Source organism: Dermacentor andersoni, chromosome 1 (genome assembly GCF_023375885.2).
Source record: "Dermacentor andersoni chromosome 1, qqDerAnde1_hic_scaffold, whole genome shotgun sequence".
Classification (NCBI taxonomy): domain Eukaryota; kingdom Metazoa; phylum Arthropoda; class Arachnida; order Ixodida; family Ixodidae; genus Dermacentor; species Dermacentor andersoni.
Window position 1 is genome coordinate 188959949 of NC_092814.1, and position 250049 is coordinate 189209997.

The following is a 250049-nucleotide window of genomic DNA, read 5'->3' on the forward strand; positions in this document are numbered from 1 at the left end:
CCTTCCACATAGTTCTACACCATTCGCGTCAGGCGATGAAATCAGATAACGCAAGGTTCGGCGACAACAGACCGCGGATAGAAGCATCGATAACTTTCCAGAAACTTCGGATACATGCAGGCGCGTCCCGCGCTGTGTGATAGCATTTGTTAGGCGGCGAAGCGTGGTCGCCCGATAAAGATAAGTACACGTGTCATGAATACACTAGGTATGTACCGATCTTCAATGAACCTCTCGCCAATTTCGGTCACTCAGTATGTGCCACTGGGTGTCCGGCAAGCGAGGGAACAATCCTCAGCGTTCGCAGGCCCCGGCGCGCCTCGCTTGTCATATCGAAGGCCACGCGAGGACTTTCGCAGCGCCATCAGATGGCGCAGTGTGTCTAGACAGAAGCGCGAGAGAGGAGCCCGATTGCCGCATGACGTGAAGGGGGTTCAATTCGTGTTTTTCATGTTCCTGTTATACCTTCTGCCGCACGCCGCTGGAAACGTTTTGGAAGGGTGCCGGGGCTTTCGCCGGTTGATTTGTGTACCTGCGCCCATGGCGAGTGTGCGTCGGTTGTGCGTTTGGTGAATCACGAGTATTTATTAATGGCTTCTCCGGGGTAGCATTGCGTTCCTGGAAGCCGACTACTGGGTGAGCAGGCCTGAGCGCGTCAGTGCGGCCGATAAACGCACGCCGAGTTCCGTCTGCCGACGCGGCGGCCTGGGAGTTTGTTGTCGCTGATGTCTGCTCTTGCACTTCGCTTTTTGTATTCTTTTTACGCATTCATAAGACATGTTGCATATTGAAGAAGTATTCGAGCACAGCCTTCCGCGTCGGATTTGCGAAAACAGTGCACCAATCGCATTAAACCGGCATAAAACATTTCATCCAGGCGGGATCATGAACACAAAGTGCAACCAATATTTGCTCGTACACTAAGATACCAAAGTCATCTCTAGTGCGATCCATAAACGAATGGAACGCGTTACCAGGAACCATTGTCGCTTGCAGTGATGCAGCTAGTTTTCGAAGGGAACTTCTGGAGCATCTCCATGAATAACGGCTATGTTTGTTTGTATGTGTCTCCAGAATTATGTAATGTTTCTTTTTTGTTTGCTCGTGCACATTTAAATGTATCACTCAGCCTTTGTATTATACTACAGTGCTTACCAATTCCGAGATTCATTTCAGTGTTCCTGTTTTTATGTGCATTCAAAATTGTGTAATATTTCTGTCGTTGCGCCTGATTTAAATATGAATAACATACTGAAAGTGTCGTTATACCATAGTGTTTTCCTTTCACCCAACTCTTATCTTTTCCTTCTTGTTTGTTCAGGTGTTTTTATGTTCGAGACAATGATGTTGTCAATAAGGCGCCATCTCATTTCTCTAGAACAAACTGCTCCGCGAAATGGGTCAATATACGAGCGAAGGCGCTGCGGCTATCGCGTTGTCGGTTCGACGGCCGCTCCCTTGGAGTTCGGTCGAAAGATCACGGTCGGCACGCTGATTTTGTCGGTGCCGTTCACAAGAAAACCCGTCGGTTGCGTTGTTGTCGGCCTATAATGATAAAATGGTCTCAGTGACACACATGGACACACTGTGATGAGTATAGTCGGGCAATCGTTGGCGTCAGCGTCTTGTCGGACTCGTATTGACTCAGTGTTACCGCGCCTTAAACGCGTACGTGAAGTCAGGCACGCGCTGCCACACCACCAGCAAGAAAGGGCCGACGTTGCAAAAAGACTTCGTCAGCAACGTGATATTTTCCAGCGAAACTGATTATGCGGACCCTGTGGCGTTGTTATCGAACTTCGCTAAAAAAGGGGCCACGTGACCTAGAGGGATAGGAAAGGAAGAGGTCAACGGAGGGAAATGTGTTGGAGTGACCTCTTTCCCCATGTGAGAGTGTTATCTTCTACGCGAATCTTACGCGGTTGTCACCCGGTGCATTTTCGGCGATCGAGCCAGATCGGCATCGAATTTATCAACGATTGATTCCACTCTGCCGCGAAAGAGACAAATGTTGTGCTGGCGGTTTGCGACCAATGAACAGTGCCCAGCGATTGAAACGCGATACTAGGAGCGCGTGACTACCGGCAATTCTTGCTGGCGCAAGAAGTGCCGGCAGCCGCGTCATTCGTCAAACCAATCCAACCATTCGTCAAAACGATTGCAGCACCCGCATCTCCAGTAGTGGGGCTTGCACCCAATATACGGTGGTTTGGATTAGTGGTTCCGCACATTCCATCCCAGCTACAACTATGGGAAGACCACGAGTAGTGCGTACTCCTGAGGAAGAAGCTGCTTACCGCGAACGTCAGCGAGAGTTGGCTCGTGAACGGGCTCGTCGTCGTAGGGCCAGCCTCACATGCAAAAAAAAAGAAAGAAACACTGGGAGAATCGCAAAAGAAAAGCACTCCTAAAGCTCCTACAGCATGCTCACCATGCGAAGCACGCAAGAACGAAAATGAGGTGGAAGAATGGTAAAACAAAAGGTTCACAATATAGACTGCTGGCAAAGTTTGACTTGCATGGTGTAAGACCCGGTGTAACTAAAACAGCTTCGCTGTTCGAGCTTCTTCACGGACTGGAAGGAGCGGTGATTTTGAAGTGTCGCCCAAGTGTAACGCAGGGATTTATCGATAAATTTGCTAGCCATGAATGCGAGGCGGCAACTACGTGGTTCACGGTGCAGTTACGCTACGCACGTTTTCGGCAGTGCACCGTCGTAGAGCTATATACCAGTGGAGTTCCAACGCGGTACACGCCACGAGTGTTTGCTGCAGTGCGCATCCATAGCGCACCCCTGCGCCCCTTTTTTTTTTTTTCCGGGGACTCTTTCCCGCGCGCGCGTCCCTTCCAAAACGTTTTGCGACTAATCCGCTAGGGTAGGGTGCATGCGCCGTCGCGCCGTGAAAAAGGCGGATTGAATTGGTGAAACTGGTTCCCAGACAGCTGTAAAAAATAAAAAGGTCGCCGCCCAAGCACTCGTGCGGCCCCGGTGTTTATCACAGATGTTGTGAAGTTCATATACGGATTTTCATCGCGTCAAAAGTGGTCGTAGTTTGCGTCCATTTCTTTTTTTTTTTCTAAATTTGCACATATATTCGTTTTCGCGTGTTTCCGTTTGTGTTCCCGTGGATCGCGAGCGTGTATTCGCAACTGCTGTATTGCAAGTATTACAAGTGCGGCAGTAAGAGGGACGTCACTTGCTTCCCCGCGCGAAGTGTACAAACCATGTCTGACTGATCGCAGACGCGTTTGCTGTAGCTTAAAGGAGGCATCGTATAAGCGCTGTCCAAGCATATAGAAAGGCCGCTTTCAAGGTCGCCTGTTTTACGCGCGACTCAGAACCACATTATTCTGGCGGCCCGTCTCGCCACTCTTAGAATTTGCCCGTGAGCGAAAGTTTCGGTATAAATTTCGGTATATGTATATGCCAGTGCACCCTTCTCACACCCAATGACTCGGCCTTCGGCGGCGCGAAAGACGGGGCATAGCAGTTCCGACTCGTTCTGAAAGGACTTCACCGATGCCAGAGGCAGGCAGACGCGACAGTGAGCTGATGGGTGTATCTCCTTGCATACGCGACTCGTGGATTCCCGGTAAGCGCTGAAACTTCTTTTTTTTTTTTTCATGCACTTTTTAAGTTCTGTTCAAATTCGCCGAAAATATACAGTGATGTAATAGCTAGCGTAATATTATCCGCAGCAGGACTTCCACAGGGTCGTTCAGCATTATTTGAAGTAAACGTTGTCAGATGCGCGCGAGCAATCTTCTTTCGAGAAGAAAGCATTAATTAGTGAAGCACCTAGGCCGGGTTGTCATTTTTGTAGGTGTATAGATAGCGTCCCCTGGTGGTTGAGAAACGAAGAGATACCAGTCTTTCTTCCCCTTTCGTTTTCTGGCTTTCCATTTTTGTAACTGGCGTAGTTGGCATTCTTTCCGCCTTGCTTTCCTCTGTTGGAATCGCACCGCTGGCACGAGTTGTTGCAAACTCAGCGCTGACACCCGTTGTTGCAATCGGGTCGCAAGCCCCAAGGGTAGCGTTGGCCTGGCGGCCTGGGGCACTGGAAGCATCCGAAGGTCTCGGCAAAGCATGAGTCGACTGGTAACAGAACAACTGGTTTATTCTAACATCGCAAAAGAGCGGACGGTCAGGTCGACCGAAGTGAGAGACGGGAGAGCACGTAACTCGACAGAAGTAAAGCCCCTTAAACTTCGTAAAGTAGTGCCACGCTTTGAAGAATGCCGCCTCCTCCTCCAGCGCTCTGGCCGAAGCCGACGCCGCGTCGCTATTGGCCTAATGGCATCACGTGGCCCCTTGCGCCGGCTTCGTTTGTTTACAGTCGCGCTTCAGTGCCATCTTTGCTCGAGAAGCGGCGCTTGTTGGCGGCATTCCTTCCGTTCCTATTCTGTGTTGTTTTGATCTTGTGAAGGCCTCGAAGGATGTTTTGTGGCAAGTGCGTCGTCGCTTCACGTCATTTTCTGTTACCATGACCTGCTGCGCGTTTGGATGCCAGTATAGTTTTAGCAAGGGCAAGAATATGTTCGCGATACCGTCCGGTAAGCGCAACGGCTTAAGAAGAAAGACATGGCTTCACCGAATCGGGAGGGAGAACTTCCGACCAACTTCCTCCGCGCGATTATGTTATGTAAGTTGTGGCTCTCTCAGAGTATTGTACGTGCCAGGCTTGCGTATTGTGCAGCGGGCAATAACATAGTAGTATGTTGCACAGTTCACTGTGCATGTTGTTATTTGTACGCACGCTTTAACATGATTTTTATGCAACGTCTGCTTCGCTTATATGCGCTCTACGTGGTCGCGTTAGTCATATTTGGTGCGCTTAATCGTTTTGAACGCCAACCGGCTTGAGTTCGCGGGCACGCGAGGTTGCGTGCGATAACGTGATTACGAAATTTTTAAGATTCAGCGCAGTCCTTTTGATAAAATTTCAGTCTCGATCATGAAAGCGCCTCAGGAGAGCAGCTCTCTGCCTTTTGTGGTTACTTACTAGCCTTCTTTAGATAGACTAGCTTTGTTTGCCACATTTGTTCATGTTCCTAGTTGGCGGTCGCCTGGTGGATTTGCGATACAGAGGCACCGATGAAAAGCGTGCGTGCTCTCCCGAAACCGTGTTACGCGGTGCGTTCGTCGTCGAGCGACCGCATCATAGGTAATTGAGACGTATGTGCTAATTCGCGTGAGCTTTAAAGTGTGCGAAGCTTAAGATGCGGCGGTCGAGCACTCGCAAAGAAAACGTGCGGTCGCCCGCCCGTTCCCTGGCTGGTTTAGTCGTCGTTCGTGCTTAGTCGTTTGCTCGTTCGTTCGCGCGCTCGTTTAGTCGTTTGCTTGCTCGTTTAGCACGCGCGCTCATATAGTCGTTCGCTTGCTCGTCTATGCCACTATTAGTTTCTACAGTCACTAGGTCTAATTGAGACGCGCTTGCTGTAGGACCCTTAGGCTGATGCGTTTATTTACGCAATGAGACAATAAATGGTGCACACGGACTTGTGCCTGGCAAATCTGTAATGCATCTATGTGAAAATAAACTGTTAACTTGCAACTCGAATGCCGTTTCATATCATTTTAACCTTTGGATAAAACATTATTCCACTTGCCGCAATTTCGGCCGCGTCATGGCGGGGGGGTTATTTGCGCGATCATGACTTCACTAATAAAGTCATGTCTCGCAAATGTTACTTCGAAGGGAGTGCAACCGTCCTCAGTGCATGCACCTAAGTGCAACTCGGTTCGCGACAAGTACGTCACTTAATAAACGGACGAACCAACGCACGATGAAGTGTTATTCGTGATAAGTCATTAACCTGAAAAAATTACTGAAGGCCACAGTGGTCTTGCTTGAGATTTAGTCAAGCATTGTTATCGCGCTCCCGCTTCGCGCACGAATGCTAAAAACTCATTTTATTTTCTTGTGTACGTACGCACAGTCCCGACTCGATGATCGGCCGCGGTATTTCTGTCGGCGTTGTGACACGAGAAACATAATAGCACCAGCGCCCACCTCTGAGGCTTTGCGCGCGCTTAGATTGGCAGGCACGCACGTTGGCGGCACTGTAGCTTGTAATACACTTTCGAACCTCCAGAGCAGTGATCTCCGTCAGCCTTTGTACGTCATAGCTGATACGCGCCGCGAATTCACATGGTAAGGGCGGCGCGGATTCTTTAGGCTGAGGGCTTGCTGGAAGCCAAGAGGTTGTCATTCGATGGTAAACGTGTTATTTACAACCATTCGCAACAAGATCTTGCGACACGCCCTTGACAAATGTTGCGTACCTAATTGTAGGGCACGCGATACATTCGCAGTCGTCAACGCACAGCGTTAACACTCCTTCAGATACTTTTTTAAGAAATAGTTATCAAAAAATGACAACAAAAGCCGCCGTTACCGAATTTGTATAAGCATCCGACTAGAAATTATATGCTGTCCACGAAATTACGCGGAGCTGGAAAGCCAACGTAAACGCCTAAAGAGCACTGCCTTGCTATGCGTGCATTCACTCTGCGAAAGGTCGTCTGCTGCGCTCGAGCATCGTAGGCGGCGCCATGGTCGAGGAGGGAGCGTGAAAGAGAGGAGAAACGAGGAGGAGTGAAGGCGGAGGAGGAGAGTGGCACTACTTTACGAAGTTTCAGGGGCTTTAGACAGAAGAAATCGGAGCCTCTCTCTCGGCGTCCGGGGGCAGCTGCTCTTATAGTCTCGGAGTTGAGGGCGAGAAGGAACGCCTCGTCACTGGCGCACGTGACGGCGCCACGGACACGCTGAGAGACAGGTTGAGACGAGTGTAGTGACGCATCGCCAGGCCGGCGCCGTGGTCAGACCTCCTCGCTTCACTCTTGGGGAGCTCCTCTCCCCGGCTGCCGCGCTTTGACAAGCGTGGGCACACACACACACACGCACACACGAAGACACGTGGCACTGAAACACGCCTGGACGCGCTTGGCGGGGAGGCGTATCGGCGGCGCTGAACGGGCCAAAATGTCCGCCGCTTTGAACGAAGCCCCGGCGTCCGTTGCATCCGCGCCGGCTATACCGCGCGTCGTAGGCGAAACGTAACAGACCGCCCCGCCGGGGGAAGGAGATCCCGATGGTCAGGGGACTGCATCCGCTGTCCGGAGGGATGTCGCTCGATGATGCACATAACCGAAGTCGGGCGTCCGTCGGCGTTTCTTGAGCGCAGCGCACGGAGAAGGCCTCGTTCTCTCGTTCAGGTTCACACAGGACACTGCAATGTGACTTCGGGAGAGTTGACATTTTTGTTCTCGTTCCCGGCAAGCGTTAGAACTACGCCGAAAGTCAACCGCTCAGTCAGCAAGCACGGCACAACCCTCCCTAAGCCTTGCCAGGCTCTTTCCCCTTTTATACTACTGCCTAGTTCCTTACAGTAGTTTAGCAGCACTCAGAACGCGTCCATAAATCGGAAAATTGCACTAGAAAGCACATCATCACTTTGAAACACTACACAAAAGCAATATGTTAAAAATCCTGCCTCAGGAAGAAAAACATCAGTAACAAACAATTTTGAGGCTGATTCCCACGTTAGGGGCTTCGACTTAAGCCATCGGCGTTACCGTTGAGACTCCCCTTTTTGTAACGCACCTCAAAGGAATATTGTTGCAAAGCGAGGCTCCAGCGCAGGAGGCGGCCATTTTTGGGAGAGATGGTCTGCAGCCATTGGAGAGGGCAGTGATCCGTCTCAATGATAAACCTCGAGCCGGCTAGGTAGCATGACAATTTCTGAACGGCCCACACGATACACGCACACTCCTTCTCGGTGGCGCTGTACGCCTGCTCACGACTGGTCAGCTTACGACTAGCATACAGGACGGGGTGTTCTACTTCTCCATTTTCCCGTTGGCACAGTACAACGCCCATGCCTCGCTCACTAGCATCACACTGAACAACGAACCCTTTTGTGTAGTCGGGCGATCGTAGCACAGGCTGGCTTGTTAGGGCGCTCTTTAGGGCGCTAAAAGCTCTTTCCTTCGTCTCATCCCAGACGACTGTTTGCGGCTCTGTCTTTCTTAGAGCATCCGTCAAGGGAGCCGCGATATCAGAGTACCTGGGGATGTACCTCTGATAGTAGCCGGCGACACCTAAGAACGACCGAATATCGGTCTTCGTGCGCGGTTGCGGGAAGTCTCGCACAGCGGCCACCTTTATTTCAGAGGGGCGGCGACGACCCCGACCAATCACGTGACCGAGGTAGACAACCTCGGCCTGTGCTAACTGGCACTTGGGAGCCTTGACTGTCAAGCCCGCATCGCGCAGGCGGGTTAGCACTGCCCGCAAGTGGGCCATATGCTCAGGCCAGGATGCGGAGAATATCGCTACGTCGTCTAGATACGGTAAAGCGAATTCTTGCTGTCCCCGCAACACTTTATCCATGAGGCTTGAAAAGCAGTATGGCGCGTTCTTCAAACCAAAACTCAACACTTTAGGACGGAATGTTCCCATTGGTGAAATGAACGCCGCATACCTACTAGCCTCTTCTGTAAGTGGAACCTGCCAATAACCCCTGACAAGATCTAGGGTGGAAATAAACTGAGCGCTACTCACTCTCTCAAGGCGCTCCTCGATGTTAGGGATCGGATAAATTTGATCCTTAGTGATGGAATTAAGCCTGCGGTAGTCGACGCAAGGACGAGGTTCCTTGCCCGGTACCTCAACTAATATCAAAGGGGAGGTATAATCACTCTCACCCGCCTCAATAACACCGAGCTGTAGCATTTTCTTTACCTCAGCCTCCATAATATCGCTCTGGCGGGGTGACACCCGGTACGCCTTGGATCGTACTGGCTCTGGGGAGGTAAGTTCTATGTCATGAGTAAGGACAGAAGTCCTACCAGGCCTCTCAGAGAACAGACCTTGAAACTCTTGTAAGAGCTGGTGTAGTTCGGTTTTCTGCTCAGGCGACAGCGATGCTTTACTGATTAAGTCACTAATGACTTGATCGGTGTCTTTCCTGTTCGTCACTGAGCCTAGTCCCGGAAGCTCGACCGGTAGCTCTTCGGGAGCGTTTACCATCATACATACTACTGCTTGCCGTTGCTTATAGGGTTTGAGCAGATTACAGTGGTAAACTTGCTGTGCTTTCCGTTTTCCTGGCAGACTGACCACGTAGTTAACGTCCGACAGTTTTTGAACAATCCGTGCTGGGCCCTCCCACTGCACGTCGAGTTTGTTTTTTAGCGATGTGCGCAATATCATGACCTCATCGCCCACCTCAAAACGACGGGCCCTGGCTGTCCGATCATAATAAACCTTGGCCCTCTGCTGGGCCTTTGCCATTGCTTTACCTGACAACTCCTGTGCCCTTCTTAAGCGTTCGAGGAGCTTAAGCACGTACTCCACCACGACTGGGTCGTCGCCCCTGCCTTCCCACGATTCTCGAAGCATGCGAAGCGGAGACCGCAGCGAGCGACCGTACACCAGCTCAGCTGGCGAAAACCCCGTAGCCGCATGCGGCGCGGTCCGTAATGCAAACATCACCCCAGGCAGACACAGCTCCCAGTCAGTTTGATGTTCAAAACACAATGCTCTCAACACGCTCTTCATGACGGAGTGGAGCTTCTCAACGGAATTCGACTGGGGGTGGTGCACTGAGCTGTGTAACAGCTTTACCCCGCACCTTTCGAGAAAGGCTGTCGTCAAAGCGCTAGTAAACACTGTGCCCTGATCTGATTGGATTTCCGCAGGAAAACCAACTCGCGCAAATATGGACAGTAGTGCATTGACTATCTCAACTGAGCTGAGTTCTTTAAGCGGCACTGCTTCAGGGAACTTTGTCGCTGGGCAGATCACAGTGAAAATGTGTCTGTACCCCGTGGTTGTTACCGGCAGAGGTCCCACTGTATCAATAACGAGCCGTCTAAAAGGCTCCGTAATGATAGGCACCAACTTCAACGGCGCCCTCGATTTGTCCCCTGGTTTGCCCACCCGCTGACAGGTGTCACATGTCTTCACAAAGTGGTCTGCGTCCCGAAAACACCCTGGCCAATAGTACTCTTGCAAGAGACGGTCCTTAGTTTTCTTAACTCCTAGGTGTCCGGACCACGAACCCCCATGCGACAAGCGCAACAGATCCTGACGGTAGCACTGAGGCACGATCAGCTGATCGAACTCCACTCCTCTGCGGTCTAGATACTTTCGGTACAGGACCCCACCTCTTTCCACAAAGCGAGCATTTTTCTTGGCGACACCTTCCTTGACAATGCAGCGTATGTTTTCTAGGCTGCCATCCTTCTTTTGCTCGGCTATCAAAGCCGACCGGCTGACTTTTAGCAGCCTATTAAGTCCATCTGACGTAGGCGCGATGAGCAAATCTGCAGATAGCTCTTCTAACTTTCCCGCATCGGGATTTTCCTCTCCAGTATCTGGTGCCTTTAACGCTACAGGCTCAATTTTATTCAGTTCGGGCGTGCTCTGAATACCAGCTTGCTGCGCTTCTGACTCTTTCTCATTGTTCGACAACGTCGGCCCCGCAACTACTGCCTTTGCAGCGAGCTCCCGAACCTTCGATCTGGTTAAGGCCTGAACGCTAGCCTCACCAAACAAAAGCCCCTTCTCGCGCAGGAGGTGATCGGACCTGTTCAAAAATAGGTACGGGTACTGGGGGGGCAGCATAGATGACACTGCCGCCTCCGTCTCAAGCGCTCCGAAAGGTCCTTCAATCAGCACTTTTGCTACGGGCAGACACACGCTGTGAGCTTCCACGGCTTGCTTGATCCATGCGCACTCGCCCGTGAACATATCGGGTTCTACGTAAGAGGGGTGAACTACATCCATTGTAGCTGCGGAATCGCGAAGCACTCGGCACTCTTTCCCGTTCACGAGGAGGTCTCGCATGTAAGGCTCGAGAAGCTTCATGTTCTCGTCAGTGCTGCATAAAGACAAAAACACGACTTTTGTTTTTGTTTCTGGACACTGCGCCGAAAAGTGACCCGGCTTCTGGCACGTATAACAAACGCGCGCTTGCCTCGTCTCGAACCTCTTTCTGCGTTCGGCTTCGGTTGCCGCTGTCTCCTTACGTTCGGTCGGACTGCTTTCACTCGCATCCGCACTACGTGTGTCCCCCTTTGCTCTCATGGGCGTGAACTTCGGCCTCTCAAACTTGGAGCCAAATTCACCCTTTTGACCGTCCTTAGCTCCGCGAGCCCGACGCGTCACAAACTCCTCGGCTAGCTCGGCGGCTCTAGCCACCGTACTAACGTCTGGCCTATCCAAGACCCAGTACCGCACGTTCTCAGGTAACCGACTATAAAACTGTTCTAGCCCGAAACACTGCAGAACTTTCTCGTGATCACCAAACGCTTTCTCTTCTTTGAGCCACTCCTGCATGTTTGACATAAGCCTGTAGGCAAACTCTGTATATGACTCACTTTTGCCTTTCTCATTTTCCCGAAACTTCCGACGGAACGCCTCCGCGGACAGCCTGTACTTTTTTAGCAGACTCGATTTCACTTGGTCGAAATCCTCTGCCTCCTCTCTCTTCAAGCGAGCGACTACGTCGGCCGCCTCGCCGGGTAACAAAGTGAGCAAGCGCTGTGGCCACGTTTCCCGAGAGAACCCCTGCTTCTCGCACGTTCGCTCAAAGTTAACCAGGAACAAACCAATGTCCTCTCCAAGCTTAAACGGCCGCATCAGGTCAGTCATTTTGAACGATACTCGTTCTCCTGCACCGTGTGCCTGACTTCCATTACGAGCGCGTTCCATCTCTACCTCGAGACGCTTCATTTCCAAAGCGTGTTGACGGTCGCGCTCTTCTTTTTCTTTTTGTTCTTTTCGTTCGCGCTCCTGTTTCTGTTCTTTAAGTTCGCGCTCCTGTTTCTCTTTTTGCTCTTGAAGTTCGCGCTCATGTCTTTCTTTTTGCTCTTTAAGTTCGCGCTCCTGTCTTTTTGCCCGCTCCTCAATGGTCTCAAGGCATTCCGACAGCTCGTCATCCTCAGCTTCTAACTCAAGAATAGCCCTTAGCAGTTCCGGTTTTCTGAGTTTGTCTGAGACATCCAGACCCAACTCTCTTGCAAGCTCCAGCAATTTCGGTTTGCGCAACGACTTCAAATCCATGGCTGCTCTGAATGCTGCTTTCTCTACTGCCTACTATTGTCTTGCCGCAATGTAACCCGGCAGCAACGACAACCACAATTACCAGCTCTGTTTCTGACACTAACAAAAGCCTGGCAAAACTCAGAAGAAGAAAGTCCCGCACTCACCAAACCTCGCAGCCAAGAATTCAGCGCAGTCGTTCCGCTGCAGGCAACCAGTCATCACACAGGGCTCGTTGCACTGCTCCCGGATGGTCGTTGTGCTGCTCAGCATACAGTCAACCGCATATCTTCGCTGCTGGCCTCCGTTGTCGCGATCTCACCGCTGGCAACCAGCTGTTGGAATCGCACCGCTGGCACGAGTTGTTGCAAACTCAGCGCTGACACCCGTTGTTGCAATCGGGTCGCAAGCCCCAAGGGTAGCGTTGGCCTGGCGGCCTGGGGCACTGGAAGCATCCGAAGGTCTCGGCAAAGCATGAGTCGACTGGTAACAGAACAACTGGTTTATTCTAACATCGCAAAAGAGCGGGCGGTCAGGTCGACCGAAGTGAGAGACGGGAGAGCACGTAACTCGACAGAAGAAATCGGAGCCTCTCTCTCGGCGTCCGGGGGCAGCTGCTCTTATAGTCTCGGAGTTGAGGGCGAGAAGGAACGCCTCGTCACTGGCGCACGTGACGGCGCCACGGACACGCTGAGAGACAGGTTGAGACGAGTGTAGTGACGCATCGCCAGGCCGGCGCCGTGGTCAGACCTCCTCGCTTCACTCTTGGGGAGCTCCTCTCCCCGGCTGCCGCGCTTTGACAAGCGTGGGCACACACACACACACGCACACACGAAGACACGTGGCACTGAAACACGCCTGGACGCGCTTGGCGGGGAGGCGTATCGGCGGCGCGGAACGGGCCAAAATGTCCGCCGCTTTGAACGAAGCCCCGGCGTCCGTTGCATCCGCGCCGGCTATACCGCGCGTCGTAGGCGAAACGTAACACCTCCTATCCGTTACCAAATGCAGTGCAACAAAGCAAAAGTTCTTCTAGTTAACCTCCTTGTCTTTCCCACCAAATTTCTCTCTCTCTCTCTTACATAGGCACTGCGATCTGGATAAGCAGCAGAACGTGGCCTCACTCAATAGAGCGAAATAAAGCCAAAGGAATGGCAGGTAACTTAACGAAAGGATATCTCCGGCTGGCTACCCATACCTGAAAAGGGGGAAATAGTTGCGATATCGCGATCTGCAAAACCCGTCTATCGCGGGTAATTCAAGCGTGTTTTTAGACCTGTAGGATCATCTGGGCTGGAATTATCCGACATAAGGAGGCCTCATACCCTGCAGTGTTATCTGACTGAGCACATTGGATGCTCGGTTGCCATAGTCAGAAGTTCGAATTCTCGTTCTTTTTTTCTCTCTCTCTTTCTTTAAATCTGAAAAAGGCAAGCTTGAATTCACCTCCTCCAGCACACTACATCTCCAGGCTTGGAGTGGCGCCGGAAACCAGCAAAAATGCCGAGAGCCAGTGGGGCTACACAAATCCAAGTACAAACAAATTAGGAAGACCCACTAAGCTTCAACAAAAGACACTCCCTCACCAGAACAGGAATTGGCCTCCTTGGTGCAGTATTCGGCCACCCCCTCCCTCATGATTCCTACAATTAACCCATGGCCCTCAGTTCCCAGCATCTGCAGAGCACCTGACCGAGGCGGCGGTCAGACCTGTAACGCCGCAAAGGGTGCTAAGAATCTCTGGACCCGGACTCGTATTTCCAATTGCAAGTAGGTACAACCGGGCGTGGCACTTGCGGAGACGACGGACGTTTGCGCGCATGCGCGAGTAAGAGCGGGTGCGAGAGAGGAAATGTGGGGACTTTTGCTCCTTAAATATACGACTCTGCTTAGGCACTACGGAGGAGTTTCTGAGCGCGTGTTGTATGCGCTTGTCCCTATTAGCGGCGAGAATTTAGAGTGGCGCCCTCTCGCGAGTGACGTCACGGCCAGGACGCCGCTCGCTCCGGCTCGCTCGGCTGCCGTGCGCGCTCGTTCCCTTCGTGCCTACTTGGGGTATTGGCGGCTCGAGCCGTACTTACAGAGAAATGTTTCGGATTATTTCTGCTCCCATGCCTGAGCTGCAGTTTCTTCTTCAAAACAGCGTGAATTGAGAAAATTTGCGACTTGGATATCGCAAGCTATGTAGCGCTGAAAGGTCTACTGTTCCTGCGATGCATATATGCGCCGTGTCTGTCCATAAGTGCTGCTTAAAAAGAATGCAAGCTCAACACGAGAAGTTATGTATGATGCTCCTCTAAACACTTAACATTCTCTTAATACTTAGCTGTGAGAGACATCACATTTTACATGGATTTTACCTTGATATTTGGTGTCAACATTATCAAATCGTGTTAGAAGGACGCTTTCATCATGGTTCTTATTACTCTGGTGAGATTTAGTCAAATGTGGCAACTGTATTAAAGCCTGAAAGGAAGAGTTAGGCGCGCATTTTTTGTGAAAAGGTTTGGTACTACTTTCACCGTTCTCTGAAACAGGCACCCAGAAACGCATTGGCTAGTAACACGACGGCGCATCATGTATTGTATATATATACTTAAAGAATACCATAACAGTAATCACACAAAAGAAAATTTCGTGGTTAAGATCGAGAACCAATGAAATGTGTCATAGTGGCCCTCGCTAGCTTTTATCGACGACATGGCACACCTCTCCCCCAACGGATACAACCGACTGTCGTTATGGCGAGGTACGCATTGTTCGCGAAACCGAGCCGTTCACTACAACTTCCAATTGAAACCAGGAAGTAGCTCTTTACAGCGCCACTTACAATGCCTATAGCACACTCGAGACACTACAGCGCAGCTTAGGCTCCCTTGAAATGGAAAATCCAAACACATTCTGCCTCACCATCTCTCTATCCTGCGTTGTTTAATTAAACAAGCTGAAAACTATTCGCTTCGTCAGCACGTACAAGAAAACCTCGCATACTCGCCTCATAAAGAAGACACCACAAGCCTCACACGAATTCACTTGACTTTTGACCTCCACTGGGGAACAATGATATCTTCAATAGGTGCCACACTACTAATGAATGAGGCTTCGGCTTCTTGCCGGCTGCAGCGAAATGGTACAAAATGCATATTTCACTCAAATATTAGGCCCGAGCAACCTGTGTCAGTTCTCCAAAGAGGTTCATCATGTATGTTTCTCAAGCAAGAAACACCAGTAAATTGCTCAAGTGAGCTGAATGTGTAGCATGGAAAGGGAATAAATATTGGTACTTTCCTTTCCGTGTGTTGCAAAGAGCTGTAAGCCTCAATCAGCTTTGCTTCAAGTTACCCACACTTAAGTTTAACCGGTGCAGAACGGCCTTTTGAGAAGCAGCTAAAAACGCAAGTGGTGCTGGCAGAATCTAAACTGCAGTGTTAGTTAAGTCCTCGTGTTACTGCCGAGCGTTTCTGAGAAGAAATAGAAAAAATTCGATATTATACCATGAACTACTCGTCGTCAGCAAACATGTTTTAGTGGGTTAAAATCAAGATAGATGTTGTACAAGTCACATATAGCCAGCGTTTGATTGTGGCAAGCATGTTGCACCATGGTGGGTATGGAATCCTAAATGGATTCTTCTGTGCTCTGCTTTTGCGTATACGTTTTTATTATTCACATGAGCTACCGCTGCAAAGTGTAGTTCCGCGCATGAAAAACCCGTAATGGGCTGGTCTGAGCTCCCTCGAGTGGCACTATAGAAAATTATGTGGTTTTACGTGCGAAAACCACTATCTGATTATGAGACATGCCGTAGTGGAGCACTCCGGAAATTTTTACCCCCTGGGGTTCTTTAGCGTGCACCTAAATCTAAGTACACGGGTGTTTTCGTATTTCGCCTCCATCGAAATGCGGCCGCCGTGGCCGTGGTTTGATCCCACGACCTCGTGCTCAGGAGCCCAACACCATAGCCACTGAGCAGCCACGGCGGGTGAGTGGCACTATAGCGTTGCCTTTGAGAAATATATTGTCGTCTAGGAAATACGCTCCTTGATTACATTTTCGCGAACGAAGATTTCGTAAAAGATATATTTGAGAGGCCCGTCATAAGTATACAAGCATAGAGAACGTCTGTTTGCGTCTCCTGACAAACATATCGAAGTCATCAAAATGCATTAGCAACCATCCTGTCGTTTCTAGGCCGACGCGTCTCGTTAGATCTACGGAGGCTGGACACTCAACGCCTGACGCTCCACGTTCGGCTCCAGGAGCTCAGTATTAGCCGCTTGGATGGCAGACTGCGATCGGAGGAAAATGTCTCAGAAACTTGTCCTAAGTACTAATAGATGCTCAAGGCCACAAAGACCAACTGTGGTTCTCGAAAACGACTGCAGACTGTATACGAACGCTTGCGACTGTAATAGCGGTCATTGCTCTTGGAGTTTGTTCACTCTGGCAATCCCATCACTATTCTTGTTATTTTTTTTTTTTTTTGCTTATCTTTCCCTCGTTTTTCCTCTAGTCGGTATCAGTGTGCAAAGCAGGAATTCAAATGAATCGTTTCGAAGTGGACATACTTTTAAGTATGCTAAGGATATTTTTTGTTGTATTTCCCTTTTCTGCCGTACGGTGAAACCTGAATAACAAGCAATAAAATCTTCTTTTCTATTGAGGCATCCTGCTATTATCCAAGTTCCTATATTTTGCAATCTGTTAGATGAAAATTAGGTTGTGATTTATAAAATATTGTGTTAGAAGAGTAAACGCAAGCGGAGCAAAAGTATATGGTCCATTTACCCGTATTCACTCAATGAAAATGTAGCATGTCTTTACTGTCACGTAGAAGCGATAGTCAGGAACAAAGACAATTCCAAAATTTGTGAGTAGTGAATCTAACTCCATATTTCGCGCACTTGTCCTCTGAAAAAGAAGTAACGCTCAAAGCACAACGCACTGTTTCGCTTTTACTGCGAAGCCCTATATGGCTACAGTTCCGTACATTTTTGTTCTCCATGAACAAAAACTATCATCATCAATGACTCATAACCCTGTAAGCATTCATGCTCCCGTAAGCAAGCAACAAATGCAATGCCTCATAGCCCCGTAAAGCAGAGGCTACAAGCACTCAGCAAAGTGAAGCGAACAGTGCTTAAATTCTTTCTAATCACGCATATAACGTACAAAACCGCATGTCGAAAAATGTCATCATCAATGGCTCATACCCCCGTGAGCAATGGCTCATACCACCGTAAGCAAGCAAAAAATGCAATGACTATAGTCCCGTAAGGTTCATGGCTACTCACTTTGCGTGAATTAACTACGATGACACTACCTCTGTTGTCGTTGTCGGTGACTTCAGTGTGTATGTGTTGGTACCGAAGAAGGAACGGTTTACGCGTTCCGTGTTGCAGACATAACCCTTGCGATGCCACACCGATCCGGCCCAACCGACCATCCATTGGCGTACGTGCATCGATTTGACATTATCAAAGAATGTGACTGCAGTTACGAGTGAAATAATGACGACTCATCAAGACAATAAATGAGTTCGTACCTTTTTTCGAAATTATGTGTCGCCTCCGTATCGTGTGCTAAACAGCTTCGTTGGTCAGCCACCTTCACACAGTGGAATGGCTCATGATTTTTTTTTTACTTTCCTTCTTTCTTTGTTCTCTCTTTTGTTCTTTTTCCTTCTTTCTTTCCTTCGTTCTTTTTTTTCTCTTGTTCCTTCATTCATATTCAGCCATTGCATCTTTGCTTGCTTACGGGGGAGGGGGATATGAGCAATTCCTGATTGTAATTTTTCTCGGGAATGAGCCATTGCTGCTGGTATTTTTGTACCATTCACCTACTTTTTTTTGTATCACTCTTCTACTTTGTATCACTGGACTAGACGCTGCTTTTTTTTCGGGTATGAGCCATTTCTACGAGCCACTTCAGGCCTTCGCCTTAATAAACCAATATTTCGTTTGCCAATGTAGCCGTGCGGTTGGGGCGGCTTCTACCACGGGAACTCGGTCGGAACTCATGTTTCACTTGACTGCATACGTATATCAGCATTAATTCTAAAAAAAAATCGCGGTGTTTTTTTCTTTATGTGCTAACAATAGACACTTAAAATATATTCTGCGAAACACTCATCCAAATACTCCAGTACTTTTTGTTCTAACACACACATGCGCGCTACTCCATTTGATACAATGTACTAAAAAAATTTTCCATTGCTTTCCGCCAGGCAGCTGTTTTTATTGTTAATGACGCCAGGAAACCGAGCCTGATGCCACCAACGCTCATATATGTAATCGGGAGCGCGCACAATGTTATCGCACACCACGTGTGATATACCGTATAGTGCTTTCTTGTATAACGTATAACGCTTTGTTCTATACCGTATAGCGCTTTCTTGTATAACGTAGGAGAGTCCACCGTAAAGGCAGAAGTGTACTATTGGGCACATGTGCTTAAGTTGATGAACCTGAATTGCGCCAAGGAAACCCGTCCAAGCATTCGCACCTGCTTTATCAGAAGCGTACTGCACCATGAATATCCAAGCAGTTATTTTTTAACTGTGCCAAACTTTAATAGAGCAATGTAAATCTTGCTGACATTATTGTTATCATTCGAGTGTTAAAATTGGTAACATCTAGATATAGATAAGTTGAGCAGTTGTTTGCGTAATAAATGAAGCTACGATAAATAAATTTTCACTAATTGATCTTAAGCGGCTAACGGAAATGAGTAGTTTGGAGCCAGTCTTCGAGATTACCTAGCCTCGCGAATAAATATTAAACATGCTTCTGTTTTGCACAAATGTTTTGCAGGTAAACTCTTTGAAAGCATAACTGACGCTGAAAAAAGAACGTCTTTAAGGGCGACCTGACCGAGCCCAGCCAAAAGTGATATTGTCATCAATGGCGTCGCTGTGTGAGCATGTTCCTTGCGGCTATAGCTAGTCCGTTTTCGATATGCATTTACGTTGTTTTTTTCGAAAGTAAGCAGTTTAATGTTTCAATGTCAATACAGCAGCGAACGTGTGCCACCGAAAGTTCGCTTGGTCGCAGAAGGGATGCACGGCGCAATGATGGTGGAGATTTAGCGCGTCATCGCCGTGACGAGAATGGGCTGCCGCCGAGGCAAGGAGATAACGAACGCAAACCACTAGCAGCTCTTCGCGGGACCGCGCCGATGGTGATGGGGCCGTCGAGACAAATGCTATACAGGGCGGCAATACTGACTGCACAGGCGCTTTCACAGCGAAGCTGTGTACCTCTGCTCCGAAATGCATTTGTCGTGTCAGTGAGCAAAAATGTGGGCCGATCCCGGAGGCTGGGTAGTATCGGGCCGTCATGCGGCGGAGATGAAGCAGGCTTCAAGTGCTCCGCCCCTAATAATAATAATAATAATAATAATAATAATAATAATAATAATAATAATAATAATAATAATAATAATAATAAGAAGAAGAAGAAGAAGAAGAAGAAGAAGAAGAAGAAGAAGAAGGAATAAGATAAATAAATAAAGGTGCATTGCTTCAAGTCAATGGGTATGCTGGAATTGTTTGTGAACAGCACATGGATTCACGAGCAGAAGGCATTGCCATATATGCAGAGGAGGAAATGTATGTACGACCATACAACCTTGACTCGTCAAAGGACAGGGGCACCGACTGTGGGGTTGTCTGCGCCGTATAAACGAAACACGGAATTATGATATCCACTGTCTATATAATTCATGCACACCCAAGTGTGATATCGAGAAGTTCATGACCATGGTTAGCAGCGATGGCACTACCCTTGTGATCACCATTGGAGACTTCAATGTGGGCATTTAAAAACCAGAAAAGAAATGCTTCACTGAGTTTGTGCAAAAAGAATTTTTTTGAAGTGATATACCAATCCAAGTAACTCAATTAAGTAACAACGGTCGTGTACAGATTCAACTTTGGCCAAGATTTTATCTAGTGTTGTAACCGTACCAACCCGTATATATCATACTAATCACAAAGCTATCGTCACTACCCTTACCAAATGATGAAAATAAATACATGTTCCCTTATCTAATCATGTGTGATGTGCTACAGCTTAGCTGGCCATCCATCTTCACAGAGTGGAATGGCTCCTAATATTGTTTCTTTTTGCGTCGGTTTCGCTTTCAGAAAGTGATAATGCTATCAAGGCACTGCCATTCCTTCTTGTTTCTGTGGATATAAATAAGATTCAAGTAAACTCTATATTCGCGCCGTGCTTGCTTAGGTGTTGGACTGCTAAGCATGAGGTCGCGGGACCAAATCCGGTCCACGGCGGTCGGATTTCGATGGGGGCGGAATTCGAAAAAAACCCGTGTACTTAGATTTAGGTGCAAGTCAAAGAGCCCCAGGTGGTCGAAATTATGCCGGAGTCCCCCACTACGGCGTGCCTCATAATCAGATTGTGATTTTGACGCGTAAAAACACCATAATTTTAAAGTCTATTACCCATTTGCATCCAAGAGTAGGTGCAAGTAAGGAAATGCTCGCTTCTCACACACACCTATACACACAAATAGATATTCACCTCTATCTATCTATCTATCTATCTATCTATCTATCTATCTATCTATCTATCTATCTATCTATCTATCTATCTATCTATCTATCTATCTATCTATCTATCTATCTATCTATCTATCTATCTATCTATCTATCTATCTATCTATCTATCTATCTATCTATCTATCTATCTATCTATCTATCTATCTCTCTCTCTCTCTCTCTCTCAAGCTCACAGACAACTGGCATTTTCGCCTCCACGCACATTTACACGCGCCCAGGAATGTACACACACAGAAAAATGTGCGCACGCACGCACGCACACGGAAATGCACGCATACACAAAGGCGCGTATGCTCGCAGATGCGTACACACACTCGTGCGCACGCAGATTCAAATACGGAGACACAAGCACGCGCGAACACACAAACTCAAGTACACGCGCATGCACACTCCAGACGTGCACACGTATGCACACTCCCTCTCCCTATACCTGCTGCCTCTCAAGACGCTACTGCTTGCAGAGTAAATCACACTTGTTCTGCAATTACAGTTCCAACGACAGCTCTAATAAATCGCCTTGCGGTTTAAATTTGGTGCTTCTTGAAGTCAATAGGCAATTTTTTTTATCTACACTGGCTATACGTGTGTCGTTAGTGTAGGAAGTCGCCATTCTATTACTTGGCGTAGAAAAGTGTACCTCCGCCTATACCTACAAGAAGTCATTTTTACAGCTGTAGTGTAGGCATGAAAACTACACTTTATACACTGCAATTTATAGGAATGCAGGCAGCGGACGTCAAAAAATATTAGTGACATAGCGATAATAGTAAATATTCGCTGCAAAGACGATAGCGAAGTGCTTGCGTGACTATGTGTCACAGAGGGAGGTGAGCTAGTCTTCCAATTGAAGGTAAAATTATCTTACTCATCGATGGTGGAGGCTGTTTTAGACTCCGCGCAGCCTTCGTGCGCATTCACCATGTATTTGGCTGCAGTTTGTCTAGATTTGTTGACGAAAAAAAAATCGCACGCTGGAGTTTACTTTCAGGGTAGCGTGACGTGGTTAATGGTACGGTCGTCCGCGTCGTCGTGAGTCCCCGATACCAGCGTGTGTGGAGGCGATCCCTGCTCCTGCAAGGGGCGATGGCAAGCGGCTACGAGTAAGGCTCAGTGCGACGCTCCCTTGGGTGTTGTCGCCGCTAGTACTGAAATATACAGCCGGTAAGTTGCGAAGTCAGGTGCTTTTCGTCTGCTAATGCAGAAGACGACGCGCAATCTGCTGTAATTGGCTGCAGCCCAGTGAGCCAAGTGCAGCACACGACGTCATAACCTTTGCCCAGCACTACACTCGTCCACACTAGTCTGCGCTTAGTGAAGGTAAAAAAAATAGCCCTAATTTTCCCTCTGCCGGGAGGCTGCAAAATAAGTTGCTCCTGAAGTGAAATGTGACTTCACCGCCAATCCCTGACCAAAACACTGCTTTAACGCACCACCAATGTTCCGACTAAGTGCCATAAGCGCATATGCTGTTAGAAGTGGTTGCAACATCGACAGTCATCTTCGTCGCAGTCCCGCGACCCAGGCACGTGTTCCGGGACCGACAATCTTGATGTCGGTGAGCGGCTCCAAGTGTACAAGGGCTTCAGCACCCACAACAGGTGGTGCCAAACTGTTATGCTGGCTACCATAATTTTCTTCCCGAAAGGAATGGCATGCCTCTGGTTTCGAAACCACAAGGAAGAACTGACGAGCTGGGAGCAATGTAAGCAAAAGCTCCACGAGTTCGGGAAACCTGTTGGCCGTCAGCGAGGTGCGCAAATAGAACTTGGGTCCCGCGTAGAGGCGTCGACCGAATCATGTGACATACATCCAGGAAGTTCCCGCCCTTTGCCGCAAGATTGACGAGAGCATGTCAGAAGAAGACAAAGTGAACCACGTACTGAAGGGCGTAGCAGACGACGCTTTTACTCTTTTCGTGCATAAGATTTTTTTCACCATAGCCGACGTCATTAATGAAAGTCGACGCTTCGAAGCAGCAAAAATTCGTCGTATCGCACACCAGTTGATGTGTCTCCGAAATACGGCTGCTACGTCTTCGTGCGAAGACTCACTCTGCGTATCAGCCGTCATCGCCTGAGAGCCTCGTCCGTATCGTTCGCCAAAAGATCGGAGCCGCGGCACCGGTTGGCTTCCAGACCTCTCTGAACTATTCTTGACCGACGATTTCCCTTGTGCAGTCTGTTGTGGGCGGCGAGTTGGCGAACCTTGGAATTCAGTCTGTCTATTACGTCAGCCGAGCGGACACCTACATTTTCCTACGATCTCGTCTTCGCGAGACCAGTACCCCTGCCGGCCTTTTCGCAACCCAGCGGAATGGCGAACATCTGATGACCGGCCGATATGTATCAAGTGCCGGCACGTTGGCCACATTTTCCGCCACTGCCGAAATACCTGGACGTCACGCTAATATCAGTCTGCGCTTCAACGTTACCGCCACTCGCCAGGTACTTGTCTATCACCGCAAGATTCCACAGAGCCATACAACTCTACGCAGGCGTCCTCATCTACACAGCAGAGTCGTTCACCCTCAACAGGACGACACCTGTCTTGCTCACCCACTATTTGCCGTTCTCCGTCCCCATGTACCTGCACTCTACCGGAACCTGACGGGTGCAGCTTCAAGACGTGGCGCTGCTAGATCGACCGGGATTGCAATTGCTCTACTGACCTTACCGACGGCAAATAATTTACTTGATGTGACGTAGATGGTGCCTCTGTCGCTGCTCTGCTTGATACAGGCGCGCACATCTATGTGATGAGCGACTAGCTTCGTAGACAGCTCAGTTAAGTCCTGACACCTGCGGCGTCCTGTCTTGTGCGAGTCGCTAGCGGAGGAACACTGGTGTCTGTGGCCGCCTAACATCTGTTTTGCTTACTGTTCTTTAAAAGTGTCCCCATGACGTTATTCTAGGCCTTGATTTCCTATCCGCTCACTGCACCCTTATCTACTGCTCCACTGGACTTGTTCCACTTGATTTACTTTGTCCTGACCCTCCTGAGGAAGTTCCCAGCAGGCTCTCCTTCGCTGAGCACATTCGACTCGCCCCACAAGCCATGACCAGCGTCCAGCTTTATACAGCTCCACCTGTGCCTGATGGCGATTGAGTTGTGTCTCCTCTCGCGGAAGTCCCCCTGGCTCATCGCGTTGCTCTTCCGCAAACCGTCGTCAGTGTCACCAACAACTCTACCAGCCTTCATCTCGTCAACTTCGGAATCAGTGACCACGTCCTATGACAAGGCATAGCCTTAGGTACGCTGTTTTCCTCCCAAGTTTGCCTGTTTTCAGCCTCCACTGCTTATATTACGTCGTCTCCCATTGAATCTTCTTCTTTGCCGGCTGTCCTTCCTAAGCTCACAAACGTAATTGCTCCCGAACTTCCGCCTCACCACGCCAACTAATTATGCCAGCTGCTCTCCGCGTTCAGCGACATTTTTGACCTGGGTCGCCCTTTAGGGCAGACCTCTCTCACGACACACCATACTGACATGGACACACCATACACCCTACTCACGGCGACCATACCGTCTGTCCTTGTACGAACGACAAGTCATTCAAACGGAGGTAGAGAAGACGAGGAATCGTTGAACCATCATCCAGTCCTTGGGCGTCCCCTGTCGTTCTAGTTAAAATGGACGCCAGCTGGTGCTTCTGCGTGGATTACCGGCACCTCAACAACGTCACAAAAAAAGTCGTTTATCCTCTACCACGCGTTGATGACGCCCTCGACTGCCTCCACGGTGCGAAGTACTTTTCTTCCATCGACCTTGGTACCGGTTACTGGCAAACTGCCGTCGACGACATGGACCGCGAGCAAACCGCCTTTACAACACCCGATCGCTTATACCAGTTCAAATTTATGCCCTTCGGCTGATGTAATGCTCCATCTATTTTTGAACGCATGGTGGACACACTCCTTCATGACCTCAAGTGGCCCATCTGTATTTCTTACTTAGATGACGCCGTGGTTTTTGCTCCTACATTTGTCATGCAACACGAGTGCGTCTCGCTCGTTCCTTCTGCTTTTTCAAATGCTGGCCTTCAACTTAATTCCTCAAAATGTCACTTTGGACGCCGCCAAATTACTATCCTCGGTCATCTTGTTGATTCATCTGGTGTGCGCCCAGACCCGGGCAAAGCTCGTGCCATACAAAAGTTTCCCGTGCCAACATATGCTAAAGATGTCCGGAGCTTCGTGGGCCTGTGCTCGTACTTCCGCCGCTTCATGCACAATTTTGCAGAGGTCACCCGTCCATTGCTCTTCGGAAGGAGACGTTTCATTTTCTTGGGGACCTGAACAAGCAACTGCCTTCTCGAAGCTTATCTCTCTCCTAACATTCCCATTCCTTTTTGTGCACTTCGACCAGACTGCTCCAACAGAAGTCCGCACTGATGTCAGTGGTCATGGAATCGGTGCCATTTTTTGCCAACGTCAACGACGCCACGACCGCGTCATTGCCTACGCCAGTCGTCTGCTTTCTCCAGCTGAGCGGAATTATTTCATTACTGAACGTGAGTGCCTTGCACTTCTCTAGGCAGTGGCGAAATCTCGCCCTTGCCTCCATGGTCGGGTGTTGGGCTGCTGAGCACGAGGTCGCGGGATCGAATCCCGGCCACGGCGGCCGCATTTCGATGGGGGCGGAATGCGAAAACACCCGTGTGCTTAGATTTAGATGCACGTTAAAGAACCCCAGGTGGTCGAAATTTCCGGAGTCCTCCACTACGGCGTGTCTCATAATCAGAAAGCGGTTTTGACACGTAAAACCCCATAATTTAATTTTTTTTTACGTGGTCGGCACTTTAGATTCAGCACAGACCACCATGCGCTCTCCTGGCTTTCGTCCCCCAAAGACCCTACCGATCGCCTAGGTCACTGGGTAGTACGCCTTGTTAGGAATTGCCTGCTGAGGTGCCAACATGCAAAGTTTTGCCAGCCAGGTGCAACAGCGGCGTCGACCTTTCCTGGAAAGCCACCGTCATCCTCTAGCCAAACGGCGCCGCTAAGCCTACTGTGTGCGGAGGACAATACGCCGCGTCCGCGACTCTCCGTCGCGGGATTGCCGAGATGAGTTCGACGAACCAGGCTTTGTGACTGAAAAAGCCACCGCCGACCTGGTCTGCCGTATTCGGAGGAGATCCCGAGGGAAGGTAATTGGCGGCACCTCCCCACACGCCTTTCAAGACGTAAGCCCCAAGTTCTGCGAAGCCCGTCTGGCCTCGGTGGGGACAGTGAAAGCTGTGCGTACGTGTGTGTGTAAGCCATCCCGCTCAAAGGCGGCTCGGCTTCGATTACTGGTCGAACGGTTCTCTTACCTAGGGATCTAGGGAGCACGGAGTGTTTATAAGCAGCTGTTTGTCGGCTGCTAGGGTGTGCTCGTCAGTGTGCTCTGTGATCGTGCTCGTGAGCTGTGTGCTCGTGCTCGAGAAGCAGTGTGTTTGGAGCTTCGTGCTCGCATGCAGTATGCTTCGTCTTGCGTGCTCCATTTGGGAGTCACGCTCGACTGTCGAGTGTATCCCCTGTTTGAGTGTAAATTATGTAAATAAACCCTGTACGCCTAGTTCCTCCCTACGACCTCCAACCCTTACAACTGGTGGCAGCGGCGAGATGGCCCGACAACTCTTACAGCCTACAGGAATACTCGTACACAGTTGCTTGTACGAGTTTGCACCAAGATGCCAACTGTTTGTACCACCACCCAGACGATGCTCCTGCCACCTGTGCTTCTGTATTTTAGCTAGCTGCTTCGCTGACCTCGCTAACGAACAGCGCCGAGATCCAAGCATACGTGGTATTATGGACAAGCTCACATCTAGGTCATGTGATCCTTCTCTTGGCGTGTTCCTATTCCAGGACGGCACTCTATATCGGCGCAGCATGTACCATAGTGGATATAAGATGGTGCTGGTCATTCCCCGGCATCTTCGCACCACTGTTCTGTCCAAGCTGCTCGATCGACCAACTTTTGCTCACCTCGGGGAATCAGTGCGTACGACCGTGCCCGGCGACGATTCTTTCGACCTGGTCTGCACCGATCTGTCCGCCGCTACGTCGCTTCTTGTGAGTTATGTCAACGACAGAAGAAGCCATCTATGCTCACTGCTGGTTTAGTCCTAACTCTTGGCGTTCCTACCGAACCCTTCTATCGCGTTGGTGTAGACCTCTTGGCACATTTCCAGACATCTGACTGATGCAACAAGTGGATTGCCGTCGCAACTGATTATACAAGTTGGGTCGCGTTCACCACAGCCTTTTCAACAGACGTAGACTAATTCCTGTTGCACATCATTGTTCACCACGGCGCTCCTCGTCAACTTCTTACCGACAGGGGTCGCTCCTTCCTCTTTTACAGTTGCGGACGACTCCCTCCGTTCTTATTCTACCAAGCACAAACTTACTAATGCATGCCATCCGCAGACGAACGATCTTACGGAGCGACTTAATCGAACAATAACAGACATGCTCTTCATGTATGTTTCTGACGACCACTGTGACTGGAATACTGCTCTACCGTTTGTCATATTCGCGTACAATTCATCACGCCACGACACTGCACGTTACTCGCCATTTTATTTGTTGTGCGGACGAGTTCCAGTATTGCTTTTTAATACAGTACTGCCTACCGCTCAAGAGTCCCGTGTCTCAGTATACAAGCGATGTCATTGCTCGAGCCCAAGAAACGCCAAGTTGCTCACCGTCGCCTCTGTGCTTCTCAGAATAAGCGGAAAAGCATTTGTTACAGTAGTCACCGGGACGCCGATTATATTCCCGGGGATCTTGTCCCTCTGTGATCTCCCGCCTGCTGCTTCGGCCACTCGGAAAAACGAATGTCCCGCTACTCTGTCCCTTACCAGGTCCTCTGTCAGGTAACCGACGTAACCTACGAGATGTCTCCGGTCGCATCTACTACTCGCTCCATCCAGACTTCCCATCACGTCGTTCCGGTCAGCCGCCTAAAACGCTATCAGTCCTGTTCTGCCTAAAAAGCAGCGGGACGGCGCTTCCACGCCAAATGGAAATATGTTGCGCAGCTCTGCACAACGCTGAGGAAGATGAGCACGAGCTTAGGTCTGAAGAAGTGAACACTTCAATCACTAGCCTGCTGTAGGCTTGGCTTTGTCAATTACTGTAAATTACTGTACATTCTGTAAATTGAAAAAAATAAGAAAATTAAGTTATGGGGTTTTACGCGCCAAAACTATGATCTGATTATGAGGCAGTCGGGGAATCCAGAAAAGTGCGACCACCCGAGTTTCTTTAACGTACAACTAAATCTAAGTACACGTGTGTCTTCGCATTTCGCCCCCATCGAAGTGCGGCCGCCATAATGTAAATACACTACCCGTCTTGCTTCTGCTCTCAGCAAAAATATTATTCTAAACCGAACTTAACGGGAAGCTTTAGCTCCTACATGGGAAATGAGCAATCCTTTCTTCTGACAACCACTGCATCGCAATTCATGAGTTATGTTGAACTTCAAAGAAACAGTTAAAATGAGATTTCAGAAAGCGAATTTTTATTTAGTTTCCACTTTTTAGAATTCTAAATGAAATGCGAAATTTTAAGAAACAATACTCGAAGTATACGACTCTGCACTACAGCAACTAAAAACGATATCGGAATTGTGTAAGCTGCACTTAATATTTCATTTAATGCGTACAAAAATTATATATATGCCACCCTGAAGTACACCACTAACTCCTGAAGATGGCATTCGCAAAATCTTTACAAGCATTGTAACAACTTCCCATAAGTTATAAATTCGTACATCCAATTTGTCCGATTGAGATGCTCCAAGGGATGCAGTTTATCGGGATGCGATATCAGTTTTTGATGCGAACTAACCGATTTGTAAACTTCGTACTTCTATTATTTTTTCAGATTTACCGATTTCCTATAATTCTTGTCAAGAATGCCATGGCCTAAATCAAAATTATGATTACAGCGATCACTGTGATCTAACGTTCTCTCTTGAATGCAACAATTCTCATTCAGATCGGTTGAGCGATTTTCTCATTAAAGCATTTATGCGTTTTACATGAATTTCAGCAGCCGGCATCGAAGAAGGACCCGAGCTAAAGCTTCCTCTTATTGCATCACACTGGTTCTATAGGAAACCCACGAAACACAACGCTGACTATACGGAAGCCTGCGGCCGCAGTGGTGCAAAAGTAATAAGAAAAAACAACGAAGAAAGGAAGCCCAACGGAAGCTTTGCGGGAGCCGTTATCTCGGCCAGACACCTCATCCAGAATGCCGACGAGCTGTTTGGCAAGTTGTCTAGCAAATCCGTCGATTCATTGCAAGTCAAGCAAGTAGCTGGTTGTCTTCAAGATAAGGCTGGTACATAAGCGCGCTCGTTTCCAAGTGCCGAGGTGAAGCAACAGTCTCAGGGTGTGCTTCTTTTTATTATGTTTTCTTTAGTTGTGCGTCATGGCATACGTCACGGCGCGAATTTCAAATCTTTAAGGTCGATACATCACGTGGTGGCGAAAAAAAGAAACTAAACGTATGTCCACAATTCCTGGGTATGTGCCCACGCCGGTCAACGCACGCATCGCACGCTTCCAGATAACAGTAGATAACGAAGCATGAAACTTCATAGGCTAAGCTTCATGGGCTAAGCTGGATTGCAGCGCGCCCGCGCGCGCCGATCCAGGAGGCCGTGCAAGGGAAGCGGAGTTGCTTTACCGCCCTCCTCATGGATGGCGCCAATTACCTCTGCTACCGAAGCGGCGGAGGTTCCGAGGCCGGGCTCAAGGTCATTGCGACGCGATGAATGACCTTGCGAGACATGGCGTAGTAGAGCTTTCACTCTAAAAATATGGGTACCATAAAAATTGGTTGTCAATCTCTAAGCAGAATGGTATCTTGCGAGGGCGAATCAGGAAGTCTTTGCTTCTGTTTTTTATTAGCCACAGTAAGGTACATACAGGCAAATACAAATAAACGTACTATTCTACGTACCTTACACTATTTGTCCACATAGTCCCTACACCGGTTCAGACCATTTGTCCCATCGCAGCATTAAATTTGAGATGCCCCTGTGGTAGAATGCCACGCACGCAGCCTCCCCGAACGCTCATTGTCATGCAAGTCTTCACGGCCTTTTGCGAACTCACAACACCACCACTTCACACTTCTCGAAGTGAGGCACCTTTCCCCATACGTCGGCTGCATTTCCCTGTGGATTTCGACGGGCATTCGTCCCTTGCTCCGTAGAAAACTAATCACACTTCGTTGCTCGTGCGCCGTGGACGTCTGAAGCAAAACCGCAATCTTCAACAACTGACAGCAACGCCGTGCCGTGGAGATACCGCCACAGAACGCCGGGTTGATCCAAGAAAGGTTCACCGCTGGGTGTGGATATGTCGACTTCGCATTTACAGCCGTAATTTGGCAAAAAAGAAAAAAAAAATGGGGGCAAATACTATCTGATCCGCCCTCGTACTAGTTACTTCGATGATATGTGCTGTGCATTGTATGAAATTTATTTCCTGGTCTTTTAGTTCAAAGATTTCTAAATGAATCGCATGGAGCATATAACGAAATTAGGCCAGTTCGGGTGTATTACCTGAAGAGCTGGACAGTACTTGTACAATAAAGCAGTCTAGCTACTTAAGATATTCGCGAATTAGCTTTCAAATTGCACATAAGCGCAAATTGAAGCCGTGCAGCAGTGATGTATAATTAGCAGGAATGCTAAAAATCAGCACCACTTTCGTGATATCCATCCTACAAATCTGCTAAAAAAATGCATTGGCAGTTTATGCTAGAGGAGCGCTTTGTGGGAATTAGAACACGAATGTGTTTCATGGCACGTTTTACATGGACACTAAAGAGAAACAGTCAATCAATATAATATAATAATAATATTTGGGGTTTTACGTGCCAAAACCACTTTCTGATTATGAGGCACGCCGTAGTGGAGGACTCCGGAAATTTTGACCACCTGGGGTTCTTTAACGTGCACCTAAATCTAAGCACACGGGTGTTTTCGCATTTTGCCCCCATCGAAATGCGGCCGCCGTGGCCGGGATTCGATCCCGCGACCTCGTGCTCAGCAGCCCAACACCATAGCCACTGAGCAACCACGGCGGGTAAACAGTCAATCAGTTTAGACTAATAAAGTATTGCTCCGAAATCCTATTCTCGTAAAATTCGCTGTAAGAAGTTGATTACTACAAAAAAAAAAGAAAGGTCAGTTTCATTCATTTTTTGACTGCGCTCAAGCTTCAGCACCAGTACGTCACTAATGTGACGGCACGGGTTTCAAGGTACCTTCTCTTATTCGGGCCGTTTCGATTTAGTAAAAGTTTTTGAAGCTTGCTAAGTACCATCTTTGGGTCTCCTAAATTACAATGTAGTCTATATCTACCGCCAAAAGATTCAATTAAGCCCGAGGAGACACCGTCAAAATCCACAACGTAACGGCGCGCTAGTGCGGGGACTTCAAAGCGGCTTCCCCACCTGCTTTTCATGTTTGCGCTCTTTTCTGGCTTACAAAGCATCTTCTCACGGCGAGAGTGGCTTCTTTGGTATTGTAAAAGGCTAATTTACTAATACAGCGCACATCTTGCGTTTAGTGTCCCTTTAAGAAAAAATCTCGGGTTTTTCGTGCCAAAACCACGATATGAGGCACGCCGTAGTGGGGGAATCCGGATTAATTTCGACCCCCGGGGGGTTCTTTAACGTGCACTCAATGCACGGTACATGGGCGTTTTCTTGCATTTCGCACCCATCGAAATGTTGCCGCCGCGGCTGGGATTTGGTCCCGCACCCTCGGGCTTAGCAGCGCAACGCTTTAGCCGCTACGCCATCTCGGCGGGTGCCCACTGCAACGATGGATGTCTCGAAAGTGGGCTAGTCTTCGCATTTCTGCTAAGCAGAGATGACTTCACTACTGCTATACTACTGCTCAGATTAAATTTTGTAATTGCTACATGTGCCATTAAGTGAATAATTAGTTAATATTGTTAATTAGTTACCTAGACATTACGATTTCTCATGCATGCAATTTACGCTTCATTCAGAAATCCACCTGAAAAGGCTGAACAGTGCAATCTGTCAAATCACGTTCGAGCTCAAACTCACGTGAAACATCATTACTTGCACACACGCACGTGCATAATGCCAAAGAAGCAGATGTTGTATGGTTAGAAATAGTGACAAAATAGAACAAAACGAAAAGGATATGCACAAAATGGGTCTGGACTCTAAGAACCAAAGCAACAGGTGACAGTGCTTTATTTATAATACATGATGCTGTTATCACTTATTCACAGATGATGGATTGAAGTTTTACATTTTTTTTTCGCTACCTTTCTTCAGAATCACTTGAGTCACCCTCCATCTCTGGGGCCTGGAAAAAACAAAAACAAAACAAGAAATGTAGCGAACTGAATTTTACACTAGGCTTGACAATTTAATAAATCCAAAGTGCAATGTGAAATGTATGCTGTTAAGATAATCATTGCAGGCTGGAAAATTTCATGCTGCGATTTACGAGTAACTGCATATACAATAGCCTGAAAAATAGAATACAATAAAATTTTGGCATTTCTGGAAAGAAAAAATAACGGACTTATGCAAATATGCAGACTAACTGATAACATAAGTGATAACATACCAACAAAGGCGTCACGCTTCCCGTTTGCTGCAACACCCGCTGCGCATGTGGTCACTCTTCTGCTACTGCTCAGTGTGCTCCACTCTGATCAATAAGCAAATATATCAGATTTTTAAAGCAATTTTCTATGCTCACATCACCTCACACAGGGCTTCAACTATACCTGTGCATTGAAAATATTTATTATCCTGCTTACAGCGACAATTTAAGAATTATTTTCACGTTTTACTAGTGCTTTATTCGCTCTGCAGCAATTTGCTAATTTGTAGTATTTGACTTCAGTACCTCTTCCTGCATATAGGTAAATATTCTGTAAACCTATGTTAACGTTACAATAAAATAAATTTTGATTCGTGTCTTTCCTATTGCTCTCCGCACTTGAAAATTTCACCATGATGCCTTGGCACATCCCTCGTATCCTCGCAACGTTTTCTCCCGAAAAACCATTAGTCCTCCCATAATAACAGCCGATATCTCGGACTGTGATTCATTCGATTTTTCGGACGTATCCCCGCGCGGGGATACGTCCGATATCGGACATATCACGGCCGCGAACTAAGCTGCCGTCATTAAGATTGTGGCTCATATACCGTCCCTTTCGTCGGCAAGGCGATTTGTCGGCCTTCAGAATGCCGTTCGGCAGGTACGAAAAGATTATCGGAGACTTTGCATCAAACCACAAATTTCGCCACCAGATCCAGAATAAGCGTGCTGGTTGGACCTAACTGCATATGCCTGCTCACATGCTGCAAAGCAAAACACTTCGCTATTGGCGGCGAGGAGTTACGGAGTCGCCATCTATCGGAAGCGCCTCGTTGGCGTAGTATGAAGGATCACGCGGCGCGCTCCTCATAGGTTTTGCTGTCAGCGCTCACTGAAAACACCACGCGCGAACTCTCCCAGACATTTCTGTAAGTACTTTCGAAACGAGAGAAGTTTTTTATTGTCTAAATAATAACCTTGGGCAAACTTAAAGCACAGAATCGTTTACAGACGCTATCTCTTTACCAAATACGTACAGTGAACGCCACTGCGCGCGGTCGCCGCAATGCAGTCTCCCGAACCGGCTTTTGCGTGAAAGGTAGGTAAACGCTGAGAGCAAACTATGTGAAATATGTTCTTATAGTGTTTGTATAACTAAATGGAGCGTAATAGAATGAAGCCTCAATGCAGCGATCGCACAGATTCGCAGCGACCGACTGTGCGTCTGCATGCTTGTCCGCGCACTCTTTCTCTTTCGCCGTGTACGCGCTTTCGCATCGTGCCATGAACTTTAGGTCGCAGAATATGAGCATTTGACAGTATGCAAGCAACCAATGTTGCGTGGGCGCTATCAGACCTGTTCAAAAATAATTTCATTGTATAGACTTCGACGCCTACGATGTCATGTGCCGTCGCGACGATTCAATCTTTTTTTTTTCTTCTAAATTCTTGGACGTTTCAGTATTATTTCTCGAGTTGCGTCGCACTGTGTGTTTATCGGTGTTCTCAGCGTGCGATTTCCCGCTGCTTCTTTTTTGTAATCCAATGCATTAATTCATAACACAAACATGACCATATGCCATGCTTTTTTTTTAATGTGCTTCTTACCGCTCCTTTTCCACTCCAGTGAACTTGCCAATATCTATAGCATCGAAAAGTTCATAGACCAAACCGTCATGACATTAGCCGGGCAGCGGACTGGGGCGAGGGTCTCAGTGCGCGTTTACCGAACATCGCAGACCCGGCGCCGTAGCAGAAATATTCCTCGTGTCTGTGCTTGCTGCATAACCGAGTTGTAGCCGATGACTGTTTGCCGGTTTGATGTTTCGCGAGCCAAGCTTCACGTAGCTTCTTGTCCTGCGGCTCAGTGTGAATAAGGCTGACACCGGGCTCCGTTGCGTACGTCCGGCACTGCGGCACCGAGCAGTAGCCTACCATGTTGCGCGCCTTCAAAGGCAGCCACTACGTACTGTAGTGCTTTCAAGCGTTGTAAAGGAGACACTCGAAGCGGGAAAATCTCGCCACTAAATGAGGACCGCAACGTACGAGGGAATTTAAACTCTCGTTTTCAGCTCGCTTCGGCGCTCCCGAAGCAGCCGACGCGGCCGCTATGTCCACGTGATCCCTAATAGGACGTCACGCCGACGGTGGCGCCAGCTTTTCCAGTGGTGGAGCTCGAGGCCAATAGCCATAGGCTTGTTTCACATACTCCGGCTTCGCCGACGCCGTGACCGCCATTCTCACCTCAACGAGTGCGCGCTGCTACATCAACACGTTCGTCTTACCCTGCTATCATTGGACAGGCTCAGCGCCGCTTTGAAAATATTAATCAGGCGAAATTCGCAGCAGGTAAAAACGGGCTGTAGACAGTATGGTCGTGAAAAGAATAAAGAAAAAAAAAGATGGGAGAGAAAAAGAAGTAACAGTTTCGCCCGAAAGGTGAAGCATTCAATGCGATAGCAACTTATATTAGAGAGCTACACGAAGTAAGGTTAGTCGTTTTATCAGCTGCCTAAAATGCTGCAAACATTCATTTACTAACTGAAATAACAAGCATGTTGTCACACGCGCGCATACACGAACACATCACACTCGCTGTCAGAACGCTGGCGTGATGGACAGGCAGCAGAAGCGAGCGAATTCCCCTAGCCTCTAGCTTCAACGCAAAGTAGGCGCGCGAGAACCCGGCGCAGATTGCCTCCGAGATAGGACGCGCGCGGCGGCGCTCAGTCACCGCAGCTGGAGTAGAAGAGGAGATGCGCACTTACCTGCCCCCTCCGCCCCTTTTCCGCGCGCTCCCTCCCCGTCTTCCCTCGCAAGCGCGAGAAGACAGCGCCGCATCAAGCCACCATCCTTCTCGGCCCACCCTTGCAAGCTTTCGCTTGCATTTACACATATAGCGCGCGGCCACGGTGTTATCGCACTTGGATTTATACGAAACATCACGGCGACGACGATGGCGAAAATTCGCCATGAATGTCCCTATAATGTCCTATCGCAATAAAATTCATCGCCGGGCGACGGCGTGGCGGGCGGCAGACATTCACGAGAAGCTGGCTATCAATATGTCGATACCAACACCTATCCGGCGAACCGCCGTAAGATCACGCACACGACCCGCCGGCAACAATCAGGAACGCCTACCATATCTAAGGGCGAAAGGTCGCGTGTAAGCAGAGCAGCAAATTGAATTCGCGCCGCATAGCCTGAAGTGACAGCTACCGCTGTGCGCGTGCATATCTGAATTTCCACCAAAGAAGGTATTGTTTCAATGAAAGGGCAATGCAGACCAAAATTAAGTATGCAAATTTTCCCTACAGCGCTGGTGTAAAAAGCAACGAAATTAATTTTATCGTTGAGGTGTATCGTATACTTAGATGAGTACAGTCGGTATCAGACTTGTCTGGAGCAGTCAAGCAGCCGGCTGCACGAGCGCTGGCTCTCAGTAGCTGCTGGGTTCGATACTGTTACGGGAATGTTGGGAGTATAGGAGATTGTATTTGCAATATATGTATACAAGATGAGTCAGAGTAGTTAAGATGGCTGACCACCAACAACACGCAGCTTCTCTTCTTCCTCTCTTCTTTCATTCTTCCGTAACAATATGTTAGATTCGAGCGCCAGAAGCCTGCATGTGGCATGCATACTCGCGGCCAAACTGCGATATTGGCCGGTCAATTTTGTCATAAGAGACAGTCAAAGTTAGCTTAGTTATTTTTTTTTTTGCTTGCTATCGCTTGTGCAACAGTCACCGTCCGTGCTAAGTGCGGATTTGCACAGGAATGGCTGCGTTAGCTGATAACTGCACGTGATTCAACACAAAAAATGGCAATAATTCATCTGCACCGCGGTAAATGGTCACGTCAATGCCAATTAGCACAGGAAGTGATAGACGCAAGCAACGACTGACTCTTTTTCGCGATGGCTGCACGGCTGACCAGGGAAGAGCGGCGAGCGATCGCTATAATGGGACGCACAATGTCCCATAGAGCTATTTGTAAGGTGACAGATCGCTCAATGGGAACTGTGAGCCGAGCCTTAAAGGCGTACCATGAAGAAGGTCGCATCGAAGACGCTCCACGTGGTCATCCTGAAAGGGACACGTCACACGTGGAAGACCTGCTGATTGTAGCCGCATCAGTAGCAGATCCCTTTCTAACTGCTAAGGAAATCAGGGATGAGCTCGGCTTGACAAGTGTCAGCTTGCCAACAATAAGACGGAGGCTCCACGAAGCTGGCATTCAAAGCAGGGTTGTGTCCCAAAAGACGTTGCTGGAAAAATCGCACAGAAGGGCTCGCCTTGAGTTTGCCTCCACATGCGAGTCGTGGAGTCCCAACAACTGGCATGCGGTTGTCTTCACTGATGAAGCGTCATTTTGCACCCGGTGGAGCGTTCAGCGAAGAGTCTGGCGGCCGGAAAGGTGTCGGTAAGTTGGGAAAAATTGCATTAGGTGCTGCTATCGCGATGAAGTCGGTTTTCTTGCGTTATGTCTACAATGTCCTGATATGAAATTTCGGCTTTGTATTTGCTTACAAAATTACGTCCGGCTTATTCACATGGCATAAGCCGGAATCTGTATAAGAAATAGTGGAACTTTTTTCTTAGAATATAGCAAGATAATCACCTCGCGTTACACTGCAAAAGCTTTGAAGGCGTTCACCTCGGACTACAGGCAACACGCAGGCTACACGGAAAGCCCGTGAAGTGCAGTCGATAGTGCCACATTGAATTCGCTTCATTAGTGTGAGCATAACAGCCTCATTTACTCCGCTCGCTGCCGAGTTCAATTATTTTTGGCACTCACCTTTAAGTTTTGTTATACAGGATTTTAACATTTGTGGTGTAGGTTCGGAGAACGATACATGTGGAATATTCATTCCAATGGCCGCACATCTGTCCAGTTATGGGGTGCTTCAGCTATGCAGGCCTCGGACCAATTCACCATGTAACAGGCCGAATGACATCCGATGACTACAGTACATGTACATGTTGCAATATACCCTGATGCCTTACGTGCTCGAAGGATCATTTCCCGAGGGCCTTTTGTGGCTTCAGCAAGGTGAGGTGTCGGTGCACTCAGCCAGGTTCGTCAAAGAATTGCTGGACAACTTTTGCATCTCAACGTTTGAGTGGCCGGCACGAAGCCCAGACCTGAACATAATAGAGAATGTTTGGGGCCTGATGAAGCAAAATTTCAGCAGATGGGTGGGTTTAATGACAGCCACAGCTGATCAACTCTGGGCAGCTATTCAAGAAGAGTGGGATCGCTACAGTCTTCTGCCCGTCAATTCGCTCTACGATTCCCTCCCTCGAAGGATTGCGTCTGTGATGGAACTAAGAGATTGTTTATTGAGTTCCTGCATTTCAGTGGTGCACTTATATATTCTTTCTTTAGTTTCGCTTGGTCAGATTGAGTGAATGTGTTACTTTATTTTTATTTATTTATTTTCATGAGAGGCTTAATAAATCATGTGTGTCATACCCACTTGAAACATGGCCTCATATATGTCTGCCGAGCTATTTACTTTCATTTGTTGAAATAACCGCCGAATAAATTTTTAAGACAGCAAATTGAATCTCGTTTGGAATAATGCTGCGTTAAAACACATGTTAACCGAAGGGCAAACCTCGGCTTTCGCATTCAGTGGCTCCGAAAAACCCATATTCTTTCAAAAATCATGTAACTTACTCCAATAAGATCTTTGAAATCATTGAATTAATTTTGGAAAGTGCAGAAGAATATCAAATTATGCCTAATGCTTAGCTTCTCGCTGCACCATAGTACACCCCTTTGTTTTGCAAAATGCCATATTTAAGAGCATCGGAAGAGGATACATTTGATGTTTAGAATAAATAACCTATTTGAAATGGTTACAAAGCTTAGTACCCCAAAATTATGTTCCCTAGTACTGTAATTTGGAGCTCCGTATGATGCACAATCCTTCGCTTTATAAGTGTCCCCAGAAGCTACAATTTCTAAAAAGAAAAAAGAAAACATTTGTTATTTTTAACCTCTGCTTCCTACAGTTATGGATTTTCGCTTCATTTTAATTCACAAAACTCTGTCAAATTCGGTGTGGTAAAGCTCAGATAAACAATTTCAGCCTTTTCATGAGTGTTCCCTAAGGTAAAGCTTCCTCTTACTGTTTCTGGAGCTTCATCATTTATTCTACATGCTGCTTGAAGTGTTTCATCAAGTTGCTATGCTCTTTTGGTACGGTCCAAAGCAAAAATTTATAACTTAAAACACTGCCAATCTTTCGGCTTCAATCAGATAAGAATGTATAAGGGGAACCGCGTTTCATTTTCGCTCTCTTATCAGCAGCGGCGGCCACTGAACGCGCTGGAGCAGGCCAGGAAAAAGCCCAGATTCCATTCACCATCACTTGTGACAAAATTTACAGGCTGATATAATGTCGACCGGGTGGCATCTTTACAATTGCTAGTAGGTACAGTGGGACGGGGCGTTTTTCGCGGCGCTCGACGTTTATGCGCAGGTGCGAGTATGAGCGGGTGTGAGAGAGAAAATCTGGGGGCCTTTGCTCCTTGAATATGGGACTCTGGCTAGGCACTACGGAGGAAGTTTCTCAGCGCATGTTGCATGCGTTTGTCCCCTAGACATGCCGGCGTTGCGGAGTGCGGTCGAGTTTGTTCAAACTCGTCTTTGCTGAGGATCCGTTTTACAGTCATTCTTAAGCTTCCGTTGCATGCCGCCGCAATTTTCGACCAGCCACCGCAAGCTAAGTCCGGGAAAGTGGACCAATCGCAGATGCCGGCACTACCCTCTTCATCGGTTATCGATTTTCAGTGCACTGGCTCGGCCCCATCGAATCCCTCTCCACTTGAGCGTGCTCCTCGCCTGTTGTCAGCCAATTAGATAAGACAAGCCGCTGAGTGTAGGCAATGTTATTCGTTTATCAAGCAAACAAAAGTGACCTTCTATGAACTAGGAGAGCATTTGATTGGTCTGTTCAGACAACCCTGCGGGTCACTGCCAGATGCTTACGTCAGCGGTTACACAAATTTTAAGTCAGGAGATTGGAATAAAACATATTGGAATAGTTTTACGTTACAGGGCCCCATATCGCCATCGGCATTTCAAAATGGCCACCTCGTACGTGCTTCAACCCTAGCTGCCGTAGCTTTCTCCATGTGCTGTAGTACGTGTGCATAGGCAATGCTTCCTTTGGCCTAGGTTAGTGCGCCGTCCGTTTTTCTGTTTTCTGCGTTTGCTCTATCAGCATAGAAGTGGCAATTGCAAAGACATGCTGAGTTCATCACGATGCCACAATTAAAAGGAAGACGATCATGTGTGCGGACAGGGACGGAAATCGGGCCGCATCACAGCCGTTCGGAGTTCCTGAAACTTGCGTGTGGGACTGGCGTAAACAGGAGAGGCGTTCTACACTGGCAGCTGCTATGTACGGTGTGGCTGCGCGGCCCCTATCTTGACAGCAATCTGTGGCGGAGACAAGATTCTACGCATCTAGACGCACCGCGCTGTGTTCTTGTCGCTTAGTTCGCGCCAAAGCGAGAGGCTCCTGCTACTGCTACCGCACTTCCTCACTCCAGCGTTTAAAGAGTTTCCGCGGTCAATGAGTGAGACGTGTTCATGTTTCTGTGCGTGTGACACCATGCTTGTTAATTTAGTTAGTAAGCGAATATTTAAAAGTTTATACGGCCGATAAAACTATCCTTACGTTTCGCATAGCCGTCTAATTTGCTATCGTGATCGATGCTTCGCCTTTCTTGCGAAACTGTGGCTTTTGTCTTTTATTTATCACAACTTTAGTGCATTGGGAATAAGTCTGTTTTTTACAGATGAGAGAAAGTTGTATTTCTGTAAGAAAGAATGAGGTGCGCGGTACTGCAAAGGGCTTTTCTTTCTTTAGGTCATGGTAAACGGGCGCGCGTTACAATCGAGGGCGTTTCCCCACCCCCCCTTTTTTTGGTCACGAAAAACTGGTGCGCGTTACAATAGAGTAAATACGGTAAGCAGTCTATGCTGTATTTAATATACTAACCAAAAAAAGTTGTAAGTACTTGTCAATGTTCTATTCTGAGCATGATGGAGCATCATACAGCCATAGATGGTTCGCACACTGCATCAGTGCCCCGTTCGTCATATATGCACAGTTGCAATGGCAAAAATCTAATTTCTCCCCATTACTGATCTGAATAAAAATTGCACGCAATTTGTACCGTAATAGCTCTTAACAATGTAAAATCTGTGAACAAAGGGCTTCACTTATCTGGCATTTCCAGTGTTATAAAATTTCAGCAGTTGTGGTGAGTGTCCACCACCTGTCATTATGACCACATTGCCAGGAGTCTGTTGGTCCTTACCTCTTTCACAATACTCAGGTTCTGAATGTCAGGTGCACTGTCTCCAGTCGCAGGTGCCTCAGGCTGGCCAATAGAAGGCTGTTCGCTGTCTGTGTCCATCGCCACACTGGGCTGGCTTTCAGGGGTAGGCTGTTCGGCCCTTGTAGTTTCTTTGGGGCTTTCCTTGATGGTGGTGGGTGGTTTTTCATACACTGCCTTTTGTGCCTTTAGCTGGGCTGTGAGAGCATCTAATCTCTGCTGGTAGAAGTCATAGACAAACTGGGCCATCTGCGTCATGCCTGTGATCACATATGGCTCTCCCTGAGGGGGTACATTGTTGGGGCGCCCTGTAGGGTAGACCTGCAAAATACAAAAGACAATGTGCAGTTTACACCACTGCCTTTTCGTAAAAGCACTTACTAAATAGCAAACATGCTTATTTAAATAATCTGTACGAAAACCTACAAGATAGGTAATATGCTTGCTACTAGCGTGTGTGTATATATATGTGTATATATATATATTGTGGGAATTTATAAGCTATTCTTTGTCATCTGTACACGATCATCATCATATGGGGTTTATATGGGGTTCTTCTTCATCATCGCTTGTGGGGCTGGCGCTCGAGTGTGCTCCGTGCTGTGGGCGTGGTCGGTTCGCCTAATCTTGTGACGCGGAATAAAAGCCGTGATTACTGCTGCGTCACAAGTGGTGGAGTGTGCTCTTCGGTCCCCCGTCCTCTGACTCCCCGCTCAACCTCCTGGAGCTTCGATCGGGTCGCCGATTGTGCCAGCTGTCCGCCAACATGTCGCAGGACGAGCAAACAGGCACTTCTACTTCCACCATCTCGGCCTCGACTACCCCAGCCTCTCCGTATTGGGTTGTCAGTGGGCACCAGCGTGATCCCCATCTGTTTGCTGGACTTCGCGGTGAAGACGTCGAGGATTGGCTGGACGACTATGACCGAGTGAGTTCGGCTAACCGTTGGGACGATGCGTCCAAGCTACGTCACGTCGCCTTTTATCTGACAGGCGTAGCGAAGACTTGGTTTTTCAACCATGAGGTTGATTTCACGAACTGGGGCGCTTTCAAACAGCAGCTCCGCCAAATCTTCGTTACACCGGCTGTTCGTTCTGCCCTCGCAAAAAAGACGCTCGACACTCGCAAGCAACAACCCGGTGAATCTTATACGTCGTACATCGAGGATGTGCTTGCTCTTTGTCGACGCGTGAACACGGCCATGACCGAATCAGACAGGGTTCGCCACATCCTCAAAGGCATCGGAGCTATTGCTTTCAATGCTTTAGCCATCCAGAACCCCGCTACCGTCGCTGATATCGTCGCTACTTGCCAGCGCCTTGACGAACTCGAATCAGTACGGTTGCAGCCGGACACCACTGCAAACACTAGCGCCGACGACCCTACGTTACGAGCAATGATACGCGCAATAATTCGAGAAGAGCTTCAGTATCTTGGCTTAGCAGCAGGACCTATGCCTTCTCATGCCTCCGATACCAATCTGCGAGATGTCATCAAGGAGGAATTGGCATCCATGGCTGGTGCAGCGTACACGGACCCTCTAACACCTAGGGCCCCATCGACGTACGCACAAGTAGCCGCAGCTACTCCAGTCATCGTCCCACCGATGCCTCCAAAACCAACACCGGCTCACATCGCTTCCATGACTACCAGCGCACCTACCCAAACCAGCTATCCGCAGTGGCGTCCTCCTCGTCCCATCTGCTACTACTGCGGCTATCGTGGCCACATAGCGCGTTTTTGCCGCAAGCGCCAGCAAGACGAGCGTCGCGGATATGACGTATACGAACGGGATGACTTTTCGCCCGGAGCTACTTTCCAACGTCTAGGGAGCTTCCATGACCAACGCCGTCCTTATGGTCCACCGCGCGGACGCTCTCCATCGCCTACTGTAGCATCCGAGACAGCTTACCGTCCTGCGAGACGCCGCTCGCCGTCACCCCTTCGCCGCTCTACGTCCCCACTGAGACCTGCTTCTCAATTCGCCGAGCGTCGTCCGGAAAACTGAATTATGCAGCTTTTGGAGGAAAAGCTGCATCGAACGACAGGACAGAAATTCCTCCATCGCGTCCGTACAATGTGATATTGGTTGTAGTAGAAGGTGTACAAGTAGAAGCTTTAATAGACACTGGTGCTAGTGTTTCCGTCATTCACCGTGATTTGTGTTCGCGACTTAGGAAAGTTACGACCCCCTATGATGGACCTACGCTACTCGCTGCTCAAGGGGCCTCCATTCGACCTATCGCTATGTGCACAGCTCGTATTTCCATCGATGGACTTCTACATCACGTACAATTTGCAGTGCTAAGTTCGTGTGCCCAGCAGCTCATATTGGGATGGGATTTTCTTTCTACGGCCTCCGCCTCCATCTGCTGTGGACAACGCGTTCTCCACATGACCGACACGACCTATTCACTTCATGCAGAAGACACACCCCTTCACTTCATTGCTGCAGAAGATACCGCGTTACCTCCTCGCCATCAAAGCATCGTTACTATCACGTCTGATGTGATTGACTGCGGCGACGTGCTCGTCTTACCATCTGCACGCTGTCTTGCAAGAGGGATAGCCTTTGCATCAGGGCTCGTTAGGTTTGATCATGGCGCTGCACTTCTCTACGCTACAAACCCGACATCCGAAAAGATTCTCATCCCTAAAGGCACTACATTGGCTTGCGCCACTGCATCAGAGTCTATATCTGTTATTTCCTTTAAACCAGCTTCCTCTGAAGGTCCTTGTACCGGACGGGCCGCATCTCCTTCAGCTCTTGCAGCTGCCATCAGTTCTGACCTGACAGCTTCGCAGTCACAACAATTGCTTGCTTTGCTCCGAAAACATGAAGCTTCCTTTGACGCGCATTCATCTTCGTTGGGAAAGACTTCGATTACGACGCATCGGATAGAGACAGATGGTACATCCATCGTGCGCCATAGACCATATCGCGTATCGCTAGCCGAGAGGAAAGTCATTGACGAGAACGTCACCGACATGCTCCAACGAAACATAATACGCCCCTCTGCTAGCCCTTGGTCTTCCCCCGTTGTTTTGGTTCGCAAAAAAGACGGCTCTGTTCGATTTTGTGTCGACTACCGAGCACTTAACAAGATCACACGCAAGGATGTATACCCTATGCCGCGAATAGACGATGCCTTGGATTCCCTGCAGGGTGCCGAATACTTCTCCAGCATCGATCTGCGTTCCGGCTACTGGCAGATACCTATGCATGAGGACGATAAGGAGAAAACAGCGTTTTCAACACCCGATGGGCTCTATGAGTTTAATGTCATGCCATTCGGCCTTTGCAATGCGCCCGCAACATTCGAGCGCATGATTGACACCGTTCTTCGTGGCCTAAAGTGGAAGACTTGCCTGTGCTATCTCGACGATATTGTTATTTTCTCGTCAACCTTCTCTCAGCACCTGCAACGTCTGGATGAAGTTCTCACGTGCCTTGCCAACGCTGGACTTCAGCTAAACACTAAGAAATGCCATTTTGCGAGCAAGACAATCAAAGTTCTAGGTCACATTGTGAGCAAAGATGGCATTCGTCCTGATCCTGACAAGGTTTCCGCAGTTCAGCACTTCCCTCGTCCCGAAAAGACCAAAGATTTGCGTAGTTTCTTAGGCCTCGCTTCCTATTTTCGGCGATTCATACGGGGCTTCGCCTCAATAGCGTCACCTCTGCACAAATTACTGGGTTCTAATGTTCCCTTTGTGTGGTCTCCCGAATGTGAATCTGCGTTCACCCATCTGAAGCGCGCTCTCACATCTGAACCAGTACTACGGCATTTTTATGAAGCTGCTCCTACCCTCCTGCATACGGATGCTAGTGGTCACGGAATTGGTGGCATTCTCCTACAGCGAGACGACACTTTAGGTGAGAGGGTCGTCGCATACGCAAGTCGCGTTCTGACAAACGCCGAAAAGAATTACACCATCACGGAGCAGGAATGTCTAGCTATCATTTGGTCTGTGCAGAAGTTTCGACCTTATCTTCACGGCCACCACTTTACGATCGTTACAGACCATCATGCATTATGCTGGCTTTCGACGCTGAAGAACTTGTCTGGACGACTTGGTCGGTGGATTCTTCGTTTGCAAGAATACGACTTTACCATTACCTACAAGTGCGGAAAAAAACACCAAGATGCAGACGCACTTTCTGGCTGTCCGCTTCCTACGACACCATGCAATGGAGCTCCAACTACCATCCGTGACAAGCTTTCGCTCGATCCCTCCTCAGATGCTTTCTTGTTGGCCACTGTCGACGAGATACCTCCACACGACAACAAATCCTTCCAATTTCATCAACTTGCCGACTCTTACTGTCGGCGCATCATCGACCACCTTCAAGGAGCTTCGCGCCCGCCTAACGCCCGCCTTCGTCGGCAGCTGACGCAGTTTAAGATTGACAACCGCGTCCTATACCGTCATGTCTATCACCCTGACGGTCAACGCTGGGTTCCTGTTCTGCCACGCTCTCTACGTGCTTATGTCCTGCGGGCTTCTCACGACGACATGACTGCTGGTCACCTTGGTTTCCAGAAAACCTATGACCGCATCAAAGGGCGCTTCTACTGGCCTGGATTGTCCGCCAGTGTAGCGAGGTATGTCGCTTCCTGCGCTCTATGTCAGCGTCGAAAGCTCCCTACATCAGCTCCAAGCGGACAACTGCAACCGGTTCCTTGTCCGTCGCAACCATTTGAGGTCGTTGGAGTTGACCTATATGGCCCACTTCCTGTGACTCTCACCGGTAAACGATGGATTGTGACAGCCGTTGATCACTTGACACGCTACGCCGAAACAACTTGTGCGAGTTCTGCCTCAGCCTCTGAAGTTGCTGCATTCATACTTCAATCCTTAATACTGCGTCACGGTGCTCCTCGCGTCCTCCTGAGCGACCGTGGAAAAGCATTCCTCTCGCAACTACTAGACGAAGTACTCAGAGCCTCCGGAACCACCCACAAGACTACCTCCAGTTACCATCCGCAAAGCAACGGCCTCACAGAGCGATTTCATCGCACGCTGTCAGACATGTTAGCCATGTACATTGACCCGGATCACAGAAACTGGGACGCAATTTTACCATTCGTGACCTTTGCATATAATACCGCCGTTCAACGCACGACCGGTTACTCGCCATTCTACCTTGTCTATGGTCGTTCGCCCTCTTCCTGTCTTGACGTCTCTTTCTTCGCGCCAACTGTCCATCAATGTCCTTCCTCCTGCGAAGAATATGTGTCCCGCATTCTGCGTTGTCGCCAGCTCGCCCGCATCAACACCGAAGCACGGCAACAGGACCGCAAGCAGCATTACGACGCCTCTCATCGCGTCGTGTGCTTCCGCCCTGGCGAGGAAGTGCTACTTCGGACACCAGTTCGTACTCCTGGCTTGTGTGACAAGTTTCAGCTTCGGTTCATCGGCCCCTACAAAGTCTTGGAGCAGACTTCTCCAGTGAACTATCGCGTGGAACCAGTTATTGTTCCAAATGACCGCCGCTGCCGTGCCGCTGAGATTGTCCACGTTTCCCGTATGAAGCCTTTCACGAGACGTTCACCGCCCCTTTGAATTGCGGCCAGGATGGCCGCTCTCGCGCGAGGGGACATTAGTGTGGGAATTTATAAGCTATTCTTTGTCATCTGTACACGATCATCATCATATGGGGTTTATATGGGGTTCTTCTTCATCATCGCTTGTGGGGCTGGCGCTCGAGTGTGCTCCGTGCTGTGGGCGTGGTCGGTTCGCCTAATCTTGTGACGCGGAATAAAAGCCGTGATTACTGCTGCGTCACAATATATATATATATATATATATATATATATATATATATATATATATATATATATATATATATATACGAGGGACGTTCCAAAAGTAAGTTTTATCATTCATTTTTACACAGAAACATTATAGCCCCTAAAAAATACACTATGGCATCACCAACTATACACCTTGCACTATTTTTCCATATAGTTGCCACTGACATAGAGACATTTGTTGTGACGAGTAATCAGTTTGAAGAAATCACACTAGCAAAACTTGGTGCCCTGTGACGCAAGGCCCGAGACATGACCTCTTCACCATACATGACCTGTAGGCATTCATGGATGACAGACTAGTCCCACGTGCCCATTCATACCAAATAACAGCACGCACTTCCATTGGTGACCACACTGTCAGCATACGTCTGTCTGCCATCGTGATCTGTACTTGAATAACCTTGGGCACGCCGGTCTACCTGTTACCCTCTCTTCTTCGGCGCTCTGCGCATGCATCATTCCTCCTCTGCTGACACTCCTTCCGTTGTTGAACCAGCAACAGGTGTGGACTCTTAGGGTGATTGTTTGTTTTACCTGGTGTACCATCTTCTCTTTAAAAAAAAAATGGCAAAAGTTACTTTCGGAATGTCCTTCGTATATAGGGTTCAGCATCTTCAGTGCTCTTTCATTTTATTATTTTGGTGACTGTATTACATGGAAATCTAGTGGTTGCTCGTCAGACACATTAATGTTCTATAGTTACAAGACAATACAATGTATAATGGCTCTTGAATTGCTTCCTTTTATCATTGCACTGGTGGAACAGCCATTTTACCTCTTAGTGCAGGCCCTGGCAGAGGTGAAAATCTAATATGGCGCAACTATTCGTATGTACTACTGTATGTACAGCATACATCTACATACCAAGTACATAGGTCGGCAAACTCACTCATGAGTCTACTCACTCAGACTCTTAGATTGACCCGTCAGTCTGATTGAGCCCGGTTGAGTATAACCTCAGTTCGAGTGAGCCCAGCTGAGTAGAATTTTGGTGAGTTGAGCCTGAGTGAGCCGGCTAAGTAGAATTTTGGTGAGTCTGAGTGCGAGTGAGCCGTCAGCAAAAAATACATTTTGTGAGTGAGCCTGAGTGAGTTCTGTTTATTTTACCGACCTATGCGCAATAGGGAAGTGCCCTGTGCATGTCTTCAACCTTCTACAAACATGTTAATGAACCTTACTCGAGGCCCCTCTACGAGCTATGGCGTCGGCAAGGCATTCATGCGCAATGAAACACGAGAGGAGGTGAGACTCGGATTTAACCATGGCCCGGTGACAGAGTCAACAACGACAGAGCAATGCGTGAACCTGTGACAGTGGGTATGTACAAAAGAGAGATCCGAGAGCGAGAGTTTACTTTTTTTTTTTCTTTATAGGCAAGATTATTTTGTAAGTGTCGAACCTCGTAGCCGACATCTCTTCGCAGTCACAGCAGCGCTGCCGAGCAACTTCTTCGCATTCCAAATGCCACACACCATAGTCAACAGTAGACCCATGTTGGGTGCCAGCGCCGACTTTTCGTGTCACGTTCGATAGCACGAACAATGTCTAATTTTTCTTCTATGCTGAGCACCAGGCGACTTTTTTATCCGAGTTTCGGCATGATGCGAGTTCTCACTTGCACGATGCCACAACACTCTCTGGCACAGCGCCGAAATGATGTTGATGTTAATGTGGCTTCACACGCAAACGCACAGGGCGCTTGGAGGCTGTTGTGCTGATCTCTGAAGCTCGTTGTTCTGCCGGGCCACCCGATGGAGACGACGCACTGCCGTGTTTGCGCGACGAAAAGTGGAAACACTACGTGTTAACCAATACATACGCAATAAGCTGGTACGGTTTATGCGGATACAAAACACATTATGTTCAATGGCCGCTGAATCGGGGATTTGACTTTACTACTTTTAAAATCAAACTACTTTTTAAGCAGGTATGGTTTAATGAGGTTTTACTGTATTATTGAATGGTCACTATCCTTTTAAACCATCAAAATGACTCAGTAAATTTCAATCTTTTTCATTTCACTTATGCAATGTTAACTAACAGACTAGATGACTTCAAAACTAGACGTAAGGAGAAAAAGATAACCTTGATAGTATAACTAGATAATCCACAAAACAAGCACACAAGGATGCTCGTTGAGCAGAAAGACTGGTGCTCTCGAGGAGCGAAACAATAAAACCAACGAACGCAGCAGCACATAATTCTTTTAACCGTAACATTGCCACTGCAAATGTATGCAGTCAACTTAAAAACGAAATTAAATTAAGGGGTTTTACATGCCAAAACCAAGATATGATTATGAGGCATGCTGTCAACTTCTCAGTGCACACATGGTAACCGCCTCCGTAAACGGCACATAATATCTGCTTTTGCTAGGTGTCACACTTCAATGCAGGATTGACGTATCCAAATGGAGTACAGCGCTTGTGTAGTTGCACAAATCATTCCAGCGGCACATTGTGCGTCCATTTTAGCTTTTGCCTGCCCTTAACCGGTGCAAGACTTCGTCTTATGTAGAAAGATGGTCTTAAGCTGCATAAAAAGAAAGATGATCAATGAGGAGTTTGGCACAAACCTCTCTTGTTCTTCACTGAGGACTATCGATGTCCTCAACTGCTTCTATTAAACAAGCAGGCTGAGCGAAATATCAGACGCTGCGTTTATGTTTTGTTAGTGGCTTGAAAAGCATGGTGCTGTAATTTATATATAATACAATGTCAAATCGCACTGCTTTCAGCACCTCTGATCACTTCGCTCGCAACCAGTGCAGTAGTAAACACATGAAGCAAATGAAGAATTGGCTATGATACGATCAAGGTAACGAGACGTGCAGTCTATGAGCATTCTGTGCAGACCTAAACCCCTGTCAAACGGGCAAGTTAAGTGCACTTACGGAGAGTGCGCTCGGTTTTAAGTGCATTTTCCCAAATCTAAACTGTACTCGCTGTGTACTCGCAGAAGAGTGCGCTCCGGTCGGAGTGAGTTCACGGAACGCACTTTGCTGGCCGAGTACGTATCCTCGCCACCAGCGGTTTCAACGGTACAAAATGTAATGCATAGAGAAAGGACACAGAAGATAATTCTAGCTGTTCAACAGCTTTTAACAAAATAATCAGCGCATAACTCGCTGATATTGTTCTAGCAGGATCAAGTGCCGCCTCATCGCACGCCATCATCTTGTTTTGGATTGGCTAAGCATTAGTCTTGGCCGGCCTTGACTTGCAAGACTCTTATGATAAAAATACTTCCTTTTTTTTTGAGTAAATATAGATTACGATTGTTTTTTAAAATTTAGAATACAACTAAAGCAATAGCTTCTGAGAATTTTTTTTTTATTTAATCTACATCTTCAAAAGAACATGGTTTTAGTCTGCTGCCATTTTTTTGGTGCGAGTGCACTCGGTTTTCCCGTTTAGCACTGCGTAGCCTAAAGTGTCACTCAAGGTCCCGAAGTGCACTCCCAGTAAGTGCACTTAACTTGCCCGCTTGACAGGGGTAATAGGGATCCTCGTATGCAAGCTCTATCTTTAATACCGTATATAATCATGTAATGAACGCACTTCTTTCCCAATAAACCGAAGTAAAGTTGGGGTGTGCGTTCATTATGCAGGGTAAATTTCATGGAGACATATTCAAAAAACGAAAAATTGAAAAGTAAGACGGTAATGATTTGGAACATGCATGAGATAACTTATCTTTGCAGTAAAAATACATGTATGCCATTTGCAAACAGTAACTTCACTCCACATCGCTACCACCAGACCTGCCATTAAGGTTGCTGGCCGCTTCATCCACATCGTGGTGCCACCACAGAATAAAGAACCAACACATCAGCTGCGCGAAGTAGGCGCGGCCTAGGCCAATCGTGCGCGGCGAAACTGAATGTGCGCTTCGAACAGCGATCTCCCATTGCACCCCAGCTCGTACTCGCAGCCGCTTCCAACTGGCTGCCATTATCACAAGCACCATGTTGAAGCGCACACCTGTTTTCACACGCATGCTGTGCGCGTATGTTTCCTCAACCATCCTGCTCATCGGCATGTCAAAGTTTATCGGTGTCTGACCAGTGTTTCTGTTTTGTGAGCAGATAAACTCTATGTCCTGCATCTCGAATCTGCGAGGAGACTTGGCGCCGGCACTGGCGGCAAGGATGTGTTCAGCATTAAAGGGAAGCTGAAACACTTTTCGAAAAAAATGAGTTCTCTGCGGCATTCTACAGTTTTGAGTCCCCTGAACACGAATATCTGGTTCAAAAAGGGCGGAAACAAACGCAAGCGGCTGTTTTTCCAAGAAAACGCGCACCAGCGCCTCAGGGCATCGCGCGAACGCCGCTGTTGCCCGTGATTGGTCGGGGCCGCTGTGACGTCGTTGGCGGTAGTCGCCGGTCGGCGCCGCCGCATGTCTCCGTTTCAGAGCGTAGCACCATTCCTTTCTCTCTGGTAGCACGCGGTTCTGCTGTTCTGGCTTCATAGCTGAGTTGCAAGATGGAACGTTCTCGCTGTCTCCGACAGCTTGTATTGTCCCCGTACATGTTTGAACACACAGCCGATACGGAAAACGATGGCGGCAACAGAGTCAACGACGATATTGAGTGTGCCAACAGCGAGAGCGATGTGTGCACCTTCTCGCGCGCTGGAAATCTTAGCTGGTACGCATGTTTTTTTTTTTCATGTAGCTGCACGTTGCAATTACGGGAGAAAAAATGCGCTAAAGTGTCACTGGGAACATGCTGCTGGAATAATGCCGAAGCACTAACTTTTCATTAGATTTACACGGGTGCAATTCCGCGATGTCAAGCACCTTGCCGCTGCTTGTCTGAAGTCCCGTGGTTTTTTCAGCGTTGATACACGATCGCGAACATAAGTGCCGAGTTTCAAAGCGCGCACATGCAGTGCTGTGAGGTACAGTCATGGAAGTTGCTTATCATACACATCCAGAGATGACCAGAGGTATTATATGTGCAATATTCATACTATGGTTCGACGACTTTGCGAGTGTGGCTCGATCAAGAATCGGTATGCGTGCTCCATGCTAGTGTTGACATAAAGATATTGGGCAGTTTTAGCACCGCCGTGTGGTAAACACGATAACTGAACCGTACGTCGAATGTCACTAGGCAAGCCTACACTCCATTTGATACCTCAGGTGCATCGCTGTGGAAGCTACGCTTGAAGTCCGGTCACGAAAATTTATTACGGCGCGCGTTTCCGTCTATGCTTCGCAGCGTGCCAGCGGCGTTTGCTCGCGCGAGCATGCACGTGAAGCTGCCGCGACGGGCTGCAATTAAAAAATACCGAAAAGAAATTTTTTTTAAAAGAACGTGTTAGCAGCCGTATAAGTACACGGATGGTTTCTATGGGTAAATTCTTCTTTTTTTTTTTTTCATTCCGAACTGAGCTTATATATGGAAAGCTTTCTGAAAAATCGGGTCAAGAAACACCGAACTTTTTCTAAGTGCGAACGCAGCCACTGCAAGAAGTATCTCAAGCCTCCACAGCGTTGTACCTGATGTATGAAACGGAGTATAGCAACGCTAGCAACAACGCGTTTTCGCATTTGTCGTAAGGCTATCCGGCTACGCTAAAACTGTGTTACCAGACGTTAATGGCTGCAAATGTTCGTATTTCTCCAGTGCATCAATGTGGGCCTAATCACGCTTTCATTAAACTAGGTGCACCTGCATGTGCTGCGTATTGATGGAAGATGAAGAGAACTGCTTGTGCTGCCAGGAGGTGCAAGAGATTAGGAAAAAACAGAAGCGCACGCAGTGCGTAACAAGTTCAAGACAATTCAGGACTGTGTGCCTCAGCAGGGCAGTACTGGAAGTGGCACTTGCCCAGAAAGGAGTCGAACCGGCTGGACAAGGCAAGAAGTTTACACACAGGTGTGAAAATGATATGGCCAATGGAAAAAGAGTGATGCAAAAGCAATTTTTTTTTACAGGCAGTTGAGGTATGCAGCATACCGCCAGTTTGTCTGGCTAGTATGGAAAAAGTTGGGAAAGAAGAACCGTCGAATTCTGCCAAGCTGTGTACTTGAAGTTGTTCGGGCTCAGTCGCGCCGATTTAATTGGAATACCGATTGCCCGCATCGTTGTCAAGCTCCGATGATAGTCACTGTCGCGGAAATGGTCCGAGCACCGCACAGTTGATTTCGTCGGCACGAACTTATCTCTCCTCACCGCACGTACCCACTGCGCTGCAAGCTTCTTTTCCTTCGGGAATTTGTGAAACACCACATCATCTCGCCCGCCTGTGTTCGCGCAGCCGAATGCTGCACAGAACGAGGGCATGTTAGGCGCCCTTGGCTGTAGGCACTCACGCAGCACAGAAGGAAAGAACAGTTTACGAAAATCGTAAAGCAAACGTGAGCGGCGGCGGCGGCGGCAGACGGAAAGAGGCATGTCAGCACGCCGGTCCGCGGCTCGGTTGGCTCAGTCTCCGCCCATGACGTCACTCTCGCCGGTTCTCTCCTCTGCCAACGTCCTCACCCGGCGCTCCGGGAAGCGATGGGGGCGTGTCCGCGCGGGTGATTTAGAAAGCGATTTCCGCCCGTTAAATTAACAAAACGAAAAAAAAAATTTCAGTACCGTAAATTATTAGGTCTGTTCTTCCCAATCCCAGCAATTCATAGAAATTGAAAACCGTTTCAGCTTCCCTTTAAGTGCGCTTACTTTAAATACATGTGCAAGAGTCAAAGATTGTAGTCTCTACGAAAAACTACAGCACGACTGTTCAATCGTGGGACTGCATAGTAGCAAAGCTTGAGGTGCGTTCATCACGCAAGGAAAAAAAATTCAGATTTTTCGCGACTAAATACGGTATATACTAGTACTAATTTCCCCCTATCTGCAGTATCTTTGTAAACTGCATATTATAGTGATATATGTCTGTCTTATCTTAGTTAGGATGGTTTGGCTCCTTTGTGATGTGCCATAAAAAAAAAAGGAACATCGCTACATTCGCGGCGATGGCAGCAGCGTAGCAGCATATAACATTGTTCACATGAGTGCATTTAAAAAAAAAAGACCAAGCACAGGACCACGCGGCTGTCATTTGTGTTGTTGTTCGTTCAGCTCTACGTTGCATCTACAACCTCCCCTTCCCCTGCATGTGAATGTGCCAGTTCTATATAAGTCCTCATCGCAACACCAATGCAAGTAAATACACTCAGTCTAGAGTTTTATGGTGCCATGCATGACAAGCCTCTGAACCCTCCTCCCTGTCTCTCTCCACTTTTTGCTTTCCTACTCTTTGTGCCTCGGCAGCATGCTGGAGGCAGGTTTAAAAGGGAAGGGGGGAACAGAGTGCAAAACGTCCTCGCCCATGCGAGTAGTGTAAGCTGTGTAAGCTTTCCTTTTAACCCTTGTGGCTAAGGCCAGACAGGGCTAGATGCTAAGGCCCTGTGGTAGTGTGAGAAACAAGTGAGATCAACGTCCATCAAATCTCTCAAGCTTCGTCGGTTCAGTTACCGTTCTTGCTCAACATTCGCTTGGCCCTTCCCATCTTTCACCTGGACTGAGCGTCGGTGGTCTTGCTTCCGTGTGAAAACTGTGATGGCTTTCATTCAGTGCGATTGACGAATGACATCATGATGCTGCTCGCTTGCTGGTCATGCTGCACATCTACGCTTGTGGCAATGACTATAATGAGTAGTACTCATGTTGCTTCTGTGAAGCGACTGGACTTTCCAAATGCTCAGTGTCCAATGTAACCTTTGAGAATGAAAGGTGAGCTGCACTTTCAGCAATGCTCTCGTGAATCATAGTTTGATTGAACATTATTGATGTAGCTTTCTCGCGGACACTTTGGTGCCTAGGAGGGCAAAGATAGAACCAGGAGGAAGCATGAGGCCAAGCAGCTAGCCTTGGCAAGCCAGCCTCCTCTGACGCCGCTTCTCCTTGTCCCCAGGCATATCTGCACACTGACTATTGAGCAGTAGGCCCTCAATGGTTTCTGCAACTTTTCAGGACATTTCTTCGTAGATGGTAGCTCTTAGTGGCGCCGTCACCACGCGCTCTCCTGTCTACTGTTTCCAGTACTCGCTGCACACTCAGTGAATAGAAATTACCACTTGTGCATCACATAGGGAGGGCTTATTTCCCCTAAGCCTTTAATTTATATTTTGTGACTCGGCTTCAAGATGGTCATGTGACACTCCCTCCTACAAATTTTAGAGTGCAGCCCTTGGGTGCTCATTCCTGTGGCAAACGTCAGCGTAATTGAACAAATGAGCACAGCTAAGTATGAAAGAGCAAGTGCGGAGTGCAGTGGGCTATGAAAGACATGAAGAGGAAAACGGAGGAGGAGGTTATTGCGAGAGCGTGAGAAGCGTAGTGCGGCAGCGATGGCTACAAGATGGCGTCAGAGTAGTGCGTGTCATCTGGGAGGTCTGTCTACGGGAGCTGCTGTGAATCGCGCCCACGTATCACCCATGTGCTGCCTCTTGCGATCTCCTGATTAGCGAGACAGTCACTCAACACTTCGCTCCGTTTGCAACGTGTCGCATGAGAGAGATTGTCTGTGCCAGCTAACATATCCCGAAACGAAAACATATAGAGCTGCACCCAAATTTCACATTAGGGAGTCTAGTAATCGTCGGTGAATTTTTTTCTTTTTCCATGTTAGGTGCTCATGCTCAGTGCAACTGACATTAAATATGGATGTCAGAGCAGTGTCACTGCTGGAACTGCGGATCTGCGCTTACGGTACTTTGTATCAGAGACACAACTACAGTCGAACCCACTTATAACAATATTCAAGTACCACGAAAATTCCACTGTTATAACCAATAATTGTTATAACCAGGTTGCATCAAAAAATCAAAATAGGGGGATGGCAGAGCTGATGTGAGAAAATGGTGGGGAGGCCAGTGCCCCTCCCCACCACCTTCCTCTGCCAGGCTGCTGATTGTGTTCACTCGTTTAACTGTTTCCTGGGCGCCCCAATTGCGTGCAGCAAGCCATGGCTGTTGGCGTTAAAGAATGGTATTGCTATAACAACTGCAAATTTAAGAGGGGTAACGGGTGGCAAGTGATATGCGAGCACCGCTGAGGCATCACTTTGGTGGTGCCAAAAGGGGCCTTTTAAATATTGCGAGAAGGCTGCCGCAGCAGCCTGTCAGCTTCAGAAATCCAGAAGAAACACTGAGGAGAGATTGCCACAAGCATCTCGCCATGTACTTCTCACTGGCTTGCATGAGAAAAGCCTATGTCCACCAGCCATGCATGCTTTACGCGAAGCTTGCCGACATCCTTGTCCAAGGCATCCAAGCACTCCACATAGTGCAGCGGAAGGTTCCTTGCGAAAACGAAGCCCCACAAGGACTGAATCATGCCAGGCCTCCTGTGAGGACAACGCTGAGGCAGCCTACCCTACCGCGTCATCGCTGCCGTCGTCACCGTTGCTATCCGATGCACGCACATTCGCGATGATCGTCTCGTCGGTTAGAAGCACTTAGTTTCCAAATCTACAGTCGTGCGCTTTCTTTTCACCGACAACATCGTGCACTGCTGATGATCAGCGGGCGGATCAGTCATCTTCAGTTTCGGCGGCGAGTCAAGCAAAGTTGAGAAACCGCATGGCCAGGAACGACTTCGACACAACCAACAAAAACGAACTGCACTAAACGAGGAGCCAGCGAGCAATCTGCCTAATCTGCTTGCGGCGCAGTTGGCGCGGTCCAATTGTGTTTCGGAGGGTGGGGCGGCGTAGAGCTATGGGCACAGCTCGTTTGTGTTCAGAGGGGTGGAAGCACGACGGGAGAGAGCCGCGCTGAGATGGCTGGAAAATGAGTGCACGGCAGCTGTTGAAGCAGCGGCCCATCATGCAGCGGCTCGAATTTCTCTTTTTCTTTTCAAGGATTTTGCATTTCACTACCTTCCGGCTTGGACACCCAGCAGCCAGACTTCATCGTTATAACCGATAATGTTATAACCGGCATTGTAGTAAGCGGGTTATTTCACCATGGAAAACATACAAAAGTCGACAGTGCGGCAGCTTCTCATTGTTATAACCGATATATTGTTAAAACCGGTAACATTATATGTACTGTACTGTTATAAGACTACTGCTGATTCCGCAGAACGACTGGGACTAGAAGTGAGAAGGAGGCAGGCGCCCCAGCCCATCTCCTTCTCGCTTGTACAGCTCCAGCCAATCAGTGGTGACTAGGTGGACACTTACACAATACCCCTTCCGATGTATGCATGATGCAACTTGGCTAGCATGTGCAAAGCTGGCCCAGCCAGCTGAAGAAGTGGCAGCAACAGTAGAACAGTAGTGGTATGCTCAAACTCTTACTTTATTGTTTAGAAAAGCACTGTTCTTGGTAAAAGTGATGCTTTGGTAATTTTAGAGCTTTAATATGCAATTTTAGTTTGACATAATCTTTGCCTTGAGCATCCATTAAGAAAGCGCAGTTAAGACTACAGTAAAGATGACGCTCTCTAATCGATATTTACCAGTAGGTGGATTAAGCTATACCAGGTACACTGAATACGCTTGCAATGAACACAACGCTGTAGTTGAACATGTGATAGATCCATGCATGTCTGCATGAAGCACAATCGCATGTTCAACATATTTTGCAAAAGTTGCATCTTGTGAATAAAATGAATGGGCAGAAGGAATTTCTGCTCAACATACCTCCCAAGGTGCCAACCAGAGCTGTGTAGGTCTCTGAAGCAGGAGGTTGAATGTAGGTCCCAGCTCAAAGCAGTCTTGGAACAGTGATATGCGTGCAAACACATACAAGCCCAAGCGAGCCCGTGACATGGCCACTACAAGCCGGCGTACATCTCGCAAGTGCCCCACAGCTCGTGTCCGCACCAGTGACAAGAGCACATAGTCATTCTGCTGGCCTTGGTACTTGTCCACAGTAGTTACCTGATCAAGAAGTAGAAACAGGAGGTCAAATTTTAAATAACCCAACTCCTCATGCCTGACAAAATTTAGTAATGGTTTTGATGTGATCAAGAGTGTTTTTGACTCATTTAGGCCATGCTTTCAGTTAATGTTTCAGTCAGCACAATTGTGCTTCAAAGCATGCCGAATACGACGATGGGAGTCTGTGTGTGGATTAGCACACACAGAATGTGTGCTGGTCTGGAGCTGCCCAAACCGATCTCTGCTGAAGTTCTAGAATAGCTAAAGTTGTGCCATCTCACCCCCTTCTGCAACCCTGTCTAGAATGTCTATAAGGAAGCTCCAGATGTGAGCCTCATACCCTCGTCCATTATGATTGCACACTGCCTCATTTATTATTCTTTTCTCTATTCTGCACTTCAGCATATTTGACTAAGGATAAGCCTGTCCCTCTGTTTTCACTTCTCTTGAAACATGTAATGCCCCTAAAATCCCCTATATTCTTGTTGAATGCTTAATATGTGCTGCTTTTAGTGATATGGTCGTGGTGTGCCTTATGACAACTGCATTGGGGTGATCTGCCCACCAACCAATGAGTACACAGGACATGTAGACATTTTACATGGTACTCAATATCACATGAGAAAGGATGTGGCGGAGGTCAACAATTAATGGCACTACTTTACTTATACATGGGACTAATTTCTGCCAGCCACATCCATGGCGGATTCCATCATGCAAAAAAAAAAAAAAAAATCAGAGGACACCTAAGCACTTATGAATTGACAATGCAAAAGCATTAATGTCCAATTCAACACCACTGAGCAGTGCTTCGAGAAATGAACTCCTTGCGGGCATGCGAGCACCCTGATACGGTTGGCGCGTGTTAACGTGACAGCATTAAGGGCCCCATACTGCAGGAAATCCAGCATCGGATGTCGTTTCGGCAAAAAGAATTTCGAACCATGCATACCCAACCACGCAGGCCCTCCACGGGGCGCAAGGAAGTTACTGAACTAACTGAATTTCTCAAGGTAAAATACGAAGAAAAATCATAAAGTACGACTTACACACAACTTACAGACATGATAGCGTCAGATTGTAATTTGAATATACGAGAAAACATAATTCTGTTATGCAGAAACTAAATTGTTTCTACAATTCACAGAGTGGCCATGGCCTACCAGATTTGCACGCGCAAATCTCAAAGGCCATAAAGCGGCAGGCCTGGTTACTTGCAACACCTCCAGATGGCGCTCGCCTTTGCCACATCACCTCGGGTAAAAGAATATAAATACCTTGGTATATGGATAAACGAAGGCGATAGATATATGGAAACACAGGAAAAAACAGTAACAGCAAAGGGGAAGAGAAATGTGGCAATAATGAAACACAAGAGTGCTATGGGGATACAATAGGTACGAGGTGCTCTGGTGTATGTGGAAAGGTGTAATGGTTCCCGGACTTACATGTGGAAATGCGGTTGTTTGCTTGAAATCAGGGCTACAACCAGGATTTGATGGCAACCAAAGGTCAGTAGGACACCTGGCATTAGGCGCTCACGGGAAGACTACAAATGAAGCTGTGCAGGGTGATATGAGGCTGGACAAGCTTTGAAGTAAGAGAAGCTTATAGAAAAATTGATTATGGAGAGCGACTGAGGAACATGGAAGAACGCAAATGGGCTGGGAGAGTTTTCAGGTATTTGTACAGGAAAAACATTGACTCACAGTGAGGGAAAAGAACTAGGAAGCCTACCAGCAAGTATGCGACCAGTTTGGTGAGCAACATGGCAACAAAGAATGTCAAGCGGAAAGTAGGAGAGCGTGAGATATTCTCATGGGTGACGGCAATGGAAAAGAAACCTGCTATGAGTAACTACTTAAAGGGCCCCTCACCAGGCCACATAACAAATTTTGGTTATACGCTGGAAGTTGTTAAGTGTCTTCTAGGGAGTGTTCTGCCACAAAAAGTTTTCAAATCGGCTCATTAATAGCCGAGATAGAAATATTTCAGTGCCGCGAACCCATGATTTCAGCAGGCAGGCTCCACTGCCAAGCAAGACGCTCTCTCCACTCGCCCCATCTAGCCTATGCAAGCGAAATTCTTTCCCTGCGTTCTCCCATACTGGACCTCGAGGATCGCATGACGCATACGTCACGGGCCCCGCCTTCATTTTTCTTTCCTCGCTTTTTTTTCAGCGCTACGCACTATCACCGATGGCATCGCGCGTGAGCTGTTGTCTCGTTCGCGCAGCGCACTATTTTGCACGCTGTGCACAAGGAAACATGACTAGCGGTATAATTCACTGCTACACGAATATTGAGGCAGAATAAGCGGATCGCAGAGCATGATCACGCGCTGGAACACGGTAGAAAATGGCATAGTTTTGGTACCTGCGCACGTGACTGCACGACCGTGGTAACAAGCAGATGAAGCGGAAGTACATCTCTCTTGCTTCGGTGCGAAGTAAAACAAAAAACATGCAGACATTCCGTTTGTGTGTTTTATTATTTCTCTAAACTTCAATTTGTCAATTCAAGCAACAGATCGCACAGATAACAGATGTTGTCTTGAATAATTATCGAAATCGCGTGTCACCACGAGCGACGTCACACTGCGGGACACCAGTACGTAGGCGCAGGCACACGAGTATGTCATCCTCCGGCTTGGGGCGCAGCGGTCGCGAGAAGATAAAACAGCATTCGGTTTGAAATTTCAGATCTTTCCGCAGTGCATATATACATGTAGTGCGCGCCGATGGACGCGCCACTGGTGGTGGCCTTGCGCAGAACACACAGGAGAGGAGCCAGCCGCGCGCCGTAGTTTGTTGTGTCGTTGACAGTGCTTCTCTGTCTTATTCACGGTTTTAGAGCAAAACGGGTAATGCCCTTTGCATGTGTGGGGTGGCCAAAGCTTCAAGGAATGTCAGAGAAGAATTGTTGCCGTGTGGGGGGCTCAAATGCCGGCGAAACCTTGCCGGCGATACGGTTCTGATCATTCCCCTCAAAGCCTCATCAGCGGGAGCAACGGTAGCAATGGATCGTCGCTTCGGCGGGAAATTTCTTGTTCTCATCCTTTCCTTTGTCGCGTCGGTGTTTTTTTCCACTCGATCATAGTTAGACACATAAGCGACGAAGTTCGTCTGCAGTGTAGCATGCGGTTTAAAGGCATTTCGCTAAACTTCGGAATGCTGTTTGCCGTTTATGCTGTTTTCCGCTTCTTTACCGCGTTGCGCTAGTTAGGCAGGAGGACTGCACGAGCGCATTGTGTTGTACGTTAAAGCTACTGAAGTTTGCAGGAACTGAAATTGTTGGTTTTATGTGTGGCCCGGTAAATCCTCGCACCAGCTGTCACGCACTTCATGTTTTCACATCTATTTTATGCGTGGCTTCGCACTTGTTTAACTGTTGCTAGTTGCTTCTTGTTGATTCTTTTGAGCTGCGAGGTTTTCACCCTGCCTCGTTTGTAAAGGGTATAAATCACGCTGTGTCTTATCGGAATGATACCAAGCAAGTGCTTCTTTAACAGCTTTATTCTTTTCACTCGAGGGCATCTTAGATATTGTGGTTTTTTGGGAACTGTGTTTAGAAAATAGGTAGTTCAGGGGGGGCGAGAATTGCTAATAGTTGCTGCATATGGTATTTTTGTTCCATTTTTCGCTGAAAAGTTCGCGTCACGTTTGGGAAGTCATCACACCTCCGATGCTGTCTCAGCAGACTTAACACGCCGAGTGAATTGTTTATTTCACAACGTAGTCCCTTCTTGCATGTGAATTTTATACTCAACTGAATTTTTTCTAATGCTTACACTGCAGAGGACTAAACCCAGCCTTGCCGCCAGCGCTCATCTACTTTGGCTGGCGCTGCCCTGCCTTTAAATATATCATGTGGCACCTCTCTCTAGTAACATAAAAAAAGTACTGAAAAGTTAGTCAGACTTTAGCTTTGTACGTTTCTAACCAGCTCCCTTGGGGAATTTAAAATTGCAAAAACTGCAGCGGGAACGGCAGTTCATCGGCGTATGCAGCAGAATTGCATCGGCGGTACAGCGCTAACACGCGCTTTTATTTACCCGTGCGTTTGGTGACTTCGTTGACTAGTGTATGCGTTTCCATCAATAAATTCGCAATTACTCTTCTTGAGACGACTTTGACTGCACTTATTCGGTGATGTCACATGTATTCATCGGCAGAAACATCACAACGGCATATGCAGACATTGCACCGTGTGGATTTGTTTGATATAAGTCTGCACTAACGACGGGTGCTTATTATTGAGGTATAGAAGCAGCATTATGGCAAGGGTATAATCTAAAAAGAACGATGGAGACATCGCATTACTCAACAAAATTTATTGGCTAGTTAACATGAGCTCCACTTCACGTAAATGCGATTCATGACGTTTGTCTGCGGGACGCACCTGGCACGTAACACCGGTAACATCGTGTTCATACCCGCTCCCACAGAGGTCAGCTTCTTCCCTACAGCTGTCACTGCAGAAGAAGCAGTCTGGCACCCGAACAAAGGAGAAATCGCAGCCGCGAACTTCAGCCATCCTTGCTGCAAAGGGTTGTTGTCTGCTGGAAGCGCCCGCTAGGTGGCTTTCAGTGGCGCCTCTATAGGTGGTGCACGAGGCATATAGCGATGTAATACTTTGCAGACACCACCGTTATCGCGCAATGTATTCTCTGTGCTAGCCAGCTCAATATGGCCAGACCTGGTGAGGGGCCCTTTAAGAGGAAAAAACGAAATCGGGAAAGACATAATTAATGATAACTCAAAGGGAAGCTCATTACTTTTCGAAGCGAGATCAGGTTGCCTTAGAACAAATACTTATAAAGCGAGATATCAGAAGGAAAAATAAGCATGCGCTTGCTGCAGTAAAGCTAGGGAAACGATGGAGCATGTTTTATTAGAATGTGAAGATATGTGCCCAGTGGTCAATTTAAGCATCTCTGGCCTCCGTGAAGCCCTTGGATTCAGCAAGAGCAGGGGGAAAGTACTAAACATGTCCACAGTAGAGATTAGTAAGCGGCGAGTGGAAGATTGGTGGAAGTAGGGAAACGACAAACAACAGAGGCGCGCAAAAACAAAGTTCACAATAGAGGTTCAGAAAGTTTGGTTATAGAAATTAATCGTGTTTTTTTTCCCTTTCTCTTTTTAACATAGGTAGGACTTTAGGCAATATAATAACAAGAGCTTGGTGGTGCAACCCACCACCCCGTTCCAAAGGGGACACTCATAGCATCCACCCACCCATCGCGGCCCACACAAGAGGACGTGTTTCTACCAGAAAGCTCGCCTTCATGCATAGTGTTCGCTGTAAACATTATGTCAACACTATGGTTACATAAGCTGCAGTTGCTGGGAAGTGTGAGAAGCAGTCGGGGATCTTTGAATGCTATCGCGTTCCACTCTCAAAGGCGAAGCTTAAGTGTCCTCCAAATTTTTTATTTGGCCTTACCAAGGCGCAGTTAGAACATAGGTGAGAGCTTGTGCAAACAAGGAAAGCATGGATAACACAGGCTTCCAAGAGCGAGAGCGAAGATGATTTGGAATTGCAGTGATGCCCTTTCCCCTCACGCAACACTTGGCACTCTACTGCAGTAGCAGCTATTTCTTTTTGCCCACTCTGGTCCGTCGCGGCGCGCTCGTGCTGTGGAGTCTCAGCCAGTAGAAATTTAGGTGCTGCTATAGACACAGAATGCCAGCTTTTTTGCTCAATGAGCCATTTGACACTTTCGCATCAAAACATGAGGCAGCTTCCACATCTGCTTGGTCATTGCCCCACAGTGCACAGTAGAGCTTAGTTAGAACTGCTTCATGGAGCAAAAATGCTTGCTGTAAAGGAAGTATTGTAAAAGAAGTCTGTCAGAATAGTAGTGTAATTTCCCTCAAAATAATACTGAAGAGTGTCAAAGAGGTTAAAGATCAATGTTCAACTCGAAAATAGAACACAGAGCTTCTATATATATATTAGAAACATGTTAATAAGAGTTTTAGAAACAGTGGACACAAGTGGTTTACATTTGCAAAAGGAAGCTGAACATAGCTATAAAATAAAATGGCAAGCACAGAACTCAACCTCCTTTGTGCATATGACTGATACCAATTACTAACATTGGATTTAATATTATTTAAAAAAGGGAAAGAAAGAAAAAAACACCGCACTGACCTCTAAAGTAGAACATAACGAATGACTGCTGATGTTGGCCAGCCTATCCAATGCTTGCTACACATAGCCTATAGCACCAAGATTATGTGGTGGTATAGTATAATTTTGGTGTTCAAAATTTCATTTGCTCCATTCCACACTTCTCTTATGACTTTTTGAAATGAAGGCAGCCTTCAACAGCCAAAAGCAGACGACTACACAGTCCTTATGCATGTCACAATGGCTGGCACACAAGTCACCTTTAATTAGAAATAACCCTGAAGGTTACATGTATAGTGTTTCCCTGTACATTGAACATACTGTTCTAGCAACAGTTGCACAAGCAAACATGTGGGCGCTTCCTTTGCATATCTTCATTAATGTGACAGGTAGTTGTGATGCTGCTGTACTGCAATGCCATAAAGTTCCAACCAAAGTGGCATAGCAACGAGGTCACTGTAAGTGGTTGACATTCCATACGTTTCTGGCAAGATTCGATGGATGCCAGAACACTGTTTGTACTACACAGGAGGTTTCCCCTCCCGTTTATAAAGGGTAATTATAAGTGAGCTCAACCGTAAAGTTGACAGTTAAGGTTGTTCTGTTTATATGCTCTGCTATTAAGCCTTCACTTTAAGGACCCCGTGTAGCAATGTGGCTTTGATAATAGTAATTATGATTAAATAATTTTCGTCACAATAAATGAGTATATCATTATTGAAGGGGCTTTAAATACCAATGCCACAGTTAGACTATAAGGGACACTGCAGTTGGAGGCTCTAGATTTATTTTCACCAGTTGTAGTTAAGGTGACTAAAGAAGAACAGTAAGCTACACTACACTGTCAAGTTATAGTCCTGGAATATTAAAAATGTTACTCCAGCTGCAAGTGGAGGTTTGGTAAGATAAATGGCACTGTTGCTTTGAAGTTCTCGCACCAGCTTCCTGTGACATCATGAATTTTGAAAGTGTCTGCTTATGAATAGCGAAGTGTTCATTAAAACACAAGAGATGCATACCACCTTAAAGGGACTGATAAATCAAGCTATCATTTCGAAAACATTTTAAGCACACAAAGACTGTAAAAATAGGTGCAGATACTTCAAGATTACTGACATCACACTGACATATGACAGCTCCGATTTGTGCACAAAATTAAAATAAGGGGAGCTTGGGATTCACTGTCTTTGCTGGTAACCATTTCTTTTTCTGCCAAATATATGCCAAGAGAGCTTTGAAAGTAACTCTCGACTAAATTGATTGAGTGTTACATTTTGGTGTCCATTTGCAGTGCACTTGAACCTAACCGTACAAGCCTTTTCACATTCCACATCCATTGGAATGTGGTCATCGCAGCCAGGAATTGAAACCACGACCTTGTGCTTGCCAGCAGGACAGCAATGTCACTTAGCCACAGCAGCAAGTAGCAGTGCAACTATGACAAAAGCTGTCAAATGATGCAAGATATATCTGGGTCAAGTTGTCAACTACAAAAAGAAATGTTGGAAGATGATGTTCTCATCAAAAAAATGTTTCAGTTAAATCCTAGGTTACATTACCTTCACTCACTCAAATTACTGCAATGTAGCCAGCCTTTACAAATATTTGGCTTGCAAACCTTACCTTCAGGGGACAGCCAATGAGTGGATTGTCTTGGCAACGCTGGCGCACAACATCGCGTATGAGATGTTTCTGTCCATTGTACGTGGTCAAGATGGAGATCCGTTCAGCAGGGTAGCCCAACAGCCGCATGTACATGAACACAGCCACGACATATTCTGCCTCTGCCAAGTTCTGATAAAAGTAAGGGTTTGGTTCTGATTCTCCTATTCCATTGAAGTCTCCCACATCGACAAGTTGATAGTCGAAGCAGAAACCTGCATTGCCAGTTCGGTACTCTGGCCATTCTGTAACATGTGGCAAGTTCCCCAGGTTCTGGTAACGCCAATTGTACAGGTCGCACAAGCTTGGCCTTGATCGACCTTGACCATCAAGCTGGACCACGGGCACACCCAAGCGTACAAACCTTGTAAACAGTGACTGTTCCATGTTGCTGTACTTTTGGAAGGCCATATTCTTTACCACAGGAGGCAGTTGATGATGGTCTCCAATCATGATCCACCGCTTGAGGCGATTGTATCCATCCTGTGGTGTCTGTAGAAGCAGGGGGATGAAGGTCTCAATCTCCAAAATTTGAGCAGACTCTTCCATAAGGATGTTATCATACTTAAAGCCCAGGTCAACCAGCTCTCTACGCTTCAGTGCTGCGTGGGTGCATGTCATGGCAATCACTTTGGCCTCCTTGACAAGGAGGTACCGTGACCTGTCCAGGCCACTGCGAAGTAGCTCAAATGCTCGAAATTCTTCTAACTGATCAAAAATGTCTTTGATGTAGCGGAAACAGCTCTCTGCCTTCTCCATGTCATCTCCAGGTGACTGCCCATGAAACAAAGGTTGTGGTGCATTGCTGAAGAACTTGGTAAATGGAAAATGTTCTTGAATGTCCCGAGTTGATGGCTCTGTTGTGCTCGATTTCACTTTGCTAAGAAATTCCTCCCACCGAGACAAAACCTATTGGGAAATAGACAATAAAGTCAATAAATTGCTGTCAATGAGGCTGGTTCAGATATTAGGAACACAAAGTTCTCAGAAATTAAGTATCATTATCACAGTTCAGAAAAGTGGTTGCATTGATACTTTGGCTCAAAAACTGGTCACAAGCTCTTTTTAACACTTCTCATTATAGGCAAAATAGATTTAAAGAGACTGCTGAAGGGCCTTTCTATTAAGGCTATACCTGCAACACACAAGCAATTTAAAGCCCGATGAAGTAAACTGTTTTTATTACTCTGAAACAGTATGGCAGTCTCCTTTAAATGTTTTCCATAAGGGATGCAATAAAGATGATGCCACTACTTGTTAAATAAGCAGAAACTGACAAAACATTGAAAAGAATGTTCAGCTGGTCAATGCAATATGAAATAAAAAACATTTTGCAGAAATCATCAACGATGATTGGCAAAGTAAGCAAATAGACAAGCTTCTACGAAGCTATTTGCTCTATTGAAGGAATGATGTGATTGGAGGCATATATTTGTTGCATTATGAACACTTAGGTACCCTTTATTGCATAATTCCGTAGCGAACAGAGTCGGTAACCAGTAGATTTGAAGCGGTGTCGAAGCCCTCTACTGCAGCCATCACAGAGGGAGAGGGCAGCGGATGAGGAGGGCTGTATTCCACCACCACCTCTAAACCTTCAGATGCTCTAAAGTTCTCTTGCAACAGCACAAGCCATTAACATCTTCGTATTGACAATGAAAGCCTGACCACCAACCACTGACCACAAAAACGGGCAGAAGAGCCAAAGAAAGCTATTCACTTTAAAAAAGGAAAATATATTCTAAAGACTTCTCACAACAATAGACAGTTTTAGCTGCACATCACTCATGGTACATTGCTTCCATTTCTTGCACTCAAGAACCACATAAAACTGCACCGAGTTCAGTGTTTTTGGTACGCCTATCTCCCAGTGATAGGATCAACGTGCAGTCAGTTTGGCTGCAAAATGACAAAAAATCCAGGTGGACGAAACATCCTGCTTCCCTGAATTGACTGAGCAGAGCAAGGGCAGTATTCTGCGATCCGCTGCCGGCATGAGCATTATGTGAACTTGCATTTATGTTTCCTCTGAGCAGCTGTGCGCAAATTGTAAGCATACCAGGTCCGAGTGGAGCAGACAGGAAATGTCCAGCTAAAGTTGTTTATTATAACACGCACATTTGTGAAATATTCAATGTCACTTTCTATTCATAATAATATTAAAATTAACTTAAGAAAGAATGAGCAGTGGTTTGTGCACAACCTTGCAGTGGGTATTCTTATGTTTGATGCATAGCCGGAGGGCGGATACCGGTATAATTGAAATGACATGAACAGCATTCCACTGGGCCAGCTTGAGCACTGAAATGTTGACAAGTTCAGTACTCCTGCTGCAGGGTGCATCTCTGTTCTACACAAGCGACTTGCCTACAACATCCTTATGAAGTTCATCTTCCAAGGCCTATATGTCATTCAGGTGCGAGTTAATTGGCAGAGTGTTTCCCAGAACTTCTGCAAAAAGTTACACCACGCAGAGTGGTAAAAGGGGTTCATGCCTGTACAGCAAGCTTACCGCATCTAAGAGTCTGGTAATTGCCAAAGCCAAGTGTCGTACACTGTGCCAAGCCAGTCAACCAGTCAAGGAGTGGTAGGGCATTTTGAGAAGTCACTTTCCGTCTGGTGCGCTGTGTCGTATACCTCTCCTTATGTAAGTGCTGTGACAATGCGTCTAGTGCACTCGCTTCAACCTTTTCACAGTTGTCTCAGTGGTGGCGCTTGAGCTTTGTGTGAACCTTCTGCTCGAAGGTGGAGCTTTGCAATGCCTACAGACCAGCGTATTGGCTGATTATGACATCATCTATTTCCCTAGCATAGTGATCTAGGGAAGACGGAAAATATTCAAGATACATCTTGTATGCTAGCAGGTCTGCTTCCAGAACGATGTAGCTTTTGTGCTCCCAGAATCATGAATAATGATGTAGCTGTGTGCTGCAAGTTAACATGCACTATGCTCGGTACTCCTGCAAGTATGATCATTTTTTTAACTGGTAAATATGTCTGCTTAAATCCTTCTGTAGCAATGTTAATAAACCACCTGTTCTATTCTCTCAATATACCGTCCTCCATGTCCTCACCAAGCGAGCAACTCTTGTCATGAAAATCACGGTGATGGCATCAGCCTGGCCTGCTTAGCCTCGGCGTGACAGCCTAGTAGCATTTGCCAGCTACCCGTTTTTCAGATGCACTGATGGCGTAGGCTAGAGGAGCCCTTTGTGTGATGCCCACGTCAGAGCCACGGTACCCCAATCTCAAGAATATGCAGTGCTATCTGCTTGTGTGCTGCCGATGCTAGATTTGGGGTGCGATCTTGTATGCGTTCCAAAATAGAACGGAGGCAGTCCGTTCCACTGAGCCGCACACGATTGGTCAATTTGAACCGTGACTAACGCCATGACGTCAATCGTGATGTGATATCTGCTGTCAATCAGTCCGTGTCGTCTGCTATCGGGCGAACGCAGCGGAACGGACCACCTATTTTGTGACGTAAAGAACGGACCGCCTCCGTTCGATTTTGGAACGAGTACAAGATCGCACCCTTGATGTGTCCAAGCTATCCATGCTGCAAGTGCAACTGCCCACATGAACAGAGAGAGACAAAACTATTACAATGCAAATCATGTTGCCCTGCCTAAGCTTGATCTATATCAAGCCACTCAGCAGCAACGGATACAGTGATTTTAGTGTATTGCTGCAATAAAAGCTCACTGCTAAACACACTGCATGACTGCAAAGTATAAAAGTGTTTTTGTAAGCGATAAATAATTAAAAAAAAAACATAATTGTGTTTTGATATGTTTTTTGTTGTTGAAGAGCTGTGCATGAGGTTACTCCTTTCGGCTCACAAAATAGGTTGCAAAACTCTTTCCACAAGGGACTCCCTACCACAGAGGAAATACTTGTTTGTCATGTGTCACCATGCCTGAACGGCTTCCCAGTAGATATACCCTAGTCCAAAAACCTCTGGAGAGCCTGTGTGTCAGAGGTATAATGTTAACTAGATTCACTGAGGAAAATGTATACATGCGGCTACATAAGAAAGCATCACTAGCTTCAATGAAGAGCAATATGGCTAAATTTGTGCTTGATGATAAAAAGTAGAACACATTTGAACACCATGATAAATCTTGTCAGTTGAAAAAGGTAAGCACATGTGAGCATGCCACTTGACACCATCACTTTTACATATGTATTGCGCTGCTCTTTAGTCACAGCTAAGTTCACAAATTAGGTACAAGCACTAAAATTAATTTCAATGAACTTGCCTGATAAAGATAAAAGTAGCCAGCAGTCTCACAAGTGTATGAGACGTCACCAGTCACACCAAGACTGTCCTGAAGTTTGCTGACTTCTTGAAGCAGCTCTAGCCGTTTTGCCAATACATAGTTGACTCTGCCATAACGACTGAAATCCTTCTCTGTTTCGAGTGCCTCTTCCCCATGGCCGAGACGAAGCAGGTGCCTCTCGTCAATGTCCAGCATCATAATTTTTTCAAAGAGCTGGTTTAGTGCTTGATTTGAATGTGTTACCAACAGTGTTCTCTGTTCTGGAAAATTGTGGTACAAATTAGAAATGATCTGCACAGCCACGTCTGTCTTTCCTGTTCCAGGTGGGCCAACAATAATAGTAAGGCCTGGCTGTAAACCGGCACGAATGGCTTCAACTTGTGTTGGAGTAAAGGGAATAGCATTTTTCTTTGTCCGTTCACTTGGATATGGTCCTCTACTTATAGTGGTGTGCGGTGTGACCAAGATTTTTTCTTTCTTTGGTGGCTGCTCAGTAACTGTGGCACTCTTCCCGCTTTTCAAGGTCTGCTTTAGAGATGCCTGTTGCTCCTGTTGAACGTCACAAAATGTCACTTTGAAAGGAGGTACAAGTAAGCGTGGATCATTAACATCTACAGATATGTCACATTTGTCCTCGAAGCTTGTCCGGAGGTGGTCCATGTTGAGAAATGTGTCATTGAAGTTTAACACTGGAATCTGATTGCTCATCTTTGAGTAGTGTGCAGCACCTGGATCACCATAACCAAGTATGATGTCATGCAACCAATCTGGTACAACACACTCTGTGTTCATCAAGTCTCTGATGGTTTCCAGAACTGCCTTAAAGTTGTTTTCTTTTGGCTTCCTCCTCATCAGTATGTTGAACGTGTCATAAACGTCTTCCCCACCTTTCACATTGTGATCCATGTCAAGCTTGTACTGATTGCAGTCCATCCACATTCGGTAAGTTCTTGTATCACCTGGCAACAAGGGCTTTGGCTCCGGTCCTTCTTCAATGACCCTTCCATTCAGATCAAGTAGGCCTTCAATTTCACAGCCACGCACATAAGTTAGGCCTACTTGTGGTACAAAAGGCTCCTTGTAGTTGTAAGGAGTGCCTGGTAGACAGACAGGTCGCACCGTGATAAGGAAGCATACGTCATGTTTCCTTAGAGCCTCCCATTCTGCCTTTATTTCTCTGCGAACATTAAGGTGAACAGTGACATCTGCACGAACCTTGGAAGGCTGTTTCTCACCGATATTTGGCTTGCCTACTTCCACAATAGCAAAATTCACTATAGGCTGTGCCATCCTTGCCCAGCCACCAAACATAACACTTTCATCCTCGGTTTTCCAGGGTTTCAGGCGACTGACCGAGTCTTCAATGTCCTGTCTTATCTCATATGTAGACTCAAGCCGAAAGAGGTGAAAGTTGCGTAGCAAGTAATCATGCAACGTAAGAAACTGCAAATTGAGCTTTGGCAGTGCCAGGCAGCCTTCTCCAGAAAAGTACTCTGATGGAACAACATTCTCATCCCATATTATCGATTCTGTAGGATACAAGGGCATCTCGTTCAGGCTTTCTAACTGTGATTGGCGCTTCTCATGTCTGGAAATTAGTAGTTCTTCAAGAAAGGTATGACTGTAAGGAGATACATTACTTTCTGAACTCAGTGGAGGCACCAAAAATAGTGAAGCAGCAAGCCTGTGCAGGTCTGTAGCTTTAAGGGAACCAAAGTGTTTCAGCAGCCTTTCTCGCGTGTCCACATTGGCAACATTGCACAATGCAAAGCGCCGCAGATCGGGGAAGTCTTTAAACGCTGCCTTCTGCAGTGCCGTTATGTTGTCATAATGGATCTGCATCATGTCATGGTCCGTGAGCTCTTCTCCTGTCTGGTCACTGATTTCAAACTTCGAGTAGAACTTGAGTCTGTCTAACAGCTGCGCAAAGAGGCGGCCTTCTTTCCGTTGTGACAGTGCTGACAGTCGACACTTGACGACCAGGTGAGAGTTGTCCATGATGGTGTTGAAAAACCGTCGCGATGGAAGCAAGGCTTCGAGGTCTATCATAAACTCCAGGAAGCGTTCACAATAGTGAACAACCTCCAGAGCCGGCTTTTCTAGCTCGGGAACATCTTTTGTTGATGGCACAGACTCTAAATACTTGAAAAATCGGCCGATGAGCCGCGAAAGAAACTCTCGCTCATACAACAGGTCCTTGTACGTTTGCTCATCAAGCTTCTTGTCGTTTTTCTCGACGTAAGCCCAAAATTTCTTCAACTTTGGAAAGCGCTTAAACTCGTGCTCTCTCCGCTCGGGTAACAAGGTCCTCCACGCTGACAGCGAGACCAAACGCTGAATTTGCTCTCGTATCAGGCTCACTTCCATGCTGTTAAAACAGTTGATCAGGAATACCAGTAGTGCAGTTTGTTCTCGCAGAGAGAACCTGAAGTTCTCGTCTAGAGAACTTTCCATAACTTTTCGAAAGAAAGCCGGAAAATGGTCGGGTCTTGCAATGAACGTTTGCCATGCTGGAACTCTTTCCCGAAATTTTTCGTTTACCATGACAACGATAGACATCAAGTGCGCCGTCGATGCACTTTGAGGATCGTAGTGTGACCATAAGTAGTTCTCCAAGTACTGACTGAACTCCAGAAGCATGACTTTGCGGATCGCAAAGCCAGATCCAATGATTTCTTTCTGATATACGTCCACAATTACCTTCGGGTCGTATTCCTTCCATGAGGACTTGTTGTGGGGTACCCAATATTCTTCAGCTAGCTTAGTTATAGTGTCGGAGGTATCTGAACGCGACAACGACGACGAAAACGCCGCCATGTCTGCACGGAGTTAGAGAAAACGTGACACACACGTGCATTAAAAAAAAAAATAACGCTTTTATGGCAAGTTTGCGTAACAACAAAATTATTTTTATAATACTCCGGATGTAGTTGTTCAAATTTTATTAAATTTTACTTGCACATTACTTTGTAGTAAGGAAGTGCTTAGTAAGAAGTGCTTAAAGAAAGTGCTACTCCTCCAAGTCGCTTTGCCGAAAAGGCAGAGGCAGAGCGAGGTGCGCGGTGCACCGAGTGCACCTTGTCGTGGTGTTGTCGTGTTGCACGGGGTTGTTTCATCTTCAGTTACATGCTACTGAGTTATGAGAATGACTGGAAGCTTTATATTCAAGTATATATATGGACCTCGCCTTTATAGGATTCACAAAACTGCAGACCGTGAGGTAAGCATGGTGGTAAACTACCTGACAGCGCAGAACGCATTCGGCGTTCTCGTTGTCGTTTTAGGGTTTTCTGTATGTTGCCTGCAGCTACAACGCTTTGACTCGTAGTTATATGATATTGGTCTGAAATGGAACTGATGTAAAGGCGCACAAGTTCGAGATGACAATCGCGGAATTGTGGAACTACTCAGTAATTCATCAGCTACCTGTGATTTGCACGCGCCCGTGACATTTTTTCCTCTCACCATGTTGAGGAAAAACTTAATTGCAGCTTTTAGGGGCAAATGTCGCTGTATCATTGCGACGCTCCGTTTTCCTTATCTTCTGAATAAGAAAAACGCTCCCAGGAAACGAGTTTCTCGTTCGGGGTTCATTCAGGGTCACGAATGTGAACCGCTCTTCATATGTTGTATTTCTCTCTAGAATACGATTTCTAGCTGATGCGTTTTAGATGTTTCCTCTTGCCGAATGGGGCGGCATATCCTAATCTCAGATTGTGCTTCCATATACGTATCGGCTTTCACTTATCTAGGCAGAATCTACCGTCCAAACCGTTTCTTTTTATCAATATATCTCGCCGTGTTTTTGTCCCGAGCGTTGAAATGCGTGAACTGGGTGCCCTTTGTACGTTAGCGTTGGTATTATTTATTCTTCTTAACTGCACACGTTAAATGGTGAATACGTGTGACGTTTTGGTGAAGTTTCTTCACCGCATAAATTATGTAGTTGACTGTTTCCTTCTTCCGGTGTTTTTCTCTGGGTATATAACCTTGAACGGTCTTTTGTTTCGTCTTTAATCACCTGATCACTTTCACAGAAAAACAACTCCTTAAGAAGTGCACTTGCAAGTCAGTGTTATTCTTACTGCCTTTTACTTTCTGCATTAAAACTGCTTTTTGTTGTTTCATCTCGACGTGTGCACATGGAGCTCCATTTTAAGGTGTTTATATTCAAAACTTGACTGTGAGATTTTAAATTGAGATATAGTGTATAGGTTGCACGCGCCATCCTATTTTCAAGGCACTATAAAATGTTTGTTGTGGCTAGTGTCCATGAACTGTTGCTGCGATAGTACAGAGTAGAGCGATTTGTCTTGTAATTTAGTGCCGTATGTACCACATACTTAATCCATGTGTGCAGTGTACGGCATCAAGAATACCTGGATTACTGCATAATGTAGGCGTAGGTCAGGCTACTAAACCCAACTCCTTAAAGTGTTGTGGCTAGTGGTGAGCATAAGCTCTTCATTTCATCATTAGCCTGTATAAATTCACGGTAGGGTGAAAGTCTTACCTGAAAATTTACAGCTACTTCTAGGGTATTCAGTGTAACCCTGGGACACAGGTTGGGGCTGCAAGCCCCTGTGGCATGGGCAGTATTGCCTTTTTCACCCCTGCGTGCCTTGGACAAACCCACATAAATGCTAATAAAGTATTGGTCTTGTGTCACCCAGTTTTGACCTGTGCCTACAAAGTTCTTCCTCATCACTCTATCTCTCAATCAGCTGCCCTTAATTGAGTTCTTCCCTTGGTACCCAATCTATTGCTGCGAGGCCACCATTTATCTGTTATCTGCTTTTCATGACAATCTTAACTCTACATTTCAGAGACTGCCACTTATCTGTGTGCTTTTCATGACAATCTTAACTCTACATTTCAGAGACTGCCACTTATCTGTGTGCTTTTCATGACATTCCAAATTTCACTTCTGTTACTCTCAATTGGAATATCATCCACCCAGATATGATCCCTAAACCGTACTGCTGCCTATCTCCTAAAATTACAATTTTTATTTTTCCATTGTCCATTGCACAAGCAAATTTATTTCTAAGTTTTGACCCATAGGTTAGTTTAACTGTTAATTGGTTTTGCAACATTTTTAACAGTTGTCATTCTTTATGTACATCCTTAGCCAGAGGCTAGTTAAAGATACATAAAGTTATATACAACAAAAAACTCATTTAGGCAGGATATTTTTAAAATGTTAATGTAATAGCACATTCAAGAAAAAGGGTTAAAAATGACTGCATATGCTGCCCCAAAAGTGCAAAGGCTACTGCATTTTTGTGGCAGAATAGGTGATTTTTACTTGTCAAAAATATCAATGATCTGCCATTCATGACTTGGGAAATGCCATTGTGCAGCTAATGTACACTCAGGAACAGTATGTGAAGGAAAACCTGTTTTGCACTAGGGATCATGGCTTTTGTTTGTTTTAGCACTGAAAATAAAAGAGAGAGGTGAGTTGGAAATATTTGAGGGAGCCTCCAAAGGGAAAAGCGAAAACATTTATTGTCTGCCTGTTGTTTGGCTGGTGTACTCAAGCGAGCTGAGCAGCACGTGGACAGACACCTTTGCTGTTTTGTCAATGTCCTGCGATTCCGATACGTGGTATCAGGCTTGCACTTCTTGTAGACTCTTTTAGGAATACTTTTTCGTTGATATCACTGTATATGTTTATTAGATTTAACTGAGATATGTTAGTTATATGCAACTTCTTATAACGAAGTTCAGCTGTGTGGCTAATATAGTGCAGCCAGAGTAACTGTGACATCGCTTAGTACTATGGGAATTAACACGCACGCACTCATACACAAACTGCTTGTTACACATGATTGTGTTGTTAAACATAATTGAGTCAATAGATGATCACATACTTGGGGAACAACTAGAATGATGATCATATAAATTTTGGACAATGTAAACCATTGCAATATAGGGACCTTCATTTTTTAGGGGTTTTTATATCTTACAAACTATGAAAAATCTGGTATGTTTAACATTAGGTCTAAAAAAGGGACTATTTCCGCTATAGCTATTAGACTTCTTCAGGTTATTTCTACCCATTAAAAAATACAATTTTGTGTATATGTGTTCTGCTGGATGTATACTTTATTTATTATGCAAACAAGACACAACAAGTTGATTCAAGGAAGCAATTTTCAATTCAGATGCTTGCTTTTGTTAACGTATAAGGGGTTCCAGCAAGTGCAGACGCGAGCACAAGTAAAAAGAAACGGACAGGACAACGCTGGACTTGCAACTGAAGTTTATTGGGAATACATTCCACAAATCTCAGCCACGCATGAGTATACACCCAAGAACAATAACAAGGTTTATAGTCAAATATCAACAAAAGATACACACGTGCACAAAAGCCAAGTCACACCCCTTCCCGACAAGGGCAATAACACTTGAATTAACATGATAAATTTAAAAATTGAAGTTCTTTATCATTGATATGGACCGAAGGTTCACTTACACATGTATGCGCTCCCATCTTTTTGATATGGAACGCTTCGCTTGTTTCCCTTTCTAGTTTACTGCGTTCTCTCCCCACAATTGATACACTATCAAAAACTGGTTTGCAATTGTGCTTTTTGCAATGCAATGGCAAGTTCCCTCCTGTACCTGTAGGTAGCAAGTAGCGATGCTCATGCATGCAGTCATTAATGCAACGACCTGTCTGGCCAATATAGGACAGTCCGCATGAGAGAGGTATGTGATATATGACCGAAGATGCACACTTTTTGTGAAAAAAAGTGATGTGCTTTTTTCCACAGCCACTAGTCGCATCTTTCTTCTCTGCTGTGATGGTTTTGCATAACCCAACCAGTTTGCTCGGCACCGAAAACACTAGTGTGACGCCATTCCTAATGGCCACCCTCTTAAGATTACGAGACAAGCCATGCAAATACGGCATCACTACGACCTTATTTCTTTTTGAAGATTCATTGTCGTCTACGGCTTCCAGGGGGTTCTTTTCTGTCAACTTTCTAAACATGGATTCAGCCACAGCCATCAAAAGTGAGACCGGGTACCCTGCCGACATTAACCTCGCCTTCTGGGCTTCAAAACTCTCCTGCAATGAGTGGATGCAACTCTTGTTAAGAGCATTCGTCAAGGCCAAGGAAACTATGCCACATTTTATTAATTTTGGAGCGGGACGAGTCGTAAGGGAGGAGCGATTTTTTTCGATCTAGGGCAATAACACCAACACACATGACTCTCACTTTTAAATTTAATTTCCAAATCAAGAAATCTGATCGAGTTTTCTTTGCAAAGTTTGAATGTGAACCTGAGGTCCCGGGAGGACTCCTCGAAACACTTTAAAATCCTTCTGGCATTTGATTCAAGGCTATCATCGGAATTTAACCTTAAAAGCACTAAAAAAATTATCGACATACCTAAAAATTCGCACAATACGTTTGTCCTGCAGCCTGTGAATTACATTACTGTCAAACTTGGATAAAAAGATCTGACACAGTACAGGAGCAACCTTAGATCAAGAGGGGAAGTAGCTTTCATGAATTCATGCGCTTTGTCACTTGAGTATTTTATGGAACTTCTCAGGTTTTGCTTGTCAACCGCTGTAGTGTCCTTTAACAAGGATGTCTTCATTCAGAGAAAGGGCATTTGCATTGGATCTAGGGTTGCTCCTGTACTGTGTCGCATCTTTTTGTCCAAGTTTGACAGTAATGTAATTCACAGGCTGTAGGACAAACATATTGTGCAAATTTTTAGGTATGTGGATGATTTTTTAGTGCTTTTAAGGTTAAATTCCGCTGATAGCCTTGAATCAAATGCCAGAAGGATTTTAAAGTGTTTCGAGCAGTCCTCCCGGGACCTCAGGTTCACGTTCGAACTTTGCAAAGAAAACTCGATCAGATTTCTTGATTTAGAAATTCAATTTAAAAGTGAGAGTCATGTGTGTTGGTGTTATGGCCCTAGATCGAAAAAATCGCTCCTCCCTTACCACTCGTCACACTCCAAAATTAATAAAATGTGGCATAGTTTCCTTGAGCTTGACGAATGCTCTTAACAAGAGTTGCATCCACTCATTGCAGGAGAGTTTTGAAGCCCAGAAGGCGAGGTTAATGTCGGCAGGGTACCCGGTCTCACTTTTGATGGCTGTGGCTGAATCCGTGTTTAGAAGGTTGACAGAAAAGAAACCCCTGGAAACCGTAGACGACAATGAATCTTCAAAAAGAAAAAAGGTCGTAGTGATGCCGTATTTGCATGGCTTGTCTCGTAATCTTAAGAGGGTGGCCACTAGGAATGGCGTCACACTAGTGTTTTCGGCGCCGAGCAAACTGGTTGGGTTGTGCAAAATCATCACAGCAGAGAAGAAAGATGTGACTAGTGGCTGTGGAAAAAAGCACATCGCTTTTTTTCACAAAAAGTGTGCATCTTCGGTCGTATATCGCATACCTCTCTCATGCGGACTGTCCTATATTGGCCAGACAGGTTGTTGCATTAATGACTGCATGTGTGAGCATCGCTATTTGCTACCTACGGGTACAGGAGGGAACTTGCCATTGCATTGCAAAAAGCACGATTGCCGACCAGTTTTTGATAGTGTATCGATTGTGGGGAGAGAACGCAGTAAACTAAAAAGGGAAATAAGCGAAGCTTTCCATACCAAAAAGATGGGAGCGCATACATGTGTGAGTGAACCTTCGGTCCATATCAATGATAAAGAACTTCAATTTTTAAATTTATCATGTTAATTCAAGTGTTATTGCCCTTGTCGGGAACGTGTGAATCTTTTGTTGATATTTGACTATAAACCTTGTTATTGTTCTTGAGTGTATACGCAGGCGTGGTGGAGATTTGTGGAATGTATTCCCAATAAACTTCAGTTGTAAGTCCAGCGTTGTCTTGTTCGTTTCTTTTTACTTGTGCTCGCGTCCGTACTTGCTGGAACCCCTTATACGTTCACCATGCACCAACTGACCCAGCAAACCATACTAAACTGCTTTCGTTAATTGTTTTTTTTTTTTTTCTTGCGGACCTCACCGCTAATCCACAGCTAGTTAAGGTTTGCTGCAACTGCCATGCCTTTGCATGTAATTTGCTTAGCTGGAGGAGAAGCATTAACACCAGAGCCATTTATAATCAGCAAATATGTTAGAGTGGTGTTTAGTTTTGTTAGTAGGTAGATGGTAAGGCACTCGGGAATAATGCTGCCTATCAATACCATATTTTCTCATATCTAAGCCCTTTTCTTCATCAAGGGGAGTACGGTAGAGCGATTAAAAGACGGGACAAAAGAAGACGCATAGGGACACACACAGCGCTGTGTGTGTGCATTGCGCATTAGCGCTGTGTGTGTCCCTATGTGTCTTTTTTTGTCCCGTCTTTTAATCGTGCTACCGTCCTCCCTGTGAAGATGCATTACCAACAAGCCCACATTGCAACACTCGTGAACTTTTCTTCATGCCCATAATGACTAAAGGGGAGAGTGTCCCCCCTATTTCATAGATTACACAATATTAGAAAGCATGATCAAGTAATTTCCTTGTAGACAGAATGACAAACTAAACTATTCAGAGTAATTATGGGCGTGACAGATACTGTTGGCTACATTAACCACCTTAGAGCCATTGCCTCACTCTCATTTTTGCCACTTGCATTTTCATTTGACACTTGAGCTTTTCATGACTCCACTGAAGAAGCTGTTGCAACTGCTTCTTCAATTTCCCGTAACAGAAACCTTTCTGTTCTGTTGAGCCTGTGGTGCTGCACAGGGTGCAGCACAACGAGAGGTACAGCCTGTGTCATATTAGACCAAAACACTTCTTAAGTGCCTTTTAATTTTTATTTGGATGGTCCTGTAGATTTCTGGTTGAAACTGTTAGCTTTATGCCTCGTCCTTCCAACCTTCGATGTTTGTCCCTTACCTCCTGTGTTTGAATTAGGCCAGTAGGAATGTGCCATGATTGTGCCAGTCTGATAGTGACTGTACATCACCAATGCCACAACAGGACAACCATCGTTCAGAATTAAGTATGGTGTTTGCATTAATAAAAAATTGTCTTTTTCAGGTTTTTTTGTTTGATACGAGGAGTACGTTCAAGAAAATACTGCATTTAAACGTATTCCGGGGAAATTTCTTCCTGAAGTGAGGGCCAATTTTAAAAGAAGTTGGTTGTCACTGGGTAAAAATTTGTATGAGAATTTGAATAAAAAGTAGTAGTCCAGTACAGGTGCCAATTTCAACACCTGAAGTCAATTTTCCACTTCTGTCAGAGTACACTATGGCGCCGTGGACCCGCCATAGTAATTTAGTGGCTATGGCGTTGTTCTGCTAAGCTGGACATTGCTGGTTCGATCTTGGCTGCAGTGGCTGCATATCGATGTTAGTGAAATTAAAAGATGCTCATGCGCTTATATTTAGGTGCTCGTTAAAGAAACTGAAGTGGCCAAAAATTAATCCGGAGCTCTCCACTATGTTGTGCCTTGGAATCAGATCTTGGCTTTGGGCACGTAAAACCCCAGAATTTAATTTAAACTATGCTGATTTGGCAGTTGTGGCATCCTGCTACTGCACTCAAGGCCTTGGGTTCATCTCCCTGTCGCAATGCATTACAATGACGAAATGTGTGAACACCTGTGAAGTGACATTTCAGCGCATTATATAAAAAAAAAGAGCAACCCAATACTGCCTTATATTCATCTGTCTCAGTGCAGAAAGTTCAGTGCAGAAAGGCAACATGCTACTGTTATCTGTTTGTTCTGAAGATAGCACTAATAGGATGCATAAATGAACAGCATTTGTAAAATGTATGGCTCGCGTAAAGCTTGTTTGTTGCCTCTAGAATGTTCCGTCAGCACTGCTTTTTCTGGCACCACACCCTGGCCCTTTCCATTCTAGGGATAACAAATAAGGAGCACATGCTATTATGGAACATTGTCATGTGGACCATGAACCAACATTAAATTAATTGAAACCAGTTTTTAAGGAGACGCTAAACGCAGTTACATCAAGCATTAATGTGGTTGGTTAGTGCTTCAAAATGTTCTGAGCATCACATTTACTAAGAGTTTTAAACTTGTTGAAAATAGCGAGAACATAGAATAAGATTGTCACTACTATGAAGATAAGAAAACAACTCGCAATGAAATGTCCTCATTATATATGCTGAATAGTAGTCAATCACTGATAATAGAGAATTGCATTTCGACTGGAAGTAAAATGCATTTTGGCCAATGTTATTTTTTGCAGATGTAGTCATTGCCTAAACCATTTCACGATTCTCTGTTGTTATTTGTCAGTATGTTGTACCCTCTCTGTGCAACCCTCCGACTCGCAAAGATGGTAGTGCGTCCAGCAGAGCACGACCTCAGAGGTCACAGGTGTAGTACCTAATATCTGGGCTGCATTGATGCATGCATGATCTTGGGCATTCTGCTGTTTTTAATATGTGTGCAGTCTTCACATGTAGCTTTCTCAGTGACTGGAATAGAACAAATGTTAAAATCTGGTACTCTAACTTGGTTATGTGCCTTTAATGTTTAAGACATGGAAAGACCTCTTGCTAGAGTCTTTATTACCTCTTTTAACTAGGAGAAAAGTAAACAGAAAACACAAAGTTGTGTATAATCTGGTGGCTTATGTTATTGGCCCATGCCTTCAATAAATATGGATATAAGGAAAAACTTGTACTAGTTGCAACCTCCGTGCCATAGTCTTGTAAATTTATTGTATTTCTGCAATGTGCCAAGAAAGTGTTTTATGTACCCTTCAGTTACATTTCTTTTTCCATGTAATGGAAGTTGTTTTTATTGTATTTGTCTGAAGTGTAACAAGTGAGTATTTAATTGCAGAAGCCTTGCACCAAGTTTTTACTTTGTTCATTATTTGCAGAAGCATGCACATGTACTTAAATCAACATGCTCTTTATGCTTGAGCATGTTGATAGAAGTGCTGATTATGTTATCGATAGCAGTAGTAGTTAAATCATAAAATTCGCAGACCATTTTCCTCCTTTGTAATTTGCATACTATATAGACTTGTGTAAGGGCCACACCCCCAACTTAGCAGCCCAAAATTGGAGAAAAAAATTCAGTGCCATTCCACTCTGTGAAGGGGGATGACCAGCGAAGCTGTGTATGTGGGCCCCTTAATGGCAAACTGTCCATTGCTGTGTCAATCGCTGTGTGCACATAAATGAAAGGCGAGGAACGACTAGTCGCTCCTCCACGGTTTTGAGTCTTGGAAGATGATGAGGCACTAAGGGACACACATACCCATGTATTGTTGCTAAACGCGGTACGACACCTTTTACTAACGAATCCCGGCACGAGAACTCGCCGCACTCTGACGGCACACACTGCTTCGCAGCCAAGGCAGTCGTGCATTTGTCGATGTCCTGCAGTGCAGTAATAGTTGTGATGTCACTTGAAAAGCACAAGTGGTCACGCACAACACAGGCCACACAAAATTGGTTCCCCACAAATGCCTTCTGAAACCTGGCCGTTGCTGCGGTGAAATGTTCCAAGTTTGCAGGATTGGAGCCACATGGGTGGTTTGCATTTCTTACCGCCTTGCGGTCCAGGTGGGCAGCACGCTTACGAGACCGCCACCATGGGAGAGCAGAAGGAAAGGAAAGGAGATACGCAAGGGCTTGGAACGCTGACAAAGAGAGCGCGGTGCAGACGTAGACATGAATGACGCGGGTCAAAGTATAGTATCTGGGGGGGGTATTCTGTAAGAGCCCACCTAATGGACTGACCATTTCGACCGCTGCTGATTGGATGCAGCTGTACGAGCGAGGAGGAGACGAGTGGCCCTAGCCAATCGGGAACTGCCAAAATGGACAGTATACTAGGTGGACTCGTACAGAAAACCTCCCCTGTTCTTATCAGCTTAATATCTGATACGGGTTGTATTTGGACCTAAGATATTGAATTTATTTTTGCAAGTTAGCAGAGTGCTTAAAGCCTGCTTCACCTCTGCTGCGGGTCAGCCCAGTATTGCACTGTCTTTGGGATTGGCCCACGTATGGGGAGAAATTCTAGATCTACAAGGCTCAATAGATGTACAAAATTTTTTCCAGACCCAGCCATATACAGCTTCTCTGTAAAAATTTAAATCGGAGAAGCAATCGTGTTCAGTGCCACGATGCTGTACGTGCGCATCGATGAATTCTCGTCTGCTGCGCATTTCTCTGTGTCCCTACTATATGGTGAGAGCTGCACGTTGAACTCTGATGCAATGGTAAATTCGGGGATCTGGGGTGTACAACAGTTGCTGGTGGCATTTTGACCAAAAGGTTCAGTCCTGTGTAAGAGCCGCACCTCGTTGAAATTGTGAAAAAAAGTTCGGCCCTTACACGAGTCTATATGGTATCCTGTGTCTGAAATGTTACAGGGAATTTAGCAAGAAAAATAAGCTCTACTTTCATTGGTATGTGCAGCTGTTGGTCTAGTGTGATTCAAAAGCATTGTTGTATGTTTCTTTCAAATAGGGCCGCAGCTATGAGCCAAATGGAGTTGAAGGCTACAGCGATAATATAATACGATCCGTAAGTTTTGCAGTAAGTGTTGGCCACCTGCATCGCTTATTAGTGTTGCTTGGTGTGCTTTTCTACTTCTCTTGTTTGAAGTGTTTGTTCTGCCTGAAGTCTGCCTTTGTTCTTGTTTTCTACTTCTCTTTGTGCTCTGCCTCTGTTTTTTTTTTTTTTTGTTACTGCCTGGTTTTGCATCCAACTAATTTTTACCCTTTTAAGCAACTGCTTTAATGTCTATCTGTACTTCCATTTCCTGCTCTGGATGTGTGCCTGTCTTTTATCACTTTGTTCATTTTAATTGCTGTCACATATGCAATTATATGGTGGAAACAGCATCAGTATTTTTGCAGGATTTAATTCTTCTACAAGTTGCATTATAGTTGTAGCATTGTAGGTCAGTGTTGTGTAACTAGAGCACTAGTTACAAAACTAACAGTGTGCAGTTTTTCTTTTAGGGTACTTGGTTTGAAGTGCTGAGCCAAGAGAGCCATGTTGCATTTGCTTGCTTTTTTTTCTGCTTGCACTGTTTGTTTCTCAAAGCAAATATTATTATTGCGGTGTTTTTGAAGATCTGTGTGTATCTTTGGTAGCTTGTTTTCCGCATAAAAGCCAGTGGCTAAATTCATCTGTCATCTGAACATTTTATCTCTGACACAAGGCACATGCTCGAAGCACTCTGTGCTTTTATGTAACAGTGTAATAAAATGCCTGTACTGCTGCCATCAGAGTTAACCTGAATGCACAGTGTGTGGCTCCTGGAATCACTAGGGTTACAGAGCATTGGCTGCTGGGGCCAAGGCAGCTTTGCGAGCTTGCATCTGACAGTTCATGTCAGTAAATATGACCGCTGCAACTACACTGCTGCTGGCAGAGACTAATTACACTTGCTGTCAACGAGTGCCCATGCAAGCCAGTGCTGATAACAGATAACCATGGCCTGTGCTCTCTGGAGCTGGTGACTGCAGTGCACTCATGCATTCAGATTTATGAGAGTGATTATGCACTCAGTTATGTTAATATTCTTAGGAAAACAGTTGGGCATGCATTTGCTTTTCTCGTCTAAAATTGCGAGAACAAAATGCACAAAGTGTGTCAAAGATAATAATCTTTGCTGAGCACTGTTCAGATACCGGTTACTAGAACCCCAACTGGCAGTACGTCTGGCTAGTGTGACGTTGTCGGCAGGCCGCAGGCGTCCAGGAGCCCATCACAACCAGGCAGGGGCGAGAGGATCCCTAGTGCGAAACTTCCAGTGTGTATTCCGTCGTAACGAAGTAGGAAACAAGAGAAAATCAAGTTTTCTGAACAAATTTACAAGGTGATTTACAAGAATGGCTCTATGATTCTCAGAGCCTTACTACATGTCAAGTCTTTACATGTCCAAGCACACTCTTCAACATTCAAGCTCGCCTATAGAAGCAGTCAATTTCCCCCTCTGCACGTTGAGGGAATTAAAAACCTTCTTGGCCAATTGGAACTGTTACACAGTCTGCAAAATCCCACCAATGATGTCACACTTCCACTTCCAACTCCACCTCTGGTATCCAAGCTTCGACCCGCCCTCAATGCAATACTCAATGCGATTTCATGTGAATCATGGGGGTTGATGCTGTTCCCACGAACTCTGCAGTCTAGGCTCTTTGCAGCAATTAGCAGTTTGCACAAGGCCGATGACCCCTTCACAATTTGGGCTTCTGGAGCTTGTCTTGTCCGCCAGCTCTGGGTCGTTAACAGGCGAATACGCGAGACATAATCGCTTGTCAATTCTCTTGACATGACTCAGGTTTCGTCGCCAGCTCCTTGGCATTGTAAAGATGAAGCATGACTGGCATCCCATAGCAGCACGCTCGCCGGTGCTCATCCTTTATCCAGAAGGACTGCCAGACACAACAGTGCTAAACATTAATCGTAATGGCACCAATTTATGATAGAAGTTCTGGTCAGCTGCCATGTATAATGGATTGTATGCGATGTTGTATTGTTTCACCATTCAAGGGTATGTACCAATACTTCAGGAATGCTTTTATGTTTTTTACAGTTTGGTTTTCTGTTTTGACAGTTTGATTGCCATGTAGATTATGTTGGTGTTGTAAATATGCATGGCAATGCTCTGTAACTTGTTTGCTCACTGCTTCATTTTTCCTTTGCCTTGCCTTGCACATGGCCATGCAGTGCACGTGTGCATTTGTTTCTGTATTAGCATCTTTGCACCTTTAGCAAGTCTGTGTATGTGTTTAACCCACTTGCACCTTTTCACATTTCAACCTGTACGAATTTGCATTCGTGTACTTGTTATCCTGTCATCAAATTTCATTAATCCTTACTCTGTACAAATACAAAACTGCGCTCACATGCAAGCTTTTACAGGGGGCAGTCTTCTTATTTCATAAAATACTACTGTGATAGACATAATCTTTGAGCATATGTCACTTTATGGCTGAGCTAATGAAATAGCTGTCGGCTGTGCGCTGCTGCAGGGATGCTTGTTATTGATGTTTCAATGATAGGTCCCTGGGTGCTGTCACAATCTGTCCTACTCTGTTGTAAGCTTACATGAACACTTGCTCTCTGCACCTGCTTTCAACAGTCCAAAGAAAGCATGTTCCAACACCCAAATGTAAGCAATGGAAAGGTGTACAGTTATGGGAATTTCTGTGTCTGATTATTTAAGCCTCAGCTTTACTTAACCCATCCCAGCCATGTCTCCTGCGAGTCGGCATGCTAACCAGGGAAAACAGTCACGACAACGTCATTTGAAGTATGTCGAATTAATTTTTTTCAGACTTGCAAGGCATGCACCAACTTTTATTATTGTTTTTGATGTTTCACAGCTTTCACTGGCCTGGTCTATAGGTGTCTACACTTCACCTATCATTGCTGCAGTCTTGTACCGAAGAGGTAAGTTGGAAAGCTTTAAAGGAGCTGACAACCAATTTTCATGGTACCCCCCCTTTTTTTTAGTGCAATGGAATGCTAATCGGTCAGTGTCAAATAATTAAGTGCTAACGCAGAAAATGTCGTGGAACATTTTTTATGAGAATTTTTCTATCTGCAGTGAGGATGTAGTCATTCACTGGAAGCATGCTGAAAATGATGATAGGTGGATGCGATAGCGATTATACACCGGCATTAGGGACAGGCAGACAAGTGTGGCCGTAGCTGTAACAAAGTATGATTTTGTCTATCAAGTCAACGTTCCTGCAATTCATGTCTTCCCAATTGTTAAATTATTTCTACGATGATAGCTACATGACTTCGTGGTTTACTGTCCAACTGCTTTGGTATTTAACCAGTCAAAACGAAACCAATCGGATCGAAAATGAAGTGACGCCTTTACACGTGATACAGAGTTCAGTCTGTTGCCATAGCCATGCGTGCATTTTGGTTTCCGAAGCATAGAATAATGCGCAATTGTTTGATAATATACCAACTGCAATTTTAATCAATAATTATGCTCTACTTGATAACAGTCGACTTATGTAATCTCGTAGAATACATCTGTAGTACCAAGATTTCACCACCAGGTCTCGCCACTTACTGGTTGATTCCTTCTTAAATCGCGAACAGCATGCTGGATTCTGTCGCTACAAATCATAATTTCATTTCCATCAACATCTCTCAACACATTCAGGCCGATTGTGAGTCTCTTTAAATTAAAAGGTCCTACCTTTAGATCGTGTGCAATAATGTTTAGATGGCATTTATTTTTATACTGGAAAATAATTGGCAAGTTCGGCAAATTTGTGGGTTTTATAAGGCAATTAAGCAGGTTTAGGCATCTTCGGTGAAGCGCTGTGTGTAAAAAGGCACATTCATTCATTTATCTTGCATAAAAAAAAAAAAGTCAACGCCATCGTTGTGGTGGTGGGAGAAACGGGTGCAGGTAAGTACAAATAAATATTAAAAATAACTTCTGTTTCTTTATGAATCGGAAAGGTAAGAGACAGGATGAAATAAGGTGTATATTACACTTGTATTCATTTCGCGCACAATTAGTGCAGGCACAAGGTATGAGTGAGTATTTGTTTAGTTAAATGTAATGTTTACAACAGCATGGTTTACCAACTTGTCGAAACTGCCATTCGTATGAACATTGAGTAAATGCACATTGGTGAAAAGAAGCACCTCCAGTACAGGCATTTTTAGCATTAACTCATTGGAGCAATTCAAATCTACTGCTTAACAAAACACAGTATTTTTATTTCAATACAGTATCCTTCTGAGTTTAGTGGTAGGTTGTTTAGCTAAAAATTGAGTTAAAGGATAAAAATATAATCTGGGCAACATATTTTTGCAAACTGTTTTGTAGGAAGTCTAAAATTGCAAGCAAAACAACACCACATGCTATTTGCCAGTAGCACTATCTTCCTTGTTTGCTGCATATTGTTACAAGTGATGTTTTTATGATTTATGATCTGCTGCAAAGCACACAACCATTAATTGCGATGTACTGATATAGCCATAGGGCTTGGTAATGCCAGCAGTGATGTAGCACGTGGGACAGTTGCGGCAAAATTGGTAGACATTGGTAGAAGTGCACCAGTCCAATGTGTCCCAAAGACTATGCATACTTGTCACATACTGTAGTGAGGATGAATGCTATAGGAAGACTGCAGCGAAGGGTAGAAAGTAACTTGCTATTACTTCAGGCAGCTATAACTGCTTTGCTGCAGTTTTTACAGAAAATTTCTGTATAAGGCTTTTTTAAAGAATGTCTTAGGGTCAAACTCTGAAACTTTCTGTAGTGCCTGCACCTGCTACGCTGCCAGCTGGCACCCACAGCTAGAACCACAAAGGAAATGAAGATCGTAACGGAGTGTAGGCTCCAGTGATCAGCTCTTCAACATTCGTTTCTTCATGGGTTTCATGTTTCGGCTGCCCATCCATTACGACTCAGCATTTCATCTATAACAGAACGGTATCATGCTGTTGCGACCGTCACGTATGTTTCTTAACTACTCGTTGCTGCTAAACCACAGCTCATAATTACAGTGACAGTGTTGCTGTAAGGGTGAATCCATGACACGAATGTTTAAAGATGCACGACTGGTCTTCGAGGCTGACCTGTGCACTCAAACAGGTACGCACACATGTCAACACGACAACAGTTTAAATCTGCATTATTTGCTGCACTTGCCCGCATTCTGGTTGTGAAGCACTGCTGCACTACTGCTTACCATCCGTCCGCTAATGGCATGGTCAAGATTCTTCATCGGCAGCTCAAGACGGCCTTTACCGCATGCCGTGATCATTAGCACTGGAGTGACCATTGGTAATGCTTGGGCTTTGGGCTGTCCTCCGCCACAACCTTGGCTGCTCTACGGCCAAATTGGTTTATGACATCTTCCCAACGACCTTTTCACAACAGAAAAGACTATTCCTGAATATCAACCCTACCTTCAGCACCTCGACAACTGCTTTCGCAACCTCCTGCCTGTAAAACATAGGTCCGCCAAGCGACACATATTCGAACACCTGTACCTCGCGACTGCCACACTTCTTTTCTTAGGCGAGACTATATTTGGGCACTTATTATGCCGGCCTATGATGGGCCCTTCCCGGTTCTGTGCCATTCCATCAAGACTTTTGTCATTATGCAGCATGAACGTGGGGAGACAGTCTCTATAGGCTGCCTCAAGCCGGTCTACATGGAGACACCAATCAGCTATCTGCATCTCCAGAGCACGGATTCCCCAGAGCATCACCTGCTCTTACAACCTCAAGAATGTCCGCATCGTGTCCATTTCACGCTTGCAGTCTAGCCGGGTGGCGCTGTGGCGCCCACAGCTAGAATAATGAAGGAAATAAAAATGGCAGTAGGGTATAGGCTCCAGTGATCAGCTCTTCAGCGTATCTGTTGGTCACTCTTTCTTTTTTGCTCCACACTTCCTTTCCTTGGCCCACTTCCTAACCTTATGTGAGCAGCGCTTCATGCTTTCTTACTATGAAGGATGTATGGAGGAAGCATGTGTACTCTGAAAGCTCCCTTCACCTGTCCTCACAAAAAGAATCCTTTTGTTAGGTAAGGAACGAATTCTAGACGTGTGGGTTCAAAGGCATTCGTCATATCTTGTGTGAATATTCTTATTCAGCAAAATAAAATTTGTTTGTCAAATATTCTGTTACATTATATAGTTAACATATAAACACGCATGTTTTTTCCTGATTTACCCCGCAAGTACGTCAGCAGGTGTTTGGTGTGTTGAGACTCCACGTACCCAAGCACACGAGGATTAGGCCCTCCCCTGTGTAACCATGCACGGCTTAGCCGTGTCTGGGGAAAGGGGGATCCTGGAGGTTGAGCCGATGCTGGGTGTTTGGATCTTTAAGGCCCCCCCCTCCCCCCCTCTCGGCAGAGGCAACACAACTCTTCTTCGGCCTCTGCTTCACATAGACTGCACCTCCAGACTGACCCACCTGGAGGAAATCGACAGTCGCCTTTTCCTGTCCTCCTCTCCATCTTCGTCTTTCTCTCTCACCTTTTCATCTTTCCTGTCTTCACTTCTTAATACTTCCGTATTTCCTGGCGGCAAGGGTTGACCGTGTGTAATATATCCAGTCTTGGGTACATATATGTTAGGTTATAGCGGTGATGCATGGCTGGTGTCTGCAGGTATTATTCCCAACCTAGTAGCATCCCCTAGTTGGGCTCGGTGGTGGGTGGCTACCATCGCCACCGAATTTTCCATTGTTTACATGGCAAACGCTTTTCCCCCCCTCCAAGATCGCCCTCAAGAACGAGGGCGTAGCAAAGCAACATTTCAGTTCCTACTGAAACCAAACCATGACACCTTCCTAAAGTTCCATGTCCTTCACAGTGAAGGCAACACAACCATTAGAAAATTATCACCTTTCTTAGTATCAAAATGCCTATCAAACACAATCGAATCAGGCTACAAAGCATCAAAGATGGCAAGCAGAGACCTCCTTCTCGAACTGACAAAGAAAGGCCAAGTTGAAAAAATAACTGAACTCGCAAGTTTCTATGACATTGATATCACAATCTCCCCACGTCACTTGCTCAACACAAGCAGAGGAGTAATATCGGAAGAGGATTTCTTGAACCTCAGTGACAAAGAGCTCCTTGAGGGATTCCAGGAGCAGGACGCAATCAAGGTACAAAGGATAACACTTCGACGAAACAACCAACAGATCCCCACAAAACGCATAGTACTCGCATTTGGTTCTAGTACTGTGCTCAGTTCACTTGACACGGGCTACCTGAAAATCAACGTCCGACCATACATACCGAACCCGAGGCGGTGCTTCAAGTGCCAGAGGTTTGGACATGCATCACAATCGTGCAGAGGAAAGGACACATGCACGAAGTGTAGTGCCAACAACCATCCATCTGACAACTGCAATGCTCCTGCACAATGTGTCAATTGCAAGGACGATCATCCAGCTTACTCACCGAGCTGCCCTAGATGGAAAAAAGAAAGAAATCATCGCAATAACTGTAAAATATCTCATTCTATGAAGCGAGGAAAAGGCTTGGGCACTTACCTCAAGTAAGCTATGCCAGTGTGATGCGGCAGGGGCAGCGCCACACCGGTTTCAGGAGTCTACAGGGTCCACGTCCGGTACTCCTGTAGAAACTCCAACCATCCCTTTGGTGACTGCAGCCAGTGCTGCTCCATCATCATCGAAGACGGGCCGGCAGACTGCAGTGCCGCAGGGCCCGAAGTTGAACTGAACCCCACGGCCTGAGACTCGCGTCTCGGCGCCTGGCTCTCGATCACCCAGCGCCTCTGAAAAGGCGATGGAGGTCGATCCGAAAACCCCGGCATCATTGACGCCAAAAGATCCATATCCTTGGAGCGCTCCAAGAAGGAGAAACATCTTGTAACTGTGCTGAGAAAGGGACAGGTAACCTAAACGGTTACCGCCCTTAATGCGAGTAATCAACTTTTTAATACATGTCACCTACAACTTGTAAGCTCGCACACAATTTTTTTTCAGTTCCAACAAAATGGCTTTCATCATTCATTGGAATTGCAGAGGCCTAATTCACAATCTGGGTGACATCAAAGACATTATAAATAAGTTATCACCAGTAGTATTCTGCCTTCAAAAAAACAAACTTAGGCCCCAAAAATGCACATTTTCTTGAAGGTTTTACTGTCGTACGAAAGGACCGCGAGCACTCCAGCCATCTATCACGAGGTGTCGCTATTGTTGTTCAAGGCGGCATCCCCACACGGAATGTTCTACTAAATACTCCATACGAGGCTGTAGCTGGCACCGTTTTATCATTTGAGACTGTCGCCATCCGTTCATTGTACATTCCTCCCCATACCCATTTTACTCGAGACCTGGAAAATTTAATTGACCAGTTGCCGGAGCATTTTCTTTTAGTGGGAGACTTTAATGCTCATTCTACTCTTTGGGGCAGCGATAAAACTGACCAAAGAGGGCAGCTTATTGAAGATTTCATTTTATCTAATACCGTTTGTCTTTTAAACTTGGGTACGCCAGCCTATTTCTCGTCTACTTCACGGAATTTTAGTTGCTTAGATTTAGCCTTTTGCTCACCATGTGTTTTTAGCGATTTTAAATAGGAACTCCTGAACACCTCATAAGGCAGCGATCATCTACCTGCTGTCATCAAACTTGCATCGTCACTACCCATTACAAATTTTAAACCTCGCCGCTAGAAAATACATCTTGCCGACTGGCTGCTTTTCGTGAAACATGCAAAACTAAGTATTTTCAAGTGAACTCAGCGTAAATGAAATTAATGAAAAGTTCACGGCGGTTTTAATTTCAGCGGCAAAAAAGGCAATACCGCAAACATCTGGCCTTGTGCGCAAAAAGATCTATCCCTGGTGGACTCCCGAGTATACAGAAGCAAAAAACTTCAAAATAGGGCCTGGGGAATCTTACAAGACCCCCCCCCCACCTATACGAACGCTTTAAACGCTTCTGCTTTAAACAGGCCAAAGCCAAAGTGCGATTTATCCGAAAGCAGGCAGAAAAATCATTGTGGAAGAACTACATATCTTCAATAAACAGTTCAGTCACGTCTAAGCGAATGTGGGAACAGGTTGGAAAGTTTTGGGGAGATTACTCATCTTACACAATACCGTTACTTACAAGTCCAGGCACATAAACAACAATACAAGAACAGGCAGATATACTTGGCGAACATTTTTGTGATGTATCCAGTTCAGTGAATTATAAAAAGGAATTTTTAAAGTACAAGTAGTGTGCTGAAAAACGGAAGCTGTCCACTACTGGCGCGTCAGATGAACCGTACAATTCCCCCTTCACACAACAAGAAATAATCCTTTCTGCAGGGAAAAAGTGGCGCCAGGTCACGACCGTATTCACTGCACCATGCTAGCTCATCTATCTCAAGCATCTGTAGATGCTCTCCTAAAATTTTTCAACATAATCTGGGAATCTGGTATAATGCAGGAAGAGTGTTAAAAGGCAATAGTAGTTCCATTTCTAAAAGCCAGTAAATCCCCAGCTTCCGCAAGCAGCTACAGACCCATTGCCCTCGCAAACTGTTTGGCAAAATCATATGAAAGCATTATCAATATAAGACTCTCGTTTATTTTAGAATCGAGAAACCTTATAGACCCCACTAGTGTGGATATAAATAGGGTTGTTCCAACTACTGACCATCTTGTCCGCCTAGAACATGAAATTTGATATGCATTTTTACACAAATAACGCTGTCCTGCAGTTTTCTTCGATCTAGAAAAAGCCCATGATACCGCGTGGAGATATGGAATTTTAAGAGACCTGGCTGACCTCGGCATCTGTGGTAAAATGCTGAACGGCCTAGCTAATTTTATGTCTAATAGAACATTTCAGGTACGTTTGGGCTCAGTACATTCTCATACATTTACACAGGAAACACTCTTTATAGTAAAAATGAACTCGGTTAATAAGATTATACCGTTGTCTCTTATGCACTCTGTTTACGTAGACGATCTCCAAGTGGCTTGCTGCGCCTCAAATTTGTCAACCTGTGTAAGGCAGCTTCAAATCACAATAAATAAACTTACACAGTGGGCTAACAAAAATGGTTTCCGTTTCTCCACACTGAAAACAGTTACTGTTTTGTTCTCTCAGAAACGAGGGCTACACAGTGATCCAGTCCTAAAATTGAATGATGCCATACTGCCGGTGAAACAGGACCATAAGTTTTTAGAAGTAACCTTTGACGCCAAACTAAACTTCCTAGCTCACATAAAAGCACTAAAGATTAAGGATATTTAACACTTTGCTTTAAAGTTTTATCTCATAAGCATTGGGGTTCCGACCGAACGTGTGTTTTACGTATCTACCGATCTCTTGTGCGCAGCATTCTAGACTACGGCTGCATGGTTTATGGCTCAGCCAGACAGTCTTACATTCGATGACTCGATCCAGTACATAACCTGGGACTACGACTAGCAAGTGGTGCCTACCGAACATCACCTGTTCAAAGTTTATATATGTCGAGTGTAATGAACCTCCCCTACAGCAGTGCACAGCATTACTCACTTCTTTTTCCTATGTGCTCAAAGTTCAGTCCTCACCTCAACACATATGCTACAACATCGTTACACAGTGCAACTCACGCTTACATTACACAAATAAACCGAACATAATTAGGCTGCTTGGCCTGCGATATTAGGAATATTATAGGGAGTATGACATCCTTCGCAAAGTCCTCCAAGTTGCCAAAAAACCACAATTGCCCCTGTGGTACGATTTCACACAGTTATGCGACTGGACACCAACATATTTAAAGAAAAGAGACACTCCACACGAACACATTATACAAGAATTCCATGCTCTTCAGGACAAATATCACAATAACATGGAATTCTACACTGATGGCTCTAAAACAAAAGAACATGTGGGTGTAGGGGCCATAACGGAAAATTGGGAAACAAGTATTAGTCTATCAAAACATGCCTCTGTTTCCACTGCTGATGTTTATGCTGTATGGGTTGTAGTTAAAAATATTATCACTGGCAAACACAAAAATACAGTCATATACACTGATTTCTTAAGAACACTGAAGGCTCTACGTCTGAAATCTGAGTGTGAACCCCTGCTAGGGGATATACTAAACATGGTCACGCTTAACAAATGTGGCAGGTCAATTCGTTTCTGCTGGGTACCAAGTCATGTTGGGATACTGGGTAACAAAGCAGCTAATAGATGTGCATCGATGGCAGCGTACAAAGACATAATAAACACAACACTTCCATATAAAGACAGTATCCGTGCCGTTAAGAAGGCCTTAACGTCAAAGTGGCAACACGAATGGGATCATTGTACAGACAACAAGCTACATCTCACAAACCCATACTTGGTGAGTGGAAGTCGTGTAACCACCAGGAGTGGTTCGTTGAAGTAGCTCTATGTCAACTACGCCATTGGGCATACACACCTCACACACAATTATTTACTTACAAAAGAGGACGTACCAGCATGTGAGAAATGCCAAGAACCACTAACAGTTATGCATATATTACTCACATGCACACATATTGAAGTGCAAAGACGAAACTTATTGCACAACCTATATCAACTACACGTACCTTTACATCCTGCTTTAATTTTAGGAGATGATTTGGTAGTCCCATTACCTGATATGCGTAAATTCCTAGACGACACTGGCTTTTTACATAAAATGTAGATTAACACAGCCTTTCTCCTCTTAAATGGTATTATAAAACACTTCGTGTTTGGCCCATCATAGCCTTAGCCGCTTTTGCGTCACTAAACCACATTTAATTAACTTTTTCCTGGTTTATGTTGAACACTGACACACATAAGAACAACTTGTGGAGAGCCACATGGCGGCACCCATCAAAGGAAGTGCTGGTCGCTTTGGATATGCCACATTCTCGTCCTGCTCAGTTTTGCCCTTTCATTCTGAACTAATTGTTGGTCTTTGTTCAGATTTCTGTCATGATGCATTGACAGCAAAGTATTGGCGACAGTCGCACGTGGTCCCTCAGGTCGGTTATGTTTTTTGTTGCTATAGGCTGAACGAGAGGGGCTGTTTTAGCTTAGCCGTGCATTGCCTCGAGATTCGGCGGCGTGTGCAGCAAGCAACATGCACTGCTCTGCTATCTTGGAGTTTATAGACATAGAAGTTTGTACTTTGAACTTCATGTGGAGGGCTCTACTGTCTGCCAAAACTCGCAGCTCCCATTTTCTTCTTGCCAGCCAGTGGAAAGTAGTTGCACAGTCGAGCATCACATAGGCAAGGTTTGCAGAGAAGCCCTCTTTCAATGAAAGCAGCGGGAAAAGAAAGCATGAAGGTAGCTTCATGTTTCCTTTATGTGCACAATTTCCAGAAATAGAATTAGTTGCAAAAGTGGCACTCTTTCTGTTTACTTTTTCTTTGTACTTACCTTTTGCAGCATGCACTTTGACAGCTGGGTATCAACTAGCCCAACATTATACTCTGCTTTGCCCTCACACTTAGAAAAACTTCTGAATCTCCTTGCATAAATGGGCCTATGTAGTAGAGATGCCCAATTTTTTACTACTGGGTTCTTCAAATCAAGAATCTTTTATCTTTACCTGCTAAATTTGGCTGTGAAAGCCACTGATTCAGTGACTTGATGCCTGCAGAAAAAGGGTTGCTTCATGAATATCTTATAGATGCTAAATAAAGTGATGTGCTACATATAGTTTTCTCACAGAAGGTATATGCATTTGTTTTTTACGTTAACCTGTTCTGGGTCATGAAGTGGCAGACTGATATGCATCTTCTTGGCGAGGTTCATTTCATACTTGTAGACTAAGCACACTACAGATGACTAGGTGAGCTTGATCACTGGAAGCGATGAGAATAACAGCAGCAAATGTGGTGTGTCCAGAATCTAGCAACAGAGGCTATTGAAGGAATGAATTTTTCTCCTAGGGATATCTGGATTATTTTTGTGAGCATGTCCTGAGCAAAGCAATCTCGCTCTTGTGACTGCTGTGGTGCAGATGCTCCCAAGTCTTCTTGAATTGCAGCCATCAGCAGCACCCCAGCAGAGAAAAAAATCTGATGGAACACATTTTGCTAGTTGGTGGACATAATTTAGTGGCATGCTAACTCTTAAGAATGATGTGAACGGACAAGGACTTTTCCCATTAATCTTTTCATGTTCTGTCTTATGTAACTGTGTATACAGGTGAATTAGCAATGTGTGTGTGTGCGTGTGTGTGCGTGTGCACATACACATTTCGTATTCATTTTGTGTGCAGGTTATGTCACATTTGAAGGTGTTTATGCCTTGACCAGGCTGGCAGGTGTCATATGCGTGGTCATGGTTGGCACCATTTGCTTGAGAGGTAAGGCTTACTTTTTTTAGACAATTGCTTCTGAGTTGAGTACTTGTGTGTATAGGTTTGGAGCAGAGAGCCCTCATTGTCTGAAGTATTGTTTAAAATGTTGTGAAAGCATAGGTTGGAAAAATGTATGGGTACTCCCCCACCAGTATTTCTTCTTGCCGTGCACTCGCTCATATCCACTGGCATTCACTGGTGTTCATACTCTCGTTCACTCGCACTCACCGGCACTCACCCATGACATTTGCTCACCCCCGTGACTCATCTAAACCTGCCTATGCATGAAGACAACAGTGTGCAAATTTTGTTTTCCTAACTTTCTTTAGCTAATGCATGAATTTCCAGCTTCTCTCCAGAAAAATATGTGTAAACCTTTGTTTCTTTGCATTTTTTTTCTTTTAAGTATCTCCAAATGTTAACGCATTATATTTCAATATGAAAAATATATTGTCTGTGCTGTTCATCTGCTATATTCACCCAGTACATTGATGAAAAGCACTTGTTGTGTAAAAGAGTCTTTCCTTCAGCTTCCATCTAGCCTTTAAACATACAAGTGCCTGAACAGATGACAATGAAGGGAATGTGAATCATTAAAGAAAAATGTGTGTGGTTAAAATGGGTACAATGTGATTTGAGGTAGTGAAATGGTGGCTCACTGTTAGCAATATTGGTGCAAACTACCAGTAAGAGTACAGCTCATACTTAAGAGTGAAATGACTAAATGGAACATTCAAGACTTAAATGCCAAGCACTATTAACTAATGTACAAACCCCATTTATCGTGTGGGCATGTGCACATCAGATTTGCCAGTAATAACATAAAAACACAGTTATGTATGTAAAGTGACTCTGGCTGGTGGAAATGTGGCTGTGCATTGCTTGAGCTATGCAGGTCAGCCCTTTGCCGTTCATGTGAAGTCTAAAAAAAACACTGTTGAATGACAAATGTGAATTTCTGCTCTGTTCAAGAATGGCACTTATAATTTAATGGTTAATTATGCTGAGATGCAAAAAAAAATTAAAAGAATCGCTTGACATTGGCACAAAACAGCTCCTACTATTATGCTCAAATGCAAAGGGACAGATCATGCATGGCGATGTTATTTTTTTGAAATTGTGAATGAAGATGTTAACAATCATAGTTATAACTACTGGATATTTTTAAGGAGGTTTTGAATTTGGTAGGTCATTTTAATATATATGCTGAGGTTCCTTAGATATTCGAGCTTGAAGTGAAGATGTACACCTGCAACAATATAAAAAGTATCGGAACAATTATGTGAAAAGTTGGGGTAGTACAATGTCATCGCAAAACATACCAAAATCAATGTGAAGTTAAACGTATGAACCTGTCAACATCCACCTGTTATGTTATGAACAAAGTGTAAACTTCATCAAATGTTCAGTAGCTAAGCTGGGAATAAAACATTTCCAGCCGCAGCATGTAACAGAACAGTTGGATCCTATTAACTCTTTTCTCCCCATGGAAAATTTAAGACCAAATAGCTGACGATGTGTAGGCTGGTTTTGCTGATCTCTATCGTCCAAATCATATTTTGCGCTTCCACATCCTCAAGTTCAGTGCTACTGGTAGCATCCAAACAATAATGTGAGGATGCAACATTATCGTGATATCGGCGTCATTTACACCATAGCCCGGCTATCAGAGCTATCACAAGGTGCCCATCTTGTGAGAAAAATAGTCGTGAGTAATAGCGAGACTGCGATGACAAACCTTCGTGATTTCCCATTTGGCTCTACGGTCATGGTCCTTTGGGAAGGAAAAAAACTCTTGACTTTATTCCCTGTGTTGTAGCTGCCATGGCAGTTTGGCACGCAGCAGTGGCATATCCTGTATTGCTAGTAGTTACAAAGCTTCACTTCTGGCACAGCAAGGAAACCAGAAAACACAGTCATTGTATGCTTGTAGAGCACATGAAATGTCAAAATCTGCAAAGCATGCGCACAAAGCCCATCTCGATATTGCTCTCTGGAGTGGCACCACACACTGGCCCTAACCAGCTCTAAACAGACATGGCCAAACCAGCCCTAACCAAGTGTGGCCTGCTGATCAATGCGCCCTGACAACTCCGTCAGTCAAAGTGAGCTGACGTCGGTGCCGGAAGGGAGGAAAGTGCCTTCAAAAACTATAGGAGGCGCTGGCCCAGCCCATTCATGTTCGGAGGGGTGGAAGGTGGACCAGACAGCGGCGCGCGAGGCTGGCGATGCAGAGAAGGCTAGAAAATGAGTGCACAGCGGCTGTTGGGGCGGTGGGTGATCATGCAGCGGCTGAAATTTTTTTTCTTTTTTATTTTCAAGGATTTCGCATTTCATTACCTTTCGGCACAGACGTCCAGCAACCAGACTTCATCATTTTAACTGATAATACGTCATTGGGGCATTGTAGTAAGCAGATTATTTCGCCATAGAAAACACATGAGTTGACATTGCAGCACCTTCTCAATGTTATAACCGATATATTGTTAAATCCGGTATCATTATAAGTGGGTTCTACTGTATTTGCGTTGTTAGCTACTACTCAACCTTTGCGCAGATCTTTTTTTTAAGTATGACCAATGTATGAGTATGCGCAGTGTGCACCACTATTTTTTTTAACTACTAAATGCAATTAGGCCTGCTATTGTTCATTTACTTGTGGCTTGAGAAAAATGAGAGCAAAAATTAGCAATTACTGCAACAGTCAAGATGACCTTCCAAATGTACATTTTCTTCTGTGGAAATAGCTGTCATGGGTGGGTGTTATTTCATAAAACCTTGTGATAGTGTGCTCATCTGTGTCATTTGCTCAGGAACCCCTTAGCCTGGATTTCATATGCAACTTTGCATATTGAATTTTGCATGATTTTCTTTTTCGACATGGTTTTTGCAACAGAAATTTTGGTGACCGCTTCCTTTCAGGCATCGGGCGTATTGCCAGTTCAGACTATGGTCAGTTCTTGCGAGCCCTCCAGGCTGCACAACAAAATCTAAGCAAGGAGTCAAAGGTAGGAGTGCCAATCAGTTTTTATGTCACTGTCTGGCAATGGATTGGTTCTTAGATATATAGGGAGTTCTTTTCTTTTCCTTTGTTTTTTCAGACAGAGCTTGCCAAATATGACAGTGAGTTCTATGCCTGGCCAGTTGACTTCCGTTGGAATGACCCACTTGTGTAAGATTTTGTTTTTCTGCTATGATTATGTGTGAATGTACCTATGTGTGCTGTCGCTTTGCGCGAGCCAAGAAATACAAAATTTTTAGCTGTTACTGCTTGAACCTACATGAACTACTTTGATATGCCAGCCTATTTGGGAAAACTCCTTTTTTTCGTACTCTCGTGCTCAAAATGTGATCAATGCCTTATGAATAATAATTCAATTTTTTTTTCTTTTCAAATAAATGGAAAAAAAGAACTGGCGTGCATACTGGAGTTTATCTCAAAAGAAAGTATATACACATTAAGTTCCACATGAAGACGTGAAGACATGAAGCTCAGCTGTCTCAGATTCTTTTCTAAATTGACATTTATTTGGTCTAACGCCATGCATTCCCAAGATATTTTGTGCAAAAATTTTTTTGTCTACCCGAGTCCTGTTGAAATTGTACCCTTAAAAGCTAAGCATGTAAAAAATTTAAAAAAAGTGAATCCTAATTTTATGAAAGCAGAAATTTCATATCAATATGTTAGAAACGTTGTGCTTTATTTTGCACTTGCCCTTGTAAGCCTCGACTTTATTTTTACTATAATAAGGCAAAAAGACCAATTTGAGGCAGTTTTCTGATTTTGAATAACAATTTTAGATCTATCCATAGTTGTTTTGTTAACTATTCCTAGCAGTCTTGTGCCTGAATAATTGGCTAAGATGTTTTGGTATGCAACAACTGCGAAATATGGGAGAGAAATGATCCCAAAGTTGCAAAAATTGCATTTATGTCAGGTTTTCAGCTGTCAATTTTGCATTGAGGTGATCCACCTCACTATATGAAAGATTGCATGTTTCATAGAACAACTACTAAGTCTTTTTCTGAAAGTTTAGTCGGAGTAATTTTTGTTTTAGGCGAGGCAAAAATTCTTGTAGCTTGGTCCTTAGTGTTTTGTCGCAGAACTGAAGTACGCAGCAACAGCCATATCCAAGTCAACAAATAAATTTATTCCATTTGAACGAGCGGGATGCCCTCGTGCAACTGGAGCTGAGGCCAATGGCACACTGGATGCTGCAAAAGTCTTCTCTCGAGACCCTTATAAGTGAAAGCATTGTCTAGGTCAAGTTCTTGACGATATTCACATGGCTGACTGGATACATCTGGAGGTAAGAGTCACCCCTTCTGCAGGTTCCTCTGATGTAAGATGTCCTGCAGCTTCGGCGTTCCCGGCTGTGACTGTTGGTGCGTCCTCTATAGCCTATGAAGTGTGAGGTCGTATCTGATATGCGTGTCAACATTGAGCCGCCTCTGTCGTTACTGTTGACATTCATTCTTCATGGATGGACTTAACAACTTCAGGTTCAGGCAGCCATTTAGGTTGACTGGCATGAAATATTCGTCTCCACACTGTCTACTCGGCTGATAATGGATTTTCCTGGAAGTGAGATTCTCTGTGATATTCCTCTTAGTTCTCACTTGGTAGACGGCAGTCAAGTTTTGTTCACATCTGGAAGTCCAGTAATATCTCTGATTGGGATTTGCTGGCTTTGACAGATGTGTGATGGTATGGGCATCGGAAATGTGCCAAGCACATTGCTTAGCTACTACCAGATGCAGTCAAATCTTGCTATAACGAATCATGCGGGACTGCCGAAAATCGTTCGTTATTTTGAAATATCGTTGTAATGAAAAAGTTGCGGATATAAGCCAGTGGACAAACCTAGGAATGATTATGACATACCTTTGCAGTAGATGTGTGTGCAGACAAGCATACTCTCAAATAAAAATGTTTCGCTCACTTCAAAGCTGCTTTTTTAAAGAAATCAGTGATTTTCGTCTGGCGTGTGCAGCACGCACGACTGATGCGTCTAAGTCTTCCACTTTGCGCAATACCTCATCCGGTGCGTCATTGCACCGAGCGATGAAAGTGCAGACTTCGTTCATGTGCAGTAAAACATCAGTGTTCGACACAACCTCATCTTCTGTGTTCGGTGACCCACAGTCGTCTTCCTTTGGGTCGTCGTCATCACTGGAGACGTCACGAACGCAGTTAACAATCTCTTCGGTTGTCAGGTCAGTCGCCGCTGCGCTGTCGCTCTCCTTGTAGTCGTCGAAGGGAGAGACGGCAGGCAGCAGTTCCGCAATTTCAGTCCACAGGTCTCCTGGGTTGTCAGTCACCTCCAGTGTCATCTTCAAGCTGCACAGGTGCTTTGACAAGCCCTGCTTTTCACCAGCAGTTGCTAATAGTGGATGCCTTCAAGTTCCAAGCTCCTGTGAGCATTTCCGCTGCCTGACGAATATTGATTGCAGCCGGCTGCTTTAGGTGGAGGTTGATAATCAACGGCTGCACAACACGCTTACGAAATTCTGCTTTCACACTCTTTCAATGCCCTGGTCTAGGGGTTGCAGCAAGGATGTGTTGTTTGGGGGCAGAAACTTCAAGCAAACATGCATTAAGCAAACATTCACAATGTGAGCAGAGCAGTTGTCGACAACCAGTAGAATTCTTCAGTCATCCCTCCTCATTTGGTCGTTGAGTTTGATGAGCCACTCAGAAAAGAGTTCTCTGGTCATCCAGGCTCGTTCGTTGGCACGGTAATCGTACGTAAGGATATGATGTTTTTCATGCAGCGAGGCTTCACTTACTTGCTGATGACGAGCGCTTTAATTTTCTTCATGCCTGTTGCATTGCAGCAGAGCAGGACTGTCACGCGAAGATGAGACTTCTTCCTTCCTTTGCACTGCTGCCCTTTGAAGTTCATCGTCCAGACTGGCAGGAGCTAATAAAAACATGCGGTCTCCTCTGCATTGAAAATATTTTCAGAGTAGGATTCAGCCACCTCTAGAAAACTATAATTGCACCAGGAATCCGCGCCTTCTCTGTCAGCAGCCTTTTCCTCACACAAGACTACCTGCCAACTTATTCCGTTCCTTTGGTGGAAACGAAAAAGCCAACCCACTGGCGTTGAACCCAGTTATGCCAAGTGCATCAGTGAATTCGCTGGCTTTTTCTTGGAGCATTGGGCCAGACACAGGAATGTTTTGCAGTCTGGCATCTTTGAACCACATGAGAACAGCTTGGTCCACATTTTGAAAGTTTCCCAGTCGCAGCCGTTTCCTCGTAGGGGCGAGTTGCGATTCCCAGTGAAGCTTGACAATCTTGTCTCTATCTTTCAAAATGGTCGCGATGGTCGATGGGGCAATGCCATGCTGTCTGCACTTGTCGATTTGCATTTTCCCTACGTCAATTTCCTGCAATATGTCCAATTTGACCTGCTACGAAAACTGCTTTTGCTTCTTCTTGGTGCCGTCACTAGCTGCATTCATTGTTGGATCTCGCACGAACATCGCCAAACCATTGTCGTGAAGTTCTTGAAGCTTGTGGTGAAGCAGTTGGCACTTGACATGGTGATGACAATAGCTACTGCACTCGCGGTTTCTGTTTCACGCGAGAGTTGCGGCGCTCTTACTTTTAGCCGAATTCGTAATACTGATGTTCATCGGTTATAAAGGGGAAAATAAACTATGGGCATTATTCTTAAATATGCGCTGTATTGAAATTCGTAGTTCTGAAATATTTTTACATTGAAAATATAGGCAATCTGGCTGGGATTTTTAAGATATTCGTAAATGTGAGAAATTCGTTAATGTGGGGTTCGTAGTAACGAGATTTGACTGTACTTTCTTCAGTCTGTCTTCTACCATAAGCCCGTTATACTTAGTGGTATGGGCTGGAGCACTTTTCATTTGTTTTTCTTCTAGCCCCTAAATAGTTTGTCTTCTACCGTGCGCACTGCCCTCTCAGCCAGACCATTTGACAACGGGTGATAAGGCACTGTAGTCAAAGGTTTGATATAATTAAGGTTCATGAATTCTTGAAAAACTGGCATGACAAATTGTAGATCACATTCGGGTACTACGGTGCGAGGAACACCAAATTGTCCAAAGACTTCTCGTATTGCTTGAACGGGGACATCTGTAGTTGCGGTGCACATTGATGTTGTCTCAATGCACTTTGTTTCGGCATCTATCATGATGGGCAACATGTTTTCTTAAGTACGACCTACATAATTGATGTGAAATCGTAACCACCTTTCTCCTGCTTCTGGTCATGGTGCTGTTGTTTGCTGGTGGCATTGCGCTGGCTTGTGCTCATGTTATGCAGCCGTGTACAAGTCTTTCGATGGTAGTAGCAACGTTTGAGCTAGGTTGTTCATTGCTGCTATACCGAGATGTGTTTCATGCAGGAGCTGCTGTAGTACATGTGGAACAACTCGTGGCTTACAGATATTTTGTCTTTCTTCCTGAAATATTGTCTCAATGTTCGTCTGTCTTTTCTAAATATTGAGGACAGCCATATTGGATACAGCTCGTGACTTTACACAAATTACCGTACACAAGCGTCAAGCGTGCCAATTCTTCAGCACTGGCAGGTGTGTTTTCTAAAACTTGCACTTGGATTATGTACTCAGGTGCTTCACTCATGTCATTGGCACATGAGTGTGGAAGGGGTAGATTACTGAGTGCATTGACATCTTCTAAAGCATTGTGTTACTGTAGGATGTATGTGTAGCCTGCAATGATCAATGACCAACACTTAATGTAAGCTGCAGCCATGGCTGATATGTGTTTATTTTAACTGAACAACCCTGTCAGCGGCTTGTAGTCAATCACCAGTTCAAATCTGTTGCCATACAGGTAGTCCCTGAAGTGGGCGACACTGAATACAATAATAGCAAGTGCCTCTTTTTCAAGTTGGAAGTAATTTTTCTCAGCTTGCATCAATGTGTGAAACTGGACATCGATTGAGTAGCCAGTGCCATCTATCTGATGAGATAACATTGCTCTGACGCCAAAGGGAGAAGCTTCATGTTCCAGGGATTCCAAGCTTGTTCAGATCAAAATGGACACATTTTCACAGAGTTCATGGGCCAGTTGGTTCGACATACTAAGACAGCAGTGCAGAGAAAACGACGACCCTAGAAAACGTTAAATGGACACCACAAGTGCTGAACTAACAAGCGAGTTTTATTGGCAATGAACTGACATCTATAGGTACAAAATATCGGTTTCTGTGAACAGAGAAAGTCACAGCATCAGAAAAACACAAATAAATACAAATAAATAATGTAATGGCATCTCCGGACAGTCATTGTCTAATACAGCATGTGGTAAAATTTGTTTACTGTAACTTTGCAGAAAATAGTTTTTTCCAAAAGTGTAATTGAAATGGGGCTGATACAGGGATTCTTTAGCTTCAAGACTTCTTCAGCTTCTAAAATTTCCGACGTAGCTTTATCCCAGCTTCTTCTCATGATTGTTGCTTTTTCAAACTGTTTTTACAACGGAGGGCGTTGCAGAAGTGCCTGAGACTGTCGTGCCTCTGTTTATTTAACTACTTCCAGCTCCTGTGTTGATGAATAGGAAGTCAGCCTTGCACAAATCACGGATAGTGATGAGGAATGAAAGTGGTGGAATAATTATGTACAGCCAATGTCCGATTTTTCGGACTCCCTAGGGATCATGAAAATGTCTGAAAAATCGGGCAGTTAGAAAACTGCCCTCAAGGGTTCAGATTGCCACAGCCATGTCCGAAATAGCTTTAAAGGCCTGCCAATACAATTAGGCATCTTGTGGCTTGTACTGTGACATGAGACGACGGGTACGCATGTGCATAATTAAGGAACACATTTTATGTCCAGTAGCCCCGTGCACTCTTGGTATGCTTCACCGCAATACATTGTGTATGCATGACCGCGTAACACTGCTGTATTATGGCGAAGCCAACTGTTGGGAACCGACCTTATACAATGCTGTAAGCTCTTGCCGTGCTTTCTGCACTTCGATGCCATTGGTGAGAATGACAAAGGCAGCGCCATTACTGAGCATGGCGAATCTTTGAAATGCAAAAAACATTTTACCGATGATTACGATACTCCCTAATGCGAATTTTGAGTGCAGCTGTTTAGATGGTTTGAATTGGTGATATTGTCACATACTAGTGATGGTGAATAATACAGCAGTAAAATTGTGAATGATGAAACTGAGTTTTTATTGGGCGAACTTGTGCCCACAAAAGCAAGTTACTTTCAAAGCACAGCAATAGCGGCGAACACGATCGGCGATCGCCGAAATCTGATCAGCGGGTCAAGTGCGTCGGCTTTTATACACCAGTCATCAGCGGTTCCAGAGTAATTGCTGGTGTCCACTTGTCTTCCAGAAAGTTCTACACCATTCACATCGCACATACATGCAATCAGATTACACAAGGTTCGGTGACAACAGACAGTGGATAGAACCATCAATAACATTCCAGAAACCTGCAATACATGCAGGCCTGTCCTACGCTGAGTGATATTTAATAGATGATGAAACGCGGTCACCCGATAAACAAGTACATGTGTCAATATATTGTGGCTAAGAGTTTGATTCTGAACAACAGGGTGCTCTTAGCGGAGGCTCTGAGCCTGTGCTCGAGCAGCTTGTTTAGCGGCAGCGGCAGACGAAGCATTTCCACCGGTTTGCGTCGCTCATTGTTCAGAAAGAAAGCATGAATATGTGGCTTGTGTGGAGCGCATCCTCTAGGTGATGGCGGCATTGCAGGTGAAGTAGTGTATAAGCAGTGGGTCCGAAGCCTACACCAGCTTTTTGTTTCTGCGCTGGCCGCGTGCCTGGTCGCCACCGGCACTCTGCTTTCCTCCTCACCCTTTCACCATACCCTCCACTTTCCACCTCATTGTTCTGCTGCACCCTCTTCTCCGCTTTTCTCCTCGCACCTCTTCCCTCTCGCTGCCTTTTTCATCCTCCACTGTGCGCTGCGTCCGCTCTCATCTTTCACTGTGCTCGTTTGCTTGGTTAAGAGTGATGCCGACGCTTGCTGCAGGAACAGGTACCCAAGAGCTGCACTCTAAAACACGGCACAGAACAGCAGGAAGTTTAATAGCAAACATTGAGGCAGCTAGGCATGACGACAGCACAAAACAACTACCTACTATTGCTTCCAGCAGATAGATCGGCTTGCAAGAGCGCCGGTTTGAGGCTGCGAGATAATCAAAATGGCAGTGGTGGCTGCTTCAATTAATGCCATTTCAGACCTGCAGTCACGACAAAAAGAAAGGCATCGGACGGCGAAGGGTTTCAGCATCAAAAGTTTCTGGCATCCTTGTACATTGGCTATGTGGGGTATGTGGTGGTGCCTGCAAAGCCATTCGAATTATCAGGCGTGTCTGAAAAAAACGGTCATTGACTGTACCTGTGACTGGTACAGCTCATTGGAAGCGTGCCACTAGTATGATTTTCCTTTTCTTCAACATGTCTCGGTATGCCCAAGACCATGATTTCTCTCACTTATTCTTTTGCCCATTTGAAAAAAATGGTAGCAAGCTTCGATGTGGTCTCTGCAAGGTATTTGAAGGCTTGCTCTAGCCGCTAAATGCTTGACAGGGCTGCCAATGTCATTGCAGCGCTTTTATCAAGCTAAGTGGCAAGTTTCATTCTGCAAAGATACTGAGTCATGTTTGTGGTAGCAGAGGTTTAATAAAATTTTGCGATTTTTGTACTGAGATGAAAGTCCATCAGAAAGGTAGTGAAGTTTTTGTATTCCGAGAAACTTGATTAAAAATCTTGAAAAATTCAGCTTGGAATGCTGACACATCATGTGACATGTTCTAGGCAGTCTGTAATTATGACATATGATTTAACAGGGATGTCATCACTGGAAAGTATGGAAAGTGGCCTGTTCATTCATCCAATAAAAAGTCTGAGTAGCATCCATAACAATGAAGTGGTAATTTTTTGCAAAATCCATAATGACTGGTTTCTGTTTTCTTATTAATAACTTCTGGCCCGTGCAACTATTTTGCGTTCTGATTGCTTATGAAAGGATGAGGTGTTCAATCCTTATTGACTTTATTCTTATTTGTCGACACAAGAGTTGGAGGTGGCTAAATAAGCGGAGGCACACCAGTATCAAGCACTTCTGCAACACCTTCCTGAGAGAAACGCAGTCATTACATAGTTTCCCGCAGCCCCAAAGCATGTGTTGCAGAGAAGATGCACAGGTAGTGAATGGCACTATGTTTATAATAATAATGCAGGCAAAGAGGCAAATTTGGGGCATTTTTGCCATTTCTTAATAAGACCATCAGATTTAGCCACAGTTCTGTGAACTATTCATGGTGGTCTTGTTTCCAAATAATTGGCTAAAATATTTCTGCATGGTTGTTGCATGCAGAAATATTTTAGCCAATTATTTGGAAACAAGACCACCATGAATAGTTCACAGAACTGTGGCTAAATCTGATGGTCTTATTAAGAAATGGCAAAAATGCCCCAAATTTGCCTCTTTGCCTGCATTATTATTATAAACATAGTCGGTTTACAAAGGCAAAGGCATAGTAAAGCACGTTTCTAACATGTTTGACAAAACCTTCACTTTCATGAAATTAAAGTGCATTTTTTATTTGTTACATGTTTAGCTTTTAAGGATGCAATTCAAATGGTGCTCATGCAGACAAATTTTTTTTTGCACAAATTAGTTTGGGAATGCATTTCTTTAGACTTCATAAATGCCCACAATGTTTCAAAAAGAAAGTCGAGAGGGTTGTGTTTTCGGCTCTAGTGTGTGGTGTGAAATGACCAATATGTGACTCGTTGCCCATGAATGACCTGTTGGTCAGCAAAACACAGACCTTTAGCTTATTTCATGAGTTCTCATTAGAAATGTGTATGGAATGTTATGATCAAATTGCCCCCATATGTTTGAGGTGCCTTGCAGTGTAGGAACTGCCTATGAAAAAAGGTGTGTGCTGTTCTTGCATACATGCACCTGGCAGAAAACATAGTGCAAACCATGGGACACTGAAATATGAATCCTGGGACGACAAATACTTTGTTAATGAGCTTCCCTGACTTAGCTAATATGCTTCACTTACAGGCTGTTAACTGCAAAAGCAATGAACAGACTGAAGGAGAGCTTTATAAGTTGTGCAGTATTGCTTTATTTGCTGTGCTGCTACTATACGGCTGCAGCTGACTGGGAGGTGTAGCTTATATACAAATAATTTGCCTAATACGTTTTACATACGAAGAATCACTGCAGCCTGGTCATGTAAAAAAAATATTTTGGTCCAAATTTAGGGGTGTCATCCTTACATAAGAGTATATATGGTAACTGGCCATCTCCTTAGTGCTCATGGTAGTGCTGTTTTATTGTATTAGTTTACTTTTCTTATTAACTAGACAAAGATAGGCTGCCAGATAGGGGCCAGATTGCGACTTGTTTCTCTGGGCCATCTGTATGGAGTCGTGTCAATGCTTGTCTAAATGCTAACAGAAGGCATCCGTGGGCATTGATGTCTTGTTAGTAAAGGCAGTGTACTATAGATTATTGGCTACGTCACAGTAGCTAGCCACTAATGCTAATGCCAGCAGCAGTGCCAAGGTTTCTTGTGTCATTGGCAGCAGCACGAATTGCATGCAAGTACCAATTGCACACAGAAGGAAAAGGAACTTATCAAGAAGCACCTGACTCTTTCTATCATTCCCACTTTATCTATACAGAAAGAGCAGGTTACAGTAAGTGAGAATGTGTAAAAGGAAAATGCTGTGATTATGTATACATTTATTTTTTTTGCCTTTGGTAGGGACAAGAGCAAACCACGTGTTGAAGTTGAAATCCAACCACCAAAACGAGGCAGCTTTTTTGCAAGCTTGCGTGCCTTGCCATGCGAGATACTGAGGTAAGCCTTACTTATGCACTTCAACAGAACTCTCTAGAGGTAACTAGAATTGCACCCCCCCTCCTCCCGCAATCAGGCAAGTGTTGAAAAAACAAAATAAAGGCTTCTATGGTAAATTCATGTATATAACTTGTTTTACAAATGTGTAGAACAAGGGCATATGACTTCGTCATACGCAATATGAGGGGGGTGTTCGATATTTTAAGCGACGATTACTTCTGATATGCGGATTTAAGTAGGATATGTAAACATCTATACTCATTGAATACTTTAAGGAGCGATGTGTGTATGCTAACTACTACAGCCTCTTGTAAGCAGTTTGAGTGTTCCTTTTCATATTGCTTGAATGAGGGAGTTCTTGTATGTTTAACTACTGCAAGAAAGAATCGTTGCTAGCTTAGGTTATTGCAGCTTTGTCAGGAAATATGAAATAAGTCTAATTTTATTTTCAGTTACATTGCAGTGCACACATTTGGTCGAAGAATGATGTATCCTGGAACAGTCAAACTGCTCCAGGCAGCAGTTGGTATGTATTTTCTTATTTTACTCAGTGCTTTACCAGTTGTTAGCAGTCTTTTTTCATGTTACAGTAACGCATACACTTTCTACATTTTCATTCATATAGAAGCAATGGAAGTTGCTTCTTTAAAGGGCAACTCCAGTGGTTTTTCGATATCCACAGATCTTAATAAAATTTTGAATATGCATTCGCTTTTGCACTACAATTCACTGTCGCTGAAATGCCGCTGTCTATTTCCGAAGATTTGTAAAAGTTCCCTGTGTCGTCGGGAGACAACATCAGCTTTGCTTCTTTGGCATTAGTGCCACGTGTACTGCGCATTTAGAACACACCGTATTTACCCGCGTATAACCCGCCCCTGCGTATAACCCGCACCCCTAACTTTGAACTCGGCGGAAAAAAAAACTCGCGTATAACCCGCACGTTTACCTGAAAAAAAAAAATGAGCGCTAGAAAGATGCAACTCACACTCAGTGATCATTTCGTTTTCAGAACATTTATTCAAACGACCGCCACCACGTCACTGGTTATCCGATTCTTAATCGTCGCCGCTCTCACTACTGCCATCCGAGGCTTCATCGCCACTCTCAAAGACGTAGTCGTCCTCGGAACCATCCAAACTATTACTGATCGCACATTTTTTAAAGCTTTTGCGCACCAAATCGGCCGGTATCGCTTTCCACGCATCCACGATCCACTGGCACAGCAATGGAATATCAGGCCTTCGCACGCGTCCCGTCGGTGTGAGGGCGTAAATGCCGTCGGCCATCCACTGGGCATACAGCCGCTTCACGTGTGCCTTGAACGGCTTGTTCAGGCACACGTCGAGTGGCTGTAGCATGGACGTCATGCCGCCAGGTATTATGACGAGGTCGGTGCTGGTCTCGGCAAGGCGAGCCTTCACCACATCAGTGCAGTGGCCTCTGAAGGAATCTAGTACGAGCATCGACCGGCGTGCCAGCAAGGCACCTGGTCTTCGTTCCCAGATTACTCGAAGCCAGTCACCGACTAGGCCACTGTTCATCCACGAATTTTCTTCCGCACGCACAACGATTCCTGGGGGCAGTGGAATGCTAGGTAGCGTCTTGCGTTTGAAAATGACATACGGGCGCAGTTTCGTGCCGTCAGCCAAAGCGCATAGCATGACTGTGCAGCGCAGCTTGGCATTTCCGCCAGTCAGCACGCTGACTGATTTGGAGCCCTTTTTTTCCATGGTCGTGTCCATCGGCATCTCAAAGTACACAGGTGTTTGATCAGCATTTCCCACCTGAGACAGCAAATAGCTGTGCTCCTTCCGAAGTGCGATCACATATCGTTGAAAGTTCAACAACTTTTCCTCGTAGCCTTCAGGAAGCCGCTGGCACATAGTTGTTCGCCGCCGCATAGAAAATCCATGTCTTCGCATGAAGCGCTGAAGCCATCCACGGCTTGCACGAAACTCACGTGGAATGTTCAATTCCCGGGCCAACTTCAGGGCTTCCATTTGCGCCATCTCAGTCGAAACAGCGTGGCCATGACTTCTCTGCTCCTCAATGAACTTCGCAAGCTGCGTCTCGAGGTGGGGGTACGCGCCAGTCTTCGGACCCCGAAACGCTCGCCTGTCCCGGTTCGTTGCTTCGAGACTCTCTTTTTTCTTCCTCCAGTCGCGAATGCACGACTCGTCGACATCATGCTGTCTTGCAGCAGCTCTGTTGCCGATTTCTTCGGCAGCGGCTATAATCTTTAGCTTCTCTTTCGCTGTGAAACACTGCCGTCGAGTCGCACTCATGATGCCAAAACAAAGCAGGCAAACAGTGCAAACTGGGGTAAGTACACTAAACAGCGCCTAACGCGAGGCTCAACAATGCTGGCCTTTCGTTGGCCCTTCATCGGCTTGACAAGCGTCGATGACGATGGGGATGGCGGACTACACGGGGAGGCCGCCGCACATTGCGGTGAAGCCGACCCCCCCCCCCCCCCCCCCCCCCCTCCCAAGGAAAACATTCGCAGATAACCCGCACCCCCACTTTTTAAACGCGTTTTTTCACATTTTGGTGCGGGTTATACGCGAATAAATACGGGACTTTCTACATTTTCATTCATATAGAAGCAGTGGAAGTTGCTTCTTTAAAGGGCAACTCCAGTGGTTTTTCGATATCCACAGATCTTAATAAAATTTTGAATATGCATTCGCTTTTGCACTACAATTCACTGTCGCTGAAATGCCGCTGTCTATTTCCGAAGATTTGTAAAAGTTCCCTGTGTCGTCGGGAGACAACATCAGCTTTGCTTCTTTGGCATTAGTGCCACGTGTACTGCGTATTTAGAACACATGTTGTGGGTTTGCGTTATGGTAGTGTAGGATCCGACGTCATCGACTCATTGTGACTTCACACGAAGCAGCTACCCGTTTTAGTACTGGTATCTTGTTTGTTGGTTATATAAACTTATCAGTAAATTTCTAAGCAACTTGAACCACCCTGCCGGTTCCCTAATTATAAGGTGCACACATCGGGAAAGAATATTAGTAGTATAGGAGCTTTCTGTGACAAGGGAGGTAATATTGCATGCCATGAATTCAGCATTGTCAAGAGCGTCAAGCTGTTCCCATGCTTCTTCGTAACATATAAACTAGGGGTGTACAAATACCGAATAGTGGATTTTGAATCTAATATTTAGTCTGCATCCACCTGCTATCTGTGCAAATGCGTCTGCTTTTTTTGCGGGTCAGTGCGCTACCGTGTGATATTTTTGAGCCCACCATGTAAATCCAAAGCTAGTCTTGTGATGGGTCTCTCGAAGCTACGAAAAGAGACCATTGTATACCTACGAATGGCTTTCAGAATGAGGGTCCACCGTGCGTTATTTCTCTAAGGTGGTAGCCGCAAGCATGCAGTGGTCATCCCTTGCACTCACTTTTGTTTGCAAGGCGGTGTGGTGGCTTTCTGAAGCTCGTGTGACTTCTGTGAGTAGATGTGCATTGATAAGGCTACTGTAGCTTTAGTTGCCAACGCCCGACAATGCAGTTCCGATTAGGCCACACTGGCTAGGCAGTGTGGACAGCGGGGTTGCCGGGGCATAAATTAGCAGCGAGCCAATATAATAATGGGCTGCAAACCGCCGTGGAAAGCTCGTTGCTAATATGCTTTTACGGCTGGCTCATCAGTGATCGGTCTTAAGGATCACACATACGGGTATGGTGTACTATAATGGGGGAGTGGGTCCAGTGGATGCCTTGGCAAGCGCCGAGGGTGATGCCAAAAACGCTGAAATTACGGTGGCGCTGTCATTGCCTTATTCTGAAGCTCTGGCTGTTTCGGCAGCGCCCATTGGCTGAGGTGGGCTCACAGGCTGAATAGCTGTTGTTTGCTCGATGCACCATCGTTGTTGCATAATTTGCATTGTTTCTGTCTCTCTTTCTCCATTTTACTGACTACAGGTCAGAGGGCAATAAAATCACTGTTTCTGCCATCGAGTATCAGGACTAATGCATCTATCATCATATAATGCAACTATCAGAAATGCCTGTCAAAGCTCCCTGCAGCTGCTGTAGTGTATCCGACATAAGCGTCCGGCCGCCGCGTGGGGCTGCTCATTCAGGTCAGGGCGACAGTGGTGCCGTCAACCTTATAATAAAAAAGAGCCTCAGGGAGGAGCCTGTGCTAGACTTACTCCCCCTATCTAGTACACTCTAGTACGGGTTAGATTGACAGCCATTGAAGCGGCGTTTGGGTCCGCAGTCAACTAGTTGGCAACTACCGCAAGCATGTGTGCCAAGTTTGTCTATGTGCTCGCATGTGGGTAGAAAGCTTCCAACTGCACGAATATGCGTCTGTGAACACTGAACTAGCATATTCGATGCGACCAGCATGCCTTCCGGTGGCCAACAGGCCCAATCTTCACAGATGCTTCCGTGCTTTCCATACGCGCTGCTTTTGTTGTTTCGATCTGTCCGGTCTGCTTGGTTGAACCTTGTACCAATAAAGATTGCACACCATGGGAATACTGTGCATGTCAAAGCACCGACCACGGCCAGGTCATTCACCGAAGGTACTGATATTTGAAAAATAGAATATTCGAGAAATCGACTATTGGATATTTGATTTGCAGATTGAATTATTCGAATGTTCACAATTCGATTCGAAATCGAGTATTCACGCACCCCTAATATAAACCCATGTAAGGGCTTCACTTTTTTTCAAAGTGTTGACGAGGTGCAGCCCTTACACGGGTCCAGGCCATTTGGTTTCATATTTTGGACTACTAGTATGAAACCTGCAGTAATCCTTCGTGATTGCCCACCACCACTAAAGTGAACGCTGTTGTTTTCCTAATTAATTTTGGCTACTTGTCTTCATTATTGTTGCCACTGCTGTTTACGCTCGGTTCCCCAGCACATTTGTAGAATAAGTAATCTTCCGTGCTATTTATGGCATTGGAGATCCCTGTTATCTTAAAGCTTTTAACAATTATGACGCTGCACACTATCCATGCCAAAGTTGCAGCCAGCTGCTTACTTGTCATGCTCCTGGGTTCATGCGACAACCTTGAGCTTGAGCTTAAAGGTCAACTCCGGCATTTTTTCACCATAATAGGATATTGTCATTTTGAAATCGCATTGACACTCCTGTCACCGATAGGGTGGTTCAGTTTGCTTAGAAATTCCTCAGTAATTTTAAATAACCAATAAACGAGATACCGAAATGGGTAGCTGCTTCATGTGATGTCACGAGGAGTCGATGACGTCAGATCGTACACTACCATAATTAAACACGCAGAATGCATGCTGCATCGCTGTCAGGAAAGACAGACAACAGAGAAGCAAGGTAGTGGTCGGAAGTTGTCAGTGTCGCAGTCCGGGGAACCAGGTGGCATCCTTGAAAGGCAATCAGAGTCAGCATGGCGCCAGCCGGTCTTGTACGATACAGTGAAATCATGCTCTTGGAAGTCTAAGGCACCAGCGCGCAAGTTGACCAGATGGATCACACAAGTTCATAAGCCAACAGAGTGAGTGGTGGTCCATAACAACTGTGAAATGTTGGCCTACAAGTACGGATGAAGCCTCTGAACTTCAAAGATTACGGCAAGACATTCCCGTTTGGTCATGGTGCAATTACTCTGTAGCTTGCTTAGCAAACGGCTGGTGTAAGAAATAACATGTTCTCTGTCATTGAAGCGTTGGGCCAGTACAGCACCAATGCCCACACCACTAGCATCTCTCTGAATTTCGGTTGGTGCAGAAGGGTCAAAGTGTTGGAGAAACACACAGTACATGTGGTGCTGACGCCAAAGAAGCGAAGCTGATGTCTCCTGACACAGGGAGCTTTTACAGAGTTTCCGAACTAGGCAGCAGCGATTTCAATAACTATTTCGGTGACTGTGATGGTGTAGTCTCTGACATCGCAAACACAGGGTGGTCAGTAAAAAAAAGTCGTTAGTTGGGAACGCAACCAATCATTAAAATTCATTTTCAGGGAAACTAAATTCCTTGCAGCCATTATTTAACACAGATAATCGGAGTGCAAAAGAGAACGTACTTCGGTCGTGCGGGCTTTATCTTGAGTGTGATCTGCTTTGAGGGCACAGTCTAGGTGGGACGATGGCTTGTAGCTTCACGTGCACTGTGTTCTCGCCACTCAATTTGCATTGAAGCGCGAAGGTCGCTTCACTTGCTGCTGCTGCCTTGATTCCTCCCGCCAGTGTTCTGACAGCAAGCGTCCGCGGTCATCGAATGTGATGTGTTCATGTTTGCCTTTGCGCTCTGATACCGTGCTAGTGAATTTAGTTAGTACCATATTTACACGATTGTAAGTCGACCCATTTTTTAAAATTTGAAAATCTGAAGTGGGGGGGTCGACTTACAATCGAAACCAAAACATGGCACCGCCAAAAAAAGCGAGACCGAGATATCAGGGGAGCTACAACGTTACAAAAAAGCTACAAAAAAACAATGCAAGCAATCGCATTTGGATGTCGATACAGCTTTGGCTATCCGTTCGCGAATAGGTTCGTCATGGGTTGCCAGACTGCGACTCACATTCTGCTAATGGCCGCTATATAAGACGAGGGGTGACTTTCACTCGCTGTTTTTAAGAAAAAATCTCGACTTATTATTCCGGTTGATACGGTAGTTGCAATTTTGTTTGCTCTATGGCTCTACCCATACTTTTCGCTATCCCCGTGCGTTTGTTCGCTTTTCGGAAGGGTTTTTCAACAGTTTTCAGAGGTTACAGCGCACACAACACTTATGGGGGGGTGTCGATAGTTGATGGAAGTGCCGCTGTTCCATTTGCGGCGGCACTCCCAGAACGGTGACGCTTGCAGGGAGTATCGATAGTTTCTCTTTCCCTGTAACGCGTTCGACTCGACTGCCGGCAACGTGCAACCTGTGGTGCTACTTCCATGCTTCCTCAGTTGTCATGAGTGCTACAGGCCCACTAAACATACGGCGCTCATTCACAGCAACGTTCAAGAGGCCTGCCGTCCTTTACGCCGAAGAAACAAATCACTGTGCAGCGGGCCGCAAGTTCGACGTTTCTGAATGGGTGGTGCGAGAGTGGCGACTGCAGTGAAGCAAAATTTTCACCTGTGACGGCAAGAGAAGAATTTCCCACGGGCCAAAATCGGAATGCTTGCAAGCTTGCGGCATATGTCGCTGAAATGTGTGATCCGTCCTTGCCAGTGGAAGTGCGACATGGTCATGAAACAAGCCCGGATCTTCGCCTTTAAAGGACCTGCTCCGCCATGAGTATGAGTGGCTGGTAGCAGAAGACCACGAACTTACGCCAACTAGACCTGTCAAAAGAGCCTCCTTGACGGCTGCGTGTAGTTGGGTGCATTCGGCGTGGGCTGCTGTTCCACAAGACGTCGTGGTGCGGTCGTTTGCCAAGTGTGGAATTTCGCTGGACAACGACGCACTTTGGGGTCGTAGCAGCGATGACGATGGCAGAACTAGCCAGGACAATGGCACAAGTGAAGACGAGTAGTCCAGTGACCATGCCAGCTACCAATAAATTTTCGTTATTGAATGCACCCTCGGGTATGTTTTTTTTTTTCCCTGTCACACGCGATATGGGCGGTCGACTTACAATCGTGTAAATACGGTAAGCAAATATTTACAAGGGGGTGTTCTACTACAGCAGCTGCTGCGTATGGCATGGCTGTGTGAGCCTTCTCTTGAATAGGATCTGTGATAAGAACAGTGTAGGCATTTAGGTGCACCGAGGGTCAATAGTGTCGTGTGCGCTGTAGCACCCATACGCTTGTGCGTCACCTAAATTTCACAAATTGAAACGTCACTGTAAATTCTTCGTCCATATTTTGGGCTGCCAAGTTGGGAGTGCATCCATTACACAGGTTCATACGGTAATCACTTCCAATGACATTTTTTCATACACGACTATCTTGCAAGTGTGCAGGTGAAACTAATTACCTGCCAAAGCACCTAAAGGTGGGAACAATCCAGCACTGTCATTGTGCTTGTGACCTGCAACAGCACACATGACATGGTCTTTCCAGTAGCAGGCCGGTTGACCTAATCTTATTTTCGATAGCTGTACTTTGCAGCTTAATCAAAATGATTACAAGCTGTTACATCTATGGAAAAGGCGGCATACTTGTGCTAGATGAATGTAGTTTTCAGTATGCACTTGTCCCCATTTCTGCTAGCTATTCGGTTGCACCAATATTTGCTTCAAGGAAGAGAAGTTAGGAAAATGCTAACAAAAGATCAGCTTGTACAGCTTAGTGCTAAAACTCCATGTTTATCTTGTATTTGCATTCTCTGCTCACGTCTCCCCTTTATCTGCATTTTGTCAGGTGGTATTTTTAAATATTTTTGCACAATGCACCAAGTTGTTTAGTTTGCCACATTGTTAAACCATTGCATTTCTTGTTATAGTATTGCCATCTCACTGTGTGGCTTTGATACGAGTAAGATCTTCTTTACCTTTCTTGACAGTGCATAAAATAGATTATCATGTGTCAAATGACAAGGGTGTATTAGATTTGCTGCTTCTAATGTGTTTCTACGTTCTTGTTTTACGATCTCTGGTTTTAAAATTGTTTCCGAGTCTCACTATCACACATTTTATCATGTACCCAAATTAACAGTGCCTGGTGTCCCTGCAAAGGCTACCAAAAATTCTCGAAAGACGATGTAGTAGATGGAATCAGTTTATTCAGCCACACATTGGCTGATAACCAGTGATAAATTAATTTAAAAAGTCAGGGATGAATTTGCTTTTAATATGAACTTCAGTGAGCATCTTGTAGTTGTCGAATTAAAAAAAGCAGTTGCTGAAAACAGGTTCATTTGCTACAACAAGCACTAGTTTTGAGGTGTTGATCCCTAAGCATGCATTGGATGCTCTTCAAGAAACAGTAATACTCAGTGGAACACTAATGAACACTAATGTGCTGATATCTCATGGTGGTGTTTGTAACAAGATTCCTTGTTTTCCTACATTTTGAACATGCTTTGAAAAGTGGCTGTATTCAATGTTGTAAATACAGCATGACTTATAAAGTTAATTGATTATCACTGTTTATCAGCAAATTTGTGGTGTCCGTTGGAATTAATATTCTGTTGCCAAACAAATAAGTTCTTCATATGCTGTATATCATTGAGAACCTTTGGCAGTCTTCTTGAACACCAACTGTTTTCTGTTATGCTTTATGGCATGTACTATGTATCTCAAAAGCAATGATGTGCTTCTCCATTACTTAAGAAATGAGTGAATTTTAATGCATAATACTCCATTTATTGTAGCACCTATGCTAATTCAGGGTAGAGCAAGACTGATTGAAGAGGTAAGCATTAATACTATACCTGTGTGTTCTGTACATTTTTTACTGCATGCAGCTTCTTTTGACTTCCATTTAATTAATACGTCCCTTGCATCTGTTTCAGCATAATGCTCTGCGTCACAAGTTGCTCACCCGTGATGGGAATGAGATCGACTCTGTGTTTGTGGACAGGAGAAATTCCAATGTCTATGCAAATGGAAACATTCTGGTACAGTTTCATATTAGTCATATGTCTGTATTATTGTGAAATTGTTAATCCTGGAATCTGGCTAGTTCATGGCTAAGTTGAGTGTACATGGCATACAAAGAGCTTGTATTGGAATAAAAAATTGCTGTTTTGGAATCGCAAAAAGGGGTGCAAGCCAATGCCTTTGGTTGAATACCCCGAAAACAGATGCCACCCTAGTCTAATGAGAGGTTATCTGCATGTAAAACACATACATTCAAGTTTGAGTGGAAAAGGGTTTGGCAGACTTGGGTGCGACCAGAACAGTGTACTACAAGTGCTAAGCACACGTACAAGTACATTAATTTGACAATAAAAAAAAGCAACTATTACTGATTCCCGAACTTTGCAGCTTATCGGAACAATAATACTACCTCATGACCTACACTTTGTCACTTGGTGTATGTTCCTCTCACTTGCCTTTTTCTTTTTTTCCTACCTTTCAACTTGCTGCATTCTTCCAGCACTGTTAGTTCTGCTTTGCTATTGTCATACTTGGTGGCAAAGGTGAAAATATGTTGAAACGCTTGTGTACTTATGTTTAGGTACTTGCTTAACTAATTAATTTAACCCAAGGTGGTCAAATTAATCTGGAGTCCCTCACTATGATGTGCTGCATAATTAAATCGTTGTTTCAGCACATAAAACCCAATAATTATTTTAAATTGCTTGTGGCATTATACTGTGTGCACAAAGGTAAAAAAAAATGTTGGCCATATTTAAGGCCTTGGTAAGTTTGTACTCTTTGCCTCTCTTCCGTTACTCTCTCTCTCTCTCTCTCCTGCTGCCATTTCATGTCTTTGATGAGAAATTTTGATGCTCAGCAGCTTCATTTGGTTGCCTGACATCCCGTTTATTGTTGCTGCTCTTTGTTGCAGGTTGTGTGCTGTGAAGGCAATGCGGGCTTTTACGAGTATGGCATTGCAACAACCCCCATTGAGGCTGGGTATTCTGTGCTGGGCTGGAACCATCCTGGCTTTGCTGGGAGCACAGTAAGCAACTGATTGGGGCATGATTGTCACCTACTATCTTTCTTTTGTTATTTTATACTCATTTTTTTAAATGCAACATTGATGCATTAGCAGAAGCATTTGGATAACTGCTGAACTCATTTTTTCTTGACATGAAAAAAATTTTCTTTCTTTGGAAGCTTTATACTGGTTTTTGTTGAATATATATAATCATGGTTACAATAACAGGATATATAGTAAAACCTTGTTAATTTGGCCTTTGTTAATTAAGAAAATTGGATAATTCGAACTCGTCCTCGGGTCCCGGCAGGTGTATGCATTACTTAATGCAATCGAACTCTTGTTAATTCAGATGTATTTGGCTGCACATCAGTTTATTTGGACAACTCTAAGAGCTCGGCAAGCGCGGAACGCTGCAAATATGCAATGTCAAACAGCAAACACAGTGCTACTCAGTGCTAGCACTGACGCTAGCAACTCAGTGCTAGCGTCCAACCGAAATGAAGCAACGCAGTCCTCTCATCGCCATAGTCATCAGCGAAAATCGGACGTGAATGACAGCAACGCCAAATGCTTCATGCCTATTTGTGAAGCCTTTATTTTTGTGGATAGCGCTGCGTTACCTGCGTGCCTTCAAAACTGTGTAGTCGCCATCCATGATCCATAGATAGCCAGTATGGTGCCGTCCACAGCGGTCGCTGCAAACAGTAGTTTCATTTTGAATCTGTGCACGTGGTTGGCCACATGCGTTCGATGCTGCATAGTCGCCAACCATTGTCACGTTGATAGCAACCGTGATTTCGTCTGCATTTGTTGCAGCAAACAACAGTTTCGTTTTGACTCTGTGCATGCGTCGGTCACATGCCTTCAGAACCGCAAGGTAACCATCCATGATCGCGTTCATAGCAGCTGTGGTTTCAAATGAACCAGTTGGGGCAAACAGTACCGTAAAAACCGGACAATAGGTCGGACCGGAATGTAGGTCGATCCCCCAACTAACGAATTCTAAGAATGAAAAAAATCTTTTTCAATCGCAAAAGTACCGAAAGACACCCTTACCTTGAAACAAATGCGACTCATGGACAATAGTGACAGTATTTATTTAAATGCTGCTCTTATGTGCACCCGGCCAATTTTTAACAGTATCGCGCGACCATCGACCGGCGTGCTTGTCAGCACCTTATTAACGGCGCTGAGCGGCGAAACAAATGAGATACGCGCATGTGTACACATGCGCCTACTTTCGCTATTTCCCCGCTCCGTGCTGACACCCGTGTGATAAGGCCGTGTGATAAGGTGCTGACAAACATGCGGGTCGATGGTCGCGCGATACTGTTAAAGATTGGCTAGGTGTACAGTACACAGAAGGGCACGAAGTGCACAAGCGCTACTCCGAGTCAGAGCAACGCCTTTGATCAGAGTCGTCCAAACTAGAGTCGGACGACGAGTGCTTCTCGCTGCCCAGTCCAGAGGCGGGCGCAATCTCTACCGCTTTCAAACGTATGCATTCGACAGTCACAGGCAGCGATCTTACACGCAGCTCTCGGACGAACTCCACAACCTTGTCTTCCAGTTCTGCGGTCCGCCCACGGAATGACGTTTTCTGTTGGTTTGCTGCTTCTGCCTCCGCCAGTACCGAATGCTCTTTTCGGATACTCCAAATTCGTGCTGTGCCGCGAGGTTGCCGTGGGCTTCCGCGCACTCAATCGGCTTTTTCTTGAAGGCTACGGTGAATTGCCGTCGGCTTCCGCTCATTTTGAAACAAAATGTGAAAAAGCAGCCTTTAACCAATATAACTTTGTGACAATGTAAACGCAAATTGGCGGTGCCACAATGTTGCCACGCTGCGCTACTGCTGATCGCGATGGCAAAGGCGGCTCTTTGCTTCATCCGCCCATTGTTGCAAGACTTCTGCAGTTTTTTCGCCAATGTCCGGTATATAAGACGAGGGTCGACTTTTTGCAATGGTTTTTTGGAAAAAGGTTCGACTTATATTCCGGTTTTTATGGTAATTTTATTGTGACTCTGTGCAAAGCTGTCACAGATGAAGTGCACCGACTACATAGTGATGGATGAACGATCTGTTGGTGGCCAGCTCACTAGCGAAAAAATAATGGGATGTATGCGCAGTAATCAAAAATGTGTCTAAAAAAAGGGCAGGCTGCGTGGCTGTTCTGTGTAGGAAGTTGCAAGGCCTTTGCTGCTGTGAGTGCTAATCAGGCATGAGATGAAGAGAATTGCAGCTTTCGCGCTGCTTTTGTTCAAAATAGAAACAGGACTTGCTCATTCATTCAGTAAATAAAAGTGTTGACGTAGTAAGCATTTTTTTTTATATGCCCTCAACAATTCGACATTCAATCACTTCGGACATTTTTTTGGGGCGAGTTCGGTCTCTGTTGGCCATGGCGGCTGTATATTGATGAAGGAAAAATGCAACAACAGCCATGTACTGTGCATTGGGTGCACGTTAAAGAACTCCAGGTGGCCAAAATTAATCTGGAGTCCTCTACTACAGTGTACTTCATAATGATGCGAGTTTTTTTTTTTTTTTTTGCTTGTAATATCCTAAAATGAAATAATACACACTGCTGTACAAAGGATACTGCCCTACAACTGCAGCATTGTTTATCGCAAGTATTGCTTGCGCAATAGATCAGAAAATAGTGACTGCATCCGAAGGACATTTCGTCTCGTGGAGAACACCTGGGCAACCTACAGCATGTGTGAATAACTCGAATGGTATGCTAAGGAATGTTCAGGTACTATCACCACTGATTGGCACACAAAGCCAATGTGGAGGTACACTTTATTTGTGGTGGAACATGTCAATAAACACTTCGAAACAAGATAATGTAATCTGAAGTATGAGCTTTTATTTGCCTTGTTCGCATGTTGGGGCTGATAGTACGTACCAGATTCGACATTCCATGGCTCGTCACAATAAATTGCTGTTTTCTGGATTTTTTGAACAAACGACAGCATTTGCCAACCACCACCACCATTACAAAAACGAACCGCGAAATAGCTCTTGGTGTTATTTCGACGATCGTTCTCCCCTCCTCCTTTCTTGTTGTTTGCATACTAAAAAAGTTGCAGTTTTGATTGGAAGGTGAAGCATCGATTGCGATAGCAAATTAGTAGACAGCCATAAGAAGTAAGGGTATTAGTTTTATCGACTGTATAAAGTTGCAACCCTCGCTTACTAACTGAATTAACAAGCATGGTGTCAGAACGTGCAGGCAACCATCACACTGAGTGACCGTAGACACTCGCTGTCAAAACGCTAGCGTGAGGAAGCACGCCAGCAGTAGCGAGCAAAGAGACTTTCGAGCTGTCTATCGCTTCAACGCAAACTGAGCGGCGAGAACACGGCACATGCAAAGCTACAAGCCGTTGGCCTACCTAGAGTCTGTGCCGAAACCAGATCGCCTTCAAGATAAAGCCTGCACAGCCGTGGGTTGCTGTCGAAGTACAACAACCCTCCAACCCCCCTCCTCCCCCCTCCCCCCCCGTTCCTTGCATGCGACAGAAGACTGTGTGCTTCCTTGCTGCTTTCCTCCCTTGAGCCTTGAGCGCACAAGATTGAGCCGCGATCGTCAGCTCATCCTCACACGCTTTCACACGCACATATAGCATATGACGGGGTTATCGCCCTTGGACTTTATACGGAACATCACGGTGACGACAGCAAAAGTGCACCTGAAGCGTCCATATAAGTTAAATGTAACAAAGTCAGTAAAATCGGCAATTTGCTTCGTTCTATCGAAAATTCATTGTATTGAAATTCGACCTTTTAAGCAAATAAGTACATTCGGCAATCGATTTTTCTTAAACGGAAAGGGGCCGCAGAATTTTCCTAATTATCGGGCAATCGAAAAAAGCAAATTTGAATGAGAAAACAATTCATTTTGATGAATTTGGGAGTTGGCAACAAATGATATGGCTTCATGCCACGTCGACGATATCTTCACATCAGTGGTATGAATTAAAGGGCCCCTGAAACGGTTCGGACAAATTTTGTAGACGCGTAGGGTACAGCATAAGTAGAACATTCGCACCACAATTTAAGTGAAGCGTTACGTATTAATGGAGCTACAAGCGATTACAAGTTACCCTCCTGCCTAGCCATGGTTTTCCTCCTTAACTCGTTCGCCGAGCGATCGGGGCTAAGCTCCACCTTCACTGGTTCTGCGTCACGATGCGATGTCGCATCGTCCACTTCCGTTTGTTTTGGAGCTCGCCCCCGCCCGCACGAAACGTCTCCGCTAGCGACTTGGCCGTCCATCCCAAGCGAGAGCTATTGAAGCAGCGAGCGTTGCGAGCATTCTGTCGCAGCGCCGAACGTGTCTGCTATTCCGGTAATCACACACTAGCAGAACGTTTCGAAGGAATGGTGAAGGCATAAACTCAAGCTGATGAAGGAACTTTAGCATAGACGTACGTGAGCTGCGTGATCGGTCTCCACGGTCCAGCCATCCGTTAGCGCAGAGCTTAACCTGCCAAAGAAAGAGCTAATATTGCTCTAACCAAGTGTAAAACATTTTAAACATTTACAAAAACAACGTGTTAACGATTACACTCCTGCGAAAAATTTACACCAGCAGCAAGGAAGAATACATTTTGTTACTGCTACTGTGTGTGGTTGAGCTCTATGCCACCAGATGGCTGCACCGTGCAGACCATTCACATTTGCGCTGTTCATCCCCTGAAACGACACGCAAGGGGACACGGCCAGGCCCTGTTCCCTTGTGCTTGCATTTACCCTAATACCGGACTCACGAAACGCTATTGCGTTAGTAATCTTCCATTGTAAAGTGACGGCCGCAATCGCGCAAATCCTGGCGCCCATCGGATAGCGGCTGTCCAATGCGCTGCAGCCAGTCTGCTCGTCTACTGGTTTGCAGAAGGACACGATAGCGCAGCTTGACATATTGCCAGTCGCTACGTTTGCAGTCCACAACGCAACAAAGTCTAATCATAGCGCTCGCGAAAAGGCAGACCGACACTGACTGCGGAGGTCTCGTCAAAGACGGAGCACGTTGTAACACAAGCAGACGACACTTGCTGTGTGCCGGAAGTGCTTAAGTGTACTGAAATATTCTCCTTGTGCATTATCTTTATGTTACTTTCTTTTTATAAAAACAAATTAACTAACATTCCAACTATTACAAACATCATTTGTTTACCATAAGGTTGGAAAAATGATCGACCACGCGCCCTGGTCAGCCAATTGGATAGCTCGCCCCACTGACGTTATATGGGCGATTTCCGTCATATGGGTAGGGGCGGCTTAAAATTCCGCCGAGCAGTGTGCTGCGATCGGCAGCGATGTGCATTTTTAAAACCTTTAACCTTATAATAAATTACACGCTTTAAGCGGAGCACTTAGATGTGTTAATTAATGATCAGTACGTTTGTAGAAAATCGTCAAAATCGTTTCAGGGTCCCTTTAAGTGAATCCAGTCACACTTCCGCGTGCACACCATCCCCGCAGCTGATTCGCACTTTTCAGCTCCTATAGGTGGTGTGACGGTATCATCGTCATGACAGATGCAGCAGTGTTGGAAGTGCCACTGAAACGCACACGTATGCAAGAGCGTGCAATTTAGCGTATTAGGAAGAGGATCTGGCAAGGAATCCATGGCCATGCCCAATCATTCATTCCTTGCCAGATTTTTAGTTGACAAGTTTGTAGTGCTTCTGTTTTGACCTTGCAACACAAAATACACAACACAAAGCCAGTATGAAAAGAAAGTACCCGCAAAATTAACACCAGTGGCGCAGTTACATGACAGAGTGCAACAGAGACTTGTGAAGTGAACTTTCTCACCATTGCTTTGGACTATGCAGGTACAGGCTTGTGTGTCTAGGTCATTCATCAGCACTTGTCGAGCTATTTTTTCTGCAGAAAAGATAATTTGTTCGTAACTGCAGTCATAAATTCAGTGGTGATTGGGCGTGTACGCAAGATAGTGAGAGGTTGCATCCACTCACCGCTTGAAACCATGCAAAGCAAAGGAAGGCCGGGAACGAAGCAAGCACTTTCGTGCATACCATTTTTGATCTAGTGTTGCATTACAAGTTTAACAATCATGGTTAATTGTTCTCCTTCCATATAATTAATTGGCCACGTGCGATAGTCACTAAAGTTTTGCCTTAACACTGCCCTCTCTAGTAAAACCAGAGTGCGATAACGAACGTAAACATACAGAATGCTTCACAAAACATTGCTGGAACACAGAGGTCGAGTACCAAAATGTTTCATGAACCTTGAAGAAAGCATATTCAATCCTTCACATTGAAACCAAACATTTAAAATACGCACCTTCAGCGTCCTCAATTGACTTTCGTCTTGTTTTTCTTGGCATTCTTGGCATCCTTTCATGAGAATGCATGGGAATTTTCTGTGATGGCACGGCACCGGCCTTCAGATGCAGTCAGAGGGGTCAGACCTTTAAATGAACCAATACCATATCTTGTCATGACAACACCGAACAATGAACGTCGCAACCGGCAACTCTATGAAAACTCGCTAAGGTTACTCCAGAAGAAATCTTTCTTGAAGTGTTCACTGCACATGACCATGTGGTCGGTCACTGTCTTGCTGATCTGCAGCTTTAGGCTCCAATGTGCCTTTAGTTTTTTCTCCTTCGGAAAACTGTGCAGACTAACTTCACCTGAAACTGAATGATTTGTGCATTGGGAGACAATACATATATGACTGCTTTTCACTTTTCGGTTGGGCACATCCATTGCGCGAAATACTGCTGTCTGCGCTGCAAATGCCGATGACCGGTCGGCGATTTTGGAAAGAAACCACTTCGTGGCGCCACCGTCGCTGCAAAGTGCGAATAGCATTGCCCGCACTGGTACGACACTGTCACTGGGTGTCTACCAACTGGGAAAATCTAGAAAACTGGGGATTCTCAGGGGTTTTAAGTAGTCCAAAAACACTCCGGAAAACTCCGGGAATTTGTGCTTCTATGAGGGAAAATAAGCAGTAATTTTATCGAAAGAGAATGAAAATCGTGGTAACGCTGGCTCGAGTAACAAAGAGGAATCATAACGAAACGTCTTTGACGCTGTGTTGACGGCTGGAGCAGTTACCATTGTAGAGTCAACGACAGACTTTCCAGACGCCCGATAATTCGGACGGCTTTGCCGCACCACCACGTAGCCCATAGAGTCAATGTATAAGAAGTTAAGAACGTCTGAAATTTAGGACGCAAGAACCCTCTGCCGCCCAATTTTCCGGACATTTTGCCGTGACCGCAGGACCGAAACGGCATTAATTCATTAATCAAAGTCACCACTGCTGCCATTTCGATTACGTCGCCGCCTCGAACCTGCGCTCTCGCATGCAGATCTGCTGGCAGCCGTAGCCACCACCGCGGCAACGCTAGGCCTAGCTGCTTCGACCTTGGCTATTAGGCTTCTTGCCGTTCGGTGCCGTGTTCTTCATTGAAATGATTCGTCGCTGTCAGCAATGGCACCGACTCCGCCTTTGTGGTCCTCGCGATTGACTTCGAAGCTCGGCAAGCACAGCACGTTGGATAATGCCGGTTCCCGAAAGTCAGCTTCGCCTCGATACAGCAATGTTAAACGGTGAAGCATACGCGAAGGTATTGCGGTGAAGCATAACAAGCGTGGAAAGGGGCAATTGCCATGGGACACAGTATGTATTCCTTAATTATACAGGCGTGCATCCGCCATCTCCTATCACAGTATGAGCACCAATTAGCCTAATAAGTGTGCTGGCAGTACTTCAGAGCTTTTTTGGATGTGTCTGTGGCGATTTGAGCCCTTAAGGTCAGTAAAAAACCTGCATTCATTTTTTGATGTCCTCTCTTTTTTGAAGTTCCTGGTTTCTCGAACGTTTGCGCGGCCCCTAGGGAGCCCGAAAAATCGAACGTTGACTGTACAACTGGCCAAGAGGATGCTTCAAATGGTTCGTGGGGCGAATGCGTGACTGAAAGACAATGAGAACAGAAAGGACCTATGCATTGAGAAATGAACGGGAAAGGAAGCATGCCGCCACTTCTTTGAAGGAGCTTGAGCTCAAAGAACAAAGTGTTGGCTGATGCCGAGATGCAGGTGTCCCTCATCCAAACCAACATAAACTTTTTAAAGCAGGGAAACACAACACTGAGGCCTTATGCGCAGGCTGAGAGTACGTCAGGACAGTTGAGGTTGACTTACCAGCTGTTGAGAGAGAATCTCACTTGGGACTCCCCGCAGGGGCGTCTGCGTCAGCAGGCGTTTGGTGTGTTGCAACACCACGGACCCGAGCGCACGAGGGTCGGACCCTCCCGCGCGTAGCCGTGCGCGGCTTAGCCGTGTCTGGGGAAAGGGGGATCCTGGAGGTTGAGCCGATGCCGGGTGTTTGGACCTTTAAGGCCCCCCGGCGGAGGCAACACACCTCTTTGGCCTCTGCTTCACATAGACTGCACCCCCGGACTGACCCACCCGGGGGAAATCGGTAGTTGCCTTTTCCTGTCCGCCTCTCCACTCTTCGTCTTTTTCTCTCACTTTGAATCTTTCCTGTCTTCTACTCACTTCAGTTTATTTCCCATTTTCCAGGCAGCAAGGGTTAACTGTGTGTATCTACCCAGCCTTGGGTACATATATTAGGTTATAGCGGCGTTGTATAGGTGACGTCTACAGGTATTTTTCTAACCTCGTAGCGACCCCTTGTTGGGCTCGGTGGTGGGTGACTACCATCGCCGCTGAATATTCTAAGAATGCATGGCAAATGCATTCCCCCCCCTTGCAGATCGTCCTTACAAACGAGGGCGCACCGAAGCAATTTTCGATTTCACTTTGAAAACCAACGTAGAAACGTTCCCACGCTACCATGTGATCCACAGTGAAGGATCTCAGCCAATGAGAAAACTATCCCCATTCCTAATAGCAAAATGCCTAATAGAAAAAATCGGAAAACAATACAAAGCTTCAAAGATGTCAAGCGGGGACCTCCTCCTTGAACTCAAAACCAAAGATCAAGTAGAAAAGCTCGCTGATCTCGCCAGTGTGGGTGACATCAAAGTCACAATCTCAGCACACCGTTCGCTTTAAGGTACGGACACACTGGCGTCAAAACGCGCGCGGCACGCCGCCGGCGGCGCGCCGCGTGCCGCAAAACCTGCCGCGGAACCGGTTTGGTCTGCCGCGCAGAGGATGGGTCGAGGAGCCATTTTCGGCGGCTTGCCGCGTGCCGCGAACCAATGAGAGACGTCCGGGCTTTCTCCTAAGCGCCACCTCTTGGCTACTGCCGAAGTTAACTTCCAGCGGCGGCGGCGGAACCACGACCGAGCGCTCCGAGCTAGCCGCGACAAACAGCGCTAGTGCTTCGTCTGCGCGCCTTTTGCGCGCGCCGCCGTCGCAACAGCAGAGAACACACAATGACCAAAACGCTCATCGTCGTCAGAACATCGTCGTCTGCATCTGCCATTGCAGGAATCAACGCGATCAGCGCGGTATCTGCTAACCGAGCAAGGAAAAAGCGCGCGACAACCGTGATATCGCGCCTATGCTCGCGCAGTTCGAGACAAGGCGAGATCAGCGCTGTCACGTGACTCCGCGGCGGCCGCCGCGCGCACGACCGATGTGGCCTCTCTGCCGCGCGGCGTTCTTGCCATCGGCGGCGTGCCGCGCGTGTCTTGCCGCCAGTGTGTCCGTACCTTAACACAAGCAGAGGCGTAATATCAGAAGATTTCTTAAACCTGAGCGATGAAGAACTCCTGGAAGGTTTCCAAGAACAAAATGTAATCAAGGTTCAAAGAATAACTCTCCGAAGAAATGACCAAGAAATCCCGACCAAACACGTTATACTTACCTTTGGTACCAGTATTGTACCTACTACACTTGATGCAGGCTATCTTAAGATCAACGTAAGACAGTATATCCCAAACCCAAGGCGGTGTTTCAAGTGCCAGAGATTCGGACATGCATCGCAATCATGCAGAGGTAAATCGACATGTGCAAAGTGTAGTGCCAATGACCATCAGTCGGAGAACTGCAATGCTGCTCCTCACTGTACAAACTGCAAAGGAGATCATCCAGCATATTCAAGATCTTGCCCCTGCTGGAAGAAAGAGAAAGAGATAATTGCACTTACAGTGAAAGAGAAGATTTCCTTTTATGAAGCAAGAAAGAAACTAGCACACTTACCTCAAACAACCTATGCCAGTGCGGTGCGGCAGGGGACAGCACTGCAGTGGTGTCAGGAGTCTACAGGGACCGCAGTCAGTGGCCCAGTAGTAACTCCATCCATCCCCTTGGTGGCAGCAGCCAGTGCTGCTCCATCATCATCATCACAGACGGGCCTGCAGACCCCGGTTCCACAGGACCCCAGGCTAAATCGAACTCCCAGGCCGGAGATGCGCGTCTCAGCGCCTGGTTCTCGATCATCCAGCGCCTCGGAGAAGGCTATGGATGTCGACTCCAAAACTCCGGCGTCATCGACGCCAAAACATCAGCGCTCTCTGGAGCGCACTAAGAAAGACAAGCTCACAATAACTACGCGAACAAAGGGACCGGTAACGTGAACGGTTACCGTTCTTCCAATAGTAAATTCCCACTAACAAATGTCACCTACAGTTACTTAATGCATATATGTAAATTAATATTCTCAATTCTACTACTATGGCTTTTATCGTGCATTGGAATTGTAGAGGACTGATTCGCAATTTAGGTGACATTAAGGACATAACAAATAACTTTTCGCCAATCGCATTTTGCCTACAGGAAACAAACTTAGGCCCTAAACATAGTCAATTCCTTAGAGGTTTCACCGTTGTCCGAAAGGACCGCGAATGTTCCAACCGGTTGTCAGGTAGAGTGGCCATAGTCGTGCAGGGCGGCACTCCTACCTGAAAGGTCCCATTAAATACATCTGTAGAGGCCATAGCTGCCACCATTCTATCCTACAAAACAATCACCATTTGCTCACTATATATTCCACCCCACACACATTTTACTATCAAAGACTTAGAAAATCTAACAGATCAGTTACCAGAGCCATTTGTCTTGGTAGGAGATTTTAACGCTCACTGTACTGTTTGGGGCAGTGTCAAAACTGACCAAAGAGGGCAACTCGTTGAAGATTTTATTCTGTCAAACCATATCTGTCTTTTAAACTCAGGTGCGCCAACTTATTTCTCACCGACTTCCTGCACATTTAGTTGTTTAGATTTAGCTTTTTGTTCGCCCTCTCTTTTTACTGATTTTAAATGGGAAGCTCTCGACACGTCATATGGTAGCAACCACTTACCCGCACTCAACAAACTCCTACCATCACTACAAACTTTAGTAACTAGACCGCGCCGATGGAAATTACAGCTCGCTGACTGGCAGGTTTTTATGCAGAATGCGAAACTGGAAAATGTCTTTTCGCCAGAGCTCAGTATTGATGAACTTAATAAAAAAATCACTGAAGTCATAATCACAGCGGCAGAAAAGGCGATACCGCAGTCATCCGGTATTGTGCGCAAAAAGCTAAATCCTTGGTGGACAAACGAATGTACTAAAGCCAAAAAAGAACAAAATAAGGCCTGGGGAATCCTACGGAGGTACCCCATTTATAACAATCTTCTAAATTTCAAACAGGCCAAAGCCAAAGCACGATATATTCGAAGAAATGCAGAGAAATTATCATGGCAAAAATACATATCTTCAATCAATAGTACAGTCACATCAAAACGAATGTGGGACCAGGTGAAGAAATTTAGAGGAGAGTACTCATCATACACTATACCACTACTTACATGTCCAGGCACACAAACAACACTACAGGACCAGGCCAACTTATTAGGTGAACACTTCCATAACATATCCAGCTCAGCAAACTATTCAAATACATTTTTAAAATATAAAGAATCGGCTGAGAAAGAGAGGCTGCCTACCACTGGGGCTTCAGCTGAAATCTACAATAACCCCCTCACAATACATGAATTGAACAGAGTTCTCTCTGCTGCTAAAAAAACGGCAACAGGTCTTGACCGTGTGCACTACACCATGCTGGCACACCTATCCCAAGCGTCGGTAGGGGCACTTCTTAAATTTTTCAAAAAGATGTCTGGGGTAATGTCCACAGATTGGAAAAAAGCGGTAGTAGTGCCTTTTCTAAAACCTGGTAAACCCGCAACATGCCCTAGCAGATATAGACCCATTGCACTAACAAGTTGTCTAGCCAAATCTTATGAGAGCATTATAAACATAAGACTCACATTCATCCTAGAAACAAGAAACCTAATAGACAAACACCAGTGCGGATACAAAAAGGGCTGTTCCACCACTGACCATCTCGTGCGACTAGAGCATGAAATACGTGACGCGTTTCTTCACAAGCAATACTGCCTCGCGGTTTTCTTTGATTTTGAAAAGGCATATGATACCACATGGCGATACGGAATTTTGAGAGACCTGGCTGACATGGGAATTCGTGGAAGAATGCTAAATTGTCTATGTGATTTCATGTCAAACCGAACATTTCAAGTACGTCTCGGCACAATACTCTCGCGCACATTCACGCAAGAAAATGGCGTTCCACAAGGTTGCATTCTGAGCGCGACGCTCTTCATAGTCAAAATGAACTCTGTAAGTAAATAAGATCATCCCATCATCTGTTATGCACTCAATATATGTCGACGATTTGCAAATGGCTTGCCGCGCCTCAAGCTTATCCACCTGTGAACGACAACTACAAATAACGATAATCTTACACAATGGGCTAACAAAAATGGTTTCCGGTTCTCAACACACAAAACTGTTACAGTTCTCTTTTCACAGAAGCGAGGGTTACACTCTACTCCAAGTCTCACATTGCATGGTACAACACTACCGGTCAAAGAACACTATAAATTTCTAGGCGTAACGTCTGACACTAAACTGAACTTCCTGGCCCACATTAACGCAACCAAAATTAAAGCAAACAAAGCGCTAAATATCCTCAAGGTTTTATCACATAAGCACTGGGGATCTGACCGAACATGTCTACTACGTATATATACCGGTCCCTTGTACGTAACATCCTCGACTACGGCAGTGTAGTTTATGGTGCAGCTAGGCAGTCCTACATTAAGCGACTTGATCCAGTTCATAATCTCGGCCTACGACTGGCAAGTGGTGCCTACAGGACATCGCCTATACAAAGCTTATACGTTGACTCTAATGAGCCTTCATTACAGCACCGCAGAGCACAACTTACACTTTGCTATGTATTAAGAATTCGGTCATCACCACAACATATATGCTACAACATCGTAACACAGTGCCAATCACGAATACACTACACAAATAAACCAAACATGATTCGGCCACTCATCTTAAGACACGAACAATACTGTCAGAGTATGATATCCCTCCTGAAGCCTTGCAGGTTGCCGAAAGGCCACCAGGATTGCCCCCGTGGTGCAATTTTACACAACTATGTGACTGGACGTTAACACATGTGAAGAAAAAAGACATTCCACAAGAACACATAATACAAGAGTTCCGAGCTATTCAAGAAAAATGCAAAAACTACACTGAATTTTACACTGACGGCTCCAAAACACAAGAACACGTAGGTGTTGGGATCGTGACGAAAAATTGGGAAAATAGCATTTGGATAAGTAATTTTTCTTCAGCGTTTACCGCCGAAGCTTATGCCATATGGATGGCAGTCAAGAAAATTACTTCCGACAGGCACAAGAATGCTATTATTTATACCGACTCGTTAAGTGCTCTAAGAGCCCTACACTTAAACGCCGCGTCTGAACCCCTGCTTGGTGATATCTTAAACATAGTACTTAACAAGAAATACGAAGGAACCATACGATTCTGCTGGGTTCCAAGCCATGTTGGGATACCAGGGAATGAAGCAGCAGATAGAAGCGCGTCCATGGCAGCGCACAAAAGCATAACACATATAACACTTCCATACAAAGACAGTATCCGAGCGGTTCGTAAGGCCCTAGCATCAAAATAGCAACAAGAATGGAACTCGTACGTAAATAACTAGTTACATATCACTAAACCCCTGCTTCGCGAGTGGAAATCATGCACTCATCAAGAACGGTTCTATGAGGTAATGTTATGTCGACTTCGAATTGGACACACTCATCTAACGCACAATTTTTTACTTCGAAACGAAAACGCACCAACATGCGAGAAATGTCATGAACCGCTTACAGTAACCCACATCATTATATCATGTCCACACACTGAAACGCAGAGGCGGAAACATTTCAAAAATTTGTATCACTTACATATACCTTTGCACCCTGCCTTAATATTGGGGGATGATCCACTAGTGCCATTCACTAACCTGTTCGAGTTTTTAGATGAAACCGGTTATCTACATCAACTTTAAGATAAAACAGCTAATGCTGCAGTAACAAGGGATCTTATACTGTCCTGTGACTGGCGCAGCATGGCCTCAGTCGCTTTTGCGCCATTAAACCCGAATTAACTAACTAACACTTGGGACTAAGTTCAGGTCTCATACCAATGAGCTTGCTATCTGTCGACAGAAATAGCTCATATTCGAAAATATTTGCTTCGGTATGCATCTCCTTTTTATTCACATTTGAGAATGTTGAACTAGATTTGCGATGGGTTTTACCATTCTTTTCGAAGATACTTTATTCGCTGTGCATTTTACTAACCCCTCCCTTTTGTTTTCTTTTTGAATAAAATAAACAGCACTCCTTACTATTCAAACTGGATTAAGTTGTTTTTATTTTTTAACATGCTGACTGTTTCAGGCGACATGATGGAAGCGAGTCTTGACATAAAACAAAGTTCTTTTTTACTCTGGGAATTTTGCAATGGCACTCAGGGAAAACCTGGACAACTCAGGGAATTTGTGAATATCAACTTGGTAGACACCCTGTATCATGAAAAGTGCCGGCAGCAGGGAGCAAATGCTTCGCTTCTCACTCCTACGGGTCACCGAAACTATATTACTCAACCTCCAATAATAAATGTGCGGCAAGACAGCTTGCATGATGCCACGCCGTCAGCATGCCCACTTTTTGCACACACGGCAGATAACTCTAAAGCAGGGTGTGCGGTGTGAGGGCACTCACCCACGCATACCGCCATGCGCAGCCACCGCTGAGATGCGCGCCAGCTTATCCCTCGATTCGCCCCCTTGTGCGTGCTTGATCGCATTACTGCGAGCTTGCTCTCCTCCCCCTCTTTCCCTTTGCTGGCGCAGGAAAGCGGCACTTGTGAAGCCGCTATCTTTCTTGTCTTATCCTCAGACTTTCGCTCGCACCCAAATCACACAGTGCACAGAGCACAATAGAATCTTATCACACTTGGACTTTATACTGAACATGTTGCGGCCCCACTTTGGCAGTCGCTCATGTCATGCGGTGCATGATTTGAGAGGTGCGTTTCCAAGCAGCTGCATGCAGTTCAATCATTTGACCATTTGCGCCCATGGAAGTTTCCATTTATTGTCTCGGCATTCCTTAGCGGCAACAGTTTGAAATCGCATACAAACACACTTCATTATATTGAAGTTCTAAATACATGGTTAAGTGGTTATGAAAAGTTAAAATACTTTGCTATATCGAGGATTTCATTACATTGAAGTTCATTATGTCGAGGTTTAACTTAATTGATATTGAAATAAAATCAATATGTGCGACATGCAACCTAGAGGCTGCAGCCCCCTGCAACGAGTGTGATTGCAATTTCCATTGTATGCAATCGAAATTGCATTACTGAAGTGACAAAAAGTGCACCATATGAAACAGCGTTCATGTGATGAAGCATTTAAAAGTGGAAAGTGGCCGCAGTCATCTGACACAATATGTGCTCCTTCATTATACACACATGCATGTCCTCTGTCCTATCACAGTATGAGCACCTAAATGTCTAATAACTGTACTACCAGTCACTAGGAGCTACCATATTTACTCGCATAATGATCACTTTTTTTGTCAGAAAAATTGACGCAAAATCAGGGGTGTGATCATTATGTGGGTTAAGTTTCCTGCGAAAAGAAAAAAAAAATTTTTTCGTCTCGCGTTTGCTGCGGGACACCAAAACAAAAATGGCGGCCGACGGAGCAAGCCGAACGCGCCGAACGCTATTTTCTTTTTCTTCTCGCGAGTACATTATGTGCATTGAAACAGTTTCTTTCGTATCAGTAATGAATAATATTGTTAATATCGGCAAGTTTTGCAATAACGTTGCCATGTCCACTTTGAGGGGACAGAAACAGATGGGCGCGCTTAGCTGCCAGTGACATAGAAACACATGGCCGGCATGCTGCGGAAACTGCGGCATCTGTCTTCACTACTATCCTAATACGGCACGTTTCTGCTAAGGGTGGGTGAATATCTTAGCTGTGTTACAAGCGTCGGCATATGAATAGGGTACACTTTTAACGTATCGGTGTAAACGTGGCTACTAACATTGCTGCTCGCGATTTGTTGCGTGCCCACGAGTGAAGATGAGAAGAATCGAAAGGCGCCTTTTTTTGTTGTTGACCACAACCATTATAAAGCCTACACATAATAAAGGCAAGTTTGGTCGCAGCTTTTTTTTTTAGTCATGGAAGCGCGGAAAGTGATGAAAGTAATGAAATGAGGCATCTACTTAAGAATGTTTGGTGCGTGCAGACCGTTTGGTTTGTCTTGAAAAGTCGTTCGCGTAACATTCGACAGTAAGCGCGATCATTATTAGCTAGACTTGGCACACGACATATCGCTGCGGCAAGTTCGGGGTGCGATCATTACACGGAAATAAAAAAAAAAGAATTTTTACAACAAAATTTAGGGGTGCGATCATTACACGATTGCGATCATTATGCGAGTAAATACGGTATTTCTGATGTTTCTGTGGCCCGGAAAAAGAACAAAATTTTTTTTCTGAGGTTATTTTCATTTACATTGTTGTGTTTGAGCTGCATCAGTTTTGCTGCAACTTTATTTCTTTTGAGGCATTTGTTTGAAATGAGCTGTTTCATGTTTGCAGATGGTGTAAGCTCACATAGTGCAGGCACACAAAACATCCGTTCATGCACATTGAATGACTGAAATGTGCAAAGAGTGCATATAAGTTACTTTGGCAAATATTTCTACTCTCTGATGGTAGTCTACATATTTGATACTGTGTACAGTCGTGAAAGTACTGTGCCAATTGCGCTATTTTGTGCCAAGCTACCCAAACTGTGCCAGCTTGCTCCAAAGGAAGCATTTTGAAAGAAATCCGTGTACTTAGCGGGATGCACGCTTTCAGTGGCAACCACGTAGGCACAGCTGCGTGCTAATATTCATCATATGTATCCAGTCGAATTTAATTAGCCTTCAATATTTGCTGGCTCAGTAGAAAACTCCTAAAGAAAGTATGCTTACTTAGTGCATATCTTGACTTTACCATTGGATAATGAGTAGAAATAAATGTTATGTTGGTTAATTATATTGCTGTGAACTTTCATTAATTCAGGTGCCCACTGGCAGATGAAGCAGGCACAAGGCCTGTGGCCTATTTTTCTAATTTCGTCGTTTTGAACGCTATAAAAACCATTATGGGAAAGGGAAGAAATGGCCTAATTTTTTTCGCTCTATTGGGTGTCATTTCTGCTTGAAAATGAGTTTATCCATCTCTTTTCAGGGAGTGCCTTTTCCAGATCAAGAAAAGAATGCTGTTGATGTTGTGATGCAGTTTGCCATACGCCGGCTGGGCTTTGCCCCTGATAGCATCATTGTGTATGCATGGTCAATTGGAGCTTTCTGTGCCACCTGGGCAGCCATGAACTATCCTGACATCAAGGGGCTGGTCAGTGGTCATTTCTTTGTTCTGTTTTCAAAAATCTTTACTGCTAGCAATATGTGTGCTGTACAACATACAGGGATTTGCTGATATGGATTACTGGGTCCTTCAAATGTGTTCTCCACACCGCGGTGCTCGCAACCAAGGGCTTTTGATGTGTCGGGGAGGCTTTAAGGTGCTCTAGTACTTTTGCTGCGGCTTAGATAAGGTGACAAAAACATCCGGGGACACCTAAGCACTTCTTATGAGTCGTGATGCAAAATCATTAATGTCCAGTTGAATGCCGCTGATCGGTCCTTCAAGTTACCAACTCCTTGTGGGCAAGCGAGTGCGTTGAGACGTTTGGCACATTTTGATTTGGCCTTACCTAGGAGCAGTTAGAACACAGGCGAAAGCTTGCGTGAACAAGGAACGTGCCAATAACACAAGCTTCTGAGAGCGAGAGTGATGTGGTGTCACGGCAATGCCTTCTACCCTCACGCAACACCTCACGTGCTGGTGTTCCATTTCACCTGCTCTGCTTCATCAAGGCCCGAGCCAGCACTGTGAGCCAGTGACATGAGCACTCGTGATATGCTGTCACAGCCAATAGGAATCTAGATGCCGTTTTGCCACTACAGACACCGCCAGCTTTTCTGCTCAATGGGCCGTTTGATGCATCTGCATCGGAAAATGCTCGTGATCCCTTACTGACTTGGAAATGACGGCTGAAATTCTACGAGGGGAGCAAAGTGCATGCTGGGACCTAGTTATTCTCAATTTTTTTTTCCAATCAAAGCACATACACTCACTACATTCACATTGGCATTTAGAAATGGAATATATCTGCAAGAGTTCGTTATGTGACAGAATTGCACTATACTTCACAATTCGCGGCTTATATGTATGTTTATCGTTTTGCAAGCTGGTTTCAAAGCTTTAAGTGAATTGCCTGCTGGTGTCGGCATTTGCATGTCTATGCATTTCGCCGTAGTGATAGGGCGTGAAAAAAGATGTAGCACGATCTGCTCACAGAAAGATGTGGTACTTGTTCATGTACACCCGGCGGCAAAATATTGCAGGCCACGAGATCCGAGAAAAAGCTGAATATCGCCGTAACCTCACAATGCAGTCTGGTATTTGCATTTCGGGCCTCGACTAGCATATGCTAACAGGATTGTCGAATACAGTTTTACTGGCTACTGCTACAGGCTGCTTGGAAATTGAATGTTTTTGTAGATCCCGTGGTCCGTGAACTTTTGTCATCGGGTGTACTTAGATATATGTGCACATTAGAAAATCTTAGGTGGTTAAAATTAATCCAGAGCCCCCCCCCCCCCCCCCCCCCCCCCCCCCCCCCCCCCCCCCAATATGGTGGGCCTCATAATTTTATTGTGTTTTTGGCACATGCAGTCCAAGGTTTATTTCTAAATTTATTTCTCGCTGCATTTGCCACTGTAACGCTTTGTTGTGCTAAGTTGATCGCCAGCTGTAATGGTTGCATTGCCATTTGATTCTGAAATTTTTAATCCTGTTTACCGACAGGAATGAGTGTTGTGCATATTGACATGCATCAGCCCGCTGCAAGCAAAAGCATTCAAATTATTATGAGTGTACAGAAAAAAAAAAAGTTTGTTGTCTATGTATTTGGTGTTGGCTTTGTCAGCAAATGGACAAACCCAACTCGCAGGATTAAGTATGACAGTCCAAAGGCAAATATCCAAAGTACCACTGAAATGTGCAGATGCACAAAGAATGTTTCAGATAAGGTGCAGCAGGCTTTTATTTTGTAGATTAAAGAAAATCCATGTGCCTGCTGCATGAGTTTGCGTACTATTGCCTGCTGCATGCCACAGTCTAAAGGCATGCAGCAGGTTGGATAGTGCAAGAAATTGTGCACCAAGTACAAGATGATAAATTATGCAGTTATTTACTTGTTTATTAGTGTATCGAGTTGCAGCCTAAACAGGCGTTGTCATAACTAAAACAGTAATGATTAAAATGTTAATTACATCAAAACACAAAAATACTAGTTGCTTTCCTGCATCTCTGCTTATGGCATGTTTTCTTTTAAATATATTTATGAATACCCTACATGCCTTCAGGAAGGCATTCGGTAAAGGTGGAATGTGGTTACATCAATGTAAAACTAGCCTTATTCAACAAGGCCGAAAAAGGCACCATGTAACAAAAGCATTATTAGCACAACTCAGTAACATGTTGAAGTTGAGGTTTATTTTCCTTCAAAGATGAAAGAGGGAACTGCGACAAAAAGCGGTAAAGCCTGACGAGGTCACAGTTCCCCAAAACAGCCGATACAGCAGTGAGCAACACAGAAATAAATATTAACATAGTATGATAGTGAAAAATACATTGCTTCAAAACAACATTGCATCAAATACATTGCATCATAGTATGATAGTGAACAAACTACATTTCATCAAACGACAGCATTACCGTGAAAAATGTTACTTTTAATACAAAGACAGTGCGCCATAAATCAAAGGCAGTGCATAAACATGGCATGAGGACATGCAACATAAAAGCAACATATGCAACATAAAACTAAAAACAGGAAAAAGTATACACGGGAAATACTAGTAAATATTATACAAATATCATTACACTGCAGAGTAAGCGTACAAACACGAAAATTTGCCATATCAATTGCTCAATCACTGCAATGCAAAGTACAAAAAAAAAAAAGAAAACCTATGCAGACAACAGATAAGCTCTGCCATCTACTATAAGATACCAGTTCACAGACAGTGGTGCGTGAATCTACGCATGATTTGTTTAGAAAAATAAATGAATAAATATAACCATAAGTACGAACTATATACACTTCAATATCAATAAATAAGGATGTAGGAAGGTACAGGAAAAATAACTGCACAAAATTCCTAAATAGTTGAGATGGCATAATGTTCAAGGCCGAGGTGAAAAATTGCCTAGAATATATCCTGTGAAAATCTTCTGCAGCAGGTCAAATGAGAAGCAATGCGTACGTTGAGATCTTGCACAGTGTGCTTTCTATGGCTGTCTCCATGGGTACCAGAGCCCTCGGCTTGCACCAGATTGCTTTTTGACTGATGAATGTGCCAAATAGGATGGCCAGAGAAAAATCTGCCAGCATGCACGGTCTCGGAGGCCATGCGAGTGAGTGTCCCGACCTGTCCACAACTTGTAAATCAAAGATGTCCAGTGTAGTCTACACCTAAAAAATATTGCATTCCTTTTTTTTCTTTTTATTTTGTGTTGTGGGAATCAGTTACACATTGCTATATGCTACTGTTCTTTTTGCAAATAGATACTGGATGCTACCTTTGACGATGTTCTCCCTCTGGCTGCATCCAAAATGCCTCCTAGCTGGGGTGAGCTAACAAGCAATTCCTAGCATCCTTGCAGTGTCCTTCATATGGGCTCCTCAGAGTTTCTTGTTTGTTTTTTGTTGATTTTTATAGTATAGTCATTATTTCTTTAAAATATAGCCTCTAGGCCAGTCTCGAGTGAAAGTGAGTGTGGCTTGGATTTCGTTTCAAAACCTTGTTTGCCAAATGTTAACATAACTGAAATTTAAGAATCAGAACTGTAAATTGACGTTACCACCCTCCCTTTACTTCAGCAATGAATAATGCACTATTGAAGCTTTTTAATGTCATTGGGGCTCTTCTGTAGGCAGTGTGGAATATACTAATTAAAAATAATTTACTTTCTGTGTGTTCTCTGCTATGTAGAGGGATGCCACAAACATCGACAGTCGAGAATGTGCACTGCTACTTTTTAAACTGCCAATCTCTTGCTGGTCTCTATCAGTACAGGAAGAAATATTGTGATTTCCACCATATTTCTTTTTAATGCTCTATCTGTTGTTAGTTCATGTTAAGTGCCTTAGTTTAAAGAAATGTTTAGAATTTTCTTGATTTCAGAGCATATTTAACAAATTTTGTTTCTAATCTCGCAGGAGTTTTTACATTTACTTCATTAATGCAGAAGCCAAATTATTATGAAACTAATTCCTTGAAACATGTTCCTGAAACTCCATTATCTTGCTCTGACTGCCCCTAATTTAACCCTTTCAGTGTCTTGACATACGGGTATGTTTCCATGTTTCTGTTCCGCCATTTCACGGACGTAGCCATACATTCTCTACTCTACATTCGGGTGTTTGCACTAACATGAAGTTGGCAAGCTTTGAGGTGGTTCCGCCAGCTGTTGTATACTTCTACAGGAATATTTTCTCCTCTCTGAGTTTGCTCAGCTGTGGTTTTTGTTAACAGCTGTGGAATGAGCCCCTGTGTGGGTGTGATTATGCAACGCAGAGCGCACCTGACTGCAAATGGGAAGGGTGGCTCCTAAACATTGTACACTGCTATGGAAGCGATATTTCGTTTAAATAATCGCGCCAAAGCCTAAGGCTTACGTGTTTCTGCCATCTGTCGTATTGAAGGTGTCTACCAACCGTGAAAACCGGGAATTCTGAGGGATCTTGAATGGTCGGAAATACTGAGGAAAAACTCAGGGAATTTGTGCTTGTATCAGGGAAAATGAGCTATAATTTTATTGAAAGGGAATGAAAGTTGCGGTAATGCTAGCTCGAGTAACAGAGAGGGATCATAACGCATTGTCTTTGACGCTGTGTCATCGGCTGGTGGAGTTGCCAGTGTACAGTCAACGACAGACTTCTCAGAAGCCCGATAATTCGCACGGCTTCTCGGCACCACCCCATAGTCAGTGTATAAGAACGTCTGAAATTTCGGGTGCAAGAACCCTTCACCATCCGATTTTCCGGATTTTTTGCCGTGGCCGCAGGACCGAAACGGCATTAATTCATTAATGAAAGTCACCACTGCCGCCATTTCGATTATCTCCTCGCCTCGAACCGGTGCTTGCCCGCAGATTCGCTGGCAGCCGTAGCCACCACTACGGCAACACTAGGCCTAGCTACTTCCGACGTTCGCTATTCAGCGTCTTGCCATTCTGTGCAGTGTTTTTCATTGAAATAATTTGCCACTGTCGGCAATGGAACCGACGCCGCCTTTGTGGTCCTCGCGATTGACTTCGAAGCTCGGCAAGCACAGCGCGTTAAATACGTTAAATAATGCCGGTTCCCGAAAGTCAGCTTCGCCCGATACAGCAATGTTAAACGGTGAAGCATACGCGAAGGTATTGCGGTGAAGCATAACAAGCGTTGAAAGGGGCAATTGCCACGGGACACTGTATGTAATCCTTAATTATACAGGCGTGCATCCGCAATCTCCTGTCACAATACGAGCACAGATTAGCCTAATAAGTGTGCTGGCAGTCCTTCAGAGCTTTTTCGGATGTGTTTGTGGCGATTTGAGCCCTTAAGGTCAGTAAAAGACGTGCATTCATTTTTTGATGTCCTTTCTTTTTTGAAGTTCCCGGTTTCTCGAACGTTTGCGTGGCCCCTAGGGAGCCCGAAAAATCGAACATTGACTGTACAACTGGCCAAGAGGATGCTTCAAATGGTTCGTGGGGCGAATGTGCGACTGAAAGACAATGAGAACAGAAAGGACCTACTCATTGAGAAATGAACGGGAAAGGAAGCATGCTGCCACTGCTTTGAAGGAGCTTGAGCTCAAAGAACAAAGTGTTGGCTGATGCCGAGATGCAGGTGTCCCACATCCAAACGAAAATAAACTCTTTAAAGCAGTGAAACTCGACCCTGAGGCCTTGTGCGCAGGCTGAGAGTATGTCAGGACAGTTGAGGTTGACTTGCCAGCTGTTGAGAATCTCACTTCTGACAAAATTTGGGCCTCATACCAACGGGCTTGCTATTAGTTGATAGAAGTAGCTCATATTCGACGATATTTGCTTTTTTATGCATCTCCTTTTTATCCTTATTTAACCCTTTCAGGCGCCATTTGCAATTAGGCATAGAAAAAAATCTTTTTATATATAAACATTCTTTTTGGGACCTAAGAAAGACAAAGCCATCGAATTCTTGAAAGTTATCATGAAACTTTATTATTTGCAACATCGTACACAATTGTGTACACAGCGCCTCGGTGGTCACAAAATTCACTTGTGGAATGCGAGGAAGCAATTCCTCTCTTTTGTCAGGCACAGTGGCACGGCGCATTTCGTGCAGAATATCCGGGCGCCTCGTGTGCACTTCTCGAGCTTGCAGCTCATTCGCACCTTCTGGTCGCAGGATTCGGGCCAATGGTCAAAGGAGTCTTAGTGTGCGTCGGTGCAAGGAAGCGATATTCTTGCTTTTTTGCCCTATCTTTGGTTGTGGTGCTTGGATCTCTGCAAGAGAAGGCCTTCCACGCTTTTTCTCGGGTAGTACCGACTTAATGCTTCGGCAACTTGCAAGCGAAAATTCATCAAATATAGGAGTTTAGCTCTAGGTAGCGTTTCATTGTCGCGGTGGTAGTCCAGCCAAGAATTGCAGATACCCATGTTCACAAAAGGAAAAAGCACTCACCCCCGAATGCAGAGATCTAACTTGGCTCGAACTTGACTTCTGGCAGTCTCAAGACAGCTTCGCCGCGCGTCGTAAATCGTGCTTGATCTTGCGGACGACTTGCGAACGACTTGGCTGCGTCGAAGTCCGCTCAAGTTTCAAGTCTGCTCCCGGGCTAGCTTGAAACTGACTTCGTGTGTTATTCCAACATGGCAACCTCCCGAACGGACGTCGTGCGGAGGTTAGCTGCTTTCGAGTTTGCTCTCCACGCCATGGATACAGCATTTTCAGAGGCGCAACCCTTGCTGAAAATTCCGCGACCCACCCTACGTGACCGAGGGAATGCGATGGAGCTGTACGACGACGAACAATTGCTCGGTCGCTACAGATTCACAAAGAACGCCGTGCGACTTCTCGCTATGTTTCCTATCCGGGTAAGCGGGGACAACAGAGGACCGCCTGTGTGCCTCCCATGCTGCAGTTGCTGATGGCTGTGATGTTTTACGGCGCTGGCACGTTTCAAACAGTCACCGGAGGTCCGGTCCGCATTCCTCAGTCAAAAGTGTGCCGCGCAGTTGGAAAGGTGACTCTGCTCATCGCGAAGCACCTGCGCCCGATGCTGGTGCGCTTCCCGCAGTCGCGGAAAAATTGATTGCGAGTGTATTTTCTCATCTCCTGTGACTACACGTACCATCACCAGTTATTAGCGCTCACGACCATATTTACGCTCAGCATTCTGAACTGTCACGCACTCATCCACCGAATACGAAACATGGGCATTAACATAATAAAAAGTGGCCCAAAATAAGCCAGACATGCAGAACATGTGCGCTTACCAGTTTTGTGGCGCTTTCCCTTTTCTTTCGCAGCTTCCTCTTTCCGCTTTTGCTTCAGGTTGGCCCAGCATTCCTTCAGTTGCAGGTGATCGTGCCGCGTAATCCCGTGATTGGCATAATAATGTTTTGCTATTTCTTTCTGCGTCTGATTCTTCTTGGTCAACGACGCGACATCAGTTTTCTTGCATTCCACAATATGCTTGTAGTCGTTCACGAGTGTCGTCAGCAGGCTCTTTTCGTCTTCTGTAAAACGGGGTGCCGTCTTGCGTTGCGGTGCATTCTCTTGGGAGGAGAGCGTACGTGAGTGCGACATTTCAGCGTCAAAGCCTGTTGACAGAACAGTAATTTCGCACCAAATGCGGCGCGGCCGTCGCGCGAGCCCCACAACTTGTTTTCCTAACAGATGACAGTTTCTGAGCGCGTGTCGTCTACACGCGCTGCCAATTTGCGATGTCCACGACTGTGCCACACTCTCCATCTCGTTGTTCTCGACAAACCCTCCATACGAAGTAGACAAATCATTTGCACGTGTCATTTTATTTATTTATTTTGTTTTTTATCGGGTGTTGTCACCCATATGGGTCTGGGCAGGGGACTCTACGGCGCTCGGTACTCTTCGTTCGCAGCACATGTTGCAGTTTTTTTCTTGTTTGTGACTCCGGCCTAGTGCGTTCGAATAGGTTGGCTTTTTCTTCAAAGGGTCACGTAGCCCGAGCAGAACAAGGGCCGTCGCCTTCCTACTGGAATGCCTATAGGCGAAAAGGGACGCGCGAGCTCCCTCAGAAACCGACCGTATGCCTCGTCTCGGCCTCTTGTATCCGGTTGCCGGCCCAGACGGCGCATGAACGCCTTGCGGCAATCGAGAACAAAAGCCGTTCAAAGACCACCATACGAACCAACCATTTCGTTCGCTTCTCCACGGCCAGTTATACAAACACGCAACAAGACCTCCGAGTTAAATATAAGCTAAAACCAAAATAAATGTGACCATAAAATTGATTTGCGCTCAAATACACTGTCGCCCAAAAGTGTAGCAGCGACTTAAGAAAATGGCGAAACCTGCAACTCAAAAAGCGCGCCCAAAACACCGAAACTTGAAGACCACTTAAACCCGCCGGGAACGCGCGCTTTCCGCAAGCAACACTGCCCATCGCAGCGGCGGACGTAGCCAGATGGAATAAATTTACGCAAACTATACTTCAGCACTTATGCCCTGGTAGAAATTTGGAAAGATACATACTTTTTTGCTGTACAACGTGCCTTACGCTAATAAATTTATTGTTAACCTCGAACACAGACGAGCAACCTGCTTTTGCATTGAAGCACAGTCTTGACTTGACGAAGCAAGTCAGCTTGAGCGTCTATGAAACGCGAAAGCCGACTTGGGCGTTTTGAAGTCCACCTCTTGCTTCGGGCCGACTTCGTCAAGTCAAGTCCAAGCCCGATCCAAGTTAGATCTCTGCATTCGGGGGTCAGTGTCCACTTCTTCAGCTTGCGTTTCCCCTGCAGCAGCATCTTCCTCTTCTGTGAGGTTGGTGAACGCAGCTGCAACGCAGGCGTCGGTCGCTTCACACGTGGCTTCTTCTTCGTCACTTTCCCCGACGTCTGAAACATTTATCAGCAATGAGCTCCAAAAGCCTTTCAGCTGTCTATTGGGTTTTCTTATGCTTGTTTGCATTGTAGAAAGATGAACGACGAATGGCCAAAAAACCTGGAAAGAAAATCAAAGCAACTCTTAGCGTTCTTCATTTCTGCAGCGACCACGGCGCTTTGTACACAATCGTATACACATGCGCGTGCGAGCGTTAGCGTTCGGTCATCTCCTCAGAATGGATGAAATTATCACTCCTCGGTACTTCATATGATGCACAAGCGCGTCTAATTTTTTTCGCTTGCCACAATAAAAAAAAGCGGCTCTAAAAAAATAAAAACTTGACTCACCGCTCTTTGCTGCTCCGGCGTCCGCCATTTCTTGTTTTGATATGAACATCATCACCGAAATGCGACAGATGGCACCCAAAATGCACATGGTTGTCAGTTTAAAGTTTGGAAATGCGCTAAAGCCAACCTAATAGAAAATTGCGTGCCCTAAACGCGAAAAAAGCACCAGAAGTACAACGTACACAATTGTGTACAAGGCGCCTTAAAGGGTTAAGAATGTTTGACTTGATTTGCAATGGGTTTTACAATTTTTTCGAACATGTTTTATTCACTGTGAATTTTACTAGCCCCTCCTTTCTGTTTTCTTCTTGAATAAAGTAAGCACTACTCTTTACCATTTAAACTGGAATTAGTCATTTCTTTTTTTACATGCTTACTAGAAAGTGACAGCATCAGGTGACATGGTGTCAGCCCATGTAGACATAATAGAGTTCTGTGTCACTCGGGGAATTTTCCAATGGCACTCAGGAAAAACCTCAAAAACTCAGGAAATTTGGAACTTTCAACTTGGTAGACACCCTGGTTTATATAAAAGATTTTCTTCTTTCTCTTTTTTTCATTTTTTTATACCGTTTCCCACTATCTTCACATTGCTTGCCTACTTTGCAGTAACGAAGGTGCTCTTTTCGTTAGTGTGCTTTGTCTGTAACAGCTCTTCCCTCTGTTGTATATCTTTCTTCAGTTGCTTTCTGTTTCATCTGTTGCTTTCTCTGCTTTGTCTGGTCGAGTTCGAATAAACAAAAGCCCTCCTTCTTTGAGCATGGCCGCTAGATTGCTTTTAGATGGCTGCTCATGTGGAACCTTCATCTCCGACTCTAAATACGAGCCAAGCTCATACTCAGATGACAGTTTGTCGCTCACACTTGGAAGAGGCAACTTCATATGTGTCAAATCTTGACCCTGACACCGTGAAAAAATTCAGAGAACGATGGCATTTTTTAGTCTGCTGCGCATTCGATTCCTTTTGTCAGCTAGGAATGCAAGAACCATACCAAGGAAACATTTTCCATTGTCTGTCTTATTTTTTCCCATGTGCATAACCAAAAATAAACCTCTGTCTTCGTCTTATACATACAAGAAAAAAAAAATAAAGAACAGGCGGCACGTCACCTCCAAAAAAAGAAAAAAGAAAAACCCAAACTGAAAGGGTTAAGCTCTTCCGTTGCATTTTCTTTATCTACCATTTCAACTTTCCCGATTTGAAGTTGTGATCAGTTTGCCTAATCAGTGACCTATGTTCTGTCATGCATTGGTTATTTCTTTATTTAATGCTGGAGGCTTTCCTTTTCTCTGAAAAGGTAACTTTCTCATTTTTATTTGTTACAAAAGTTGTCTTATGTGAATGTCTTTTTTACTTGCCTGCCTTAGTTCAGTTACTGCTTTTTTCTCAGTGATGCTCATATTGAAGCATTCATAGAGTTGAATCTGCTACCCTTTCTTCAGGAGGAAAATCTTAGGTTCCTAATATTAGAAGTACACTAGGAGACTTGTGTATGCAAACATGTCATGCCTATTTTGCTCGTTTCCAGAGCCTATCGTGAGGCGAACAATCAAAGGGTACCTGAACTTAAACAATCTGGACCAACTCAACAGGTATTTCATAATATGCAAGAACCTCCTTAGTCTGTTTTCAGAAAAAGATAAGGCCAGTCCATTTTATTTATGCCTTTGTTCTAAATTTCTCATAGATATGGAGGCCCTGTTCTTATGTACAGACGAACACGTGATGAAATTATTTCAACACAGTAAGTATCCTGCCTACTGTAATGGGTAGAAAATGTTTACCAATATTGAACTAACGTGCTCTGCCACAGGGAGTCTGCACAAATTGTGAGCAACCGGGGAAATGACCTGCTGATTGGTTTTTTGAAACATCGGTAAGTATATGAATGACTGCTACTCTCAACCAACTTTTGTTGCATACGCTTGGTACCTTTCGTCCAAGAGGTTGGCGTGCATACAGAGAATGCAAACTGAGAGGCCACTGTTTGCAGGTTCCCAAAGCTCGTGACAGAAGAGACTCTTTGGGCACTTCGAGACTGGCTGTCGGGAGACAGGGGTCACCAAAGTAAGATATGCAATGTTTAATGGAAGTCTTTTTAATTGCAAATCTTAAAGGAGTACTGACACATTCTTTGAAGCTGCGGTAGCTCTCCTCGAATGCACAAGGACAGCACTCGGCAAGTATGAAAGTTGGGAAACACTTGTACGGTGTTCGGTCATCTTGTAATGCGCTGAGTGACTGAGTAAAACTATAACCACGATGTAACACCAGGCAAAAATGACAGAGCGCAGACTGCCTACTGGTTTATTGTCAATGAGACATTGCCCATATTGTGGGCTCCAGTCAAGAGAATACACAATGACAAAACAGCGGATGCAGCGTATGATAAGCCATTGCCAGGTGCATGGCTTCAATTCACATGACAGTTCTTGCCGGCTCATATCTTGGGTTGCCTAGAGCAAGAGAAGTTGGGCTTCCACATATATATTCTTTTCCAACCCAATGTTCGGAGCCTCCAAAATTTCTCTACATACTCTAGATTTCTCTAGAACTCTGCTTTGTTAGCCTGCTTCTCACCAATCTGGGTCAATGCGAAGTGTGTTCAAAAATTTTGTGCTGCTATTTTATTATTGTCCCCTTCGCAGTCTGGGATTTGCTCCGCAGCATGTGAAATAGAGTGCAAGTTAGCTGCGCGGGCTGAAGGCTTGTCTTTGTTTTTGAAAAGCGTTGTGTTGTGCCTGTGAGTGCATTTGTTGTGCTGATTCGTATTCTGGGATTCATTCAACACATGCTGCGCCGCGGCCTGTGACGCCAAGTGCCAGTTAGCTGTGCTCAGGCCGGGGCAAAAAGTGTTTTGTGGAAAATTGTAAGTCGAGACTTGTTCTGAGCATGTGTTGCTTATCAAGGCTCCACATGAACCTGAGCGTTTAAAAAAGTGGCTTCACCCTCCATGTGAAGAAGAGGATGCTTTTCAACGCGACACTGACACTTTGAGTGGCTTCCAAGAGCAGATAGTTTTGCAGCCTACTGACCACGTGTGTACGAAGCGCTTCCCATATGGAGTGATCTCTGTAGCACATCATGCAGAATACAAGGAACACGTCCTTCTGCACTCTCAAAGGAAACCTGTGCTTTCACCTGACGCTGTGCCTAGCATTTTCCCAAACTGCCCAAAATACTTGATCGTGCAGCAAAAAAACCGAGAAAACCTCCGCGAAAACAGAAGGCCCTGCTGCCAACTTTTCAGAAGCAAGGGCAGCCAAAAGCGTTTAATGCTTTTGAACAGCTTTACTTGACTGTTGAAAATACGCCAAATTTATTGCACTAGAGACAACAAGTTCAGAACATGCTGATGCTGAATCAACAGGCGCGCTGCGTAAGCGGCCACGCTTTGATTTCAGCAGTGTTGTGCACCCTCCATGTGAAGAAGAGGATGCTTTTCAACACGACACTGACACTTTGAGTGGCACATGCACTGTCGACGCACTTAATCATCCAGCCAAAAAGGTAATTTCTTCTTTATATTCAGGTGGCATTCTTCAGCTGCCTTATCTAAGCTCACTAGGAGCAAGAAATCATGAAATGTTCTGAAATAACTAGTGAACAGAAATTAGTGTAAATACGATTTGTGTGACACAGTCGTGTTTTTTTACGTTCAATATATTTTACTATAATTAGCCAGGTTCTCATAGGACAGTTAATAGCATAGTGTGCTACTGATTGCATCAGTACTTACTATTCACTATTAGGTGGCATCTGCAAAATGAATATTCATTTATTTACCTTCAGCTCCTTTCAGGTGTTACAAAGAATATAACAGGAAGAAAAAATTTGATAAAAAAATAAACCAGTAGCAAGACACCTATAACATCAACTTGTTTAATAGAAGTGATGATAAAATATAGATGAGTACCTTTCGGATGGCAGAAACATTTCTTATTCTATAATTTCTTTACATGCAGTAACAAGTTTCTTCTTCCTTTGAAAAAAATAGAGCAAGAGAGCAGTCGTGGACCAACAGAAGAGCAGCAATACACCAGTTGCTCTTTGTTGCCGATCTGCTTCTACCATTCCAGAGAACAGCTCTGTTGAGCATCCCTGACCAACACAAAGAGCAGAGGTGGACTGTTGCACCCCAACTTGAAGTTCGTTCAGTTGTTGAGAACAGCTGAGCAGTACTTTGGGAAAAATTCAGATGGTCGGTCTGTATACTGGGAAAAGGAGCATGTGCTTCACATGAGCCCAAAGAAGTCATTGCACATATTCTGCCCTTAACAATGAGAATGTGGCGGCACTCTGTAAGGCCGTAAGCATGAACATTAAGGAACAAGCTGAAGAGAAAAGAAAGCTAGCAAAACTATTTTCATCCCGAATTTTGTTGCAAAGTTTACAGAATATACTAATATGTGTTATATTTCTTGTGAATGTATGTTGCAAACAGTTTGTGCCTTGTAAGATATAGTTTTGTGGAAAAATAAAGCGTGTGTTCACCCCTTGTTTCAGCATACCATTCATTATACAGCAAGTATAAGAGCGCTGTACACACCACCAGACTTACTTATGGTTAGGCATTTCTTTTTTCTGGTGAAAGAGCATCTATTATTCTCTTGGAAGACTGAGCAGGGGTTGTGTGTCGAGTCAAGTTTGTAACCAAGCACATGTGTAAGCTTAGAGATGCAATGGTTCAAGGTGCTTTTAGGAAGTTTATTTTTCTTTTGCTTCAATTTGCTGAGACATTGGCAGGAGCAACTAGAAAATATGATTGATATACAGACTTCAACATTTCTTAGCAATTGGAGCTATTGCAAAAATGCTGGTGACAAATTAGCTGCGTATCCTCTTAGATAATCCGTCTGGTTACTGCAGAAGCCTAGTGCATTCATCCATGCGCATACTTTTTTTTATACCCCAATATTGAGCATGACAAATGAGCAAGGCTCGGCAGCGATAACCTACACAGTGTGAATCAGTGAGCCTCCGACTTGGTGCCACCTGTCGCCGGGAAACGGAAGCAGCATAGGCGGTGAACACAATCTGGACACTGCACTGGCCACAGTGTCATCACCTAACTTATTTTCCTTACACTGTACCCCCAGCTTATGGTTGAGTTCACATTGTCTCATCCCTTTGCCATGCTACAATGTACCAGATAGCTACGTGTGGCTATTCTCGCACTGAGTGACATGAGTTGTACATTTCCTTTCACACTTGTCTACACAATTTCCAAGGATCGAACAAACTTCGTCGTCATGTTCCTTCATGTGAGTACGTCGGCAACATGCACTTCAGCTAGATGGATGCCATTTTCCAGACTCCTTGAAAGGATTCCTAACGTAATGAGCTTCAACCATGATGACGACACACCTCGAGGTTGTGCAACCTGGGAAGCAGGTGACCTCTTCATCATGTTTGCACTCGGTCCTTAAGTCATGTCACCCACAGGTGCCAATCGGAGCATGCAGTTGTCCTCGGCAAGCCACAGGAGCTCAGCCAGCACACTCGTCGTGGCACCCCACGCTGGCCGCGATATCTTTGCTTGCTGCAGACGCAGCTACATACAACAGTAGTGGCTAACTAGTGCACAACAGGGCTGGAGTGTGCGCTTGCGCTCGTGCTCCAGTATGTCCATGCTATGTGGTGTGGACCAGCTTGACCAACGGATAGTAGCCACATCCAAATTGCGCATTTTGCGCAATAGCTCAATACAAAGCGAAGTCTGCCAAGGCATCTAGCCAGGACTGGCAAGGAGTGAGTGTGTGCTGGTAAACGTACGTTTGGTCTGACCTGAAGTTCTGCGTGGTACGAGGCTAATTGAGTGTTCAAAACTAAGAGAAATTAGCGAGGCCGGATGGATATGACACTGATAAGCGATGTAACCAAAGTTTGTCCTATGCAGGTGGGTGTGGCCGAGCGTTTGGGGACGACATAGTATGATAGTCGTACTTCTGGTAGTACATAATTACTATCAAAATTCAAAACACAAATTTTCACTTGCTTCAGCCTGTTCATTAAACTGTGCGAATAAATGCACAGTAACAGTAGGAAGAAGTGCACTGATTTAGACACCTTTCTTGATTGATGTCGGCTATTGGCCAATAGCAGCCGCATATAGGAATCTGCTATATGACTAGATACAGCAGCCCAAAAAGAGTGAGGATGAGGAGAAGGCTTCGGTTCAAAAGGGAGGGTTTGAGAGAAAGGTGACTTCACGCTCTGCTTATGAGCTCCGCACGCTACACACGACTGCAAAATTTGGCTGAGATTTTCATAGTGTATGCTGTCCCTATACTGTGTTTTTTCACTAAGCCCAAGAGCTGGTTCCAGGGCCCCTTTAAGCAAAGCACAATTTTAAACTTAATTGCTTGCATTAAATAATGGCCCGAACACTTTAAGCCTTAGAAAAACTACTTGCAAACACCAGAGTAGTCTGAGTAATTTACTGTAATACGTACTTGTTTCTGTGAACCAGTTTCAGTATCCAAGATGTTTATGCATTGTGCCTTTGGGATACACTAGCTTGCTCAGTGATGGTCCTGTCACTGTGGCTACCACACGCAAATGCAACCAGAATAAACACGCACAGCACTCTTGTTTATTTCAATGTTTTAGGAGTAACACTGTCAAACCAAGCCTTATCGCCACACGACGTCGGTAAATTTTGCTTTCTGTCGGAACGTCGCGATGTCGACAAAGCTAGGCCCAACATTTTGAGAACTTTTGTATCAAATTAAAGTACCTTATCGGTGTTTCCCAAATTTTATACATGCCACGTGTGATCCTTTGACATGTCCGAAGTATGTAGAGTTTCTACAACTTCAAAATAAATGTCGGTACTGCTTTGAGAGCCTTATTTGACTTCACTGGCGGCTGTGGTACTTCTGTGTTGAAGTGTCTTTTCTTGTGCTCTCTGTCAGCATGTTCTTTACACATTTCTGCTGGACAGCTAAGGTAGAGAAGGCTGTTAAATATATATATATATATATATATATATATATATATATATATATATAGCTCAACCTGAAAATGAGGTTACTGTTAGAACTGATTGCTAATTTGTTACTGTCACATTGTAGTCCACATTGTGGCATTCACCTCGGAACTCCACAGTTGGCGTCCTTGGCTTTTTTCATCAAAACAAGAGAGCTTAATTAATGTACATAGCCTACTAAGAAGCATGTTGCCTTGTCTTTGTAGTGGTTCTTTGGAACGAAGGTGGTGTGGATGAAGATGCCTGCATGGAGAAACTGGCGACTTACATCAGGGAGAATGGTCCATCGTTCCCCATGCTTATTGGTGAGATACTTTTCACTTTTAACGTAAGAGCATTCAGGTCCATGTGTTGCAGAAAATCTGGTGTTGGCTCCAGCATTGGGTATTGTTTCGGCAAAAAGATTTTCAAACCACCCATACCCAGGCCCTCCATGTGGCACAAGGAAGTTACTGAACAGTCAGTTACAGTCAAAAGTTAGTCAAAAACTCTTGCCCCTCGGTTGACGTCCTTACATAACGAGGGTCTCGAATCCGGCAGCATTGATGCCTTCAGGTAGCATGTGTGGGTTTGTTGACCAGTTGCCTTCACCCAGAAAGATTGCGTACTCGTGACGCCTGCGGCAGAAAGGATGTTCCACATCCGCCGCCAAGGTTTGCGAGTGGTGACATTGGCTAACACTCCCAAGGTTAGTTCTAGTGGTAACGCATAAATACCCAAGAAAGTGGATGGGGAAACTGCGCCGCGGTAGCCAAATTGGTTAGAGCATCGCACACGTAATGCGAAGATGTGGGATCATTCCCCACCTGCGGCAAGTTGTTTTTTCATCAGCTTTCATTGCCATTAATTTATCATTAATGCAATTATTAAGTACAAGCAATTTCCCCCATGTTTTCCTTGGTGTCTTTGTTAGTTGGCTTCTCATGATATGATTAATAAGAATCTTGCCCCTCTTTTAACCCCCTATTTTCTCGTCCAGACAATGACAAGGGCATTTATTGCGCCTTGTATGCACCAAACTAGCTAGCCGAATTATTAACAATAGAACATGCCGATGAACACGTGACTAATCGAAGTCAACTCACCACGACTGGATAGCGAGCGAATATGTTCGCCCCCATGCTGGACACCAACGCCTAATTGTGTATGGTCATGCGAACGGTGCCACATTCGAACGATCATGTTGGTCCATTCTGGTGTCCTGCTCCTAAGCCTTTCACAGAGCGGTCTCGTTAATGGGCAGCAAGCACGCAATACGTCCCTCAGCCTGCCAACCTCAATCCAGAGGAACAGGCTACTTACTCCCTTTTGTGCCCGAGTAACCCCGCCGTTAGGTGGCATTAAAAACGCAACACTCGTGCCATCTCTCATACTAATCTGCAATGACACCGACCGGTGGCGGTCCCCAGGTATGCGGACAAGCTGCATTACAGGAGATGCGAGAGCCGTGTGGGCAAACATCGGGGAACATGTGAGAGTTAAGCGTCCCAACACACTAAGTGTGGAAAGGAGCTCTTTAAAGACTTGCAGATTTTACAAATTAGAAGGCCCATCACTAAAATTAATGCATTGTACCCCGCGAAAATTTTTTCAGTAAATTTATACCACTGGTATTATTAGTCCATGGAAAGTGAAATTTGTGTCATCCACAATATGTTTTTGAAAAATTGCCATACTTCAGTTTTGGGCAACTTCCTCTGACTAACCTGACATCAGGGTAATGTTGGGGGGGGGGGGGCATTTTAGCTAATGCGATGAAGCTGAAATATATTTGACTAATCTTAAAAAGGTTTCTCATAAACTGAAGAAAGAAGTATGCAATTACACCGCATATGTTTTTCTACATAATATCCCCAAAATGCTAAAATTGCAAGAATAGTGAAAATTGGAACACTTTAGAAATGTTTTAAAATATAATTGCCGATTTTTAAGAAATTTCTTTAGAATAATGCACCCAGGACTGTTAAATGTAGTACTGCAAACACGTGTTGCAATGTTTTAAGGGAGAAAATTGAATTTTAAAACGTCTCTAGAAGTTTCCAATTATGGCTATTTTTGCATTCTTGGGATGTTATAACCAAATAAATATATGGTGTAATTGCATACTTCTTTAGTTTGTGAGAAACCTTCTGAAGATTTGTCAGAAATATTTTTCGGCCTCATTGCATTAGCTAAAATGGCAAAAAAAGAAACTAATTGTGATGGAAACAAACTTGCTGTTTCCGTTGGGCCCAGGATCCTTTTAATAACGACACAGCAGACGGGAGCTTTTTACATGCAACACAGACTTTATGCAGACACACTAACATGATACAGACAATTTACATACACGCAGACTAGAATTAGGAAGTCATTTGTCTTTCTATATAAGGATGTGCCTAGCATTCATGCGTCATGACTCGCCGGTGTGCGTCGGCGTTGTGGTGACCATGACGGTTGTCGTTGCGTAGTGCATCGCTGCGTCGTCTGACACTTGAAGACACCTAGTGTGTTGCTTGCGATGGCTACGTCTTATGCCATCATCATCACTCTGCACCTTGTCCCGATGTGGAAGCAGGGGAACAGCAGGTCGGCAGAACACCAGGCCACTGCTGTAGCTGGCCTGTAATGCCTGGCCTGTAACCCCACAGCCGCTAGAAGGTCGGGCTCGGTCAGGCTCGTCAAGCTCAAGCGCCCTGGTGCTCAGCAGGAAGCACTGCACCAGGCTGCTGTAACAGCAGGCCTCTGGTGCACAGGAGAGCTCAGCCATGAGCGGGATCTCCGACCAGATCCGCATAGTAGCAGGACACCAGGTCGCCAGTCATCGGGCTCGCTCAGCAGGCAGGTAGCTCAGGCGTCCCAGTCCCCAGCCCCCAGCAGGAAGCACTGCACCAGGCCGCTATAACAGCAGGTTGCTGGTTTGCAGGAGAGCCCAGCCACGAGTGGGATCTCCGACCAGGTCCGCACGGTAGCAGGACACCCAGTCGCCGGTCATCGAGCCTTGAACCACCATTTTGCGAGCTGCCATTCGAGACTTCCGCTCGCTCTGCGTGCCGCTTCCTTGTTGGTGGCATGTGGTCTTCTTCCGCAATCACCATCACCAATTCTTTTCTTGTTGTTGCCACAACACAGTCATCATTCCAAGCTGGTCTTGTCACTGCCACACGCCACTATCCACATCATCACACTAATTTTGGGGTCAGTCAGAAGCAGTTGCTCAAAAACCGAAGTTTGGCAATTTTTCGAGAACATATTGGGGGTGACACAAATTTAACTTTCCGTCGGCCAATAGTACTAGTGGCGTAAGCTTAAAGAAAAAAATTTAGCGAGGTACGATATGTTACTTTTAAAAGTGATAGGCTATTGGATTTGTGAAATCTGCAAGTCGTTGAGACGCTCTTTTCCACCTTTAGTGAAATAAGAATTTTTTTCAAGAAATCCGTGTCAAGTTTTCTAATATGGAGGTTGATTCCTTTCTACAGACATTTTTCCACTTCATATAAAAATTTTCCCTGAAAACTAAAGATAGTTGGGAGCCCCCTTACACCCCGTAATGCTAAAAGGGGGTGTGACTGTTATTCTTTCTGTATAGTTAAAATGCTTGAATTTTGGTCCCCTCTGCTTTTTTTCGTGCAACCCGGTTATAATAATGGACCTTTTTCCAGTAAGCAACCCCTCTAGTGGCTACCGCTTCAACTAAATTTGACAGGCAAGATGCCCATGGGCCCACGCTCCCATCCCTTTCTTGTTTGTTGTCGTCTGTGTTGAAGTAGCTTCTCATCATCCCTGCTTTATCATGCGCGTATTTTCGCATGTGTAGCAATAACACTACTTTCATTTATTGACGTTGGGATCGAGGTGCCTTCCCACACCTCATCCCCCAGCTCGCGTGTGCTGTGTAGCTTGATCTCCGGGAACTGCTGCTCCAGTGGCAGCAAGGCAGACATAGCGCCCTTGAGCTAATCTCCCGTGCAAACCGTGCTTCTCCTTCTCGGCTTCGAGTCACCGAGTGAGCACACATCACTGGGGCGTGCCCTGATTGCCCTCCCGAGTGGCAGCCCCTGGACGCACTCTTCACTCGAGCTCTCATCTTCTGAGCGCTTCATGGCTTCACTGCTGTGGCAGATTCTCACAGGCCTGCAAAGGGTTGGTTACATAGGACCTTTGCTCCTGCGACTTCTCATTCTCGCGCTTGGTGGACTACCCAGTTAGCCTTAGTGCAGCGGGTGCTTATACTCGATCGGTCTTGTGGTGAGCCTTTGTACGTAAGCGCCCTGACTGCCGCACTGTGGTGTATCTTGGGGCAATAAACCCGTGTTTGTTGATGTTCTGATTGAGGAGCGGTCTCTGCGCCATGTCAGAGAGTCAGCAAACCCTGTCGTGGCACCTTTATGCATTGTGGAGTGGAGGAGCCTCGTGCAAATCCATCTTGCCAACGCGAAGGCATCATGCCAGATGTGACATCATGGAACCAAGATTTTAGAGATGTGCCATCATTTCTTCTTGAATAGCTTGGCCAGTACTTTGATCCAACTGGTGAAGGCGTGTGGCTGTCAAATGCGTTGCAGCATTAACTTTTTTCGGAATTAACTCTGAGGTTGTTTGGAGTCTTGATGCAAGTGAAGCTGTTACCATATGTGTGCATGTGCTTGTGCTCAATAAAGATCAAGCACTACAAGCAGCTCATCATGCTGAACAAGTTACCTGCAAAAATTCTGCTTGCATACTGCGAGTGCACTACTGGGCAGATATTGTTTTTCTCTCAAGATGTAGCGTATGGCATGGTATGGGGGTGCAGGAAGGGAGTGGGCACAACACATTATGTCAGTTATGTAAATCTATTTGCCTGGAAAAAAAATGACTGAGTTCTGTATAATGCGACACCACAGGTGGGCTGCTTTGGTCTCATGCGATTTATTCCAATGGACTGTGTGGCAGCATTCCTCTTCTTGTTTGGCCCCACATAACCGTACAGCTATTTCTGTGACGCATCCGGTAACTCTTCCGTCAGCCAATGGTAAAAACCCTGTGTATACATACTGGTAGATTAAAACAGCACCGAAACTGCTCAATCAGTTGTAGGGTGGCAATGGCGACTTGAATGTTTATGGCACTAATGTCAAGCTGTTAGTACCAGACTGCAGGGTTGTCTCACTCAGCGAGAATTGTGTGCTGGCTCACTGGTGACATAGTGTATTTCTTTCTTAATTAAAATTAGCTTGACCGTGCATGCCACACCTGTACAGCATGTGCAACATTCTACGCTGGGTTTGTGCGCTCAACAGAACAAGTGCCTGGCGCGAGACCCGTCGCAAATGCTAAGCCTATCTCTTGAGCACTAGTTCACGGAATCATTTTCTTTTACAAAGCTGCTTGCAGTCTTTTTCATCAAATGAACTGCTGAAGTGTCTCCTTAACCAATATTATCGCCCAGAACACGTGCAAAATTATTGTTCAATTCCTCAAGCTCAGAAAATTGCCGCATATCATGCAAAGGATCACGCACTCGCTTCGCACACTTGCCTTGCGGTAATGGCGGCACAGCTTGATTGCAGCTGGGAGCGAGGATACGCCATGTGCATAGTTGAATTGGAAAAACGTTCATTATTGGTTAAAACAATGGGATTTTCTTGGCACTTGAATATTGTTCTAAGTGGGTTCGAGTGTAGTTCCATGTGTGCCAACATCCTCAAGCCAGCAAGTTGCTCTTTGCACTCTAATTAATTTCATCATTTGGCCCTGATAATAGAGCAGTAGCACAATCTCTTTGTAGCTGCTTTAACTATGATTATGATTCCCACCATTGCTCGATTGTCATGTGGGGAAGATGGAATGTTGGGGAATATGAGACCCCGACATCTACTTAAAATTGCTCATTTGAAGGCGTATGTTGCAGTGAAAGAATGCAGTGAAACCTTGATGTAATGAACATGAATATAACAAATTATTGGATGTAACAAAGCAAATTTAAAATCACTGATGTTGGCGTGTAATCAATATATGCATATAACAAATTCCAGCTTATAATGAAGATATTTTTGTCCTAGATGCAACTTTATTATAACAAAGTTCAACTGTAAAAGAGTCCAGCATCTTTGCAAAATTTATTAACTTTAGGGCATATGTTGCTGTTCATTTGAATTTAGTTATCACTCAATGCATGTACACTTACTGAAAATCTGGAGACCAGTATTGGTTTGAAGGTATCCTAGGCATTATGTGAAAAGATTCCCTTTCTCATACAGGAACGTTATTCCTAATTTAGTTTCTCTACGTCTTCCTAGCTCACACTTGGATGGGTTGCATTGGGCACATCCTAGCTCAATAGCTTCTAGTACATTATTCTGTGATGTGTGTTTGCCCTGGTGTTTTATATATGGGATGTTTCAATGATGACTCTCTCCTACTATAAACAGGCTATTTTAGACATACTAAGGATAATTTTTGCTGGCCATTATAGAAGTGACAGACAGAATTTGTGTGATAATTACAAATATAAATCGGCCACTGGGCAAAGCATGCACCTATGTGTGAAAAATCCTGTGAGCAGAACCAGTTCTGAGAAATGCCGACTCAAAATGTGTAGCATTATGCATTAGTGCTGCAGTTTATATTTTTTTGCACTGTGGAAGCATGTTACTGCAGTGCCAATGTATTTTAGCACATATTTTGGGGACAGGCACTACACACAGGATTTCTACAGAATTAGTATGCTTTGCCCACTAGCTGACTGCATTCCTGCATTTACAGCATGCCCCCTAATGGTAATTAAACATTAATTAGCATGTTAAGCTGAATAATAACATAACAATTGTCACATAGTTCTGATGCCCGCCACTGCTATTATCTTGTCTATTGTCTGGAATTTTTAATAATTGGAAACAGCAATAGATTAAACTGCTGCATTCATGAATGCACGCACATGCACACACTTGCATGTTTGGGTGTTTGCAATTATGTCTTAAACTGCAGCCTTTGTCACTCATGGAGCAGCATGTTTTTTAAAGTCTGAGTGGGTGTTCGAGCCTGCCTTGTTTCAGCATGATGAGCAGCCTTCCACTCCACTCAGTCTTCAGATGGTGTTTGTCTACTACGTGGGCATCCTTTAGCGGTATTCTCGGGCAATCGTTTCTGGAGACAATTTCACTTTTACAAACTCGGCGCTGGACGCGTTGAAGTATACAGCTGATAGCAAGCACTATTGGCACAGCACCAGAAACACTGTCAGCCGTATAGGTGGACGCGCCCAGTGCTGAGTGATGGGAAGTCTTGGAAACTGATCACTTGAGAATACTGCTCATGTCTTCTTGCAACAAGAGCATTGCTGTAGCATAGCATTCTTTGGCCTTTTGTACAATGACATCGCCCAATGAGTTTTGAAGGCGGTGAGGTGCATAATGAAATGCGCCTAAACACTACTGCAAGTGCAGCTTGGACATTCCTATAGTAGCTATTTCTGTAAAATAAAGGCATTGAATTTTATCCTTCTACTCTGTGTGCTTTCAATTTTTACTCAAAAGCATGCTGAAAATTATGGTTCTAATTTGCATAGTGATGAGCAGCTGAGTTGAGTATGTATGTCTGTGCAGACCTTGCCTTTTATTGCTTCACCACATGCATTCTGTACTTCTATTATGTCATTTCTATTAAAATTTGTTTTCTCAATATTTACTTGTTTTCAGGAGATGGCCTCAATGTTGATGTCAAGATACAGCTGATACTCTTCCTGGTAATATCATTTATGCCTTGCATTCTTTCATTGCTAAACCACCCTTGTGATAGCAGTAGGTGCCACTAATTTCTGATAAATGTAGCATGTTAAATGCTTCAGCTCTAAAACTGTTCTGTTGGACTCTTGCATGTGGCGCTCCATTTGTGTGCTTTGTTGTTATAGTATCAGGTAATTTGTTGTTTAGGCAGAAACAGATTTATTAAAGCAGCTGGATTACTGGAGACAGACGTTGAATACATAGGGTTATGTTATCTAATTAGTAAACCTTTACTAATTAATTTTGAATTCATTTAAGGGTACACTTAGCAGTTGCAGGATTGAACCCAAGCAGTAATGAAGTACTCACTTAGCAGAAATCGTTTGCACAGCACCAGTTTAAAGAAATACATCCTCAAAATCTGTGGTGATATGCATTGATATTCTAGCAAACACTTATAAGCACAGCATTTTTGCAGTATTGATTAGCGTTAAATTTAACATCACTGCATTTTGTAACAGAGTTTAAGGACGTAACTCTTGGAACTGGTGCTAAGCACAGAATATTAGCTATATGGATTACTGTTCATTATTTTTCGGCTTCAGTTCCACATTTGGGATATGGCCTTAAAGTGAATAATTAGGAACTTATTAGTGAAACTGTGTTAATGAGCTTGTGTTACACTGCAATTTATCATGCCAGTAAGGTCCGCTCCTTCAAGTAATCCATTCGATCTGTGAGATATGCACTACCTGCTACAGGCAAGTTATAACAAGTCGGTTTTCACATTATGAAATTGCCTGGTATAGTGGCATAACATAAAAATATAGATAACTAAACAATTGTCCTTGTTGTGGTCTCAAGTAAGTCGGGAATAGGTAGTTTTTTATCAGTACTGACAGACTTCTGCTGTGGGTCTTGCGCTGTGCGTAGTTTTTCTACCATGTGAGCGATTTAATCTCTGTGCTTCTATTTAGGTTTTTTTTGTACACTGCAAAGTCACTTGCACTTACCCTCAACACGAACCCCTTATTTTACTGCTCAAGTTCCTCTGATATTGGTATCCAATAACAAGGGAGAGAGAGAGAGATGTATTGCAAACCAGGGAAGTCAATCAGTGGCAGTTCTGATTGGCAAATCTGTACGGAGGGAAAGGGCAAGGAAATAGAGGGGAGTAAATATCCCACAGCAAATTGTCCGTAGTCCATTCAAAGCAATTTGGAATGCATAGCTTAGACTTTGATTCAACATTTACTCCTGTTTCTTGTGGATACACAAAAAAATAACAGCAACAACATTTGCTTCCGTGTTGTTGCTGTTAACTTTTTTTTTTTCTATATCCCTTTGAGTAAAAGGGGCGATAGGACTTCTTTAAATTTAAGCAATTGCAATGTTTAAGGTGTAGGCACTGTTGACCCCAAACCAAATCAGTATATCTCTAAACACCACAATATTATTGCATGAATGAAGAGAAATTTTTTTGAGCTTTGGTGGTGTACTGAAAGGAAATGCTTAAACACAACATTCAAATTGACCTTTCATTGCATCGTTCTTTAGTTTTGGTTCTTTAACTGTTAAGAAGCTGCTTTAGAATAAGGCAGCCCCAATGAAGTTTCTTTGGTAATGTAAAGCTATGAGATTAGGGTGTAAGTTTTTAAAGGGGATTGATGTGAACTGTGTTGGTGTGAAAGCAGCCCTAATAAATTTGCTATTATTATTAAGAAGGTCAAAATTATGGCGTGTGGTATTGAAGGAGCCTTGAACCACTTCTCCAGCTTGTCAAGCGAAAACATGGACCTGGGTTTAGTATGGATTTGTGAACAGCTCAGCCAAGTTGTCCTGTGCTACGCATGCAGAATACAATCTGCCTTTTTCATGAGAGCATGGCCCCTGTCACTTTAGTGAATAACATTCCATGTTACTTCATAATGGTACTTGCGCATACATTCTTCATTTGTGCTAATGGAGTTTACTGAAGTCTGATCATCTTTGCTAGGGTGGCAACCACATTCTGATAGGGGTGGAATGCTAAAACACTTGTGGTACTTTGCTTTGGGTCAGACGTGTACACATTACAGAAAAAAAAGTGGCTGATTACAATTACAAGTACTTTATTCACAAATATAATTGATTACAATGACCAATTAATGCCCCACTAAAGTAATAGACTAATAAGAAAACAGTAATTGATAACTTTTATGTGACTCTCCCCCAACTATTCTTAACATTGCAAAAATATGGCCATAGTGGTTGCATTACCCACGGTAAGGAACCACAGGTGGTCATAATTGATCTAGAGTCCCTCACTACGCCTCTTAGTAAAATAATTTAGGACTGTTTTATATATGAACCAAATAGATTGTTGTAGAAGCTACGGCCACTGAGTGCCATAGAAACAGTAAACATAGTCACAAATAGGTTTGTGAATATATGGCACTGAAATGTGTATTACCCGCCGTGGTTGCTCAGTGGCTATGGTGTTAGGCTGCTGAGCACGAGGTCGCGGGATCGAATCCCGGCCACGGCGGCCGCATTTCGATGGGGGCGAAATGCGAAAACACCCGTGTACTTAGATTTAGGTGCACGTTAAAGAACCCCAGGTGGTCGAAATTTCCGGAGTCCCCCACTACGGCGTGCCTCATAATCAGAAAGTGGTTTTGGCACGTAAAACCCCATAATTTATTTTTTTTTTTTAAATGTGTATTACCCAAGGAAGCAGACTACATTTTGAGAGCATGGAACATAATGCAAAAAAATATTTATCTGCGAGAAAATGCGACACGGTGTCACCATCATTGTGACCACAGCATCTAAACCTTCAGATGCCACAAAGCTTTGTGTGACAGCTCTTGCAGCCCAAAAAGATTGCTTGGCGAGAAATGTGCCCATTTGAGTACTAAAACAAGTGAAAGAACCAAAGGCTTTATAATGGTTGTGGTCAACAACAACAAAAAAGGTGCCTTTCGATTCCTTTTGTCTGCACTGTAAGAGGGCCAGAATGTCCTGGCGCAAGGCTGAAGTAATGACAAGTCATCAGTCCAGCAAAAGGATACCGTCGTATATGCTCAATCTGTCCCTCTCGTTCCAAAATGGAATGATCTGCGGAGGTACCTGGTTTTTGTCTGGCCATCCTTTCATGCAATACGTCATGACCGCAGAGCAGACTCCATCTTGGGCTTGGTGTATGCGGACATCTTCTAGCCGTCTTGCTACAAAAGGCGGTAATTCAAAAATTTAAATTAAATTATGGGGTTTTACGTGCAAAACCCCTTTCTGATTATGAGGCATACCATAGTGGAGGACTCCGAAAATTTCGAACACCTGGGGTTCTTTAACGTGCACCTAAATCTAAGTACACGGGTGTTTTAGCATTTTGCCCCCATCGAAATGTGGCCGCCGTGGCCAGGATTCGATCCCGCGACCTCGTGCTCAGCAGCCCAACACCATAGCCACCAAGCAACCACGGCGGGTAGGCGGTAATTCCTTGAGCACTTCACTGACAAACAACTCCAGGGTGTCTACCATGCGAGTAGCTGGCAAATCGGAGGGAGCTCGTGACAAAGTGTGCGCCATAGCTAAGTGCTTTCCAGGCGCATATTTCACCATGTACTGATATCGCATCAGTTTTATCCGCATTCATTGTATGCAAGGCGACATGAGTTCTAGGTCCTTAATACCCAAAAGGGTGACCAGAGGAAGGTGATCTGTCTCTACCTCGAAGCTTAGGCGGCAAAGAACTGGTTGTACCGTGAAATGGCCCAAATCACCGCAAGACCTCCCTTTTCTGCGACTATAACATGCTTCCGTCAGAGTAAGCACCTCTGAAGCATACGCTACAGCCCGTTGAGTACCTTCAGGCTGGTCCTGTAGCAGTAAAGCTCCCAAACTGTAGGAGCTGGCATGCGTGGATACTACAGTGTGGTAGCAAGAATCGTATTTTGCCATGCACGTGTCGGAGCTCAACAGCAACTTGAGGCGTGAGAAGGCCTTTTCTTGACTGGGACCCTAAGTACAGGTGCTGTTCTTGTTTAGAGGGGAACGAATGGGCTCCGTAACGTCGAATAAGTGACGTATAAACCATGCAACGTGATTGGTCATTCCCAGCAATCATCGTACTCTGCTGGTGCCGGTCGGTGGTGGCAGATCCCCGACAGCCATCACCTTGTCCGGGTCGGGCGAGATCCCGTCCGCCCCAATCACTACTCCAAGGAACTTGACCGAGCTGACCCGAAACACACACTTCTTTTCATTAAGGGTGACACCCTCCTCCTCAAGGCAAGCTAGGACTGCAACCAGACACTCATGCTCTTGACGATCTTTCCCGAAGATTAGAATGTCATCAATCAGGTTCCCAACCCCAGGCAGGCGCTCAAGAACCCTCGACATCAACTGCTGGAAATACTCTGGTGCCGTGGCTATACCAAAAAGGAGTCTCTTGTAACAGTACCGGCCAAACGGCGTTATAAATGTCGTGAGTTGCTGGCTGTCGGCTCTCAGCTTCACCTGAGAAAAACTAGACCGCGCATCCAACTTGTAGAAAACTCGCGCTCCACCCAACTGGCCAAGGATTTGTTCCACCGTCGGCAAGATAAAGTGCTCCCTTTTGACGACTTCGTTCAGCTTCATCAGATCGACACAGATTCTGTAGCCACCCGATGATTTGGGCACAACTGCAAGCCCGAAGCACCACTCAGTTGGCATCTTTACCTTCCTTATGACATCCTGCGACTCTAGGTCGTCTAGCTCTTTCTTGACGACGTCGTTTAAAGGAAATGGAATCCGGCTTGGGACGCTCAAGGAAAATGGATGAGCGCCGGGTTTAATGCGAATGCGATATTCGGCTTGCCGAAATTTTCCCAACCCTTGGAAAATCTTAGCCATGGGGGAACGAACGCACTCGGCAGAATCCAGGAAGTGAACAACACCAAGGGCTTCAATTGCAGGGAGCCCAAGCAGACGAGTGCGCTGACGATCAACCACATAAAGGGCTGCACTGTGGACTTATCACTCCACTGTAAGGTTGCTTTAAAGTATGGGGTTCTCCTCCGTGCTCTTGGGACAAAGGAACGACAACACAGGAGTGCAAACAATCGCAAGGGCATTTATTGCACCTTTCATAGATAAATGCCTGCTAGCCGAGTTGCTGTCCACAAAACATGCCGATGGGCGCGCGACAAATCTAGAAGTCCGACTCACCGCAACCGGATAGCGAGCGAATATGTTCGCCCCATGCTGGATCCCAACGCCTGGTCGTTCGCGCGTACGGTCACTTCACTTCACTTCACTTCACTTCACTTCACTTCACTTCACTTCACTTCACTTCACTTCACTTTATTACCTTAAAAACCCCATTAGAGGGGTATTACATAAGGGGTGGTTAATAAAATAAACATTAGAAACAGGTGTTCATTTTGAGATATGGGTGACAACAGCTTCAGTAAAGGCAGATGGGCTTGTAATGGCTGCGATGGCGTGTGGAAGGCCGTTCCAGTCCCTTGATGCTCGAATAAAAAATGATGCTTGAAAAGTGGTGGTCCGGGCACGTGCGCGTGCAACTTGAAGCGGATGACCGGTGCGATGAGATATGTATGAAGGGGGCGTGATGTACGGTGGGTGATTTAGGGAGCTGAAAAAAAATGAGCGGAAGAGAGAGAGGGTGGCAACCTGTCGACGGAAAGAAAGTGTTTCCAAGCCAGATTGCGCTTTCATCGATGAAATGCTGATATCGTATGAATATGAAGATTGAATGAACCTAGTTAGTAGCGCGATTTTGCACAGCCTCAAGTGCATTTATGATATAAATCTGATGCGGATTCCTGATGGGAGATGCATATTCAAGTTTCGATCTTACAAATGATTTATAGGCTAACACTTTTACTTGTTGTGGGGTATGACGCAGATGTCGTCTAAGAAATCCCAGTGATCTATTAGCAGCTGAGATGATGTTAGTAGCGTGCAAGCGCCAGGACAGATCACAAGATAGGATGACACCGAGGTATTTGAATGATTGGACTGATTCTATTGGAACATCAGCAATGGAATAGGTAAATGTGTGGGGGTTACGGCTGCGAGTGAAAGACACGAGTTTACATTTGTTAGGATTTAGGTTCATTAGCCAGCGATTACACCATTCTTGTACATTATTGAGATCGTTCTGGATGAGTGTGTGGTCAGATGTGTTAGTAATTTTGCGGTAGATTACACAATCATCTGCAAACATGCGAATGTTACATAATACATGCGTTGGTAGATCGTTAATGTAAATTAAAAAAAGAAGTGGTCCCAAGACTGATCCCTGGGGGACGCCTGATGTTACGGGGAGTCTGCTAGAATAATGGTTATTAACACAAACAAACTGAGAGCGGTTAGTCAAGAATGCTTCTATCCATTTTAGTACGTCGGGATGTAAATTTAACTGAGACAATTTTAGCAGCAAACGTTCATGAGGAACTGTGTCAAATGCTTTTGCAAAATCCAGGAATATGGCGTCAGTCTGAAGGTTACTGTCAAGGTTAACATGCAGGTCGTGAAGGAAAATTGCCAGCTGTGTTTCGCAAGAGTAGCCTTTTCGAAATCCGTGCTGACAAGGGTGAAAAAAACAGATTGAGTCTAAAAAGTTCATGATATGCGAGTATATGACGTGTTCCATGATTTTGCAGGGGACACTAGTTAATGATATAGGGCGATAATTTAATGGGGTGTCTCTGTTGCCTGATTTGAAGACTGGAACGACCTTGCCCACTTTCCAGTCGGATGGTAAGATGCCTGTAGAGAGTGACTGTGAAAACAACAAAGTTAGGTACGCAGCAGATACATGGTTAATATTTTTTAAGAGCTTGGAATTAATATCATCTACACCTGCTGACGATGAAAGCTTGATGTTATCAATAATCGAAGTGATTCCATCTGCCGAGAATATAATTGGCGACATACGCGCAGTTATGTTAGTAGATGTGGGAGGATCTGGAGTTGAAGTCTCGTTAGTAAATACAGAGAAAAAGGCTGCGTTAAAAATGTCAGCACACTCGCTGTCGCTGACCACTTCGCCATGTGCATTTAACACGCTGATCATGCGCGCCTCCTGAGGGTTTATTATTTGCCAAAATTGACGAGGGCTGTTCGTAAGCATTTTAGGCAGCTCATCGTGGAAAAATAACGTGAACGGTGGCGCGCTCGAAGGCGGCCACACGAGACGGTCTCGCAGAAGCATGGATCGGCGCACGCGCGGCACGGCACGTCCGCACTGCTTGCTATCCCGCCGCCAAAGAGGCAGCCTGTTCTCCCCTGCGCCCCCAAGTAACCCTGCCGTGAGGTGGCGTTAGCAGCGCAACACTCGCGCCATCTCTCGTACTGCGCCTCAACCACTCCGACCGCCGCGGGCGCCAGGCCACGCGAGCCGTGTGGGAAAACCAACATATCAGGGGACGCGTGAGAGTCGCGCATCCCCACATCCCCCCAACCTTAAATCACTACATATTCCGGCGAAACATGTCACATGCTCTAACATCAACGCGTGCTTCGCGAACAAGGTAGTACATGCAACATTGGCCGCGCCGAGGAAATGTCCACACGCTGTCCATAACATGCGAGCCGACATTGTCCCTGCTGTGACCGGCGTCCGCCGGTCACAGCAGCAGCTTTGCAGATTCGATGGCACGATTCCAGGCCATGACTCCGGAAACAACGACGCAGTAGTCGGTACGAGCAAGCGTCGCTCGCGCCGACGCGCCCTGCTGGCAAGAGCCGCCGTAGCTGTCGGTGACAGCCGGCTCTTTTGTCCGCCGCCGAGGGTTGTGAGCTGGATACAGGAGGCCGCCGAAGTCGCTGCGCCGAACTGGTCACAGCATCACCATCGCCCGGGGTGGCTCGATCGTAGTCCGGGGAAGCAGCGCAGACGATGTGCAGGTGACGGCAAACCAGGGGTGACTCCAATCACGCTGCGTACACTCAACACACTCGGCAAACACTAAAGTAGTGCAAGGGAGAGGAATTCTGCATGCGCATCGCCCAGGTGGTACGATGTTCAACTCGGCTAGCAAAATATCGGGCAGCTACTCAGATGCTAAGTTCATTTGAACGAAGCTCGTTTCTTTGAGTCGAACGAGTAATTTCAATTCGTGCGAGGCTAAATAGAATGAGGGAAGCAAATTGCAACACCTCAACGCCACGGTCCACCAGGTTGTGTCCCTCCACGTGCGACAGGCAGCTTCGTAAAGCCTTAGGCCTAAAGCGTCGCTACCCTGACAACAACCGGCATCCAAAAACAACACCCAAAATGAGCGCAAAACAGGCAGCCGCGAGAAGACGTCAGCTCTGTGAGGTGGTCCTACTCCGCTTGGTGCACACAGCATCCGAGTTGACGGCGCCCACCGTCCCAGACGGTGTCGGAGCGCCCGGTGCCAGGCCGCAATACCAGTCAGCCCGTAGTGGCACCCATGGCCCGCGGCCACCCGGCTCCCAGAGCCGTGACTTCATCCGAGTCAAAGGGATAGAAGAAGCTATTTACATTAGAAATTCGAACCACCCACGAGGCTTCCGTACTCACTCGCTTCAGGCTTGGCAATGCTCCGCGGGCGCTAAGCCTCGCTCTCCCAGGATGCAGACCACGTGGCTCTCGTACCGACGAATGCCATTAAAAAACACTTGCGAAAAGGCTTAGCATGTTGACAAGTTCAAACACACTACAGCCACCGCCGCCTCGCTCAAGAAAGCACGCCGCCAACGCTAGCGATCAAAATCCGCGCTAGCCCTACGCTTCGGTTCAGACAAAGGTCTTGAACGAAGCAAAACTGTTAAATCTATCGTCCGATGCCCCAAGAGGTCCACGTTCGGCAGCCAGATGTGGGGTCTCTCACCCATGCTCTTGGGACAAAGGAACGACAACACAGTAGTGCAAACAATCACAAGGGCATTTATTGCACCTTTCATAGATCAATGCCTGCTAGCCTAGTTGCTATCCACAAAACATGCCGTCGGGCGTGGGACAAATCTAGACGTCTGACTCACTGCGACCGGATAGCGAGCGAATATGTTCGCCCCATGCTGGATCCCAACGCCTGGTCGTTCGCGCGTACGGTCACGCGAACGGTGGCGCGCTCGAAGGCGGCCACGCGAGACGGTCTCGCAGAAGCATGGATCGGCGCACACGTGGCACGGCACGTCCGCACTGCTTGCTGTTCCACCGCCAAAGAGGCAGCCTGTTCTCCCCCTGCGCCCCCAAGTAACCCTGCCGTGAGGCGGCGTTAGCAGCTCAACACTCGCGCCATCTCTCGTACTGCGCCTCAACCACTCCGACCGCCGCGGGTGCCAGGCCACGCGAGCCGTGAGGGAAAACCAACATATCAGGTGACGCGTGAGAGTCGCGCATCCCCACGAAAGGTACGAAGAACGTGTACTTTTGGCTCGGTGGTCTTGGCTGGGGTGGATTCCGTGTCAGGCATGTCAGCGTTAACGGCGGGATCCCACTTCTGACACCATGTTCAGCACAGGAGCCGAGCGGCGAGGCGGACTACCGGCAAGGCGGGAACCAAAAACAATCTATATTCCCACTCCCAAAAGTCCCTTATGTGCAAGGTCCTTTCAGATTGTAGCACCACCTTATGGCCACAGGTGGCGACCTCTACATTTATATATAAGTATAAGTAGTACAAGTGAAAAATCTGAAATATACAAAGTATGCACCTGGTTCCTAGTTCACAACTTTCGTAAGTCATATTACGCAAAAAAATTATTCTGAAGATTTGTTGGTGTAAATACTAGCCATAGTGACGCCCCCATGCTATGTGGGAACACAGCAGCAGGTACCTGATTTTATTTTACATCTTTTAGGTTCATGAAGCAGTGTTTGTCAGTTGAGCGATTGTCTGCAAGCAAGGTGGTCTAGTGTGCGTTCAACAGGTGCTGGAGCCTCACTTGCTTTGTTCAGCTCCTGTACAGTGCTGTACAGTAATGTGGCGTGTTGCACAATATTGTACAGTAATGAATAAGAGCACTTCACACAGGTGGTGTTCGAAATGCAAGAGATTAGACAGCTACTCAAGCTTTGGTCAAAGGTCAGTCTGAAATCGGCTGGATGCTCTTGTGTGAGTGAAAACCGCACACGATGGGAAAGATTGCTCATAATAATGTGCACATAAGCAGTCGAAGCACTCATGGATAAAAGCAACCCACGGTAGGGAAAATAAAAGTTGCACTTGATATTAAGTCTAACACAATTATCAAAATTACACACACTCATGAGCATCTACTGTTGTTTGAGACATTGTTAAAACAGCCTATACATTGGATCAGAAAATTGACAACTCGAGAGAAGTTTGTCTACACTGCTGCTGTAATTTCAAAATTATTCAAAATTATGTTGCCGAATTGGCCAAAGCATAAATTTTGCATCTTTTTATTGAAGTGCTCAGAACACTGGAGACTGGTTTTGACGATACCAACAGCGGAAGTTTTATTTTTCTCACTTCCTCAATCTGGCAAAAATTGTAAAATTTGCCAGATATTTAAAGTTCAGTTGTCATTTCAGACGGTGCATGACATTGCTAGAAGAATTCCAACGGAAATTTTCAACAATGCGTAGAAAAACTTTAGATCAAATTGATTGATTTCCGTAGGGGCGATAACGAAAGAGTTAAATCCAAAATGCAATGCAACATTTCATCTCTAGATTGGTAAATTCTGGAAGTGAATGGGGGAAAACGGAATGGGGTAGGATTTATTCTAGCCTCTCACGAAACACTAAATTGTGTTTGTGGTTCGAAAACTGGCTTCAAGAAACCCAATTTTAGAATCCCTGCTCAAGGGAAATACCGTATTTACTCGTATAATGATCGCAAGTTTATTGTAAAAAAATTGTTGCAAATTCAGTGGTGCCATCATTACGCGGGATAAATTTTCCGCAAAAATAAACACTTTTATCCCGCATTTGCTGATAGATGACAACAGGTCAACAAACAGGCGGCTGCCACTGTAACAGTGCGGGACACCAAAACAAAAAATGACGGCCGGCAGAGCAAGCCGAACACGCCGAACGCGATTTTTTTCTTCTCGCAAGTACATTACATGCATTGAAACAGTTTCTTCCATATCAGTAATGAATAATATCGTTAATATCAGCAAGTTTGCGGGAATAACGTAGCCATGTCCACTTTGAGGGGACAAAAACAGAGATGGGAACGCTTAGCTGTTTATGACATAGAAACACATGGCGGGCATGCTGCAAAAACTGCGGCATTTGTCTTCACTACTATTCTAATACGGCATGTTTCCGCTAAGGGTGGGCGAATATCTTAGCTGTGTTACAAGCGTCGGCGTATGAATAGGGTACACTTCTAATGTATGAGTGTAAACGTGGCTACTATCGTTGCCACTCATGATTTGTTACGTGCCCGCGAGTGCAGACAAGAGGAATCGAAAGGCGCCTTTTTTGTTGTTATTGTTGACCACAACCATTATAAAGCCTACAAATAATAAAGCCAAGGCAAGTTTGGTTGTAACTTTTTTTTTCCCTGGAAGTTCGGCAAGTGATGAAACGAATGAAATGGGGCATCTGCTTAAGGATGTTTGGTGCTTGCAGACCGCTTGGTATGTTTTGAAGAGTCTTTCGCCTAGCATTCGACTGGATTCGACAGGTGGTAAGTGCCACCATCATTAGCTAGACTTGGCACATGACATATCGCTGCAGCAAGTTCGGGGTGTGATAATTACACGGGAAAGAAATAGAATGGAATTTTGACGACAAAATTCAGGGGTGTGATCATTACGCGAGTGTGTTCATTAGGCAAGTAAATATGGTATATAAAGGAAGCTAGCATAAAATTTAAACAAAAATGAACTGTGGAGATAAACAAAAATAGACTGTATTCAACATAATGTCGCGCGCTAAGGCAAGAGTAAGCAGCAGTATCAGCAGCCAGACACGAAAATGTCAGACACGAAAAAGGACTGTTCTCCAGCTGGCGCGAGATCTTTGACTTCGTCGTCTTCAATCGCCGTTCTTGCTGGGCACGCAACGCTGGCTCAAAACACCAGGTGGCATTATTCCCCCTTCCAATGGAGCATCGACTCAATGCTCAAACACAAAACGTACACGGGAACTACAAAAATTAGGTAAGACAAAAAAAAAAAGGGAAACGCGCTAGCACACATACGGAAATGCACACGGAAAAATGTGTTCTGTGGTCGGGAACACAAAAAAATGCTTTGCAGTTCTTTGGAGGACGACACGATGACAGCAAAAAAAAAAGGTTGTTTCACTAGTACTTTTCACCGTGTAAAATACGGCTTGAGGCGGACGACATGTACAGTCTCTGCGCGTGGTAAACGGCGCTTGAGCGATGGCAGGCCTCCGTCTGGAATCACTTCATAGTTCACGTCGCTTACACGCCTTAGTACTGTGTATGGTCCGAAGTACTTGCTCAGGAGTTTCTCGCTGAGACCTCGCCGTCTAATGGGTGTCCAAACCCAAACTTGGTCACCAGGCTCATAGGTAACTTGTCGATGGTGGAGATTGTACTTTATTGCATCTGTACACTGCTGCTGTCTTATGTGCACAAGGGCCAGTTGACGCGCTTCCTCGGCGTGCTGAATGTACTCCTCGACGCCAGGAGCTAACTGGTCGAGCTGGTCGGTATCTTCATATGGAATCATGGCGTCTAGCATAGTTTGGACATCTCGACCATAAACGAGACGGAATGGCATAAAGCGTGTAGTTTCCTGCATGGCAGTGTTGTACGCAAACGTTACGTACGGTAGGATTGCGTCGCATGTTTTGTGCTGCACATCCACGTACATAGCGATCATGTCTGCCAGTGTTCTGTTTAGTCTTTCTGTCAAGCCGTTAGTCTGAGGGTGGTATGCAGTGGCCTTTTGATGACTCGTGTAACTCAGCTTGAAGATGTAGTCCAGAAGCTTCGCTGTAAATTCCTTCCCTCGGTCAGTGATGATGAATGACGGTGCACCATGCCGAAGCACAATGTGATGCAGAAAAAACTGGGCAACTTCGAATGCTGTCCAGCGTGGTAGTGCCTTCGTCTCAGCGTAACGCGTCAAGTAGTCACTTATGACAATGATCCACTTATTGCCGGAGGAAGACAAGGGAAATGGTCCAAGAAGGTCCATTCCAACTTGATCAAACGGCGTACGCAGAGGGTTGATGGGTTGTAGAAGGCCTGCAGGCTTGAAGGGTGGTGACTTGCGGCGCTGGCATTCACGGCGTCCTTTCACGTAGCGTTTGACGCAAGCAGTCAGTCTAGGCCAGTAGTACAGTTGCCGTACCCTGTCCAGAGTCCTTGAGTAGTCCAAGTGACCAGATGTCGGCTCGTCGTGGCAGGCTAATAGGATGTCGTCACGAAGGGCTTGAGGTACTACTAGAAGATGTGGTTTGTCGCCGGCACCTGTGTTTCTTTTGTATAAGATGCCCCCTCATAGGCAAAATGACGACAACCGTCGCGAAATAGGGCGAGGAATGGACGCGATGCCGCCTTCTAAGTGATCGATGATGGGTCTTAACTCGGCATCCGATCGCTGTTTAGCGAGCAGATCCGGCCCGCTGAGGGCTCCCAGAAAGGTGCTGTCGTCTTCCTCGTCAGGATTCTGAGATTCAACAGGTGCTTGTGATAACGTGTCAGCACCTTCATGTTTTCTGCCTGACTTGTAAACGATGGTGATGTTAAATTCCTGGAGTCGCAGACTCCAACGTGCCAATCATCCAGAAGGGTCTCGGAGGTTGGTCAACCAGCACAAAGCATGATGGTCGGTCACAACTTTAAATGGTCGCCCATAGAGATACGGCCTAAACTTTGTGGTAGCCCAAATCACCGCGAGGCACTCCTCTGTGGTGGAATAATTGGACTCTGCGCATGACCGAGTGCGGCTCGCGTAGGCGGTAACTCGTTCAGTCCCGTCTAGCCGTTGCACCAGGATAGCTCCGAGACCGATATTGCTGGCATCAGTGCGTACTTCTGTGTCAGCATCCTCATCAAAATGACTGAGCACGGGAGGAGAAGACAATCGACGTTGTAGCTCCGCAAAGGCGGTCTGTTGTTCATCAGTCTAGAGGAATTGCGTGTCGTCACGCTTTAGGCGAAATAACGGATCTGCAATCTTCAAAAAATTTTCAATGAGGCCGTCGATAATATGCACACAAGCCCAAAAATCGTTGGACACTTATCGGTTGGAGCGGGAAAAGCTGCTACGGCAGCAGTCTTCTTGGGATCGGGCCGAACATCTGCTGTGCTTACGACGTGACCAAGGAACTTCAGTTCCTCGTAACCGAAATGGCATTTCTCTGGCTTGAGTGTAAGGTCAGCCGATCGAATGGCTTCGAGTACATTCCGAAGGCGTCGAAGGTGCTTGTCAAAAGTTTCCGAAAAGACGACATCATCGATATAGACGAGGCAGCTTTTCCATTTGAGGTCAGCGAGAACGGTATCCATCATTCGCTGGAATGTGGCTGGAGCGGAACAGAGGCCGAAAGGGAGTACTCTAAATTCGTAAAGGCCGTCCGGAGTTACGAAAGCAGTTTTCTCGCGGTCACGCTCATCTACTTCAATTTGCCAGTAGCCACTTTTCAGATCGATAGAGGAGAAATACTTCGCGTGCCTCAGCCTGTCCAGAGAATCGTCGACACGAGGCAACGGGTACACGTCTTTCTTTGTGACATTGTTTAGCTTCCGGCAATCAACACAAAATCGAAGCGTGCCATCTTTCTTTTTAACAAGAACGACTGGCGATGACCAGGGGCTGCATGAAGGCTGGATTACGCCGTCTTGAAGCATTTCCTTCACCTGCGTTTGAATCGCATGTTGTTCGGTCGGGGAAACACGATAAGGCTGTTGCCGTATGGGGAGCACGTCGTCATAGGTGATGATACGGTGTTTCGTAATCGATGTTTGACGTATCTTCGACGACCGTGCAAAGCAAAAGTGGAACTCAAGCAACAGCTCGCGCAGGGGTTGTCTGTTCTCTTCGGGAAGCATTGGACTAATGTCGACGTTGCGTAGAGGTGCTTCAGCAGTGCCGATTGCCTCGGAAACAAAACACTCAGTGACATCGGCGATCGGGTCGGCGTAGGCGATGACAGTACCAGGGAAAAGGTGCCAGTGTTCGTAGCTGAAGTTGGTGACAAGAACCTCACAGTGGCCATCGTGGAGATCGGCAAGGCTTCTTGCTACGCAAACACCATGAGAAAGCAGGAGAGAGTGATTGCTTTCTGCAACTGCTTCACCGTTTACGAGCCTGTCACATGCCACTTGAACCATGACACTTGCACGCGGTGGTAACGGGACAGCGTCATCGATGACACGAAGAGATGCTCGAGGGTGGATGGTGTTGATCGTCGCTGTGGCGATTTTTGTCGAGAAAGTGACGAGGCGTTGTCGAATGTTGATGATAGTGCCGTGCTCCCTGAGAAAGTCCATGCCGATGATTAGGTCTCGAACACTGAGGGAGAATGCTCAAACTGGCAACAAACGTAGAGCCACGAATCTGTATTCGTGCCGTGCACATGCCGAGTGGTGTGACGATGTGCCTGCCAGCTGTACGAACTGGCGTTTGATTCCAAGGCGTGGTCACTTTCTTCAGAAGGGTAGCCAGTTTTTCGCTGATTATGGAATAATCCGCTCCAGTGTCCACTAAAGCAGTCAATTCACGACCGTTGAGTAGTACAGGAATGTCAAAAGAAATTCTTCCGTAATCAGCAGGTACTGTCGTCGTCGATGTATCGTCGGTCTGCGTACGCGTCAGTAGGGGTCCTTGAACACATCCAGACTGAGCGGCCTCGCCCCCAAAGGTCACTGTGGTTAGTTTTCCCATCGTGGGCTGGGCGACCGACCCTGCACCACGCTCGAATACGTACGGCGAGTCGGAGAAAACCGCCACGGCGAAGGGGAGCCTGACTGGTGTCGAGCTGATGGAGATCTGCGCTGCTGGGCAACGTAGTCTTCAATTTCAGGAGGATGCTGGCCGAACCTAGGTCGCGGCGAGTTCGCTGAGAATCTGCGTAGTCCGAGCTCTCGATAGGAGCACTGTCGGTAGACATGCCCAGCTTTGCCACAGTGAAAGCAAAGGGGACGGCGATCAGGTGCCTGCCATACATCTGATTTCCTTGGGGCCTGTTGGTGGTCCTGGTAATACGAGGAAGCTTAGACGGGCTCTAGCATGGCCGGGCGCGCGGCGCGAAGCGGGGAGGGAGGTGGGGCAGGTTGCCTCAAGGCTTGCAAATATGGCATACGGGGGCTGTCATTTCTTAGCGGTCGAGGTTCTGTGTTGAAGGGTGGTTCTCTTAGCGCATGCTGGACTTCGTCACGGAGAACGCTGGACAAGGAGCTGAGCGTCGGCTGTGAAGGTACCGACAGTTTCTGGAGTTCTTCGCGGATCACGGAACGAATGAGCTCTCGAAAGAAATCGACGTGACCACCAAGAGCTCCAAAGAAGTCCGTAGGTGAGGCAGTGTTCACTTGGCGTTGTATGATGGTGTCCGCTGGCGAAGAGTCTGCTCCATGGTGATGGCCTTGGAAAGAAATTCTGACACAGTCTTGGGAGGACTGCGCACGAGACCGCCGAACAGCTGCTCTTTCACTCCACGCATCAGGTACCGCACCTTCTTTTCTTCCGACATGCTGGGGTCGGCTCGTCGAAAGAGACGCGTCATGTCCTCGACATACATTGCAACACCCTCGTTCGGCATTTGTATATGGGACTGGAGATCACGCTCAGCTCGCTCTCGGCGATCAGGGCTCGCATACGTCTCAAGAATCCGGCGTTTGAATTCTGCCCATGAAGTTAGGGCATCTGCACGGTTCTCATACCAAACACGTGCGCCATCGTTAAGGCTGAAATATACGTTTTTCAGTTTGTCTGCGTCATCCCACTTGTTGAACGCAGCAAGACATTCATAGTGCACCAGCCAATCTTCAACGTCCTCATGTATGGCGCCGTGGAAGGGATTCGGCGTTCGCGGATTGAGTAGCGTACAATGAATCGGCGTTGTGCCTTCCGTACCGGTTGGGGTGGTCGGAGCTGCCATTTTCTCTGGGAGGAGTCCAAACTCAGGGGCTTGTCCACGGATCCTTCTGCTGGCGCGGTGTACAGGCGTAACCACCGGTACGGGGCTGGAGCTCCTGCTGCCCGGAGGGGTTTGGTGCATAGATTAGATTACCCAGCACCTCCACCAGTTTGTCACGTGCTAAGGCAAGAGTAAGCAGCAGTATCAGCAGCCAGACACCAAAATGTCAGACACAAAAAAGGACGGTTCTCCAGCTGGCGCGAGATCTTTTACTTCGTCGTCTTCAATCGCCGTTCTTGCTGGGCACGCAACGCTGGCTCAAAACACCAGGTTGCAATAAGCACATAACATTACATATGTGTACAAGTTTTCAGCACTATACCTCGAAGAATAAATTTTATTTTTTCTAAAACCTACATCTCCCCTTAATGAAGCTGTTGCACGCCACATCTTTGGAATCGGACATATGCTGGTGGGGTGTCCCGCGACTCTCCCCAACCTCGTTGAAGAATGGACACAGTGGGAGAAAAAGATTCATAGCCCATTGTTTCGCAACCAACTAAGGACAGTCCAGAGGGCCCATGATGTCGCTGAAAGGCTTGGCCTGACAGTGCCAACGTGGGAGGGGCCCGCCTTGGCTTAAGAAGTCGAGCCTCCGGACCTCATTACAATAAAAGTTTTCACACACACACGCACACACACACACACACGCCACATGTGCGCTATGATAGTCAGCATGGGACCCCTGCGACAGCAGCATGCAAGTATTGCCACTGTGTGATTTGCGAGCCCATGGTGGCCACTCTGAGTGCTTTCTGTAAGGACAATTTGTAACATATGAGTGGAAATCAGCTCAGAATTTCTGCAAGCTGAAAGCCACTGCTGACTGCTGAATTTAGTGGAGCCTGCCTGGTCGACTTATGCTGCAGACAGAAGGCCATTGCAGACATTGTATTGCAGACATTGGACATTTAAACACCATATGTAATGGACATGTAGGGCGTGTTCACACGTCATTTGTAGTTCAGGCATTTTCTATGCCCACATAGTGGCTTTGGCATTGTGCTGCTAAGCCTGAAGGAATGGGATCAAATCCCAGCCATGATGGCATCATTTCTGGTGGGGGCGAAATGCAAAAACGCCTGTGTGCCATGCATTGGGTGCACGTTAAAGAATTCCAGGTGGTTGAAATCACCTGAAGTCATTGAAATCATTGTGGTTTTGACTCGTAAAACCACAGAATGTAGTGTGTTGTGGTTCATGCGCATCGGTGTCGGCATGGTGCAGTTTCAACACAGGCAGGTTTACTACGGGACTGCACGGTCTTCTGCTTTATCTGTAATAAAAGAATGCCTGACAAGCATTTGACGCATGTGGGGTTAGCAATGTATATGCCAGGTGACGCGAGCATTTAAATTTATCATTGCAATTGGTACATTGAAGACCATTCCGTAGTTCGAGTGATTTGTCATATTCGTTTGCAAAGAAATAAAAGCTTTTGCGCGTCCAAGACTGTTTGCACGAAGATGTCATTTATGGCATGCGGTGCTTCACACGGTAGCCGTATGGTCGACGCACTCATGAGTTCCCCATGGCCAGAAAGTTTGAGAACCCCTGCCATAGAGAACAGAGCCAGCAACCAAAACTATGGGTACACGCCGAGACAATATAGTATGTGCGCTCTCCTCTGTTGAATTAAATCGGGTAATGACAGTGTCTGTGAAACTGCCTGCAGGAGCCCTTGAGAAATATTGGCAATTCAACAGATTATCTTAATAAATTAGGGCTCCTAAAAGCTGTTCCCTACGGACATTACCTATCAATTCTGCTGCGTGTTGCCACAACTATATTTGGGGCAACTATATTGCCACGGGTATGTGCCAGTGGGGACGAGGTTGAAGTGGTGTGGGTTCTTAGGCTAAGCGTGGAGACGAAGAAGACATTGATTTTCTTTGACGACTGATAAAGTGTATTTCTTGGTGGTGCTGCTCCGCATTCTTGTCGATCCCACTTTGTTACGCTGGTGGAGGTGCGGAGTATTCTTCATGCTTGACACCCCTTTGCGGAGCCGACGATCTAGCCCGGAATCGCCATCGCGCATCAAAACACCGGCCCACCGGTTCAGTCGTCGCCTGCTAGGCCTAGCTCCCGAGTCCAGTTCCCTGCAAGAAACCTCGAGGAATCGTTTGCCTCCTGCAACTATCATTGCCACCGCAGCTCCATCGCAAGTAACACTGCAGAATCCTATGGTTCCGGAGAGCTTTCATGGTGATGCCTTTGAAAATGTCCAACATTGGCTATACCAGTTCGAGCACGTTGCCAAGTACAACGATAAGACCAGCTCGGAAGACAAACTCTCGAGTGTATATTTCTATCTGAAGGACAATGCTCGTACGTGGTAAGTCAACCAAGAGAGGAGCTTTGCCACGTGGGACAACTTCTGTGCACAGCTGCTGGATACCATTACAAGCATCGACGGGAGGGAAAATGCTCAGTGTCTCCTTGAAATCTGCATTCAAAAGCCCAATGAGAGCATTGCTATGTTCTCGGAAGACATGGCCCAACTTTTCCGTAGGGCAGACCCTGACATGCCAGAGGAAAAAAAATGCTGCGGTATCTCTTGCGGCGAGTGAAAGGGAAACGATTTGCCGGCCTTGAGAAATCCACCCACAATGGTGGTGGAGTTCACAAAAGAGGCTACAGCCATTGAATGGGCCTTGCAGCAACGATACTGCCAGCATGACCTGAGTAACTCGGTGGCGAACACTTCCATACTGGCTGCGAGTAACGACAGGCCTCTGCGTGAAGTTGTCTGAGAGGTTGTGCGAGAAGAGCTTTGACAGCTCGGATTTGTTGTGCCTATGGAACCGGCGCCAGCATTATCTGTTGTAGCTGATGTGGTCAAGGAAGAAGTCTGGCAAGCTTTTTCATTGCCAGACTATGGTAACGTGCCACGGCCCCTTACTTATGTGGAGGCTGTTCGCTGTCCAATCAACACAACTTCGACGCCGTTCACACCCACAACTAGAACATCACCTATGCTACAAACAGAGTCTACATCGTCACCCCTGTTGACTTTACTGACCCCGCCAATCAGGCAAGCACAAACAGTGCCATATCTTCGAGATGCGCACGCCACTCCTTGGTTCCTAGGAGAGTTGCCGCCAAACTATCGGCATCGGAAAATCGATTCGTGGCGCACCGTCGACTGATGACCAGTGTGCTACCATTGTGGCGAAGCTGAACACGTCTATCAAGTTTGCCACAAGTGGAACAACATTCCCGTACTCAATACCCAAGCTTTCCTGCCAGCTATGCCTATTCTCCGCATGACGGTCGACGCACCTACAATGAAGCTCCTGTGAACAGTCGGCCGCAAAATACGACGACGCCCCGACCACGTTCTCCTTCTCCATCTCCTGCGCGCTACAATTTGCCGACTCGTCGCAGGTTTACCGATGTCACTAGGAGCAGGTCCCCTAGCCCTTGATGGGGAAACTAGCCGCCGCGACCTCCAGTGGTGAGGTTGCCAGTCCTACAGTCGTCGACTGATTTTCCGGACTCCAAAAATTCGGACATGCTCGATTATTCGGTCTGCTTCGCGGCACCGCCATTCTCCCCATAGGCCATAATGTATAGCAACTTCCGAAAGTTTGGACGCCTTGCAACCTCTTGTCTGATTTTTCGGACACTCCTTGAGCCAACTAGATCGAGAGCACCATGCACCGACTCTCACCATGCATGGTTCGACTTGCTGAACGCCATTTTTGTTTTGAACGGAGCCTCCTTGCTGCCCCACGAATTGGCGCTACTGCAAATCCCTGCTCATCATCATCGTTTCTGCCTGGTTTGTAGCTACAGCAGTTCCGGTCTCAGCTTAGTATGCCATGTCAAGACAATCCAGCAGATGATTTGTTTCTTCGTGCACGAGTTGCGAGTAGGCCAGGTTTTTCGTTTGTGCGACTGATGTCGGCGTGACGGCGTGGTGATGTTTGCTTTGAGTGCTGTGTCGAGGTTGCGGTGATGCAACGCGGCATACGGAAACATCGCGTCAAGTGTCTAATGGCGCCGACAGTGCCCGCGCATACTGTGCTGGGGAATGCCGGCAAGCGGGTGCCGGGAGGCCTAGGATTTGTCGCCTTCCGATGTGCTCCCTACTGATGCTGAAAATGTTCTGCTGAGACCTGCGCAGTGGTTGCATTGCGATTCCGGACACCATCTCATTTGACAGTTTCACAGGTGCTGATACTGCTGTACTGACATGCGCAGAACTCGACGACGGCGAGATCATTCGTCAGGTTTCTGCTGCGCCGCCGGACGATGACTCAGAGTCGGAAGATGACGCATCCTTTGGCTATGCTGCTGTCGCATGCGGAGTGTGTACAAGCAGTGACTGTGCTTTCAGCCGCCTATAGTGACCGTACGACCCTTTCCAAGGTTCAGGCTTATCTGATTACGCGTAAACGGAACAGCGTGCAACATTGCCTTCACGATTTCTTCACGCCTACTGCTGAGCCTAAATAAGTGCGTGGAAATGAAGGAATATTGGGCATGGATTTCCTACGTGAGTACGGCTCCGTGTTTAGCATCCATGACAGAAGCGTTACGTTTGCCACGAGTTCAGGTAACGTATTGCTGCGGACAACATTATACTTTTGCCGCGGAGTTGCTCTCTCGTACCCGTGCACTGTGACAGCCTGCAGAATGGGACTGGAGTCGCTGAACACATCAATGCACTAGCACTGAATTGCGGCGTCTCCATTGCCAGAGCACTTATCAATGTAATCGACGAAAGCGCCGAACTCTTGCTGACGAATTTTAGTAAGCAGCGGTGACACATTGTTGGAGGCACTGCTGTCACTTATTTCGACGAAGTAACACAAATACATGACTGCCACTTAGCCAGCAGGCGGCCTCTACAATCCACACAGCTGCGCCTATTGTAGACGTTAATCCGGCGTAAACGGCCGTTGAGCGAAACTTTCTTCTTGAACTCATCAATCAGTACCAGGGCTGTTTCTCATCTGCGTCAAGAGTTGGTCAAATTCCACTTACCAAACACTGCATCATTACTCATGTCGATGCCAGACCCATTCGACAAAACCCTTATCATGTGGCCCCAAAGTAACGCGAAGCAATACAAAAACAAGTGAAGACTATGCTGGAAGATGGTGTTATTCGACCATCTAATAGTCCGTGGGCATCACATGTAGTTGTAGTGAAAAAGGACGGTAGCCTGCGCTTCTGCTTCGACTACCGGAAGCTCAATCAGGTCAGAAAGAAGGACGTTTATCCACTGCCATGTATTGATGATTCCTTGGATATGTTGCGAAAAGCGCGCTACTTTTCGTCAATGGACTTGGAAAGCGGTTATTGGCAGATCGAAGTGGATGAGAGAGCCCGTGAGAAAACCGCCTTTGTGATGCCCGACGGACTTAACGAATTTCAGGTACTTCCCTTCGGTTTATGTTCGGCGCCAGCAACGTTTCAGCGTCTAATGGACACTGTGCTCTCTGGACTCAAATAGCAAACATGCCTGGTGTACCTGGACGATGTGATTGTCTTTTCTGCAACATTTGACAAACACTTACAAAGGCTGAGAACTGTTTTTGAAGCAATACGCTCTGCCGGTCTCACTTTGAAGCCTGAGAAGTGCCATTTCAGTTTTCACAAGCTCCAGTTCCTCGGTCATGTCGTCAGTAGCCAAGGAGTCCAACCTAATCCGGATAAAATTGCTGCCGTCGCTAATTTCCTGACCGATCAGGCAAAAAGGCCGTGCGGCGTTTTCTGGGACTCTTTGCATATTACCGGCGATTTATTGTGAATTTCTCATGCATTGCATGGCCGCTAACACAGCTCACCAGAGAAGATATCCCTTTTACTTGGAGCAAAGACCAGCAGCAGGCATTTCACGAGCGCTGGCAATGCATGCAAGTGCCTCCCGTACTAGCACACTTCTATGAAGATGCCTCAATGATATTGCATACAGACGCTAGTAATGTCAGTCTAGAGGGCAGTGCTCGTACAATGGCTGGACAACAGTGAAAAGGTGATTGCTTACGCCAGTAGGACAATATCCCGAGCCAAGGCTACTGCATGAAACTACTGCATCACTGAAAAAATTGGCAGTGGCTTAGCTCGGCTATGCCAGGATATACGTAGTGAAAGCTAAGGCATAGCATGGTTAGCCTTGATTAATCTTGATTGCAAGTCCAGGTTAGTCTGGTTGTCTAGCTATGTTGCGGCGTTTAGCCAGTCGTTTGGCGCACTGTTCGTCTGTTTCCTGGGCGATTCGTTTCCTCTTCATCTCATTCCGATGTCGATTACAGGCCTCCTCCTGCTTATTAGAATTGTCACCATCCATACTGCTGCCTCAACTGTGGTTGTAGCGCACGCGAGCTCTACTTCTCAATCCTCTGACATGTTATCAGGCATGCGACACAGCTGGCAAAGCAAGCGGAGGCGAGCGCAACGACGAGGAACGCGGTGTGACGTCATACCAAACGGCGGCGGCAGAAAGGCGCAGCGCTGCCCAGAGGTGGAACACCTGTGGCTCGGTGCTACTAGTGGCGCATGCACAGTAGTGACTAGGAAGCGAGAGAGAGAGAAATATCCGCGGCGAGGCCCGCGTTGTGACGTCATGTACCTCCTTGGAGCACCGCCACGGCGAAATCGTAAGTTTGCGGCCAGTAAAGCTTTCGCTTTAAAAGAATGCCTCGCAATGGGATGGGCAATTCTGAAATTTCGTCCGTATTTGTACGGTCGGTCTTTCACCGTCGTTAGCGATCACCATTCACTCTGCTGGCTCATTAATTGGAAAAATCCTTCCGCTGGAGTCTTCGACTCCAAGAGTTCGACTTCATTGTCGCATACAAGTCGGGGAAAACGGTACGCAGACGCCGACTGCCTTTCTCGGTCTCCTGTTGAGCCGGCAGCACAAGACGAGGACAACACGGTCTTTCTGGGACTCGTGGACACTGCCGATCTTACATGCCTGCAACGGAATGACACTGAATTTCTGCCGCTTATTGACTACCTGGAAGAACGAGCCAACAGCATGCCGAGGCTATTTGCAAGAGGGCTGGCATCGTACTGCTTGCGCCACAACATCCTCTACAAGAAGAACTTCTCACCTAGCGGCAGCAAGCAACTACTTACTCATCGTTCCATCATGGCTTCGACGTGAAATCCTACATGCCTGCCACAACGTGCCGACTGCTGGACACTTGGGCTACACTTAGCGCGGGTTCTTAGGCTAAGCGGGGAGACGAAGATGTTAATTTTCTTTGACGACTAATGAAGTGTGTTTCTTGATGATGCTGCTCCACATTCTCGTTGATCCCACGTCGTTACAATATTGTAGATGAACCACATAAGTTCTACGAGAAAGGTTGTGCAGCACTGCATTTAGAAATAACCTTCTTGCATACTATGTTCCACGTACATAATCAAATTTTAAAGCTGTATCACGTGACAAATCTTTTTTCAGCTGAATATTTTATTAAAACCATAAATAGCCATGATTTTAAAAGAAAATCTGAGATTGTCGAGCATGGGGCACTTGGCATGAAATGATTCAGATATGTGCTTCGGAACCCCCCCCCTACCTTTTGCACTTGCTCTGTTTGCGTGTGCTTATTTAAAGTTGCATGCTAGCAAATGTGACATATGCTGCAGCGTGAAACCTATGAGATAGACATTCTTAATGTTTAAAGCTTGGAATTCGTCATGTGTATGCTTGAAGGTATGTATTGCACTGCCCATAGTCTGCTTAGCTTTCTCTCATCACCATGTGCCCAGTTATGTTGTATGATTTACACGAAGTCAAAAGCACACCAAAAAGAGAGATTCCATTTCTTACAGTAACAGTCAGTCTGGACAGTCTGCAGTGCATACTGTTATATACAGTGAACAAGTGATGACAATTTTTTAACCACACTTACATAGTTGTTCCCTTAAATTGTTCTGTTTAGCATTAGTGAAAAAGATGATAGTTATGTGCACCCATTTCTTTGCACATCTATACTGATGTTCCACGATTCTGGTAGCAATGATAAAGCGCTGCACATGCTACGCCTACAGTCAATTGCTGAAATATTCTTCTCTCACCCTAAAATGACTCTCGTTCAATTCCGAAATACTACCGTTACATTGATTTGGTCTTTGCAGTCTGGCTCTGAGTGCATAGTACCCATTAGTACCTATTACTGTATGCTTACATATAACTCGACTTTCATTTTGGCATGCACATGCTATCCAGATTCTACTTGAGTAATTTTGTGTATATAAATATCATTGTCAAGTTTTGTGTAATTTGGTTATATGCTCTTGTCCCTTGACACACCTGTAGGCTCGCAAGCACATGGTGGACTTCAACTCTACCCACTGCACACCGTTGCCGTCAGGGCTGTTCCAGCCTCCATGGGACCTGATACAGGCAGCTGACCCCAACGGTCGAGGTGCGGATGGCTTTTGCCGCGTGTCAGCCGACATGTGCGGTCCACCCCCTTCGGGAGATAGGCCTTGAAAAGGGCCTTTCGCCAGCGCTACCACTGCTGGTGGGCGCTCTTTTGTCACCTCTGCACTGCTGTTTTTGGTGGCTGGTGCAATTTTCTTGGGCACATCTGTTTTTGGCTCTATTAATCTTGCTGTAGCACTGTTGGCATGCTCGCACATGCTGAGAATGACAAGTCCTACCATTCTGCCTCCTTCCCTTCCACTCTCTACCTCTCTATGTCTGCAATATTTATATTGTTTTGTGAAGCTTAGCTCACAAAATAATTGCAGAGCCTTTCTTGATATGATGCAGCATGTAGACCTTGTGTTGGCTAACGACTTTCATGTAGTTAACATTGTTTACTATATAATGGTAACTGTTTTCCCACTTGGGACTCTCTGTAGATGCAGGCTGCTAATTCAAGCTACCAAAAGTTTTCTAGTAACAGCCATGGCAGCTACAAAGCCCATTCATGCAACAGTAGTACTTGACCATATTGGTACAAATTGCTCGTGCATTCGTCATCGTCTTCCACAGCTGGTTCCACTGCCGCTCGTCATGCCAGCGTTCTGATACTGCCCCTTCCTTTGTAAAGGCACTGACGGCACTGGCTCGCTGTCAGTCGGTGTGGGGATTTCGGTCTCAAATTCTCTGCCTCAATATATCACTCTCTCCTTCATCATCTTCTTCCACAGCTGGCTCCAATGCCGTTCATCATGCCAGTGTTCCCATACTGCCTCTCCCTCTACGAAGGCGCTGACGGCACTGGCCCACTGCCAGATGGTGCGGTGATTTCGGTCTCAAATTCTTTACCTCAATATATCGCGAAATGAAAACACATGAACAGCTGCGCTCAAAGGTTGCATTAGGGAGTATGATAACCGTCGAACATTCTTTTGTCTAATTAGATTTGCAATTCATTGTAAAACATTTTTCAGCAAGAATTACATTCCTGCATTGTTTCTTCAAAGAAAAATACAGGGAAACTTGAAACCCCACTCTGTGTCTGCAAAACAGAAAATTAACACACCGATTTCATCTAATAACATACAAATGCACAAGTTGTGTATACAGTTAAACCACGACATGACAAACTTCAATATAATAAAATTCTCGATTTATTGTAGCATTGAACTTTTCATAACTTCTTGTGCATTGAACACCATGTATTTAGAACTTCAATGTAATGATGTATTTTTATATGCGATTTCTAAACAACAACATTTCACTGCCACCGCGAAGGAATACTGAGAAAATAAATAGAAACTTCCGCGTACACTGATGGTCAAATCGTTGATTTACAAATGGCTGCTTGCAAACGCACCTCACAAATCGTGTCACGCAGCTAAGAGTGACTGCCTAAACGGAGTACTGTAATGTTCCATATTAAGTCCAAGTGTGATAAGATCCTGTCACGCTTCACACGCTGTATGCTTTCCATGCGAGTGAAAACGTGCGATGGTGATCCAAGGAGGATGTAGGTTTGATAAATGCTGTTTTTCCGTGCAAGCAAAGGGAAATGGGAGCGAGCTAATGGCATCATCCCACTGCCAACGACACTATCAGTCACTGGGGCAGAGTGGACGTGAAATCGTGGCTGGATATGCTTAACTCTTTCGTTACCACGCGTATTGAAATCGAGCACCAGTGATCGATGCTTTAGGTCGCCGTTTCGACATGTTGGAGCCGTTTCTTATCCACTTCAGGCCATCCAGTAGTTAGAACAGGCACTGGACTTTCAGAATCAGTTCAAGTTTTCACATTCGGCGGTGTTGTGAGTTTTGACAGACGTTTTTGCGAACTAATGTGTGTAATGTTGTAGCTAAAAGAGGCGTGGCTGTCACTTTCTGCCGTGTTCGAGAAAAAAGCATGCCGCTTACGATTACACTGCACTAGCATCAAAATCTTGTAATCAAATGACTCCCAGCAAGTCAAGAATTAAGTTATATCGCCGGCTGTGCTGTCAGTGTTGAGTGGTGATAATTAACTGACAATAACGCCAGCTGTTCACTAGTCACTAGCTTTGGTTTGGAGTGTGAGTCGTTTTATTCCGCCAAAGTGTATCTCCGAAGGTCCGCTGCATGTCCAACATGTGGACCTGGCATTTACAACCAGTTGCAGTTTCCAAGAGTTTAGGTTTCGCTTCTCCCGTAAAATCCAGGCAAGGAAGGCTGCCGGTGTCAATGCGCAGTTATCGAAAGTCGCTCTCATGGCGTTGTTCCGCATGGATGCGTCGTGAGAAAAGCGTCGTGCTCGAAACTATGCTGCACCCGCACTTCAGTTTAGTGATGAGGACTCGAGTGGATTCGGAAAATGACGGCAAAGCAGATTCGAGCTCTGAAAGCAACGATGTTTTGAGTCAGCATGGGACATCCGTAGCTGTTCACCGGCAAGTTTCCTTTTTCACCAAGTTTCCAGCTGTTCACCGGCAAGGTGTCCTTCCTTGTGTGTGCTTGTCTGCCAATCTTTTTGCATGACCTGAGAGCTCTACTGATTATATTCAGGGTGCATAGGTCGCTTGGTGTGAACTTCTGTTCACACCAAGAAGGCTGCCCATACCACATCTCTGCCTAGCACTACGGATCAGTGCACGACAGTTTACAGTGGTGCGGGATTTCTTTCTACTCTCCTTCTCTGCAGAGGTGATAAAGACAATCTGCAAAAATGCAAACAGATATGTTTGGATGCATAATCTTGTAGTTGCCTAGCTACGCTGAGAGCCCTCAGTCCTCGATGAGGTGCAGGACTCTAGACGAACTGGTGAAGTACGTTCCTTGGACTTCTCATCGGACCATCCTCAGAAGATGCCAAAAAGGCAGAACTGCAAAATGTGTTGCGAGGACCGCAAAGTATAACAAGAACCAGATGTTTTGTGGGAAAAGTGCAGAGTGCACCTATGCTTCACAAAATCCAGGAACTGCTTCACCGCATAGCATGAGGGATCAACTAGTCTTAGTTTCCTTTTTGTATCCGAAAGATGGCGGTGAACTGAGCGTTTATTTTTTCAGACGCTACACCTGGGTTATTTTTCTTTGAAATGTTTATTCTGAATTTGCTTTGATATTAGTGTTTTTGTAGATGTCAAGTTTCTTTTATTGTTGTGTTTATCAACTGGCAGCAAAAATGGCGCTTTCTAGAATTTTCATGTTTTACATAATAAATTTTTCTTTTGGCAACATGTTTTTGGAAGGAGCACTTCATTATGCACAATATGCTATGCTGTAATGTGTTCTGGAATATTATTTGTAGTGGTAAATAATTTTTTTCGAAGACTTTTAAGAAACGACCATTCTCTCGCAGGAATGAGAGTTGATTCATATCGCCAATGTGAACATATTGTCTACACTGCATGAAACCCTATCTCTCGTCGCTGCCTTTCAAACTCAACAAAGTGCATTTCTTTCTAATTTAAATGCAGTTTTTTCGATTGCCTGATAATTCAGAAAATTTTGTGGCTCCTTCCGTGTACAGAAAAATTATCTGTGACTGTACTTATTTGCATAAAAAATCAAATTTCAATACAGCGAACTTTTGATATAACGAATGGGATTACCAATTTTACCAGCTTCGTTATATTGCCACGTCGACAATATTTAGGTTGAACGGTACCTTCCTGTGTTTTTTTACACCTATATTCAGTTCAAATAAGTAATAAGTAGGGGTGTGTGATTACCGATTAGTAGATTTCAAATCTAATATAGATTATCAGAAAACTTAACACAAACGCTTATGCTTCAAATTATGTGCAAAAAACAGTGCTGCACATGCTCGGGAAGCTAATCGCATTACTTAGCAAGAATCTTGCTAGCTGTCATTAACTTGGGTACCTATGAATCGAGATGTATAGTAGTATGCTCTACTCTTATTAAAGGGAACAACAAATTACTATGCCAGCATTGATAACAACTCGCTTCATATACAAAGGTCTGGAAACGGTTTTTTATCGATAGACTGCCTGTCAAGTAGAATTAAGTGCTTTTTTCCCGCTGAAGCTGAAGAAATAGCGAAGGTGTCCTAAATAGTACCAGTGTGGTTTTCAGTTTAATAGTAGGCCATAGTGTGCTTAATGGCAATCTTCTATTGCTTTGAAAGTATTGCTTTCCAGTTTTCTTCCAGAGAACAGGATGGTTTTTCCGCCTTTATGGCATTGGGTTTCCGTGGGTTATTGTCAGCCCGTTGGGGCCAATCTGCGCAACAGACAAAAGCGTAGAATGCGCATCATGTCATTTGACACTGCTCCGCGCGGTTGTCAGCACTGGCAGTAAACAGTTCTCGACCCACGGCAAGATTGTGCAATGTCCTCATCCACGACCTGCTCGAAACTACGAAAAGAAACCGTTTTGTGCCTATGAACGGTGTTTTGAACAAGGGGCACCGTGCGGTATTTTGAAAATATTGCGGCCATGAACATGCAGTCGTCATACTCTGCACTTGCTTTCTTTGGCGAGGCTGTTTGTTGGCTTCCTGAGAGTGGTGCAACCGCTGTGAATAGATTTCTGTTGATTCAGTAACCATAACTTCAGTCGCCGACAGCTAGAAAAAAAAGAAGCCCAACCCTTCCCCTACTGCAAAAGGGGGGTAAGCGAAGTTTGTCCTGCATGCGCCTGACCTTCGTCATGGTTTAGTAACCCACAGGTAGCAGTGCTGGATTGCTTGGCCTGCGACTCCTTCAGCTAGGGATCTTCTCGTTGCTGTCAGATTACTTGGGCTCAGGTAGCTTAACGGCTGGATCGGCACGCCAACAGCGAGCCCGTTCATGGGCGAGATCTTGCCGCCGCTTCTCGAAGACTGCGAGTTCCTTGTGTTGTGTCGGCAGCGGCAGGCAAGCGGGGGGCCCCGACGGGCGAACGCGCGGCTAGCGCCGGCGCAGTGAAGGAGACACGGAGCTAACTGCTCCCGATGAAAACCGGAACGAAGACTCCGCCGACCCGCGGCTGTTTATTACTTATAAAGGCTTCACACGCTAGATGACACCTCCCGATTGGTACAAGCTCGTCACATGACAGAAGGGGGGTGCGCCATCTAGCTAAACAACTACAAAACATACATGTACGATGACACAGAGATCTGACAGGGGGCGACACTATACTACATCATCCCCCCCTGGAAACAAAGCAAGCATACAGTGAAACGCGCACACAAGACGCGCACTTAAGTCCAAAGGCAATTTCAGTTCGTTACCCCCCCATGTTCACACACGCGCACCAGTTGCACACAAAGCACGCACTTAAGTCCACAACAATTTCAATCCATCCCCGCCCAAGTTCACACACACGTGCACCAGTCTTGGGCACCAACACACAGGCAGTCACTCAAACAAAGTCTGACAAGGAACACGGCACAAAACTCACTGCACCGCAACAAGGAGCACATTTTATACCTGTGTTAAGGAAACATGTGGACTGTCTGCTAAATGTCACAACGAGGCCCTTAGCCGTGGCATTTCGAAGACAGAAATACACTCTACACTACAGAAACAAAATCATCGAGCCACGGAGGCCGTTTTCTGTCACGATGAGGACGCGTGCGTACCTCAGAAGAACTTTGGGGGTTGCGACGCGTATCTGTCGACTTTAAAGACCTAGTCGTCCCACTATTATTTACCTCCCCCTGGTTGGAAAACTGAATGTGGTTGTCGCTCAAAGCTGGAGAGGGTTGCCCAGGAAGCTCCTCTCGACGTCCCAACAAGTCCTGGGAGGCTACCAATTCCCCAACGGAATCAGAGACGACTGCTGACTGTGCAGACTCGGAAGTGATACAGCCAGACGAACTACTTAACTGATGCCTATGAAAGGACGATGTCACTACAGACGAGTCATCGGAATGACTATCCAAGTTTGAATATGAGTACAAAAAGTTTCTATCACTTGTACACAATGTACTACTTGCTGGATCATTCATCACTACGGTTAACTTAGACACATGCCACGTCTTCCCATCACTAAGTACAAAAATAGATGGTCCTATCTGGGCCTTGACTTTACGAGGTTTACTGTACTTAAAAATTCCTTTCCTGTTAAATCTGATTCTGACGGTGTCTCCCACCTTGATACGAGTTGCCTGAGCACCTCTACGTTTGTCTACGTACTGTTTAGTCTGCGACTGTTTCTGCAAGACCCTTTCTTGAACTTGAGACACAAGACTGTCCTGTTCCCGCAGATCTACACAGAGCCGCATGGTTCCATCCCTCTTGCGCACCACCACGAGTGGAGACACCCACTCAGTAGCCTCGACGCGCTCGATGACGTCGCAGTCCTCGAGACGTCGCCATTCATGTGTGCCCTGGTCACGGAGAGCCAGGGGTAGTCGGCGCCACTTTGAAGATACTGGTTTCGCATCTTGCTGCCGATGAATTCGGTGAACAACGTTGTTGACGAGACCCAACTCATCACTGGAAAGGTGATCAAAATCCGGAGGCACACCTATGGGGCTCTGTACTGAAGGAAGCGATGGTAGACGACATGTCAACGACGTACCGTCGATCTGTATGCCCAAGCGTTGGATGGCGTCTAAACCCAGCAGTGATGTTCCTGTAGTCGTTACGTGGAACGTGACGGAGCATGACCTTTGGAAAAACTGGACAGTGGCTTGAAACAGGCCTTGAATGTCGATGCGTTGCTTGGAGAAATTTTTCAAGTCCACTGTTTGCGACAGTCTGTGCTGTCGACCAAAGTGCTTTCCAAAATCTTCGGCCGTCATCAATGAGGCAGACGCTCCTGTATCCACCGGCAGTCGCATGGAGACGCCGTTCACTACGACTGGAACTTCCAAATCTTTTTTAGTTTCAAAAGCGCTTACCGTCAAGACAGACGCGGACGGCTGCCCTGCGGAAGTCGAAGACAGCGTCTCTGCGGAAGAGACGTGTTGAACAGTACGGGTTTTTCGGCAAACTGATGCAAAATGGCCCAACGTGTGGCAGGCGTCGCACCGCCGGTTCCTTGCTGGACAATTCCTGTACGTTGCAATATGCTTCGTGCTGCCACACCGGTCGCATGCACCACGGTTCCCGGAGGAGCCATGTGCGAAATGTCGGCCCTCTCGGCGGCTTCTCGGAAGAAGTCGGTCGTCTCGGCGGCTTCCCGGAAGAAGTCGGTCGTCTCGGCGGCTTCCCGGAAGAAGTCGGTCGTCGTGGCGGCTCCCCGGAAGAAGTCGGCCATCTTGACCCGTCGACGGAACGCCAAGCTGGGATGCTTCAATTCTTCGAACATTTTCGGAGCCGAACGCGCGGTTCGCTCGATGCAAGGCTTCTAACGAGCGTCCAATTTCTTCTGCCTTGTCCAGGGACAGGGTTTCGCCATGAGCCAGCAACTTTTCGCAAACGCTGACGTTCGCTACGCCATGTATTATCTGGTCTCGGACGCGCTCGTTGTAGGCTGTGCCGAAGTTGCACTGTACCGCCTTCTCCTTCAATGCGGTCACGAATTCCAGGAATCCTTCACCCTCGAACTGCTTCCGACTGGTGAATTCGTGCCGTTCCGCCAGGACATTTGTTGACGCGGCGAACAGCCGGTCAAGCCGCTGCAAGAGTCTCGGAAACTCTGACGCTGGCGGGACCGCATCACTTGACGTTGGCGCTGCGCCGGTCGACTGCCTTGCTGCTTCGCTTGACGCTGCGCCGGTTAACTGCCTTGCTGCTTCCTGCTCCTCGTCTGCAAAGTACTTCCGTTGTCCCTCACGCCCGAGAGCGCTGACGAGCGCGGACGCTCGTCGCGCGTCTGTCCAGTCGCCACCGCCGGCCGCTTCGAGGTGGGCCTGAAAAATTTTTTTCCAACGATACCAAGGGATTAACGGTGGGCCGGGCACTTCAAGAAAAACGGGAAGGTTCGCCGTAAAAGCCATGCCGGGTAGCGTGCAGGAGACAGTGCAGGAGGTAAGACGGAGCTCGCCGCAGGAATGGGCAAGGAAGAACAAAGGGGGCGAGAAGGCCTAGGCTCGGAAGCCTCGCGACGCCAAGTGCGTCGGCGGCGTTTGCCTGCCGTGCGGACACGGGAAGGGTCGCTTCACTTACGAAGCTTGTTGGTGTCCCGGGGCTTCGGTCGGAACCGCTGCGGGAATCCCATCCTCGTCGCCAAAAGGATGTTGTGTCGGCAGCGGCAGGCAAGCGGGGGGCCCCGACGGGCGAACGCGCGGCTAGCGCCGGCGCAGTGAAGGAGACACGGAGCTAACTGCTCCCGATGAAAACCGGAACGAAGACTCCGCCGACCCGCGGCTGTTTATTACTTATAAAGGCTTCACACGCTAGATGACACCTCCCGATTGGTACAAGCTCGTCACATGACAGAAGGGGGGTGCGCCATCTAGCTAAACAACTACAAAACATACATGTACGATGACACAGAGATCTGACAGGGGGCGACACTATACTACACCTTGGGGGAACGTGCAACGCGTGGCTGTTGCATCCGTTTTTACGAGAACGAACTGAACTGAAACGAAGCCGGCACAGCGCACGCGAAAACCTTTCCTGCCCTTTCCCTCCCCAGTGAAAGCAAAATGTCTGACTGGTTGCGCGCGTGGCGTGAACGCGCGCCTATGCAGCTGGGATCCTTGCTAATGACTTGCACTCCGGTGCTGGCGCAGCTGTCAACTTATGAAACTGCCCTTTCCTACAGCTGCTCTGCTCTGGGAGCAACTGTTTTTCCTTCTTTTTTTTTTTTTTTCATGGCCACAACGCCACTGAAACTAGTGAGCCCAATACAAGCTTTGCTTGAAAAAAAAAAATGAAAAAAAAAAAGATAACCTATGGGCAAAATTAGACAAAAGCAAGAATCAGGAGGAGATGAGGTACAAATTGGGGAATTTTTTCTCCTGAATGTTTGTGAGTGCTATAGGTGTTTCAGATTTTTAGTTGATTTTTTCAGTTTTTTCATATGCCAACAGGCATATCTTTTTCTAATATATATTTTTGACCGAAACCTTCTACACCTATTTCTTACCTACTTGGATGTGCATTGAACCACCAAAAATAATATAGTATGGCAACATTTTCATGGCTCCATTTTATAGCAAGGCAGACCTTTCAGAAGCGCATGTTTTTAGAGCGGACCTCTTAACACTTTCCTGTCCGTGGGAAAATAAGCACTTTTCGGGTGGTCTAGTAAACATATTTTTTGCTGCTACACCAAATGTTTGATAATAAAATGTTTAGTATCAATTTGTAGAAGAGGGAATGCGCTTTTTAATGATATTGTTTTAAAGCAAACATTTATTACCAAATAATTTGAAAAAAATCACTTAATAAAAAAATTTGTAACAAAAACGAGAAAACTCTGCGAAAACGTCGATGCTGCTTTGCACCAAGACAACATAAAAAAAATTCGAAATATACATTTTGAAGGGACAGGCCGTATACAACATTCCTGCCAATATAAACTTTCTATCTGAACAAGTTATTTTTTTACAAAGGAAAATGTTGTCCCTAGTGGCTATCGTGCCACCGCGCGAAGCAGTTGCGTGATGTGGTGAAGCACAAGTTTGCGGAGCACGTCTCGCAGAAAACGTTCGTTTTTTGTTCCACTTTCCGTTCTTGATAGCACAATTTGCAGTTCCTGTATCTTTGTAGATTCTGGGGCTTGTGCTGTCGATCCTTAGGGGCACATGTAGCGGGAACAGCAGGAGGAGCCTTGGGGTCTGGATGTTGTTGCTCATCAAGTCCTATGAGCTACTCCACCAGCTCTAGCCTGAACGCGAAATGATCAAAGCGCGAACCTCTTGACAATTCAGGTACTTCGGGATGCTGCCGACGGTGCTCATCAAATAGAATAAAGCTGTTGACAACAGCAATATCTATACTGTGGAAAAACAGCGTTTTCCACCAGCGCACGCACTTCATCAGAACATTGTATGTCCCAATCAGCTGGTCCGATTTATCGACGCCGAGCATGCCCACATTGTACTTGTCAATCAGCATTGGCTTTTTCACCGATACTTCTTCCCACTTATTGTTCACTTTCCTTCTGCGCTTCGCAAGTACGAATTTGTTGGCTGTGTGGGCTGTCGACATCATGTGAACAACACGCTTGTCCTTCCATTGTAAATATAGAACGTCCTGGTCCCGTAGCCAGCGAACATCTCCTCTCTTTGCTTTTTTTTCCCATTGGGTGTCCTTGAGCTCGGCTGGAAAGCCCCGACGATCCATGCGCGTTGTGCCACAAGCAAGCGTCTTGCGCTCCAACAAGTGTACAAACAAGGATGTCGACGTGTAAAAGTTGTCTAAATAAATGATGTAGCCTTGATCTAGGTAGTCATCTGCCAGTCGCGTCACAACATCGAATGCCAGCCCTGTGCGCTTGGTGCTTCACGCTTTCCTGTGTATACATTGAACTGAACAGTGTAACCAGATTTGGAGTCCGCCAAAACCCACAATTTATATCCCCATTTAATAACTTTGTCCCGCATGTACTGTCTAATTCCGGATCTGCCTTTGGACTTTAGCATCCTCTCGTCAACGGAGAGGCTCCGATCAGGTTGGAAAAATTGGGCGGAGAAGGCGTTGATGGGCTTCAGCAGCGAAGCTACGCGATGCAGCTTGCCATGGGATGCGGCAGTTGTCTTCTCAGGGTCGGACACACTCAGGAATGCAAGCAACGCTTTGAATCGATTTCTTGGCATTACCGAAGACGGAAGAAGACCAGAAAATAATTTCCGCGTGTTCCAGTAGCAGTGCAAGCGCGGCACTTGTACAATACCCATGTAAATGAGAAGTCCGATAAACTTCTTCATCTCATCGGGAGTCACTTGTTTCCAAGATCCGTCTCTCTCGCTGTATGATTGCTTCCCCAAAATATGCATCCACGCATATTTATTTGTCATGTTGCATATCTCGGTGATTATCTCCGCCGTGAAGAACAGCGCGAAGAAGTCAACGGCTCTTGCGAAGCGCCGCGCGGAACTGCGGAGCGCAGTGCCGAGGTCAACTCCCGGCAGTCTTCTCGGGCAAAACTCCACTCTTTGTGCCGCCGCCGACAAGTGGTCCTGTCCAAACAACGTTGACACCCTGCAGATAAGAGCCGTAGCCTTCAGAACACGCCGCATGTCTTTGGAACTGATCGCGGCCGCGATAAAATGGCTCGGAGTGGAAAACGGAACTTACCGGCGGATACCTGTCGACGTTCCTGGGCTACTTGACGCACTTTCACCGTCCGTGCTGAAGTCGGATGAGTCAAAATCATCTCCTGAGTCTCCGCTGCTACGACCATCACAAAATTCTGATGCAGACTCATCGGAATCCGTCGAAACTCGCCGTTTCCGAGGAGCAGCTGCACGCGACGTCGACGCCATATCCGAAACTACGCGCACTCGTCAAGCGCGATTAAAAGGCGTTTTAAAAATCCCTCCCACTGCCAAAAAAGGAAACACAAAAGCGAAACTTGAAAAATAGTTGTCCTTTTATGCGCTGGATGGCGCTAGCTGTCCATAAGCGCTCCGAACGGGAGAAAATCGACGTTGAAACCATCGACAACATACTGTCGATGGGCATAGGCGCGGACAGGAAAGTGTTAATAGCCCGCTCCTGCGACAAGTGTCTGAGGTGTCAGCGTAACTGAGTGAATGAGCGCTGCAAAGAATGAAATCGAATGTGGAGTGCAGCGGTAGATGAAAGAAAGGCCATAGCGAAGAGAGGAGGAGGAGCGGAAGGTAGACGGCCTCCGCATGCACAGAGTTGATGGCGGCCATGGCATCCACAGCCGCGTGGGCTATCTCATCTGTGCTTCTGAGGGGGGCCAGGGTGCCATGAGGTGGGGAGGGCTATGCTCGTTCGCGGCATCTGCTGCTGAGGTCAGTCCGTGGTACCAGTGTGTGTGATGGGGATCAGTGCTCCTGCAAGGGGCGATGGCGAGCAGCTACGAGTAAGGCTCGATGTGACGCTCCCTTGGGTGTTGTTGCCACTAACACTGGTGGCACAACTTCCCCACGACGAAGGACCGCTCTCGTCATTGGTGCAATGAAAGTGGGAAAAGAAAAGCTTAGTGCTGCACAAGGCGAGCTGTGCAACGACGATGGCTATGATATGGCACCAGATTAGCGCGTGTCATCTGTGTGGAAACAAAGCGTTGCATGAGTGTCTGCGGCAGCTGCTGTGAACTGCACCCACGCGTCACTGACGCGCTGCCTCTCGCGATCTCCCGATTAGCGAGGCAGACTCACCATACATCGCTCCATTTGGAATGTGCTGCACGAGACAGAATGTCCGTGCCAGCCAACATATCGCGAAATGAAAATGCACATAGAGCTGTGCTCAAATTTCACATTAGGGAGTATTGTAATCATTGGTGAATTTTTGGTTATTTCCAGGATTATTCAGATCTGATTAGCTTTAGTTCATTGCACAGATGAAAGTCTCTCCTATGCGACTACTTATGATCGCTTTGTTATGGTGAGCTAAATTAAGGTTATAAATGATAGCTTGAGACCCACAAATTAAAACAATTTTGCTGTGGGTTACAGCATGGCACACGGCAGAAATGGTGAACTTGGTCAAAATCCTTTCTTTAATAATTCTTTCCTTTTTTTTTGCTCTCCTCAGACCTTCTTTTATCACACTGGTAAATATTATAACAAAATACATGGTAGAAATCATGAAAATCGAGAAATCAAGAAACCTAATTGCTGTCATAAAAAACGGAGGAAATCAGGCTTCAGAAGGTGCCTTGCACCTTGAATCGTGCAGCTTTCCCTTGACACAGCGCTGCCATCTTGGTATCATTGTGAAGAGGAGAGATTGGAGGTCAAGGTAGCTGCAGTGCCATATTTGCCTGCACAAATATAACAGCAGCAAAAGTCGACAAGGAATAGCAAAATCAGCATTGTGATTAATTACTGTAGTCATATGGGGTGCAGGGTGAATTCCTATTGGCTGCCACCTGTTCGTATTACATATGCGCCTTTTGCACGCGTCAGGGTAGCGGTGCGCTGCGCATCTAATTGTTTGCTTCGGTGACATGCTCGACTGTTGTGGCATACTAACACACTTGGGCTGTTGTATCGTCATGGCACCGCACGTGCCTATGAAGCTGGGCGCACCTGCTGTAATCACTTTCTTCCCTTACTCTCTATTTGTCCCTTCCCCTCTTTCTTGCTGTATGCTATATATTGCACGCGATACCCGTAATAAACTTTCTTTGCTCGGTTGATCTTCTTGGGAGTACGTGGTTGCTTCAGGGCGGTGATGGGCCTGGCCTTAAAAGAAGAAAGTTTCAAACTGTCCACGTGTACAGAAGATGGCAAAAGGCAAGAGATAAGGCTACCTGTTGAAGGTAATGCCGTCGAGGCTTGACTGGTGCACATGTGTGATAGGGAAAGTGTGTCCACATGTGATTGACTAGGTATGCCCGCATGTGATTCGTGAAGTGCATCTGGATGTTACCGTGACAGTGTGTCAACAGGTGATAGGCAAAGTGTGTCTGTGTGGGACTATCAAAGTGCGTCCATGTGTGATCGGACAGTCCATCTGCGCGGGATCATGACGGTGTGTCTCTGTGTGCCGAGGACAGCAACACATCAGCGAGTAAACTGTTCCCATGTCAGACATTCAGCCACATATTTTAGCTCCAAGTATAAGCAATGAAGAAATCGCGCAACGCGAGGAAAAAAGAACCAACATTTTAAGTGCACTGTCATCTGCTTCTAAAACAAAGCATAAATTTCAGTTTAAGAAAGATTCAGGAGAAAGTAGTGATAACGTGGTTCCCGAGGCAATTTTTTTTTATTAACAGGAAGGCAAAGTAAATGAACTGCTTGGTGCAGCAAGCTGCAAGCAGTGTAGGTTGATGCCGAATCGTGTAGAAACGAGACAAGATCAGGCTTGCTACTAAAATAATTTGTCCGTGACCACTGCCCAGTTACTAACAATTTATGGTCATCCTTAAGATCTGCTTGCCCTCAGCAGACCAACCATTTCAAGGTGAACATGCTTGCACTAAGAGCTGTACAATCTGCAGGTAAAAAGCAAAATGCATTTAACAATATTGTTTCCTATATAAACAATTCCCATCGAGGACAAGGTCGCAATTCCTACAGGAGGCTACATCGTAAGCACAGCCACCTTGCGGCTGCATCAGCAGCGATAACAATTCAGTCGGAAAATGCACAAAAAGTGCGTGACATCTGCAAGAAACGTGCCCCGGGCAACACTGACGTAATCTATGATGCCACTTGGCTGACAAGGGGCCATACGAGCCACGTTGGTGTTGGATGAGTCATTAAGCTGCATTCGGGCCTTGTCATGGACCACTGTGTCCTTTCTAATTATTGTCATGGCTGTGCTCTTGGCCCCAAGCCTGAAGACAGCACCTACTCAGGGTGGTATAAAGATCATCAGCTCCAGCGCCAAAAGAAACACTGAGGCAAGTGCAGGCCAAATAGAAATAATTGCAGCAAAAACCACATTTGATACTGCTTCAGAAAGGCCAGGTCCGTTGTGTGCATACGGCCTTTGTGATGGGGGCAGCTGCACCTGCATTGCCTTCAGCGATGTATGTTCTTATACCCATACAGAAACAAAAGTGGACTCGCATGTCAAGAAAAGAATGTGCACTGCATTTCGCAATCTTGTTAAAAAAAAAAAAAGTGACGTGCAAGGATCTTGAGCTCAGCATGAGTGGGAAGTAGGGGCGTGTGAGTATCAAAATTTTCAAGCACGAATCGAATACGAATACTTAGCTTCAAATATTGAATTATGATATGCACATGCATTTATTAGGAAGTTGGATTAAGTTCTTATTTTGGAACATTGCCATTACATTGTCATTGTTAAAAAACTAGACTAGTAAGCCATTATACTAAAACGTTGTGTATTTGGCTCATGTTAACTTCGAAAATTTAGTCATTCCCACTAGCTGTCCTCCCCAGCCTGTGCCTTATTATACCGCATCAGATGCTCGTAAAATAGGAGGCATTTGACCCTGTGCCGGTCGTCACTCATCACTCTTGCTGTTAAGCAATAAACTCAGAATAGGGGTTGGCGCGCCCTTGCTCTCCGCAAACCCGTGCCTTTGGCGACTGAGAGGCTGGCTTTCCAACGAAGTTTAGGCGTTTAGCGGCTAAGTGTGCTTTACAAGCAAAATTTCACTGGCAGCACAATATCGTCGCAAAATTCAACACAATAGCGTCCGAATATTCTTAGATTAGATAGAAACAAATGCTAAGAACTGTTTGCTCCCAAACAGCGTGTGGTGCGTAGTGCCATTGGTAGCTTACTGCACGCTTTTAGTGGGCGATAATTCAAACGCGCCGCCGTTCTGTTGCAGGTGGCGCGATGTGGGCATCACGTTTCGCTTCAGCGGCATCTGGTGTCGCCCACCAGCTCTATTTCATTTCGATTTTCCGTCGCCCTCTTAAAACGCCACGCACTAGGAAAACAACAAAACACGTCTCGGGCCGCCGGAGCACCATCATCTCGACGCGCGTCGGCGTCTCGTGTTGCAGTGATCCGCGCAAGGCTTAGCTTTACGTAGATTTCAACAATAGTTGAGTCTGTCAATTTTTTTGTTACTTCAGATTGTACGTTTTTTCTCGCGGTGTTTTTCAAAGCGTATGAATGAGGTTATACTGTATACCAATACGGTAAAAGTCCATCCCATTTAAGGCATTCATAATTTGTCTGTGTGCATTTTTCATTGCACAGGTTTGCTTCATTTCAACACTTGAAGTTACTCATTTCTGCACACTTGAGAACGAGACTGCACTTGTGGTGTGAAAATATTTTGGAATTCAGGATATGAATTGAGTCATACTTCGTATTAGATTGATATTTTATTCAATAGTTTCATGTTCACAACTTGCAAATATTTCTTAGGGCAGAGTATTGCTGGAGAACTGTGATTAGTGAGGTTTTAAAGGACAAAGTTTATGGAGTGGTGGGCAGTTATGTCCCTCCAGCTGCATTAGGAATAGTTGTTCCTAAATCCTTTGTTCTAAATACATTCTGCTGTAGGAGGCATTGTTGCCACGATATGGCAGCAGTTCCTAAGCATGCAAGTGCATGGAACAGCAAACTCTTCGCTAGAAGGCAAAGTAATTTAATCAATAGTGTCTCGTTTTAAGGCTGCCTGATCCTGATGATTTATCTCGATTCTTCTTTAAGTAAGGTGTCATTTCATAGGTGCATGTCATGATTGTTGCATCACTAAAGCTTTCTATGATTTTGTATTATACTTGGCTCCTTCTCCATATGATATTGACAGTTTGTGTTTGCTTTACATTAGAATTTTACTACCTTGACTGTCCACAAGCATCTGATTAAGTGTGGCTTCTTCGTAATAGCCACGGTCAGGATTGCACATATTTCACTCTACTCACATGCAAACTGCCCAGAAGTCCTGTTTTTCAGTTTTGTATTGGAATCCATGTATATCGAACGATAAAAACTTATGCTTTGTTTACCGCTTTTGTGAATGGAAGAAGTGCACCATAACCACATGCACAGGCAGGGAAAAACGGGGTTCAAATAAAGCAGTTGCACCGAGCAACTGAAGCCAACAGACGTGCAGTCACCTTGTTCCTTACATGATGGTGCTGTGAAACCCGAGAAGGAGATTGCTATCTGTGCAACCGATCATGGATAGACTACGTCAGCGCGATGCCATTTGAAGTGCTACTACCCGTATCATCGCTGAGGCAGCCAAAGCCTTGCAAGAAATCGAACCGTTGCATACCAACTTGCAAGTGCTCCTGAACTCGACGACAGAGACAATGGCCTCACTGAGATCACGCTAAAATAGAAGAGCTCGTGACCGACGATGACGAATACGAAGCTGAATTCACCGAGGCGCTTGAATACCACAAGATGATCTGCCACACCATCAGCCGGGTTTGTTTTTGTCTTCATTCCCGTGCCAACATTGGATCACTGCCGGCTGCCGAGGACATTGTGATGACAGCAGGCAGTACATCCAGTCTGTATACCCGATAAGCAGGCGAACGTCGTCTCGTACACCAGACCACCAACACCGCGCGTACAGCAACCGAAACTCCAAACCAAGACCAATCGCCATGCAATGTGTGGGGAACAGACGTCAGCGACCACCTGAATGGTACAACCCACGTTGGATAACGATCCATACACACATGCCCACTCGCGCTACGTTGTGTGCATGGTGCAGCAGATTCAGAGCCTATCGCGTGACCATCGGAAATACGAACCACAAGATCGCTACCGCTTTTGCTCCTCCCACCACTGCCACCGCAGCCAGGAGAACAAACACCACCGGCAAAGCAGTGGTTGGAACCATAAGCGTGAGTACAACATATTCACGACTGAGTCCAGGCCTTCTATGATTTTACAATAAAAAGGACATGAACCAGGACAACCGCCACAAGAATGACTGCTTTGCCATTGAGAAATACCCTTATGTGTAGCCACCTTGGTATAAGTCGTCCCAGCGCAAGTGCTGTTGCATTGAGGATGTCACAACCCCGACCAGGTCAGATGCGACTGCACTGACATCTCAGACCAAGCTCACCTTCATCGAGCAGCAGCGCTACATCCTACTGACCATACCAGCAAGTCTACCACCGCCAGAAATGTAACTACTCTTAAGTTCGACTTCAGCCAAGGTCGAGGGATGCCGTGCAACTTTCCCAGCACTGTTATGACCTCCCACGGACCGCCACACCAAATTACTGACTGACGCCTTCGGGGCGTCTACATTTAAAATGAGAACAACAACATGGAAGACCTGCTCGTGATCCACAGGTCCAAGAGGAAATGGAAGCAACCTCCTCCAGCGCATTCTCCAGTCACTCACGTGCCATCGGATCACTCGTGGACTATTTTTCCAGCCTGGTCAGATGCCAGCAGTAACCGCCGTTTCCGCCGCCGCAGGTGCACCAAGCTGTTTCAAATGCAGACGGGCGACAAGCGTAGGTACCAGTTCCGCCAGTTAAACCACCGACAGCTTGCAAACTTCGTAAGCACAAACAATTTCAAGTTCGTAAAGGATTGTAGCTCTACGGAGAGAAAAAAAAAAGGCGCAAAACCGTAAGATAAAGCTTCTGACTCAGCGCCTTCAATTGTTGGAAGCCGATTTGAACAGCTCTGGCACTGCAGTATATTTAATGAGTGAAGTTAAGAAGACGACATGGTACTGCCGTCATAATCAACCATCTCGTCCTTTGCTCATGGGTGGCAGTGTGTTGTGAACTGAGAAGGAAGTGCGCCATAACCATGTGCACGAGCAGGGAAAAACAGGGTGCGAATAAAGTAGTTGAACCGAGCAACTGTAGCAGATGGACGCGCAGTCACTTTGTTCCTTACACCGCATAGCCTTTGTGAAATATTTATTTTGGTTTATTTGCAAAAAATAAAGAAATGTCCTTTGTTGGATACAATATTCACAGACATTTCTTTTTTCTTCTTTTTCATTTTCTTTGAACATTCATATCTGATATAAATAAAAAAATAGCTGTTTAAGCAACCCCAGTACTGCAGTCAAATCTCGATATAATGAATCATGCGGGACCGCCGAAAATTGTTCATTATTTTGAAATATTGTTGTAATGAAAAACTTGTGGATATAAGCCAGTGGACAAATCTAGGAATGAAAATGACATACCTTTGCAGTAGACATGTGTGCAGACAAGCATACTCTCAAATAAAAATGTTTCACTCACGTCAAAGCTGCTTTGTTAAAGAAATCGGTGATTTTCTTCTGGTGCGTGCAGCACGCACGATTGATTAGGAATGCGTCTACGTCTTCCACTTTGCGCAATACCTCATCGGGTGTGTCATTGCACCGAGCGATGAAAGTGCAGACTTTGTTCATGTGCACTAAAATATCATTGTTCAACACGACCTCATCTTCTGTGTTCGGTTACCCACAGTCGTCTTCCTTTGGGTCGTCATCGTCACTGAAGGCGTCGCGAGCGCAGTTAACAGTCTCTTCGGTTGTCAGGTCGGCCGCCACTGCGCTGTCGCTCTCCACGTAGTCGTCGAAGGAAGAGACGGCTGGCAGCAGTTCCGCAACCTCAGTCCACAGGTCTCCGGGGTATTGTCAGTCACCTCCAGTGTCATATTCAAGCTGCACAGGCGCTTTGACAAGCCCTGCTTTTCACCAGCCGTTGTTAATGTTGGACACCTCCAAGTTCCACCAAGCTCCTGTGAACATTTCCGCTGCCGGACAAATATTGATTGCAGTTGGCTGCTTTAGGCGGAGGTTGATAATCAACCGCTGCACAAAGCGTTTACGAAATTCTGCTTTCACACTCTCCACAATGCCCTGGTCTAGGGTTTGCAGCAAGGATGTGTTGTTTGGCAGCATAAACTCCAAGCGAACATGCATCAAGCAAACATTCACAATGTGAGCAGAGCAGTTGTCGACAACCAGTAGAATTCTTTGGTCATCCCTCCTCATTTGGTCGTCGAGTTTGATGAGCCACTCGGAATAGAGTTCTCTGGTCATCCAGGCTCGTTCGTTGGCACGGTAATCGTACGTAAGGACATGATGTTTTTCATGCAGCGAGGCTTCACTTACTTGCTGATGACGAGCGCTTTAATTTTCTTCATGCCTCTTGCATTGCAGCAGAGCAGGACTGTCACGCGAAGATGCGACTTCTTCCTTCCTTTGCACTGCTGCCCTTTGAAGGGCAACGTCCGGTCTGGCAGGAACTCAAAAACATGTGATCTCATATGCGTCGAAAATATCGTCACACCACGATTCAGCCACCTCTAGAAAACGATCATTGCGCGAGGAATCTACGCCTTCTCTGTCAGCAGCCTTTTCCTCACCCGAGACAACCTGCCAAGTTATTCTGTTCCTTTGGCGGAAACGAGAAAGCCAACCCGCACTGGTGTCAAACCAAGTTATTTCAAGTGCATCGGCAAACTCGCAGGCTTTTTCTTGGAGCATTGGGCCAGACGCGGGAGCATTTTGCAGTCTGGCATCTTTGAACCACATGAGAACAGCTTGGTCCACATTTTGAAAGTTTCCCAGTCGCAGCCGTTTCCTCGTAGGAACAAGTTGTGATTCCCGGTGAAGCTTGACAATCTTATCTTGGTCTTTCAAAATAGTCGCGACGGTCAATGGGGCAATGCCACACTGTCTGCACACATCGATTTGCATTTTCCCTACGTCGATTTCCTGCGATACGTCGAATTTGTCCTGCAGCAAAAAGTGCTTTCGCTTCTTCTTGGTGGCATCACTAGCTGCATTCATTGTTGGATCTCGCACGAACATCGCCAAACCTTTGTCGGGAAGTTCTTGAAGTTTGTGGTGAAGCAGTTGGCACTTGACATGGTGATGACAATAGCTACTGCACTCGCGGTTTCTGTTTCACGCGAGAGTTGCGGCGCTGTTACTTTTAGCTGAATTCGTAATACTGATGTTCCTCGGTTATAAAGGGGAAAATAAACTACATGAGTTATTCTGAAATATGCGCTTTATTGAAATTCGTAGTTCTGAAATATTTTTACATTAAAAATATATGCACTCTGGCATTCTTAAAATATTTGTAAACTTGAGAAATTAGTTAATGTGGGGTTCATAGTAACGAGATTTGACTAGTGACTCTTGCTTATTTGGTACTTGAATTGCTAAAAGCATCTTCTGTTGAAGGAGTGTGACAGCTCTTCGATTGCCATTGCCTGTTCATCTTAGCTCTCATAAATATGTAAAAAGGGCAGCATCCAAGCAAATTGCGATTACTAAGTACTAAATGCCACAGTGCACAAGACATCTGAGCTACAGCTGATTCTGCTTCAAGAAATGTCATAAGTTTGGTTGAAACACCAAGCTATGCTACAGACTGTTAAATTTTTGCAGTTGGTTGATGAATGCATTTTACTTTTTACATACAGTAATCACAAGCCAATGCACAAGATCATGCATTATATTCTAGTCTTTACTGGTTTGCAGTAGAAAGCAATTCTGCTGCACCAAGTGGTGACAGCGCAGACCAAGGCACAGGTCGTGCGGCTGTCGACCACCAGGGCCGGCAGACACATCCTAGAAGGAGCAGGCATAAATGCAGAGGCAGAGTGCAACGCACGCAAGGTCGCGCTAAACGGCTGCACAGTGCTTTCTGTTCTGATGAGTAATGCCACAGGTGACCCTGTGGAAAAATGTAGAACTGCTTGCACCTGCTGGAGAGGCACACTGTGGACCAAATTGAGGAAGTTATGAAGGTAGCTGCAGTCAGTGTGTGGCTTTGGCATGTCACATTAAATTCTTCCCATTAAATTATTGGGGCCGATAACTTGCAAATTGTTTGTGAATATGCAATTTTCTCAGGGGGATGTGCCTGTCCGGCCAAATCGTACACCTGCTCAAATGTAGTTTGCATAACTATGACATGTTGCTGCCTCCCCTCCCACAAAGTGCCCTGTGTCTACACTAGTGCATGTTTTGCTTCACTTGTTTCTCTGGCATCTTTTATGCATGAACCATACACCTGCAGAGCCACACATTACACAATGCACTGTGATGTAGTAGATAATGTACTCTCAAATGCAACCTGACATTTCGCCGAAATTCATGGGATAGTCCTTAGCAAGTGCTTAAATTGAATAAATAGGAGCAGTAGGTTAATATGGGCCATGGAGCATTATTACTTGAGAAACATCCCTCTCTCCTGTGACCTAATCATGTCACTCACAGGCCATGCCCTGCATTCTCCACACTAATGCCCCTCATGCGCCATCTATTATTGCAGGTAGTTAACCCTTTCTGGTTCGAACTTATTAAATGTAACAAATTATTTATTACATGCATCTGAATGACAAAAGTTGAGGCAAAATACAGAAAAAAATTGACACTGGAATTTTTGGCCATGAATTGAAAGTATTCCTACTGAACTACCAGCAACTCAATGTGTTGTAAGCCGCAAGTGGTCTTTCAGACATCTTAATTCACAATCATAATAGTGTTAAATGTGGCCACAGATTATTTGAAGACCATTTTTGTGCTATCCAAGGCAGGTTATATGCATTAGGCACCAGGCTCCAAAAATAGGCAACAGAGACCTAACGTCAGCATGCGATGCATGGATATTTTGGAAATTTCAGGGAGAGCCATATTTATCTGGCACAATGTTGACAAATTGTGTAATTAGCGTTGCTGACACTCACATTACTAAAAAAATACTTTTCCTGTTTGTTTGTCTCTATGTTGGATATTTCCTGCAAAGCATTATGCTGCCTAGAGGTCCAGAAAGGGTTAGCAGCCTTTCAAACCTTACTGCTTCATAATTCCAAGGTGCTGTGGTCATGGGGTAAGTTAACTTGCTGCATAGCTGCATAGCATAACCACAGTTTACATGACTATCTGGGTGAGGACATCGCATTCACTGGTGCATCTATCTTGCTTCATGCTCACAGACCACTGCACCACATGAGCCTATTGACATCTCCTTCATATCAACTGCATGCTGTGGGAAATAGCACATATGTATTGTGTGTACCATAGAACGCCGCTACGGCATCAAAACAAAATCGGCAGCATTCGTCGAGAGAGCTGGTAGAAACACAGGCAGCGATCCGCTTTCTGCATTTCAAGGGACACAAGGCCAAAGAGATTCATGCCGAGCTGGTGGAGGTGTACAGTGACCGTTGTCATACATCACCACCAACTCAGCATGAATGTAGAAAGCAGAATGCTGCTCATGCTTCAACCAACTAACTCTCGACAAATACTGCTGATTTTGTTTTTATGCCATAGCGGTGTTCTATGGTACAGAGAATACAATTATATTCTACGGAAACTAGGAGACGTTCACTCATTTTGATGCCTATCCATGTATGCATGCTCCAAATTTATGGTACTCGTAGCTCTAAAATGGAGGTGAGGAACAGTGTTCATCACTTACTGCTTTTTCGTAATGCCAGTTTTAATTTGGTGACAGTTCAGGCACACTAGATTGGATAAAAGCTTTGTGATGCTGTAGTAGCCTTTTCTAGCCAGGAATCTGAGTTCACTTTAAGCAATTTGTTTAATTTTTTGGGGGTGTGCGTGGATAAAACAGCAGTTTTTTTTTTATTGCCTTGCAGAGCGGAGTCCACCACTTCCTCGAGCCAGAATGTAGAAGGATGTGCTTTTTTTTGGTCCTGGATAAGCTCACATGCACCCTGGAACCATTTTGGCACTTGTGTATTGTGGTTCTTGTCTGAAGCCCGTTACCCTTCAGTGGTTACCCTTAGGGGAGCAGGAGGCTGTACTTTGAAGTTTTTTCTTTTCTTTTTAGCACAATGGTCGTGCTTTTTTTTTATGTATTCTATGCGTACACTGTGATACGACTAACTGCAGAGTAAGTGGTTCAGTATTGTCTGACAGCAGCCGGGTTCTGTACAACTTGTATTTTTAAAGGTACTCCTAAAGTCTCTTGGCTAGTTCTGCTTCAAGTGGGAAGGTTAGGTGGACATTAGAACCTATGTAACTTTTGTTCTCCTGCATTTTACATTCCCATGGCAAATCCTCATTTCGCACAAAATCTGTGTCAAAGAACAAAAAGTTTTTAAAAATGTCTCATTAAATGTTATTTCTGGGAACTGAGTGGTGGACACTCGTGAAAGTAGTCATTTCTTGCCCTTTCTTATATGTTGGCCAACTGTTTTCCTTTTTTTATCTTTTGAAGTAGCATTTGAACTATTCATGCATACATCATAACATTTGTGCCACGTATGTTAACCTATCATTAATGCAACTGGTTTTTATTAAATAAATCCACTGATTTTAACTACACAGCTGCATGTTCGCGGTAGCAAAAAGTATCGGCGTCATCTCTTGCTTTACATTCATCTGTATCCAAATTGTTTCACCACAAATCTTGTATCAGTTGGCCCTTTGAAAAAGAAGAAAGCTTTCTAGTACAGTCAGGTCAATGCCGTAGTGCTATTCAGGACTGGTCAGGAAGTGGGATGTGAAGCATGTACATCTGTCTTTCTGCATGTTTGTAACAGAGAGAGGAGGATTGAGTTAAAAGTATTTCCTGCTCAAGGGAGGCCATAGGTGTGATAGATGAGTTTTTAACATTCTGTGGTGTAACTGGTGGCAAGTTCCAAATTCCTGAGGTCATTGCTTGGCTCATTGAGTTACACTGTCACTGAGGGATATAGCCAGTCTCGCTTGCTTTATCTGCATGTTGTCACATGTACATTGTTTGACTTTTTGTCTGTGTGTATGAGTTAATAGTTTTATATTGAGATGTTGCATTGTAGTGATAGGGAAGAACCAAACGCTGCTGAAACTAACTTAGGAATTCAACTCTTTATTGGGTAAACTTTTGACCAGAAAGACAAGCAATACTCAAATCACAAGAGTGGTGAGCACAGTCATCGGTTGTCAAATCTCAACTCGTGAAACAAGGCCGTCCGCTGTACATTCTAGAGTAATCGCTCATGCTCACTTACGTTTCGGAATGTAGAACAGTATTCACATTGTGCACAGAATCTCATTATACAAAATGCTTTCACTATAGAATTGGCTACAGTGTTCAAGAAATTTCTGATACAGTAGGGTGTGTCTTGCATTGAACGATAAATTGATTAGGATAATCTCTGAGAAATTGTATCCAGCACAAAGTAAAACAATGTACACATGACAGTGTTCAGGCATCATTATTTGTGACCTTACTGGTGGTTTGGCGAGTGGAAAAGGTATCTTCATTTGCTAGCATTCCTGTATGAAGGATAACACTGAAAACTATATGGGAACTTAATGGAACCATAAGTTGGCGTGTACTCTACAGGGTGTTCCAATTAACTTTAACCAAGGTTTAAAAATATTTGTGTGGGCGGTAGGAAGGTCATCAAAGAATCTTCTCAGCTGCTCTATGGAGCAAATCACAAATTTTGCATTATAGAAATAATTAGTCAGTATTAATTAGTCAACTCTGTAAGTCATAAATTTAGGTAAAAACTTCCAATGAGGAAAATTGTAGAGCTTTCAAGAATATGTTTCAGTAGTACTTACATTCTCCATCATTCTTTTCACATCCTAAAGAAAGCCTGCCAAATATGAAAATTCTCACAACCGCATTTCCGTACTGCAATCACAGTTCTCTCAATTATGACACACATGAATGAACAGCGCCTTTCAGCGCTGACAGCCATGTGCTGTCACAGAGAAACTGATAGGGTGGCGACGATTTCAAGTTCTTTGCTTTGCATTCACTGTCATAAATGGCTGCCTGTTGCTTTCAGCAGTGCAGTTGCCACCAATCACTCGCATGAATTTTGAAGCCAGCACCTGTATCACTGCCCTCTCACTTATTCAGAAGCAGCATGCTTGGCCAAGTGCGCTGTTCTATTCATGTGTAGCACGTTTGAGAGAACCACTACCACTGCATGAAAACACATTGTCATGTGGGTACTTTCATATTTCGCAGACTTTCTTTACAACATGGAAAAAATGATTATATAATAAACACGAGTCTAAACACTGCTGAATCATGTTTCCGCAAGATATTTCCTACAATTTCCTCATTAGAAGTTGTCTTTAAATATAAGACTTGCGGAGTTGATCAATTAATTAATTTTTACTAATTATGCAACCAATATATACTGCCAAAAAAACTTTTCACTTGCTCCATAAAGTGGCTGACAACATGCTTTTAGTGGTGTCCCCCTATAGCACACCGGGATATATTTAACCCTTTGCTAAAGTTAGCTGGAACACCCTGTATACTAATTATAACGGAATTTCCATTCCTTATGGCAGCTAAAAAAAAGATTTTTGGAGTGTTCCTGGGCCAACAAGAATTGAAAGCAGCCTTTAATTACATTGTGCTTGTTGAAATTGGTAGCAATTGTTGTCAGAACAATTGAGTCAATGAATTCTATGTAAAGATAAATTTGTTTCTGCTCACAACAGTGTCATGAAATCACATCCACACTGTAAAATACACCACTTTGAGTCCGCTGCTATGCCTGAGGGCGTGAGATCAAATCCCTGCCATTGCGGCCGCATTTCAATGGGGTGAAATACTAAAATGCCCGTACACCGCACATTGGGTGCGCGTTAAAGAACCGTGGTGATCAAAATTAATCCAGAGTCCCCCACTACAGTGTGCCTCATAATCATAATGTGGTTTTGGCACATAAAACCCCAGAATTTTAATTAAACACTTTGAGTCCTTATCAAGTCTATTATTATTGGGAAGTTCCACTAATGTTTGGCAAATTCACATTTCACCCATATTGTACCCATTATGCTTGAGTCACTGACCATAGTAAAGAAAATTTACTGAGACGTGTACAGCACTATACCTGACAGATTATTAACAGCATGATTAGTGGCACAAAACTAGTTCACCTAGAGCTGCATTGCTGAATATTATACGTTCACAACTCTTCACATCTGGGCCAGAGATGGATATTGGCTCTCTAGCAGCAAAAAGGTATTCCAAGAGGAAAACATGGGCATTCATTAAAAGGATAGTAATGACTGACATTTAGATCTGGAACAGTGTGATTTTGCCATTGGGCGATACGTTGCATGAAGGGCTGTTTCAATCTAGCCACAATTTGGGCACCATGCATTATCAGCTTTGACTTAGCGAAATAGCCTGTCCTTGAAGGTAGCATTTGCCAGTTGCGTTGTCATTGCACATCAACCGCAGAATTCCATGTGTGACTTGCGCCTAACTGTGTTCAATGAAGTATTTGTGGCATGCTGTTGTGTGACTCACATTTCAAAGCGGTCATCTCAGCCAATTTAAGCTGGTACTAATTGTGCATATACATCTAGGTCAAGGGCCTGTAATTCTCTGAAGATGGCCACCGCTGCTTGATAATACAGTGGAGTCAGCTGAGCATTATGTACCTGATAACCCACGTTCCTTGGCACTAAACCTGTCTTGAGGTGTCAAAGGAAGAACACCAGAAAACGTTATGCTGGCTCACAAACATCATCTAGGATGACATGTATGACCCACGTAGCCGGCAGGTGGATGTCCATCGCCACACATGTAGTAATAAAGCCATCATGACATCGTGGCAAACATAATGCCTCCCTTTAACTGTGGTGCCATTCTGAAAGAGTGAATAAACTCCAGCATAAGCATTTCTGGTGAATGACAGGTAGAAGGTTATCACATAAATGGATTCATTTTCAGCACTGCACTATTAGCAACTAAGCACAAAGGCCACACTCATTGGCTAATATTCTTATATTAACTTTCTATATGCTTATCACCCGCAGTGGTCAATTCCACGGTGGTTGCAAGGACAATGTTGTAGAAAATTTTGAGGATTTTTCAGTATGTGGTCACATTCATGTTTATGTAGCATTGGAAATAGTGACAAGTGTGCATGACAGTGATTGTACACCGGCATGAGAAAAACAAATAGCAACCCATTTTTATGGCAGCAACTCCGCCAGTGTAAGTGTAGTTGAAAATGAGGCTGTCGCAGCCTTATTAAAGTTGCAGTTTCGCGTGAAAGGCAAAGCATGGATTGCTACAGCAAATTAGTAGACAGCTATACGAAGTAAGGATGGTAGTTTTATTGACCGGATAAACTTTTAAACATTCGCTTACTACCGAATTAACAAGCATGGTGTAGTGGTGCGGTAGCAGCAGCGAGCGAAGTGACCGTGCGGGCTATTGCTTCAACGCGAGCGGCTAGAACACAGTGCGCACAAGAGTATGAGCCGTCTGCAGATCCCATTCAAGATACGGTGCATGCGACCATGTGCGGTCGTGCAAAGTACGCACTTATTGGTTGAGTTGAAGCCCCCCTCCCTCCCCGGCTGCCTCCCCCTGCTTTCCTCCATATATGCCGCGCAAGATTGAGCCACGGTTGTCAGTTCCCCAGGCGCCTGGTTGCGAAATGCCCAGCTGCTGCCGGAGCACTACGCCCCTTCCTCCCATCCCCCCACGGCCTTTTGCGCGACACAAGACAGCGCGTTTGCTCTCTGCTTTCTTCCTTTGCGCACGCTGGATTGAGCCAGGATCATCGGCCTCCCTCGCATGCTTTCACTCACACAAACAGCGTATGCTGTGCAGTGACAGTGTTATAGCACTTGGACTATATATGGAACATCACGGTGACGGCAAAAATCCGCCTGGAGTGTCCATATACATGCTATCGCAATAAAGACATAGAGCTAGATATTGTTGCGAGGTGGAGACAAGCACGAATGTTATTTATGCCAGGCGAATGCTGAAGGCACCAACTGACACTAGAACATGGCAGCCGAAGCACCCCAGCAACAACACTACTACTTAGTCATCGTCTCTTGTCCGCACGTCTTGTTCTGCATCGTGACACTATGCCAGTGGGATTGGAGTGCCGACCCGACGCAAGCGATTATGGCCCAGCAAAGGCACGCACATAGGGTTTCAAATGGTAGACATGAACAACATCAGTTCTTGGCTGTACGGATGACGGGCCTGGCTCTTCGGGAGCAATCTTGTACGTCGCATCCAAAAGCTCGCAGGATTCGGTAGGGACCTGAATATCAAGACAGAAGTTTTTCCGATAGGCCCACAAGACGAGATGGTGACCACAGGAGGACGAGGGAGCCAGGTAAATACTGCACGTCCCTATGGCGCGTATCGTAACAGGATTTCTCCGAAGCCTGGGAATCTGCGAGGCAAGCGCAGGCAATATGACGGGCCTCTGCTGCCATATAAATTGCATCACGGGCATAAGCGGTGTGTGATTGTGTGACTTGTGGAAGTACAGTATCCAGGGGCAAAACGGGATCATGGCCAAATGGTAGATAAAACGGTGAGCAACTTGTCATGGCGGGTTGAATTGTACGCTGTAAGTCCGCCGGATGTACAGTCCGCTGGACGTGGCTAGACTCGCTGGCGCCTGGAAAGGTTCGAAGGTTGCTTCCCTGAAGATCGCTACTCCCGCAGGTCGATCGAAACAATTGCAGCGGGCCGTGAAAGGTTTGCAGTTCAGTACCCCGGCAGGATGATCGTAACTGCTCCTCCATGGCCCAGAAAATCTCGACTGGCCAGTGCTGATAACTGCTGGGCAGAAAGAGAATGGCTGGTGGCAAGGGGGAGGATGCCTTGGCTTGCAACGAACAGCTGTGAAATGATACCACCCCAAAACATCCAACAAGGACAGGCAACTGCAAAGCGAACCCCACAACACGTCTCATCGCCGAGATGACGTATCTTGGATCTCACTTTAGACCCTCTAGGCTTCAAAGAAAACATGAGTGCAGAAACAAGCAAATGCTGCATTTCGCTATGCCAATTTTTGAAGGAATTTTGTGCTATCAAATTCAGCAGTCATGGATGGAGTCCTGCTAAATGAGAGCGGCTGAGAAAATTCTGCAATCGTAGCTATTTTCAGCTCGCCCGGCCGTCTCGTGCCCTGGCCGACAACATGGCCCAGATAAGTAACCTGCGAACAGCCAAATCTACACTTTTCCGCCTTCATCGTTAAGCTTGCTTCCCTCAACCGTGAGAACACCCGTTTGAGGTGTGATACGTGCTGTTTCCAGCTGTCCGAAAATATTGCTACATCATCAAGATATGGCAAGGCGAACTCCTGCAAGTCTTTTAGGACAATATCTATTAACTTGGAGAAGCTAAACGGCGCGTTATTCAGCCTGAAGCTGAGGGCGAAAAGTGCCTGCAAGCGAGGTAAATTTGGCATAGCGGCTGGCACTTTCTGAAAGGGGAACTTTCCAGTATCCCTGCACGCGATCTATAGTTGAAATGTATTTAGCAGAGCTAACTCATTCAATTCGTTTTTCAAGGTTGGGTATCGGGTACAGCTGATCCCTAGTGATGGCATTTAACTTCCTGTAGTCAACACATGAACAAGGGTCTTTATTAGGGGTTTCTACAAGTATTAGCGGTGACTTGTAGTCACTCTCTGCAGGCTCAATAACTCCCAACTCTAGCATGCGCTGTATCTCTGCCTTCACAATTTCTCTCTCGGGGAGACACCCTGTAAGGATTTGATCTTACGGGTTTGGTGGATGTCAGCTCCATTTCATGTGTTATTAGTTCGGTTCTACCTGGCCAATCGCTGAATCTGTTAAGATATTCACCTAACAGCCCTCTTAGCTCCTCTAGCTGCCCGGGTCTGAGAGTGTGCGAGCTTACTGAATGTTTTACCACTTCTTCCAGGCTGATTTCAGAGTTAGAGGTCGCCTTATACCCATTAAACTCTGTACTAGTGTCATCCTGCTCTTTAATAGTAAAGTTAATGACTCCGCTACACTCGACGTACGGCTTCATCAAATTGCAGTGGTATGTCCTTACCTCCTTCCTGCAACCGGGCATTTTCAGAGCATAGTTAGTATCTGAAAGTTTGTGCAACAATTTTACGGGTCCGTCTCAGTGAACTTCAAGCTTGTTCTTTCTTGAAGGTTTGAGGATCATTACTTGGTCTCCGACGTTAAACGTACGAAGCCTCGCATTGTCGTAATAGAACTCGGCGTTCTGTTGAGCTTCTCCCATGTTCTTTTCGACTAGTTCTTGGGTTGCACATAGCCGTTCCAGCAGATTTAGCATGTATTTTCCCACTGTTGGACTCTTTCCTCCCACATCTCTCTTAACATTCTCAGTGGAGAACGGAGTGTCCTCCCATACGCTAGTTCTGCTGGTGAGAACCCTCTAGCCTCATGAGGAACCGTTCGCAAAGCAAACAAAGTGGCCGGAAGACAATTCTCCCAGTCCTCCTTGTGTTTGTAACAGAGCGCCCGCAAAACTCGCTTAAGCACTGAATGCCACCTCTCTACACTATTTGACGGAGGGTGATAGATGGAACTGTGTATCAACTTTACCCCGCACTTTTGTAAGAATGTGGAAGTCAGTGCGCTGGTGAATACTAACCCTTGATCTGCCTGAATTTCGGCTGGAAACCCAACTCGTGCAAATACTGTCAAAAGCGCGTCTACTTCTTCGGTGGAGCTGAGCTTTTTCAGAGGGATTGCTTCCGGAAACTTTGTAGCCGGACACAGCATAGTAAACAAGTAGCTGTAACCCGACTTTGTCTTTGGTAGAGGCCCTACCGTGTCTATCACAAGTCGTCTGAAAGGTTCTGAAATTGAGGGCACTACCTTTAGTGGAGCTTTCCAGGTTTCTCCTGTTTTAGCTGAATGCTGGCAGGCATCGCATGATCTTACAAAGTTTTCTATGTCTTTGAAACAGCCAGGCCAGTCCATAAGCAAACCTTTCCTTCGATTTGTTTATGCCTAGGTGGTCAGACCACCCATTTCCATGACAGACTCAAAAGGTCTTCCCTATACTTAGTAGATACGACTAACTGATCTAGAATCCTGCCCTTTCGGTCTCTGTAGTGCCGATACAACAATCCTCTCTGTTTTATAGTCACGTTGCGCCTAGCAATGCCTTCTTTAGCTGGGTGATGCAATTTAGCTAAGCTGTCATCATTCTTTTGCTTGGCTGCCAGTGAGTCTCTGTCCACACGTAGGAGCTGATCAAAGTTCTTTGAGGCCGGTGATAAGAACGAGCCTGTCTCGCTTGCGAGTGCGTCAGCTGGCTCTTCCTGCAGGCGTGAACTTTGACACCCTAGTGATCCGCTCTCATTGAGCTGGTCAGCTGGCAGGATTTCCTCAACCGTTTTTTCGTCCCTCGAGCCTAGCTCAGATTCGGTTACTGAAGTTACCTCTTTAGCTACTTCCGCTGGAGCAGCTTTTGCATGTTCAGCCGAAAGCGACGCGATTTTATAAGCTTGGCCTCGCGTCAACGCCTGTAGTACGCCATCTCCCAATTCAAGCCCCTTGTCCCGCAGTAACTGATCCGACCGATTCGAAAAAATGTAAGGGTACTGCAGCGACAAGAATTTGGAAGCTTCAGCTTCGGTCACGAGCTCCCTGAACGGTCCACTGATTTTGACTTTGGCCATGGGTAAACGCACGCTGTGTTATTCTACAACCTGTTTGGTCCATGCTACTTCTCCCATGAAGTCATCTACCGTCACGTAAGATGGATGGACAACATCCATAGAGGTGGCACTGTCTCGCAGCTCCCAGCATGGTTTGCCATTAACTTGCAAGTCATGAAGATATGGGCTTAAAAGTTTCGTATCCTCGGTTTTTTCATCCATGTAGGAGAAAACTGCTAGGCTTCCCGCAGTTTACAGCGATATGTCCAAGTTTGTGGCACTTATAGTAGCAGATCGGTCTAAAAGATTCGAACTTTCTTTTCTGCTCTTTCTGTACGGTTTCCCCGTTTATTTCTCCTCGCTCTTTTCTGAAGGCTTTTCCTCCACGTCTACAGGCTGCGGTCCTCTAGTCTGCGAACCCTTTTTGAACGGAAATGGTTTCCGCAGTCCATTTCGACCGTCCCAATTTCCGTCCTCGGCGTTCAGCTTTCTATGCATTGCGTACTCTTCGGCTAATTATCCGCCCTTTCCACAGTGTTTACGTTTCCTCTGTCTTGCACCCACAGTTTCACAGGTTGTGGGATGCTTTTGTAAAACTGCTCTAGACGCGTGCATTCAATAATCATATCTCTGCTCTCGTACGCTTCTGCGCTTTTCAACCACTCGACTATGTTGGCCTTTAAGCCGAATGCAAACTCCAGATACCCCTTGCCATCCTTCTTGCCCGTACTTCTAAACCTTTGCCGAAAAACTTCGGCTGAAATGCGGTACTTATTGAAAAGACTAGCCTTAACCTTTGCGTAATGATATGCATCCTGCGCACTGAGTCTGGCGATTACTTCCGCAGCCTCATACGGCAACATAGACAGCAACCGCTGGGGTCATGTACTTGGACCAAAGTTCATGTTCTCGCAAGTCCTTTCAAAATTTCCTAGGAACAAGCCTATGTCGTTCCCGACCTCAAATGGCTTTAACAGCCTGTCCATGCGGTATGATTCTGCCTCACTTGATCGTCCCAGAGCCCCTTCACTTCCTTGAGACAACTCGAACCGTTTGCTTTCAAGCTCAAGTTGCACTTTTCATAACTCACGTTCCTCTCTGTCCCGTTCTCTCTCTCTGTCCCGTTTCTCTTTTCCTAAAAAGTTCCAACCCAATTTCAATGTCCTCCTTACTGGCCTGTTCGGAAATTAGCCGCAATAATTCCGATTTTAGCACTTCCTTGCGTACCTCTAGGCCCAGTTCGTAACCAACAATCAACAATTCATCTCTCAGCAATGTCCTTAACTCCATGATTGCTGCTGTACTGCCTTGGTCCTGCTCGCTAAATCTACCTAGGAAAACACAACCTAGCTAACAATCCAGCTTCCCTACTGTTCTAAACTGAACAACCACAAAATTAAGCCTAGAGAGTCGAACCAAGCACTCGCCGCAGACACAGCACCACGTCGCAAAGTCCGTCTCGCCGCTGCCAGCCAGTTGTAAGGATTGAGGTCGGGCATGAAATAAGTGGTAGCTGGCCCCATACCGTCGTCCGACTCGTCCACGCTGAGGACGTTGAAGGGAGGGACTTGTTCTCATCGAGAACGAGGAATATGGAATTTATTTACAATATCTACATGAAGGGTGGAGAACTTTACAGTTCATCAGTCTAGCATGACTGAAAGAGAATGCTTGCCAAGCAGCCCGAAACGGCTGCTTGAAAACCCTCTGTCCTCCCTAGATCCCTAGGTGAGGGAAAACTGCCGTTCAACCTTCGTCTAATGGGAGCGTCCAGTCATCGTAATCGACCCGCGTTTGAGGGGGAGGGTTCACACGCTCACTTCCGCACTTTGGTTTCACTGAACACACCGAGGGGAGTGGGACGTCGTAGACGGGTTGATACGCTTGACCCGAGCAAGCTGACTCCGCAGCTAGCCGCCGCGTCTGTCAATTGACTGTGACGACTTCTGGGGCCCGTGAAAAAGCGCCGCAAAACCCCCTTCTCCCGGATTTCCCTTGCTCCAAGTAAACCGTGAAGGCGACAGCGAATCAACCAACAATACGCGGTCCGCCGAACGTGGTTAAACTCGCTGGCGCCGGGAAAGGTTCGAAGGTCGCTTCTCCGAAGATCGCTACTCCCGCAGCTAGGTCGATCGAAACAATTGCAGCGGGCCGTGAAAGGTTTGCAGTTCAGTACCCCTGCAGGCCGATCGTAACAACGCGAAGGTGACATATGCCAGAGCAACGTCCCAGTCCTGGTGGTCTGGAGAAACGTGCATAGCTAGCATGTCGGTAAGCGTTGTTCAGTCGCTCTGTGAGACCCTTAGTCTGTGGATGGTAAGCAGTGGCTATTTGATGCGCTGTCGAGCATAGACTACTGAGCATAGGCGGAGGAATGACCTTTGACGAGAAGTAACGTCCGCGATCTGTGAGGAGCTGACGTGGAGCACGGTGGTGCAGGGTGACGTGTAGGAGGAAATCCGCGATGTCAGTGGCACAACTTGTAGGAAGAGCTCCCGTAATAGCGAAGTACGTTGCGTAATCGGTTGCTACCGCAACCTATTTGTTGCCCTTAGTTGAGAAAGGGAAGGGCCAAGTAGGTCGAGTCCCACGCGAAAGAAAGGCTCTGTGTAGAAACGCCGCATGGCTCGGTCAAGTGTGCGAGTAACACCGGGATGCCCAGCTGTGGGTGCGTCGTGGAGTTGTTGAAGCACGGTGCGTTGAAGGTGCCTCGGTACGGCCAGCAGTAGGTCAGCACCATCAGGGTGCAAGTTGCGTTTGTACACGACTCCGTCGGACATACAGAAGAGACGCAGGGAACGATCAGGAGTTGGCGAGCTTAACCGATCTATGATAGTTCGGAAAGAGGGATCACGGCGCTGTTCGTCGCCAATGTTGAGGAAGCCTGAGATGGACATAACGCTGGTGTCGGATTCGAGGTCTGTGGCTTCCGGTGGGTCAGCAGTGTGGCGGGACAAGCAGTCGGCGTCCTGATGTAAATGGCCGGATTTGTACACTACAGAGAAAGCGTACTCCTGCAAGCACTATGCCCAACGCCCAAGACGCCCTGTAGGGTCCTTCAACGAGGAGAGCCAGCAGAGCGCGTGGTGGTCGGTAATTACGCGGAAACGGCGACCAAATCGGTATGGACGAAACTTCGCTATCGCCCAAACCAGCACTAGGCACTCTCTTGATAGAATAGTTGCGCCTGGTCGTGGACAGAAGACGGCTTGGGTAAGCGATAACGCACTCTTGACCACGCTGAATCTGGGCAAGAACAGCGCCATTGCCAGGACCACTAGCATCTGTACAGATTTCAGTGGGTTCTGAAGGGTCAAAATGGGTCTAAATTGAGGAGCTCGTCAAGAGTCTGATGAGCGCTGTGAAGGCTTCGGCCTGCCGCTATCCTCACACGAAAGTGGCCTCGTTCTTCAAAGAACGACGCCGCTACTACAGTGAGCGTCTACATGGGAAGGCATGGGCTTTGAGCACACCAACATGATGCTGCGGCTTGGAGACCTTTCGTAATCTGAAATAGTATACATATTTAAAGAAAATTATGGATAACGGTGGTGAGTGCAAATTTATTCTTAAAATCTTGGTAGCTAACCGCAAGAATGTCCCAAGCAACCACGAATATCCGTCGGAAGTCCTACGGATATCCGTTTCCGATATACCAGCCATCCAGTAGACGTCCTCAAATCTCCAACAGACGTCCATCGGCCGTCCGATGGATATCTAAAAAGAAAACAAATTTGTACATCAGTCGGACATCCGAAATGGGATCCTGTGGCGGACGTATTTCGGACGGTATGTGTGTCGTGTATATGTGTTTGTGTGTGTGCACATACGCACAAACATCTCTAAGCAGCGATAGTGGTATGCATTCAAGCACACAACCAATGTTATGTAACAACCGGTCGGGTGCTTCACTGCATTTCACTGTCGCCGCACTTTGTAAATAAACAAAAACATGGGTCCGAACCAGATTAAATATGCCATAAATCCTTTACAGCCACCTTATGCTATAAAGGCCACAAAGCAAACATGACTACTGTTCATAGCAACAAATATAACTTGCAGATCTAGATATCGTGACTGAAGTTATGACAGCACGAAGACATAAACAAAAATAGAAACTTCTTTCAGGATGTTAAAGAGAGTTTAATAAATGTGGGAAAGACACTACAAATAAATGAGGTCTCATGTGATTATACTTATGTTACTTTTTCATACCGTGAAACATTACGAGGATTCATTATAGACACATGCTTTAGAATAAAAGGAAACTCGCAAGCAAGAATAAACGTGTGCCGGAAACCACAAGAAGACAGCACAATGCATAGTGAAAGTGTAAGCATCAAGGCTAAGCTAATACAAACAACAGTCTACACAGAATAATGTAGGATAGCATTAAAACAATTATGTACAACATGTCAGAAATAGAATGCATTTTGAAAGATATGAAAAACAATGTGACGCACCTGGCAAACTCAGTGATGGAAAGATTTACCACAGAAGGCACTGCCAGTTTGGCCAGCTCGAGGAATTTATGTATCGTTGAACAATAACTAAAATTTATGCATTGTGAGGTCAATCCCACCTCCCGTAACCTGTTGTCAAGATTGGAGTCTAGCATGAATTAGGTGGTAGCTGGCCCATGCCGTCGTCCAACTTATCTACGCTGAGGACGTTGTTGAAAAGAAGGACTGCTTTTCATCGAGGACGAGAAATATGGGTTTATTTACAGTATCTACATAAGGACGTTGCAGTTCATCAGTCTAGCATGACTGCGAGAGAAAAGTACACTGAGCAGCCGCACAACAGCGGTTTATAAACACTCGGTCCTCCCTCGATCCCAAGGTGAGGGAAACGTTCGACCAGTCTTCGTAAACAAGTCTCTGCGCCAGGGATTACACACACACACTTCTGCACAGGTTCACGGTCCTCAACCGAGGTCAGACGGTCTTCGCAGAAAACGGGGCTGACGTCAGGAACGGTGCGTGGGAAGGGGCCTCGAACTACGCTCCCTCGGGGACTCCCTTGTTCACAGCAGACCAGATCGGCGGTGGCGGATTCAGGCACAAAGCCTGTTTCGTCGAACTCATCTTGGCTCCTGCGACGGAGAGTAGAGGACGCGTGTATTGTTCTCCGCACACAGTCGACTTAGTGACGCCATGGCTAGAGGTTTGCAGTGGCGTTCCAGGAAAAGTTGACGCCGCTATCGCAACTGGCTGGCAAAACTTGCACCTCAGCGGGCTGTTCTTAACAGCATACAAGGAGCACTTTTTTCACTCGGGAGCTTCTTAAAAAAAAAAAATTAAGTGTATGACGCTTGAACCTCTTGAGCCTCTAGAGCTTTGGCTACAAAAAAGATATAGCGTGACAGCCATTACACATATTCATAACTGGGTGCGTTTATGTCCACCACGAATGTATATTAATAACAGCACAGCCAGTACTTTCACTTAGCGACCACAGAATGGCGAATTATCGTTACCGCTTTAAACATAAATCCATTCAATTTAATGCTATAAGGATCTTTAGTACCCGCTGCGCTTGAGAGATAAGCCCGATTTCGGGGGGTCGCGTTGTGTTCAAATCACCGGCATTAACTTCCTAGGTAGTCTCTGTAAATCGGCCAACATCCCAAGGCACATAAACGTTCGCGCGGTTAGGACAATCTAATGCATGTGTGCGGCGTACATATGCATGCTGTGTACAAATCACGGAATGGAACTATTTAGTCCTTTAGAAAATGACTAACAAAAGGGGATACTGTAATGAACGGAGACCCGCCGTGGTTGCTCAGTGGCTATGGTGTTGGGCTGCTGAGCACGTGGTCGCATGATCGAATCCTGGCCACGGCGGCCGCATTTCGATGGGGGCGAAATGCGAAAACACCCGTGTACTTAGATTTAGGTGCACGTTAAAGAACCCCAGGTGGTCGCCATTTCCGGCGTCCCCCACCATGGCGTGCCTCATAATCAAAAAGTGGTTTTGGCACGTAAAAACCCCATAATTTAATTTTAACGAACAGAGTGACTACAGTCCCTGTGTTCATTATTTTCCCGTTTTGTTACTGAGCATGTGCTGCTGGGCGAGTTGGTTATGCATGATTACAACGAAGGCGCCAAAATAAAACAATGGGCGAAGGAAGGAGAGACGAGGCAACCCCGTATATAGGCGCACTAACAACTGAGCGTTTTATTTCTTGACATAGGAATAAATAGCTGCTGTCAAGGATCAAAACAACAAGAAGAAACAGGGCCATCATCTGCATCGCACAAGGAGACCACAGTACAAAACCTCTTAAGTGCAGCTCCCAAGATACGCCAGTTCCTTTGTCGAAAGGGAAACCGATGCTTCACTGATACAATCACCACGCTTCTTGATCTCAAGCGCTTCCAATATCTCCCTTGTCAGTTGATCATCAGCTCTGTTCAAAACACGGGTTCTATCAAAATATGGAATGCACTTGTGAGCCTTACAATGCGCACTTATGTGACCGGAGAGCTGGTTTTCCATCTTATATCGATGCTCATGCAATCTGTCATTCAGACATCTGCCCGTTTGGCCTACATATGATGAACCACACGACAAGGAACCGAATAAACTCGCTTTCTTTACACATCCGACATGCTTCTGCCCATGCTTTTTTTTTTTTTTTTGCGCACACCTGTTTATTTTCCCGATGTCCTGCGTTCACCTTGGCCCAAATCAAACCAAGACGTTTCGGAGCGAAAAATAAAACCCGAACACCAGCTCGTTTGCCTACTTTTTTCAGATTGTGAGATATGCCGTGAACATATGGAATGATAGCTCACCTGGTTTCAGAAGGGCCTGCTCGACCCTGGTTTACAACGTTAGGTTCCTTGAGCTGCCTGGGCATTTTTTCTGCAACAGATATGATCACATGGTGGGGATAACTTGCCCCTTTGAGGCGGCTGACCTGACAATGAAAACTGCTTTGCAGCCGATGCAGACATGGCTTGTTAAGTGCGTTGGTTAGACATGATTGAATGATCCCTCTTTATTACTTTTGAGTGAGCTGAATGGCAAGAGAGGATGGGTTTGCTAGCCCATGGCTTGAACTGCCAGCACACAAGACACGATGAGAAAGTGATCTCCAAATCTAAAAATCTTAAACATTTATCGGCCGGAAGCTCGTGAGTCAGGGTTAAAGGGTGTAAGGCTGTTTGAAACTCTGACAATACTAATGATGACTGGGTCTCCAATTCTGGACTTTCACAATCTACGAACACTAAAAAACCATCCACAAATCTAAAGATCTCCAACACATTTGTCCCCGATAAGCACTGCTTTAACAGGTTGTCTTTTGAAGCTAAAGAGATGTCGCTTAAAACAGGGGCTATACACGAACCTATACACACACCCTCTTTCTGTAGAAAGACGTCGTCATTCTATTTTATTGCGTGGACTTCAGGTACACGGACAGCAGTTCCAAAAAGGAACATACTGCTATACCAGAAACGTTCTGGAAAGCAACAGCTCCACATTTATCGATACAGTCAGTGACGCATTCCATCAATTCCTTTTGTGGTATTGAGTAATACAAGTCTTTTATGTCGACAGAGAAGGCGGATAGCATTTTGTTTTCATTCTGTGCGATATATTTTACAACGCTTTCAGAATTATTCACGCGAAACGGGTCGTCAATTGGTAGTCTACTCAAATTTTGCTGGAGAAACAAGGAGACCTGTTTTTGCCATGACCCATTTTCTGAGACTATGGCCCGGAAGGGGCAATTAGATTTATGAGTTTTTACCGTGAAGAATACATCAAGGCTCAACTTTTCCTCCGATTCTATTGCGGTCGTCAGTTTCGTTAAATTCAGGTTCTTACACAGCTTTTTGGCGTTGCTTTTTACTTTTGCAAGCGAGACTTTTTCGCACTTCTTAAAAACCCCTGAGAAAGCTTCTAAAGCTTTTGATTCAAACAATTCTTTCGGCATTACAACAAAGCCACCTTCCTTATCGGAGGTTAAAAGAGACAGCTATTGTCCTTTCAAATAACTAACTGTTTTAGCTACAGGAATCTTTCGAACAGATGTCTTACAACGTGCGAGCAAATCCACGCCTTCCGATATGGACCTCTGCTGTTCTTCCGTTGTGGCTCGCCTGGAAACTTGCTTGACCATTGCAAGTAGCTCCGCAGGAACCTTCTCCGGTTGTACGGCGAACTTGAATTGGAGACCCAGAATTGGAGACCCAGTCATCATTAGTATTGTCAGAGTTTCAAACAGCCTTACATCCATCCTCTAACCCTGACTCACGAGCTTCCGGCCGATAACTGCTTAAGATTTTTAGATTTGGAGATCACTTTCTCATCGTGTCTTGTGTGCTGGCAGACCAAGCCAAGGGCTAGCAAACCCATCCTCTCCCACCATTCAGCACGTCTCATGCGGCACTCCACTTTCCTTCTCAGCCTCACGCAAGAGCACCGAGAGTTCACGGCTGGCAACGGTCGACACTCCAGATGTCCTAGCCAGGCGTCACTTGGACCAAATTTTCCCTCGGGAGCCTGTGTCAGCCGTGGCTCCAAAAGCGGAGGCTCCCGACTCGTTTCGACCCAGCCCGGACAACAAGAATCTGCCAACGTCAACGCGAGAAGGACGGTGCAATCCGGCCACTCCAGAACCAACTGGCGCCATGCATGTTCCTTCGACAACACCTCCAACATCCCTTCCAGCCGAGCAGGCTCTCTGTCTCCGAAGTCCGCCGGTCATACGGAGGTCTACCCGACAACGAAGACCCGTGCAAAGACTGCAGCTTTAAAATAAAGAGAGAAGTGATATGAAGTGCTGTGCTAACATGTGTCAAACATGATTCGTTCTTTTGTGTTACGTCATAGGCAAGCAGCCTATATATATAGTTCGTTGTCTCTGAAATAAAGGTTGTTGTGCGTTTGCTCTTCGGCCGTCTCCGTCACTCTGCCACCCGCCACAACACTCGCCAGTGATGGAGCTATCGGCGATCGGGTGACAGCGCACGTTACATGTGGCGCCATCCCGTAGCGCCTTGCCGCCGTGGAGCGCTTCTCGTGCGGCACTCCGCTTTCCTCCTCACCCTTTCGCAATACTCTCCCGTCCACTTTTCTCCTCATGCTTCGGTTGTATCCTTCTTCTCTGCTTTTCTCCTCGCGCTCTTTTCGCTATCGCCGTCTTTCATGCTCCGCTGTGCTCTGCGTTCGCTTTTTTTAGAGCGCAGCTCTTACGCGCCCGTTCCTGGTGCGAGTGTCGGCAGGAACTCGGCGTAACCGAGTGGCGTAACCGAGAACCATAACCCGCCGGTTCTCGGCGTAACCGAGTGAACGAGCACAGCGAAAGATGAAAGCGAACGCGGAGCCCAGCGGGGGATGAAAGACGCGAAGAGGAAAGCGGAGAGGGTGCAGCGGCACCATGAGGTGGAAAGCGCAGGAGGGTATGGCGAAAGCGTAAGAAAAGCGTAGTACGGCGACGGTGGCTACGAGATGGCGCTAGAGTAGCGGGCGTCTTCTGGGAGGTCTGTCGGCGGCGGCGGCTGGGAATCGCGCTCACGCGCCACCCACGAGCTGGTTCTCGCGATCTCCCGATTAGCGTGGCAGTCGCGCCACACTGCGCTCCGTTGCAACGTGCTGCACGAAACGGATTGTCCTCGCCAGCCAATATATCGCGAAATGAAAACACTTATAGAGAGCTGGGCTCAAATTTCGCATTAGGGAGTAACGTAATCGTCGGTGAATTTTTTATATGTGGGAACCCAAGCGCGCGGCCGTTCCTTTGCTGTAGGCGGTGCGAAATGAGCGTCGCTCTAGTGGCATCGTATTCCGGCGTCGGCCACCAGTTCGATTTTTTTTTCGGCTTCCCGTCGCCGTCCTAAAACACTACGCATTAGGAAAACAACAAAGTGCGTCCGGGGCAGCTCGGGCACCACCAGCTCGACGCGCGTCAGCGTATCGTGCGCCAACGATTCGCATTTAGTAGATGTCAACTACATTTGAGTCTGCCAAATTGTTTAGTGACCGGATCGTGCGCTTTCCCGTTTAGTACGTTTCTTTCGCATTTTCTCCTCCCAACATGTATGAACGAGGTTCCACTATATATGTATACAGTGTGTTTCAGCTAACTTTAGCCAGAGTTTAAAAATATGCCGATGCACTCTAAGACGACGCGACCAAATGTATGTTGCTCACTTTTGTATGTAGTGTGTCACGCTATATTTTGTATTTTGCTTAATTAGACAATTAGACAAGATTAATTAACCAACTTCAGAAGCAACAAAGCGAGGAAAAAATTCCTATTAGAAATTTGCAGAGTGGTTTGCAAAACGTGCGAGTAAACATATATGTAGCATGTTATAAAACATAAGCACGCTGGCCTGTTGTATGTCTTCAGCAGCACATGGACGATCACTAGTTTCCTCACGGTGCACACGTCATGCCCACATATGGCAAGGGACTGAATATGAACTTGTTGCATGTCACTTTCCCTGCATCACTGGCAGGTGAAGCAGTGAGCTTCATAAGTGACACAAGTTATGCTCACCTTTCAATGTTGGGTATATCTTCAGTGAAAGCTACGCAGTCTGTGGGGCTATGAGCCTGCAGATCCCAAAGAATAAAGTGCCTTTGACATTGCAAAAAAGTACCTGTTCATTTTTTGAGAGTGAATATCAACTGCCATCTCTCCGCTCTTACAGAAAAGGGGACGGCGAGGTACAGAGATCACCTTGAAAGTGCAACTTTACAATTGCAGCCAGAGGAGGGGCCTGAAAACGACATTTAGTCAAATGCCTGACATCCAGTGCAATGATTCACTTGGCGCACATTCTGGACTGGTCGAATTAAAGGATTGTATAATAATGTATTTAGTGTTCAAGGAATTGCAACTCCCTACCACCATAACAGTTGGAAGCTGTCTAATAAAACAATAAAAGCAAGGAAAAATGTAGGCACTGCTTTAATATTTCTATACAGTGGGTATAGCATCAATTTAGAGTGCGTGTTTACCCTTCCGGAAACATTTCCTTATGCCAAGAGATGACTTAGTTGCATAAAAAAATTGCGACTGAGGGGGCCGTGGAATTCTCCTGCACTTAAAGTTACCCGTCGCAAACAGAGCCACGTTGCCCTAAGCTGTGCCAGTGGTCTTGCATAATATCATACTCTGTCAAATGCTGCTTCTCTTAAAGGGACCCTGAAACGATTTTGACGATTTTCTATTAACGTGCTGAGTCGTTGGAGTAGGTCCTTCTGATCATTAATTAGCACATCTAAGTGCTCCGCTTAAAGCGTGTAATTTATTGTAAGGTTTTAAAAATGCACATCGCTGCCGATCGCAGCACACTGCTCGGCGGAATTTTAAGCCGCCCCTACCCATATGACGGAAATCGCCCATATGACGTCAGTGGGGCGAGCTATCCAATTGGCTGACCAGGGCGCGTGGTCGATAATTTTCCAGCTTTATAGTAAACAAATGATGTTTGTTTTCCGGCACACAGCAAGTGTCGTCTGCTTGTGTTACAACGTGCTCCGTCTTTGACGAAAGCTCCGCAGTCAGTGTCGGCCTGTCTTTTCGCGAGCGCTATGATTCGACTTTGTTGCGTTGTTGACTGCAAACGTAGCGACTGACAATATATCAAGCTGCGATATCGTGTCCTTCTGCAAGCCAGTAGACGAGCAGACTGGCTGCAGCGCATTGGACAGCCGCTATCCGATGGGCGGCAGGATTTGCGCGATTGCGGCCGTCACTTTACACTGGAAGATTACTAACGCAATAGCGTTTCGCAAGTCCGGTAATAGGGTAAACGCAAGCGCATGGGGACAGGGCCTGGCCGTGTCCCCTTGCGGGGCCTTTCCGGGGGTGAACAGAAGCGCAAATGTGAATGGTCTGCACGGTGCAGCCACCTGGTGGCATAGAGCTCAACCACCCACAGTAGCAGTAACAAAATGTATTCTTCTTTGCTGCTGGTGTAAATATTTCGCAAAAGTGTAATCGTTAACACGTAGTTTTTGTAAATGTTTAAAATGTTTTACACTTGGTTAGAGCAATATTAGCTCTTTCTTTGGCAGGTTAAGCTCTGCGCCAACGGATGGCTGGACCGTGGAGACCGATCAGGCAGCTCACGTACGTCTACGCTAAAGTTCCTTCATCAGTTTGAGTTTATGCCTTCACCGTTCCGTCGAAACGTTCTGCTAGTGTGTGATTACCGGAATACCAGACACGTTCGGCGCTACGACAGAATGCTCGCAACGCATGCTGCTTCGATAGCTCTCGCTTGGGGTGGACGGCCAAGCCGCTAGCGGTGACGTTTCGCGCGGGCGGGAGCGGGCTCCAAAACAACCGGACGTGGACGATGTGACGTCGCATCGTGACGCAGAACCAGTGAAGGCGGAGCTTAGCCCTGATCGCTCGGCGAACGAGTTGAGGAGGAAAAGCATGGCTAGGGAGGAGGGTAACTTGTAATCGTTTGTAGCTTCATTAATACGAAACGCTTCACTTAAATTGTGGTGCGAATGTTCTACTTATGCTGTACCCTACGCGTCTACAAAATTTGTCCGAACCGTTTCAGGGGCCCTTTAAAGGGCCCCTCACCAGGCCACACAGCAAACTTGGGTTATACGCTGGAAGTTGCTACGTGTCCTCTAGGGAATGTTCTGCAGCAAAAAATTTTCAAATCGGCTCATTAATAGCCGAGATAGAAATATTTCAGCGCCGCGAACCCATGATTTCATGAGGTGAGCCCCACTGCCAAGCGAGACACTTTCCATTTGCCCCGTCTAGCCTCCGGAAGTGAAATTCCTTCCCTGTGTTAGGGTCCCTACCTACGTTCTCCCATACCGGACCTCGAGTATCGTGTGACACATACGTCACGGGCCCCATCTTCACTTTTTTTCCTGCTCGCTTTTCTGCGGCGCGGCACACTTTCGCCGTCAGCGGAATTCCGCTGACAGCATCGCGTGCGAGCGGCTGCGATTGTCTCGTTTGGTGCGGCGCACGATTTTGCGCGCTGTGCACTGTTGCACCTGGAGGACAATACCATCGCTGTCTCCCAGTTATTGGAAACTGCCGTTGAGTGCGGCAGTTGGCCGACGTTGAGGAGGATTTTGAGATGAAAACTAAAGGGTTATTTACATTACTTACAATAAAAACATGAAGTCATTAACAGTCATAAAGTCATTGACGGCCGGCAGCAAACCGGACGCTGCGGCCCGTGGCAAGAAGCCCAAAAGAGATGAATGAAGGAATGCTTCTCTCTGCTCCCTGTCTGGCGTTTAACCCCTTCGGCGTCTCGGGGTCACGTCATTTTCGGCCAATCGTCGAGCCCGTTCAGGTGTCGTGATTTTTGGCCAATGGTAGGCGCCCGTGCAAGTGCAGTCACATTCGGCTCAGGGGGTCGCTCCATGGGCTTCACTGTCCGAGGGATGACTTGCCACCGGTATGGCCTCCAGGTCTGCAACTGCCGTCACAATGGGCAGACGGTGTGGCTCCGAGGGCTTCACGGTGACTTACAGCCGGCGTTCCCTCCGGGTTTGCAAGTGCTCAGCGGGGGGAGACGGGTTGTTTTCGAGCGACCTTTTTATAGCTGCAAAGGTCTGTTTGTTTATCTGTTCACGTGGCTGTAACTCATGTTGGCTGAGTGTATAAGTAGGACCTGGTTTTCGATAATAAACATTGTTGGATGTTAGCGCTGTGTGTGTTCCTGTGTCTTCTTTTGTCCCGTCTTTTAATCGCGCTACCGTCCACCCTCTGAAAGGTCGCTCGAAAACAGCCCGTCTCCCCCGGCTGAGCGCTTGCAAACCCGGAGGGAACGCCGGCTGTAAGTCACCGTGAAGCCCTCGGAGCCACGCCATCTGCCGATTGTCACGGCAGTTGCAGACCTGGAGGCAATACCGGTGGCAAGTCATCCATCGGACAGTGAACCCCATGGAGCGACCCCCTGAGCCGATTGTGACTGCACTTGCACGGGCGCCTACCATTGGCCGAAAATGACGACACTTGAGCGGGCTCGACGATTGGTCGAAAATGACGTGACCCCGAGACACCGAAGGGGTTAAAAGCTAGAGACAGGGAGCAGGGAGAAGCATTCCTTCATTCATCTCTATCGGGCTTCTTCCCACGGGTCGCAGCGTCCGATTTGCTGCTGGCCATCAATGACTTTATGACTGTTAATGACTTCATATTTTTACTGTAAATAATGTAGATAAACCTCTAGTTTTCATCTCAAAATCCCCCTCAACGTCGGCCAACTCCCGCACTCAACGGCAAGATCCAATAACTGGGGGACAGCGGTGGGATTGTCCTCCAGATTCAACAACTGGTGGCAGCGCTAGGGATGAACCTTCGTCCAAAGAAATCCTTAGGAACTGGGAATAGCGAAGAAGAAAGAGCCTTCGACCCAGGGAGTCCTGAGGAACCCCGGAATAGCGAAGAAGAAAGAGCCTTCGTCCAAAGAAGTCCTGAGGAACTGGGAACAACGAAGAAGAAAGAGCCTTCGACTCAGGGAGTCCTGAGGAACCGGGAACAGCGGACCGAGGAACCAGATGGCGTGATGCTGCATCCGTAAGTGAGCGCGTGGTTTTTTTTCTTTTGATTCGCCAGACTTCAAATGTGGCGTGTTTATTTTGATAGCTAGGAATCGGGAATTTGTTGCATATTGTATGTTTGCACAAATTATTTAAGAAAAACAGTTCTAACCACCAGTCGGATCAGCTGCCATGGATCTTAGAAGGTTGATGAAGTCAGACTTTTTGTTGTTGTGCGACGAGTTGGGAATTGAGGCGGTCGAAAAGGTGAAAAAGCCAGCTATCATAAAGGCAATTCAAGATAGTGGCAATGACGAGGAAATCATTAATATTGCTTGGAAGGTGATACAAGAAACGCGTGAGCGTGAGCGTCAAGAACGTGAGATTGAGAGTAAGCGAAAACGGGAAAAGCACAAGAAAGAGATGGCAGCAATAAAAAAGACGGATACAAGATTTGCGGCAGTTAATAGCACCAAGAGAACGGCTGTCTGAAAATTCTGTAGGTAGTACAAAGCAAAAAAAATGAAGTATCTAGTGGATTTTCGCCAAAAGCTGACGAGAAGAGTAGTGCCTGTGAGATTAGCGGTACATTTTTAGGTGAATGGAAAAGGCTAGCTACTAGTGATGCCTTAGTGGCAACACAGGCCGTTAAAGGCCGTATAGTGAGAGCGACGAGGTGCTGTGCCAACAGAGCGCTGTAGAGACAGCTAGGTCAGCTGTGAATGAATTGGCACAGTCACCGCGCGTGTGCGTCACAGGTAATGTTAACGAGGTTGTTAACGAAATACAGAGTACCGCAGACCCGACAGACGCGAGCACCCATGTCGAGTCAGATCTGCGTGCCGAAGGGAAGTGGCAGCTGGACGATGCAGTTGAGGGCATTTCGCAGGATTGCGAGCTGCGTAGCTCAAGGGAAGACAACTGCATGGTTCAGGCATCGGTGCAGCTGTCCGCCAGTCTAGGTAGCCAAGAGAAGGATGATTTAGTTATGAATCATTCGGACTGTGCGCGTGAGACAGCGATCGAGACCGACGAATGGTGTGCCGATGCACAGCGTGAGCTGGGCAGGGCAGTAGAGGGCAGTTCGCAGGAGTGCGATTTGCATAGCTCAAGTAAAGCCTGCTGCATTGTTCCAGAGTCAGTTGAGCTGTCCGCCAGTCGAGGCAAAGGGAGAGTTGATTTAAAGGAAAATCACTCACACTGTGCTGGCAGGAAGACATCCTCTTCCCTGGTCGCAACGAGCTACCAGCCCTCCTAAGTGTCATCGAGTACCTCGACTCGTCGGGGCTCTCGGCGAGACTCTAGGATTTTCTGCAAAGACGGATAGCCTCACGGCTATCCAAACCACTCTAGGCTACTCGACCTGCCCCAACCATCTGGCTCCTGCTGGATCACCGCCCCCTGGCCTTTCACCAGATTACCATTCCTACCGGACCCACTGGGCCCTTCCTGCCGGACTGCTCAGCCGCTGCCATGGCGACACTTTAACCCCCTTCTCTCCTATCTCCTTTGCTCCCACTATCCCACCCACCTCTGTTGACGCTGAGCCGTGCTCCCGCAAGGGCTGCAGAAAATAGCGTCAACCTTTCCTTATCCCTTCAAGAACCACTTCTCTCTCTGTGCTGGTAGGAGAGCGATCCGGGCCAACGATATGTGTACCGGCCAGCTGGAGGCGCGAGAAGGCGGCATGAAAGGGAGTTCGAGTAAAAAGCGCCGTAGAAAGAAGCGCCGTAAAGATCGGAATGCGGTGAATCATGTAGCGCAGCCAAAGACGGCGACAGACGCAAAAAGGCAGGGCGCGAAGAAAGGTACCGCCGTCGTTGACGACGTGTTCGCATCAAGCACGTTCGAGCCACCGGCACGGGGCAGTTTTGTTGCTCATCGTTCCGTCGTTCTTTTCGGAGTGCAGCATGTAGTGCGAAGGAACGCAAGGTGGCAAGACGAGACGAGGTGATAGGGAGTCGCGACGTGGTCAGTCGAGTTCGTGATGAAAGCGTGGCGCCAGGGCGCAAATTTCCAGGAGACTGTAACGTCTTGAAGGAGCTAATAGTGTGTCGGTCCTTTTGTTGTTCCTTGGTAGCCACAATAACTTTCGAACCGTGACCACCTTGAGTACGGCTCAAAGGTAGGAGTCAGTCGTAAACGTGTGGAACGGGAGACGAAAAGAGCTTCCGTAGAAGTGAAACGTTTTGTTTTGTTTTCTTTTTTGAGCATTGGAAAATTTTCGCGATCTGAGACTAAAAGTTCTTTCAATGTGTAATGTGTGACCTTTGTTTATGTTTTTGATTGAGAAGCTCGGAGATTTGAAAGAGGCGTTTTATGTAAACCTTTAGTTTCGTGAGGCGTTAATTAATGTGTAGATTGGCTTTTTTTGTGTGTGAGTAACCTGAAGCGTCAAGGTTATCGATGAGAGGCCTATGGTAACGTGCGTGTGCATTAGTTAACCTTCTTTATTTGTAGAAGTGTTTTCTAAATTTCTAAGGTTAAGCCCGTAGGTTTTCAGTAAGTGCATAACTTGCACTGAGAAGCGTTCTTATAGTTCCATTAGCGCGTGTCCTGTGCGGACGGAAGGAAGCAGAATGTTTATGACTGGGTCGTTCGTGTGTGTTGAGGACGGCCGCGTTCTGACTTCTTTAGTAAGCGGGCGTGGAACTAGTTATTAGAAGACGTATTTTTTAAGGGTTCTGCGGAGTGCGTAAGTTACGCAAGTTTAGTTGTTTAAGTTACGTGTCCTGTATGGACTACAGGAAGAAACGTGAGGAGGCGTTATGAAACGTTTGCTTACGACGCAAATAAGCGTTCTGAATAGGAACCACAAGGCTAGCGCGATTGTGATTACATACCTGTGGAGTGGACCAGACTGTTCAGTGGCACCAGTACGTGCGATAAGTACGCCACTGCGATAGGGTAAGAACAGGCTGTTGGTGAAGTGAGGCCGCTCAAGTTATGTTCGGTTGTTTTCCTTAATTGTTTAACTTTCTCTCGTTTCGTTTGCAACGACAATATCACTCTGGCCTTGTCGGCCGTCGAGGAGATATAGATAGCAGTTTAGAAAGGTGGTTGGAACTGCTTTATCAAAATTGGGGAAAGAAAAGATCAGGGTTAATTTTGACCTAGTAATAACCTGGCGAGTCAGGGGTGAAGAGCCTGCGCTTGCACGTGGTGCAGCGCTATGTTGTTTCGTTTGTTTTACGCAGGGCCCGGGATCCCGAAGTTCGTCACACGAGGCTCGTCACCAGTACCCTACATGTTCTTTCAGCGTTCCTCATGGCCAGCGAATTGATTTCACCGGCCATTCCGAACTTCAGGGGCGAGGAGGAGCTGTTACAGGCCTGTTACGGGCCTTTTTCCTGGCATCCTTCGAGTTCACCAGACCACATCTAATCGCCGTCACACCTAATGGTGCACAGAAGCGCATCTACCATGTTCCCGAGGCGCAGCACGTCGAGACAAGTTGGCGACCCCCACCCACAACGTGCGCCGCACGTGGAGCTATTCTCCCACTGCTTGACTCTTCCCGAAAGTGCAACGGGAGCCTGGTACGTGGTTCCAGGTAACTTGGGTTGCAATGTGGGCTTGTTGGTAATGCATCTTGCTCGGGACCCAGGTTACCTGGAACCGTGCCAGGCTCCCGTTGCACTTTCGGGAAGAGTCAAGCAGTGGGAGAATAGCTCCACGTGCGGCGCACGTTGTGGGTGGGGGTCGCCAACTTGTCTCGACGTGCTGCGCCTCGGGAACGTGGTACATGCGCTTCTGCGCTCCTTAATTAGGTGCGACAGAGATTCGATGGGTCTGGGGAACTCGAGGGATGCCAGGAAAAGGTGCTGCGCCACGGGAAAGTGGTAGATGTGCTTCTGCGCACCTTAATTAGATGCGACGGCGATTCGATGTGGTCTGGTGAACTCGAAGGATGCCAGGAAAAGGGCCCGTACCTAACAGCACGAGGACACCTGTCTAGCGGTATAAGTCCGTGCTTTTATTTTTTTAACTATGGGGTTTTACGTGCCAAAACCACTTTCTGATTATGAGCCACGCCGTAGTGGAGGACTCCGGAAATTTTGACCACCTGGGGTTCTTTAACGTGCACCTAAATCTAAGTACACGGGTGTTTTCGCATTTCGCCCCCATCTAAATGCGGCCACCGTGGCCGGGATTGGATCCCGCAACCTCGTGCTCAGCAGCCTAACACCAAAACCACTGAGCAACCACGGCGGGGATAAGTCTGTGCTACACGAATACTGAGGCAGACACAAGCGGATCACAGAGGATGATCCCGCGCTGGAACACGGTGGAAAATGACATAGTTGCAGTGTCTGCGCGCGCGACAGCGCGACGTGGGAACTAGCAGACGAAACGGAAGTACATCTCTCTTGCTGCAGTGCAAAGTAAAACGAAAACATGCAGACATTCGGTTTGTGTGTTTTATTATTTCTCTAAGCTTTAACTCGTCTATTCTGGCAACTTATTACACAAATAACATATGTTGCCTTGAATAATTCTCGAAGTCACGTGTCAGCACGAGTGACGTCACAGCGCGAAAACGTGTACGTAGGCGCACTAGCACGTGTACGTCATCCTCCGGCTTGGGGCGCGGCGGCCACGAGGAGGGAAAAACGGCGTTCGGTTTGAAATTTCAGATTTTTCCGCGGCGCGTAGCGATGTAATACTTTGCAGACACGATCGTTGTCGCGCATTGTGTGCTCTACGCTTGTCAGGTCAAAATGGCGAGACCTGGCGAGGGACCATTTAATCCAAAAAAGTTCTCCAGAAGAAGCTCCACAATCCCACAAGTGTGCAAAATGTATACATCTGAGAGCTTCAGTAGGAAAGCCCAATAACGTTGGCGAAACTGTATTCTATTTTGTTGATATGTAACATCTTCATATTGTTATTGGCGGTTGACTACTGTACATGGCCGTCTCCTATGCTCTACTAGTTCGCAATTGCTAGATTTGAATCAAACTTCAAAGGTTAATTTATAGGAATACACTCGACCCTCGTTATAACTAAACGGAATAATGTATAGAAATAATGGATATAACGAAGTAGATGAAATTCCTCTTTAAATCCTCATAGAGATCCATGTATTAAACCATCGTTTTAACAAATTGAAATTGACCTGCCGATGGATATAACGAACTAGATACGTCTTCGAAACCAAAAGAATTCCAGACCGTTGCGCGCCGAGTACGTCGCTTTCCGCGATGTGTTACGTCTCAACACTACCAAGGGTGTTAATTGAACGTTTGCCACGTGTCAAACAACCGCACCTCCTAACCAGACGTCAGCGCGGCGTGGACAACGACTAGAAGCGCTCAACCCGGCATTACGTAGAAACCGGAGATAAGGATTAACGGGAGGGAACCACTTCATGAACGGGAGGGAACCGCAGCAATTACAAACTACCGCATCAAATAGGTCGTCGAGCAACACTAATATTTCTCACCGCCGCGCGTAGCTGCGCACTTGCGCACAAGCAGCAGCTCACTGTCGCACCTCTCCAATGACCCCTCTCGCTTGCCCATGCCTGGTGCATTCACTTCCGCACGTCACGCAGGCAGGCATAGCTGGGCGTGGCCTCCGAGATCTCGACACAGTCTCGGTGGTCACGTGCAAGCCGGCGTTAGTCGCACGATGCTGCGTGGCTACGCGCGGTGTTGCGAAAGATAAGGTCTATTCGATTCAGCCAAGTTAAATCTGCGCCTATTCACGGTGCACTGCACCTAATCCTTCGATTCCCCGAGGTGCAGCGGTGCAACCCTGCACCACCGTGCTCGATTGAACGGGGTGCAAGGCAAGGTGCCGCCGCGGTGCAGTGCACCATTGAACATTGCAGTGAGTGGGTGCAGCCAGGGCCGGATTAAGAAAAATGGGGGCCCTGGGCTAATGCACATGAAGGCCCCCTTTCCCCCCCTGTCGCCTGCTACGCTACTGGAAATATGCCATGTTTCATTTTAATTCCACCAAATTAAAAAGAACGAAGTGCGATCAACGGGATTATTATTATTGTTATTATTCTAAGGAAAACAAAACTTGCTTGAAACGCGTGCTGTTGTAAACACCAAGACATATGTTCACTTTGTGATTAATCTGCATTCTGTTTTCAGCAAAAGTTAAGCTTTAAGGAAAAGTTTAGTGCACTCAAGACGAACAAGAACGTAGAAAAGACAACACAGCTCAGATGTCGATCCTTCTGAAGCTAGGCTTTGTTTGCATCACTGAGTTTAATCCCGTGAGGAGACGTATGGTTGTATCCAAAACATTCTTTATTAAAATGCAAGCATCAGACTGCAGTAATCGTTATACACGTTACTCTATAAATATGCAATAGATGTATACAATACTTAAGGCAATGCAAACACCATAAAAATGCACTAGAATACAGATGAAAATTGCCAACTGTAATTACAAAACATTATTTGAAAATATTTTTTCGTTAAAGGTAAGACAAGCAAAGACGACACCAAATAAACGTGGCACTATCAAAAACAACAAAAATACAGTTCTTTATAAGCACGCTAAATATCACAAGAACAAACAAGAGACGAACAACGAAGATTTGCATATCTTGAATTACACTGCTCAGCGTTTCATTGGCAATGTGGAGGCTGGGAGGCGACACAACGAACTTATTGGAACTATTCATGTATAGCGCAAACAGTCCTCCTTTAAAATGGCATCTTTCGCGCCTTCGCTTTGGCGAAATCACATATAGGCTGTTCGAAGGATAGATCGCGGACGAAGTCACTTTCAATGGACATGATAGCAAGCGAGTTTACCTTGTCGTCAAGGGGGCTCGAACGAAGGCGATTTTTTTATTAGCGACAACTTGGAAAACGATCGTTCGGTCTCACAGTTTGCCACGGGTATACGCTTAAGTACATTCTCAAAGCAATAGAATGGTTCGGAAACACATCAATAAGCTTTCTTTCCTGCAGCAACGTCATTATTCCCAGGGTACTAGTGTCCTGGCACACAGAGTTGTGCAGAAAGTTCGCAAACTGAACGATTTCAGCGGGAAATGCTGGCTCCAAATCATTTTTGTAGGTTTTCATCAACTTCTCAGCCTGCTGTGCCAGAGAGGCCTCGCTCCTTACTTCTGTCGACAATTTTAAGAATCCGAACCTTTCGCAGAGTTCAGTGTAGGCAGCCTTTCGCACTCGCAAAGTAGAGCCTAGACTGTCAAGTACACCATTGTAGATCTCTACGATAAACTTTTTTCTACCTTGCAGCGCACTATCGCTTTTTCCGTCCGGGTGCTTACTCAAAACGATGCGTTTGCCCTCATCCTGATAACATTGATTGGTACTTAGCGTGCGTGCTCTCTCTTCCTAGGTATCAAAGAGCGGTCGCAAATAATTAACAAAGCCTTCTAGAGAGCTCAGGAGGTCTACAGCAGTTGAAATGTCTAGGCCTGGTTCTGAAGTGCTACGCTCGTTTTGTCAAAGCGCTCCAAGATTTCACTCCAGAAAATCGCCATGAATGCAGTCTCTAGTTTTGTCATTTTCTTGAAGAGAGAGTGCGCTTCGTTCCTATGGTGTCACCGTTTTCTTCCCCGTTCTTTGATATAGCTTCAAGGCAACACAAGACTGCATTGAAAGTTTTCAGAATGGCCCTGCATGATTCAGCGTGTCTTGACCACCTGGTCTCAGAGAGACTTTTCAAAACAAGCTGCTGGCCAGTTCCGCCCATGCTGTTCAAAAGATACCTCCGTCGCTTAGGTGAGGCAGCAAAGAACACATACAGCCTCTGAGCTACAGTGAAAAATTTGACTGCCTCAAGGCAACTGCCAATGCTACACGCGCCAACTAAGTTCAGTGAATGACCAGCACATGGGACGTAGAGTGCCAATTCGTTCAGGTGTTTGATTTGAGCTTGCAGTCCTTTGTATTTTCCTGACATATTACTGGCATTATCATAATCTTGGCCCCTACAATCGTGAATTGAGATGCCATCATCATCATCATCATCATCATCATCATCATCATCATCATCATCATCATCATCATCATCATCATCATCATCATCATCATCATCATCAGCCTGGTTAAGCCCACTGCAGGGCGAAGGCCTCTCCCATACTTCTCCAACTACCCCGGTCATGTACTAATTGTGGCCATGTTGTCCCTGCAAACTTCTTAATCTCATCCGCCCACCTAACTTTCTGCCGCCCTCTGCTACGCTTTCCTTCCCTTGGAATCCATTCCGTAACTCTTAATGACCATCGGTTATCTTCCCTCCTCATTACGTGTCCTGCCCATGCCCATATCTTTTTCTTGATTTCAACTAAGATATCATTAACTCGCGTTTGTTCCCTCACCCAATCTGCTCTTTTATTATCCCTTAACGTTACACCTATCATTCTTCTTTCCATAGCTCGTTGCGTCGTCCTCGATTGAGATGCCATTGGTCGTCAAAAGGGACATCACGGTATCGAAAAGTTACAAGCCGGTATGCGATTCAATGGGAACAAATCCAAGAAAGCGTTCGTACACTTTCCCATTTAAATAGTATCGTAAAACAACTGACAGCTGATCGACGTGAGTAAGGTCTGGAGTCGAATCAACAATTAAAGAGAAGTATTTTGCGCGTTTCACTTCGTCAACGATAAGTTCCTTGACAGCCTTTGCCATGTGCTTGATAAATCTCAAATGGCTTTTGACAGATACGATGGGTGACCTTTTCCTTTGTTCCCGTAGCGTTTGATGTGCTCCACTAGAAAGGGATCAAACTTGGCAATGGCCTCAAGCACTCCCATATAATTGCATTTCTCGGTGAACCAAAAATCTCCTCACTGCCCCTAGACTCTAGGTTGCGCTCAGCTAGAAGCTTAACTACAACGACTACGCGCTTCAACACCTCTGTCCAGTAAGCGGTCTCAGTAACAAGATGCTTAACCAGCTCCTTGTCAATTGTGCTGCTCGAGTTAGAGCGGGCGAGCCATGCTGCAACGTAGTTCCGGTGCTCGACGCTATTTGCATGTGCGCAAACCTTTTCTTCTGCTCTTTTCCAATCGGAAAAGCCGTGCGTGGTGAAAGCACTGGGGTTGCTTGAAATCGAAAATAGTTTGCACATGAAACAGTAAACTGAACCTTTGGACTGCGAGTACATTAACCAGCGTCGCTCGTACGCCTCCCCATTTACAGCCTTTCGCACGAAAAGATGAGGTGACATATAGTGTTTCTGAGTTTTGTGTTGCCTTTCGGAAGACAGAAAAATTTCATCCCGATTTTGAAAATACGATGGCTCTTTCTCAAGGCATACACTCCGAAAGCTCTCAGTAATAACGTCCGGCCACTTAGCAGGGTCACTTAGCAGGGTCTGTACTTCTCTGTTGCCGCAACGAGAAGCCGTCTCATTCGTCCTCTCGAGCACATTTTGTGGGTGGGAACAAGATTATTTGAAGCCAAACTAACTGGAAACAAGTGAGTCAGTTCTTGGAGTGTTGTTTCCTGGCGCTCGTCAGTAGAAGGAGGCTCATCGGGTAGGTTTGGCACCTGTTGAAAAGCGGTAGTAGAAATCGGGCGTGGCGGACCGGACACCTGGAGCTCTGTTGCAGGAGGCCGGCCGAGTAGCATAGACATTGCTGACTCAGGAACAGGAGAGGGCTCGGTTAGCGTCGGTTGCTCAGAAATATGGACGACCGAGGTTGGCACCGTTTTCACAGGATCCAGACAACCAAGATGAGTCAAACCTTGCTTCTTGCCAGGAAACCGTGATGATGGAGTTGGCAAGTCCTCCACAGAAGCACAGTTGGTATTATTGGGAGTTTGACACGGACTCTGGGTAGAGCGATCATAACTGCTTCGCGGAAGCTGCATTCAGTAGGTACTCTGTCATCTTTGGTAGCTTCTTTTCACGCTCTTCTCTTTCTAACTTCGCCTTTCGTTTAGACGAACCACTTTGATGCTTCCGATCGAGCATTTTCGCATGAATGGATGCTAATTGTTCACCGGGCACTTCGTCAGTCCGACGCCACCGCAGGTGTCCAACGGTGGCCGTCCCGATGACTGGCGCGCGCTGTCTGGATGGTCCGTGGCTGGCCGAGAGTGGTGCGTCCCCCGGGAGCCCCTCAGCGGGCGGGCTTATGCAAGCTTAACCGGCGGCTCGGGGCTGAATCGCAGCCCGCGATCAACTGCCTTTTTATAGACGCCCGCCGCGTCTGTCTGTTACTAGCGGCTAAGCAGGCGTTCACATACGCATAGAGTTCCTTGTACAAATTCCCTCCTTCCCCGTTCCGGTCTCGTCTTCCTATTGGCTAGGAGCAATCGTCTGTTATGGGAGGTTCTCGATTTTTCTTTCGCCCTGTCGACGCCGAGCGCGAGAACGAAGGGGAGAGGGCGACTTATAGCGCGGGCGAAGTTACGCGCCCTCCGTCGCCTCTGAGTAATTTTTTCTACTTCTTTCTGGAAAGTTCGGCGGCCAGTCTGACCTACTTTTTCCGTTGAGCGCGCGCGAGGGTGCGCAGCCACTAGGCAGGAATGGGCCCTGGAGACAGGCCTTTGTGTCCAGCTCTCCAACTTCCCCCTTCACTCTTCCACAACCCTAGCCCGAACAGTGAACATTGCATGCCCCACGGCACGCGGACAAAAGCACGTGTGACGTCTTCTTTCCTTTCCTGCCTAAACTCTGCCATCAGACTCACCATCATCTGCTATCGGACTCATCCTCCCCCGCCCAAATTACCATCACGGTAAAGAAAAGTCGAATGGGAGGCACTGTTGGGTACTGCAGCACATCCTTTCTACGAGAAGGACAGCGGTGGAACTATTTGAGAGGTGGAGGGTGGCGTGGTGGTGACGAGGGGCAAGGGAGATTTAGGTCCTCATCCCACATTACATGTTTTAGGTGTTTCCCCCTTGCCCCTCCTCTCCAGACAGCACTGGACAGACGGACTGACAGGAAACCACGAAAACTCTTCCAAGCAAACGCACCTCGCTTCGTAAGAAAGAGGGCCCCGCCGGGGTGGCGGGGAATTCCTGCTTTTGCAGCTCGACAAGCTCTCCCCAAATGATCAGGCTAAACGCATGCTGTTCCATTAGGCGGGGTGCCCCGTCTGCTCGTTCTGGTTTTCGCGCTTCATACATGTCGCTCAAAGTTCCGTTGCCCATGGTTCCATATACTAAGCAGGTTAGAATAAATGGGCCCCCTTCTCCTACTGTCCGAAGTGAGGCCCTGGGCTGCAGCCCCCTTAGCCCCCCCCCCCCCCCCCCCCCCTTAATCCAGCGCTGGGTGCAGCCCGGCACACCATAACTGGCACCCCTTGCATCTTTTCGTATGTGGTGCCATGCACCTTTTTTCTGAATCGAACAAACCTATTAGTGAATTCACTTCTCTCTCTCTCAGCTGGCCGTGACCTCCGAGATCGCATTCGAATCGGTGCAATCTTGCATGCCACGAGCCGGCTGAGCCAAGCCGGCGCGGCGAAATTCGCTTCCTCGCAACCACGGAGCGCTGTGTTGCGTGCCACGTGCTGCTCGACCGCGATGAGCCAAGTGGAAAGCGGACGGGAAAGAGCATCGCAATAGAACAGAGGGCAGCTGTATAAGGCTGTTTCTTTCGTGGCGGTAGCATAGTCATAAATGCTGGTCTGCATTTTCTGACGGTGTACAAAATCATTTCGCGTTGCGCTGTCGTCCTTGCGCTGTAGTTAGACGCCCTGTCGAGCGCGCTATGTGTGATTGTCACACCCTCCGGTCGCCACAATCATATCAAAATAACATTTAATATCAATAACATATCAAATAAACAATTGAAACATGGAATTCGCTACCAGGAGCCAACCGTTCTCTCCCATTAAATGAATTCTTGTCTGTGCTCCCTCAACATTGCGCTTAACTTTCTTTCTTTGTTGCCTATTGTATTTCTTTTTTGTATTATATTGTATATTCCACTCCTGCTATAGCCCTACCAGGGGCTGCAGTATGTGAAAATAAATAAGTAATATAAATTTTATTATCGCTTCGTGTTTCGTGAACGTCTCTCTCTCTCGCGCACACACATACACACACACACACACACACACACACGCACACACACATACACACACACGCACACGCACACACACACACAACACACACACGCACGCACGCACCGCCGGGCAGCTACACACGCCGGGCAGCTACTGGGAAAATGGGTACAGTCGCGCTCCCGGCCTGGCGCTTGGCAGCCATGGGAGTTCCAGACGCTTGGAAGCTTGAAATCTACCTGTTGAGAAGTTGGCGGCATGGGACCGGCAGGCTCCGCCTCCCCCTTTTTTTATGTAATTGTGAATTTTTATTTATGAGTCTTCTGAATTAAGTTACGTTATTCGCGGCAAAATATGTCCGCCTCGCCTATAGGAAAGTTTCATCTTCCCAACCTGGGAAGATTAGTTACGCGGAGCCCTTGCCAGGTAAAACAAAACGATGAACGTCGAATCATGGCACAGGCGACCTCGAATGCAGATGATGCCCTCTGCGTGTGTGTTGATGGTTCGTGGAGCCCTAGCACATCATCGGAGGCGGTCGCGGCATACTGCAAAAACGAACGCACTGCACCCGTGTGATATGGATTCAAAACTTGAACCGGCGACGACAGATGGAACTTCGCGCTAATATGGAGGGACTTCATCTGGCTCGGTCAATTATCGACAGCGGCCTGTGCAGAGCAGAAATATTACTCGGACAACACCCTGCCACTGCGTGACCTAAAGGTACCCCCAAGACGTGATGCCACAACATACCACGTCATGACTGTATGCGGGAGCATTTTATTAGGAAAGACAGCTGGCATAATGAAGACTATATCATCAAGTGGGTGCCACGCCATGCTGGAAACCCCGGCAGCGAACGGGCCCATTATCTGGCCATCAATTTATGCACGATTAATCTCCGCTCCCAATCCATGGGCTTGCTCCCGGTCGTTCTACAGAAAGGCAGTGAAAAGGAATGGCACTGCCTGCAGAATACCGCGGAGAAATCCTGGCTGCGATCCCTGATCCAGATGACCCCCTTCCCGGTGGGTTATCCTAATTGGGCCACAAGTCCTTATAAACAAGGCAATAGCAGAGTACGTTTTGATGGAAGACATCATCGCCTGTTGGCAGTGGCGACGGCAACGCAATGACCCTGGCCGCCCGCAATCACCTCCGCATGTGAAATGGATAAGTTCATCACCTCGCGTCGGAAAGCGGAGTACTCGCGAGGTGTTCCAAAATATGTACCGGCCTAAGGATAGACGTAACGTCGTTCCCTTTCTTATACCCACTTCCACAAGTAGGTCTAGAGCCATTATATATATATATATATATATATATATATATATATATATATATATATATATATATATATATATATATATATATATATAATTCTCTTTGTAAATCCCCCTCCATTGTCTGCTAGTAGCACTATGTCTTCCGCATGCAAATTAGCCCTGCCTCCTTTGAACTAACGGCCCGTTGTGGATGCAAGATAAATGAAAGCCTAGTTTACTATTTTGTCAGACTTTGCTCCCCCTCTCACTTTTAACAGTGGGCCTCTTCGATTTTCCACTTCTGGCTACCCGCGGGCTGCCAGAACCAGCCAGGACAATTTTGGTCTGGCTGCTTTCTGGAAGTTTTCTGGCTAGCAGATGACTAAGATAGGCGATAGGCGCTCGCCACCATCTTTGTATAGGGACTTGAAGGACTGCAACGCTGGTGCTTGAGGACTTAAATTTACCTGGCTCAGCTAACTAACTGGCTACGGTCATCTTCGGATGTCCGTACTTCTAGCCTTATCGGAATTGCGGAAGCTCAACGGACCGCCCAGCTGGAGCGGCTCTGTATGACCGAAGCCGGCAGGCGCATACTTCAATACTTGGGCTTCACGCCCGGGGCGAAAAAGGCGAGTAGCGACGTTTCTGTCCCGGACGGGACCCGGCGCCGGATTCGGGTTGACCTCATCCCGAGAACCATAAACCCGGAGTTTAACAAGGAGAGAAGAGCGGTGAGGGCCAAGGCCCTCATCGACTTTCACGCCAAGGACGAGCACGCAAGGTACGTGGATGGGGCAGAATACCAGGGAGACAGCGCGGCGTTCGTAGCTATCGTCATCGAGGCGTCGTCCGGCGCGACGAGGGCAGCGGCGAGCTTACGGGTCCGAGAGGCGTGTCAGGCGGAGGAGGTGGCCATTGCCCTGGCCATTACAGACCCCGGGTGCCAGACGGTGTTGTGTGATTCGCGAAGTGCAGTGCGGAATTATGCCAAGGGCAAAGTGTGTGGTGAGGCTGTGCGCGTTCTGTGCTCGGCTGACCTGCAACGAGAGAATAGGTATGTTAGAATCAAGTGGTTCCCGGCGCACGCGGGCAACGGTGCGTCGGAGAAGCACGATAACTACAACGAGACGGCACACGCAGTGGTGCGAGCGCTAACCAACCGCGCCGCTGCAACCGACCGTCCAACGTGGTGAAGTGTCAAGGACCGCATGACGACGTTCAACGAACTTACACAGTTTCACGCCTGGCTCGATGGACTTTCCCACCCCCGCACCCGGGGCTGAGCCGAGCGGAGGCGGTGCTTTTCAGACAACTGCAAACTGGTTCCTAACCCACCCTAATGTTAATGAATCATCTGTACCCGAAAGTATATGTGAGTGATGTGTGCCGCGTGTGCCAGCGGGAGAGGGCCACCCTGACGCACATCCTATGGGATTGCACCAAGTTCCCCGACGAAGCTTCGACAAGCACAACGATTCCGCCGCGACTCGCGGCTGCGGCGGAATGCTACGACCACGAAAGCCAAACCTGGGCCGTCCAGCAGGTCTCGGCGGCTCTTGAAAGACAAAGGCCGAGCGAAACTGACGGAACATTGCCCCTCAGGGCGACCGACCACGGGAGTAACATGCGCTGCAGTTGAGTAGAGACCACCCGCTGAGAAGACGTCGGGGCCCACGTCGCGGCGCCATCTAGTCATGGTGTCGTTCTGCGGGCGACTAAATAAAGTTGTTTCTCTCTCTCTCTCTTAAGTTCTAATGCACCGTTCCGCATTTCGAGGCGGTGCGATACGAGCGGTGGTGAACCATTTGGAGCTTTTGTGTGTGTCCCATGAAGGCTTCTTCCCGATGGTGAACAGCGCCTCTCATGCGTGCATGTTATCTGCATCGTGTTCCTCACAAGTTGTAGACGCTCATTCATACACATTGCGGTACATTCTCGGTTCATGTTTTTTTATTGAAATGAGAATAAAAGAAAGAGACGTAGTCACCTTATAATGGTGACGGCTACTCCTTTACGCATAGCGGAAACAATAATATAAAAATATATGTAAGAAAATGAAAAGAAACCACGTCATAGGGTCAGAAATCCACATAACACAGTCCTATACACCCATGAAATATCAATATAAAAGGCAAATTGAAGTTGCACCAAAGCGAGTTTGAAACAGTCACAAACACACACAAGTGGCCGCGGTGATGTAGACTGCGATGAGCATATAAACAGATGAGGAATTACACAGAACTAAAATAATGCACGCACAGAATAAAAAAAAAAGTATAACACGTAATATACAATGGCTATTAATCACAAATAGAAGCAAGTTATAGTAATGTCGTGTGACTATTCAATGCGACATCTAGTACTTGTTAAGGATGCCTGTCTCTTCTTAAAAGTGTTCAAGTGCGTTCAATGTTTTTCGCTGTGCTATTTTCGCTGGACATGGGCCGAGCAATTTTGCGAGTGAGAAAGGTCGGTGAAGATCAAAGGAGTGTAGCTCTTGTTCAAGCTGCCGTCTTTGCGTCGCGTATACGGGGCATTCGAGTAGTAGATGGTGAACATCCTCATCGTCGTGGCCACAGGAGCAAGCCGGGGAAGAAGCCCGTTTTATGCGTTATAGTAAATGTTTGGTGTGTGCTGTTCCAAGGCGCAGTCGATGAATGAGTGTCTCGGTACTTTTCGAAAGTTCTACATCCGGCTGGTATTTGAGTTGAGGGTCCACTTCGTAAAAAAATGATTCCTTAGTATTTTCATTAAACCAGGTTGATATACACAAGTCCTTTAGTACTCTCAATATGCGTTTCGTTTTCATTAGTGGTAAAGGGATGAGTTGAATTTCTGCACATTTATGAGCCGATTTTGCCAACGAGTCCGCTAATTCGTTGCCTGCTATACCAGCATGTCCCGGGACCCGCTGTAATATTACTTTATGTTTTCTTTCATTAGCCTTAGTAAAACTGTTCAGTACTGCGTATGTTATTCGTGCGTGTGGTTGGCTGTCATCAATATATTCAAGACATGCTAAAGCCGATAGGAGTCTGCGAAAGTTACCCACTTTGTTATTGTCTCACACGTCTTGATAAAATAAGTGGCTTGGAGAATTGCCACTAATTCTGCTATTGTTGGTGACGACGTGCGTTCTAGTCGACAAACGTACTCTACTTCTGAGGATGGTATAACATAAGCCACAGTCGCACTTTCTTTGATTACAGAACCGTCCGTGTAGACGTGAATCGATTCCTGGTACTTTTCAAACAGCTGATGTAACGCTGATTGTTTCGCTGCTAGTTTGGAAACGTCGCTTTTATTTTTAAGCCCTTCGATTGACGTTTCTATTTTCGGCGCCTGCAGAAGCCATGGTGGGTAGCAGAGGTCTGAGTGCCAAAAAAAAAAAAAACTGATAGTGGAAGTCGTGATTTGATTTATGCTCTTGAAACATGGCGTGTATCTGTGCACCCGGACGGCTCTCTATTAGAGAGAGAAGTAGGTGCGCAGAATGCTGGGTAGAAATACTGAAGAGATGTCGGCATGTTTCCAAGCTGAGAATCACGGTGAAATGTGCTTCCCACACTTCTGCAATAGTGAGGTGACTGGACGTAGCTTGCGGGACTCCTAGGCACACGCGTAAACTCCGAGCCTGCAACAGCCGTAGCCGGTGTAGGGACGCCGCAGATAATTTGTGCAATACAGGTGCAGAGTAAGCAATTGTCTGACGGGCAAGTGCTGAATGGACCTGAAGCAGGGATGCAGTTGTTGCACCCCACTTCGTGCCTGCGATTCTGCGGAGAACATTTATCACACAACTAATTTCGTCCTCCTGG

General features: G+C 46.1%; 2 protein-coding genes, 2 long non-coding RNA genes, 1 other non-coding gene and 1 pseudogene across 13 annotated transcripts; 3 read left to right on the forward strand and 3 right to left on the reverse strand.

Annotated features, from left to right (window-relative positions):
- Positions 1-31845: 31845 nt before the first annotated feature.
- Positions 31846-72310, reverse strand: LOC126547381 (RNA helicase aquarius). 4 transcript variants are annotated; one of them, XR_008609038.1, is made up of 6 exons: positions 69370-72310; positions 65069-66016; positions 57072-57311; positions 40589-40927; positions 32260-32343; positions 31846-31992 (listed from the first exon to the last, which is right to left on the reverse strand). XR_008609038.1 is itself a non-coding variant. In XM_050195357.2 (5 exons), the coding sequence occupies exons 1-5, from the start codon at positions 72205-72207 to the stop codon at positions 31948-31950; spliced, it is 4410 nt and encodes a 1469-aa protein (XP_050051314.1). In that variant the 5' UTR covers positions 72208-72310; the 3' UTR covers positions 31846-31947. The 4 variants fall into 4 exon arrangements, 1 of the variants encoding a protein (XP_050051314.1); XR_008609036.1 differs by lacking the exon at positions 32260-32343 and adding an exon at positions 37256-37393; XR_008609037.2 differs by lacking the exon at positions 31846-31992 and adding an exon at positions 37256-37393 and having other exon boundaries at positions 32270-32343.
- A 125-nt stretch (positions 72311-72435) lies between these two features.
- On the forward strand, positions 72436-227400 carry LOC126547386 (phosphatidylserine lipase ABHD16A). 6 transcript variants are annotated; one of them, XM_055062895.2, is made up of 22 exons: positions 72441-72610; positions 82863-82931; positions 85602-85662; positions 85736-85802; positions 96123-96209; positions 99126-99211; positions 99305-99375; positions 108992-109087; positions 109540-109613; positions 118357-118397; positions 118498-118602; positions 119499-119612; positions 137205-137369; positions 140653-140716; positions 148082-148145; positions 148241-148297; positions 148367-148429; positions 148547-148620; positions 153751-153849; positions 161206-161252; positions 186588-186795; positions 209716-210217. In XM_055062895.2, exons 5-21 carry the CDS (start codon positions 96185-96187, stop codon positions 186762-186764), a joined length of 1422 nt encoding a protein of 473 aa, XP_054918870.1. In that variant the 5' UTR covers positions 72441-72610; positions 82863-82931; positions 85602-85662; positions 85736-85802; positions 96123-96184; the 3' UTR covers positions 186765-186795; positions 209716-210217. The 6 variants fall into 6 exon arrangements, with proteins under 6 accessions (XP_050051330.1, XP_054918869.1, XP_050051328.1 ...); XM_055062896.2 differs by having other exon boundaries at positions 82863-82919; XM_050195373.3 differs by lacking the exon at positions 85602-85662 and having other exon boundaries at positions 72436-72610; positions 186588-186696.
- LOC126547479 (U2 spliceosomal RNA) lies at positions 82217-82399 on the forward strand. Its single transcript, XR_007602729.1, has one exon. It is a non-coding gene; the product is annotated as a U2 spliceosomal RNA (small nuclear RNA).
- On the reverse strand, positions 120178-134739 carry LOC129380829 (uncharacterized). The gene is made up of 6 exons (XR_008609039.1): positions 134663-134739; positions 129762-129916; positions 129593-129675; positions 125917-126043; positions 125422-125493; positions 120178-120289 (listed from the first exon to the last, which is right to left on the reverse strand). It is a non-coding gene; the product is annotated as an uncharacterized lncRNA (long non-coding RNA).
- LOC129380830 (uncharacterized) lies at positions 148627-151053 on the forward strand. The gene is made up of 2 exons (XR_008609040.1): positions 148627-150063; positions 150551-151053. It is a non-coding gene; the product is annotated as an uncharacterized lncRNA (long non-coding RNA).
- Positions 190715-199855, reverse strand: LOC140218782 (piggyBac transposable element-derived protein 4-like; annotated as a pseudogene).
- Positions 227401-250049: the final 22649 nt, after the last annotated feature.

Excerpts from the sequence above, each read along its gene's own strand:
- LOC126547381 (XM_050195357.2), bottom strand. The coding sequence starts at position 72,207 with ATGGCGGCGTTTTCGTCGTCGTTGTCGCGTTCAGATACCTCCGACACT. Across the intron at positions 40,928-57,071 it reads TCTGGTTGGCACCTTGGGAG|GTCTACCCTACAGGGCGCCC; the intron begins GTATGTTGAGCA and ends TGTATTTTGCAG. Across the intron at positions 31,993-40,588 it reads ACCTGAGTATTGTGAAAGAG|GCCCCAGAGATGGAGGGTGA; the intron begins GTAAGGACCAAC and ends TGTTTTTTCCAG.
- LOC126547386 (XM_055062894.2), top strand. The coding sequence starts at position 72,530 with ATGAGAATGACTGGAAGCTTTATATTCAAGTATATATATGGACCTCGC. Across the intron at positions 109,614-118,356 it reads ACTGCTCCAGGCAGCAGTTG|CACCTATGCTAATTCAGGGT; the intron begins GTATGTATTTTC and ends CATTTATTGTAG. Across the intron at positions 137,370-140,652 it reads ATCCTGACATCAAGGGGCTG|ATACTGGATGCTACCTTTGA; the intron begins GTCAGTGGTCAT and ends TTTTGCAAATAG.